Source organism: Chiloscyllium punctatum, chromosome 38 (assembly GCF_047496795.1).
Source record: "Chiloscyllium punctatum isolate Juve2018m chromosome 38, sChiPun1.3, whole genome shotgun sequence".
NCBI lineage: Eukaryota > Metazoa > Chordata > Chondrichthyes > Orectolobiformes > Hemiscylliidae > Chiloscyllium > Chiloscyllium punctatum.
In genome coordinates this window covers 12,198,971-12,441,102 of record NC_092776.1, presented here as the reverse complement: position 1 = coordinate 12,441,102, position 242,132 = coordinate 12,198,971, and the positions used below count along the sequence as shown (strand labels likewise).

Genomic DNA, 242,132 nt, shown 5'->3' with positions numbered 1-242,132 from the left:
TTCATGGGATATGCTAGCATTTATTGACAATCTTGAATTGCTCTAAGGATCAACCACTTTGCTGTTCATCTGGAGTCATGTTTAGGTCAGACCATGTAAGGACATAAGCAGGAGAACATGAGGATTGCAGATACTGGAGATCAGAGTCAAGAATGTAGTGCTGGAAAAGCACAGCAGGTCAGGCAGCATCCAAGGACCAGGATAATCAAAATTTTGGGCATAAGCCCTTCATCAGGAATGAGATTCGTGGACCGGGATGGAGTTGCTGAGAGATATATGGGGGGGTTTGGGGGCAAGGTAGCTGAAAAGCGATAGGTAGATGAAGGTGAGGGAGAAAGTGATCGGTCGGAGGGGGAGGTGGAGCGGATAGATGGGAAAGGTGATGGGCAGGTCAGGAGAGTGGTGCTGAGTTGGAAACTTGGGACTGGGATAATGTGAGGAGAGAAGGGAAAATGAGGAAACTGTTGAAATCCACATTCATCTCATGTGGTTGCAAAATATGAGGCATTCTTCCTCCAGGTTTTGGGTGGTAATGGTTTGGTGGTGGAGGAGGCCCAGGACCTGCATGTCCTTGATAGAGTGGGAGGGGGAGTTGAATTGTTCAGCCATGGGCAGTGGGTTTGGTGGTGCAGGTGTCCCAGGAATGTTCTCTGAAATGATCTGCAAGAAGGCATCCTATCACCCCGACGTAGAGGATGCTATATCAGGTGCAACGGATACAGTAGATGTCTTTGGTAGAGGTGTACGTAAATTTCTGTCGAATGTGAAAGGATTCTTTGGGGCCTTGGATGGAGGTGAGGGGAATGGTGTGGGCGTAGGTGTTGCAACACCTGTGGTGGCAGGGGAAGGTGCCAGGAGTGAGCTGTGAGCCTGTGGGGGGCGTGGACCTGATGAGGGAGTCGTGGAGGAAATGCTCTCTCTGTTTGCTGATAAGGGTGGAAGGGAAATATATCTCTGGTGGTGGGGTCTATTTGGAGGTGTTGGAAGTGTGTGATGTATGCGGAGATTTGTGGGGTAAAAGGTGAGGACCAGGAGGGTGCTGTCCTTGTTTCATTAGGAGGGGTGGGGTTCATAAACAGATTGCCTTCCCTGGAGAGCAGTATTGAGCCAGAAAGGTGTTGAAACATCAGTCATTGTAAATTGGTCACCATGAAGCTAGTTTCCAGACTTTTCATGAATAAAACAAAGACCTGTGGATGCAGGAGGTTGAAACAAACAGAAACTTTTGACTGCTGAGTTACTCCAGTTATTTATGTTTGCAGCTGCTGGAGATCTGATACAAACAGACATTGCTGCAGAAACTCAATACCATGACTCTATGACTTGATTTGTGAAGTAAAAGCTGAGTTCACGTCTTGAATCTAGTGACCTTTTTTCCTGAAGATGCTACGAGATCTACTGAGTTATTCCCCCAACAATTTCCATTTATTTCCCCCAAATCAATTATCACTCTGGGACTCCAACTGAAGTTATGAGATACTGGATTAGTGGTGCTGGAAGAGCACAGCAGTTCAGGCAGCATCCAACGAGCAGCTGCTCCTTGGATGTTGCCTGAACTGCTGTGCTCTTCCAGCACCACTAATCCAGTATTTGGTTTTCAGCATCTGCAGTCATTGTTTTTACCTTGAAGTTATGAGACGCTGGGTCTGAGTTACTCATCGAGTGATATTACCTCCACGACCCCGTGGTCCTTAGCCAATCGCCCGAGTAAAGTCTTCCCCATTCGGAGCATCAGGGGATCGCCTTAACAACAGCAAGCATCCGGTTGCTAAGGAAGCGTACGCCAGCGGTGGGGGGGCGGGTCGGTAGCACGTGCGCATGTGCGGCGGGCCGTGCGTCAGGTGCAGGGACGGTGTTACCCAGCGTGCACCGGGCGGGGTAAGGGGTCGGCGCAGGCGCGTTGGGTGTAGATCGGCAGCGACGTCGCTCAGGTGCCCAGGTGGGGAAGGCAGGTTGTCGAGTGAGATCGGCGGCCCGGCTCAGCGCAGCCCTCGACAGATCTGGAGTGAAGCGAAACATATATATGTGTATCCGTAGACAGCGCAACTTTATCTTTGTGACACACACACCGAGAGAGAGAGGGAGAGTAAGAGTAAGAGTGTAGAGTCTGCTTTATTGACCGAGATGGGAAGCTTAGTGAAGCGATGAGGGGTGTAGTTTTTCAGTCGTAGGTAAAGGCCGACTGGTTGCCCCTGGTTACGGGCTGGTACCCGGTTTGGGAGGGAGAGGAGGGTTAGTTCTGTATCTGCACTGCGCCTGGGGTTTGAGGGTGGGCTGGGGATCCTCTTGGTCCTAAACTTTGCACGGACTGGGGGTGATCTTCAGGATTTTGCTTGTGTACGTTCTTTTGGGAGGGAGGGTGGGGAGTTCGACGGTGAGTCTTGGAGAAAATGATCCCATGAAGAGCTTCAGGGGGCTTGCTGCGAGTTTCTCCCAGACTTCAGGTGGGTTTGTTGCTCGTGGGTGAGACGCACCTGGGCCAAGGGCATCATTGATGGGAGGCTGCGTGGGGACCCAACGCCGCCAACAACAACAGCAGCAACAACAACATCATCGCTCAGGGAGGCGAAGTGGCAATGGGAGAAAAACAGGTAAGGCAGCAGAAGATTTTAAAATTATGATAGCGCGCAGTGTTCAGCGTTGAGGGTGCTCAGCAGGAGGTTAATGGCGTAGGATGTTCTTTTCACTTTTGATCATTTTAGTTCCAGTTATGGAATTTTTCCATTGTATAAGTGTTTTGCTAGTAACAGTTATTACAATCGTTATTCACTAGATCCAAATTATACTTCGCTGAATTAATGACTTTAAGACTTAATGACTGAATTAAAAACTTAAAAACTGTTCACTGTCTGCTTTGGAAGCTACTTCCTTGTTCTTATATTTCCATCAGTAAGTAGATGGACCTTGCTATGTAGTACTGTAAGATTTAGGTCTGTGCTGATGTTGATATTCACATATTGTTATCATTTCTTTGGGATGAGAGCTTGATGTTTTAATGCAGCCATTCAGTTTAGCCTAATTTATCTTAGCTGTACCATTGGAATTACTTTTCTTAGCTCTTTCTTTTCCCACCCCCATCCCTGACTTTTGTATGCTGCCACACACAAAAAGCAGTGTTTATTTGTGTCTCTGAAGGTTTGTTTTGCTTCCTGGATGCCAGTTTCATTCCCAGGTTGGCATGGAGATTGCACAGATATGGTAATAGCAGCAGAACTGTTATCAGGAAGCTTTATTGCTACATACGCAACTCTGCTGGACTTGACTGAGTGCCAGCAAGTCTTGTTATCCTAAAAGAGTCAAACTTAGAAGAGAAAGTCCCTTGTTTTCTGTGGACAAGTGAATGTTTTTAGTATCCTTGATGGCAAGGGTTAAAGTTTTAATTTGTAGCTGGAATGTATTCTTTTTCACATCAACCATGTTTGCTTAACAAAGTTGTTGAACTGTGTTGAGAAGTAAGTTTATTGTCTTAGCAGAAGAATAGAATAATTATTTGTTTTGCTCAGCAGGGTGGCTGATATTCATGTCAACATACTATTAAGGTCAGATTTAAGTAGACTGGCATATGTGAACAGACTTCTAGTATCCATACTTAAACGTGCTTGTCCCAACCCAGCAGGAAAACCTTGCCCAGTTTTTCATTGGTTTACAGTTTTGGGTCTGAGATAAGATGATCAGGCTTAGTAATGTGAATGTCAGGAGCTTGTGATTCATGCAACCCAAGTATTTCATAACCAGTTTTCGTCATCCTGCAGTGGAAGACAAGTCAATAGGGACACACCCAACTTAATCTGAAGCAACCACAGGTAAATTAATAGTCAACTAAAATACATATCCAAAATAGTTCCTAACAGGCGCTGCCATATTCTAAGAGAAGTGGCAATATTTTGCATAAAATTCAACCAATTGTCTTTGAGTAGGGTTCATAACATATCATTAATATCTGAAAAGGGAAATGATTGCAGGGCTTGGGAAAAGGCAGGGGAAGGGGATCAGGTTATTTACTCTAGCAAACAACCAGCATGGATATGGAAGGCAAAATGGTTTTCTGTGCAGTAATTGTTCTATGATTTCCAACATACGTGAATATAATCACAGAATAATAATGAATGAGGCCTCTCAGCCATTGAATGTATGACAGCACCAAGATCAGTCTCTCTTCTCCTAGCCCAACAATTAATTTCCTTCTTTATCCAATTTTCTTTTGAAGTCTCATGAAGTTTTATGCAGATTTATCTTTGCAAACTTAGTACTGATTGCAGTTGAATACCATTACGAGTCATTTGAACTTTTTTGTAGTTATGACTGGTAGTTTTTTTAAAGAAAATTTTATTTGTGAGGTTGACTTTTTCCAGTCTCTGTAAAGTAATATGCTATACTTATATTTATCCTAAGTTTATACAATAATTAAAATGATGGCAGTAAGGAAGAGGAACATGTTGCTTTCTATATTGCATGACCAAAGAAGCAACTGTATTGGGGATTATTTCTCAATCTAGTGGTTTGATGTAAGAATGTGGTGTGTGATTTGCACCATAGTGATGAACAAGAGCCTTCCTGTGGTCTCACTGATCAACCCTAGTTTTGCAATTAACTCTCTAAACCTTTGCACATTGACATCCAGTCTAATAGTGAGCGCCATTCTAAATTGTGTGCAAGCTTAATTTCTATGTGAATCTCTTCAGGATTATTGTGGAATGCTGCTGTTTGTGTCTGACAAGAGATATTTATTTTGTATGTTGGAACAAAAGTATAAAAATGAACAGAACAGTATAAGAACAGAAATTGATGGAAAAACTCAATGATAATGCAGTATTTGTGGAAAGAAAGTAGTAAGCATTTCAGGTCCAGTACCCTCCTTTAGAATCCAGCAATTCCTGTTTTTATTTGCAGCTCATTGGGTTCTTTGGTTTAGAAATGAAGTTTGGAATGTTATGATATATATGTATACACGCTGGAGGCACTCAACTATTTCACTTTAGATACTGGGGCAATAGTCATGCATGACATGTTAATGACTAGCTTCATTAATTATAGATGCGATACTGTAATTGTACAGTCTAGCCTTGAAATAAATGAAAGAACAGTTATCTTGTCTCAGGCTGTTTATACTCGATGCAAAAAAACTGTTTCCAGCCCTTGGTTATAAACCATTTCTTTCATTTTTATTTTGTCAAACTGTCATATGACATGCGTCTGTGTATGTAGTTTTCATACATTTGAGCAAATGCTGTTACGCCTGCATATCCAAACTTTTTATGCTAAAGACTTACACTTGTTCAGTTGCTTGTTGGCCCAAGCAAATGTGCCAGTCCAGATCTTGTTGAATTAATAACCTCCTATGCTGTAAATGTCTCTGGTTCTGCCAAACACTCTTCCTTCAAATCTACATGGCTGCTTTTCTTTGCATTAAACATTTTAAAACTGTTTTGACATCCGTATCTATGCCAGTGACTTTTTTTGTTTGCAGTGTCTTGAAAAGGATTTTTTGTTTTATGTCAGTTAATTTACTGCCTACTTGAATAGAAAAGCAATGATAACTTGGTATTTTGGATGGCTGTGTAGGACTATACATTGAGAACTAAATTAGTTTGAAGCTTTTGAAACATATCACATGATTTATTTCTGGTTTTCTTTTGGTATTCCATCAGGTCGAGAACAGTAAATGGTGACGGGTTTGACAGGTTATCCATAGGATGAATAGGCCTAGCATCAGTTCAGGACTTCTCTGCACCCAAAAAAAAATCACTGTGTTGTAAATTGATTTTGAATGTATAACGGAACCAAATCTGTTAATGCAGTTTTTGCAAGTGTCACTATCTAATACAGCAGGTCAATCTGGTGCTTGGATTATGTGAAACATGAGCCTGTCTAAAAGTTATCAAAGTTTTCCTAATCTATACTAGTAATAACTATATCAAGTTACTTTATTTGAAGTTTTTGAAAGATTTTGACTTCCTCAACCTCTGGATTGCCCAAAACATTTGAGAGTTAAGTAAATGGCATTAGATTTTTACCACGAATCTGCCCTTCAGTAAATGTATGATGTCTGACCAACATTGAGTTTTTGAAGCTGTGCAATGTGGTGTACTTATTTCAAATAATTGTCCATGATGTAAATTAATGTTGATAATTTGCACAGGGTTCTCAATGGCTGTCAATTTGGAACTAATTTGGTTCTTTCTGGTGATTAGTAGTATACAAAAACTGGAAGCGTTTTTCAATGCTGCTTCCAGCCATTATGTATTAACCCTAAATTTTGCTGGAGTAAGAGCAAGTGACATTCCCTTACACTTTGTCGAAGCAGCCATCCTTCATGTGTAAGTCTTGACGGGGGTGAGTTATAGTGACTGTTAGAATTAGTGTATGCTTTGATGTGTTCCTTCCAAGTCAAAGCACCAAACTGGTGCTTTCTTCATTCTTCAAGTTTTTGTGGGTGGAAGGAAACATGAAGGCTCTGCACTATTTGGACCTCAAGTATACGACTATGCAATTGGCAAACATACTTTAATTTTAAAATATCTAGAATTTAATATAGAATACAAAATTCTGTTTTTGAATAATTAACAGCCATTTTGAGTTTTTAGAGAGAAATCTCCATTCGAAGGTTAATTATACACTTTGTGATGGAAAATAACAATGTCAATAATTCTCTTGTCTCCAAATCCTGTGTCTTTTTGTGCCTCTGCACTGATGAATGAGCTATTAAATATTGGTCAACGGTTCCTAATTCAATGAGGTGTTCTGAAGTTTTAATTTGGGTTAAGTCTGCCTTTGAATGGAACTTGATTTTTTTTTGTGGAAATATATATTTCCTCTATCAGTCTTCCATTGTAGCATTTTTAGCTACAATGTAGCTGATTCAATGGGCAAATTGAAAAACCTAAAACAGTATTGAAAGTTAGCTGTTTAGGAAAACATGATACTAAACTGAGTTTTTGGTTTTGCTGTTTTTATTTATTTTTAAGCAGCTTCTCAGTGTCATAACCATTCATTATACGGTGTTAATGACCAAGTATCAAAAGAACCTTTGGATATAAAACTGCAGCGAGTTTTGAAACCCCCAGGTCTGTAGTCATGTCTAAAGCTTTAAAAACTACTTTTAACTTTGTTTAATGGGGTGAACATGGCAAACTTGCAACTTGGTATCATTGATTTTTGTTGAGGTCAACCACTTGTTAGAATGCAATATTAAAGGTTAAGAATGCTTACTCATCTGTCCTGGGTTCACTGATTTTTTTTTTTGCAAAGTAGCAATGGACACTCCAAATGGAGCCAAGAAGAGATCGTTTCCATTATTGTTTGCAGTCACTAGACCCTGTTGTAAACTGTTCTGTGGGCCTCATTCAAGGCTGAGATATTTTGCTCTGTGCTGCCTCCATATTGAATAATTAAAGATTTTCTGTCTACTGTATAAACATCAACCTCATGGGCGGTGGACAGAAAATCTGTTGCCAAGCTTTTATGTTCACTTTACTGAATTTGTGTCGTTCCATCATGCAAAGTTGTTTGTACTTTATTGCAAGTTACTGATTAGTCTAAATAGCCCTAGAATAAAGCAATTAACACTTAATGAGCAGAAGTAGTGGAAAAAGAAAGGAAAATATTTTACTTATAACTTTTGAATGATTTTGCTGACCTGTTGAGCTTCTCGGTACAATATTCCTTTCGTTATGCATGGAGTTTATCGTTCACTTTAGTATTGAAGAGCTTGCCAGAACATCCAGGGAGCAATATCACGTCAGATGCACCTGAAAAAGCACGTTCAATTTTCCATCCAAAAAACTGGAATTTTTGTCAATCATGCTGCAAGTCTGCCATATGTGTATTCATTTCTCAGAACATTTCAATTAAAGTTATCCTGATGCATTGGGGTGATTGATGACCAGCCACTTGTATTTTGTTTTAGTAATTGACTCTATTTCTAACTCTTATTGGATTTGAGTGCTTAATAATTCATATATATGGACATTTGCAAAAAGTCCATAGTACAGAGGAGGAAGTGCTGGATGTCTTGAAACGCATAAAGGTGGATGAATCCCCAGGACCTTATCAGGTGTACCTTAGAACTCAGTGGGGAAGCTAGAGAGGTGATTGATAGTCACAGGTGAGGTGCCGGAAGACTGGAGGTTGGCTAACGTGGTGCCACTGTTTTAAGAAGGGTGGTAAGGACAAGCCAGGGAACTATAGACCAGTGAGCCTGACGTTGGTGGTGGGCAAGTTGTTGGAGGGAATCCTGAGGGACAGGATGTACATGTATTTGGAAAGGCAAGGACTGATTCAGGATAGTCAACATGTCTTTGTGCATGGGAAGTAATGTCTCACAAATTTGATTGAGTTTTTTGAAGAAGTAACTAAGAGGATTGATGAGGAAAGAGTGGTAGATGTGAACTATATAGACTTCAGTAAGGTGTTCAACAAGGTTCCCCATGGGAGACTGATTGATTAGCAAGGTTCAATCTCATGGAATACATGGAGAAATAGCCTTTTGAATACAGAACTGGCTCAAAGGTAGAAGACAGAGGGTGGTGGTGGAAGGTTGTTTTTCACTGGAGGCCTGTGACCAGTGGAGTTCCACAAGGATCGATGCTGGGGCCTCTACTGTCTGTCGTTTACATAAATGATTTGGATGCGAGCATAACAGGTGCAGTTAGTAAGTTTGCAGATGACACCAAAATTGGAGGTGTCGTGGACAGTGAAGAGGGTTACCTCAGATTACAAGAGGATCTTGACCAGATGGGCCAATGGGCTGAGAAGTGGCAGACTTATACACTTAATGGTAAGGTCGTAGGGAATGCTGCTGAACAAAGAGACCTTGGAGTGCAGGTTCATAGCTCCTTGAAAGTGGAGTCGCAGGTAGATAGAATAGTGAAGAAGGCGTTTGGTATGCTTTCCTTTTATTGGTCAGAGTATTGAGCGCTGGAGTTGGGAGGTCATGTTGGAGCTGTACAGGACATTGGTTAGGCCCCTGTTGGAATATTGCATGCAATTCTGGTCTCCTTCCTATTGGGAAGATGTTGCGAAGCTTGAAAGGGTTCAGAAAAGATTTGAGGATGTTGCCAGGGTTGGAGGATTTGAGCTATGGGGGAAGAGGCTGAACAGGCTGGGGCTGTCTTCCCTGGAGCGTCGGAACCTTAGAGAGGTTTATAAAATCATGAGGGGCATGGATAGGGTAAATAGGCAAATTCTTTCCCCTGGGGTCTGGGAGTCCAGAACTAGAGGGCATAGGTTTAGGATGAGAGGGGAAAGATATAAAAGACCTAAGGGGCAACTTTTTCACAGAGGGTGGTACGTGAATGGAATGAGCTGCCAGAGGAAGTGGTGGAGGCTGGTGCAATTGCAACATCTAAGAGGCATTTGGATGGATATATGAATAGGAAGGGTTTGGAGGGATATCGGCCGGGTGCTGGCAGGTGGGACTAGATTGGGCTGGGATATCTGGTCGGCATGGACGGGTTGGTCCGAAGGGTCTGTTTTCATGCTGTACACCTCTGACTCTTAAGTGAATGAGGTGATCTTAGTCTGATTTTGCTGATTTAAACTATATGCATTCAATCAAAAATTGCTTTATTGCTGCTCCTTTCCCTTAGTAAAGTGAGCTATTTGAAGGAAAAGATTTCCTGATGTATACAATTGGTAAAATTGCCCTTCAATTGGTGTACTTGGTTTTTTTGTGATAATAAGCTTCTTGTCTTTTCCCTACCGCAGTCAGTGACTGTGTGCTGCAACTGCTTTTACTTTATGGCTCATTTTATGCAGTTTAAAATGTGCCATGGGAACAAGTTTAGAACATCAGATCAAATTTTTGTCTTTGCTCAATATTTTTAGACTAATATAACATAAACCTCAGAAACAACGCTTTCAGATGCAGTCCAAGTGGCAACACCGAACAACTATGTACATCCTCCAGTATGGAGATATAATTGCAGTACCATAAATAGATTAACATTGTAGCTTGGGAGTTTATGGTCTCAAATATCCTTGAATTTTGTTCAGAGTGCTGATTGCGCATGCAGCTGGTGCAAAGTTAAATCAGATGACATGGATACTCAGATGGACAAATAGTTCTCTCATGTCACTGCTCTTTTTCCACCAGCTCACTGTTTTATATGAAGTATTGATTTTTTAAAAATCCATTGTATACATATTTGTATCAAAAGATGATTCAAGGGGTGTCACAAATTACAAACCTTGCTAAAATGTGAGACCAAATTTTTGATGTCAAATAGGTTTAGTTTTGAATAAATAGCAACCACTCTTAATGTCATTTTATTCTGATTGTGCAGACAGCCATTAACAATTGTTCACCACGTGGTAAGCTTGCTGCTACCATTCCCTTTTAATGTAGAGATCTCAAAAGCCTACTTGGTCTGGTGTGATCAAGGGAAATCACTTGGTAGTCTCTCAAGAAGTGTCCCTTGTCCTAAATCCGATGTAGTTTATTGCATGTTAGCTATGAAGCAGAAGTTACACTGATATGGTAGACATTGTTCAAGAGACTGAGGAGTCCTCAAGTAGTAGGTCTTAGTCCCTTTGAGATGTTAAAATATTCTCCCATCAGGTCCATGTGACACATTATCGTAGGTGGTATGTATGGCCCTCTCCAGTACTAACTTTTTCAGACCCAGGCCCCTTTGTGCAACAGTAACTCTCCATATTTTTTAATGAGGGCAAAAAGGATTTTTTCCCCAAATCCCCCTCAAATGCACTATCGATCTACTCCCATTGGGTTGAGATATTGTCCTTTTCCTGTGATTGTAAGTGCACTATATATTGTGAATCTAATCTTTCTAATCCAGTCAGTGTGTAGCCTCAGGAACCTTACATTGAAAACTGCACAGAAATTGGTATTTCTACTCAAAATGCTTGGTGTGTCGAAGGAAATGAATGTTTCCAAGTAATTTTTCTGAGGATTTTAGGCTCTTCTGGTGCAGAGCACTTGGAAATGTACGTCACTTCCAAGAACATAATGTTCGTGCAAGCATAGTCATCACAGAGGAGGGGGTGTAGGCTGTTTAGCTCCCTGAGGTTGTCCTTCCATTTTTGGTGATTTCTAATCATGATTTGCTTGTCTTTTATTCCAGATTACTTCATATTCTTCAATAAAAATGTAATTCATTAGTTCAGTGTCCACAGATGTTTTCAGGGAGAAAAAGAATTTTAGATGTCTAGCTTCCTTCGTGAATTTGGGAAAAAGCCCCAGTTAAAAGCCTGTTTCTAATTTTAAGATTATCCCATTGTCTTGAAACCCCACATCATAGGAAGTTGTTTCTCTTAGTTCTCCTTATTGAATTCCTTTTAAATTAAACACTTCGGTGTAATGTTCCCTGAGCTTTCTAAACTGAAGGGAATATAAGCTAAGTTTTTACAGTGCATCCTGTCATTTTGCCTTTATAGCAACAGTATTCTGGGGAATCTGTGCTCTCCTAAAATGCCAACATAGTTTTAGTCGGCTCGCCTCAAAATGTAAGTGATAGGCACATGTCACTCCAAGAGCAAGTATTTCCCCAGTCCCCTCCTTCCAACATGGCTGAAGAGGGAAGTCAGGGACAGCAGAAAAGCAAAAGAAAAAAGCATCCAGTGTGGTGAAGATTAGTAGGATACAAGGTGATTGGGAAGCCTTTAAAAGTTAACAGGATAACGAAAAAAACAAAAGGGGAGAAAATGAAATATGAGAGTAAGCTCGCTATTAATATAAAAGAAGATTGAGTTTTTAGATATCTAAAAACTCAGAGGCAAGAGTGGACATTGGACCTCTAGAAAATGAGGTTGGAGAAATGGTGGAAGAAAAAATAGCAAAACTGAATTGGTACTTTGCAGCAGTTTTTCCAGTGGAAGACACCTGCAGCATTCCAGAACTTAGAGTAAGGGGCAGAAGTAAATGTAGTGGCCATCATTGAAGACAAGGTGTGAGGAAGCTGAAAGGTCTGAAGGTGAATAAATCACCCAGACCAGATGGACTATTGTCATCCAGTTTCCCTATCCCAGTATCAGTCGAAGCAAACACTGAGACACAGTACGGCTTTACCTCCTTCATTTTTATTTCATGCCCTGGAGGGAGAGAGAATGATCGCTCGTGCATAGAGACATGAGTTCTCTGTCTTCTTTCGAACAGCAAATTCTTAAGGAATTATGTAGTCACTTACAGGGAGCAGCATCCAAATAAGGCAACATCAATATTGATTGGGTGACCGATACAATCAGTGAGCATCAACAGTAAAGATTAATCCATCTGGCATTGTACAGTAATGTTCTTAACCTTGTTAACTGGCATTATGTAATGTATGCTTTTCACCTTGTTAACCCACTACCCTTGCCTCCCACACCTCATTTTTACTGTAGGTTCTTAACTGGTCAAAGTCATGCTAGCTGAGCCTTTGTCAAGCAACCCTAAACTTAACTTTTTTCCTACCTGCTCATGCCTTATACAGTTTCTCACTACACCCCAGAGTTCTGAAAGAGATAGCTGAGGGAGATTGTAGAAGCATTGATGGTGATCTTTCAGGAATCACTACAGGGGTCAGGGAGGGTCCTGGAGGACTGGAAAATGGGTAATGTAACATCCTTGCTTAAGGAGGGAGGGAGGCAGAAGACTGGAATCTAAAGGTCAGTTAGCCTGACCTTGGTCTTTGCTTAGATTTTCGAGTCCATTAGGAAGGATGAGATGGTGGAGTACTTGGAAGTGCACGGTAAAATAGAGCTATGACAGCACAGCTTTGTCAAGGGGAGGTCATAGCTGGCAAGCAAATTAGACAAAGGAGAGCTAGTGGCCTTGATCTATTTGGATTTCTAACAACAGGCCTTGAATGAGGTTCCAGACAGGAGGCTGCTAAATAGGATAAGAGCCCAGGGTGTTAAGTGCAAAGTGCTGACATGGATTGAAGATCAGCTGACTGGTTGAAGCAGAGAGTAGTGGAAAGGGGTCTTTTTCAGGATGACAGCTAGTGACGCAGGGGCCAGTTTTGGGACCGTAACTGTTCCTGACCTGAATTCTATGTTCTGGAAGGAGTAACTGAGGGCATAGTTGTTGAGTCACCCGAGAACACAAAGATACTTGAAATCTGAATCTCAAAGGGACTAGGGAGTCCGAGTTCAGGTTCTCTTAAGGTTAGGTGCAGGTTCAGTTGGCAATTAGGAAGTCAAATGCAATGTTAGCATTTATTTCAAGAGGGTTTGAATAGAAGAGTAGAGATACTGTATACTGAAAAGGATCTGGTCAGACTGCATTTGGAATATTGAGTGTATTTAAAGAAGGATATGTCAGTGTTGGAGAAAGTCCAGAGGGAGTTGACAAGAGTGAACCAAGGATAAAGGGCTTGTTTTATGTGGTGTCTGATTATATACTTAGGAGTTGAGAAGGATGAGGAGTGGATCTGATTGAAACTTGCAGATAACTGAAGGGACTGGATAGAGTGGATTTGGAAAAGGTGTTTTCACTGGTAGGAGAGAATTGGAACTGAGGCGCACAGCCTCAATGAAGGGGTGCCCTGTTTGAACTCAAATGAGTAGGAATTTCTTCAGGTAGAGGTGGCAAATCTGTGGAATTCATTGTCACAGACTGTGGAGGCCACGTCATTGAATGTATTTGACAGATGTATAGGTTCTTGGTAAGGTAATTAAGGTAATAGGGAGAAGACGAGAGTAGAGTTGAAGAACAGGTCAGCCACAATGGAGTTGCAGAGCTGATCCGATGGATTGAATGACCTAATTTTGTTCCTATATCTTATGATCTGTGCAGTTCCTTAGTTTCACAGAACTACACCATGCATGTTTCTGTTTGAGCCACTCACCAACCCGACGTGGAAATATATTGACATTCCTTCGCTTGCTCGGTCAAAATCCTGGAACTTCTTTCACACCATTGCGATCTACTTAAGCCAACTGGATTGCACCGTTTCAAAAATGCAGCTCACCATGACCTTCTCAAGGGCAAGTCAGGATGTGCAAGAAATGCTGGTCCAGTCAGCAATATCCATATCTTGTGAATGAATATAAAATAAATGGATGGATGACCTCCCACTTGCTCATGTTGAGTTCCACCTTGTATTCTGCCGTTGACCCATTCTTGCTCATCTGCATCATACTGAGTGCTTTCTTACTTGGTGACATCTTGCAAACTTGGATATAAAAGTTAATACTTCCATCCCTGTTTTTGTGCATGGTGAAAACTAAGATTCCTGGGGAATCACTATCACCAGCTTCTCATGATCTGTAGCTTGGTTTTAGCTAATAATTGCATTGCATCACAACAATATGCTTTGAGAAGATTAATTGGCAAGAAAGCACTTTGAGACATCCTGAGGTCAAATGAACTGTGTAAAATCAAGACTTTAATTTTCCTCTTTTCTCTTCCTTTCTTTAGATCTCTTGTGATACTTTCATAGTCATAGAGATGTACAGCACAGAAACGAGCCTTTGGTCCAACTTGTCCATGCTGACCAGATATCCCAATCCAATCTCATTCCACCTGTGAGCACCTGGCCCACATCCCTCTAAACCCTTTCTATTTATACACCATCCAGATGCATTTCAAATGTTGGAATTGTACTGGCCACCTCCACTTCCTCTGGCAGTTCATTCCATACATGTACCACCCTTTGCGTGAAAAAGCTGCCCCTTGGGTCTCTTTTATATCTTTCCCCTCTCACCCTAAACCTATGCCCTCTAGTTCTGGACTCTCCCACCCCAGGGAAAAGACCTTGTCTATTTATCCTATCCATGCCCCTCATAATTTTATAAACCTCTACAAGGTCACCCTTCAGCCTCTGCTCCAGGGAAAACAGCCCTAGCCTATTCAACCATTCCCTATAGCTCAAATCCTCCAACCCTGGCAACATCCTTGTAAATCTTTTCTAAGCCCTTTCAAGTTTCACAACATCCTTCCGATAGGAAAGTCAGAACTGCATGCAACATTCCAAAAGTTCTAACCAATGTCCTGGACAGACGCATCATGACCTCCCAACTCCTGTACTCAATACTCTGACCAATAAAAGAAAGCATACCAAACACTGTCTTCACTATCCTATCTACCTGTGACTGTACTTTGAAGGAGCTATGAACCTGCACTCCAAGGTCTCTTTGTTCAGCCATGTTGACTATCCCTGATCAGTCCTTGCCTTTCCAAATACATGTAACCCTGTCCCTCAGGATTCCCTCCAACAACTTGCCCACCACCCACGTCAGGCTCACTGGTCTATCGTTCCCTGGCTTGACCTTACCACCTTTCTTAAATAGTGGCTCCATGTCAGCCAACCTCCAGTCTTCCAGCACCTCACCTGTGACTATCTATCATGATACAAATCTCTCAGTAATAGGCCCAGCAATCACTTCCCTAGCTTCCCACAGAATTCTAAGGTACACCTGATCAGGTCCTGGGGATTTATTCACCTTTATGCGCTTCAAGACATCCAACACTGCCTCCTCTGTCATATGGGCATGGTCACCATCTATTTCCCTACAGACTATATCTTCTATGTTCTTCTCCACAGTAAACACTGATGCAGAATACTCGTTTAGCATCTCCCCCATTTTCTGCGGTTCTACACAAAGGCCACTTTGCTGATCTTTGAGGGGCCAATTTCTTCCCTAGTTACCCTTTTGTCCTTAATATATTTGTAATAACCCTTTGGATTCTCCTTAACTCTATTTTCCAAAGCTATCTCATGTCCTCTTTTGCCCTCTAGATTTCCCTCTTAAGTATACTCCTCCTGCCTTTATAATCTTGTAAGGATTTGCTCGATCTCTCCTGTCTGTATGCTTCCTTCTTTTTCTTAACCCTCAATTTCTTTAGTCGTCCAGCATTCCCTCCACCCACCAGCCTTTCCTTTTACCCTCGCAGGAATATACTGTCTCTGGACTCAAGTTAACTCATTTCTGAAGGCTTCCCATTTTCCAGCCATCCCTTTTATCTGCGAACATCTGCCCCTAAATAGCTTTTGAAAGTACTTTATTGAATGTCATGAATGTTCCTTAGAGGCAATGTGCACAGAATTGTGGGCGAGCTCAATTGGTTAGTTTGTGATGCAGTGACACCACCAGAATAGGTTTCAATTTCCAATTTGGCTGGACTTACCCAGAAGCTCCTGCCTTCTCACTCTTGAACCTTGTGTGTGATCACTGTCAACTCCCAGTTGTCTTCTGTCTTTAATAACTATCTAGCATGACTTTTTAACCTATATTCATAGACATTCCCGTACCAACAATGAGTCATCTCCTTAAATCTTGATCTAAACACAGCATGTCATTTACATGCCAATGCTGACACACTCTGATCAGCTCATACTTGTCCAAATGCTTAGTTCCCTTCTTGATAGGTTCCAGTAACATCCACCCACTCATCTCATGACTGATGTTAGACTCATGGATTGCTATGCAAGCTTAATGTGTTGTCATGTTGCATAATGGCTACCCTCAACAGATCACTTCTCACTTGCGTATATAATATATTGGTGTACAGGTCTAAGACTCCAATTTGAGCAACATATGAAACTAGATGTTTCACATTGTTACCTGACAGTAGCAACTTGATTGGTGTTTACCACGCACAGAATGCTGCCATCAAGCTAGAAAGATGTTCTGCAGATGCACCATTTGCATTATGAATGTGACTGCTGGTGTGATGGTAGATGTGTGACTCAAAGACAAGCTGATCATATTAAACAATGTAGTTCATCAGCTACTTGCATTGAGCATGTTACTCATGATAATCAAACAGTCAGCACTTAAAACTGTTAAGTGTCCAACAGTAGATGTGATTCAGCAGTTGAGTGTTTGCTAAACAGTCTTTTACATGTAGAAAAAAAGCATTGTGAGTCAAGGTGATGAAGAGGGCGTTTGGTACGCTTGCCTTTATTGGTCATGTACAGGAGTTGGGAGGTCATGATGCAGCTGTACAGGACATTGGTTAGTCCGCTTTTGGCATACTGCATTCAATCTTGGTCTCCCTACATGAAAGATATTAAACTTGAAACAGGTGTAGAAAAGATTTACAGGGATGTCGCCAGGGTTGGAGAGTTTGCGCTAAAGGAAGAGTCTAAAGGAAGGGCTGAGGTTGTTTTCCCTGGAGTATCTGAAGCTGAGGGGTGATCTTGTAGAAGTTTATAAAATCACAAGGAGCATGGACAGGATAAATAGACAAGGCCTTTTCCCCATGGTAGGAAAGTCCAAGTTTCAGGTGAGAGGGTAAGGATATAAAAAAGACCGAAGGGGCAACTTTCTCATGCCAGAGTGGTGCATGTATAGAATGAGCTGCCAGAGGAAGTGGTGGAGGCTGTTACAATTGGAGCATTTAAAAGGCATCTGGATGGGTATATGAATAGGAAGAGTTTGGGGGGGATGGTGCCCATTTACTGTCAAAAAAGACTAGATTAATTTATGATATCTGGTTGTCATGGGCAAGTTGGACTGAAGGGTCTGTATCCTTGCTGTACATCTGACACACTCTAACTTTCAATACACGGACAACTAATTCAGGATTGTCAGTCTGATTCAGTGTGGAGAAGTAGTGTGTACTTGGAAGCACGTACATTAATATACAGTGCTCTGTTCTTTGTGGACAGAAAGATTGTGTACACACTGCACCTGTCTCAATAATTTAAAAAAATGACAGCTATATGCTGGTTCTTTTCTCAGGACCAATTGAAGTCAACCTGTCTGGTTTAAAATGTAAACAACACTTGGCAGTTATGTCTGTCATTGTCAACTGGTGCATTCTCAATAGCAATTCATGGACCATTCAGTGCACTTGTCAACCATTCAGCATTCTCTTAAAATATACAGTAAATTTTGTTTTCCCCAACATGGTATTACTTGCAAATTGTCGTGATGAGTTGTAGGGTGAAAAGCTTGGACAAAGTATGCCTTTTTTTTTTCAGGAGCACTCCAATGGCTCTAGTTTGTGATATTAGTTCCTTGCAAAATAATGAGTGGCATTGTAACTTTGCAAGCCTAGCGAACAGTGGTTACCTTCGACTTTGAGCTCCATTCTCTGCTATGAAAATGGTTATTAAGTATTAATTTAATAAGTTTGCCAATTGTTTTCTTATCCACCATGGATTCACTTAAATCTGTTTTAATGAGCCTGTTATACTTTACTGTCGACCTTTTACTGGTAGCTTTAATTGGTTCCAAAATGTGAGCCGTCAGACTTGCTTTTATTTGAATTTATTGTCCAACATTTGGCTCCTGTAATGCTGCTGCTGATACTAATACATTTATACAAGTAATCGCATGTTTCAAGAAGTGACACATTCGTGACATAAGAATATCACTTCAGGACTAATCGAGACCGAGCTTACCCATGCAATTCAGCCTGAATGAGTCCAATGTCACTTAGATTCTGCTCCCAGCTGAGTCAAAGATGACTTCTGTGCCATTAATATTAAAATAATGCTATGATGTTGAAGGTGCTGTTCATAGAGTGTAAACTGAGATCAATCGGAGCTAATCTGTTTTTTCTTAATTGTGATAGTTTCTTGAGCAAAAGTCCTTCCAGTTTTGTAGCTGGTAGTCTTCCTTGAAGCATTAAAACAAATATACTGGTTATTCATCTCACAGTGGGATCTTGTTTTCTGTTACATGTCTACTGCCTATCTCTCCTGATTTTTCGAATTGCAGGAATTCAGTTTGTGAGATGTAATAAGAGTATCAACTGTGAGGTTGAAAAATAGCTGAATTGACTTGAAGGAATTGTTGAACAGGCTTAATGGACTGAATGGCTGACTTGTTCCCATGTATATAATGCAAGTTTTAAAAGAATTCTTCAATTACTTGCGTGATCAAAAAACTACCCATCCCAAAAACATTGCAGTGCAAACCTCTAAACTTGGCAGCGAGATGAATAAAAGCAAATATGAAATATCCATCCAGTGAAATGCAGGGCAGTATTGGATATTGGGTAGTCATGTCCACAGTTGAGCTTCTAAATTAAATGTAAGCCAAATTTAATTAACTGCTTTTCTCACAACTCTTTGAAATGTTTCTATCATATATAATTGCATAGGGACAAAACAGGGCTGAAGCACCATCAAATCCATTTCTGCTTCTTCCCAAGATCACTGATTTCACCATGCCAGTCTTCAACCAATTTAATTCTCTTCTTGTAATATTAAGTTGCTGAAGACACTAGATATTGCAAAGACGATTGTTAGGAGCAATGTCTCTCTCTTTTTCTGTATTCCTGATTCTGGACTAAGAAGCAAAGAACTGTTTTAAACTCTCAGGATTGTTGAAGATTTCTGTAGTTTCTGAAAACGAGTAACTTGACACTCATTGCAATTTCTGTTTCCATGATTACTGGCTCAGACAAGAGATGGTTTGTGAATGAGCTGAAATGCAAACAAGTGGTAAGTGACATTGATGCTACTTAAGTGCCAGGAAATAACCTTGTCCAGAAAGAGACATTCTAACCATTGCCTTTTGACATTCTCTTCTCTGAACCTCCCACTGTCAACATCCTGATTATTGCTATTGACCAGAAACTGAACTGAACTAGTCATGTTGAAATACGGTGGCTTTTTGTTTAATTTGTTCTTTGGTTGTTGTTAACATCATTGGGCAGCATTTATTGTCCAACCTGAATTGCCCAAAGATTATTTGGAAGTTTTTGAAGAGAAGGTGGGAGGCTGGGTATTCTGTGAATTGTAATTAATCGTCTCTTACCCAAATGCCTGGCCATCATTTGCAAGATGCACTGTGATAACTCAAGAAGGCTCCCTTCACTTCTGCCACCAAGAGGGACAAGATGCATGGGAATGCCACCACCGGCAAGCTTCCCTCCAAGCCACACACCAACCTGAATGCCACTGGGTCAAAATGCTGGCATCCCCTCCCACAAATATAATGGATAACCATATATCCCAAGGGTTAGCAATTCAAAAAGGTAGCTCCCCATCACCACCTGAGGCAATTAAGAATGGCCAGTAATTGCTGGCCAAACCAGCAGCACTCTCATATGACTAAATAATTGCCATTTTTTAATATGGAGAAATATTCCACAAATCTAGAATGATAAAAACTGAGCAAATAAAGAATTTTTGGGAGATGTGATTAAAATCAACTTTGATCAAGCTTTTAAGGAAGCTATTCAAGGAAGAGAGGGGTGAAAGGGAATTCCAGTGATCAGGGGCCCCACTGTTCTGACAGCTGATGGCAATAAAGGGAGGAGACATCTGCAAGGAACCATAATAAAAGCAAATATGGGGTTCTGGGATAATTGGAGATCGCTTTCAACATTTGCTCACAGATGTGAGCATTATGTACAATCAAACCTTTTATTGATCATCCCTAATTGTCCTTTCTTTGAAGTGCTCTTTTTGAGATGTTTAGTGTGCTAATGGGTACTGCAAATACTGTACATTGTATTTCTCAGAAACTAATTTCTTTTGTTTATTGAACTTCTTTCCAAATTCATATTTTAATATTTAACCATTTTAATTACATCTGCTGTGGAACATTCCCAAGTTGTATATCTCAGGAAATAATTATTTTGATTTTGTTTATGCATGATTGTAGTGTTCAGCCTGAGATCTCTGTGAATCAGATACTGGAGGGCTGGTGTCCCTTTTTTTTGTAGGTAGAGGTGGAAAACAGAAGAAACTTGGAACGAATCTTCCAAGCTCTGTTTAATTTAATTGTTATTGTTTTGTGTTCTGTCTTTGCATTTTTGTATGGTACTGAAATCATCTGGTTAGTTGGTTTAGTTAGGTTGGAATGTTTTTTAAAGGCTGATTAATCAGCATAAAGGGATTTTGGAGTTGCTTGATTTGAGGATACCTTGGTTAAATGAACCTTTTCACCTATACCCTGATCCTCCTCTATTCTGGAGATCATGGCTCATTGTGTTGTACTTCCATTTTGATTTCTGTAGCTCAATAGCCATACCTGCAATAACTATTGGGCCAAGAATTCTATTTTAGCAGGTCTAGCTTTTCGCAATGTCTAAAATTTTCATGGTATGTAAGTTTTTGATCACCTTTTGTCTATAAGAAAAATCTGTCATCCCATGGGTTCATTTTTCAAAAACAAATGGAACAAATTGTGTTTCTAAATAGTATGATATCACAGCTATAGAATAACTGTCTGCAGCAAGATTTAAGAAATACTCCTATTTTAAGACCACTTTCAGATCACCACCCTTGAGTAACTGAATGAATAATCTTGACATGGAATCTGATTTTCAGACTTTTATTTTCTGATTCTTGTCCTTTCCCTGGCCAACTGACTGAATCAATTATTGATAGTGATCACACTGAGCAATGACTCACCAAGGCTCTTTAGAAAGTATCTTCTGAGAGAGATTCACTGCAGCTAACATTGTTTCATCTACTTGTGGATTTCAAAATATTATTTCCAAGATGCTTGCAGTGCTGGCCATATAAACAGATGATGTTAGGCCTGAATAATTTACTGTAAGCCTAATGAAGTTTTAATGATCCATCCTGGTCAGGTGTTCCAGTTTTTGGGCCACAATGAAATAAATAAAGATAATGTAATCTAGAACACAGCCTCAACCGGTGGTCTTATTGTGAAATTGCTGCCCTTGTCCTTGGTGACAAAGGCTCGTTATCAAAATAAGATGGTTGATAGTCCATGATGCAGTTAAAATATTTTGGCATTGAATTTGTGTGCTGATTACAGGTCTAAAAGTAGTTTTTATGCTTGCCCCCTTAACTAGAGAATAATGCCTGACGTAATGGATGAAATTCAAATTCTTATTCTCCCACAGCAGTTTGATATTTGATATGTATGTGTCCTCATTTGTTTTTCCCAATAATTAGTGTAAAATGTGGGACTGGAAAATGCAAGCACGGTGCCTGTGCATCTGTCTTCACCAGATTACTGATGGAATCTTGTGCGTATGTTAAATCTTGTTTGCTTTGTCAATGTTGTGTAGCAATCTGACAGGTACCATACCTATTCATCCCAAGTGCAGTAGCAGATGTTTCATGGCATTAACTGAAAGTTGGGGAATTATTATGGGTATTAACTTTAAGAATTACTTGCATGGAATCAATGAATCGTTGCAGAGTGAAATGCTGAAGTTTTCAAATTGGTTGCATAAATTTGAATGAGTAATTCCCAGGGTTCTGCAACAGCTGTTAGAGCTTCATAGTTGTATTTGAGTGTATTTACTCAGAATAATCTTGTCAAGGGCTGTAAGTATTTTTGGGCTGAATGGTTTAAATTAGCCAGTCCAGAAGCCTCAAAAGTATTTTCTGTGAATGGCTAGAGAGTATGCAATAAATGTGCACTGATATAGCCTTTTGTTGCAAACCATATGAAACTGGTGCTGATGATCAATACTCCTGGACTGAATTCAGGGATCCTTTGCTTCCACCAGTCTAATGCAATTATTTTGGTCATAATCTAATGTGATTGTCAAATCAAGGAACCAAATATTGTAACCTTTTGTAGGGTAAACAATGTGTTATTAACTTTTTAACCTTCAGTTCCTGTTTTACACTGTTGTTCAACAGTGACTTAATAGTAGTGATGTTTCAAATAGAAAGCATTCCAGTCTGTACAAGTTTTATATGGATACTTAAAATGTTGAAAATGAGTATCGAGAGTTCAAGGATATTTTGAAAAATCCTTGCGTATATTCTAGGAATGGGCACAACTATTGTGACTTAATATTTATGAACATGCAAACAAAAAGCAGGAGAAGGCTATCCAGCCCTTTTTGAGCCTGCTTTCTCATTAGAGCTTATAGCTGTGCACTCAAACGCAAGGTAATTAGGAAGAGTCACATTGTTTCATTAAAGTTAAACCATAGGGTCATAGAGATGTACAGCATGGAAACAGACCCTCTGGTCCAACCCATCCATGCCGACCAGATATCCCAATGAGTTGCTGAGTCTTAGCACTTTATTCCACAAGAGTCAATGCAATCAGAATGGCAGAAAAAGGGCCAGGAAATAAAGAAATTCAAAATGGTAGATCTCAAGTCTGATATAAAACAGAAACAACAGTTTCTTCCAAATCTGTGATAGTGGAACACCATTTAGAGCTGGACTGGGAGGAAGAGACTATTCAGAAAAGGGTGAAAGGGAAACAAACATGATTCCGATTTGCAGGATGCCACAGTTACCTCATGGTGGACACCAATGGGTGCCTGGCTCTGGCTGCAGGGATACCTATTTGGGAAACTGATTTTTCAGAGGAAAGTTTTTAGCAAACTGAAAGATAAACACTGAATCATTTCAGGCCTGGAGAGGGGATATGGGTAGAGCCAAGCAGAGCAGGATAAAATGCAAGGTGAGTGAATCAACTTCGATAAGCAGTGCCACAGGAACTTTCACATGAATCACAGAAACAGTTGATAATTGAATCAGGCTAATATTTGATCTAAAGGATTGGAAGGACAATTAAGCCACGCATAACTGATTAACCAATGTGCAACTGTGGATGAAGGTTAGTCTGTAGAGCTCCTATACTTGGATTTTTGGAAGGCATTCAATGAAGTGCTGCCTCAAAGACTGAGAAAAATAAAAGCTTATTGTGTAAAGGATAACATTAACATGAATAGAATGTTAGCTAGCAGCAAACAGTAGGCATAAATAAATCATTGACAGTATATGCCAAATACAGAAGCATAGATGTCTGTACTGGGGCCTCAATTTGTCATGAATTTAAATTTACTTGGATGAGTGAAGAATAGCATAGTTTCTAAATTGCTGAAGACATAAAAATATGTAGGACACTATGTTGTGAAGAAGACATAAGTTGCAGATGGATTCAGTGAGTGGATGCAAATCTGGTACAGAACATAACATGGTAATACTGAGAAGTTCTTCACTTTGGTAGGAAAAATAAAAGAACCAAAGTATTAAATAGAGAATTGCTGTGCAACTCCAAATTACAAAGGGGTGTGTGTTCAGGTGTGCAAGTCTCAAAGTTGGTGTGTCAGTTAAGCATGTAACCAAGAAGGCTAATTCGATCATTGCAAGAGGAATTGGAAATAAGGGTGTTATGCTTTAGTTTTCAAGGCATTGGTGAGACTGCTTCTAGCAAACTGTGCAGTTTTGAACATTTTTATTTAAGGAAGGATAGAAATGCATTAGAGGTACATAGGAAGAAATTTACTCGGTTGGTAACTAGAATGAGCCGGTTGTCTTATGAGAATATGTTGAACAGGTTGGACTTGTTTTCGCACAGGTTTAGAAGAGTGATGGGTGACTTGATTGCGTTCTTTTCCTTAAGCAGGGGACATGCAGTCATTGAATATTCTGAAGATGGAGCTGGCTGGGTTCTTTTTAGGCAGGGGAGCCAGGGTTCTCGGGGATGGATGGGAATGTTAAATGTGAAATGCAAGCAGTTCAGCCATGATCTTGTTGAAAGATGGAACAGATTCAAGAGACTTTGACTTCTGCACTTAAGACCACTGAACACAATGCAACTTCAAATTCTCTAGGATTCTGTACTTGGCAAGCAGAATAAATATATACAAAATACCTTTTCTCACTGCATAGGTCTAAAATATGTCCTTTGTATTTCTTGAATCCAGTGTTTGGCTAAGGGGACTGAGAGATGGGAGGTGGCGTTGGGTTAGCTCTCAGCCACCTCGCACCCCCCCACCCCTCCAAACACCTAAAACATTCTTGATGAAGAGATTATGCTCAACGTTGACTGCACTGCTCCTCGGATGCTGCCTGACCAGCTGTGCTTTTCCAGTCCCACACTTTTCAACTCTGATCTCCAGTATCTGCAGTCCTCACCTCCTCCTGGAGGAATGGATGGAGATGAATTGTGTTGTACAAGTGAAAATTAATAAGATAGCGTAATGAGCAACTTGAAGCTCAACTTGGATGAGCAAAATGCTGAGGCTGCAGACCGTGGTGTGGCCTGAAGAGATTTGTCTGGAAGGACAATCAATGAATGATTAGACACTGGTGTGCCAAATTCAGGGAATTCAGTGTCTAATATGTAAACACTTAGTAGCAATCATAACTTTTTATTTCATATAACAGACATGATACCTTTACTCAAAGACTTTGTTTTTTGAACAAGGCATGCTTCTTACAACTTTTGCATTGCCAACGAAAATGGCTGAAGTGTTTTCCCCTTTAAAATTTCATATTTCCACTTCTTTTGCTGAAGATGTAGGGGCTCTTCAAAGCACACTAAGTCGTCATTTCTGTGTCCCAGCATTAAGTGTTGGCAAAGTAGTATATCACAATGGGCGTGGCTGTGCACAAATGTACAGTATGGAAATGACTGAACCTTCAATACGAACTTAGTCTTTTTTTTCTAAACTGGTATCTTTTCAAGCAGTGAGAAGCAAGCAGTTAGTTAATATGGCATCGTTAAGACTAGCAAAGAGTAGGATTGATCCTGAATCATCGTGCTCTGTGTGGTTTAATTGTTTTCAAAATCAGCTTGGCTGTCAAAGTATACAATAGATTTTTATTGGAGGAAGTTTTAGGAATGATATCCCTGACTTGACAATCTAAAGTGCCATTAATAGACTTGGTTGCAACTTTTGGGAAACAAATTGCTCTTTTTGAGTCAAATGCACCTTGTGGAAAGCCAACTCAGCAGTTGCCCTTTCTTTTAATTGTTGCAGATTTGTGTAAAGATGTTATAATTTACCCACTTCCTCCTGTCATGAAACTTTGCTTTGTTTTCAAACATAAACAATTGTCCTTTTCTTGATGTATTCAAAAGCAGGGAAAGTTTTGACAGGGCAATACAGATGACACTGGATAGTGAATTTATTAAAGTTGAATAGGAAGCTGAAGTTGTACTTCAGGCTAAACAGATCAAGAGGAATAAACAATTATTTTCTCACCTTGGGTAATGTGACAGTACGTTAAGGTGCAAAAAGTAAAGACTGGCACAAGAATAAGCTAAATCCACAATTCTTTCCATTTAGCCTTTGACCTGTGCGTTGTATATTGGTTCTGTTGAAGCGCTAAACATGGTGGATTCCTAAATGTTGTCTCCTCGCTGCTTCATCTGAAACAATGCACTGTTGCTTAAATTAAATACTGAGATTGTCAACAGTGCTCTGCTATATATTTGACCATTCCTTTTAAAGCTACTCATTTAATTTCTTTTTCTCTTTTTAAAGAGGCTATGTAAATTGTGGTGACCTGACAACCGACCAATTTAATTTGGGATGTTTTGCTTAGGTTATATCTTTATTTTTTTTCAAAGTTGTTTTGATCTGAAGCACCAAAATTATCATTGAGGTACAATTTGATATTTAGCCAGTGTGAAGTCATTTTTGTTTTTAGCTTTTACGAAAGATATAAAGAGACCTACGGGGAAACTTTTTCTCATAGAGGGTGGTATGGGTATGGAATGAGCTGCCAGAGGATGTGGTGGAGGCTGTACAATTGCAACATTTAAGAGGCATTTGGATGGGTACATGAATAGGAAGTGTTTGGGGAGATATGGGCCGGGTGCTGACAGGTGGGACGAGATTGGGTTGGGATATCTGGTCGGCATGGACGGTTTGGGCCGAAGGGTCTGTTTCCATGCTGTATATCTCTGACTCTACAAATATTTTTTCTGAAAATTGAGTTTTAGATTGCATTATTTTGAAAACTAGCATCTACCTCTTTGCTATCAGTGCATTTTAAGTAACAGAAGAAGGCGTTGCTGTTTATTGCTGAGTTGGGGAAAGCTGATTCACACGTGCCATTCAATTTTTTAGAAGCTGCGAAGCACTTTGGAGCAAATTGATCAATTTTGTAGGCCAACACATTAGTCAGTGTGAACACAGCAAAGTGTCACAAATAGCAATGTCATGAATGATTGAACATTTTCTGTTGTTGCTTGCGATATCATGTTTGTTCGCAGAGGTGTCAAAAACAGCATGGAATTTTTTACCTCTATCTGAACAAGCATATAGGCATGTGACCCAGAAGATGATAGCACTAACAATACAACACTTGCTCAGTACTGCATCAAAAAGGCAGCTAAAATATTGTGCACACAAGTCCTAGACCAGTGTGAATTCTTTGCCCTCTGCCTTAAATGATCATGACACCCCTAAGCAGGAAGCAATTACTACAGATGCTTGAAACTGTACTGAAAACAAAAAAAACTGCTTGAAATCAGTGGGTCAAGCAGTATCCATGGGAAGAGCGTGTGTTAATATTTTGAGTCTAGATGACTCTTCAGAGTGAAGTGTGGAGGTGGCAGTATTTACACAATGGTGGGGAGAGGAGTGCCAATCTGAAGACTCAGGTACTTTGTGGACAACCTTGTGGACTTAATATTGAGGTCAACATCTTCAGATTGTGAAGCTGCTCCCATTTCTTTCCTTTTAGCTTTATCTGTTGCATTCTCTGAAATCATGTCCTCTCTCACCTCCTTACCCCAATCCCAGTGGGACTGTCTATTCTTACCAGTCTGGCAGTTCGACAAACCATTGTTCTGCCATTCTCACGTTCCGATCCCTTAATCCGAACTATCAAAATCCTTTCTTCCTGCAGCACTCCTGCACCACTTCACCACCACATCCCCCTCATCCCCACCCCCAACTATTCATAAATGCCACCCCCTCCACACTTCATGTCAGCGCTGAAGAGTCATCCAGACTTGAAACAGTAGCTTGCCCTCTCTCCATGAGTGCTGCCTGACCCACTGGTTTCATGACCCCAACCTCAAGCCACAGCTAACTCAAGTCCAATCCACTGGTTGTTTTTTACACAAGTATTAGGGGCACACAAGGTTTGCTGTTCTTTTGTGTATATGTTAGCATTCTGAAGTAGCTTTTTGGTTCACTTTTCAAGCTTGTCCTTTCTTAAATTCTAGCATTGGATTTGTGATCTTAATATTTTTCAGATGAGATCCATCGCAACAATTTGATCAACGTACATGCTAATAAACTTTGGATTAAATAATGCATTGTAATGAATGCTAGAGCGCTTTCTTGCTCAAGGAAATTAACTTGATAGCCAGGTTATATTACATGGTAGGCCTGTCTGTGAACCAACTGAAGAGGCATAATAACTGAATTAGTGATATCAAGTTGGTTTTAAGTGTTCTCATCTTGTATATGTTGATTGAAATAGAGTTGAGGGAAAGTATTAGTGTTGATCCAAGATTGATTAGAAAGAAGCAAAATGCTGTTTCATAATAAATATTTCTGCTGGATGAACCAGTTGTGTTATAACTGTGGGAGAAAGTGACGACTGCAGATGCTGGAGATAAGAGTCTAGTGTGATGCTGGAAAAGCGCAGCTGGTCAGGCAGCGTCTGAGAGACAGGAGAATCAACACTTGGGGCATAAGCCCTTCATCAGGAATAACTGTGTAGATTTGCTATTTTATTTTCATGGGGTCAAGAATTTTGTGGCATTTGACATTTAATTTGTTTGTCTCGAGACCTGTGCGCCTTTGAATTTGCAGCTCGTCATCCCCAATTTTAATTGCTGTACCATTAGCTAGCCTTCAAATACTCTTAGCCTAGGAATGAACTCCCTCAAACTCTGTACCTCATTTTCTGCCCTCCTTTTAAGCTATTCTTTGAAGTCTAACACTTTTGACCTAACTGTACTAATATTTCCTCAAATAGTTCATTATTCCATCCTTGATACAGCTCATTGAAGGGAACAGCCTGTGACATTAGAAATTAAACTGGGATTGGATGAACTGTGGTTTAATATCTTGAACAGAGACTAATTGTTTATCTTATGTTCCATTTACTTTTCCACAATCTTCCTATTGGAGAAGGAGAATATATCTTGAAGTAAAACTGCTTTTCTCATTTTAAGAGCAAGTTTACAAAGGGTCAGGTACTTAGTGATATCACTGGTTCGTGGGTAACTTATGCAATCTCACATTTGTTGTGAGGCACTACTTAATGTTCTACAGTTTTCATGCAATGTTCTTCGGATCTCTGCGTATTGTGCAGGTCTTGGAAACAGAAGTCTGTGCGAGCTAGTGACCCCTTGTTTCAGTGAATTGGGAGTAACTTAATGATGTGAAAATACTTAGTTTTTGAAGTAAAGTATATTCAAGCCATTTACACTGAAACTTTTAAGAAATAATCCTTCTAACCAATGTATCCCAAGAGAGATGCTTCCCAAATTTTCCTCTACAATGACATTGTAGTCATTTGGTCTTTGAAAAGTGGCTATGAAGAAGTGCCAAATTGCCATTGCAGAGTATTTATAAAAATTCAGATATAAATTACTCAGAATAATTGTGTTGCCACGTGTGGTTTGGTGCAGCTTTGGAGCAAGGATGTGGTCAAGTACAGTTTAACATTTTGATTATATGCCCAACCCCACAAGTCTCAATTTTAAGTACAATATTATTGATTACACTGAGAAAGGTAGAGGACTGACAGATGTTAACAATGTTGATTGGGTAAAATTGAGTCAAATTCAGATTAAACTCTATCAAAGCCATCATAGATTCCTGCCAGGGAAACAGCAAATCTAACAGTGATACCCACGGTGAGCTGAAATTCTGAACTGGTAACTCTTGAATAAGCCAATGTTGTCAAGCATCTCCAATAAGAAAGAGTGAGACTGGCTACATACTCTGACACTGAAAGCTAACGTGTCTACTTGTATGTTTCACAGTAACCTGAGCTGAGATGGCTCCTCTTTGAACCAAGGAGGCTGATGATGCTCTGGTTTAAATGTTTTCTGAGCTGCAGCTGTAGTGGCTCAAGGTGCTCCAGGCTTTCCATGTGCAATGAGGGATTGACTGAGTTTTGCCACTGCTAATTCCCAGCGTTCCTCAATGCCTTTTAAAAGTCTGCACCAAACTGAATAACTAAGACCTTTTTCAAATTTACTGCTCTCTCATATTTTCAATTGGTATTTCTTTTTCAGCACTGTTTTTGTAGGCAAGAACAAATGTTAGCCTTACTGTGACACCCACATCTCTTGAGAGAATGAGAACAGAATGGATTACAGAATGATCTCATCTACCTTGCAGTTCACTTAACATTGACAGGTGCCCATGATTCAACTCGTTGAGATTTGATGATTGGATAAGTCATAAAGTCATAGCATGGAAACAGTCCCTTTTGGTCCAACGCATCCAGGCTGACCAAATATCCTGTTACTCTCGTCGGATTTGCCAGCATTTGGCCCATATCCCTCTAAACCCTTCCTATTCATATACCCATCCAGATGCCTTTTAAGTAATGTAATTGCATCAGCCTCTACCACATCCACCGGCAGGTCATTTCTTATGCTCACGCGCACACTGAAAAGTTTCACTCAGGTCCCTTGTAAAATCTTTCTCTTCCCTCCTTAAGCTGATGCCTTCAAGTTTTCGACTCCCCTACCCTGGGGAAATGATCCTGTCTATTCACCCTATCCCTCATGATTTTATAAACCTCTGTAAGATCACCCCTGAGCCTCTGCACTCCAGGGAAGTCCCAGCATATTCAGCCTCTTCCTCTTGCATAAACCCAGCAACACCCTTGTATATGTTCATTGAACCCTTTCAAGTTTAACAACATCTTTCCTGTAGTATGGAAACCAGAATTGAATGCAGTATTCTGAAAGTGGCCTACTACTATACTCAATACACTGACCAATGAAGGCAAGTTGCCAAGTTCTATCTCCACTACCCTGTCTAACTCCACTTTCAAGGAACTGTGTACCTGCACCCCTTGGTCTCTGTTTGTTAACTCTCTCCAGGGCCCTACTGTTAATTGTACAAGTCCTGCCCTGAATTGCCTTATCAAAATGAAATGCCTCTAAATTTAATCTAAATTAAACTCTAGTGGCCACTCATCGGCCTGTTGGCCGATCTGATCAAAAGTCCCGTTGTATTCTGTGATAGCCTACTACATTGTCCACTATACCACCAATTTTGGTGTCATCTTCAAACTTACTAACCATACCTCCTATATTCACACCTAAATCATCTGCTCTGCTTTCATCAGTCTTTGTGACTTCAAAAAATTGAATTAAGTTAATTCGTACTTTCCCTTGCACATGTTGACTACCTTTTAAGTCCTTGCCTTTCAAAATGCATGTAAATCCTGTTTCTCTGAATCCTTTCCATCACTCACGTCAGGCTCACCTGTCTATAGTTCCCTGGCTATTCCTTACCATCTTTCTTAAATAATGACATCACAGTAGCCCACTTCTGGTCTTCCAGCACCTGACCCATAGCTATCAATGCTGTTTCAGCAAGGGAGCCACCAATCTCTTCCCTAGCTTCCCACAAAATTCTGGGATACACCCTAACTAGGTCATGGACAGTTGTGCTATGTTAAGAGATCTAGCACCGCCACCTCTATAACGTGGAAATGTTCCAAGACATCGCAATTTTTATTTCCCTAAATTCTCTAGCTTCTGTCCCCCATGGTGAGTCCTGACGTGAAATATTTGTTTAGTATCTCACTCATCTCTTGTGGTTCCACACATGACAGCTTTAAGGGCCGTGTTCTCTCCTAAGTGACTCTTTTGTCCTTAACATATTTGTAGAATCTCTTTAAATTCTCCTTAACCCCTATTTGCCAAAGCTACCTTGTGTCCCCTTTTTGCTCTCTTGATTTCCCTCTTAAGTATACACCTTCTGCCTTTACAGTCTTTTAGAGGTTCACTTGATCCCAGCTGTCTATACCTGACATATGCCGTCTCCTTTTTCTTGACCAGAGCCTCGATTTCTTGAGTCATCCAACATTGCCTACATCTACCAACCTTGCCCTTCGCACTAATTGGGACATGCTGTCTCTGAACTCTTGTTATCTAATTTTTTGAAAGCCTCCCACTTTCCAACCATCACTTCAACTGTGGAATAGCCTCTTCTAATCACCTTTTGGAAGTTGTAGTTTCCATGTTAGAGTGGCTGACATAGTTTATTGAATTGCTGATCTCTAATGCGTTATAATGTACTTCAGGCTGCACTTCAATGTTTGTCACTAGATATCTTAATCTTGTCCACACAAGTTATGGATTGAGTTGAAACAGTACTTATTCCTGATATGAGAATGCTTAACAAACATTAGTCTTTGTAAAACTCATTGTCAGGCCACTCTTGATTCATACTCCTCTCTTGAATTCTCTTTATTTGACCTTCATTTAGCAGAATAAGAGATTAGCTTTCATAAAATTGCTATAAGTATTTTATTTCAAGATAGTTCACTATGTTAATGTAAACACTTGCAGTATTTCAGTGAATGATTGAATGCTATTGGTATGGTACTAAGCTGCACTGAATCATGAAAATTTGGTTTTGATTTCTGGGTCTGTGCTACCAGTACATTGTAGGCAGAGGGTGAGAGTTGTTAGGATAATTAGGTCTGCATCTTTGGGCTATGTGAGAATAAATTAACCAAACATTTATAAAACCCTGTTCATAGCTTAGGGATCATTACTGGAAAGCATGAATGTGTGATTTTTAGATGAGGGCAAATTTGACTTAGCTGTGTCAATTTGCTGTCTATTTTGAACAGCTTGAAGTCTTCCAATGGTGTTGATATGGTTGATCAGTTCAGCTTATGTTAAGCAGTGCACCTCAGGATATTGATGGGGCACACTGCAATAGAATGGAAGACCAAGGAGCATGATTGGCTTTTCTCTTTCAAGATAGATACAACTTGCATTTAAGTGGAGCATATGTTACGTGCACTTGTCAGCTCAAAGTTGGCCATGAAATCTTCCTGTAGGCGAGTATCAAGTGTTTATCATGGGAATTGTGATTAGTACTCAGTACAATGGAGTTCTCAATGAACTGACCTCCTATTGATTTTAAAAATTGAGACAAGGTCATTGAAGAATTATCAGAAGGTGATTTGGCAAAAAATGTTGTCTTGAGCAACTCTTCTTGTGATATTCTAGTATTGCAATATCTTGGGACAAATACAACTATTTTCCTTACCTTTTTATGGGAGTTAAAGATTCAGTGCTTTGGTAACTAATAGCATAAGGGGCTTGATTTTTTTTTCTGATTGTTGACTTGATTTGTGGTTCCAGTACATGAATCTCAAAAAAGCAAGCATCCAGGTACATCAGGCACTCTGGAAGGTGAATGGCATGTTATTCTTTTATTTCTAAGGGAATGGAATATCGAAATAGGAAAACATTGCAAAAAATAATACAAGGTAACAATCAGACAACATGTGAATTACTGAGACTGTTTGGGCCCCTTATTTAAGGAATGATAGTGATGTTGCAGGTAGTCCAGAGAAGGTTTCCCAGATTTGATCTGAAGTGCAGAGGTGTTTTCTGATCAGAGGTTGAGTAGGTTGGCCTTCCACTCTGTGGACTTCCAGAGAATGAGGAGATGTAATTGAAATTAAAGATTCTTAGGGAAAAGAATTGGTGGGAAAAAGGCTGTTGCTCCCTGTGGGAGAGTTTTGGAACAGAAGGCAAAATCTCCAGAGCAAGGAGCTGTCTGTTAAAACAGAAATACGAGAAAATTCCTTTTGAGGGTGGTAAATCTGTGGAATTCTTTTGAGGCTGGCTTGTTCAGAATTCTCATGGGACAGAGATTTTTTAATCATTTAAGGACTCCAGGGTGGTGGGGGTAAAGCACAGAAATGGCATTGGGGATTTTTGGGTCAACCACTGAATGGTGAGTGGACTGAATGGGCTGAATGGCTGCTTCTGCTTCTACTTCCTTAACTCAAGTGCTTTCATGTCTGTCTAACCTGTTCACATAAAACAATCCACCCATTCCAAATTTGTTTTATAAACCTCTGAGTTGCTCTGGATGCATTTGCCCTCTTCCTTAAATAGGGAGATTAGTACTAGAAACGATATTCCAGATGGGGACAACCAGTGTTTTATACAATTGAAGCATAACCTCGTGGTCAGTTTGTTCATTTGGCTGGATTGCTTGTTTATGATGGAAGTCCTGGGCTGCCGCCTCCACCGCTCCCTCACCACCAGACACCTGGAGGAAGAACGCCTCATCTTCTGCCTCGGAACACTTCAACCCCAGGGCATCAATGTGGACTTCAACAGTTTCCTCATTTCTCCTTTCCCCCACCTTACCCTAGTTCCAAACTTCCAGCTCAGCACTGTCCCCATGACTTGTCCTACCTGCCTATCATCTTTTCCACCTATCCACTCTACCTGCCCCCGACCTATCACCTTCATCCCCTCCCCCACTCACCTATTGTATTCTATGCTACTTTCTCCCCACCCCCACCCTCCTCTAGCTTATCTCTCCATGCTTCAGGCTCTCTGCCTTTATTCCTGATGAAGGGCTTTTGCCTGAAACGTCGGTTTTACTGCTCCTCAGATGCTGCCTGAAATGCTGTGCTCTTCCAGCATCACTAATCCAGAAGATGCTTGTTTGTGATGCAAGATGAAGCCAATGGCGCAGGTTTAATTCCTATTCCAGGTTCGGCTCACCATTCCTCATCTCTCCCTCATGAGAGAAACAGTCTATAGTCTTCTGGGTCAATGGCTATTTTGACTTTCAGGTCACTGAGATCCCTCCGCATCTCTGAGCTCTGCAAACTCTCAACGTTTGTATAACATACTATTTTATTCCTCAGAAAACAAAATGCACAATTTCACATTCCCCACGTTATTCTCCATTTACCACATCTTTGCTTACTCATTTAACCTGGTTATATCAAGTTGTAAACTTGTCCTTTCACAACTAATTTTCCTAACTATGTTTGTCATAAGAAAATTTGGCAACCACACCTTCCATCCCTTCATCCAGGCCGTTTACGTAAGTTGTAACCTGCTGAGGTTTCAGCACTGATCCCTGTGGTACACTGCTTATCACATCTTGTCAACACAAAAAAAAGTCCTCTTTAATGTTTACAGTTTCCAGTTAGGTTGTCAATGTTTTCTCAATGATAATGTTATTCCATACACTATGAGCTTTTCGTTTCCATAATAACATTTGTAGCACCTTTTATGATGTGTCTTCTGGATATGGAAATACAAGACATTCACCAATTCTGTTGTATCCGCAGCACATCTTTCTGCCTCAAAGAAGGCCACCAAATGGCTAAACATGATCTCCCTTGCACAAAACTGTATTCACTCTGCCTAATTCTCTTAGAATATTTAAATTCAAGGTAATGTCTTTAATAGGTTCTAATATCTGCCCTACAACAGCTATAAGGCTAATGTGCCTGTAGTTCGCTGCTTTCTCTCTCCTTTCTGGAGTGAACTTAACTCTTTTACTATCTTCCAACCTAATGGAACCTTCCCCGAAACTACTAAATTAGGACCATTGCATCAACTGCCTCATTTACCACGAAGACCATAGGATAAAATCTATTCTGACTCTAGACCTGTTAGAACGCTACTGCAACAGTTTGCTCAGTTCCACTTCCTTGTTGATAGTAGTTTTTGAGTTCTCCTGTCAATCCTCTTGATTTCCAAATGTAACTTGAATCCTCCATAGTAAAGACCAGTGCAAAGAAAAATTTGTTTAATTCTCATGCTGTTTTTGTGGCACAGTGGTAATGTCCATTCCCCCTAGACTAGGAGGCCCGAATTCAAGTCCCACTTGCTCCAGAGGAATGTAAGTAACATCGTTAAACAGGTTGATTTGAAAAAAATAGATTCACATGCTGTTGTCTGGCAACAAAAGTTCCTTATACTCCCTTTCTCTAGCACCAACGTCTATCTAATTTAAAGTTTCCTTTCGAATTCTTGATTTTTAAAATATCTTTCTGGCTTGCTTTTTTTTCTCCTACTTTTTTTATAACTTGCTTATGACACTTAGTTATCTTTTGCTTTTCTATCTTCTGTCCAGCCTTATGACCTGCTTTACAACTTCGTGCAATTGTATTTTTTTAGTTAATAAGAAAGATGGGTCCTCCCTTAAATTTTTGCTCTATTGTCTATTCTGAAAGATCCTCTTAAATGCTTGTCACTTTATCTCTCTTGATATAGTCTTTAACCTAATTGGCTTGTTTACTTTTTAAGCTTACTCTGCTTTCATGTTCACCTAATTGCTTTAAGTTTAGAATTCCCACTTTACTTTGAATTCCACATTCTGTTTAAACAGTTATACTTTGATCAATGTGTTCGGAAGTGTTATGGTACCTCTCCGATGCAGGTGAGACTTGAACCCAGTCCTTCTGGCCTAAAGTGAAGGACATCATCAGTGTGCCACACTACCTTGTAGAATTTAGATCTTTATACAGGGCACCTTCACTACAAAGAGGTTGTATCAATGTAGGATTATTCACAGCATCAACTCTTGAGGCAGCTTTAGAACATAATTTTTTTGGGAGAGATTTTTTTGAATTTGATGATATCTAGTCTACAAAGTTAAAAATCTCACAACACTTTGTACCTTTTGTACACGCCAGTCCAACACCGGCACCTCCAAATCTTATCTAGTCTACTTTTGCTAATCTGATTTTTCCAGTTGATATGTTGATGAAAATCATCTTGATTATTGCTGTACCTTTTTGACTAGCTACTATTAGTCCTTTTGTGCTCCATGTACTGTGGTTATTTTTATGGGAATCTGTATACTACTCATACAAGTAACATTGCCTTTATCCTTTCTCGTCTCCATCAAATGACTTTGGTTTAGGACACCATAAACTATAAGGCATCACACTCTCTTGAACTCCTGTCAATTAATTAAAAGGAGCCCTCCTCCTGTTCATTGCTTTCTGTCTGTCCTAAATGTTCTGTGCAAGATTTAGGTCCCAATCTGTCATCCTACAGCCATATCTGTCTAATGGCTGATTGTACTTTATTTCTATTTGCGCTTTCATTTAATCTATTTTGGACTGAATGTGACGTGCTTTCAGATGCAAAGCCTTTAATTATGTCCTTGTATTGTTTTTGTGTACACTATCAAAAATGTTAATCAAGAGGTTAAGATATCAGAGTGGACTTGATGGGCCGAATGGCCTTACTTCCGCTCCTATATCTTATATGCACTCCTTAAGTTGGTTAATGAGGTATGTTTTTTGATTATCTGACCAAATAGTGCCTTGCATGGTTTGGTGTCAAATTGTGCTTCTGTGATCACCTCTTGCATTCGAGGTACTATATAAATTGTTTTATGACCCTTTGTGGTTGACTTCGGTTGTGTGTCAGCAACACTTTTTTTTCCTCAACCAAGATAGTTTAGTATTCTCATTACATCAAAAATATCGTAGTCCTACAGAGTCTTACAGGAAACAGATCCTCTGTGTCGACCAGACATCCTAATCTGACCTAGTCCCATTTACCAGAATTTGATTCGTCCCTCTAAATCATCCAGATGTCTTTTTAAATGTTGTAATTGTACCAGCTGCCTCCACTTCCTCTGGCAACTCATTCAATACACGCACCACTTTGTGAAAGTTACCCCTTGGGTCCCTTTTTAAATCTCCCTCTCACCTTGAACCTATGTCTATTCAATGTCTTCCTATAACTCAAACTCTCCAGTCCCATTAACCTTCATATAAACATTTTCTGCACCCTCTCACGGTTAATAACATGTTTGTTATAGAAGTGTGACCAGAATCTTACGGAGTATTCTAAAATTTCTGTATCTTTCCTGCACTGCATCAGTTTCCTAGATCCCTGTCCCTGCTAAGGTACAGTGACCACCCCTTCCACTCAAACTATCTCAACTTAAAGGAAAATCTTTGTCTCCATGAACTCTTATCCATTTATGATCTTGTTTTTCTCCTTTTTGTGCTCTCTCATTAACTTTCAGCCCAACAACTAAGTAGTAAAGGCAGTTAGAATTTGGACAGTCTTGTGGCTAGGAGAAAGTGAGGACTGCAGATGCTGAGATCTGAGTCGAGAGTGTAGTGCTGGAAAAGCACAGCGGTCAGGCAGCATACGCGGAGCAGAAGGATCGATGTTTTGAGTTCCTGATTAAAGGCTTATACCTGAAGCGTCAAGTCTCTTGCTCCTCGGATGCTGCCTGACCTGTGCTTTTTCAGCACTACACTCTCAAACCCTTCCTTGCCACGAAGCTGAAGGGATAGGGGTCAAATGGAGGCAAATGAGCCTAGTTCAGTTTAGGAAACCTGGTTGGCATGGTCCAGTTGGGCTGATGGGTCTGTTTCCATGCTGTAGACTCTGAATCGATAACCCACCAACTCCTCTTTGGAAAGTCGATGTTGAGAGTGGCATATGCATGCATGTAGAGGTGGCCAGACTACAGCTTCCTGAAGCAAGACGACAATGGTTGACCACTAGGAAGAGCAAGAGGATTAGGCAGGCTCTGCTGGAATCTCCTGTGGATATTCCCCTGCAAAACTGATGCATCGCTTTGGATATTGTTAGGGGCAATGGCTGGTTTTGGGGGAGGTTGGGGGGGGGGTTGGTGGGGAGGTGTTTGGAAACAGCAACAAACTCAGGACACTGTAGTTGGCTCTGTTGCACAGAAAAAGAGTTAAAAAGTGTGATGATTCCCGCCTAAGGGGAATGAACAGGTGTTTCTCTGACTGTGAACAGGACTCCAGGATGGTATGTTGCCTCCCTGGTGCCTGGATGTTTCAAAGCAGTTATGTGACATTGTGGATGGAGAGGGTGAACAGCCAGTGATTTATGACATACTGGTACAAATGATTTAAGTAATTAAAAAGGATGAGGTCCTAAAAAGCAGTGTATGTTGAGTTAGAAGTAAGTTGAAAGGTAGAACCTCCAAAGGTGATCTCAGAATTGCTAACAGTGTCACATGCTCGTCAGGGTAGAAATAGGATAGATCAGATGAACACATGGTTGAAGAAATGGTACAAGGGGGAGATGGGGCCAGTACAAACTAGGCAGGTTACCCCAGGGCTGGACTGGAATCAATGTCTTCTGGAGAGTATTCACTAGATTGGGAGGCTTTAATGCTAAAATGGCAGGGGGATTGGAACATGTGCAAGGAGTCAAACAAAAGGGAAATAAAGACCAGAATAAAAGATAAAGGGAAATAAGAAAAGTAGTAGCCAGAGAAATTGAGAGCCTGGATCAAACAGAGCCAGAGTGGAAAACAACGGGAATGGGCAAGTAATGTAAATATGACAAGTCTTAAAGCTTTTGAGTCTTTATGCGTGAACATTCATCGTAAATTGGGTGAATTGATTATTCGCGTAGGTTAAAACAGGTATGATATGGTTGGGATTATGGAGACATGGCTGCAAGATGACCAGGGATGGGAACTCAATATCTGGGATATTCAGTGCCTAAGGACAGTGGTAAAGTTGCTTTGCTGGCTAAAGAGGAGATTAATGTAATAGTGAGGAAGGACATTGGTTCTGACATGGAATCTGTGTGGGCAGACCTGAGAAATACCAAGGTGGGGGAAAAACATTGGAGGTATATATAGATGCCCAAGGTATAGGGGTGATGTTGGGAATGGCATTAAACAAATTAGAGATGCATGCAATAAATGAATATTGGTAATTATGGCTGACTTTTAATTTGTATATAGATTGGGCAAATCAAGTTTAGTGACAATTCTTTAGAGGAAAAATTCCAGAAGTCTATATGGGATGGTTTTCTTGGTCAATACATTGGGGAACCAACCAGCGAACAGGCCATCCTAGACTTGATATTGTGTAATGAGAAAAAAATTAATTGGCCGTCTAATTGTGCAAGGCGCCTTGGGGATGAGTGGCCATAATATGGCACACCATCTTGATGAGGAACTCTGGTCATTGATTCTGCAACTAGAGTCCTGGATCTAAATAAAGGAGATTACAATGCTATGAGGTTTAAGTTGACAATTATCGATTAGGGGACGTTACTTAAAGGAATACGGTGGAAAAACAATGGCAAGCGTTCAAAGAGTGCATGGGTAAACTGCAACAACTCTTTTCTCCTGAAAAGAGAAAATGCTGGAGATCACAGCAGATTAGGCAGCGGAGAGAATTCTGAGAGATACTCCCTCACGGAGAGAAATCAAGCTAACATTTCAAGTCTGGATGACTGTTCATTAGATGAACACTCAAAATGTTAGCTGGCTTTCTCTTCATGGGTGCTGCCTGACCCACATGATCTCCAGCATTATTTGTTCTCAGTACAGATGCTAGAATCTGTACTAATTTGCTCCTAAATTGTTCATTCCTGCCTGGCACAAAGTCAAACAGGAAAGGTAGCAAAACTATGACTTAGAAGGGAAATTGGAGATCGTATTAGATCCATGGATGAGGCATTAAATTGGCCAGGGGAAAAAAAAACAGACCTAAAGGAGTAAGAGCAGCATATAATTCAGTAAAGGACAAAGGGATTGATCAAGAACGGGAGCCACCACAACCACACATTCCCCTCCCCCCCCCCCCCCCCCCCCAACAAAACTTTACAAAGAGAGGCAGAGAGAATACCAGGTATTAAGATCTATCAGACTATTGTCAATTGTGGGGCAAACGCTAGAATCCATCATAGCTAAGCACTTTGCAAATAGTAGTAAGTCAGCATGGATTTATGAAAGGGTAACCATGCCTGACAAATCTACTGCAGTCATGCAGGGCCTTGATGAGACCACACCTGGACTATTTTTTGCAGTTTTTGTTAGCTTATCTGAAGAAGGATGCTCTTACTGCAGAGGGCTTGGAGCAAAGGTTTACCAAACTGATTCCTACAATGACAGGACTGACATGAGAGGTCAGGGTTGTGTTTTGGAGCTCAGAAGAATGAGGGAGTATCTCTCAGAATTCTATAAAATTCTAACAGGACATTGTAACAATGTAAGAAGGATGTTCTCAGTGGTGAAGGACTCCAGGGCCCACAGATGAAGATAAATTTCTTAAAGTGCTGTGATCCTGTGGAATTTGCTACCACAGAGCATTGTCTGATTTCAAGGAGTTGGATGTAGCACTTTGGAAAAAGAAGGAATAGGCTGTTTATTTCTATGATCAGACATGATCATAATGATGGAGCAGGTTCGGAGGCCTAAATTCTGCTCCTGTTATCTATGTTTCTGTCAGAAGAGAGTCATCAAAAACTGAGTGGGAACACCACATAACTTTCCCTTGAAATTAAAAATGCATTCAGTTAACTAAAATATGACAATTTTCATTTTGATCAACATCTTCCAGAATTGAATGCCAGTCATGGAAGGCTGAGATGAATGAGGGGTTTGACGTTTTGAGGTTAGCTGGGCATATGCAAGGCCAGAACAGTAGTAAAGTTATTGTCTTTACCTGTTGATCCTCTGTATCTGCGCTAATCTGTATTCTGTTGATGACTGCCTGTGCATCGTTCTGCATTCCTCTTAACACTTCTTCCTGAAAGAAACTCTTGTGTCTCACTTGAGCTGGAAATCAAGCCCCACTATCCTTGGAATTACCAAAGTTAACTAGGCTTTCCAATTGCTTGAACCAACAACTGTGTAGGCAGTACTTGGAATGAATGTCAGGTATCTTTTTAAAACAAAAACTTCAGTAACCCTTCCACAGTACTTGACCTTTAAACTAGTTCCTTTTCCATTACTGTCCAAATCAAAAATTAAAAGTGGCCTTTACAAACGTTTGCCAATTTCCATGTTTACTCTATATCAGCAACTATCTTTTTTACTGCACCTTTGAAACATCTTCATTACTTTTACGTTAAATGCAGGGAGCTTAGGTAGTGCTTGATGATCCTTAGGCACTTGCTGAGAGTGGGTTTGTGCAAATGTAATTCAATCTAATGAGGAATTTTTGTCTGTGTACACACCTGAATGTTTTTTCAATGAGGGTTTAATGGAATAAATGACTATGACTTTATAAATTTCCAGGTGCAAATGATGTTGTCACCATAAATAGATGGGGAATGGAGATTGAGTATACTATGCACACAGCTGACTGAACATTACACTTGTGTTGACTGCAAAGAAGAATATAATACTGGTTCTAAAAACATTTTTCAAACAAGAACCATTTTGTGGTTTACCCTCCTGTCTTTGCCCCTCCGCTTCAGTTTTGGAAGACTATTCACCCCTTAATTTGCATCACTTTTGAGGCTATTTATATCTTCAGCCAATGCTAAACAAGCACACTTCTAATCATGTTTCATAGGACAGTTATTTGGAGTTAGTATGTTTGCAAATTTTTATCTTCCCTAGACTTGACACTTATGGTTGAAATGTAGAATCTTTTAGAGGCTGTGTAACTAAAATACTACAGTGGATACATTTAGTCACTGACTTATCAGAAATCTTTTGTATCAGTCCTCTGTATCAACTTGGCAAGAGGCATTATTTATCCTGATGAGTCAATAATTTGTGAATGATAATAGAGCCTCCAAGTACCTTTTTTTTTAATAAGGATTGTGCTGTGAAATAGCTAATTGATATATTTTGCTCCTGTGAAGCATTTTGGGGCATTGGAGTACACGAAAGGCAGTATATAAATACAATACAATTCATTGTAAAACTTGGTGCAGAAGGGAAAAAAATGCTGAAATACTGACAAGTCAGTCAGTGTCCTTTAAAGAAGTTTCAATTGATAACCTGTAATCTAAACTGGGGAAACATAGAGCTTTTAAGTGAGTACAGAGGCAGCAAATGGACAATGATGCAAAGCAAAAGACTATTATGATTGGACGGTTATACTGCACAGTGCAACTGTTCCATGCCAACCAAGTTTCCCAAACTAAAGTAGTCCCATTGCCTGCATTTTGCCCATATCCCACCAGACCTTTCCTATTCGTGTACCTGTCCAAATGTTTTACATGTCGTAACTGTACCTGCATCCACCACTTCCTATGACCGTTCGTTCCGCATATGAAGTTGCCCCTCCCATCTCTTTTTTTTTAAGTCTTTCTCCTCTCACCTTAAAAATATGTGCTCTAGTTTTAGATTGCGGTACCCAGGGGAAAAGATCTTTGCTATTCATCTTATCTATGCCCCTCAATTTTATAAACCTCCTAAGTTCACCCCTCAATCTCCTACGCTCCAGCTTTTCCTTATAACTCAAACTCTCCAGTACAGGTCAAGAGATGCAAGGGAGATCTGGAGGAGTTATATAAGGAAGACATACAGAAAACACTTGACATGTGGCATCCTCAGTGTGAAGAAACAGAGAATGGAAGGATGTAGTCACTTCTTTATTGAGAAGACCAAATTCAGATTTGGTAACCCCTTTATTAAAGGTCAGTTTTCTGTCTGTGATTCTGGGACTTAATTCTCTGAGCAATGCTCATCTTGGCTCCAGCCTCCCAATACTGTTTCAGTGAAGCTCAGCAGAGGTTTGGGAAACACTTCTTGGTTAGGCCCTTAAGAGCTTTTTGGACTCATTTTTATGTCATAACATCTGACCTACATCTCCCCTCTCTTCAAAGGCAACAAAGATGTAAATGATTAAGAAGTTACTGCTTATTTCCAGCAAAAAACTTGAAATTCAAATCTTTCATTGAAGCTGAATATGTAATATTCCTTTGTGTGAAACTTGTGCAACCAAGTAGTCTACAGAAATGCATGTAAATTCAAGTTGAAACATTTGAATATGGCAAGCTCCCTGTTTGAAATCAAGATTAGAGTAGTGCTGGAAAGGCACAGAAGGCAGCATCTGAGGAGCAGGAAAATTGACATTTCAGGCAGGAGCCCACAAACAGGCCTTCTGGATGATAGTTCTAGAGTAGGATAAAGCAAGAAAGGGAGCTTTATGACAAATTTCAGCTTGATACAAGAGCTTCACACCTGAATGTGAGAAGTAGAGAACAAATGAAAATAAGAGGGTGAAGAGTGAGCATGAGAATATATTGGTTTGTAATCAAAGGAATTTAAAGACCTTGTTAACAGTAAAGGGGATGTCAGAAGTGGTACGGCTTGTTTGGGATCTAAGTGGAGGTGTAATAGTGGAAAGAGAGGCTGACATACAAAGAGTTTCTTTGTTAATATTTACTAAAGCAGAGCCCATTTCTAAAGATATAGTGCATGTGATTGTCAGGATACAGGATGTAATAAAATTAGATGGAGGATATACTTAAGGCTAGCAGGCACTGGATAAGTCACCTGGTCCCAATGGATATATTTTAAGATACTGAGGAAGGCAGTGGCATATTGGCAATGTTGCTGAGCTCATAATCAAGATTGTGCAGTAATTGACTTAGCACATAAAGGACTATTGGGCAATGCAGTTACTGTGCATCAGAACTTTCAACAAGCATCTCGTGAAGTAGTATGTGTTGGCAAAATTGAAGACCATTGACTTAAAAGGGGCAGCACTAGCATTGACTAAGAACGAGAAAAGGACAGTAGTATTAACAAGATAGAGTATGCTCAACTTTTATTAAATGCTAGTTCAGTGGCAATTGGAGTTCTGTGTCCAATCTAAATACCACACATTTGGAAAGATATGTGGAGGCTTTGGACAGTCTACAGAAACTGTTTCATAAAAGGGTTCCGCATATGAATTACTGTACTGTGGGTGAACTGGAGACTCTGTGAAGTTGGTCTTCTTTCAGAGAAGACTACTTTGAATTCTTATCAAAGTCAAAGGTATACAGCATAGAAACAGGCCTTCGAGCCCAGCATGTCTCTGCTGACCACAAACACCAAACATTACCAATCCCATTTACCAGAATTTCGTCCATAGGTTGACCTAGCTCACCCAGGTGTTTTTTTAAATGTTCCAAGAGAATCTGCCTCCGCCATCCTCTTGGACAGCACAATGCATATTTCTACCACCTTCTGGGTGAATTTTGTTTCCCCAGGAATCCTGTAAACTACCTGCTCCTTACCTTTTAAAATTATGCTCTCTGGTCTTAGACATTTTTGCTGTGAGGAAATAATTCCTGTGATCTACTCTTTCTATACTTCACATGATTGTTTAAAATGCTGAAGAGTTTGATAAAGTAAATAATGACATAGTTTCTATTAATCAAATGGTTGCTTATTATATCATCAGAACACATTCAAAATGATTGCAAAAGAACAGTTTTGTGGCCAGCAGCGAAAAAGCAGAATGGCGTTGTTTCCCTGGTGCCAGGATCAAGGATGTCTCAGAGGGTGCAGAATGTTCTCAATGGGGAAGAGGGTCCAGCAGGAGGTCATTGTCCACATTGGAACTAACGACATTGGAAGGGAAAAGGTTGAGCTTCTAAAGGGAGATTAGAGAGTTAGGCAGGAATTTAAAAAGGAGGTCCTCGAGGGTAGTGATATCTGGATTACTCCCAGTGCTACAAGCTAGTGAGGGCAGGAATAAGAGGATAGAGCAGATGAATGCATGGCTGAGGAGCTGGTATATGGGAGAAGGATTCACAGTTTTGGATCATTGGAAGCTCTTTTGGGGTAGAAGTGACCTGTCCAAGAAGGACTGATTGCACCTAAATTGACAGGGAAATTTGCTAGAACTGCTTGGGAGGATTTAAACTCGTAAGGTGGGGGGCGGTGGGACCCAAGGAGATACTGAGGAAAGAGATCAATCTGAGACAGGTACAGCTGAGAACAGAAGTGAATTAAACAGTCAGGACAGGCAGGGACAAGATAGGACTAATAAATTAAACTGCATTTATTTCAATGCAAGGGGCCTAACAGGGAAGGCAGATGAACTCAGGGCATGGTTAGGAACATGGGACTGGGATATCATAGCAATTACAGAAACATGGCTCAGGGATGGGCAGGACTGGCAGCTTAATGTTCCAGGATACAAATGCTACAGGAAGGATAGAAAGGGAGGCAAGAGAGTGACAGTTTTGATATGGGATAGATTACAGCTGTGCTGAGGGAGGATATTCCCGGAAATACATCCAGGGAAGTTATTTGGGTGGAACTGAGGAATAAGAAAGAGATGATCACCTTATTGGGATTGTATAATAGACCCCGCCCCCCCCCCCCCCCCCCCCAAATAGCCTGAGGGAAATAGAGAAACAAACTTGTAAGGAGATCTCAGCTATCTGTAAGAATAATAGGGTAGTTATGGTAGGAGATTTTAACTTTCCAAACATCGACTGCCATAACTACCCTAGTAGTTATGGGACTGCCATAGTGTTAAAGGTTTAGATGGAGAGGAATTCCTTAAGTGTGTACAAGACAATTTTCTGATTCCGTATGTGGATGTACCTACTAGAGAAGGTGCAAAACTTGACCTACTCTTGGGAAATAAGGCAGGGCAGGTGACTGAGGTGTCATTGGGGGAGCACTTTGGGGCCAGCGACCATAATTCTATTAGTTTTAAAATAGTGATGGAAAAGGATAGACCAGATCTAAAAGTTGACATTCTAAATTGGAGCAAGGCCAATTTTGACGGTATTAGGCAAGAACCTTTGAAAGCTGATTGAAGGCAGATGTTCGCAAGTAAAGGGACGGCTGGAAAATGGGAAGCCTTCAGAAATGAAATAACAAGAATCCAGAGAAAGTATATTCCTGTTGGGTGAAAGGGAAGGCTGGTAGGTATAGTGAATGCTGGATGACGAAAGAAATTGAGGGTTTGGTTAAGAAAAAGAAGGAAGCATATGGCAGGTATAGACAGGATAGATCGAGTGAATCCTTAGAGGAGAAAGGAGGTAGGAGTATACTAAAGAAGGTAATCAGGAGAGCAAAAAGGGGACATGAGATAGCTTTGGCAAATAGAATTAAGGAGAATCCAAAGGGTTTTTACAAATATATTAAGAACAAAAGGGTAACTAGGGAGAGAATAGGGTCCCTCAAAGATCAGCAAGGCGGCCTTTGTGTGGAGCCACAGAAAATGGGGGAGATACTAAATGAATATTTTGCATCAGTATTTACAGTTGTCAAGGAGATGGAAGATAAAGACTGTAGGGAAATAGATGGTGGCATCTTACAAAATGTCCAGATTAGAGGAGGAAGTGCTGGATGACTTGAAATGGGTAAAAGTGGATAAATCCCCAGGACCTGATCAGGTGTACCTGAGAACTTTGTGGGAAGCTAGAGAAGTGATTGCTGGGCCTCTTGCTGAAATATTTGTATTGTCGATAGTCACAGGTGAGATGCCAGAAGACTGGAGGTTGGCAAACATGGTGCCACTGTATAAGAAGGGCGGTAAAGACAAGTCAGGGAACTATAGACCAGTGAGCCTGACCTCCGTGTTGGGCAAGTTGTTGGAGGGAATCCTGAGGGACAGGATGTACATGCATTTGGAAAGGCAAGGACTGATTAGGGATAGTCAACATGGCTTTGTGCATGGGAAATCTAGGAGAAAGTGAGGACTGCAGATGCTGGAGATCAGAGCTGAAAATGTTGCTGGAAAAGCGCAGCAGGTCAGGCAGCATCCAAGAAGCAGTAGAATCGACATTTCTGGCATGAGCCCATCTTCAGGGGCTTTTCCAGTAACACATTTTCAGCATGGGAAATCATGTCTCTCAAACTTGCTTGAGTTTTTTGAAGAAGTAACAAAGAAGATTGAGGGCAGTGCAGTAGATGTGATCTATATGGACTTCAGTAAGGCATTCGACAAGGTTCCCCATGGGAGACTGATTAGCAAGGTTAGGTCTCATGGAATAAAGGGAGAACTAGCCATTTGGATACAGAACTGGCTCAAACGTAGAAGACAGAGGGTGGTGGTGGAGGGTTGTTTTTCAGACTGGTGGCCAGTGGAGTGCCACAAGGATCAGTGCTGGGCCCTCTACTTTTCGTCATTTACATGAATGATTTGGATCCAAGCATAAGAGGTAAGTTAGTAAGTTTGCAGATGACACCAAAATTGGAGGTGTAGTGGACAGCGAAGAGGGTTACCTCAGATTACAACAGGATCTGGACCAGATGGGCCAATGGGCTGAGAAATGGCAGATAGAGTTTAATTCAGATAAATGCGAGGTGCTGCATTTTGGGAAAGCAAATCTTAGCAGGACTTATACACTTAATGGTAAGGTCCTAGGGAATGTGGCTGAGCAAAGAGACGTTGGAGTGGAGGTTCATAGCTCCTTGAAAGTGGAGTCGCAGGTAGATAGGATAGTGAAGAAGGCGTTTGTTATGCTTTCCTTTATTGGTCAGAGTATTGAGTACAGGAGTTGGGAGGTCATGTTGCGGCTATACAGGACATTGGTTAGGCCACTGTTGGAATATTGCGTGCAATTCTGGCCTTCCTATCTGAAAGATGGTGTGAAATTTGAAAGGGTTCAGAAACGATTTATAAGGATGTTGCCAATGTTGGACAAGTTGAGCTACAGGGAGAGGCTGAACAAGCTGGGGCTGTTTTGCCTGGAGCGTCGGAGGCTGAGGGGTGATCTTATAGATGTTTACAAAATTGAGGGGCATGGATAGGATAAATAGACAAAGTCCTTTCCCTGGGGTCGGGGAGTCCAGAACTAGAGGGCATAGGTTTAGGGTGAGGGGGGAAAAGATATAAAAGAGACCTACGGGGCAACATTTACTCAGAAGGTGGTACGTGTATGGAATGAGCTGCCAGAAGAAGTGGTGGAGACTGGTACAATTGCAATATTTAAGAGGTATTTGTATGGGTATATGAATAGGAAGGGTTTGGAGGGATATGGGCCAGGTGCTGGCAGGTGGGACTAGATTGGGTTGGGATATCTGGTTGGCATGGACGGGTTGGACTGAAGGGTCTATTTCCATGCTGTACAACTCTGACACTATAACCAGGGGCAAAAGGAGCAAAAGCTTCTTTAAGGCATTGGTTTGAAACTTCCAATAGGAAGGTGGATACTGAGTCATTACTAGCCTCCAAAAGTGAATGGAATAAAGTGTTTATTTATTTATTTTTTTGAAGTGGAGGATAAATTGCAAACTAGTGGGAAGGTGTGGTGTTTATTGAATTACTCTTGATGATTGCACAGACCAAATGAGATGAATTGCCTCTTATTGTCCCTAACTATTTACTATACAGGTGGAGTTTGTTTTTATGTATCAAAACAAAACAAAACTAAAGGTGCTGGAATTCTGAAACAAGAAGTGCTGGAGAAACTCTGATCTGGCAAGATCTATTGAGAGAAAAAAAGGGTTAATGTTTCAAGTCCAGTGACCCTTCAACAGAACTGAAAATTCCTGGCAAAGGGTGGTTCTTTAGTTGATGTGGGGAGGCAGATAGTGAGTAATGTACATTGAGGCATTGCCCAGAGAGATGAGAGAAAAGCTAAGAAATCATAGGTGATGCTGATAAGCCAAGAGAAATGCTGGGTGAGATGGATGGCTAATGACAAGTGTAAATGCTCAATGTGGTCTACTGTACACTAGGGAGATGAAACGGAAACTGGGTGGCCTCTTTGTTGAACACCCCCACTCCCACTTTTCATTCACCTATCAGTTCAACATAACACTGAGGTCCTACGCTAACATATTTCTGTCTCAGGCCTGTGGCAATGCTCCAGCAGGGATCAACACAAGGCAGAGGAACAATACGTCATCATCTACCTGGGTATCTTACAACTGTCAGGACTCAATTGAATTTATCAGTTTCAGAACGTGAGCACCCTCCTCCATCTTCGTTACCTACCCCCTGCACCCCATATCCTACTTTGTATGGGTTTCTCCCAATGCAGCCAAGTTATTTTCAACCATTTGCTCTTCGTATTGGAACTTCACCCAGCATTTATCTCTCCGCTTATCATCAGCAATCTCTTAATTGTCTAACTTTTGTCTGTCTCTCTATTCCTGTCCCTACATTCTCTATGTACCATTGCACACCTGCCTCTTCTCTGTCATAAATACCACCTTTTCCCAGCTATTTTCAGTTCTAATGAAGGGGCACTGGACTCGAAACATTAACTCTGTTTCTCTCTACAGATGCAGAAAGAGTTGCTGAATTACTGTAGGCCTTTGTTTTTGTTTTTATACATGATGCTATTGTTGCTGTACATCCAATGGTCCTTGTCATTATTTATGACTTGAATACTATGAAGCATCATCGTATTCTTTAGAAGTCTAACTTTGTGTTCCCATTTTCAAGGGCATGTACATGTTAAGCTATAGCTACCAAACAGGTCCTTATTTTCTTAATGAAACAGACTTGTCCACCAGAAAGACGCCAATGCTACTGCACAACTGTCTTTCCCCTGGTCCTCTTTAGAAGTTGAATGTCAAGTTTTCAGGTAAGCAATTGAACAGAGACTTTATCTGCCTACTCAAATGGATTTAACCTCTCCTGAAGAGGAGCAAGAACATTTTAATGTCTAGGCTAATAGTAATCTTTAACCAACACACCTAAGCAGATTAGCTGCCCATTTGTCTTATTCACCTGAGGTGACCAACTCTGAAAAATATAAGGGACACTTTTTTTTCCATGGAGAATACTGCGGCGTCTTGAGAATCGGAGGGCTGGTTGGGCGAGATGGGAAGCATCAGCTATGCAATTTGTCAAGATTCAGGTGCTGTTATCTATAGATACACACAGGACAGCCCCAAACTCTCACCATGGACCTGCACAAGAACAAAATCTGGTGAGGTAGAAAACATCAGGAACAAACACAATCCTGACCTGGGATGAAATACTAAATTACAGAATGGTTGGTTGACCTGCAGTTTGTTGAACTTGACTGTGAACATATGCCTACATTGTCATTGTACTTGAAAATTCATTCATTATGATCTGTGAAATGCTGAAGAAAATACTGATTTGTGAAAGATGCATTTCTACAAGCAAGTTCTTTCTTTTGCCTCATGTGCCAAACAACTTGGACATCAAATAGCAGCTACATCCCAAAAGTTGTTGGGCTCCTCTATTCAATTAGGTTTAAAAAGGGCAACATAATTTTTTAACCACAGCAACTTGCAGCTTTGCAGCTGACATTTCACTTTCTGGCAAGGCTTTGTCTTATTATCTCATCTGTCTAGCTTTATCCAAATGATTCTATTACAAAGCTGAAGAAAATAACCCATGATCCCTGGCCACAAATGAGTTTTTAATGTGCTGTGATGGAAATAGTTTATCGACCATCCTTTAGTCCAGTCAATCAGCTGTTAAAGCATTACTTGGCAGTGAAATTAATTGGGTCATTATTACATGTATTGCACAGCTAGCAGTAGATTAAGCCGCCAGTACAAGCATCGCTTAACAGTATGAATATAAGATAGTATTTTGAGCCTTTGTTTTTGTAATGCAGTTTGGGAGGCATGGTGCAGTGGATTAGATGTTAGCATTTCACTTAATCTCCTTCAAATCTCAACCAGATGTGATGGAAGACTCTTTTGTTTGGCAATGACAATTGTGTAGTTCATTTTACCAAGTCTGAACCAAATTTATGGGCTGTATCATTAATAAGAATCAGGGACTGGCCATTTAGTACTTAAGACAAATCACTTTTCTTGGAGGATTGCAAGTCTTTGACTATATTCAGAACTGTTTACTGTATTCAGAAATTGAGACATTGGGCTGTCGCACAGAGTTGAAGTTGAGACAGAAGGTGAACTGTGATCATGTTGAATGGTGGAGCAAGTTTGAAAGGCTGAGTGAGCCTCGTTCAGATCCTAATTCTTACATGAAAACTAAATTGTAAACTTCCATGAGTAAAGATGGATGGTATTGAATAGCTGGTGAGGGAAGATACCAGTCATATTGATTGTAGATATTGTTTTGAAATGTTTCTTGGATATGTATTACTGAAGCAGAGTTCAGAACTTTTTAATCTGTTTATAAAATCATAACATACTTTCCGGAATGCTTTACCATGCTTAACACAATAATTGTCATGACTTGAGCATGATGTCATCCACTCACAAATCAACTTTTTTTTCCATTATTCATTCACAGGATAAGGGTATCGCTGACTAGGCAGCATTTATTACTCATCCCTAACTGCACAAAGAGCAGTTCAGGGTCAACCACATTGCTGTGGGTCAGGAGTCATGGATAGGCCAGAATAGGTAAGGACGGCAGTTTCCTCCCCTAAAGGACATCAGTGATCCAGATGGGTTTTTCTGACAATGGATTCATGGTCATTATTAGATACTTAATTCCAGATATTTATTGAATTCAAATTCCACCATCTGCCATGGCGGGATTCGAACCTGGGTCCCCACAGCGTTATCTGGATCTCTGAATTAAATGTGTATTATGCATATGGAAAGTGTATAACACTATTGTGATAGAGCAACATAATTACTTTGGAAGCAAGCTCCAAAAAATGTATTCTCAATCCAGACACTTGGAATTCCTTGGCCACTGTCATGATGTTAACAGGTGTAAGCATCCTTGAATTTGCTGTGTTGCTTGGACCTTTTGTATTCAGTTGATTAGAAAACACAAGCCTATTGGATGCTACTTTTTAGACTAGATTTTACATTAACAATTCAGTTTACTCCATTCATGACTTTGACTTGTGTTTCCATAGATGCTAACTACCTTCTGCTGTTGTGACATTCATGTGAGAATTTAGATCATAAAACACTCCAGATAGGGAGGGACTTCAAGTGAATTCTAGTGCCTCTGTCAAAACCCAGAGGGTCACTGAATAAAAATTAGGAGTGTGAACCTGTGCTTTACTGACCTCCTTTAGCCTAATGTATCTGAACTCTATTGTTGACTTTGTATTAAAGGATAAGAGCTCATTTTGAATGTTTGCTTCAAAGTTAGCTGAACTAAGAGCAGAAGCTGAGGAGGAAAGTTACTGCTGACCTCAATGCATCCAGCGCTTTTTCATCTAAGTTTTCCAAGCTGGTGTTTTTAAAAAGTGTCAAACCCACCTATTTCAAAAGGTTGGATTTCATTGGAAAATGCTTCTGATTATGATCTGCTGGAAGTGGCAGAAAAGGAAACTTATGCAGCGAGATGCCATCTGCAGACACATTCCCCACCCCTCCTTGTCAGCATTCCACAGGGACCATTTCTTTTGGGTCACCCTGGTCACTTCTCCACTGCCAGCACTACAAGCCTCCAAGGCATCTTGCAAAAGGCACAACATTTGCCTATTTGCTTCCTCCTGTCTCACTATTCTGGGCCTGTGATACACCTTTTCAGGTTTACCTGCACTTCAGTTCTGAAGAAGGGTCAGTGTACTTGAGATGTTAAATGTTTTTCTCTCCAATAATACACCACATTTGCTAAGTTTCTCTACTTAGTTTTTGTTTCTGAACTCCAGCATCTACAGTTCTTTGATTTAGTTGAGCGAGTAATGCAATTTGCTTAAATGTATGCGGAGCTTAACAATAATTTCACAGATTTGATTTCAAATAGTTGGTTAAGAATAATTAGCAAGTTATAATTCTGTAAATGATAGCCACTTAAATTTTAATTTTGATTAATGTTTCCGATAACAGGTTCTTAATTTGGCATGTGTTAATTCTCTCATTTACAGAATATCTGGAGGTCATGTTGTGGCTCTATGGGACATTGGTTAGGCCACTTTTGGAATATTGCGTTCAATTTTGGTCTCCTTCTTATCAGAAAGCTGTTGTGAAACTTGAAAGGGTTCAGTAAGGATTTACAAGGATGTTGCCAGGGTTGGAGGATTTGAGCTATTGGGAGCAGTTGAATAGGCTGGGGCTGTTTTCCCTGGAGCATCGGAGGCTGAGGGGTGACCTTATCGAGGTTTATAAAATCATGAGGGGCATGGAGAGGGTAAACAGACAAGGTCTTTTCCCTGGGGTGGGGGAGTCCAGAACTCGAGGGCCTAGGTTTAGGGTGAGAGGGGAAAGATATAAAAAAAACCTAAGGGGCAACTTTTTCACGCAGAGGATGGTATGTGTATGGAATGAGCTGCCAGAGGAAGTGGAGGCAGCTAGTACAATTACAACACTCAAAAGGCATCCGGATGGGTATTTTGAATAGGAAGGGTTAAGAGGGATATGGGCCTGGCAAGTGGAACTAAATTAGTTTGGGGATATCTGGTCAGCATGAATGAGTTGGACTGAAGGGCCTGTTTCTGTGCTGTACATCTGTATGACTCTAAGTGGGTCTTCAAATATATCGCAAGCCTGTCTTCTCATGTGGCCATCAGATTATGGAAATTTGGCAATTAAATAGGAGTAACCTATTATGGACTCTGAACTGTGTGCTTGAAACATTGAACATGTTTCAAGGCTAGGTTTCAGTGCATTGCCCCTTTGTAACCATTGCAACAAAAAAACCCATAACCATAATCTGTTCAAGTGGGACTGTCAAAGCTTTACTTTATGGAAAAAATAACTTTTATTGAGAATTTTTCAAGCTCTTGGAACGTCCGTTTTATAGCTCATGAGACACTTCTGATGTTAAAATGTCGAAGAGACAGTAGATAATTTATATGTAACGAAGTTTCACTAATGTTAATAACCAGATTATTTGTTCGTAATGTCAAGAGAGGGATACATATTGATCCCAAAGCAACAGTGCTGTGGCACGTTTCATTCTATTTGTGGGCTACTTGCATGTTTTTCATGGAGCTTTAAGAACCCCATAAAACCTTATATTCTTAAGCTCTGCGATCTGTTCCAACCCACAAACCCCAAATTTGATTACCTCCAATTCTACTATTGTTTTCATCTCTAATTTTAATGATTGCTACGCCTTCAGTTGCTTGGGCCAGAAACATTGCAGTACCTTCCCTTACCTCTCCATGTTTCATATCTCATGACATTCCTTAAAGTCTGTCTGTCTGACTCATTATGGGCTCTGTGTCATGTTTTGTTTTACACTGTTGTGAAGGATCTTGATGTCTTTTTAGATAAATTTTTTAAAAGTGGACATTTTGAAGCACTTGATTTTGCAATCGCAAGGACATTTTGCAGGAATGCTAATTTAAGGGGAAAACCAACATTTACACTGAGAGCAGAGTGCTGATTGGTTGGCCTGATTAAGAATTGGCAATCTGCCACTCCGGAAATATTGATGAGGCAAGGGCTCTCAGTTCACTTAAAAAAACTGCTAGAAGCAAAACTGAGAGAAGACATCGAAGTTGATATTTTCGGGTCAAGGAAGCTAAATGACAAATTTGTTTCTGCCTGTAGCATATAGTTTGCTAGAAATCCATGTCTTGAATTAAATCCATTAAAAATGGTCAAGACTGAAATTAGCTTTTCTTTGGAGTGTTTTTGATACAGCTGGTAATGTACATGTCCCCCAGTTGCAGAAATCTCTGGTCATTTTGCCAATCAATTGCCTCCTTCTTGAGGACATCTTTGTCACTCAAGAACTGTCATTTTCCACATTCTACATTGCTTTGACATAGATAAGCTGTTCCTCCTCATCCTTCTTGATCTGTCTGAATCCTTTGGCAGAGTTGATGACACCAGCCATCTCCAGTGCTCCTCTGTTGTCGAGGTGAGTGGATCTGCAATTACATATCACACTCAATTGCCTCTCCTTTGCTCCTTCAGTATTACACATGAATGCTCTCCCTAGTTTCTGTCCTTGAGTTCCCTCTTATTTCTCATCATCAAGGTGTCCCTCAGTAACATGATTGAAAAGCCCCACTTTGCCGTTCAGGTTTAGTCCAACTGCAACCAGATTATACTGTACCATCATCTCTGGCTCCTTCATTGTTGCTGATCTGTCGGATGGCTTATCTAACACTAGTTCTGGCAAAACCTAAATTTTCTCCAATTGAATTTTGGGAAAACTGAAACCATTAGATTTGGTCTCTGTTACAAACTTTGTTCTTGAGCTATTGCTTGCAGTTCTCTCTTTGGCAACTTTGAAGCTGAACAAGATTGTTCACAACCTTGGTGTCAGTCACAAATCTGTGACACTATCCAGACTGTTTATTTGCATTTGTATTATCACCCAACTCCAACTCTGCCTTGCTCACCTGATACTGAAGCCCTCAATCAGATGTGTTAAATTTTAAGCTTGACTATTCAAATGCAATCCTGGTCGACCTCTGTCATTCTACTTTCCGTAAACTTGAGGTCATCCAAAACTCTCCCATTTCCTCACTTTAACCAGATGTTGTTAATTCTTCAACATGCACAATATTTACTCCGTGTAGGTAATGTCTTGACTTTGAAATTCTCATTCTTCTTTACAAATTCTTCCACAACATCAGACCTCAAAAACTCTTCCACCCCCACCACCCTTTGGAACTCTATGCTTGTTTGTCTCTGACCTGTTTTGTAAAACTGATTTTGATCATTCTACTATTTGGAGGATGTGCTTTCCGTAACATGGCCCTAAACAGTTGAATCCCCTCTCTCTGAATTACTCCACCTCTGGTGCTTTCTCTTCCTTTCTTTTTAAGTTGCTCCTTCAACTGCATTCAATTACATTTTTCATTATCTAGCTAAATATCAGCTTAGGTAGTTTGGTGTCAGATTTTACTTAATACATTTAAATGAATCATATTGGGTTTTTAAAACATTTTATTCCATTAAAGGTACTATATAAATAGAAATGATTGTCTGTCCTCTGGAATTGATTAGCATCTTGCATTATAGATTGCCAAGGGTCTGATGACAAACATCAGGTTCAGTGTACCTAACTGCAGTCAGGCTAAACGTTGTCACTTCCCATGCGTCCAAATCAAGGGACTGGATTATTTCACTTAAACATAATATTGCCAAGCATATGCACTAGCAAAGCTGTTCTTGTAATCATTGCAACCTAATGTTGTTGGATTCATCTTGACCTCCAAAGGCATGGTAAATTTTGAAAGCTATGGCCTGACAATTCTTTTATGGTTTTATAGTTTGTGTGCTCTAAACCTGTAATGTTTACTCCACTCTTTCCATCAATAGTAGGACTGCCTCTTATTAAAGCTTAAATTATCTCTTCATGTGATGGATATGATGAAGAATTACTTTTCTATTAATGCCTTGTTAATTTTTTAAAAACTATTTTGGAGTAACTAGTGAGAATGGCTCAGTGCCAGGGACCTGGGTTCGATTTCAGCCTTGGGTGAATGTCTGTGTGGAGTTTGCATTCTGTGTCTGCTTTCCCCTGAGTGCTTCGGTTTCCCCTCGCAGTTCAAAGCTTGTGCAGTTTGTATAGATTGGCCATGGTAAATTGACCTGTAGTGTCCAGGGATGTGCGGGTTGGTTTGGTTAGCCATGGTAAACGCATGGTTACATGGATTGTGTGGTGGACTGGGTCTAGGTGGGATGCTCTTGAATGGGTACAGATTCAATGGGCCAAATGTCCTCTTTCCGTACTGTAGGAATTCTGTGATAATACAAAAAATGTGGTTTAAAGCAAAACTTGTAAGGAATGCTATGTCAAAGATTGTCAGGCTTTTTGACGAGTGAAACATGGAACTGATGCATTAAATTTTCATCCTTATTGAAAGACTGATTTACTTTAAATGTATGCAGTCAGTACAGCAAGTTTCTCACTTGAATATTGTCTTTGTGTGGAAGAATGTTAATGCATTGATTGCAAGTTGAACTTCTTCGTGCAGAATCTTGCTATGAATAGTTGCCGTGTCATTGTGACAAATCTGTGTCACATGTTTTGTCTAATTTCATGAACTTGTCTAAGATTTTACTCTTTTGAAATATAAAAATGGCACCAGTATAACTAATCTAATCAAACTGAATTAGATTATTGTACTATCTGGTAAATATCTTGGTTTTTTTTTGATATCCACATATCATGAACTACAAAATGAATAGTTTAAAGATCTTGCTAAACTGGCTTTGAGAGATTCTAAATAAACCTTCCCTGTCTTTGATTTGATGTGCAGGTACAGTAGAAATATATTCTAATTAAAATGCTTTCAGTACCCAATGTATACTTAAGAATTGATGATGCCACTGAGTCATGCCATGCCACTGTAGGGTAATTCCTGAATTCATTTTCATCCCTAAATGTGTTCAGCCCCACCACCACCACAAAGTACGTTTGAATGAAATAGGTCAACTGTTTGGTTGCATAGTGGAGGATGCCATAAGACTGGTCTGAGTTGAAGATCAGTGTCTCAGGAGGGAAAAATTGATTAGCTTTCTCGAATATAAAAACCTCATTTCCAGGTCAGGGATAGGACGTGAAATTTGTGGTAGGTGTTGTTCACTGAATTTGATTTAAGGATGATTGGGGAACAGGGTTGTTGGGGAAGGGGAGGTGGGGAATGTGTGAAACAAAATTTAATGTCCTCTTTAAACATTTTAGTGGCTTAAAATTGAAGGTAGGAAAATGGCAAGAGAAGGTAAGATTTGTGTGTATGAAGGGTTTGTTTGAAGTCTCAACGCAATATTTCAGTTTGCTTTTGATGGAGAATTTTTTGGATACTTTGGCATGGCCTTACTCTATGAAAATAACAATAGTTAGGGGTGCTGCCTCGGCACAAAGGATCTGGGTTCGTTTCCTGCCTTGATTGATTGTGTCTATTTGCAGCTTCCATGTCCTTTCTGTGCGTGGGTTTCCTCCCACAGTCCAAAGATGTACAGGCTAGGTGGATTAGCTATGGGAAATGTTGGGTTACGGGAATGGGGGCTGAGTCTGAGTGGGATCTCTTCAGAGGATCAGTGCAGGCTTGATGGGCCAAATGGCGTCTTTGCACATGAGGATTTCAACTCTACTTGCCTTTCCATGGCTTAACCCTTGATCATTTGTGTGTCAAAAAAAAGCGATCTGTCTCTGTTTTGAATAAGTTTAAAGAACCCGCCTGCACTCTTTTCTGGGAAGATAATTCCATACATTAGATCCCTTCCAAGAGAAAACAGTTTTCCTCCTCTGAATAAAAGGAATACTTTTTCTATTCTCAAATGATCTCTATTCTTGTGTCCTCTACTTTTAGTCTTACCCAAAAGTGGAAATGTGCTCCAGGTATCCACTCCATCCATCCCCCTCAAGAAACGTATGCAACCTTTCTTAACGTAACACTTTCATCCTACAAATTAGTTGAGTAAACATTCTCTAAAGAGAATGATAAGTAATGATATCATTTTTCAAATGAAGAGACCAGAACTACACACACTACTCTCATCAATGCCCTGTACAATTGCAATAAAAGTTCCCTAGTTTTGTATTCCATTCCCCTTGGAATGAAAAAAAAATTCAAGTGCCTCCTGAATCATCTACTGTTTAATTTGGTGATCCATGTACCAGGACACAGGTTCTGCAAAGGCCTTCCGTTTAAAGAGTAGACTGTTTCTGTTGTTCCTGCCAAAAGGTCCAAGTTTATATTTACCTACATGACACCCCATTTGCCAAGTTTTGCCCTTTCACTTAACATGTCTATGTGCCTTTGCAGACACTTAACTCTTGACAACTTACTTGACTGATGACACCAAGGTGGACAGTGAAATTTAACTAACACACCTGAGGATTCATAGTCCAAATTATCTTTCTAGATTATAAAAGATTGAGGTCAGAGTACTGAAAGCTTTGGCCCTCCGCCAGTTATAGTTTGCCAATCTCCGAGACCAACTAATCCTACTTCCTGCTAGCTAGCCAATCTATTATCGATGCAAATATTTTGCATATCCTTGGTCCTATTGACTGTTTTGGAGTCTTCCTCTTTCTCGCTCCTTTAGATGCTGCTCATTGCCTGCCTTGGGTAAAAGAGATGTACAGCATGAGAAAAATAACCTTTGGTCCAACTCATCCAGGCCAACCAGATAGCCTAAATAAATCTAGTCCAATTTGCCAGCATTTGGTCCTGATCCTTCGAAACACCCTTTTCTATTCATGTATCCATTCAAGGCTTTTTAAAGTTGTAATTATACCAGCCTCCTCCTCATCCTCTGGCAACTGATTCCATACACATACCATCCTCCGCATGAAAAATTTGTGCCTTAGGTCCTGTTTTAAATCTTTCCCCTCTCACCTTAACCCAATAAATTCTAGTTTTGGAGCTCCCCCCACCCCACGCCAGGGGAAAAACTGTCGATTTACCCTATCCATGTCCCTCACGATTTGATAAATCAGTATAAGGATAGTCTCAGCCTGCCATGCTCCAGGAAAAGTAGCTCTGTCTCATTCAGCCTCTCCCTGTAGTTCAAACCCTCCAACCCAGGCAACATCCTTGTATATCTTTTCTGAACCCTTTCAAGTTTCACAACATCCTCCATATAGTGGGCAGATAAGAATTGCACGCAATATTCCAAAAGTGGCCTAACCAATGTCCTGTACAGCCACAACATGAACTCCCAACTCCTATACTTCATGTATTGACCAATCATGTCAAGTATATCAAATGCCGCCTTCGCTATGCTATCTACCTGGGACTCTACTTTCAAGGAGCTACGAACCTGCACTCCAAGATCTCTGTTCAGCAACACTCCCCAGGACTTTACCATTAAGTGGATAAGTCCTGCTCTGATTTGCCTTTACAAATGCAGCACCTGACATTTAAATTAAACTCCATCTCCTACTTCCCAGCCCAGTAGCACATCTGATCAAGGCTCCGTTGTACTCTAAGATAGCCACCTTGGCTGTCCACTACACCACTAATTTTGGTGTCATCAAACTTACTAGCCATACCTCCCTATGTTCACATCCCTCCTATTTTATTAGAAACAATCTTCCTTGAATAAAGGTTTCTATTTTTAAAACCACTGGGACTTTTCTGGAATCTTGTGAATTTTGGAAGAAAGTAATGAATGTATCTACTATCTCTGTTTGTATCTTTTAAGATTTTAGAATGCAGGCCATCTACTTTAGTAACTTGTTTGACAGTACAATAAAGGATGTGCAGGAGCATGGAGACCTGAGTGTATATGAGCATGTCTCATTAAATGTGGCAAGACTGGCTGTGGGTCTTTTTTAATAAACCATGTACTATTCTCAGCTTCATTTTTAGTGGCATAAAGTAGAAGAGCAAAGGGATTATGCTGAACCTATATTAGGAACTGGTTAAACCCCAGCTGAAGTATTGTGGATATCACACTTTTAGGAAGGATCTGAATGTTTTGAAGGAAGTGCAGAAGAACCTGAATGATTCAATGAATGAAAAGCTTGGTTATTGAAGATAGATTGGAGACTTTACCATGAAGAGCAGAATGCTAACAGGAGATTTGGTCAAGGTTTCAAAATCATGAGGGGGGCTGGACAGAAGAGGTGAGAAATTGTCGCCACTCAGGAGGATTGACAACCAGGACATAAAGATTTAAAATTCTGCAGAAGAATCAAATACATGGTGAGAACAAACTTTTTTTCGCAAGAGCAGTTAGGCTCTGAGGGTGCACTGTGGAGATATGTGATGGTGGTGAGGTTCAGTTGAGGCATTCAAGAACATATTGTTTGCTTTAAACCAGATGTAATCTGCACGGTTTGTGTGGAAAAGTTAAATTAGTACTAGGTCGAAATGCTCAAAGAACCAGTGCAGACTGGACCGGCCAAATGGCAAATTTATACCATTTCTTACAATTTGACATCTTAATTTATTTAGCCATAGCTGATGTATCTTTCTCAAAGAACCTTTCTTTCTCACAGGGCTTGATCTCCTTACAGTCTGCCAATGCAACTTTGCAGTCCTCCATTTTAAACTAGCTTTCCAGTTTATCTTGGCCATCTCTGCCTTCATGCTCAAATTTTTACCTTAAGATTTGAAATACTCGTCTCTTTCAATCTGGGCAAGAAATTCTATTAATTTGTTATTACTGTAACCTAGAGGCTCTCTTTATCATGAGGTCATTGACTAATTGTCTTATTGCACATTACCGAATCCAGGATAGCCTGCTCCCCAGCTGATTGTAGATTACACTGCTCAAAGAAATTATTCTGAAAATACTAGCTCATTTTAGAATTGAAATCTACAACTCTTTCCAGGCTACTTTTGCCAATCTAATTCTCCCAATCCAGATGCTAATTAAAGTCACCCATGCTCATTGTTCTGCCTCTTTGTCTTCCATGTCCCATTTATCTTTTCCTAACTTCTATCCTACAGTATAACTATTAACTTAATTTTGGGGATACGTATAAACAGTGGCACAAATGATGTCCTATTTTCAATTACCCCAACCTAAACTGATACTGCATTTTGATATTTCAATTTAAAGTCAGTCTTAGGCTTCAATACTTCAGTATTCAAGAACTCCTGCAATGCTAAATGAATAGCATTGCTTAGCCACTCTTCTGTAGTTTCCTTTCATGCTGATTTATCAAGACCCTTCAACATTCAGGTCCCAGCATCAGTCACCTTACAATCATGTCTCTGTAATATCTTTCTTTGTTTCTCTTGACTACATCTTCCCTCACTGGGCCCCTTCACTGCTCCCTGTCCCCATCCCATACTATTTTGTTTAAAGTCCTTCTACTGCCCAGGTTATGGATTTGCCTGATAATAAGTCTCCGAATAGCATAGGTATAGGCTTTCCTAATTGTGCAACTCCCACCTTCCTCAGTGCTAATGTCCATGTAACATAAGCCAAAGCCCATTTTGCCCACACTAACCTTTTTTGAGCCAGTATACACGTCTCTCATCTTATTTGGTGCACATTAGTTGTTTCTAGCTCAGGTAATAATTTCAATCATAACTTTCAAAGTTACACTTTTCAATTTAGCCCCGAGCTGCTCATACTACCTCAGCAGAGACTCCATCCTAGTTTTGCCCATGTCACTGATACTCATGTGGACCACAACAACCAGATCCTGCCCTATCCAAGAGGTTTTTTCTCCAGCCTAGAGCAAAAGTCCTGAACCCTGGCACCAGGCAGCAGCTCTTGCTCAGCTACAAAGTATATATATTCCTGACTACACTATTTTCTACTACCAGTACATTCCTTTTTTTAAAATTTCCTCTGTTTGAATAACTCTGTGTACCATTACCGTTGTAGAGTCCCCCACTACCAATATCTTTGGGACTACATACTAAATAAAAACAGAAAGAACTGTGGATGCTGAGTTTTGAGGAAGGGTCAATGGACTTCTTTTCATCGATGCTGGCAGACCTGCTGAGCTTTTCCAGCAATTTGTTTTTTGGGTTTGGGATTATTGTTGACTAGAAAATAAACTGGACCAAGTATATAAATACTGTGACTCTAAGAGCAGGTCAGAGGCTGAGAATTCTGCAGTGAGTTAACCTGCATGTTCCTCAGTGCAGCTGACTGCCCCTTTCGCATGTTCCTGCAGATATTGCTGGCTGTCTTTGAGGCTCTCTGTTTGCGTGTTTTCTGATGCTGCTGACTCCATCTTGTTCTGTCTCTCAGCCCTCTAGATTCTTGTGACTGCTTGTCTCCGGATTCTCCTCTTCCACACTTCTGTGCTGCTGACTGTTTTAGGGTTCTCTGCTTATATATTTTTCTCTACTGCTGGTTATCTGAGGCAGAGGGCATTGGTTACCTTCTTCCGATTACCTCACTTTATGATTCTTTGTGTATGTGACTGGCTTCAATTCTTCCAATTAAATAGTGGAATCCAAAGTAATTGGGGATAGATGGGAATATGGAATTTGGAACTCGAGCAGATCCAGTCATGATCTTAATGGATGCCCAGTCAGACTTGAAGTGCTGAATGGCCAACCTCTTAATTCTTGTGTATGCAAGCAGACATGTCTGATCCTCCAATGTCACCTCTTATATTCATGCCACTTGAGACCTCTGCCTTTGATAGGACTGTTGCATTTGTGACTTGTTCAACTATGCTATACCCATAATGTACCTTGGGTAACAGCTGAAGAAATTGATCTTTTTATGGTAATTGCATGTTATCTGTTTCATAGCTGTACAGCATGTTGCTGAGAACACAACCTGAAGGCCCATCAGCTTGGGTCAGTTTTGTTATCTGATGCATGTTTCACAAGTCAGCCAAATGTGCCGTTTTGGGAACCACTACCTAATCCACTATGTTAAAAGTCATACAACACCAGGTTATAGTCCAACAGGTCTATTTGGCAACACTAGTTTTTGGAGCACTGCTCCTTCATTACCTGATGAAGGAGCAGTGCTCCGAAAGCTAGTGTTTCCAAATAGACCTGTTGGGCTATAACCTGGTGTTGTGACTTTTATTTTAACTTTGTCCACCCCAATCCAACACACTCCTCCACATCATGGCTTAATCCACTGTCAGTGAGGGCATGACTGTGTTCCCCCTGGAGCATGATTGAGAATGTTTATATTGTGGGGCTCACCACAGAGTAAACACTAAAAGATTGCCATTTGGTTTAGAATAATCAAGGATGGTTTTTAATTTTAAACTCTGAGACTGAAGGCTTTTAGGACAGTTTTGGGCAAGACCTGACTGGAGTCAGAACCAAATATAGTTTCTCTTCCAGAAATGAATGTACTACAGCTCAAGCAAAGCTCCATAACCTTTTGTGTAAAAGTTTAGCTTGTTGAACTACCAGACTCCCATGTGATTGCAGAAGGTGCGACATCCGCCCCTCCATCACCTCCCTCTTCACCATCCAACAGCCAAAACATTCTTTACAAGTGAAGCATACCCCCTCCAATCCTGTATATTGTATTTGCTGCCAATGTGGCCAACTCTACACTGGAGAAACCAAATGCAGATTGGGTGACTGCTTTGCCGAACACCACCTGTCTTTGCCTGAGCAGGACCCTGACCTTCCCGTAGCTGGTCACTTTAACACTGCGTCCTGCTTGCATGCCAACATGTCTGTCCTCTATGCTGCGGTGTTCTAGTGATTCATAGCACAAACTGGAGGAACAACACCTTATCTTCGGACTAGCCACTATACAACCTTCTGGACTTAATGTTGAATTCATCACCTTTTAAACTGTGAACAATTCTTTCCCTTTCTTTTAGCTTATCATGTGTTTTTCTCTCCTCTCCTCCCACCCCCACCACTACCACCCGTTCCAGTTACTATCTTTTCAAGTCTGGCAGGAGACAATACATATGGTGTTCACCTTTCACAGCATTGGCTTCCAGTTCCAGAAACTGTTATGTACATGGACCTTGGAGGTCTCTGCAGACGTAAATAAATTAGCAGCACCATTGGTTGAGTTGGTGCATGACAATCCATGAGTATTTGTGGTTGTGTTGCCATACATGTAACTAGGTAATTTTAATAATTACAGTACAAATATAATGGCAATGCTAAGAAGGTTCACATAAAAAAGGATGGTAATGTTTTTTTTCATCAAGGTGCTGAACTTATTCAATAATTTAGCATGGCAAGTCACTTTAAGCAATAATTTTAAATGGACCAAAGAGAAGGGATTCAAGGATAGAACCTGGAGAAATGTCCATGGAATTTACTTTTGTGGATGAATTCCAAGTTTTGTTACCTGGTGTTATTTATTCAAAAGTCCCTTTTCTTATGTGGGTTCTGTCAAAGCCCAAAATGTATGCTCAGCCTATGTCTGGAGGTAAAACTTGAACCTGTATGAGTTCAGACAGAAACGGTCAGCAAAATAGTGGCACTCAACTCCATGCAAGTGCACTGCCAGCACCACTTCAAAATGAAAAACCTGGAATGTTATTTAAGTCAAAGTAAAATACAACAGATGCTGAAAGTATGAAATAACAGCTAAGTGCTGGAGAAACTCAGTAGTTTCTGGCAGCATCTTTGAAGAGGAAAGTAGACAGTGAGGAAGGATATGGCAGGTTACAGCGGGATATAGAGAAGCTGCAGAGCTGGGCAGAAAGGTGGCAAATGGAGTTCAATGTAGCTAAGTGTGAAGTGATTCACTTTGGTAAGAGTAATAAAAAGATGGATTACTGGGCTAATGGTAGACTACTTGGAAGTGTGGAAGAGCAGAGGGATCTTGGTGTCCATGTACACAGATCTCTGAAAGTTGCCACCCAGGTAAATAGTGCAGTAAAGAAGGCATATGGCGTACTGGCTTTTATTGGTAGAGGAATTGAGTTCCGGAGTCCTGAGGTCATGCTGCAGTTGTATGAGACTCTGGTGCGGCCGCATCTGGAATATTGTGTGCAGTTTTGGTCGCCATACTATAGGAAGGATGTGGAGGCACTGGAACGGGTGCAGAGGAAGTTTACCAGGATGTTGCCTGGTATGGTAGGAAGATCCTATGAGGAAAGGCTGAGGCACTTGGGGTTGTTTTCTTTGGAGAAAAGAAGGTTTAGGGGTGATTTGATAGAGGTGTACAAGATGATTAGGGGGTTAGATAGGGTTGACAGTGAGAACCTTTTTCCACGTATGGAGTCAGCTATTACAAGGGGGCATAGCTTTAAATTAAGGGGGGGTAGATATAGGACTGATGTTAGGGGTAGGTTCTTCACTCAGCGAGTCGTAAGATCATGGAATGTCCTGCAAGTAGCAGTAGTGGACTCTCCCTCTTTATGGGTATTTAAGCGGGCATTGGATAGGTATATGGAGGATAGTGGGTTAGTGTAGGTTAGGTGGGCTTTGATCGGCGCAACATCGAGGGCCGAAGGGCCTGTACTGCGCTGTATTGTTCTATGTTCTATGTTCTATGAGTTGGACTTGGATATTACTGCTTCAGAATGGACACTAAAACGTTAACACTGCTTTTCTCTGCAAAGATGCTGCCCCATCTATTGAGTTGCTCTAGCACTTTATTGTTAACTGGGATTTTGCCCAAAATGTTGATTTTCCTGCTCCTTGGATGCTGCCTGACCTGTGGTGCTCTTCCAGCACCTCTTTAATCTTGACTCTGATCTCCAGCATCTGCAGTCCTCACTTTCGCCTAATCTGTTTTGCATGGCTACTTAACAGAAAACTGCAAGTTTTAATGTTCCTTTCCAGGCACTGAACGTGACTGCCTCACTTGATGATCAAATTATCTATGTCAGTACTCAATTGTCAATCATTTAATCACTTTAAAGTCACTGCTGCATCATCGTACAGGAAATTACTTTGGCATTGGGAAATATCATGCCAATGTGTAAGGTTATTGCTGTTGCATCCTCTCTACTTGTACTAGAAACAGGGTGCAGGCCCTCTTCCTTTACAGTTAGTATCCTAATTTGTTGAGTAGGATGTGCATGAAATTTATGACAGACTGATAGATACACAAATTTGAGATCTTCAAATATGTTGGTTCACAACACCAATGCTAATTTAATACAGTAACATTTATGCTCTGAGTTAGGGTAAGTGGTACAAAAAATGTCTGGTTGTTTTAGAGTGCAAGGTATGTTGGCAATTCCTTTTTTGAGTTTCTATTGATTTAAGTGGTTTACTATATAAACTTCCATTTTTTTTTTAAATGCATTGTCTGATGTTCACTGGATTTCCTCTTCACTGCTCCCTCCATTTTGATTTTTGATCCTGATATAAGTTTTATCAGTAAGCACAGTCATTGGGGATAAGAGGTTTGGTGCCCAAGAAAACTTTGCTGTTCGGTTGGAGATTATAATTTGTTTTTCTGGGAGGCTTAAATAAACTCAACAAATATTCTCCTTCTGTTCTGTGCCACTTTGGAACTTTTAGCTTGCTACTCATGATTGTAATACTTGTTTTCTGTTTTTTAAAAAAAAACTCAACTACCAAAGAAGGGAGAATACAGTAATTGTTTAAATGTGGAGAGATGCAATAGTAAATATGTCCCCCATTAGCTTTTTTTTCAGTTAACCAATGATAGTTGTAAAACAAAAGTTGAAATTGGTTTTCAGTATGATTATTTTGCAGACTGATAGGTGGAACAATCAAATTTGACTTCAGTAGTCATTGTGGCTCTAATCTGTGAAACTTGAACATAAACTGTCTTTAACACAACCAAATTTAAACATTTACCTTATTATTTTGGCAGTTTCCATGAGTCAACTTTCTAGAAATTTGATTTAACAGAATCAGTAAATTAACATGTATGCAAAAGGGTGTGTTCAAATTTTGTTAAAGTTTAGAAATTGAATGTACTCCATTTTCAGGCAAATGTGCACATGAATTAAACCTTTGCTGAAGGGCATGTAAGTGTGTGAGTCTAAAGTTCTTTTGATAATTTCAAGGGCCTTTGTTTTGACGTTCTGGTGCTGTTAGCATTCCTTGTGGAATTGAAGGTGTACACAATGCAAGTAGTTTTTGGCCACGAGCAGCTTTTCGTCCTTTTTAAACATCTAAGTGAGTATTACTCCATGAGGTAGTGTGTCACAAGCTGATAGTTGAGTTAAATTTCTAATTTATACCTGTTTGTTGAAATACAATGGGTAAGTTTTCTTTGCAAGTGAGGAGAAGATGTTACAATCTGTGCTGACCTTGTGATTAACACTTGTTTACGTGTTGGATTTTGGATTGTTGCTTAGTGGAAACAAAATTAAAACCTTAAGTTCTTCCTGGGCTTCAATCACCAGCACCTCCCCAGTGCATCCATTGATTGGTTTAATCTATTAAGCCAATCTACCTCCCTTGAGTAAAATATCTTTGCCATAGAAGGCCTAACAGAGGTATGAATATTTATTAGTATTCTATGTGAAGTTGGCCAGATTTGTATAGGAACCTTGGAATACCTAGTCTGAACAGATTCAGAGCAATGAATACCTAGAATAAGCAGTCAGTCACAGTATGGAAACAGACCCTTTGGTCCAACCAGTCCACGCCTAAAATCCCAAACTAAACTGGCTCCACCTGCATGTTCCTGGCCCATAACCCTCCAAACTGTTCCTGTTCATGTATAGTGGTTAACTTTAAAGCACTAGATTTCTTTCAGAAACAGGTAGGTGTATGTTCATAATCAATGAAGAACTGCTTTGGAAGGAATGAGAATTTGGGCCTCAACTTTCCACTCTGGCACAGCAGAAGCCAGACTGAGTCTACTAAGCCTGCTAACTCAGCACTCTGTTCTACAGTGGTAAGACCTAGATAAGATCAGTGAAGTGGGAAAGCAAGCCAAATGCTTTCCACCTTCACAGTGCAAAATTTATTAATGTTTCTTGGCAGGGCAAGATCACTAAATCAGAGCATCTGGAGTATGCTGATTCAGTCAGCATACATTCATTGCTCAAACCAACAGTGTCTGTACTGGGTTGGTTTTGTTCATGGAATGAGTGACAGCTGTATGTCCCCAAAGAACTCTGGTTAAGGTGAACTGGCCACTGGCTCAAATTCTCCAGGTTGTTTGTATCTCTGCTGCAGCAACACCAGTGAGCAAGATATGGAAGTGCTGGACGTAAATAAATGGGTGCAGCTGTTGATGGTTGTGACCTACATTCCCTTGTAATTTTTTTTCTTGCATACCGAACCGGAAATCAATGTTTCTGTGCATGGAGCAACATGTGCAAAGCCTCTGAGCATCTGCAGCCATGCAGAGCATGTCCACGACCTATAGAAGAGTGGTTTAGAGGCAAGAACTGGAAAGCTGAGCTAACTCAGAAGAGATCCCAGAGGAAACAAAGGCCAACATATCATGCACCATCTCAGCCACCTGTCTTTCTCTGCAGCTAATTTTGGGGTAGTGGGACTCGCGAGCTATACCAAGTGGTGTGTAGCACAGTTTACTACAGCATTATTGTGGTCAATTGTCACGAGACAGAAGGTTTCCAAACGACTGAAAAAAAAACAGTGCTGGAGTTTTGTCTCCTCCATTTCAGCATTGAGATTGTGCGATCACGAAATTTTCACTTTCATTATGGCAAAGAAAAACTAATATTCTATATTATTAGATCAAATTGGCTACTTCTTACAAATGTCTTCTGAAAATAATGTGTCATGTAATGTAATTTTGTCTAGTGTATTTTTAATATTTGGTTATGAGAACAAGCATGAGAAGATCGAGTGAGCATCTGTTTTAAAGCATGGCACCATTTTTTAAGATACATAAGATCATGGCTATGCATGTAAATTGGACTCAGTAATTTTTTTCTATTCTTCTCTCTCCCATCTGTTGGTTATCCAATGATTAAAGACTAAGTGAATTGGGCCTGTGTTCTCTGACATTGAGAAGAATGACTCTGATCTCTTGAAAATCCCCTCAATCTTGTATTTTTGACAGAAAGGACATTGGGCATGTTTCCTTTGGCTGGGGAATTTAGAACATTAGGCCCAATCCCAGGATAGAGGGCTAATCATTTAAGATTGGGATGAGGCGAAATTTCTTCAGCAACGGTTAATGTTTGAAATTCAATATCATAGATGGTTGAGTACCCCATTGTTCAATACATTTAATGCTGAGGGAAAGATTTTGGTTTCTTCAGATCAAAGTATATAGGGAAAAGGCAGAGTAGTGGAGTTCAGGCGGTACAGGACATTGGTTAGGCTACTGTTGGAATATTGTGTGCAATTCTGGTCTCCTTCCATCTGAGGCTGAGGGGTGACCTTCTAGAGGTTTACAAAATTGAGGGGCATGGATAGGATAAATAGACAGTCTTTTCCCTGGGGTCGGGGAGTCCAGAACTCGAGGGCATAGGTTTAGGGTGAGGGGGGGAAAAGATATAAAAGAGACCTACGGGGCAACTTTTTCACACAGGGTGGTAAGCGTATGGAATGAGCTGCCAGAGGAAGTGATGGAGGCTGGTACAATTGCAACATTTTAAGAGGTATTTGAATGGATATATGAATAGGAAGGGTTTGGAGAGATATGGACCAGGTGCTGCCAGGTAAGGCTAGATTGGGTTTGGATATCTGATCGGCATGGACCGAAGGGTCTGTTTCCATGCTGTATGTCTCTGATTCTAAGTATCTGCCCCGATTGTGTCAAATAGCAGAATAGATTCAAGTCATATGGTCCACTTCTTCTCATTTCTTTTCTTGTATTAAGCACACTTAAGCCAGATGAATTTGCCATGGTGTCATTTTTTTGCTGACTTCAGAAGCAATTCCTTAATTTATGCAAAATATTCCAATTTTCGTTCACTGTCCTGGTTGCTACTCTGAGAAATAACTAAAGCTGATTTCTGGAACACTAAGTTGGCAGAGTCAGTGTATGAGGCGAGTTCTCAAACCAGTACTTGAGACATTATTACTTAAGAGACATTATTCCTTAAGTGCAGAATCAAACATAATATGCCTTTTTAAAGTTAGAAGTAATAACTCGCAGATTTCATTTCATGAAGACATTGAGGACCTTGTAGGGCTTGGCTATGTAGGCCTATTCTGGAATACAAAATAGTTGCAAGGCCAAGCTAACTCTGTCTCAGTACTTTTTGTCACCAAACCATTTCTGTCAAATGAAACAAGTTAGTATTATTTATTTTAAATGGATGATTGAATCTTTCACTACCTTTTTAAGATATTACAATACATTTGAATTAAGTTGTGCTTAAGATTAATTTTGTTTTCTAAAATGTTTCCTCAAAACCCAACCCCAAACCTTTTGAGTTTGTTTCTGATTTGTGACAGTTGGTATCACACCGAAAGGTGCCAGCAGCATTTTACATATAACTTAAATAATGAAAATCCACAAAGCTGAGCAAGACTAGAGCCTCCAGGGGGTTTCCCATTGGTTGAATCTAGTTTGGATGGCTTACCACTAGATTTGCATTAATACAAGGCTGGCACTGTTTTCTGATTGTACAGAGTGATTAGGCTAGTTATTTTCTGTTTAGTTCCTTGTTTGCAGTCATGTTTGTAGTTAAATTTTGGCTCTGCTGGATATTGGTTTTTGTTGCTGAATCATCCACTTAACATGAGTATAGATGTCTGCTTTGTCAACATGTTGGATCAGCTGAACAGGCTTGGTTGGAATTGCTGCCTCTGACTTTCTCTAAGGGCTATCTCACAATGTTACTTCTCCACATAAAAAATGGCTACTGAGGCTTACTTAGAGCAATTTACCCAGCAGCTGTTTGTAGCTTGAGGAATGTGAATGCTGATTTAAGTTTTAGTGGTGAGAATGCAAGCTGGAATAAAGATATTATAGGTTGAAAATAGTTTGATATTAAACTAGGGTCCTCTAAGTGATTTTTATCTGACCAGATTTTCATTTTGACTTGGGCAAGTTGTGGCAGTGGAGAAGGCACCATCAAGCTTGGCAAGAGATGATTGAATAAATAAATAATGCTAGCAAGCTGACAGGCTCTTCAAACACAGTACACCTGAGGTTAATATCTCTGAGTCATTAGTTTCAGGTGCCAACATAACCCTAATAGTTGTTAATGCATGTGTACATGTACACCAGACACACCCAAACTTGTATGTTTGCTGCCAGTATGTGATGCATGCCTAAGACATTTGTCATACCTTCCACATAAACAAACTAACAATAAAATGGTTGTTTTGTATTTTTGTTTTTTTGTTGACACATCAATATGAACCAGTCTATTGTTTATTTTAATTGGTTAACATTTTAATTGTATCTGTTTCATTCCCCCCCCCCCCCCCACCCCCAAATCTAATTTTCTCCCTATTTCCAGCAGAGTTCCTTCATGCTTGGATATATTCCCATTGGGTATTGATAGCCCTTGACACTAAAGTTGTGATGGCTTAGATTGAGCCATGAAAATCCTCCATCATGACACTTTTGCCCATTCTTCGTCTTTGAACTGAAAGTCCACAGTACTTTTGGGGAACCTGGAATTATGTTGTGTTTAGAGTGGCAGCCAACAGCAAATGTGCAGTTCACCTGCGCTCGTTCTGTTCTGACAATAGCAGAGACCCTTTTTGAACAGGTCTCATGAACTCACTCCTAGATTCATCACCTTGCTGCCATTTCCATATTGCATGTTACACACTGATTTTGGAATACCCAGATTGCATACATGTACTTGTCTGTTATAGGTAATAATAACAGAAATACCTAGCTATATACACAGGCAAAAGAGTTTTGAAAGATTATTCTTGAAACTGAACATGTAATGGTAGTTGGCACAGATTTCAAAAGGGAAAATTGATTGGCCAGCCACATTGACTTTGACTTTGATTTTCAACAACATTGAAATTAAGAATAAACACCAGTTCGTCAAGGGTCGTGTAGTAGATTAGATTAGATTCCTTACAGTGTGGAAACAGGCCCTTCGGCCCAACAAGTCCACACCGCCCCGCCGAAGCGTAACCCACCCATACCCCTACATCTACATCTACCCCTACCTAACACTACGGGCAATTTAGCATGGCCAATTCACCTGACCTGCACATCTTTGGACTGTGGGAGGAAACCGGAGCACCCGGAGGAAACCCACGCAGACACGGGGAGAATGTGCAAACTCCACACAGTCAGTCGCCTGAGGCGGGAATTGAACCCGGGTCTCTGGCGCTGTGAGGCAGCAGTGCTAACCACTGTGCCACCGTGCCGCCCACAAAAATTGATTGGCCAGCCACAGTAGATCTAATACTTCGATTTTCAAAAAGCTGTCTCATAGTAATTTCATGACTAAGTTTGGCACAAGTGCTAGAATGGGTAGAAAGCTGGGTATAGAACAGAGCACCAAGTGTCGAGTTAAGGGTAGCTACTTGAATGGCACACAGTGGGATTGGTGCTGGGAAGGCTGACATTCTCCGTTTATATTAATGATTTGGAACCTGATCTACAATTTAGTAGATTTGCAGACTCTACTGCGTAATTGATTTTATGCTTTCTGCATTGTATCAAAGATGAATTTTTAAAATTGACTGTTTAATTAGCAAATTAATTTCAATATGAAGCGTGAGCCTGTACCATTTTGGTAGGAAGTACAAGAAAGCCACATTATTGGATATTAATCATAGATGAGGCCAAATATTCATGTTTGAATCTTGAGGGGATATGGAAGAAAGAGAAAGTGAGACAATGTAATTATCAGGAAAGGCTATACCAATAATGGATCTTGTAGAAAAACAAAGGTTGAGAAGTGACCTATTTGAGGTTTTTTCTACTTTGAGGAGTCAAAACCCAAGTGCCATAAAGACAACAGTCTTTATTAAACCCTTGATGAAATTTGAAGAGAAACTTTTGCACTTAACAGTGGTAGTGTTTCACATGCTAAATATTAAGGCAAATAACAAGTTGCATTTTATACATTTTTAAGCAAAAACTAGGTAATCACATGATGAGAAAGTATAGAATAATATGCTGACTTGAAGCACAACCCTAGATGAACAGGCTTGATAGGCCAGATTATTTGTTTGGAGAAAGTGAGGACTGCAGATGCTGGAGATCAACATCGAAGAGTGTGGTGCTGGATAAACACAGCTGGTCAAGCAGCATCTGAGGAGAGAAGAGTTGACACTTCAGGCAAAAGCCCTTCATCAGAAAAGAGGGTTGTGGGCCAGTGGAGACTGAGAGATAAATGGAAGGGGGTGGGGGGGAAGAGAGCTGGGAAGAAGGTAGCTGGGAATGCAATAGTAGATGAAGGTGGGGGTGAAAGTGATAGGTCAGGGGGGTGGGTGGGGGGTGGAGCGGATAGGTGAGAAGGGAGATGGACAATTTAAGAGGGCAGTGCCAAGCTGGAAGGTTGGGGCTGGGATAAGGTGGGGGGAGAGGAAGTGGGGAAACTGGTGAAATCCACATTGATCCTCTGGCGATGGAGAGTCCCAAGGCAGAAGATGAGGTGTTTTTACCTCCAGGCTTGCTTCAGTGATGTTAACAGTTTTTGGTTTCATTTCTTGCATTGGCTGAGATCATCATGAAGTAACTGCCTTCTCAACCTTGTCCCTCACTTGAAGCATGCAAAGCCTCAGGTTCAACTCTGCACTAGTCAGTGCTGTCCGAGAGCAGTCCTGTGATACATTATGTCTATGACAACTAATACTGACATCTTTTCAAAACCATTCAGAATCTTGTTTGTTCAATGAGATAAGTTTCCGAAATTACAGACCAAATTTACTCAGCCTTGTTTGTATAACAGCCCTTTCACCCATGGGACTACATTGAAGACAAATTTGAGTTGATGGAGGACAGAGCTGGACGCAAGAAGCAAGTTCTTTTCTTGAGTGATTGTGATTTTGGTGGTGCTTTTAACTTCTCAAACTCCAATTCACCCAAGTTTTCAAATATTTAACATCCCCTTTGAATTATTGTTGTCTTTATTTATGCCTCTTGCGTGTGGTACCTCTTCCTTTGTGGGGAAATACTTGTGGATCTTGATATCCATGATACTCCTAACTATTTTCCAGTCCATCTTTTTGTCTGTTTGTAATAACCTGCCTATTGCTCCTTCAATGTTAGCACGTGAGGCTTACCTATCCTCGCTGTCTTTTACTGCAGATCTTTCTACATCATCAGCGATTTTGTCGCAACATCCGACAAGTCTAATATTCTCTGGAGGAGAACACTTTTTTTTGCCATTACCTGCACTTTAAGAAATCGTGTTAACTTGCATGTCTTGCTTCTTTGTGCAAACCAGCATATGGCTGAACCTTCCTGCTGCATACTATTATTTTGTCACAAAGCTTGTATACAAACTTAACAAGTGTGAATCTATTTTAAAATGTTTGTTTTAAATGAATATCAAAATATTTTGCAAAAATTTGAATGGGTTTCCTGCACACTTTATAAACTTTGTTTCTTCATTTGTGTTTTCACATATGAAAATTGCTAACCACTCATCCTACATGAAAAGTTTGACTGTTTGAGTTCAGGAAGGGAGAAAGGTTTGCAGAAAGACAGGAGATAGGTTGGGTTACAAAGTAAATGAATGTTAGGTTATTGAGAGAGGTCTGTTTTCTCGATATGGTTTTTATGTTATTCTCTCTCCTCAAATGTGGATCAGATTGGGAGGAGAATTATCTCCCATTTGAACGAATGTCCTTTAGAAAATTCTTTTGATGTCAACCTGTATCCATTAAGCTTTTAATCCCTATACAAGGTAAAATAGAGAATGCTGGAAATACGGCAGGCCAAACAGGATCAAGAGTGAGAAACAATTTACATGTCAAGTTGATGCCTTTTCATTATGTTTTAATCCTGCTGCACTTGATCAGCAGTTCTTTTTGTTACTTCAAGAACAGCTTAGATTTTATATAGAAACTTAATTAAATGCCCCGCGGCACAGAACAAGAACATTTTAAAACAAGTGGCACCATGCCAAGAAATATTAGGCCAGATAACAAAGTTTGAGCAAAGAAGTAGGTTTTAAAGAAGTCCTAGAGAAGTGAGAAGTGGAGGAGTTGAGGGAGGGAATTCAAGGTTGAAGTTTAAGCAATTAAAGGCATTGCCATTGTTATGGACCAGACCAAACCCCTTCAGAACACAGAGATAGGGTCTAGGCTATCTTTCGTCTTAAGGTAAGTGTAGGGTGCTGTGATCTAGATGTGGTTTGATTGGTCAAACTACCAGACTTTAAGCAAAATGCACTTTATTCTTTCACCACAGTTAAAATACAAACAAAAACATGGCATAACTTTGCATCAAAATACTTAAAAAAAAAAAAATGATTTAACTACTCATGAACTATTCCAATATAGCAGCATGCCATAAACACACCTTTTGGCGAAGGCAAATTCAGCAAAACCGATTTCTCTGACATGCTATCTCCTGGAGTCTAGGAGAAGGATGCTGTCAGCATGAATCCAGCAACAGAGAGAGAAGTCTGAGTTTCTTCAGCAGAGAGAGAGGTGTATCTAGCAGCTTCAATTCCAAAACCTCAACTGAAAGCAAAACTTTAAGAACTGTGTGAAACCCTGACTCCACCTACTCATGTTGTTTTTGTCTAATTTTAAAAAGAGAAAAAACTATTTACTCTGCTTGCCATGGAAAAGACACCTCAGCACCAAGTTGACAACACACTGCTTCAAGAGAAACAGGACAGAATAACTCCCTCTTAAAAGTACATTTTATCACACCACCAGTGATGTGCATTGCCAATTTTACAAGACGTCCCTCTGCAGGTACCCTGTGTTGTGGGAATAGAGATGATTTGAGACATGGGGGAGCAAAGCCATAGAGGGGTATGTAAACCAGGATTAGAATTTTAAAATGAATGCATTGCCTAACTAGGAGCCAGCATAAATCAGTGAGCACAGGAGTGAGAGGTAAATGGGATTTGCTGTGAGTGGTTAACTAGTTACATTACAACATATATCATTTGGCTGTTAGTCCCACTAAAACTATTGGCAACGCAAGCCATCTTGCCCTCAGCAACAAAAGTTGTCCCCTCCAATTTTCCACATAATCCACTCTGCAGAATGCCATGCAAACCAGTTTGTTCACTTGTGATTGTCTGTTTCAGAGGAATTGGGAATCCCCTGCTCAAAACACCCAACAGCAGCAGCACATGTCAAGAAGACCACAAAAATGGTGCAGTGACTGCAAGACTGAGTAGTAATAATATTCTAGCTGCTTCAATGTTACCTGCTCTTCACTCTGCAGGCCTAGCAAGGGCAAGGTTGTGACTATGTTGGTAAATGTTAGCTACCCTTGAGCTAACAGATACGGAGAGTGACTTTATGAACAAAAATTGCGCATGTCTCAAATATATCAAACTTACTGACCTGACTCTCAGCAGTTGTTTTGGTGTTTAAAAGTCAAGATTTTAAAAATAAAGAATAATCCAGTCATGTATAAAATGTTATGAGCAACCAACTAGGGTTTGAGATGGTAGTACTGGACAGTAAGTCTAGGACTACAGAGTACACAGGACAGTTTGACATGTAGAAAGTGAGGACTGGAGATCAGAGATGAAAAGTGTGGCGCTGGAAAAGGACAGGAGATCATGCACCATCTGAGCAACAAGAGTCAACGTTTCAGGCATAAGCCCTTCGTCAGGAATGTCCTGATGAAGGGCTTATGCCCAAAATGTCAACTCTACTCAGCTGCTGCCTGACCACCTGTGCTTTTACAGCACCACACTTTTTGACAGTTTGACATGTCTTTTTAGAGCTATGTCTAAACATTTGTGCCTCTAGTTGTTCAAAGTCATCATTCAGTGCTGAATGAATGATTGGACTTCACATTGTATGCATGATTACATGGATTGACTTGGTCAACCAACCTGTACTGTCCTTCATTGCAAGCTCACCTAAAATACTATTTTTAAAATATATTTTCAAGTCTGACATCATTTCTTTGCTGATTCACATTTTTTGTGTTCTGAGGTGGTGGTGGTGGTGTGGGGGGGGGGGGGGCGGTCATTGGACCCAAATGCTAACTCTGATTTCTCTCCAGATGCTGCCAGACCTGCTGAGCTTTCCAGTAACTTCTGTTTTTGTTGCTGATTTACAGCATCCGTAGTTCTTTAGGTTTTATTTTTATAAGGTTTTTTTCTTGATTTCAGGTCGAAATGAGCCTCTGAAGAAAGAGAGGCCAAAGTGGAAAAGTGATTATCCTATGACAGATGGCCAACTAAGGAGTAAAAGAGATGAATTCTGGGATACAGCACCAGCTTTTGAAGGTCGCAAAGAAATCTGGGATGCCCTTAAGGCAGCTGCCTATGCCATTGAATGCAACGATCATGAACTGGCCCAGGCTATTGTAGATGGCGCCAGTATTACCTTGCCACATGGTAAGCACAATAGTGTCAAATGGTGTTTTACAACATGTTCTTGATCCTACAAAGTCTCCAATGATATCTTCAAAATTGTAGGTTAGTTTCCCAAGTTCTCTCCAATGATGCACTCTTTAGTGAATACTTCCTTAACTCCGCCCTCACCCCCAGTCTAAATTCAGAGTTGTGGAAATCTCCAAAAGTTGAGCTTTTTAGCCAGCATCTTTTACATACCTGAGTATTGCCATTTAAAGATGTAGCCCTTTCCCAATATTACTTCAACTGTCCACCATAGAACATACCAGATGGCCGCCTCCTTCATAGACTGCAATTTCCCTTCCCACGTGGTCAATGATGCCCTCTAGCACATCTCATCCACTTCCCACACCCTCTGCTCCCTAACCCCACCACTGCAACAGTAGACCATAAGACATAGGAGTGGAAGTAAGGCCATTCGGCCCATCGAGTCCACTCCGCCATTCAATCATGGCTGATGCGCATTTCAGCTCCACTTACCAGCATTCTCCCCGTAGCCCTTAATTCCTCTAGACAACAAGAACCTATCAATCTCGGCCTTGAAGACATTTAGCGTCCCGGCTTCCACTGCACTCCGTAGCAATGAATTCCACAGGCCCACCACTCTCTGGCTGAAGAAATGTAGGAAGGACAGAACCCCCCCCCCCCCCCCCCCCCCCGGTCCTCACCTTGCACCCCACCAACCTCCGGATACATCACATCACATCCTCAGCCATTTCTGCCACCTAAAAACAGACCCCACCACCAGGGATATATTTCCCTCCCCACCCCCATCTATGTTCTGTAAAGACCATTCCCTCCATGACTCTCTTGTCAGGTCCATTCCCCCAGCCAATCCATCATCCCCTCCCTGCATCTTCCCTCACAGGAATTGAAAAACCTGCAACCACATCTCCCCCTCATCTCCGTCCAAGACCCCAAAGGATCCTTCCACATCCATCAGAAATTTACCAGCACTTCCACAAGTGTCATCTGCTGTATCCATTGCTCCTGATGTGGTCTCCTCTACACTGGGGAGACAGGATGCCTACTTGTGGAACGCTTCAGAAAACATCTCTGGGACACATGTATGAAACAACCCCACCACCTTGTGGCCAAGTATTTTAACTCTCACTCTCACTCCCACTCCCCTGAGGACATGCAGGTCCTGGCCGCCTCCATTGCCAAACCCTTACCACCCGATGTCTGGAGGAAGAATACCTCATGGGATCAATGCGGATTTCACCAGTTTCCTCATTTTCCCTACCCCCACTTTACCCCAGATCCAACCTTCCAAATCGGCATTGCCCTCTTGACCTGTTTTATCTCTCCATCTTCCTTCCCACCTATCCACTCCACCCTCCTCTCTAATGTATCACATTACCTGCTACTTCACCTCCCCCCCCCCCCCCCCCCCCCCCCCCCACCTCCCAATTCCTCCACCCATTTATCTCTCAGCCCCTTTAGCCCACAAGCCTCATTCCAGGTCATGGACTTATGCTTGAAATGTTGACTCTCCTTTTCCTCGGATGCTGCCTGCCTGGCTCTGCTTTTCCAGCACCACACTCCCAATACTATCCACCTTGAAGGTTGACCTCCAGTGTTCTAATTGTTGAGCCCATTCTGCATATCTAAAGTTAATAGGGAGCTGGATAAACATGAAGGACAAAGGAGCATGAGTTTATGCTGATAAGCTGAGTCAAGGAAGGTGGTGGCTATTATGGTTGATAAGCAAAAGATGAAATATTTATTGCTAATGGCTGCCTCCTGTGCTATATTTTATGTAGTTAACCTGACATCCAGCAACTTGTTTTCCATTCACCATGTTCATCTGCTGCAATATGGCCAAGCTATATTCTAATATGCCCTAGTGAATAGTAAAACGTCTTTGTAGCCTTGGTCTGACATATTTTTCAGTTGCTAGCAAATTTATCTGCATGTACACCCAGTTTTGATTCTAGATCGATTTTTCTTTTCTCCTTTCATTGGAGCCTTATTGTTGATTCCTTGTGGAATATACTCCTAAAATCCCCTGGGAGGTGCTGAAAACCTGAAGTAAAGCTAAGAATGCTAGAAATACTCAGGTTAGGCGACATCTCTGCAGAGAGAAAGAGTTGATGATTCAGATCCATGATCTTTCACCAAAACTGGGAAAAATTAGAAACTTGGACACTTTTTAAAATTTGGTGGATGGTATAACTGGGGAGCAGGGTCGACAGTCTATATCAGTGGAAGACGGAAGGGATTAACTGGCAAAAGAGTTGGTGGTGCAAGGCCAAGGGTATGGTAATGGGGCGAGTAAAGAAACAAAAGATAGGTTGAGAGAAGGCAGTGAATGGCAGAATAATAAATAGCTGCCATCTGAAAGCAAAAACAAGAAAAAATGAATTGAAACATAAACTAGCAAAGGAAATTCAATGGAGACAAAGGTTACAGACTGAAATGCAGAACTCGTTTTTAAGTTTGGAAGGTTATAGGATGCTTAATCAAAAGATGAGATGTTACTTGAATTGACATTGAGCTTTACTGGAACAGTAGGAGACTGAAGGACGAAAAGTGAGCATGAGGATCAGGGTGATGAATTAAAATAACCCGAACCTCTGTTCACTTGTTGTGTCATTAAACTGAGGTTTGTATTTTGACTTGCTACTTGCCACTCAACTTCTAAAACCTCACTTTTCTCTCTCCTACTATTTTGAAATGCTTACACGTTATTGGGTATTCAGAATATTAATTGTGAGGAACGTTGCACTAATGCTTGTACATGTGCAGTATATCTAAAACAGAAATTTTTCGTAACTTTATTTTTATTTCAGATTTGCAACACCTGCAATGTGTTGATTTTATTTTCAGGGGAATATTTTGTGTTGGTTCTGGATAACCATATCTAAATACAAAGCATCTATGAAACCTTAAATTTCCTAAGCACATGTACCGGTACAATGAGGAGAACACAGACATGGACCTAGGCTTCTGAAACCCGTGTTCATGCTAGGATGTGGGTGTGGCAAACGAGGTGCTTCACTATTGGCCATTTCAGATATGACTGGTTTCCTCAGTCACTTTCAGGGAACAATTGAGTCAACCATAATGCTGTAGAACTGAAATCACCTATAGCACCAACCTAACTGTAATGAAGACTATTTCCTTTTGAAAGGAACATTTGTGAAAAGTTGAGTTTTCAAATCCAGCAGTTTCATTGCAACTTTCCTGAAGGCAGATTCTTAACAGAATTCTACTTCTCAAAATACCACAGTACATTTGAACTCCCATTCTTTGAATTAGTATTTCAATAACATAGTTACTACTTTACCAGTCCCAGAGCATTCTGAATCAGCAAACAAAAAGATATAGCTGTTCTATAATATGTGCCAGATCCACTGAAGCAGCAATATTGAAGCAAATCCATTGGCATCATGGTAGCCCACAAACCCACCAACACACTAAAACAGCAGCTAATGAACTTGAAGCACCCTATGCAGACAGCAAGCAAAACTCATGTCATTTACAAAATACCCTGCAAGAACTGTAACTAACAATACATTGGACAAACGGGCAGAAAACTAGCCACCAGGATATATGAACATCAACTAGCCACAAAACGACATGGCCCTCTCTCACTAGTATCCTTCCTTACAGATAAGGAAGGACACCACTTCGTAGGACAAGCTAAACAGAGACATGCATGAGAGTTCCTAGAAGCATGGCATTCCAACTGGAACTTTTATCAACAAGCACGGTGGGTGGCACGGTGGCACAGTGGTTAGCACTGCTGCCTCACAGTGCCAGAGACCTGGGTTCAATTCCCTCCTCAGGCGACTGACTGTGTGGAGTTTGCACGTTCTCCCCGTGTCTGTGTGGGTTTCCTCCGGGTGCTCCGGTTTCCTCCTACAGTCCAAAGATGTGCAGGTCAGGTGAATTGGCCACGCTAAATTGCCCATAGTGTTAGGTAAGGGGTATGGGTGGGTTGCGCTTCGGCGGGGCGGTGTGGACTTGTTGGGCCGAAGGGCCTGTTTCCACACTGTAAGTAATCTAATCTTAAAAAAAGCACATTGACTTGGGCCCCATTTACCACCCCCCTGAGAAAAACAGGAAAAGACATCACAGTAGTAGGAAATGACATCACCAACTCAAATCCAAACACATAAATCAAAAGCAGGAATCATCAGCAGTGCTTCATCCGGAGGCTCACTGAAAATGTTATGTAGTATGGTGACGAAATGTCTGAAAATGAACCTTCCAGCTCAGTGCACAAACCTACATCCAGAACATGTTAGCTACTATAGAAGATATCTGTTGCAAGTATACACTCAGATTTTGAATGGTTCATCTAGGTTGCTATCAAAGAGATATTCTCTTTATTTCTTTTAGTCAAGTTCGTTAATTTAGTTGATCAAAATCTAGTTTTGTCCAGCTGTTTCTGACGCAGTGGGCAGCTATTGAATGGCAATCTTTTAATTTTGTTAGGGTGTTCTTGCACTTAACTTTCATCTCTTGACTGCTTGTGTGTCAGCAGCCCACCATAGCCTACTCATTTTGAACTCTTCATCTGTGACCAGAGATGAAGTGCTTGAAGGGTACCTTCCAACTGAAGCTTAAGCTGCTATTAATACTGTGCTGTTGTCATTCACTATTGCATGGCCCCTGTACAACTGAAGTAGACAGGCAGGAGGTTGAAAGAACACAACAAGCCACACAGCATCAGGAAGTAGAAAAGTCAATGTTTTGAGTGTAACCCTTCAGGACTGGGGGTGTAGGGGGAGCTGCAGATAAAGGGGTGGTGAAGTGGGGACAGGTGGAGGGTGCAGCCTGGTTGGTCTGATTGCATGGGAAAGTACCTGGGTGTTAAGGGGGTTGGTAGGGAGTTGCGCAAACAAAGGAATGTTAAATGAAATGGTCCTTGCAGAAGGCAGAGAGGGGTGGGGAGGGAAAGCTGTTCTTGATGGTGAGGTCTAGTTGGAGTTGGAGGAAGTGTTTAAGGATGACACTTTGAATTTGGAGACTGGATTGGTGGGTGAGGACAAGGGGGACTCTGTTTTTATTGTGTTTGGAGGGGGTGTGTTTAGAGCAGTGGAATGGGGAATGGAGGTGGTGCAATGAGGGTTGTCTGGATAACAGGGAGAAAATAAACACGTTGTTTGAAATAGGTGGACGTGGGAGATGCTTGAGAGTGGAATGTCTCCTCATCCAAGCAGATGCAACGGAGGAATTGTGAAAATGGGATGGAGTTCTTGCAGGATACTGGGTGGGAGGAGCTGTAGTCCAGGTAGTTATGGGAGTCTGTAGTAAACAGAAAGCAATGCTGGAGATATATACTATTGGTGAAGTCCTGTAACTGCGAAGTCCCAGTGAAAAGAGACCTCTGGCATGTTAGATATTTTACTTTTGTAAATTAATACCAATGTGTGTGTCCATTTAAAACAGGTATAATTATACATCCCTAATCTGGATGCTTTCTTGATTTGACACATTCCTGACTGAGACATTCTTGCTGAAGAAGTAGTAAGTATGCAGTCTGTCGGAAAAACTGTAGTGATTTTGTTTTTGCCCCTGGTATTGCAAGTTTAGTCTTGCAAGTTTCATCAAGCAAGGAGAAGTTACTGAATAGGTGTTTTGATCAAGCACATACCAATGTAGTTGCTGTCAAGTAAGTACTGGTGTAGCACAGAAGAATTAAAACTAAAAAAAAAAACCAAAAGGATCAAATTTGAAATTAAGATCTCTATTCCTGGTTTCTTATCTTACAGATACATAAGATGAGTTAGGGGCAAGAATCGTAAACCTCCATGACTGCCATGGAGTCTTCATGAATTTTGGATTAATCTCCTGAATATTGCTCAAGTAAACCAGGGAAATGTCTTTAACTTCCATTTTCTTTGAAATTTTGGGTTTATGAAGATATTAAAGGAAGAATAAGACTTTATTTGACTGGATTGGAGGCCAATTGATGCAGTCTCCAGCTACATAATCAGTTGGTGATAGTAACCCTATGGAGACTGGGTGTAATATCACTTTTGTTACAACACAGACAGCCAAATCATATCAGCCTTCCTGTTCCCTGTATTCGCAACACTGTAAAACTAAAATACACAATGACCCTCAAAATTGCTCCAATGTTTCCTAACTGGATTACTTTGACAACCAATACCAGGCACCAAGTCCATCCCTTAAACAAAAGAATTCGCAATTTATTTAGCTTTATCGGGGCATAGTTAAACAAAAGTTTAGTCTAATTAGTGTGTGTGGTTTAAACGGAGTCGTCTTTGATTCTAACCCCCCCCACTCAAAGGTAAACAGACACACTTAAGGGATAAATCAAAAGAAAAATAAGATGAAATTGGTCAGTTCACTTCAGTTTCCATGGTCAAAAATACCATAGGAACATGGATTGTACTTTACGTGGTTTCCAAAGACATTGGTCAATGCAGATAGCTTCCAGTAAGCTCAGGAATATTCATATAATGCTTATAACTGAGATTCTATTCTCCAAATAAATTTCAATAAGTTGATCATGGAAGGATAGCCAGAGAGCAATCTGATCTTCCTGTAGCTTTGGCAGTCTTGATACTTCTGACCAAAAATCCAATTTAATATCAGTTCAGAATTTAGTTTATCTGTGTGTTTTTGGTTTTCATTCTCTTTGTTCGACTGGTTGGCACCAAACACCCCCCCCACCCCCAATGATGACCTCTACTAACATTGAAATATCTGACATCTGTTAGTCCATAATACATCTCTGGAACTGAAACATCTATAACATTCTTTGAACAAGAATCAATCTGCAGTTAACTTCTAGACCTGGCCTCATAAACAAATTAGTTTATTTGTTCTGTTTTCTGGGGGGAAAAAAACTAGCAGCTGTTCACTGTTCACAAAAAGGTCACCTTCCACTCTCCATTTGCAGCTCCACCTGAGACAGATATTGCTGTAAGTATCTAGCAAAAGCAGTCTTCCTGTAGTTATCCTCCCATCTTTATTTTTGTTGACTGATCCTGACCTCTCCTTACTTTCTAATTAAGAGTACTGTATTGGTAGTGATCAGGAGCAGACTGCCCTCCTTTTTATCTTCTAAGTCAGTATACCAAGGAAAAGGAAAACCATGAAGAGGTTCCTATTCTGTGGTGCTCATTTCACAGTGGGGCAGTCTCACTAAGTGTCAAAAAGTAAAATTGTGTTGGCAAGCTTATGGTGCATTTCCTGTGTGTGGGTTTATATCTCTGCTCAGTGTCAAAGAGGTTTCATGTTTTATTTTTGTAAACTATCTCCTGGCATGCCCTAGTTGTATTGACATTCGGTTTTATTTTAGGCTTCAAATACTTTTGGACTGATTCTCAGTTACAGTTTGCCTTTTGCTCTTCAACCTCTTGCAAAAGCACATCTATGGCCATACATGAGAGTCATGTATCTGATGGCACTGGATGGTTTGTTTCTGTGTTACTGTTTCTGTACTTACTGTCCCTGTAAATACCAATTCTCTTTGCCTGCATTTGAATTACTTAAATCATTTAAAGCATGCTTGCTGATCTCCCATGGCTTTGCTCATGGTGAATCGAAGTGTATGCGGTTACAAATGGTGCTCTAGTAAGAAAGCTGTACCTAACTTCACTGAGAATTCAAAAAGAAATTTCTATAAAGCTGGAACCAGGTTCAATTCCCGCCTCGGGTGACTGTGTGGAGTTTGCACATTCTCCATTTATCTGTGTGGGTTTCCTCCGGTGCTCTGGTTTCTTCCCACAATCCAAAGATGTACAGATCAGGTGAATTGGCCATGCTAAATTGCCTGTAGTATTAGGTGCGTTAGTCAGGAGTAAATATAGGGTGCGGGAATGGGTTTGGGTGTAGACCAGTTGACCCTCACAGCTGAACTAATAATCCTCAACTTCACTTTCTTGACTTTTCTCCATAACCTTTGATTCCCCTGCTGGTTAAAAATGTGTTTATATCCGCCTTGAATATGCTTTCCAACCTAGTCTCTCTAGCTTTAGAGAGATGAAAGTCTTCCTTGTCTGTCATAAATGGCAACCACTGACTCTGAAATTATGGCCTCTGGTCCTTTACTCATTCTCAAATGAAAATAACCTCTCAGTATCTACTTGTCCCTAAGAATTTTGTATGTTTCATTCAGGTCATTGATCTAAATGCTGATGAGTATAAATCTATCCAAACTTACTCAACCTCTCTTCACAAAAACAAAAAATCCCTCCTTAGCAAGGATCAACCCAGTGAGCCTTCTCTGGACTGACTCCCACACTCACATCACTTTTCTTCAATAAGTGACCAAGACTGTTCACAGTCGTCCAGATGTGGTCTGACTAGTACCTTGTATAGTTTTAGCAAGATCTCCCTTTTTTATATACTCTATTTACTTTTAAGTGAAGGTCAACATTCTATTTGCCTTACCTATTACAGCTGAACTTGAATACTAGATTTTTGTGAATCATGTACCCGAGCCCTCCAATCCCTCTGTGCTAAAGTTTTCTGCAGACTTTCTCCATTTAACTAATATTCAGCTTCTCTATTTTTCCTGCTAAAGTGCATACTTCTCATTTTCCCCCTCATTATAGTTTCTCTGACAAGTTTTTGCTCACACTCTCAACCTGTCAATGCGCCTGTCTACCTTTATTGTATCATCCTCAATACTTGCCTTGCCTTTTAATTTTGTAATCTGAAACTTGACAACAATGCATTCACTTTACTCATTTCAAGTCATTAATTTTTATTATAAATAATGTGGCCCAAATATTGGTCCCTGTAACACTCCACTAGTTGCAGCTTGCCATTCAGAAAATGCCCTCTTTATCTCAACTCTAACTTCTATTAGTTAATTGGTCCTCTATACAAACTAATATACTACCCCATGAGATCTTGCCTTTATGTAGCCTGATGTGGGGTTCCTTATCAAATACCTTTGGACAACTTGTCACCAATTTCACTAAAACTCTAATATGTAAGCTTTTCTTATTTCTGCATATGAAAGAAACACTCAGCTGTAACATTTTAGAGATTTTCCTAAATTTGGATTGTATTTTGAATCTTAATAGCTTTTTTTGGGACAGGGGTGGGGGCGGAAGTGTGGGATAAGGTGGTGACTTTGGAAATGAAATCATAGCACCAAAGTCTTGTGATCTTTAACTTGCATTGTTTTTGTTTGGTTAAGAAAAAGAAGGAAGCATATGTCAGGTATAGACAGGATAGATTGAGTGAATCCTTGAAAGAGTATAAAGGTAGTAGGAGTATACTAAAGAGGGAAATCAGGAGGGCAAAAAGGGGACATGAGATAGCTTTTGCAAATAGAATTAAGGAGAATCCAAAGAGTTTTTAGAAACACATTAAGGACAAAAGGGTAACAAGGGAGAGGATAGAGCCCCTCAAAGATCAGCAAGGCGGCCTTTGTGTGGAGCCACAGAAAATGGGGGAGGTACTAAATGAATATTTTGCATCAGTATTTACTGTGGAAAAGGATATGGAAGATATAGACTGTAAGGAAATAGGTGGTGACATCTTGCAAAATGTCCAGATTACAGAGGAGGAAGTGCTGGATGTCTTGAAACAGGTAAAGGTGGATAAATCCCCAGGACCTGATCAGGTGTACCTGAGAACTCCATGGGAAGTTAGAGAAGTAATTGCTGGGCCTCTTGCTGAAATATTTGTATCATCGATAGTCACAGGTGAGGTGCCGGAAGACTGGAGGTTGGCCAACGTGATGCCACTGTTTAAGAAAAGCAGTAAAGACAAGCCAGGGAACTATAGACCGGTGAGCCTGACCTCAGTGGTGGGCAAGTTATTGGAGGGAGTCTTGAGGGACTGGATATACATGTATTTGGAAAGGCAAGTCCTGATTAGGGGTAGTCACATGGTTTTGTGCGTGGGAAATCATGTCTCACAAACTTGATGGAGTTTTTTGAAGACTTAACACAGAGGATTGATGAGGGCAGAGCGGTAGATGTGATCTATTTGGACTTACTGAAGGGCATTCGACAAGGTTCCCCATGGGAGACTGATTAGCAAGGTTAGACCTCAGTACAGGGAGAACTAGCCATTTGGATACAGAACTGGCTCAAAAATAGAAGACAGAGGGTGGTGGTGGAGGGTTGTTTTTCAGATTGGAGGCCTTTGACCAGTGGAGTGCCACAAGGATCGGTGCTGGGTCCTCTACTGTTTGTAGTTTACATAAATGATTTGGATGCGGGCATAAGAAGTACAGTTAGTAAGTTTGCAGATGACACCAAAATTGGAGATGTAGTGGACAGCGAAGAGGGTTACCTCTGATTACAACAGGATCTTGACCAGATGGGCCAATGGACTGAGAAGTGGCAGATGGAGTTTGTTTTAGATAAATGTGAGGTGCTGCATTTTAGGAAAGAAAATCTTAGCAAGCCTTATACACTCCTCAAGAGTGTTGCTGAACAAAGAGACCTTGGAGTGCAGGTTCATAGCTCCTTGAAAGTGGAGTCGCAGGTAGAAAGGATAGTGAAGAAGGTGTTTGGTATGCTTTCCTTTATTGGTCAGAGTACTGAGTATGGGAGTTGGGAGGCCATGTTGCGGCTGTACAGGACATTGGTTAGGTCACTGGAATATTGCGTGCAATTCTGGTCTCCTTCCTATCAGGAAAGATGTTGTGAAGCTTGAAAGGGTTCAGAAAAGATTTACAAGGATGTTGCCAGTGTTCGAGGATTTGAGCTATAGGGAGAGGCCGAACAGGCTGGGGCTGTTTTCCCTGGAGCATCGGAGGCTGAGGGGTGATGTTGTTATAGAGGTTTACAATATCATGAGGGGCATGGATAGCGTAAATAGACAAAGCCTTTTCCTGGGGTCAGGTGGTCCAGAACTAGAGGGCATAGGTTTAGGGTGAGAGGGGAAAAATATAACTGTACTAAGGGGCAACTTTTTCACTCACAGGGTGGTACGTGTATGGAATGAGCTGCCAGAGGAAGTAGTAGACGCTGCTGCAATAGCAATATTTAAGCGACATTTGGATGGGTATATGAATATGAAGGGTTTGGAGGGATATGGGCCGGTTGCTGGCAGATGGGACTAGATTGGGTTGGGATATCTGGTTGGCATGGACGGGTTGAACCGAAGGATCTGTTTCCATACTGTACATCCCAATGACTCTCTGAAAGCTTGGATAGGACTCATGATGCACAATATGCTCCCCAAGAACAGTTGGATATTTCAAATGTTGGTTCTGTATTATGCTACTTAGGTTGAGGCCAAATAAAAGAAAATGTTTTAGCCATCCACAATCTGCCCTGTTGGATGTGCTATCTTTACATGAAATGTGAAGTTGAACTGTAAGCTAAGTGAGGTTGAACATGTAACATTAGTTTGCTTCCCACATAGCTATGAAACCTTATATGGTACTATATGAAGAAACACAGGTAAAAGTTTTTTGATCTGGGCCAATATTTATGCTTCAATCAGTAATAATTTAAAAAAAATTATGATTAGCTTATTGGATACAGATTCATTGTACTGAAAGTATTTAATTGGCTGTAATATTCTGAGAATGTAGAAGGATTAGTTCACTATTCCTTCTGACCTTTCTCAAGCTTTTAACAGTTGATATACTCCATCCAATGCATCTTCTCTGTTCAATTGGATAGGACTGTGGTTTCATTCTTTTTTTATCCAGTCATAGCTGAAGAATTACTGGCAATTACTTGTCTTCCCAGCCTTGCACCATTTATCTCTGGTGTCATTGGTTAGAGCATAAAAGAAGACTATTTTGCACTCTCTGCAACTGTATTACAGTTGATCCCATTCCTGCAACCTTTTATAATCCTGCAGTGTGTGCCTTTTCAGGTACTGCTCCAATTCCATCTTGAAAGCAATGATTAAATGTTGTTCCACCAAATTCTTGCAATTTGGAATCTAATCTCTTTTTGTTTTGTCATTGACCTTGAGTCGGTGTCCTCTGGTTCTCAACCTTTCAGTCAACAGGAACAATGTCTAATCTATCTAGACCCTTCATGATGTATAATTTTCTCTTGTCTATTTCTTTAAGCTGCGCTTCAACAACATCATAGTTATAAGAGTCATACAGCATGGAATTTTCAGGAGTCGTACAGCACATCCTTCAGCTCAATTCATCCATGTCGAACAGGTCTGCTCAAATGAACTAGTTCCATTTGCCTGCGATTGGCCCACATCCCTTCAAACCTTTCCTATCCATGTACTTGTCCAAATGTCTTTAAAATATTGTAGTTGTATTCATCTTTCTCTATCACTTCTCCTGGCAGCTCATTCCAGATACGCACAGCACACTTTGCTTGAAAAACGTTGCCCCTCAGGACCCTTTTAAATCTTTCCCTTCTCACCTTAAACTTATGCTGAATTGTTTTGAACTCGCCTGTGCTAAGGAAAATATCTTGGCTATTCACTTTATCTATGCCCTTCATGATTTTATAAATCTTTTATAAGGTCACCCCTCAACCTCCTGCGCTCCAAGGAAAAAGTCCCAGCATATTCTGCCTCTCTTTATAAATCAAGCCCTCCAATTGAAAAACATCTTTTTTTGAATCTTTCCAGTTTAATAAATCCTTCCCCTCGCAGGGTGACCAGAATTGTATGCGGTACTCTGAATGTTCTGTCAATGTCCCAACTCCTGTGCTCTGTGCTCTGATTGATGAAGATAAGCCGCCTTAATCTTAGCCACTTCAAAGGAACTGTGTACCTGTACCTCTCAGTGCCTCTGTTGACAACACTCTCTACAGCCCTGTCATTAACTGTGTAAATCCTGTCCTGGTTTCCTTACCAAAATGCAACACATCATATTTATCTAAATTAAACGCCATCTGCCATTCCTTGGCCCACTGACCCAGTTGATCAAGATCAAGTTGTACCCCAATTTTGGTGTGATCTGCAAACTTAATAACCATGCCTCCTATATTTTAATTCAAATAATTTATATAAATGACAAACAACAGTGGTCCCAGGACTGATCCTTGTAGCACACTGCTGGTCACAAGTCTCCAATCTGAGCAACAACCCCTGTACCACTACCTTTTGTCTCCTACCACCAAGCCAATTTTGTATCCAGTTGGCAAGCTCTCCCTGGATCCCATGTGATCGAACCTTACTAATCAGTATAATAACCACATTAGTTTCATACCTATGTTAACATTTCCCAGCAATATCACCCCCTCTCGCCTGTGCCCCTCAGCAGAGTCCCCTCACCCCCAACACCTATTTGACACTAACTTGCCTAACATCCAGTATTAAATAAATAGCAACTTTCCCTGACTGTATGTCAATACCAGCCTTCAGTCCATGCCCCCCACTTTTTAGTTACGAAGTTCATCTTTTTCCCTAGCAATTGTTACTGCCTTGTTACTGAATCATCCTGTACATAATCTTGGGTATCACATTTGACTCTGGGGTAAATTGTAACTGCATCCAACCCATCGCTAATTCTATCTGCTTCTCGTTAATAATGTTACTCTGTCTTCCCTCCCTCAAGTTATCTACTGATATTTGTTTTCATATCTTTGGTCACTAAATTTGGCTGACTTGACAACTCCTGACCAGCCTTATCTTCCATTCTCTGTAAACTTGATCTTCCAAAGCTCTGTCTGTATCTTAGCTTGCATTGTGTCCCATTCATTCTTCATTTCTGGATGTACAGTAGCGCCTCGACATACGAACGACCCCGTTCACGAACAGGATTGTATGTAAAATTTTGCTTCAATGTATGTATGAAATTCAAGATACGAACGAAGGTACGAAACGCAAAAAGCCCGTGTGTGACCACGTGGTTTCATTGTTCTGCTTTGCTACAGGCTTGTTGAACGCAAAAGCTCTTAGGCCCCACGTGATCTCATTCAGTTCGTCTTTGGCACGTGCGCTGTCAACAGCCATTCAAGCACTCTTGCGCTATCCAAGCAATGGGAAAAATTGATTCAGTTCGCGAACTTTTCGGTTCGTGAACCGGGTCCCGGAACGGATTAAGTTCGTAAATCGAGGCGCTACTGTACTAATTGTCTCTCCTGGTTGAACAATGTCTCAAATTTTAGATAACGCTTATCCTTGTTTTTGAATCTTTCCGTGGCCTCATTCCTGTCTGCAACTTCTTCCTTCCAACTCCAACATTGCACCCACCAATCCTCCATAATGGAATCTCTGCTCAGATCTAAGATTAGATTACTTACAGTATGGAAACAGGCCCTTCGGCCCAACAAGTCCACACTGCCCCGCCGAAGTGAAACCCACCCATACCCCTACATTTACCCCAGCACCTAACACTACGGGCAGTTTAGCATGGCCAATTCACCTGACCTGCACATCTTTGGACTATGGAAAACCGGAGCACCGGAGGAAACCCACGCAGACACGGGGAGAATATGCAAACTCCACACAGTCAGTCGCCCAAGGTGGGAATTGAACCCGGGTCTCTGGCCCTGTGAGGCAGCAGTGCTAACCACTGTGCCACCGTGCCGCCTGTCTAAGCATCTTAATTTCTTGTCCCTATGTATTCCTGATTTGAATTGCTTCCCATGACCACTACGTTCACTCCACCCTCTCCTCCCTGACCTATCACCTTCATCTCCTCCCCCACTCACCCATTGTACTCTATGCTACTCTCTCCCCACCCCCACCCTCCTCTAGCTTATCTCTCCATGCTTCAGGCTCACTGCCTTTATTCCTGATGAAGGGCTTTTGCCCAAAACGTTGATTTCGCTGCTCGTTGGATGCTGCCTGAACTGCTGTGCTCTTCCAGCACCACTAATCCAGTACTACGTTTTATGCCAGCACAGTCCCATGACCAGCAAATGAATTACGATTTAATGTGAACCATTGCTCAGCCAAATAATTGTCATAAAACTCAGCTGATTCATAAACTTGTTTCAGTGAAACAACCGTGCCATCCTTACCCAGGCTGGTCAAGGTGTGACTTGGTTGGGTTCCTTAACTGTCTTCTGACATAGCCTGACAAATATTCAGCTAAACCCACCTGGGCAACTCAATACAAAATACATCCTGGCTCCGCCAGTGACACCCACAGCCCAAGCATTAATTTTAAAGTAACTATTATTAGTGGGCTAAAGTGTTTCCCTGCTCGCAGCTTAATAGGCCTTTTATGGTTGCTGTATTTTCCTGCACAATAGTAGTCAATGACTCTGATTCACTTGACCAAGATGGTATCAGAAGTTTTTAGGGAATGAAAAGTCACTTCAGTATCAGTTCCTTTGTCTTTGAGGGTAATTACTAAGTCTGCCCAAAGGGAAATCTATGAAGTAGCTTGTAACTATGAAGTAATGTGTACGTGAACATCAGAAATGTGGTTAGTAAGTTTGCAGATTACAACAAAATTTGGTGTAGTGGATAGTCAAGAAGTTTATCTTAAGGTTAGAATGAGACCTTGATCAGATGGGCCAATGGGTCAAGGAGTGGCAGGAGGAGTTTAATTTGGATAAATATGAGGTGTTGCATTTTGGTAAGGCAAACCAGGGCAGGACTTGCACAGTTAATGGTAGGGCCCTGGGGAGTATTGCCAAATAAAGGGGCCAAAGGGTACAGTGCATACTTCCTTGGAAATGGAGACACAGGCTAATGAAGAAGGCATTTGGCCTTCATTGGTTAGAGCATTTGAGTCTAGGAGTTAGGATGTTATGTTGTGACTATACAGGATAATGTCACTTTTGGAATACTGTATTCAATTCTGGTCTCCCTGTTATAAGAAAATGTGTTAAATTTGAAAGGATTCAGAAAAGATTTACAAGGATGTTGCTAGGATTGGAGGGTTTGAGCTTTAGTGAGAGGCATCATAGACTGTGGCTATTTCCCCTGGGGCATAGGAGTCTGAATTTTATAAAAACTTATGAAATGATTAGGGGCATATATATGGTGAATAGTCATGGTCTTTTCCCTAGGGTAGAGGAGTCCAAAACTAGAGGACATAGGATTCAGAGGGTGGTGCATTTATGAAATGAGCTGCCAGAGGAAGACTTGGAGATGGGTGCAATTACAACATTTAAAAAGCATTTGGACACTGTTAAGACAAATGGGGGTAAACCCCTCTGCTAATTTAAACCCAACACAGGGAAGCTCACCTCGAGTTAATAACTATCCCAGAGGTCACTATTTAAAGTTAAAAAATAACAATTTTATTATTTACATCCAACAGAGATCATTAAAACAACAGCTATTTACAACTCCTTTCTCTTAAACCTGTCTTTTACCTATCATTCTACATTACTGGTCCAATTTTTTTTTAAATTAAGATTTGCAAAAAATTTTTCAGCTTTCAAAACCAGCCAGCTGTCGAATCTTCTTTGTATCCTTCTCTGCAGATTTTCTTCTGTCGTCTTTTCTTCAATATTCTGCTTCACAGGTCTTTGATATGAACAGGTACCTTTCAGAGATCTATTCATCTAGCAGTCTATACTTGTTGTGCTTGACAGTTCTTCCCTAACTGTTCAACATGTCCAGTTTTTTTACCCCAAAGCCTTGGATCATTTCGTTGGTTTGATGTCAACCCAAACAATAAAATTCAAATTCGATTGGATTTTGCTGTGTGGGGCATAATTTAAACTGGTCAAACTTGAATTTGTTTTTGTTCCATGGCAGTACAACACCATTTGTTTCCACTCACTACTTGTTTCAACCAAGTGTTACATTTTTATCTTCAGGGCACTTTGTGCTTTTGGTCAGTGCTTACTAGCCTCCCCTCTCTCTTAAAGGTACAGAGCACCTCTACACCTTCATAACAACACATACCTGGATTGAAAGCATTTTGAGGGATATGGGCCAAACACCGGCAGAATGGACTAGTTCAGTTTCGGAAACCTGGTTGGCATGGTGTATGACTGACTGTACCATTGAGGGACAAATGTTGGCCACAGCTGCAGACAAATTTCCCCACTACTTTAGAGTGGTTCCATGGGATTTTTTAAAATGCAACTAGATGAAGCTGTTCCTTAAGTTCTTCATCTGAAAGATGATAGAATGTCCAACTGCATTATATTGCCTGTCTTAAGTTATGCACTCCACTTCCAGTGTCCCATTTGAACCCATGACCACCTAATTGAAGCAAGTGGACCACCAACTGAGTCGAGTTTATAAGTTTGCTTCTGTTTTCCTGTTCATCGTTCACCTTGTCACCACAAGCATTTGCAACCTTTGCTTTATATGTAAAGTGGAATGTAGTTCTGATTCGGCTCCCTGTGGATTTTTGCGGCTGATGAGTCTTGCTACATCAGGATGCTAATTTTAGTAAGAGATCGTTGTGCTGGCTTCATCAGATTTTTACTCTGCATACTGTTACAGCAGGCTTTAATGATTTTTGTCTATACATTGTAAGTTCTTCCTGTTGTATTACTGATCAACCTGCATCACTAACATAAATTTCTTTCCTTGAATGGTCAGTCAATGAAAGCAAACATGCTGAACACCGCCTTAACCACCCTGTCTACATGTGATGCAAATTTCAAAGAATTAGGTACTTGAACCACCTAGGTCTCTGTTATGCAAAACTCCCCAGGGCCCTACCATTAATTGTGTGAGTCCTGCCCTTGTTTGTTTTACCAAAATGCATTACTTCACATTTACCAAAGTTAAATTCCATCTGTCACTCCTCAGCCCATTGACCCAATGGATCAAGATCTCTTTGTAATCTTAGGTATCCCTCTTCACTATACCGCCAGTGTTAGTGTCATCTACAAAATTACTAACCATGCCTCCTGTATTCTCATTGAAATTGTTTATATCAATGACAGACAAAAGTGGATCCAGTACCGATGCTTTTGGAACACTGCTGGTCACTGGCCTCCAGTCTGAAAAACAACTTACCTCCTCCACTCAGTCTCTACTATCGAGCAAATTTTGGATCCAGTTGGAAAGCTCACCCTGAATCCCATGTGATCTAACTTTACCAATTAGTCTACCATGTGGAACCTTGTCTAAGGCTTTACTGAAGTCTTCATAAACAACAAGTATCGTGCTGCCCTCATCAATCTTTTTGGTTACTTCCTCAAAAAACTCAATCAAGTTTGAGAGGCAATGTTTCCCTCTCACAAAACCATGCTGATTATTCCTGATCAGTCCTGCCTCTCCAAATGCATGTAAATCCTATTTTTCAGAATTGTGGAGAGTTTAAAGACAGTCTTATAAGTAGAGATGAATTTAGGCCAATGGAATTCTCTTGCTCAGCCCTAAAGGGTGGGCTAAATAGCTACATATATAGTTGTGAACAGTGAAACATGGGGAGGGATTGGTCAAAACAATTTCACAATTCTTTTTTGGGCTGTCGAGGGTAAATAAAGTTCCAGATAGAGGAAAATGCAAGGCTGTGAAGGGAATAAAAAGGAGAATGATGGTTCACATTCAAGGAGCTGCATGTCATGAACATATGTGGAAGTTTGGTCCATGTCTACGTAATCTCACACGAACATTGGACGTAGAACATAAGAACAGTGATAGCACATTCAAATTTGAGCTTGTGCTGCCATTGAATAAGATCATGGCTGATCTGATTTTGGTGTACACTCCAATTTTCTGTCTGCCGACAACCCAGAACTCCTTCATCAGTCAAAAATCTTGAACAATCACACCTAAATAGATGAATGACTGATTTTATTGTTACATGTTTTTACAGTGAGAAAAATAGTAAAAGACAAACTTTTCAACTGCCACCACAGGCCAGTGCCATTTTGAAAAGTTTTAAGAATGGTGGGGGAAAAAAAGTAAGATACAAATTAAAGCAACTCTAGCAGTACTGAGCCAACTCATTAAGTAGGTGGAAATAGGTGACTTTAATAGAGAGAAGCCATACTTGCTCCAATTTTAACCTAATGCCCCTAAATCACCTTTGAGCTCACCTAGCTTTTCTTGGGGGTTAGATTTCTTCCTAGAAACATACAACATGTTTGTGAATTGTAAGCTCTGAGGTGCCTTTTTCAGTCTTAGAGAAAAATAGCTTATGGATTAGAAGCAAAACCATCTCTGGTTCATGAAGACACCACAGCTAACAACACTCCCCACTTGTCTGGAAACAGAGTGGTGAGTACGGCAACAAGCTCAGTCCTGGTGCCCCTTTTGGATGAATAGCCAGCCATAATCACCAACACTCAGGTGAATAATTGTCAGGCAGGTCAGTTGCCAGAAGGATTTATAGCTGTGGAACTGAGGAGTAAGAGAAGAATCGTGTCAAAGCTGGGAGGAGATACCAGTAACCTGAAGCTTGAAATTTTTAAACATTTACTCCAAACCCAGGAACTAGTTGCAAAATATATCTGATTAGCCATTCTGCTCGTGATTGACAAGCAGAACTGATATTTTTAAAAGTAGTTAATGATAGCAGCACTGCAGGTATTTATAATATATCCATATAAAAAGTAATAATGAACTGATAGGTTGAAGTATTAATGCCTGACCGTCTGTCTGTCTAGTCTGGTACGTTTCCTCTTGAAAGGAGGAACTGATCGAGAGCGATTGATTTCTCACTGAAATTTTTTTCCACTACCCTCTCCAGGTTCGTTAACGGAATGTTACGATGAGCTTGGCAACCGTTACCAGCTTCCTGTTTACTGCCTGGCGCCGCCTCTGAACCTCATCACTGAAAAGTGTGATGAGGAAACGGCTGACATACCCGATCCTCCGGCGAATGCCAAGCGAGAGTTCCAGCTCAAGGTGCGCTTGTCGACAGGGAAGGATGTCAAACTGAACGCCAGCATGGCAGACACCATCGGGCAGCTGAAGAGGCAGCTGCACACAGAGGAAGGTATCGAACCCTCCAGGCAGCGCTGGTTCTTCTCGGGGAGGCTACTCACTGATAAAATGCGACTGCAGGAGACAAAAATCCAGAAAGACTTTGTGGTCCAGGTTATAGTCAATGAGGTAGCAGCAATTTACTGAACCACCAGGCAAAAAATTATATATATATATAAAAATATGCAAGACACTTGACTATGTATCTTATGTAAGAAAAAACAGAAGGGCTCTGGAACATGATCGGCATCGGGAGTGTACTTGAATGTGTGTGGTGGTCTACCTTGGCCATTATCCATTGGTCAGTCAAATGTAGCTTGAGGCCAAAAACAGGAGCCATTTTTAATGGTATCCGGCTGCCTTGATAATCTGCCTTTGGTTGGCCAATGGATATTTGACTGTAAATGAAAGTTGTTCATCTATCTATCTCTCTCTCGTCTGCCTCCCTCTGTTTGCTCCTCTGTCACTGTCTCTGTCATTCTGTCTGTTTCTGTCTCCTCTCTCCCTCTGTCTGCCCCTCTGTCACTGTCTGTCATTCTGTCTCTTCTCTCTCTTCCTCTGTCTCTGTCTGCCCCTCTGTCACTGTCACTGTCTCTGTCTGTCTAACTTCTCTGCCACCTTTTCCCAGTTCTTACTACACCCCCAAAAAAGTCTTCTTGATTGATTGAATATTTCACTGTGGCCCTTTGAACCTAGGGACTTTACAGTGAGGACCTTTTTTTTAAAGGTTGCTATATAGTAGCAGTATTGAGGCTTTATATAGAAAGTGTACTGAGAATGTTTTACACTGGCTTTAATCGTGCAGTGGTTGATCACCTTTTGTTTTATGCTGTAGGTCTATTAGGGCCCAGCTAAGCACCAAAAACTTGCTCTTGTGTGTTTATGTAAAATTATACCAATTCAAGTCTCAATGTAACTGTGCTTCCATTTTTTAAAAAAAATATTAGACCGCAGTATGGTTTCGGCAAAATTGAAGTTTAATACAGCTGCTGGAAACGTGTAAGGATGTCACCCTCTGTACAGAGAAGGAAAAAGTTAACATTTTGGATATATGTTAAAACTGGAACATACAAAGGCCTGTTAATGAGAAATCAGCCTTTTGTCTGGTCCTCTTTAACTATGGAATCTCATGAACAAATGTGCAAATATTTTAACTAATGTTCCCATTTTAATTTGGATTATATATTTTAAGGCTGTAGATGTGAACTTGTTACCTTTACTGGGTGAATTGCAGGCTCCAAGAACAGCTCTTTCTAAAAATGTGCCCTTCTAGTTCCACTGTGGAAATGCAACAAGTGATGAATTAAAGCACAAATGAACATGAAGTTTCCTGTGCTTCATGGACAAGAACTGCTACAAGTGACCCTTGTGCTGTAGCTTGAATGTACTTTGCATACAAGACCAAACCCAAAGAGGGGTAAAAAAACAAATACTTACAAATGAATGTACTGGTCATATCAGATCTCCATTTTAAAATGTACAAAACTGTGCCAGTGTGAGTCATTTGCAAGCTTTATGGGTTTTTCCATCTCAAGACATGGCAGGGATTGGAGGATTATGGGCTGAAGTCAAGATTTTGCTTGTGCTGACTGTCCAAAGAAGCTGGTCATGCTTTCACCTTTTGTTATTGTACTTCCTCTTTGACTTTACTCAATCCACAATACTTATTTTCCAATTTGGATGAAGGACGTAAAATGAGAAAAATTAAGTCGTCTTTCCCTCTTTTCATATGCCAACAAATCAGCTTTGTGTTTTCATTTCTGGACATGCCCTGCAATTCACCAAGAACAGCATTGACTATGTGGTTGTGTGAGCAGGAATACTGTATACTGTGAGCTCAAATTGTACATGCAAGATTTGTGACTCACTTCATAGCCATCAGTTCATTGTCTGCTGATCACAGCTGTGATGATGGTAAGGCATGTCGGTGGTTTGGCCTCCAGATCACTTCGAAGGTAGAACTAAGAGGCTATGCCTGTGTAGACTTGGGATGTGGATGGAACCTGACTTGGTGGATCTGCCTCTGTTGAAGGGCGATTAATAGTTCCATCCTTGCTCACTCAAAGACTGGTTTATGGTTGAAGCACCTAACAACTGCTTCTCTTTCCACGTGTCCCTACTGTGTATCCAACTTCAGGGAACTGGGAATTGATGGCCTGTTGATTACAACTGTCACAACAATAAGGTCTTTTAATCGCCAACATTAACTTCCATTTTTAAAACCATACAGAGTTAAACCTATTTCTTTAGCTGACAACTTAATGAGGGAATCTATAAACATCTTTCTTTACATGCATTTGAGGTGAAAAATATAAATACTATATTGAAATTATCTTGTCTGAGGATTTCATCTTTTGATTCAGAAATGTAAAATTCCAGATAGACATTCTCTGGGTATACAGAAAATTGTGAAAATACTCCGATCTGGTGGATTTGGAGAAAGGTTGACTCTCAGTACTGTGCATACTCAACTTCAGAGTTTTGAAGCTGGGCAGAGATCATGGAGAAGGAAACAAAAGGGATTCAGGATCAAGAGGAGAATTAAAGGGTCAGGGATGCTGGGGCAAACCTACAAGAGATGGCAATTGGCTAAATAAAGAAATAAAAAGGACTTTTGATGGGGAACTTATTTTTTTAAACTGTTCCATTAGAATTGGGAGTGTTCAGAAACGCAAGGCAGTACCTGACTTAGTGTAGCATCCAGGACCCCAAGCAAAACTGGAGTCTGTGGGAATTGGGAAAAACTCAACTGGTTGCAGCAATGCCTACCTAAAAAGGAAGACAGTTGCGGTTGTTGGAGGTCAGTCACTTCTGGTCTAGGATGCCACTGCAGATATTCCTCTGGGTAGTGTCCCAGGCCCAACTTAATGTGCAGCACCATTTGCATTGAGTTAGATATTCAAATACTGAAAGACCTGACAAGTGGTAACATTTGCACCTCAAGTGCCAGGAAATGACCACCTCCAACAAAAAGAAACCATTGTTCTTGATGTTTAATACCACTGCCATTGCTGAATTCCTCCACTCTTAACATCTGGGTGTTACCACTGACCAGAAACCGAAATGCTCTAGTCACATAAATGCACGGGCAAATCAGAGGCTCGGAATTTCACAGTTACTAATTTGCCTCTGGACTTCCCAATGTCTGGAATACTCTATACTTGCCTGGATGACTGCAGCATTAAAAACACTGAAGCTTGACACCATCCAGAAGTAAGTGTCCTCCTGAATTAGCACCACACCTACAAATATTAATTTCCTCCACCAGAGATGCTCATAGCTGCAGTGTATAACATCTGCAAAATATTGCAGCAAGTCACTAAGGGTCCTTGTATACTGCTTTCCACTTTCAGCTTGATGGATAAGTGCAGTATATATATGGGAACGTCACTAACTGCAAATTTCCTTCCAAGCTATTCACTAACCTGATTAAAAATATATCATCATTCCATCAGTGTCACTGGATTAAAATCTTGGACTCCTTCCCTCATGGCATTGTGGATGTGGCTACACGAGATGGACTACAGTTTAAAAGAAGGCAGCTCACCACCATCTTCTCAAAGACCACTAGGCATATGCAAATTATGTTGCCCCAGTCACAACAGTTCATGAATCAACTAAAATAAATTCCTGCTTTTCTTTCCTCTCCAGAGACTGCTAGACCTGCATAGTATTTTCTGTTTTCCCCACTCCACCCTCCTCATATTTCTAGCATTTTCAGTCTTTTGCTGTCTCAGTATTAAAATTGATGCATAGGAGAGGCATTTTTGAATTGCAGTGGAACATTTATTCAAACTTTAACTTCTCCATGCCTCTTCCCCCAACTCCCACTCCCAAACCCCACCATCTGTCCAGCGTGGAATTTGGACATTAAAAGGCCAACTTGATTCCTGGTGCTTGCTTGGTAGTGGTGGGATGTTGGGAGGACTTGGAAGCAAAGCTGCAAAAGAAGTGAAGGTGCAACAGCAGTATCACTGTTCCCTTGTCCAAGAAAAATTGGCTGGAGCACTAGTGTGTGTTGCTTACAATAGAAACATGCATACATTGGCTCCTACAGTGATTTCTGTTAACCCTCCTGAAATATGGGGGAAGAAGTGGTGGGCATAAATCGGGATCTCAGTCCCTTTTGAGAAACCTGATACCTGGCATCTGTCTTTGTAGCACAACTATACCTTCAAAAGGATGTTAGTCTATATTGTCGTCTTTCAGACTGCAAAATGGTGGCCCTGAGTTTTGCTATGATTTCTGTCATTGCGTTATTGAAAACCATTTCTCTTGAGTAGCAGCAAATCATCGTTACTCAGTGGTAGGAACTTGTAACTTCAGATCTCATTCCTGATCATCCCTCCCCCTGCCTCCTATCAGTGCAGCCATTTGCAGAGTGAAACAGAACTATAAACCCAGGTTAAAGTAAGCGGGATTTGTTTTCTTTTGTTTTTGAGCTGCATGGTAAATTGTGGCTTTGATATCCATAGAGGGGGCTAGTCCTCAGCCCTGGTCTCCTTACTGCCCAGCTGTAGATATGTATCAGACGTGTAGGTAGAAATGAAGACCCTATTGGTGTGGTAAGGCACTAAATAAACACCTCCATTAAAATCTTAGTTATCTTTTTTAGTCACCTTGTTCATGGTGGGGTAATAAATTTGGCAATATAGATTATTAGCAAGTGCTATTATCTACAAAATACTTGAATTGGCCTGTACCACTTACTGTGTTCCCCATCTCTTCCATGAGATAACATGGCCATGGCGATAGAGTGCCTGGCCTGTAAGGTCTTAATGAGCTTCCCTTCACCTTGGCTACTCAGGCAGGACCCCCATTAGTGAACCATGTGGAGTTTTACAACAGTTGGTGGTACTTTCACAGTCACTGTTATTGAAACACCTTTTAAATTTCAGATTTATTAATCAAATTTAAATTCCACCAGTTGCCATGGTGTAAGAACCCTTGTCCCCAGCTCATTAGCCTGGTAGTCTGGAGTACGAGCCCAGTGACATGTCTGCTACCATGCCATCTCCCAGATTTTATAAACAAATGAGGTGCAATTATAATAAAATCATTGAAAAATATTTTAACTGTGACAATTCAAGACCAGATTCTGTGCATAGATTCACCTGGAAGATGGAGAGAAGAATGTAACAAGAGGTTGGGGCACTCCAAAGGTTCATTGGTGGATTCTAGAGCAGGGAAAGAAATTATTTCCTCTTGCTTCTCTTTCTCCAAACCTACTCCCAAAGAAGCTGAAATGGCATCTGTTCTTCTGATTATTGCTGTGTCATCTGATTATCTAAATGCTGATACAGTACTTCCCAATGGCTGCCTTGAGCTGCAAACTCTAATGCAATACAGACTCCTGTGCTTAGGCCTTGTGGGAGTCTAATGTCTATAAATATTAGATAACTAATATTGTGTGTATATTTAGCTCCTCTGAACTGAATTGTTTTGAGAATATAAATTCCAATGTTAGATCCGTACAAGTTCTTTATAATATGTACATTTATGAAATGGCTACAATGGTTTTGATTCTTAAATGCCTATTTACGATGTAGCCCTGAGTAATACATTATTAGATCAGTTAAGTTTGTACAAAGTGTGTCTTGTTTTTTTTTACTGTTTGAAGTTTGGTAGGGATTAGGTATCTGGAGCGATATCAGTCAAAACTCTTCACCTTGTGCTACACAGTGACTCCTACTGGCGATACCTTTGGAACATCAGTTGAAAGTACTACCAAACCAATGTGTTCTGTTCATAAACTGAGAAAACTGCAACACAAAGGAACTTGCAGGTACTTGTGCATTTAACATAGAAAGCTAGCACACAGGGGCAGCAGGTAATCTGGAAGGCTAATGGAATTTGGCCCTTATTCCAAGGGGGGTTAAAATATAAGAGTAGGGATGTCTGACTGCAACTGTACAAGGTGCACGTGAGACCACATCTGGAGTACTGAAAAGTTTTAGTCCCCAGTATCATCGGAGCCAGTTCAGGGAAGATTCACTCTGATGATCCCTAGTATGGAGGGATTGTCTTATGAGCAAAGATTAAACAGGAGATGGGGAAGATACTAAACAAGTATTTTGCATCAGTGTTCACTGTGGAGAAGGACATGGAAGATATAGAATGTGGGGAAGTAGATGATGACATCTTGAAAAATATCCATGTTACAGAGGAGGTGGTGCTGGATGTCTTAAAATGCGTAAAGGTGTACCCTAGGATTCTGTGGGAAACTGAGGGAGTGATTGCTGTACCCCTTGCTATTTGTATTATCGATAATCACAGGTGATGTGATGGAGAACTGGAAGTTGGCTAATGCGGTGCCACTATTTAGGAAAGGTGGTAAGGAAAAGCTCGGGAATTATAGACCGTTGAGCCTGACATCAGTGGTAGGCAAGTTGTTGGAGGGAATCCTGAGGGACAGGAGTTAAATGTATGTGGAAAGGCAAGGATTGATTAGGGATAGTCAACATGGCTTTGTCTGTGGGAAATCATGTCTCATTAATTTGATTGAGTTTTCTTTAAAAATGTCATGAAGAGGATTGATTAGGGCAGAGCAGTGGACGTGATCTGTATGGACTTCAGTGAACATAGGAGTTATAGTTAGTAAGTTTACAGATGATACCAAAATTGGAGGTGTAGTGGGCAGCAAACGAGGTCGCCTTAGAGTATAATGGGATCTTGATCAAATGGGCCAATGGGCTGAGGAGTGGCAGATGGATTTTAATTTAGATAAATGTGAGGTGCTGCATTTTGGAAAGGCAAATCTTAGCAGGACTTGTACACCTTACTGGTAAGATCCTGAGGAGTGTTGCTGAACAAAGAGACCTTCAAGTGCAGGTTTATAGTTTCTTAAAGGTGTAGTCGCAGGTAGATGGTGAAGGAGGCATTTGGTATGCTTTCCTTTATTGGTCAGAGCATTGAATATAGTAGTTGGGAGGTCATGTTGCAGCTGTACACAACATGTTAGGCCACTTTTGAAATATTGAGTGCAATTCTGATCTTCCTATTGGAATGATGTTGTGAAACTTGAAAGGGTGCAGAAAAGATTTACAAGGATGTTGCCAGGGTTGGAGGGTTTGAGCTACAGGGAGAGGCTGAACAGGCTGGGGCTGTTTTCCCCGGATCACTGGAAGCTGAGAGGTGACCTTTATAAAGGTTTATAAAATCATGAGGGGCATGGATAGGGTAAATAGACAAGGTATTTTCCCTGGGGTGGGGGAGTCCAGAACTCTAGGGCATAGGTTTAGGGTGAGGGGAAAAAAAATTCAAAAGAGACCTAAGGGGCAACTTTTCAGAGGGTAGTGCGTGTAGGGAATGAGCTGCCAGAGGAAGTGGTGGAGGCAGCTACAATCACAACATTAAAAAGGCATCTGGATTGGTATGTGAATAGGAAGGGCTTAGAGGGATATGGGCCAAGTGCAGGTAAATGAGACGAGATTAGGATATCTGGTTGGCATTGACAAGTTGGATTTAAGCATCTATTTCTGTTTTACATCTCTGAGGTTAAAACTCTACTTGATGGAGTTTAGAAGTATGAGAGGTGGTCTTATTGAAACATATAGAATTCTAATTGGGTTAATAAGGTAAATGCTGAGAGGATGTTACCCTTCATGGGAGAGTCTAAGACCAAAGGACATGGTCTCAGAATAAAGTGGTGCTAATTTAAGATTGAGGTGAAAAGGAATTCCTTGCCTCAAAGAGCTGTGGGGGCAGTCCTTTTGTATATTTAACACTGAGCCTGATAGATTCTTGATCAGTAGGGGAATTGAGGATTACAGAAAAAGCAGGGGAGTGGGCATGTGTTGGTCAGCCATGTTCCTGTTGAATGGCAGAGCAGGCTCAAGGGGCTGAATGGCCTGCTCCTGTTCCTATTTCTTATGATCTTATTTCTTGTCTGGCACCAAAGGCTCCTTTTTCAAGAGGAGAAAAGGAAATCATCTTCATGTGGCTCAGGTTGTCAATCAATTGCCAGTCGTCACAGCAAGAAATATTTGCACTTGGCTGACAGTTACAGTAGCGAGCCCTTTAATGGGATTAGATATGGGGACAAAAAGTGAATCAAGCATTGATTATAAAATGAATCGGACTCCGTATTGAACACAAGAGGATTGGGACATCAATATCTTGACTGAGCGAGAGACAACACCTGTATCCCCAACACCTTTTTAAATGAAAGTGCTCGTGGTAGAAACTGGAATATGGAAGATTCTCAAACTTCACTCTGCTTCAGGCTCTACTCCTATAGTTGTATGATGTGTTTGACAGCCACATTGAAGGAAATAATAAAGGTAGGTTTGCTATGACAGGCCTGAAAGCGTGATCTATCAGCCTGCTGTGTCTTCCAGGGAGGGGAGAAATGTTTGATATTCTAAATTAGAAATTGCTGGAGAAACTCAGCAGGTCTGGCAGCAGCTAAGGTGAGAAGGCAGAGTTGAAGGTGCGACCAGTGACCCTTCAGATGTGTACTGAAGAGAAATCACTGACCTTGAAATAGTAACTCTGCCTCCTCTCCACAGATGTTGCCAAATGTGATAGGTTTCTCCAGAAGTTTCTTTTTAGCTAAATGATAAAAGACTGGGGTAAAGACCAAGACCAGTTATTGTCAGGAAAGGACCAGAAGGACAAAATATAAAATGCTGCCTACTTTTGGATAGAGAAATTGTAAATCTTCTAGGTCTATGCCCTTTCAACAGTTTTGCAGGTCAGCTTATAGCTTTAATGGTTTCATAAGAATTGAGATTTGAGATTGTGCATGGAATGCAAAATGGCTGAAGAGTAGTCAACAGCTTTTGGGCTTCTGCCACACTTCATACCTCATGTAAACTTCAGGGTTCCAAGTCCTCTGGGTTTTTGGCATTTACTGGCAGGGATTGAGGCTTTTATTGGGTTTTTTTTGCACAACAGTGCTAGCAATTTCAAACGCTTGAAAACCTTTGCTCTAAAAAGTGATTAACCTTCTCATTTCGCACTAGATGAAGGTCCAGGACCAGTTTACAGCAGCAACTAAACCCACCAGACCGGGGTTCATAGTCATCTTTTCTATCTCTAGCCAAGCCTTTATTTCAAATGAGTGTCACCTGTGGTTCAGTAAATATCTGTTCTCCTCTTTGTATCACATGGCTGCGTGCTCAGGTGACTCCAGACACTTGAGCACAATCAATCCAGAGTTGAACTGAAATGAGTACTTTGAGTGTTGTCTTTCATGAACTATTATACCCCAAGACCCCACTTCCCTTCTCTGGATATAAAAATCCCACAGTACTATTGAAGAGAGAAGTAGTGAAGGTGTTTTCTAATCGATCAGTGCAGAGATGTTATTACACACCTCTGAAGTAGATGGGACTGGAATCCTGGTCCAGAGGTAGGCACATTACAACTTCACTCCAAAAACCCAAGAAGCTGGTGAATAATCCCACCCCCCAGCCTGGCCTGTTGATTATGTATCATATGCAATTAAAATGGATTATCTGGCCATTGTTTCATCACTGTTTGAGAGAATTTGCTATTTCAGACTGGTTACTGTGATTCCAACGTGACCACATCAAAAGTTATTGATCATGAAGGGTCCTGAGGTTGGGAATGGTGAGAGTTCATTTTCAATAAAATACAGCAAAATATTAAATGATTTCAGAAAACGTTTTGTCCATAACCTGAATCCTGAAGGAGAGATCTGACTCAGCAGTTAAAATGTCAGGTAGAAGGTTGATTTTAAACTACTGCAAAGTGGGGGAGACAGATTTGCAGGTTTTGAAGTTTAAAACAAATGTCAGGAAGAGTTCCCATAGTGTAGAATGGAATAAACTATCCAATGGGCTGCTTAGATGCAGTTGCTATGAATGGCTGAATTATTAAAAGCAAGGGGTAGGCTTTCTTTGTTAAAATATACAACCTTTTTATATTCTTTACAGCAGCTGATGGTATGAACATGTTTTTGGTTTGATGTTGAAATACATTTTGACTGCGGTGATGTTTGCATGTGGATGTAAGGGCAGACGCACCCAGGGTGCAGTATTCAGTAAAGGACAAGTGGTTCAGCTGGATGCGTCATTATATTGCTGGAGAATGCACTTCACTCTCTCTGCCCCCCCAGGGGACTTGCTGTCTCCTCCGTGGTTCCTGTGATTTCCATATCTATCAGCACAAGGTTGGGCACTGTTGCACTGCACTCAAGAAAAGCCCCAGTTTGCTCCCTTGTGTTGGCTGTGACTGTGGGTACCAGGAGTTGACCTGTCTTCGTGTCACATGCTGTAGCTGATACCTCTGCCAATGAGGGCTCTTCATTCCTTTCTGCCTTGACTGGTAATGCTATGGGACAAGAAGTGGTAGATCAAGTCAGAGTTGCATGGAAATAGACCCTTCAGTTCAACTCATCCACGCCAATATCCTAAACTAATCCTGTCCCATTAGCCAGCATTTCGCCCATATCTCTCTAAGCTCTTCTTGCTCATGTACCTATCCATTTGCCTTTTAAATGTTGTAATTGTACCAGCCTTCACCACTTCCTCTGGCAGCTCATTCCATACACTCACCACCCTTTGCATATTACATACCATGCTCGTCCATACAGCCATGTTACTCTTGCATTGAAGCATAGCTGATTGATTCTCTCTCCTGATCCACACTGTTGCCATTACTTTATAGTTAATAATCTTATTCAAATGTGCAACTCAGAAGCCAAGAACACTGTGGTGAGGAACTCAGCTTTTGACACCCCAAAGCCTATCCACCATCTACAAGCCAATGGAATACTTGCAAATGGTTCAGTGAAGCTCCATTAACAGCCCTGGGTAAAACAGATTGCTTGAATGGTATCCCATCCACCACCTTCAACATTTCCTCTTTCCACAATGCGCAATGATAGCAGGGTGTCCCATCTACAAGATGTGCTGCACTATCTCACTGAAGCTCCATTGTCAGCACCTTCCAAACATATAACCTCAACTACAGAGGGATAAGGGCCGTAGGTGCATGGAGAACACAACCAATGTAATTTCACATCAAAGTCCCGCCTTAGAAACCATCCTTCCTGTCACTGGGTCAGAATCTTGAAACTCCCTCCTTAGCAGTGCTGTGGGTGCCTGTCTCACCGCTGGACTGTCACAATACAAGAGGGCATCTTGAAAGGGCAATCTGGGATGGGCAATAAAAGCTGGGCTTAGCCAGTGACCCCATGTTTTATGAGTGAATTTTAAAAAGGGTAGCACGGTGGCTCAGTGGTTAGCACTGCTGCCTCACAGTGCTACAGACCCAGGTTCAATTCCAGCCTCAGGCGACTGTCTGTGTGGAGTTTGCACATTCTCCCCGTGTCTGTGTGGGTTTCCTCCAGGTGCTCCGGTTTCCTCTCACAATCCAAAGATGTGCAGGTTTGGTGGATTGGCCATGCTGAATTGCCCATAGTATTCAGGGATGTAAAGGCTTGGTGCATTCATCAGGGGAAATGTACAGTAATAGGGGAGGGGAATGGGTCTGGGTGGGAAATACTTCAGAGGGTCAGTGTGGACTTGTTGGGCCAAATGGTCTGTTTCCATACTGTAGGGATTCTATAAAAAATTATTTATTACCTTTGCCTAGATTTGGACATCCCAGGGATATGAATGCAATTTAATTTTTATCCTTACAGAGCAGAAAGGATCACAGTGTCCAATCCTTTTGCTTGTGCTGAGCTTGCAATTAGAAGTTTGGGGGGGGGGAAAATAATTCCTGTGAACATGTGAAACAAAGCAAGGGAAATTCGCCGCTGCTCAGCATCCCCATGCTGGACATGATCTCTGCTCGTGGTTGATCACCCAAAGACCACAAGTTACAGCACATTTGGACTGAGGAATTGCAGGTTAAGCCTCCCTTCCTGAAACCTTTCAACATGGTTCAAACCAGGAAGCACTGTAGCCTGTATATCTTATCATCTCTCAAGCAACATGTTAATCCACCCAGCAAGGTCATTGTCAGCAAGATTGCAACTTTTGTCTTCTGTACCTGAACTGGCAGAGCTTGCCTCCACATCCTCAGGCCCGTACGTGTGAAGGGGACTTTCAGTGTCAGCTGTATTTCCAATCCCTGATAGATTAACCTCACTGCAATCCAGAGAGACACACACACACAAAAACCATATGAGCTGGAATCTCTTCACACTAGTTATCTTTACATAAAAATTGGTGAAAAAAAATTTCTACTGTTCATGGGTGTGAACATGTTCAGTCGGTATCACTCTTGCCCTGGAGTCAGGAGAAAATTTCACAGCCTTGACTACTGAACCCAGGCTGACACTCCCAATGCAGTACCAGAGAGTCCTGTATTGTTGGAAAGTGTCATCTCTTTGATGAGATGCTAATCAAGGACCAGCCTCAGCTGGTAATTTTGCAAAACACTACTGTTAGCCCTACCTTTCCTCAACAGAGATTGTCTAGTCACTATGGCATTTTTGGTTATGGGACCATGCTGTGCATAAATTAGAGAAGACAAAGAGGCAACAGCAATAACCTTACAAATATGCTCCCTAGTTTTGAACATCCCCACCCTAGGGCAAAGACCATTGCTGTTCACCTTATTTATACCCCTCATGATTTTATAAACCTCTATAATGTCACCCCTCAACCTCCTACGTTTCAGAAAATAAAACAGCTTATTTTTATAATCCAAGCCCTCCGGCAATATTCTTGTAAATCTCTGATGAATCCTCGCCAATTTAATAATATCCTTGTAATAGCGGGGCCATCAGTACTCCAAAAGCGGCCTCACCAACATCCTGTTCAACGTCAACATGATGACCCAACTCTTAGACTGAGCAATGAAGGCAAGTGTGCTAAATGCCTTCTTAACTACCCTGTTTACCTGTGATGCAAATGTCAATGGATTACGGACCTGATTATGTCTCTCTGTTCTACAACACTACCCGGGGCGATATCATTAATCGAATAAGTCCTGCCCTTGTTTGTTTTAACAAAATGCGATATTTATCCAAATTAAACTCCATCTGCCACTCCTCAGCCCACTGGCCCAATTGATCAAGCTCTCTTTGTAACCTCCTTCACTATCCACTATACCACCAATTTTGGTGTCTGCTGACATACCTGCTGTGTTGGCCCTGGTCCTGCAGGGTCTGTAGCAGCACATCCTGATGTACTGTCTGAATGTGATGAAGGAGTGTTGCTTCCTTGGTGTACTTCTTCCTGCAATGACCACAGCTCAGCATTCGGGCATTGGTCATGTGGATGTTTCTAATGTGACGGCGCAGGTCACCTGTGGAATATAACACACCTTGGAAAAGGTTCCATGCCCTCTGCTCATTCACCCCTAACTTCCCCTTTACTCTGTCTCTTCCATTACCGCCAACTAACTCACTCTGCCAAACCCAGCAAAACAATTTATAAACAATAGCTACTATTTGATAAAGCTTTTCCAAGTGACTCTTCTTCATGTAAGCAGATGGAGAGTAGTACTGTGTGCAGTACTGGTCGCCTCACTTTAGGAAAGATACTGTGTGCAGTTCTGGTCGCCTCACTTTAGGAAAGATGTGGAAGCTTTGGAGAGGGTGCAGAGAAGATTTACCAGGATGTTGCCTGGAATGGAGAGTAGGTCGTACGAGGATAGGTTGAGAGTTCTCGGCCTTTTCTCGTTGGAACGGCGAAGGATGAGGGGTGACTTGATAGAGGTTTATAAGATGATCAGAGGAATAGATAGAGTAGACAGTCAGAAACTTTTTCCCCGGGTACAACAGAGTGTTACAAGGGGACATAAATTTAAGGTGAAGGGTGGAAGGTATAGGGGAGATGTCAGGGGTGGGTTCTTCACCCAGAGAGTGGTGGGGGCATGGAATGCGCTGCCCGTGGGAGTGGTAGAGTCAGATTCATTGGCGACCTTTAAGCGGCATTTGGATAGGTACATGGATGGGTGCTTAATCTAGGATAGAAGTTCGGCACAACATCGTGGGCCGAAGGGCCTGTTCTGTGCTGTATTGTTCTATGTTCTATGTTCTATGTTCTAGTAGTCACAGCCTGTTTAAATGAGACAGAATGTGTTCACTGGGGAGTCCTCTGTCTTGTGCACACACACACACCTTTTTCACCATTTGGTCAGGGGATGGTGACTCAGAGCTAGGTCCATGATCAATGCTGTTTCTTTCCCCCTTACCTAGGGGAACAAAAGCTAACTACACGGTTCCTAGCCACTCTCACTAAACAGAGCATGTGGATCAAGCTTGTGCTCTGTGGTTTAACAGAGGGAACCAGCCAACCCACAAAAAGAGCAATCTGATAACGAACTGTTGCAGTTCTGAGGGTCACTGGACATGAAACGCTGACTTGGATTTCTCTCCACTAATGTTGCCAGACCTGCTGAGCTTTTCCAGCAATTTCTGCTTTTGTGCCACAATTGAATGGGATACCACCATACCCAAAAGAAGTGCAATTGACCCTGTTACACAGCAGAATGCAGTTGGTATCAGAGATACTATCGCAGCAGAGCATGGTTACTGCTCTCTGCACCATACTGATGTAGTGACCAGTCAATATCACTGGAGAAGGCATTGTTTTTCAAAGAAGATGACAGAAAGTCAGAAGCAGTAAAATGCGGAGGGGGAAGGGAAGCAGAGGTGTAAGCTCATGACCATAACACTGAAGTATTCTGTTCCTGTACCATGAAGAATTTACTGGATTGATAGCCCTGTCATATTAACACGCAGCCCACATGCAAAGGAAGGAATGTATAGAATGGCAAGGGTTACTGCCAGTCTCAACAATGGAATATATCCCATAGTTGCCACAAGGTTGTTCAGTTTGCAGCTGACTCATCACCAGACACACACACACATCGCTGACCCCAGGGACACAGTCACGCAAACGAGAAATCACATCCCTGAGCAGAACACTTTCCCACAAAGGCAGTTCTTAAGATCGGAATTTTTTTTACGAAATGTGGGTGTCACTGTTGAGGCCAGCATTTGTTGCCCATGCCCAACTTTCCTTGAATTGAGCGGCTTGCTAGGCCATTTCAGAGTCAACCACATTGCTGTGGGTCTGGAGTCACATGTAGGTTGGAACAGGTAAGGACAGCGGATTAACAGAAAATCTTCCTGAAGGATGTTAGGGAACCAGATACTTCCTTATGACAATTGGTGGTTTCGTGGGCAATCAGCACTGAGACTATTTTAAATTTCAGATTTTGTAATTAATTGAATGTAAATTCCAACAGATGCCATGGCGGGGGGGCCGGGGGGGCAGAATTTGATTCCTTGGCCCCAGAACATTAGATTGAGCCTCTGGGTTACTAAAGTCTGCGACACTAACACTGCAGCCACACCCTCCCACCCCCACACTCTATATATACACATACATATCATGCACGGTGGCATGATGGGCGGCACGGTGGCACACTGGTTAGCACTGCTGCCTCACAGCGCCAGAGACCCGGGTTCATTTCCCGCCTCAGGCGACTCTCTGTGTGGAGTTTGCACGTTCTCCCCGTGTCTGCGTGGGTTTCCTCCGGGTGCTCCGGTTTCCTCCCACACTCTAAAGATGTGCAGATCAGGTGAATTGGCCATACTAAATTGCCCGTAGTGTTAGGTAAAGGGGTAGATGTAGGGGTATGGGTGGGTTGCCCTTCGGCGGGGCGGTGTGGACTTGTTGGGCCGAAGGGCCTGTTTCCACACTGTAAGTAATCTAATCTAATCTAATCTAATCTAATACACACACACCCACACATACACAGACCCCACCCCTTGCCATACATGAAAGGCTGGGGGTAGTTTCAGGTTCCATCTGAACTTTCAAAGGGCAATTGACCACACCCTTGAAGAACACTAAATGGGCGGGGGTTTTATATGTTTGTGTTTTTATGATATGGGAAGTGAGGGGTTGCAAGCTGTACCTAAGACCCAATTAGATCATTCTTTCAAAAGTTCCACAACAGGCTTGATGGGCCGAATGGTTCTGTGGTTGAAGAGTGTAATCTCCCTGAAGCATGCTGTACAGTCAGATGGACAACCCTGGCTAAAGCGTTAAGGAATCACTGCGTCTCTCAATTAGCTTTTCTCCCATCCCACTCGCCTGTACCAATAGATTTTGTAATTCTTTCCTTTCCCCCAACAGAAAGGATAATGAACCACCTTTAGGAAAGAAAGAACAAACCAACTTGGTTTTATAAAACAACTATCAAGAGCCCCTCCGCCAATATCATTGAAACCAGTCATTATCACAATGCTATTCTTCATTGCTTACTGTGTGCAAACTAGCTGTCCCACTTCCTTCATTACAGCAGTTTAAAAGTCCTACATTGGCCGTGAAACATTGCAGTAGCCTTGTAGTCATGAAGGAGCGATTAAAATAAAAAGCAAGTTCTTTCCAATTCTGATTAATCCACAAATAGTTTGTGTTTGCGTGGAGTAATTTTAATATTTAGTTCCTGCTCTTTCAGCAGTGGCATTTGCTTCCCCCACCCCCACACACAGGAAGGTGGCAACGATAGAGATGTGGTGAATGAGCAGTTAGTTAATCTTTATCAGTGGTAGACTGATATTGGTCAGGATACCATAAAGACTGCCCACTCCACTTCTCAATTAGCTGGGAGCAGGGGGGAGGACCAAGGGGGAACCAATTCCCATTCCAAAACTGCAAGAAGCGTTCTATAGAAGTGTCAGCACTGTCATTGTCAGTTTTGTCTGACTTCTCCACGTGTGCTCAGCTCCAAGACTATTCTGAGCTACCTCCATCACCAACTCGTTCTCCAAAATAACCAGTGTCCAAGTGTAAATCTCCCTCCCAATCCCCATACAGGGAGTCTCATCCTAAATGTGGCACAAATCTGATTGAAGAGACTCAGGATCAATCTTAGCTCTTTGGGTACCACGGTTTCTAATCTGATGCATGACATATGGTGACCAAACCATCCGGCACAGCCACTCAATGAACTATTCAACTCTGGGGGTAATCACAATTGTGCTCAATGCAGATCTGTGTGGAGTCTGTGTACACGAAACCTTCAACAGGGGGTCAGGAGCTCTGTAGCGACGTTTAATGTCAAGCTGATGTTTACCATACCTGACATGTGACACATCATCAAGGGCAAGGCTGAGAAAAGCCACGTGGTTCAAAATTACAGGCATTCTGTACATTAAAATAACCAAACACTTTCCGCTGGGTCACATTCAAGTTCTGTCTGTCTCAGATGAGAGGACTGAACAGCTTTTGTTTCTAAAATGATAAATCATTGTGAAGGAGCCTGAGCTGTGGTTATTTCTGGACCTTCTTGCTGTTCACGTGGAGGGGGAGGGGGGAGCAGTGAGGGATACATTGGTGTCCATGCAGGTACACCCGTGTCCATGCAGCTACACCAGTGTCAAGTGGACAGAGTTTTGATGAGCTCCTACAACCCAGACGATTAGATAGAACCCATCGGGCAAGATACATACACTTGAAGCCAACCCAGAAAGGAGGGAAGGTTTGAACCTTTTACCTGCTTAGTCGAAGACCAGTGAGAGGCAGAGAGATAGACATCAAACAGGGAATGGTGACACAGAGCTGAGGTCTAACTCAAAATGTTTGGTGAAAGGGAAGAACTGAATTGAATTTATTGTCATGTGTACCGAGGCACAGTGAAAAGCGTTGTCTTGCGAGCAATACAGGCAAATCACAGAGTTACGTAGCAGAGATAGTAAATAATAGGTAAACAGCGGCAAAAACCAAAACACAGGTACAGGCGAATGTTAAGAGTTTGTGAGTCCATTCAGTATTCTGACTTGGGGAGGAGAGGTGATGGCTCTTGCTGAAACTTGACTTGGAATGGGTGTTTGGTAACAATGAGGATTGTAAAGGGATTGAACTGTTTTCTACATCAATTAGCAGATACGCAGCAGTGAGTTGCAGGCTGCAGTCCAATCGAGTAGATTGTGGAGATCCCTGTGATATACTCACCGGACTGGAAGAAGGATTTCTGGCACTGGCTGCACTGGAACGGACGATCTTTGGTGTGGAATCTCTTGTGGACTACCAGATCACTGAAATTAGAGTAAATCAAAATATGACCCACAAACTGAAACCAAACAAAGACCTAGGGATAGAAAAGTGCTGGAGAAATTCAGCAAGCCTGGCAGCATCTGTACAGACAGAGAGAAAAACAGTCAACGTTTCAAGTGCAGTGACCTCTCAGAAGAAGGGTCACTGGGCTCAAAATGTTGACTCTCTGCTCTCTCCACAGATCTGCTGAGTTTCTCCAACGTGCCCTGTTTTGAACCACAAGCGAGCCAGGGTGGGGAAGGGGAAGAGATGACCGGTGGCTCAGCCTGTGCTCTCGCCAACTCTCTCCATACCTGGCTCTGAGAAAGCCTTTCCTGCATACGTCACACTTGTGGGGCTGTGTCCCTGTGTGAATGTGAGCATGTCTCCGCAGGTCACAGTGCTGGATGAACTGGCGATCACAGTGTGGGCACTTGTATCTGGCATCTTCCTGCAAGGGAGGGGTGGACAGAGATTGGGAAGAGGAGGAGGGGAAAGAGAGTTAACAGCAGCTGTCTCACTCAGTGTTGCTCAGTACGGCAGGCTCAGTACGGCACTAAGGAGACAAACACAGATTGCATTTTCAGGATCCTTAATCGTTGCCACTGACCCAATAGAAGACGTCAGAACATAGCAAGGACAGAATTAGTTGTGGTGTTCGATTCTCAACATCTAAACTTTCTCTCGGTCAACCCACGTGACCCAATCTAGACCAGCCAATGGACATCACTGTGGTCACTCCACAGTGACCGGGCATAGGATGTCTTGTTGACTCTCCCCGTCCCGCCACACTGTCAGTCACTTTCACTCTGCCGGTCAAGGGATTAAGAACAAAGACTCAAGCACAAAATTCAGGCAGGTACCTCCAGAGCAACTCTAACCGAGTGCTGCATTGTCAAAGGGTGCCATCTTTCAGATGAGTTATTAAATGGACGTCGCTTCACTCAGATATCACACACAATTCAAAAGGAGAGCTCCCCTTTCCACACCGACTTGACCGATATTTATTCCATTCTTAGGCCCACTTACTTATTCAAACACTGCAACAGTGACCAGACTTCAAACGTACATCCTGAAGCTGTGAAGGTCAATTTATAAATAACTTTTCTTTCATATTCCACACTTTGGGGGGGGAGGGGTGGAGAAACCAAACCAGCCCATCACTGTGAAACATCAATGACTCAATTCCCAGCCACTCAGAACCTTTCCTTGGTTTTAACAGAAATGACAGAATTTTCACTCCCCACAAATTTTCTTTCCTCATTCAGCAAAAGCGAAATGAAATAATCATTCAAAGTTTTCTTGGGAACCACTCTTTGTCTGCCCTGAATCAGAAAGGTCTCAGGACATCACACAGCACCATACATAAAACTCACATGCCTATTTTCAAAAGTGGTCTTTTACAGAATTCCAGATGATTTCTCCTTTCTTAACCCATTCCCGGGATCAACCATACAGCCAGCACAGTCCTGCCTGCCATCAATTAACTGGTTGCACAGTCCCAGTGTACAGTTCAGAGTTGAGGGCTTCTTTGTGGCAGAGTAACAGTGTCTCTAATCTCCGGGCTAGAAGACTAGGGTTCAAGACCCACTCACTCCAGAGGTGGATCATAATGTATCTTTACAGGTGAAGTCAAAATATCCACAGCTGAGAGTTTGTTGCTCTGTGGGTCCCAAGTAGTTTTCCTTAGCTCATTCACCAGCTGATACTGTCACTGGTAAGGTCATTGATTGCTCTCAGTTCATTATTACTTTTGAGAAGGTAGAGATGAGCCTGCACATTGAATGTAACGGAGTGCCTTGCTGGGCTATTTCAGGGGCAGACAGGTACCATTACTGAGCTGGAAGCAAAAGGTACAAAAAAAACCACACCACCCACCTCAGTGTTAACCATGTGGATTTTCTTATGTCGGACATAGTTGCCACGGCGATTAAAGGTCAAACTGCAGAGGTAGCACTTGTACAATTTCCCTTCCGCTTCCACTTCTGGATCTACGTAAAGAAACTATGTAAAGATCTATGTTCAAGAAATATGAGTTCAGGGAACTGCAGAACTGAGCTGAGAAATGGCGCCAATGTTACCTTGTGACTTTGCCAGTGGTTCCTCTTGGTTTGTCTCCTGCGATACGGTGAAGAGCAAAGAGCCAGCTGAGATCACAGTGTCAGCTGTAGCTAAGGTGAACTTCCGTGGTCCCGTCTGGAGGAGCACCTGGGAGTTGAAAGGTCACAGTCTGAACAGAGGTTAACACTTGTGATTGGCAAGTGACAGTTTTTTCTTATATTTGGGTGAGAAATATTACAGGCACAGCAAATGCAAATCTTCCTAACTGAGGCAAAGTAAGGGTTAGAAACAAAGTCAAACTCCCTCTACTCTTTTAAATCAAAACTAAAGCTACCTCAACATTGTCCCTGGAAAGCATGGGGGTCACATACAGAGGAAGGTATCCCTGATACTGTTCCCATCAAACACTCCTAGGACATGTATGGCATGAGGTTAGATACAGATTAAAGATCTCTCTACTCTTTTAAACTGAACATAAATCTGCCTTTACATTTTTAAGCTGAAAGTAACCTGGAAGTAAAGCTCTCTCTATTCTTTTAAACTCACAGTAAAACTTCCTCGACACTGACTGCATCAAATACTTTCAGGACAGTTCAGACAGCATCCAAGGAGCAGGAAAATTGACGTTTCGGGGAAAAAGCCCTTCATCAGGAATTCCTGATAAAGGGCTTTTTGCCCGAAACGTCGATTTTCCTGCTCCTTGGATGCTGTCTGAACTGCTGTGCTTTTCCAGCACCACTCTAATCCAGAATCCGGTTTCCAGCATCTGCAGTCATTGTTTTTACTTACTTTCAGGACAGTGACAGCACAGGGCTAAAGACAGAATGAAACCTTCTTTACTCTTATAACTGAAAGCACATTTTCCTCTACATTGACCCCATCGAACACTCACAGGACAGGGGCAGCATGAGGTTAGATACAAAGTGAAGCATCCTCTATATTGTCCCCCATCAATCACTCACAGAACAGGTACAGCACAGCACAGAGTTTGATACAGAGTGAAGCTTCCTCTACACTGACCCCATCAAACACTCACAGGACAGGGACAGCACAGAGTCAGAAACAGTGAAGCGTCTTCTACACTGACCCCATCAAACACTCCCTGAGCAAGTTTCTGCCTCACTGCATTGACATTGGAAAGGTTCTGCAATGTTTATTCCTGCAAGTCCAATCCTCACAGCTGTGTGGATGGTACCTGAGTCGGGTGTAGAAGTTCAGTGATTGCGGCGAGGTCCTTTCCGTACATTTTGATGCCATTGGGGAGCTCCAGCATCACCTCCTGGGGCACCTGAAGCTCCAGGCTCTCGCGGGCCACGGTCGACAAGACTAAGAGGTGACGCTCAGGCCTCTCAGTCAGGGGTTCAGCCTGCTCCTCGGCTTCAGGCCGGTCATTCTCCACCAGGGGGAGGCCCGCAATCTCACTCAGTACCTGCGCTGTCTCCAGAAGGTCCATGTTCTCTGCGGGGAAATAAGTCAAGGGATATTTTCCATGAGCACATTCAGACAGTCCAGTCTGAGCAGAAACCAGAGCTACACAAGCTGACAACTAGTGGACTTGTGCAGCCACTCAATGCTGCTACCTCCCCCATTGGAAAGAGAACGATCAGCATCAGTTACAGCCCAGCATGGGAGATAGGGACAGCAGGAGGACAATGAGGAAGCATCTCTACTACACTTCCTCTGGGGTCTCTTCCCTCAGTCTTTAAGGGACATAGAGGGAATACAAAAGAACAAAGGTTTGCATTTGTACAAGCAGGTGATAATACTGTAGTTCTAGCATCACTGGGCTCGTAATCCGAAGGCCCAAACTACAGCCCTGAGGTCATGGGTTCTAATCTCACCATAGCAACTGGTGCAATTTAAATTCAACTCAAACATGGAAATGAAAGCTAGTCTTAGTGACGGTGACCAAGAATTCATCATTGACTATTGTAAAAACTCATCAGGTTCACAATGTCCTTTAGGGAAGGAAACTACCAACCTTACCCAGTCTGGTCTACACGTGACTCCAGACCTACAGCAATGTGGCTGATTCTTAACTGCCCTCTCAAATGACCCGAGCAAGAAACTCAGTTCAAAGGGCAATTATAGATGGGCATCAAATGCTGGGCTTGCCAGTAATGAACAATTAAAGAAGAAAAAACATAGTGTGTTACAGGAAATCAAGGACTGTTGGAGGTGTAATGTCTGATGCACTGTAGGAAACATGACAGCCAACTTGTGCACAGCAAGCTCCCACTAACAGCAATCTGATAACAACCGGTTCATTCCGCAGGATGCCAGACAGAATACACTTGCTCTTACTCCACTTAGTCCTGTGGATCTTTCACATTTAACCAAGAGGTAGAATGAGCCATGTTTTAACATCTTATCCATGAAAGGCTTGAATGCAGTCTTTTTCCCAGGGTTGGGGAATCGAGGCCTAGTTTAAGGTGAGAGGGGAAAGAATAAAAGGGAACCTGAGGGGTACCTTTTTTACACAGAGGGTGGTACGCATATGGAATGAGCTGCAGTGGAAGTGGTTGAGGCGGGTACATTAACAACATTTAAAAGACATTTGGACAAATACATGGATAGGAAAGGATTAGAAGGATATGGGCCACGTACAGGGAAATGGGGTTAAAGTGGACAGAAACTTTGGTCAGCATGGACCATTTTGGGCCAAAGGGCCTTTCTCCGTGCTGTAAGACTCTATGACACAGCATCTCTGACAATGCAGCAGTCCCTCACTGGGAGCATCAAGCCAGATTTTGCGCCTGGAGTGGGACTCAAACCCATAATCTCCAGAATCAGAGGAAGAGTTCATGTGCTAGAATTATACCAGAGGGGACAGTGATGTGGGCAACCATGGAAGTTAGGATTGCTCTCCTTAGAACAAAAAGAAGTAAAAGAGAGTTCTAATTGAGGTATCCAAATTACAAAGGGTCATGGGAGATAAAGAGTTGCACAGCAAGTTGAGTTGTAATATGATGTTTGAGAGAGTAGTGCAAGGAGATAAAGGTAGATTTTGCAGTGTTATGGGAAAGAGCAGCCTAACTGGATAGCTCTTTGACAGAACTGTCACAGGTTCAATGGACACATGGCCTCCTGTGCTGGAAGATTCTGAAGAATAATAAAATAGGAAACATCTGCATTTGTTACACATGCATGTTCCAGTATTGCCCAGCACATGAATACTCTTCATAGGATCATCCAGCACAGGCTGAGGCCGAAGAGGTTGTATTTATCTTGGAGCTCTGGACTGATCCCTTGCAGTGTGGACCTTTACCTTTCACTTTCACCTGCTCTGGGCTCTGAGTCGGTGATTCGTGAACCCGGCTGCTTCCTGGAGTCCCAGCCTCCTCCCGAACATCCAGCAGCAGGGTGCCATTGCCGCAAACAGTCATTGGCTCAGAGGCTGAGCTGCCAACCACAACCAGCCCCTCCACAGGGGCCTGGCTGCCTTGTGGCACAGGGAGTGCCTCTGGCTGCTTATCCACTGCAGTGGCAGCTCGGTGACCTTCCTCTCCCTGGGCCGGAGTTGGTTCCAGTGGGAGGCTGTAGGTGTCTGGTTGTCTTGCAGCCTCTGCCGTCTCACTGGCAATTATCAGCTCACTCACTGTCGCTGATGGGCACTCTTCCATCTGGCAGCTGTTGGCAGCAATGGTCACTCAGTCAATAATGCTGAAGGCAAAATGGCAGATACTTTCCTAGATTTCACTTCACATTTGGACGTAATAAAGCCTTTTGACTGAACAACCCAATCCTTCCACAACCCCACATACACTCTCCCCATCCATTTAATCCCCTCCCACAACCCTGTACACTCTCCCCTGTCACTTTCTCTCCCACTTACTTACTCTTCTACCACAGTCGCTCCACGTACTCCTAACAGACTCATCTCCTCCTATACTCTCCCACAGCCCATGCACACACTATTACAGACTCCCTAATCACTGAAGTTTCTGACGGAATGTTCCAAATAAACACTGCCTGATTCCCAGCTTCAGAACATCACCACACATTTACAATTCTCTATCCTGAAATCCATTATTCCACAGACAATAATCCTCTGTCCAGTTTCAATAGAATGGAATTGGAATCTTATGGAATCATTTACCACCACAGTCCTCAATCCCTTGCCAATAAATATTTATACAAACCAATAGAGTAATTACTATAGTGACCCAGTTAAACACCCCACTGTTCTACTGTAAACATCAAAAACTGTCTGCACATAAGAAAATAAGAACTAGGATAGGAACAGGCCATTTGGCTCCTTGAGCTGCTGCCACTTTCAAGAAGACTGCGATAGATCTTTGATCTCAACTCCGCTCTCTCATCTTATTCCCAAATTCCTGGATTTCCTTTATCTACCTCTGACTGAATATCCACTGGTCTCTGGAGGAGAAGAATCCCAAAGACTCCTAAAGATCTGAGTGAATAAAATTACTTCCTCTGACACTCAAGAAGAGTACGTGGATTATATAGTATTAAGTCAATAAGTATACTCAAGGCTTTTTTGGGGGGGGGGGGGGGGGGGGGGGGTTGGGAAGGCAGGGAAACGGTGCTAACCCCTGTTTGCTGTACATTTTCTATCATTTGTGAACCCATTTCCAAGTCTGATATTCACAGGACAAGTCTTGTTCAGTGGTCAGGTGGGAGTTGAACTTCTCAATAGATCTTTCATCTTTCATGCCAGAAAAAAAACAAACCATTTATGATTCTTGCTCACCCTACAATCTTTCAAAATGCTTTCTCTCCTTAGAAGCTATTCACAGTTCCCCAGGAGTTGTTAATGATTATTTATTTTGCTTCCCTGCATACAAACACACACACCTATTCCCAAATGGTTTCAGTTATCACCCTGCAGTCAGAGTTGGCAACCTTACTACATAGATTGAGTAAAAAGTGACATCAATGATGGAACCATTGATGCCAAACAGGCAGTGGCAATTCTTTTGAAACCCATCAGGGGACAGTGGGGGAATGGATGCAGAGTTCCACTGTGATGGATGCTTAAAGGAAGATCAATATTTCATATAGACACTATTCCCCATACCTCAGGCACAGTTTATATTTGACAAAAAGGGAGGAAATCGTCAGGACACCAGGTCATTTCATGAAGAGCTGGGATGTCTTTACCTCCAAGTCATACAACATCTTGACCTTGATGAGGAGGTGCCAGTGTTGAACTGGGATGGACTTAGTCCGAAGTCACATGACACCAGGTTATAGTTCAAACAGGTTTATTTCAGTCCACTTCACCTGATGAACAAAAATGTGTGATTTCAAATAAACTTGTTGGACTATAACCTGGTGTTATGTGACTTCTGATCTTGACCTTGAACTATGTATTAGTTACCTCAATGTGGAAGATACAAAAATCCTGGAAAGAATCCCACTAGCACCTTCTCTGGGGCAATTATGGACAGGTGGAAAATATTGGCACCCTCAAAACACGACAGAAGAATTTTAGAAAGAGCAATCATTTAGTTAGAGCTCCTCAGATGGTTTATTGGTTGGGGTGGGAGCGAGGAATGGGGGAAGGGGGTAACAAACACTTCCCATTTTCTGTAATCTGTCAACAGCTTATGCAATTTTAACAGATTGCAACATAACAATAAAAACAACTTGCAAATGAATACTGATAATTCAACATGTATCACTATCACATACTCAATAAGGAATTGTTTTGGAGAAGTAATACGAAACAGAAAGTCAATAACAAGAGAATGCAATAGCAGGATTAAATTAGTTAAGTGCTAAATTGCAACTAACTTGCAAAAGAGCACTTTCATATGAAAATAAATAATTGCAAAGAGTTAAATTTTCTAAATCCCCTTCTCTCCCCAGTTACAGGAAGTTGTTGTCATTCTCTATCCAAGTGATACTTATCCCCTCCCAATATTGCACTTTATTTTCACTTTGCAGCTGAAGCTTCTCTCCCTTTAAAAGTTTTATTTTTGATATTGGGAAAGTTTCTTTTTCAAAGTTGATCTTTTTGCCCACCCTGTTAAAAGCGATTCCGCGAAGAACACCAGCAACATCCGCGAAGCTCAAGGCGCCGCCATCATGAGGAACAACGAGAGCGCAGCGGCAGGAGCGGCGCTGCCGGCTGCACACAGCACCCCCTAGCCGTCTGGAGGCCCGCACTGCAACTAGTGAAAGGAATGTGGGTTATACCTTTTCACCCAAGGATCTTCAATGTACATGCCAAGAGTCAAGGTCCCTCTGCTGTTCATGCTGCATCCAAGCCATTTTTAAAAAAGGATGAATATGTATTTGCATATTTTATTATATACTTTATTAGGCACATGTTCAGTTGCTGTCATAATAACAAAGAATTAGGCCACTTGCCTCCTCTCCACCATTCATAAGAGTGGGGGAGGCAATTCAATCCTTTGAGCGAGCTCCACCATTCAATATGATCATAACTGATCTCATCTCAGTCTCAGCTCCACTTTCCTGCTGGATCCCCACAATCTGTTAAAGCAGTATCTCCACATATGTGCAGGTTAGGTGGATTGGCCAGGCTAAATTGTCCAGAGTGTCCAAGGATGTGCAGGTTAGGTGGATTAGCCATTGGAAATGCAGAGTTATAGGACAGGGGGTTGAATGGGATGCTTTTTGGAGGGTTGGTGGGGACTCATAGAACATTTCAGTGCTGCTGAATGGCCTGCTTCCATTCTGTAGCGATTCTATGATTACTAATTAAAGATCTGTCTCTCTCTTCCTTAAATTTTCTCAATGTTCTGGCATCCACCTCACTCTGGGTAGTAAATTACAAAGATCCAATTAGCTCTGAATCCACACTCCCAGCTAGCCCCTCCATAACCTTTCACTCCCCTAACGTTTTCAGTCTAATATAATTTGAAACTTTATGAAGAGTTGTAAAGGACTCAAAACATGAATTCTGTCTCTCTCTGTATAGATACTACCCACCCTGATGTGTTTCCCCAGTGCATTCTGTTTTTATCTCTCAGGTTCTTATAGATTTCAATCAAGTCACTTTGTCTAAACTCCAGAGGATAAAATTTCTCCACCTCCGCCGTATCTGCTCCCAGGAGGACCAGTTCCACCACAGAACACACCAGATGGCCTCCTTCTTTAGAGACCGCAATTTTCCTTCCCACATGGTTAAAGATGCCCTCCAACGCATCTCGTCCACATCCCGCGCCTCCGCCCTCAGACCCCACCCCTCCAACCGTAACAAGGACAGAACGCCCATGGTGCTCACCTTCCACCCTACAAACCTTCGCATAAACCAAATCATCTGCCGACATTTCCGCCACCTCCAAAAAGACCCCACAACCAGGGATATATTTCCCTCCCCACCCCTTTCCGCCTTCCGCAAAGACCGTTCCCTCCATGACTACCTGGTCAGGTCCACACCCCCCTACGACCCACCCTCCCATTCTGGCACTTTCCCCTGCCACGCAGGAACTGTAAAACCTGTGCCCACACCTCCTCCCTCACCTCTATCCAAGGCCCTAAAGGAGCCTTCCACATCCATCAAAGTTTTACCTGCACATCCACTAATATCATTTATTGTATCCGTTGCTCCCGATGCGGTCTCCTCTACATTGGGGAGACTGGGCGCCTCCTAGCAGAGCGCTTTAGGGAACATCTCAGAGACACCCGCACCAATCAACCAAACCGCCCCGTGGCCCAACATTTCAACTCCCCCTCCCACTCTGCCGAGGACATGGAGGTCCTGGGCCTCCTTCACTGCCGCTCCCTCACCACCAGACGCCTGGAGGAAGAATGCCTCATCTTCTGCCTCGGAACACTTCAACCCCAGGGCATCAATGTGGACTTCAACAGCTTCCTCATTTCTCCTTCCCCCACCTCATCCTAGTTTCAAACTTCCAGCTCAGCACTGTCTCCTTGACTTGTCCGGACTTGTCCGACCTGCCTATCTCCTTTTCCACCTATCCACTCCACCCTCTCCTCCTTGACCTATCACCTTCATCTCCTCCCCCACTCACCTATTGAACTCTATGCTACTCTCTCCCCACCCCCACCCTCCTCTAGCTTATCTCTCCACGCTTCAGGCTCACTGCCTTTATTCCTGATGAAGGGCTTTTGCCCAAAACGTCGATTTTGCTGCTCGTTGGATGCTGCCTGAACTGCTGTGCTCTTCCAGCACCACTAATCCAGTATTTGCTTTCCAGCATCTGCAGTCATTGTTTTTACCTCCAGAGGATAAAAGCTTTACTCATAAGACAACTCATCCATTCCAGGTATTAGTCTGGAAGCCTCTGAACTGCTTCCAATCCATTTAATTCCTTCTTTAAACAAGGAAACCAGCTGGTAAGCAATACTTCAAATGTGATTTCACCAGTGCTCTATATAATTGAAATATAACCCTCCTACTTTTGTATTTAATTCCCCTTGCAATAAACTACAACATTCTATCAGCTTTCCTAACTACTTGCTGTACCTGCATACTGGCCTTTTGTAACTCATGCACTGGGAGCCCCTGGTTCCCCTGCATTTCAGAGCCCTCACCATTTAGATATTTTTAATCTTCCTTCACATTTTTCAACATTAGACTCTACTTGTCAGATCTTTGCCCATTCACCTGACCTGTCTGTACACCCTTAGTAGCCTCCTTAATACCTGTTTGTAATTTACTTTCCAACTTTGAGCTGACAATGCCATTCAATAAATCAAGCTCCTGATACCAGCTGCAGAAGGATGCTCTCTGACACCTTAAACAGAAGATGGGTTCAGCCTTACTCAAGCAGTAAAGGATTATTACATATTAATTAATAGCTAGTTACATTACATATTTGTCATTATAAGACAATCAGGTCTAATTTTACAGTACAGCCAACAGGTATGCGGACAACTGGCTAGCACCTCCCAGGGACAGTTCATTTTATCTTGATGGGACAGAGCTTTGCTTGTGATGTTAGCTTAATCTTTCAGATTCTGTCTTATTCGAGTCCCATTGACAAATTTCATTCCCATTTATTCCTCACATCCACATCATTGTAATTCTCCAGAGAGCTGTGAAGATGTGGACTTCACAGCTGCGTCAGAACACATGCTCAGGCATTTGAGCACGTAACCCAGACTGACGCATCCAGAGAAAATACTGAGGGAGTTGTTGCATCTTTGGAATAAGAAGTTAAGTCAAGCCTCCACCTGCCTTCTCCAGTATGAAACAACTCACAGTCACTATGTCAAACAAGAGCCATCCCTTCAGAACTTCATTAGATGATAACACTTCGACCATATTTGCAGTCACCCTTCAGAATTTCACCTTCTCCTGACCTGAGGCCCATTTATATCTCTAAAAAATTGTTGAATTTAATGGCAGAGCGTTCCATCTCACATTCACCAGGACTGACGCAAGAATGCCAAATTTCAAAGGGACCAACAATTGATACTACACGCCAAACCGATTACTGATTGGTAGGGAAGCAGACTCTCATTGGTTGAGGCATTTCCATGGAGAATGCACCAGAGAACAATTTCCTCCCAGTTTTCATTGAATGAAAAGGTGGCTCAGTGGTTAGCACTTCTGCCTCACAGCGCCAGGGACCCAAGTTTGATTCCAGCCTCGGGTGACTGTCTGTGTGGAGTTTAAACATTCTCCCTGTGTCTGAGTGGGTTTCCTCTGAGTGCTCCGATTTCCTCCCACAGTCCAAAGATATGCAGGTTAGGTGAATTGGACATGATAAATTGCCTATTGTGTTCAGGGGTGTGTAGGTTAGGTGCATTAGTCAGGGGTAAATGTAGAGTAATAAGGTAGGGGAAATGGGTCTGGGTGGGTTACTCTTCCGAGACTCAGTGTGGACTTGTTGAGCCAAATGGCCTGTTTCCACACTGTAGGGATTCTATGATTCTAAAAATGTGCAAAGTCTGGATAACCATCTTCCTCCTACAACAGGGCTAGGCCCTGGGTATGAATATGTATTGTTTTCAGCAAAAGTAAGCAAGTCACATTGTAACTGCTGTGCTCTTCCAGCACCACTAATCCAGTATTTGGTTTCGAGCATCTGCAGTCATTGTTTTTACCTCTTTAAGTCACATTGTAAGCCTGACTGATAGTCTCAGACTGGTTGTTTGTGTAATCTTTGACACACTTAAGAATGTTGAGTAAAGGCTGCCCAGTCACAGAATCACATCTAGTATCGGTCACAACAGACTGAGTTTTACAAGCATGGGTTGGTTGAGAATGATCAATACCTTGCTAGTTCACTGGTCCATTCCCTACATCAAGGCCTCAACCAAAGTTGACTCGCCAAACAATCAGCATTCTTTTCTCCTGCAGTATGAATTGTTGCTCCCTATGAGATTTGGCTCCCTTGCAAACCTGTCCTGATGACTGTAAGAGGTAATGCTTTGACAATATGTCTCTTTTTCAGCAATTTCTGAAGTTCTGTGCTATCAGTCATTACGGAAGGAAGGAGACCATTTGGCCCACTGAGTCCATGACTGTTCTCTGCACTGCAATCCAGTCAATCACATTGCCCTACTTTATCCACGTAGCCCTGCTGGTTTGTTGCCTCAAGTAACTATTGCATTTTCTGTTGAAATTATCGGTGGTCTCTGCTTCCACCAACTCATTGAGAATGAGCCATTCCCACTTACTGTGAAAAACAGCTACATTCAAGAAGCCCCCCCTCCCCCCACTGTGTCACCTCCCCAAACCTCCAATGTGATTCTGGATCATTTTCTATCTAGAGCAGCTGTGAAAGAAAAGGAGCTTTGTTTTGGTCCCATGGACTGTCATAAGGGGCGCAAATTAACATTTAATCTCCACATTCTCTCTCCCGCGTCAGATCAGCAAACGTCAATCATATGGGTTTCAAATGCTTCAGTCTCAGTGTCATCCCCCCCCCCCCACCCTCTCTGAGCTCCAATCCCCTCCTTGATTGACAAGCGCTCATTCCATCCCATGGCCTCACCACCTCACTCTGGCAATGAGCTTGTTCACTGACCTCAAGGTCACACATTCCCTACATGTCAGGGCTGCTTTCCAACATTGTGTCAAGTCAGGTGCATCCTCGTCCCCGGCCTCCGCTCATCTCCCAACCCAAACCCGAACCCAGGCAGCAACGGATGTGCATGCCTTTCTCAGGACCCACTTGCTGCTCAGTGTGACTGCCTCCCCCCCTACATATACACACACACACACACCCACTAATGCTGGCTATCCAACCAGTCCACGGTTATAAAACTCTCAGGAGGCACTTTGTCCTTTTACAGTACACACGCTCGTTCCCTGCTCTCTGTTTCTCAGGGCACTTTCAATTCTCACTGATTCGACCACATGGAAGAGATGGATGTGGATGTGGAAATCAGCTCCCTGATCAACAAGGTGGAATTAAAGGAGAGTTTGGAGAGAGCTGAGCAGGAGGTAGGTATTAAAGAGTTTGCATATATAATTGGGAACTTCTGCAGATGGCAAAGAAAGAGCTTGCTAGAGGACAGGAAAGGACCTGGGTAGCTCTTATAAACAGCCAGCAAAGATACCTCCTTTTTCCCAAAAGGTTCAACAATACTTCCAAACTGACTATTACTCGAAGGAGGATGTGACTGATCATGAGTAGCCACGATGTGGAGGTGCCGGTGTTGGACTGGGGTGTACAAAGTTAATAATCACACGACACCAGGTTGTAGTCCAGCAGGTTTATTTGGAAGCACTAGTCTTTCAGAGCGCTCCTCCTTCATCAGGTAGCTAGTAGGACAGGATCATGTTCCAGCTCCACAGCCGCCTGATGAAGGAACAGCGCTCCAAATGCTAGTGCTTCCAAATAAACCTGTTGGACTATAATCTGGTGTTGTGTGATCTTTAACTTTGATCATTGGTAGATAGTGTGGGAGTGAAATTGTAACCGATGGATTTCTCTTTGAAGCTGATGTTTGGAGAAAGCCTGGAGATTGAATATTTATAACTGTCCACCTTGTTCTTCTGCTGAGTTCACTGCAGGAGTGAGTGTAAGAAATCACCTTTCACCATCCCTGCCCTCCGGGTCAATTAAAGTACAGTTATCGTCTGCTTAGATATTTTTTAAACAACCTCTTCAGAAGCAGGTGAGAATTGAATCCAGATCTTCACCACTTACGTTTAGATGATTGGGGATATGAGCCAATCTTTCAAGGCACTTAAAGGAGTCAATACATTTGACTCCCAAAATTACACCTGAAATTGGCAGGGATTTCAGAAACAAGTTTGGCAGTTACAACAAGATCCTGATGAAGGGCTTTTGCCCGAAACGTCTATTTTCCTGCTCCTCGGATGCTGTCTGACTTGCTGTGTTTTTCCAACACCCCTCTACTCTTGACTCTACTCTCCAGTATCTGCAGTACCCACTTCTGTCAACAAGATTCTACAGTTTGAAATTGCAACAGCATTACCCAGAGAGGATGGACAGACTGGATCTAGGGAGATGTTACAGTGAGGGTGAATTTAAGGAGGAACTGGAAAGCTATTTGAGTTCACTGGGAGATTTGGGACCAGTCACACCCACTGCAGCATGTCTTATGATATTGCAGAGTTTAGGTTAGTTACAGGTCATTCTGCTCGAACCCGACAGTTGTGTCCCTCTGCAACTCCGTGCTATAGAAAATCACGTTACGGAAAACTGCTATTGAAAATTGTGCTGTAGAAGATCGCTATTCCTGTTCCGTAGAAAGTTTGGGTTACCCAAACATTGTTCACAATTTGTCAATCACATTATAACAAATTCGTGTTGACAAAACATGCATTATACCAGAACAACTTGTACTCACTTTGAATTCTGTGAGGTGGCAAGAGTTTACACTATTTTGGAAACTCAAAAATAATTACGTTAACTGAATAAACGATTGACAGCCCCATAGGCACACTGAGGTAATAGTCAAATCACCAAAGGAAATGTATCTAATTAAATTAAAATGTGCTTTTTTTAGCAGAGCTAATACTCGGCAGTAACTGTGGAGTTGACAGTAGAACTTTCAATGCACTGACTATTGCAGTCCATGATTGTTAAGGATAGTAGTCGCATTGTATTTGTAAGTCAATCAAATTTGACACTCCACTGTCTGTTGGGAAGCACTCTCAATTCATTGTTCAGAAGGTTAGGGGTAAAGATCCAACTCCAGAGCACCTGATCTAGCCTGGCATCCCTGAGGGAGTGCTGCGTTGTCAGAAACACAGCCATTCAGATGAGAGATTAAACTGAGATTCTGTTTGTCCTCTCCAAGTGGATATTAAAGATCTGATGCTGCCAGCTCTGAGAAACATGAGCAGAAAGTTTCCCCCTGTGGTGCAGTGGTCGTGTTCACACCTCTGAGCCAGGAGGCCTGGGTTTATGCTCTAGAGGCAGGTAATAACATTGCTGAACAGTGTGATTCAGAAATGAACATTAAAAAATCTCCATGGTTGCCCTATTGTATTTATTTCTCAATGAAAGAATGTAAAAATAGGTCAGCATCACATTGTGGGTTTTTTTGGATCTTTTTCTTCCGACATTGTTTGTCACATTTCCAATATTTCAACAGTGCTCGAAAACTATTTAAAAACTGAAAGGACTGTAGATACTGTAAGTCAAAGACAAAAATAGAAATTGCTGGAAAAGCTCAGCAGGTCTGGAGAGGGATCAGAATTAATGTTTTGGGTCTAGTGACTATTCCTCAGAATTTGAAAAATGATTTAATTGGTTGTTATTAAACATTTTGCAATGCCTTCAGCCTGTGAAAAGCACAATAGACATACAAATCCTTCTTCTATAACAAAACAAGATTAAGCTTAATGTTTAGTATTTAAACAGAAGACAAAAGGATTTGATATGAATGTCCCAGCGGTTTAATTTCACCCATCCCTATACTAGCTGAAAATGTTTGCATAATATTCTGCGGTTTACTTCTAAAATGCGGTTCTAAACACACTGGAGAAACTCAGCAGGTCCAGCAGCATCTGTGGAGAGAGAAATACACAGTTAACATTATGACACCAGTGAGTTCCTCAGAACGTGTCATGCATTTATGTAGTGCCTTTCACGGCAGACTGCTCAAAATGCTTCACACCCAATGAAGTATTTTATTGAACTGCAGTGACTGTTATAACATAGGGAAACGTGGCAGTCAATTTGCACAGAGCAAGATCCCACAGATGGCAAAATGTTAAATGACCAGTCCATCCGTTATATTTACTAGTCAACACAGGAATGAACCTTCTCTGAAAGAGGAGGAATTACTGAATCAAAGGCTCCATAAAGTAAAGATTCCCATGTCCAAATAGAATGCAAACAAATGACATGTCTCTTTCTTCCATTTTCCTAGAGGCCAAAGTGTGGCAATGCGGCAATCAGTGATATGAACGCAGTGGATCTGGAAAAGGAGAAATACAGGGAGCCAGCTAAAAGCAGCAGATTCCTGGCAGTGAAGGTAATTGTTACTCAGCCACTTCACTGAGGTGCATTCAATCAACTCTGAAGGATGAAAATTATCAAATAACATCAATAGGTTGGGGTCACATGACACAGTGTGGCTGCAGTGTGAGTTATGTGACAACATTTCTACAATGTGAGTCATGTGACACTAACACTACAGTGAGTCATGTGACAATATTTCTACAATGTGAGTCATGTGATACAGTGTTGTGACAAGGTGAGTCATGTGACACAGTATCCTTGCCATTTGGGGCAGCATTGTCACAATGGAACGATCCAACACAACTGGGGGTGGATACCAAGAAAAGGCCAGTGCGTCTTCCAATACATCACCCCTAGCACAAAATATCACAGAAGATCAACAAAGAACCTTGGAAACAGCGATCACAGAAACACAGGACTGGACGTGGGCCATTCAGTCCCGTGAAGCCTGCTCCATCATTCCAGGTCATAGCTGGTCGTTTACCTCAATGCAATGGGCCTGGTGCAGGAAAGTGGGACTAATGTAGGTAGTGGTATATATTTAATAGAATTATGGAATCCTTAAGTGTGGAATGCATGTCATTTGGCCCATCAAGTCCACATTGACCCTTTGAAGATCATCCCACCCCGCTATTCCTATTACCCTGCATTTCCCATGGCTAATCCACCTAACCTGCACATCTTTGGACTGTAGGAGGAAACCAGAGCACCCAGTGGAAACTCATGCAGTCATGGGAAAAATGTGCAAACTCCAAATCAACAGTCACCCATCCCATTTTTGGCGTACAAACTCAATGGACTGAAGGGTCTCGTTTATACTGTCTGATTCTATGGCTCTATATTCCTCTGATAGCTCCATATCCCTTGATGTCATTAACGACTACAAATCTATTAACCTTTATCTTCAATTGAATTGACTGAATCGCCACAGCTCTCGCTCGAGGAAGGATATTATTAAATTGAAGAGGGTTCAGAAAATATTTACTGGGATGTTACTGGGACTGGAGGGTTTAGGTTATAAGGATAGGTGGGGATTTTTTTCAATGGAGTGTAGGAGGCTGAGGGGTGATCTTCTACAGGTTTACAATATCATGAGGTTCATGGATAAGGTGAATAGCAAAGGTCTTTTCTCTGTTGTGGGGAATTCAAACTAGGGGACATATTCTTAAGTTGAGAGGGAACAGGTTTAAAAGGGACCTAAGGCGCAACTTTATTACACAGTATGTGGAATAACTGGCCAGAGTAAGTGATAGATGCAGATATAATTACAGCATTTAAAAGACATTTGGACAGACACATGAATAGGAATGATTTACAGGGATATGGGCCAAATGCAGGCAAGTGGGATTAGGTTAGTTTGGGGACATGGTTGGCATGGACGAGTTGGATCGAAGGGGCTGTTTCTGTGCTGTATGACTCTATGTCTCCAGGGTAGACAATTCTAAAGTTTCACCATCCTCTGAGTGAAGTAACTTTTCCTCAGCTCAGCCCTAAATGGCCTGCTCTTGTTCTGAAACATTGCCACCTGGTTCTAAGCAACCCATCTCCTTGAATCTAGTCTGGTAACTCTAACAATTTTCTATATTGAAGGCGATCACCTCTCGTTCTTCCAAACTGCACAGAACACAGTCCCAGCCTCCTCAATCTCTCCTTAGAGGAAAGTCACACCATCCCAGAAATCAGTCCAACAAATCTCTCCACTGCATTCCCTGAACATCAAGGAGCTTAAAACTGCCTCAGGTCACAGCAACATCACTCCTCTACCAACCAGTGTGCATGTTGCTTTAAGTGTGCAGCAGCTTTTGTTCAACAGCTGTTTTAAGACACGGGGATTTATTCAGTGACCTTTGTATTTATTCCACTGTCAATAACACTTGCAGCTGCTACACTGCTGAGGACTGGGCCTGTCCATTGTAGGGGTCATCGTGTGTTGCAGCCTGTTCCACACTAAACCCCTCGCTTCGAGTTTGAACCTAGTTTGAACTGAAAATGCAAACGCTGCTCATTTCCGGGACTCCTGTTTGGGCAGTCTCGCCTTCCACTAAATCATTCTCAAGATGGGCCAAATGGTCTCCCTCTGGGCTGCGATGTTGGAATTGTGGGATCACTTTTCAAGAGAGTGGCGTGAGCCTCTTCTGAGATTGTGGTCAGGGCAGTTAGTCAGGGCAGAGTTAAGATGATTATTGTAATCGTTTGCCTCTTCCTCTGAGAGCACAGGGTTAAAATAATCATTCTCTCCACTGGACAGCTCTCAGACCCACTGGGACTCTTTGGAATCCCCTTCCTCAACAGGCAATAGATGCCGAATCCTTAAGTATTTTTAAGGCAGAGGTAGGTAGATTGTTGATGACCAAGGGGATCAAAGATTATCAGGGGATATGCAGGAATGTAGTGTTGAGATTAAAATCAGATGAGCCACAATCTCAAAGAATGGGGAAGCAGGCGTGTAGGGGCTGAGTGGCCTCCTCTTGTTCCCTGTACATTAGTAATACTAGCATTTCTTCCCACTGGTTTCCCGATAAAGGCGCTGCTGGGTTTTCTCCTCGAACACTTATGCTTTGGCATCAATCCATGGTTTTTTGGCAGCAAGGGATTCAGTTACATATAGAATCCTTACCGTGTGGACACAGGCCCTTCGGCCCAACAAGTCCACACTGACCCTCTAAGAGTAACTCACCCACACCCATTCCTCTACCCTATGACTCTAATTTACCCCTGACTAATGCACATCCCCGAACACTATGGACAATTTAGCATGGCCAATTCAACTCACCTGTACAAAGAGTCACGGAGATATACAGCCTGGAAACAGACCCTTCGGTTCAACCTGTCTATGCCGACCAGATATCCCAACCCAATTTACATCTTTTGGATTGTGGGAGCAAACCGGAGCACCCGGAGGAAACCCATTCAGACACGTGGAGAGTGCACAAACTCTACACAGACAGTCGCCCGAGGTTGGAATTGAACCTGGGTCCCTGGCGCTGTGAGGCAGCAGTGCTAACCACTGAGCCACCGTGCCACCCCATGCTCAGAAGGCAGCACTTTGGTGAGGGATTGGAGACACATGTAGTCCAAGACTGGGTAAGGACAACAGCGTTCATTCCACAGAGCATTTTCATGAACAAAACTAAGGTTTTGACGATAATCCAACAGCATCACGGTCACTTTGCCCAAGTGGGAACAGCTGACACCTGGAATGTCAAAATGTGTGGAATGAGAGCTGCCAGAGGAAGTGCTGGAGGCTGGTACAATTACAGCATTTAAAAGGAAGGGTTTAGAGGAATATGGGCTAAATGATGGCAAATAAGGCTAGATTAGTTTGGGATATCTGGTCGGCATGGACAAGTTGGGCCAAGGGGTCTGTTTCTGTGCTGTACATCTCTGTGATTCTATGACTCCTTGTTCCAACTCCTCAGCACTGACCTCTCCCCGTTTGAGGGGATTACAATAATTTTCAAAAGCGAACGAGTTACAACAGCATGAGTAGGTAACACGACTCAGCCCTCTGAGAGATATCTGGTGGAGAGAATGATCTTTCACTTCAATCCCACTTTGCCAAGTTATTCCTAAATTCCTCTGTTTCCAATAATCGATTGATCTCGGGGGTTAAGCATTGAAAAGATTTACAACTTTCCAAGTGAAGAGGTTTTCTCTCACCTCAGTCTGAGATAAGCAGCTCATAATCCTGAGCTAGCCTCTGTATTTGTGACGAAGGAAATAAAGTTTTCCAAGGACAGTGAAACTTTCAGTGACCAGAACAAAACTGGGCTGGTGCCAGGACGTGACAAAGAACTCCCGAGAGTTTTGTTTCTGGCACATGTTACAAACCTCTGAGTGTGGCATGTCAAATACCGATTTTAAATAAGCTCATTGTGAGAGCCGTGGAGGCTTGGCATTGATGGATTAATACCTGAAATGTCAGCTGTCACCATAACTCCCTGAAGGTTTATTTGTCCAAGGTGACATTTATATAGTCAGTCAGCCAGAGGGACCTAACGGGAGCAGAAATGCTCAGCATTTCAATCTTCACACATTCTCCTCTTCAATCAAGAATGACAGAGCTGGAGAATGGGGCAGGTTTTGTTTCTTTTGTTTCTGGGGTTTCAGTTCCGAGTGCTTTCCAGGCATGGGCTTAGATACAGGGTGACACTCCACTTCCACTGTCCCCCTCAAACACTTGGAGGACAGGTACAGAACTGGATTAGATACAGAGTAAAGCTCTCTTTACTCTTTCTACTGTTTTAACCATGAGTTAAAGTCTCCTCTACACTATCCCCATCAAATACATTGAGGACAGGTGCAGCACAGGGTATTATACCGAGTAAAGATCCTTCTATGCCTTTAAACTGAAAGTTAAGCTCTCCCTACACTGGTCCTAATGAACCATTCCCAGGAGAGGTATAGCATGGTGTTAGATACAGAGTAAAGCTCCCTATACTCTTTTGAATTGAAAGCAAGCTGAAAGTAACATTCTCTCTATACTGTCTCTGTGAAACGCTCACATGACACTGATAGCATGGTGTTAAATACAGAGTAAAGCTTCCTCTACTCCTTTAGACTGAAAGGAGAGTTCCTGCAATACTGTCCCCATCAAAAACTTCCAGGACAGGACTGCAGGGGGCTAGATACAGAGTAAAGCTACCTCTACCTTTTTAAAACAGAATATAATGTTCCCTCGACATGAAGGTAGAGAGTGATACTCTGTCTCCACTGTCCCTATCAAGTGCTCCCAGGACAGGTACAGCATGGGGTCAGATTCAGAGTAAAGCTCCCTCTACTCTCTTAAATTGAATTTAATACTCTCTTTACTCTTTAAACCTAAAAGCAAAAGCCCCCTGTTCTTTTAAACTAAAAACAAAGCTCCCTCCACATTGTTCCCATCAAATACTCCCAGGACAGGTACAGCGTAATGTTAGATTCAGAGTAAAGCTCTCTGTACATTGTCTCATCAAACATTCCCAGAACAGGTGCAACATGGGGTTAGATACAGGGTAAAGCCATCTCAACACTGTCTCAACAAACACTCTCTGGACAGGTACAGAATGCGGTTAGATACAAAGTAAAGCTCTCTCTATGCTGTCTCATTAAATACTCCCAGAACAGGTACAACATGCAGTTAGATCCAGAGTAAAGCTCTCTCTATGCCTTCTCATCAAATACTCCGAGAATAGGTGTAACATGTGGTTAGATACAGAGTAAAGTTCCCTCTACACTGTTCCATCCAAAGCAGTCAAAATCCTTTACTCCTTTTTATTTCCCTTTCTTATTCCCCGCTTTCTCTCTTGTTCCCTTCTCCACTCACTTTCCCGTATGCAGTTGGTATACCCCATCTCCTTGTTTCCCGTCCAAGGTTAAGGTGCATTTTGCTGTGGAGACTGGGAGCTGGGAATGATGGCCAAGGTCACTCTGATGATTGTACTGTTCTTCTTCAATAACATCACAGGGTGAAGAAAGAGTGAGAAAGACTTCGAGGGACTTGCGTCAAGAAATAATCGATCTCGGAGGAATCGAAAATTTAATTCAGCTTCGAAAGAGAAAGAAGAACAAGAAGAAAATCCCAGCTCCAGAACCAGAGAAGGAACCAGAGGAAATTGTAAGTGGATAGTTTAACAAATTGATGCAAAGCTCAAAAATTACTAGTGAATGAAATCTTAACACTCCCAATGTCAGTCCTCCAGTTTGTTGAGGTGACACCAATCATTGCCTGTAGCCAAATAGGAGGAAGGGGTGCTGGAAAAGCACAGCAGGTCAGGCAGCATCCGAGGAGCAGGATCATCGATGTTGCAGACAAAAGCCCTTCATCAAGATCCTGCTCCTCGGATGCTGCCTGACCTGCTGTGCTTTTCCAGCACCACTCTAATCTTGACTCTAATCTCCAGCATCTGCAGTAGCCACTTCTGCCAAGTAGGAGCAAGGTTCAGGAAAGCTTCAAGATTAGAGTTAGGGCAAGTTGCTAAATATTGTGGATTATCATCACTTCTGGCTCATGAGGAAGAGAGGGGACAGGATGCAGAACACGATTAGATACAAAGCAAAGCTCCCTTTACTTGTTCAACTGTTTAATCATGAGGGGGGTATATGTGGCAAAACATCAGAGGGGTGGAATTTATGACTGAAGGAGTGTCAGACTTGCATTTATTTAGTGCCTTTCATGGATTCCAGCCATCTCAAAGTATTTTCTGACCAACGAAAGGGCATCACGGTTGACATGGCCAATAATTTACATGCAGGAAGCTCCCACACAGAGCCACGTAATGAATGGCCAGACATTCTGCTTTTGAGTGATGCTGATTGACGGATTGATCACAGAATAGAATCCTAGAATCCCTACAGTGAGGAAGCAGGCCATTCAGCCCATCGAATCCACACCAACCCTCCACAGAGCATCTCACCCAGACCCACCCCCCGAGTCTGTCCCTGTTATCCTGCACTTTCCGTGGTTATCTCTGGATGCTATGGACAATTAAACATGGCCAATGCACCAAAACTGCACATCTTTGGACATCGGCGTTGTGAGAAACAAAGCTCACTCACTTCAATAATTTCAGTCCGAGACAAGACCTGAAGCAATCAGTATGTTTATTATACACTTGCAAGCGTGGTGCCTAAAATAGACACGCAGAGTTTAGCAAATACATATCTTATATAGGATTCACTACTCCAAACCCGGTGCCCATTACTATTGTTTATCTCTTGCCTTATCCGGCCTTGTGCATAACAAAGTACAAGTTTTACTTGGCCATTTCACCACATCCTGCTGTGGTCCGTTGTTAGGTATATCCTCCTTCACTACCATCTGTTTCCCTTATTTGTGACATTTGCTCCCATTCCTCAACCATATTGAACCTTATGATCTTTTAATTGGGGTTTTTTTTTGTTTTTGCGGAAGTGGGAAACAGATGTTTATAACTACTGCTTGTACAAGCATATCTGGCTTAACCTACATCCTCACAGCACCTTATCTATTTGTCTGTAACATCTACCATTGTTTGCAGGCACGTTTCATTCTTGTATGCACATTGTAGCTAATACAAAAACAATTGTATATTTCCTTCACATAGTTTTCATTCTTGTTGACTCAGCTCTTGGGTGAAACAATTATACACTGGTGTGAGTGCATTTACCTTGCATAAGTAATTATGATTGCAGAAGGAACACTACTTTACCTATATCCCACAATGTTATGCAATAATTAGAACTGGCCTGCTGTTTGACAAAACAGTGTTATGGACTAGGCCAGACCACTCAAAACATTCTTAATCAGGCAGCCCAGACCATAACTTTGCAATTTGCTTCGGTAAGTGTATAGTAAAATTACCCGGATTAAGTTAGTGAGGTTTAAAACAGACAAAAAAATCTATTCACAAAATTACACAATGGAACACAAAGAACAGAATATAGAACCCTACAGAACTCAGTCTATCCAAACTAGACTAAAGTATGCTGTTCCGAATATATATAACAGTCCCAATAAGCAAACTCCATTTAAAATACAGTACCAAAATGGGTCAGATGCTTACAGGTTGAAGTTAGAAGGAGAGAGAGCTTCCACAATATCTCACTGTCGAACTTGCAACCAGTTCTGGACTGAACTAAACTGCTCAGCTCAGCTAGAGAGCTGACCACTCCCCTTTCATTGTACAGTCATTTCTAAACCATGACCACTTTGGCCTGAAGTCTCATCTGTATACATATAAACAAAAGGCCTCTCAAAATCCTTTTCGTCTCTGTACCAAACCAGACTGATCGGAGCCCGGCCTGGTTTATTACCCCTCTGAAAAAATCAAGGGCAGAGACTCCTTGAGCCAAGGAACAACTTTTAGAAAAAAAGGGACTATCTTTGTGACACCTCCCCCTTTTAAACAAAAACCATCAATACCAAGAGATGGCTTCATTTTTAACCCTCCAAAACCCCGGTTAGTCGTCTAAACACACACATACACTATTCTAACTATAAACATGTAAACATGCACAACCACATGCAAATTCAGGCCACGGCACACCCACTACTGAACACCTCCGTATCTCATTCGAGTCTCAATATCGCATCAGCAATCACATTTTCGCGACCTGCCACATCCCAATTGTCAAATTGAATGGCTACAACAACAAGCTCCATCTAAACAGTCTGGCATTTTTGCCCTTAAGTTTTCCCACAAATGTCAATGGGTTGTGATCGGTGTTAATGATTGTCTCAATGCTGTGCTGTAATATAAACACCAAGCTTAAAGTCTCTTTCTCCACCGTTGAATATTTCTGTTGATGAACATTCAACTTTCTGGAAAGGTACCCGATGGGTCTTTCTATTCCCTTGTCATCCTCCTGCAGGAGCATCGCACTGACACCCACATCACTGGCATCGATAGCCACCTCGAAAGATTTCATGTAGTCTGGGTAGCTAATACTGGGGCAGTGGTTAACACAGATTTTAGGCTGTCAAATGCCTTTTGACAGTCTACTGTCCACTGAAACTTCTTGCCCTTTTTTAACAATTCGGTGAGTGGAGCAGCCACACTGCTAAAGTTCCGCACAAACTTTCAGTAAAATCCACTCAATTTCAGGAACCATAGAGCTGCTTTTATCATCGACAGTGTGGGAAATTACTTTCATTTTCACATCTCGTGCGGCCATTTGTCCATGTCCAATAACATGGCCCTGGAAGGTGACTTGGGCTTTGGCAAATTCACTTTTAGCCAGGTTTACCACTAAGTTGGCCTTCCAAAGTTGATCAAAAAGTCAGATAAATGCTATAAATGTTCCTTCCATGCGTGACTAAAAATCACCAGGTCATCAATATACACTGCACAGTTGGCTAATCTGGCAATGACCTCATTAGTCAATCTCTGAAATGTGGCCAGAACATTTTTCATACCAAATGGCATGACTTTGAACTGATACAGTCCATTTGGAAATAAGAAAGTCAGTAGCCTCTGAACAAGTCCAACTTAGAAATGTAAGTTGCTTGTCCCACTTTTTCGACACAGTCCTCCAACCATGGAATGGGGTATGCATCAGTCTTTGTAACGGTGTTGACTTTGTGATAGTCCACACCTATCCGTTGGGTACCATCTGGCTTTGGCACCATGACTATGGGTGAGATCCAGTCACTGTAACTCACTTCGATTATGCCATCTTGGAGCATGCGCTCTATCTCCTTCTGACCCTGTGCCAACTTTAGAGGGTTAAGCCTATAAGGACATTGCTTAATCGGAACACCATCTCCTATATCTACATCATGTTCCTAGTTTATTTCCGCATATCTCCCCATGTGATAGTAAAAACTCTTTCAGGTCATTTTGATTTTCTTGTGGAAGGTAACTCAATAATTTATCCCAATTTTTGACAACTTCCTCATTGTTCAATTTGATTTGAGGAATGTCCAATTCAGAATGCTCTGAATTTGGTTCTTCCTTCTGTGCTGTAATCGTTTACACCTTCTTCTCTTCCTTTCCTTCCCTATCAAACTACCTTTTAAACACATTCACATGACATACTCTGTGAGATTTCTTCCTGTTTGGAGTCCTTATCAAGTAGTTCACCTCACTCAATTTCCTCTTGATTTGATAAGGTCCACTAAAACTTGCTTTTAAAAGCTCACCTGTCACTGCAAGTAACAGTAATACCTTATCCCCAGTTGCAAAATTGCGAATTTGTGATTTCTTATCCACTTCCTGTTTCATTGTCTACTGTGATACTTTTAAATGCTGTCTAACCAACTCTCCAGCTCTATTTAATCATTCTGTAATATTTGACACATAGTCCAAATGGGTGGTCTCTGAATTCTGACTTATTAATTTCTCCTTAATCAATTTTAATGCTCCTCTTACTTCATGCCCAAAATTTAATTCAAACGGACTGAATTTGGTCAATTCATTCAATGCACCTCTGATCGCAAAAAGTACAAATGGAACTCCCTTATCCCAATCATCTGGATAATCCTGACCATAAGCCCTCAACATGGTCTTTAGTGTTTGATGCCATCTCTCTAGCGCTCCCTGCAATTCCGGATGGTACGCAGTAGATTTGAATTGCTTTATTCCCAAGTTATCCATGACCTCCTTGAATAGTTTGGATGTGAAGTTTGATCCTTGATCTGACTGGATCTCTATTGGCAGTCCGTATCTAGTGAAAGAATTTAAGTAATTCTTCGATAACCCTTTTAGCTGTGATGTTGCATAATGGGATTGCCTCGGGAAATCTCGTCAACACATCCATTATTGTTAATAAATACTTATTCCCACTTTTTGTTTGAGGTAGGGGACCTATGCAATCAATCAAGACTCTTGTTAATGGTTCCTCAAATGCTGGAATAGGTATTAAAGGTGCAGGTTTTATTACTGCCTGTGGCTTTCTGACTAGTTGACATGTATGGCGTGTCTGGCAAACTTCAACTACATCATGATGAGGTCCAGCCCAGTAAAAATGTCTTTGTATTTTAGCCTGTGTTTTCCTCGCCCTTAAATGACCTTCAAGTAGTAGCTCATGTGCCACTCACTGTACCTCCTTTCCAAACCCTACTGGCAAAAATAATTTGATGAATCCCTGCCCATTTCTCATCTGCTTGAATGTGTGATGGTCTCCATTTCCTCATTAAGATATCAACTGTTAAATAATAACACACAGGGATGCATTCACTCTCCTGTTCTATAAATGCCCTTTGATATAACTGTTTTAAGTTCTCATCTTTCTGCTGTAATTCCATCAGCTTAGCAGAGCTAAAGATACTTGCAAGTTTACCTATTTGCTCTTTCTATGTTCTACTTATCTGATCAAAGAAAGTTTTGGATAACACAATGTCATCTTCTTTATTTGTGCCTTACAATCCCTCCTGCATCAACTTGTGCCTCTGTGATGTTGTGATCACACAGTCAGGGAAAGTTCCTGGATAAACATTCTCCAGGTCTTCAGTTGCCTATGTCTCCACTGGCTTTTCAACTAGAGTAGGCAGCACTCCTACCGGTGAATCAGCGATATCATTTGCAAGGACAAACTGTGTTCCTGGAGCTGAGAGTTTGTCCTACCACAAATTCTCCACTCTTCTCTGGACACTCTGGCCTCACTTTACATAATTGAGCACTTTTTGTCTCACCATGAATTCCTGTTACCAGCACCTTTTCGGCAATAGTCCCTCAGGAGTACATATCTCCTTATCCCTCAGCATTACAGACTGAGAGGATCCTGTGTCCCTTAATATTGTAACCTCTTTACCTATTACTCCTGGCCTATGTGAATAAACTTTACCCTGACATGTATATTTCTTTAGCAGATCTGTCACTTCTTCCTTATTCTACCTTTGATCATCTTGTACAGTCTGAGACAGTTGTCTAACTTCCCTTGTGCTTTTTGCTCCTAGTCCAACAAAACTTCCAAGCTTCTCTGGTTTTCCTACATCTGGCTTTCTCCGAGCCTACTAACACTGTGATTTCATGTGACCCACTTTATACACTGAAAACACCAGAGCTTTTTGACATCTTTGTCCCCCTCAAGGGTTTCTTCTTTACCCTGTGGTAAATTCTCCTTATGACCTTCACTGAGATCTACCTTTCCCTTTCCACATGAGGATTTCTCTTTGCCTCCAATTTCTATCCCTTATGGACTGAAATTGATTCTGGAAGCCAAACCATGTTTTAAGGACCAGCTCATAATCATCAGCCCCTTCAGCTGCTAACCTTGCTGTTTTAACTCTCTGCTGTTCCACATGGGTTCACACTACTTCCTCAATGAGCCTACCCTCAGCCTTTATCTCCAGCCTTTTAAGCTGACTTTCCTTTTTAAGTGTCAGTTTTTGAAGTTCAAACGCTCTGTTTTTCCCTCTCTTCTACTGCTCTCTCTTTTTCTCTCTGTTCTGTTGCTCTGTTTTTCCCCTCTCTTCTGCTGCTCTCTCTTTTTCTCTCTGTTCTGCTGCTCTCTCTCTTTCCCTCTCTTCTGCTTTTAATCGTAACTCAAACTGTTTCATTTCTGCTGCCCTTTCCTTATCTCTTGCCCCTAACTCAAGCTGCTTCAGTTGCAATTGAATCCTTGCCATTGCTATAGATTCTGATGGTTTCTCAAACAAGTTTAAATACTGAGCTACTGCTGTAATTATCTCTCCTTTCATCACAAAAGCAGGCAGTTCCAATTCTAGCTTCTCTGCTAATTCTTACAGTTTGGTCTTATTCACTTTTTGCAAAACTTATAAAGTGACTGAGTCAATCCATAAGACCAAAAGGAGGAGGGCCATCTGTCCCTCAAGCCTGCCTCACTATCCAACAAGATCATGGCTGGGTGAGTTGTTAGGTGAATTGGCCATGCTGAATTGCCCATTGTGTTCAGGGGATATGTAGGTTAGGTGCATTAGTCAGGGATAAATGTAGAGTACTAGGGTAGGGGAATGGATCCACGCGGGTTACTCTTCCGAGGGTCGGTGAGGCCTCGTTGGGCCGAAGGGCCTGTTTTCACACTGCAAGGATTCTATGTTCTATGATCTGCCTCAAACCTCAACCCCTCTTTTGGGTGGCATGGTATCTCGGTGGTTAGCACTGCTGCCTCTCAGCGCCAGGGACCCTGGTTCGATTCCACCCTCAGGGTGACTGTGTGGCATTTGCATATTCTCCCCGTGTCTGTGTAGGTTTCCTCTGGTTTCCTCCCACAGTCGAAAGAAGCGTGAGTCAGGTGAATTGATCAAGTTCAATTGTACCATAGTGTCGAAGGATGTACAGGCTAGGTGGGATAGTGATGGGGAATGTAGGGTTACGGGGCGGGGGTGGGTCTGAGTGGGACGATCTTCTGTGGGTCAGTGTGGACTTGGTGGGCCGAATGGTCTGTTCCCGCACTGCAGGGATTCTATGAATTAAATCGTTTGGTGCATTACTTTCTGCCTGTGTAGCGTGTACGGAGAGTCCCAGCAATGTGACTGTCGTCTGGAGAAGGGTGGTGGGATTCTGTTTGAGAAGGATTCTGATTGCTAGACCCAAGCTTTGAGAATGATTCTGTGTTTTCAGACTGGTCCAGTTGAGGTGCCAGTGTTTTTGAGTGCTGCGGTGCAAGGAAAGATTAAGATCATCGAGAAGTACCTGACAGATGGAGGCTGCCCTGACGCCTGTGATGAGGTCAGTGCAAAATTGCATCTCCTCAGTCTGTTTCCCCGACTGATTTGTCCTGTGTCTTGTTTTGGATCTCATTCTAACAGGTCCACCTATTCCTGGCCTCAGCTCAGAATCATTCCAGCAGGCTCTCATTATATCTGTGCAATGTTCAACTCATGAATGTCAGCTGATTAATCACAACGATAATTGCTTGCATTCATGTAGCACCTACAATGCGATTGAGCATCTCAATCACAGTTGCATTAACAAGCTAAATACCACACAGTGCATTCATGGGATGTCACTGGCAGGTATTGCCAATCCCAAGTTGTCCTTGAGAAGGGATTGGTGAGCTGCCTTCTTGAACTATAGCAGTCCATTTGTTGTTGGTAGACCCACCTTGGTGAGGGAATTCCAGGATGTTAACCCAGTGACAGTGAAGGAATGGTGATATATTTCCAAGACAAGATAGCGAATGGTTTGGTCGGGATCTTGCAGGTGATGGTGTTCCCATATATCTGCTGCCCTTATCCTTCTAGATGGGAGTGGTCATGGGTTTAGAAGGTAGTCTAAGGTGCCTTTCTGAATTTCCGCATCTTGTAGACAGCACACACTGCTGCTACTGAGTGTCAGTGGTGGAGGGAGTGGATGCTTGTGGATGTAGTGCCAACCAAGTGCGGGCTGCTTTGTCCTGGATGGTGTCAAACTCCTTGAGTCTTGTTGGTGCCGCACCCATCCAGGCAAGTGCCATGTTAGGACAGATGCTAAACTTCATTGTGGAAGTTGGTTTAAGGAAGCATTTTTGTTCTTGTTCATAAGATGTGAGTGTCACTGACTGTGACAGCACTTATTGGCCATTCCTAAGTGCTCAATGAGCAGTTAAGAGACAGCCACATTGTTGTGGGTCTGGGTAAGGCCTGCAGATTTCCTTCTGAAAGGACACTGCTGAATTGAATGGCTTAATTTTTACAACAATTGACGGTGGTTATACACTCGCCATCTGTATTCCCTTTAAGCTACATGGTCACCCGGACATGTTGGTTGCTGTGACGACGGATTGACTTCCAGTTCTCGAAGCTGCTATCATGCACAGACGTCAGAGGTGAACATGAGGAAAATTTCGCAGAACATAGGTCACCACTAAGCTAGCTTTGATTTTTATAGATCTCAGATGTCACCATCCACCAATCAAACTTCTTGTCCCCAGGACATTTGCCTGTGGGTTTGGAATGACCAGTCTGGTGATATAACCACGGCATCACTATTTCCCCAAGGAATAGGGAGAGAAATAGGGGGCCAGGGAGGCATGGGTAGGGTTAGGGTCCAAGCAGCTGAAGGCATGGCAGCCAATGTTGGGGCAATGAGAATGGCCAATATGCGAGAGGCTGGAATTGGAGGGGCACTGGGACTTTGGAAAGTCGTGGGGCTGGTGGAGATTATGAAGAAGGGTGAGGCCATTTAAGGGCATAAGCGCGTTTGGTCGCAATGCCCTTCTTTGCTGACACAACAACCTGCATTTACCTAGCACCTGATAGCGTAGAAAACCATCACAAGGCACCTCACAGAGACGTGAGTGAAAAAAATGATGGAGCTTACAATGTTCACAGCTGTTGAATTGGTTTTGAAGTGTGCAGCAGTCACAGCTGCGATACAGAAATTCCAGTAAGCTCCCATGAGCAGCCGTGTGAAAAAGAGCAAATAATCTGTTCTTTTTTGTGACATTTGTTGAGGAATTGACTGCCCTGCTCCTCATTGACGTGGTGTTGTTGAGGCAACTGGGTAGAGTGTGGTGGGGACAGTGGTATCTGATTCAACAGGAAATTGAAGTAAGTTCGCATCGAAAAAAAATGAACTTGGGAAAGCTGTCGCATTTGTCAAAAATACCCACATTCCCCACAAATCACCTTCAGATTACATCCATCCAAAGACCACGTGTGGTTGCAGTCTTTCTTTGCGTGTTGTAGAGTCATAGAGTTGTAGAGATGTACAGCATGGAAACAGACCCTTCGGTCCAACCCGTCCGTGCCAACCAGATATCCCAACCCAATCTAGTCCCACCTGCCAGCATCCAGCCCATATCCCTCCAAACCCTTCCTATTCACATACCCATCCAGGTGCCTTTTAAATGCTGTAATTGTACCAGCCTCCACCACTTCCCTCTGGCAGCTCATTCCATACATGCACCACTCTCTGCATGAAAATGTTACCCCATAGGTCTCTTTTATATCTTTCCCCTCTCACCCTAAACCTTTGCCCTCTAGTTCTGAACTCCCCCACCCCAGGGAAGAGATTTTATCTATTTATCCTATCCATGTCCCTCATCATTTTATAAACGTCCATAAGGTCACCCCTCAGCCTCTGATGCTCCAGGAAAAATAGCCCCAGCCTATTCAGCCTCTCCCTATAGCTCAAATCCTCCAACCCTGGCAACATCCTTGTAAATCTTTACTGAACCCTTTCAAGTTTCACAACATCCTTCCGATAGAAAGGAGACCAGAATTGCACACAATATACCAAAAGTGGCCTAACCAATGTCCTGTACAGCCACAACATGACCTCCCAACTCCCATACTCAATGCTTTGACCAATAAAGGAAAGCATTCCAAATGCCTCCTTCACTATCCTATCTACTGCGACTCCACTTTCAAGGAGCTATGAACCTGTACTCCAAGGTCTCTTTGTTCAGCAACACTCCCTAGAACCTTACCATTAAGTGTATAAGTCCTGCTAAGATTTGCTTTCCCAAAATGCAGCACCTCGCACATATATGAACTAAAATCCATCTGCCACTTCTCAGCCCATTGGCCCATCTGGACTCACAGAATCTCTGAATTGGCCATGCACTAATTTTTTGTAGAAGTAATCACTGCTTAGGGACAACTCGAGATTCAACCTTATTGCAGTCTGGTCTGTATTGCCCACACTCAAAGTATAAATGGGCATGAATCATCCCTCAAACTAGCTTTGCAATTTGTTACACTCGATTGTGGTCCAAATGCGGATCTCTATAGCACAACAAATGACTTGTACCCAGTCTCCAGCATCTTGGCCTGACTGTGGGTTCTTTCATGTATTTGTCTCCATAGTTTAAGCGGACTGCCCTGCACAGAGCTTCTCTAGAAGGTCACACCGATATTGTAACCAAACTTCTTGAAGTGGGAGCGACTGTGGACTTCAAGGATAGGGTGAGCGTTTCCTTCCATTTTGCCGTGAGGGACATGGTCACACGACACCAGGTTATAGTCCAATAGCATCCGAAATGTTAGCGCTCCGCAGATGTTGCCAGATCTACTGAGCAATTTTGGCAGTCAGATCAATCCTTGCAAAGGAGGAATTGACAGAGGTAATAGAGAAAGTGTAAGGTGAGTGGGATTAATTCAGTAGTTCTCTTAAAGAGCAAGAATTAACTACAATGGAGCGAATGGCCTCTTCAATGCTATAGATTGCCTTGATTAACGCGTGTTTATAGACAGATGTATCAGGACACGGATTCAGTCACGGGTCAACCATTCAGAATAAAGTACAATTCTTTGAGAGTACAATTTTAAAAATTCACTAATGGGATGCGGGTATCACTGGCTTGGACAATATTTATTGCCCATCCTGTGTTGTCCTTCCGAAGGTGGTGGTGAGCTGTCTTCTTGAATCGCTGCAGTCCATGTGCTGTCAGTAGACCCACCATATCCTTAAGGACGGTATTTCAGGATTTTGACCCAGCGACACTGAAGGAACAGCAATAAGTGTCAGGCTGGTGAGTGGCTTGGGGTGGAACCTGCAGGTGGTGGTGTTCCCATGTATCTGCTATCCTTATCCTTCTAGATGGAAGTGGTTGTGGGTTTGAAAGGTGCTGTCTGAGGATCTTTGGTGAATTTCTGCAGTGCATCTTGTAGACAGTACACACTGCTAGTACTGAGCATTAGTTGTGGGGGTAGTGGATGTTTGTTGATGTGGTGCCAATCAAATGTGGGCTGCTTTATCCTGATAAGGGTCAGGGATTAAGACTGAGATGAGGAGGAATTACTTCTCTCAGAGGGTTGTGAGTCTTTGGAACTCTTTGCCGCAGAGAGCTGTGTATATTTTAAGGCTGTGATAGATAGATTCTTGTTCAATAGGGGAATCAAGGGTCCCGGGGAAAATTCAGGAAAGTGGATATGAGGAAAGTTTGATCAACCGTGATCCTATTGAATGTCAGAGAAGGCTCACGGGGCCGAATAGCCGACATTTGTTCCTTTTCTTATGGTTTTATGGATTCTGATAGGATAGGTGTCACATTTTAATGCACTAATCTTCCTCTTCGAGCTCAAGTGTTTGTTTCAGCACTGAGCTGTGATTTCACCTATTTCAAATACGTTGGCCTTTTGAGATCCAGTAAGCTGAAACTCTTGCAGCATTGCTTTATCCCCGACTCGTCCTCTCCTTTCAGCTTGACTGCACTGCTGTTCACTGGGCCTGCCGAGGAGGGAGACTGGAGGTGCTTAAGATCCTCCTGGGAAAAGGAGCTACTGTGAATGTTACTGACAAGGTAAGAGTCCCCAGGGTGCTTCACTGACTGCAAGGGCAAAGGAAGACGGCTGTGGGAGTCAGGAGCAAGGACAGGGTTTGTTATTCAGCCCTTGAACTGAGTGGTTTGCTAGGCCATTGCAGAGAGTAGGTACACTAGGTCTGTAGTAACATGTAAGCCAGTCCAGGTAAGGATATCAGGTATCTCTTCCGAAATTACTTGCAAACCAGATAGATTTTGATAAAAATTGAGAATGGTTAACCATTAGGTCAATTGTTTGATCATTGAATTCAAACTTCACCATCTGCCCATGGTAAGGTTTAAACCCATGGCCCCCAGAACATTCAGCTGGAGTTCGGGATTACTATAGCACGTTGTAAAGGGTGCACAGTGGCTCAGTGGTTAGCACTGCTGCTCCACAATGCCCGAGACTTGGGTTCGATTCCAGCCTCAGGCGACTGTCTGTGTGGAGTTTGCATGTTTTCCCCGTGTCTATGTGGGTTTCCTCCCACAATCCAAAGATGTGTGGGTTGGACGTGCAAAAGGCAAGGTTACAGGGATGGGGTGGGATGACGTTTGGAGGGCTGGTGTGGACTTGATGGGCTGAATGGCCTAATTCCACACCATAGGGATCAAATGATACTGCATTGACGTTATCACTGCACTAGCAACACTTCCCCCACCTAGCCAGGTGAGAATGGCAGGTCTCCTTTAACCAGTGGGTTGTTGTGATCTGGACGGAGTTGCATGAAAGGGTAGTGGAAGCAGATTCAATAATGTGTTATAACCTGATGCAGAGGGGAGATTGACTCCTCTCTTTTCAACCACACTTGTATCATTCACAACAAATTTATTTAATTTGTATTTTAGTAAACGGCTTTCACATTTCAACTCAAACTTAGTAAATAGGCTTACAAACAGGCAGCCAATTACAATGTTTTCTTGAGTGAAATATATTTTAAAACTACTACCCTGGGAGAAAAACTACCATCAGATACACACACACACGTACAATCACACACACACACACACGCGCGCGTACAATCACACACACACACACACACACACACACACACACACACACACACACGTACAATCACACACACACACACACGCGTACAATCACACACACACACACACACACACACACACACACAAACTCAGGTAATAGGCTTAAAAAGGGGGAATGGTGTCTATATGGACAGGAAATTAAAGGTGATGGCAGTTTGAAATCCTTAGTAAACTTGATTAGTGATCATGAAACCTGACATTGAACTGTTGCCCTGTTCCCTTGGGAGCGGTGAAACTTTTGATTTCTCTGTGAATGGTGACATTTGCAAATTGCTTTGACACTACCATTAGCTTCTGAGACTGAGAGAAGAAAGAAAGAGCTTTCAGTCTCCTCGCTATTATCAGTCCATGTTACTCTCTCTTTGCTCAGAGGCTACTGTTAATATACTGTTCCTGTGTGGATTTTGGTGCCTGTTCCATTTTCCCCCTAAAGCTGATCCATTTTCCACGGAACATCACTGCCATCCTTTGGGGTTAAAAATCACACAACACCAGGTTATAGTCCAACAGGTTTAATCGGAAGCACACTAGCTTTCGGAGTGACGCTCCTTCATCAGGTGGTAGTGGAGGGCTCAATCCTAACACACAGAATTTATAGCAAAAATTTACAGTGTGATGTAACTGAAATTATACATTGGAAAATTGATTGTCTGTTAAGCCTTTCATCTGTTAGAATACCATGATAGTTTCACTTCTTTCATGTGTAAATCACAAAACCTTTTTTTAAAAAGTTGCATTCTCAGGTTAGCTGTTAACAATGGTGATAGCTAGACAATATGTTGAAGGTGTTAGCCCCCTGTGTTCTCTGCCTATGCCATGATGTTTAGATTGATTCTAATCTAAAAAGTGAGATAACAGAGTTTTACATGAATTCATGCAATTTTTGAGCTCAGAGTTCTACATGAATGCATGCAGTTTTTGAGCAAAGTACAATGTAACTCTGCAAGTACAAATTCACCCCACAAAATATATGTGCATGTGGGTCTTTGTTTTTGTGTGTCTGTCTGAGTTGGGGGTTGTGAGTGTGAGAAAGCGTATGTTTGTGTGTGTAGTGAGTGCAGAGTGTCTTAAGTCTGTGAGTGGGTGCATGTGTGAGTGTGGGAGTGTGTGTGTCTGTAAGGGTATGTGTGGATGTCTGTGTGCATGTCTGTGTATATGTGTGTCCGTGTGTATGTGGGTATAGGAGTGCCTGTGTGAGAGTGTGTGTGTGTAGGAATATCTGTGTGTGTGTGTAGTGCAATGGTGGTCACCTGTAGTGTGACATGAGCCCAAGGTCCCAGTTAAGGCCCTCCCTATGGGGACCGAACTTAGCTGTCAGCCTCTGCTCGGCCACTTTTCACTGCTGCCTGTCCTGAAGTCCACCTTGGAGGATGGTCACCCGAAGGTCCGAGGTCGAATGTCCTGGACCACTGAAGTGTTCCCCAACTGGGAGGGAACCCTCCTGTCTGTTGATTGTTGTGCTGTGCCCATTCATCCGTTGTCGTAGCCTTTGCTTGGTTTCCCCAATGTACCATGCCTCAGGGCATCCTTGCCTGCAGTGTATACGATAGACAACTTTGGCTGAATCACATGAGTACCTGCCATGTACAAGGTGGGAGGTGTCCCCAAGTACCTATGTCCACACTCTGACACGTCTTGCAGCGCCTACCGTGACAGGGTTGTATGGAGTTGTCCTGAGAGCCGGGCAGCTTGCTCAGGATAACTCCATACAACCCTGTCACGGTAGGCGCTGCAAGACGTGTCAGAGTGTGGACATAGATACCACCATTACGCATGGGCCACCTCCCACCTTGTACATGGCAGGTACTCATGTGACTCAGCCAAAGTTGTCTATCGTATACACTGCAGGTAAGGATGCCCGGAGGCATGGTACATTGGGGAAACCAAGCAAAGGCTATGACAACGGATGATTGGGCACAACACAACAATCAACAGACAGGAGGGTTCCCTCCCAGTTGGGGAACACTTCAGTGGTCCAGGATATTCGACCTCGGACCTTCGGGTGACCATCCTCCAAGGTGGACTTCGGGACAGGCAGCAGCGAAAAGTGGCCGAGCAGAGGCTGATAGCTAAGTTCGGTCCCCATAGGGAGGGCCTCAACTGGGACCTTGGGTTCATGTCACACTACAGGGGACCACCATTGCACTACACACACACACAGATACTCCTACACACACACACTCTCACACACACAGGCACTCCTATACACATACACACAAACACACATATACACGATGCGCACACAGACACCCACACACACCCTTACAGACACACACACTCCCACACTCACACATGCACCCCCTCACAGATTTAAGACACTCTGCACTCACTACACACACACACATATACTTTCTCACACTCACAATCCCCAATCCAGACAGACACACACACACACATACAGACAGACAAAGACACACATGCACACATATATTTTGTGGGGTGAATTTGTACTTTCAGGGTTACATTGTACTTAGCTCAAAAACTGCATGAATTTATGTAAATCTCCGTTATCTCACTTTTTAGATTAGAATCAATCTAAATATCACAGCATAGACAGAGAACACAGGGGGCTAACGCCTTCAACATATTGTCTAGCTATCACCATTGTTAACAGCTAACCCGAGAATGCAACTTTTTAAAAAAAGGTTTTGCGATTTAAACATGAAAGAAGTGAAACTATCATGGATTCTAACAGATGAAAGGCTTAACAGACAATCAACTTTTCAATGTATAATTTCAGTTACATCACACTGTAAATTTTTGCTATAAATTCTGTGTGTTAGGATTGAGCCCTCCACTACCACCTGATGAAGGAGCGTCACTCCGAAAGCTAGTGTGCTTCCGATTAAACCTGTTGGACTATAACCTGGTGTTGTGTGATTTTTAACTTTGTACACCCCAGTCCAACACCGACATCTCCAAATCATCCTTTGGGGTGGCACCGTGGCTCAGTAGTTGGCACTGCTGCATCAAAGCGCCAGGGATCCAGGTTCAATTCCACCCTTGGAAGTTTGCACATTTCCCCCCCATGCCTGCATGGGATGCTCTGGTTTCCTCCCACAGTCCAATAATGTGTGGATTGGCCACGGGAAAGTATACACAGTGTCTGGGGAGGGTGGATTAACCATACGGGTTATGGGGATAGGGTGTGAGTCTGGATCTGGGTGGGATGTTGTTTGGAGGGTCGGTGTGGACTCGATGGACTGAATGGTCTTTTTCCACACTGGAGGGATTCTATGAATTAGCTTGTACTATACTCCCATGCGGCTCTGCCACTGAATGAGGTTTCTGCTCCCTTTTCTCCTGAGTGTGGTGCTGGAAAAGCACAGCAGGCCAGGCAGCATCTGAGAAGCAGGAGAATTTACATTTCGGGCATAAGCCCTTCACCAGGAAGAGGACCTGGGGAGTACAGTGAGAGAGAGACTCACTGAGATCTTTGTAGAGAGAGGAGGAGAACTTCTTCAAGGTAGACATCCTTGCAAGAGGCTTTGCAGTAAGGTTGAAACCAACTAGGTGGAAGTGAAGACTGCAGATGCTGGAGATCAGAGTTGAGACTGTGTTGCTGGAAAAGCACAGCCAGTCAGGCAGCATCCAAGGAGCAAGAGAATTGACATTTCAGGCATAAGCCCTTCATCAGGAATCTGCCCGAAACGTCGATTCTCCTGCTGCTTGGATGCTGCCTGACCTGTTGTGCTTTTCCTCTCGACTCTGAACCCCAGCATCTGCAATCCTCACTTTGTCCTACTCCATTTCCTCCTGGCCTGTTTGAGAACTCCATCAGCCTGTGTGTGATGTGCCACAAAGTTACCTGTTAACCAGATCTCCAGATCTGGCTGACATCCTCTGTCACCTTCCCTGGGATCTGCTGTCCTTCTTAGACCATAAGACCATAAGACATAGGAGTGGAAGTAAGGCCGTTTGGCCCATCGAGTCCACTCCTCCATTCAATCATGGCTGATGGGCACTTCAACTCCACTTACCCGCATTCTCCCCGTAGCCCTTAATTCCTTGTGACATCAAGCATTTATCAATTTCTGCCTTGAAGACATTTAGCGTCCCGGCCTCCACTGCACTCTGTGGCAATTAATTCCACAGGCCCACCACTCTCTGGCTGAAGAAATGTCTCCGCATTTCTGTTCTGAATTTACCTCCTCTAATTCTAAGGCTGTGTCCACGGGTCCTAGTCTCCTTGCCTAATGGAAACAATTTTCTAGCGTCCACCCTTTCCAAGCCATGTATTATCTTGTAAGTTTCTATTAGATCTCCCCTTAATCTTCTAAACGCCAATGAATACAATCCCAGGATCCTCAGCCGTTCCTCATATGTTAGACCTACCATTCCAGGGATCATCCGTATGAATCTCCGCTGGACACGTTCCAGTGCCAATATGTCCTTCCTGAGGTGTGGGGACCAAAACTGGACACAGTACTCCAAATGGGGCCTAACCAGAGCTTTATAAAGTCTTAGTAGCACAACGGTGCTTTTATATTCCAACCCTCTTGAGATAAATGACAACATTGCATTCGTTTTCTTAATCATGGACTCAACCTGCATGTTTACCTTTAGAGAATCCTTGACTAGCACTCCCAGATCCCTTTGTACTTTGGCTTTACGAATTTTCTCACCATTTAGAAAATAGTCCATGCTTGTATTCTTTTTTCCAAAGTGCAAGACCTTGCATTTGCTCACATTGAATTCCATAAGCCATTTCCTGGACCACTCTCCCAAACTGTCTAGATCCTTCTGCAGCCTCCCCACTTCCTCAGTACTACCTGCCTGTCCACCTAACTTTGTATCATCTGCAAACTTCGCTAGAATGCCCCCAGTCCCTTCATCTAGATCATTAATATATAATGCGAACAGCTGCGGCCCCAACACTGAACCCTGCGGGACACCACTTGTCACCGGCTGCCATTCTGAAAAAGAACCTTTTATCCCAACTCTCTGCCTTCTGTCAGACAGCCAATCCTCAATCCATACCAGTAGCTCACCTCGAACACCATGGGCCCTCACCTTGCTCAGCAGCCTCCCGTGTGGCACCTTATCAAAGGCCTTTTGGAAGTCTAGGTAGACCACATCCACTGGGTTTCCCTGGTCTAACCTACTTGTCACCTCTTCAAAGAATTCCAACAGGTTTGTCAGGCACAACCTCCCCTTACTAAATCCATGTTGACTTGTTCTAATCCGACCCTGCTCTTCCAAGAATTTAGAAACGTCATCCCTGATGATGGATTCTAGAATTTTACCAACAACCGAGGTTAGGCTAATTGGCCTATAATTTTCCATCTTTTGTCTTGGTCCTTACTTGAACAATAGGGTTACAACAGCGATCTTCCAATCATCCGGGACTTTCCCTGACTCCAGTAACTTTTGAAAGGTCTCAACCAACGCCACCGCTATTTCCTCAGCCACCTCCCTCAGAACTCTAGGATGTATCCCATCAGGGCCAGGAGATTTTAAGACCTTTTAGCTTTTCTAGCACTTTCTCTTTTGTAATGGCAACCATACTCAACTCAGCCCCCTGACTCCCTTTAATTGTTGGGATATTACTCATGTCTTCCACTGTGAAGACTGACGTAAAGTACATGTTAAGTTCTCCTGCTATTTCCTTATCTCCCATCACTAGGCTTCCAGCATCAGTTTGAAGTAGCCCAATGTCTATTTTTGCCTGTTGTTTGTTTCTTATGTATTGAAATAAACTTTTACTATCATTCCTAATATTACTGGCTAGCCTACCTTCATATTTGATCCTCTCCTTCCTTATTTATCTCTTTGTTAACCTCTGTTTGTTTTTGTAGCCTTCCCAATCTTCTGATTTCCCAGTGCTCTTGGCCACTTTATAGGATCTCTCTTTTTCTTTAATACACTTCCTGACTTCCTTTGTCAGCCATGGCTGTCTAATCCCTCCCTGGATAATCTTTCTTTTCTTGGGGATGAACCTCTGTACAGTATCCTCAATTATACCCACAAACTCCTGCCATTTTTGCTCTACTGTCTTCCCCGTAAGCCTCTGCTTCCAGTCTATTTTTGTCAGTTCCTCTCTCATGCCCTCATAATTACCTTTATTTAACTATAACACCATTACATCCGATTTTGCCTTCTCTCTTTCAAACTACAGACTGAACTCTATCATATTATGATCGCTGCTTCCTAAGTGTTCCCTTACTTTAAGATTTTTTTTCATGACTACTGGTCTCGTTTCGACTCTTTTAACTCTCCTAGGACCGGCCCCAACCTTTTCTGGCTTGAATTCAGCCTTTATGAAATTACGTGACCCTTCCCAGGCTGCCTCAAACCTCACAGGTTTCCCAGCCTCCTGAAGGTCTTCTGACCTCTCTTTACTCCTGTCCTCTTGGTTTAGTTTGAGCGATCCTCCTCAAATTGTATCACTTCCTGACTTTCCTGCATCTGCTGCTGGCTTTCTCCAGCCTCCCTGGGCTGTCCTGTTTTGTTCAAGGAGTTTATTTTGCTTTCAGCTGAGTAAACTATCTCTCCCTTGCATTGATATGCTGTTGCAAGACCCACAACATGTTCATTCTCTAAGTAAACTTCCAATAGTGGCACCTCTATATACCTTCCTATAAGCCCTTTTGTCAGCACGCTGGAATTTAATTTGCTTCCATGTGGAAAATTTTTTAGTTACCACACTCGCAGTGTCTGTGAGCCACCCAGTGGTTCAGAGAATCCCACACATGTTTAAAGCAGTCACCATTCCTGATGATACAAACTTCTGATAACTCTCTTGGTCATGCTTGAGCAGACATGGACCAATCTTATTGCCTGGCCTTGCAGCTTGAGTTTCTAGGGATACCAACACCAAGGTGGTACGGTGGCTCAGTGGTTAGCACTGATGCCTCACAGCACCAGAGATCCGGATTCAATTCCTGCCTCAGGCAACTGTCTCTGTGGAATTTGCACATTCTCCCTGTGTCTGCGTGGGTTTCCTCCAGGTGCTCTGGTTTCCTCCCACAGTCCAAAAATGTGCAGGTTAGGTGAATTGGCCATGCTAAATTGCCCGTAGTGTTAGGTGAAGGGGTAAATGTAGGGGAATAGGTCTGGGTGGGTTGCTGTTCGGAGGGTTGGTGTGGACTTGTTGGGCCGAAGGGCCTGTTTCCACACTGTAAGTAATCTAATCTAAAACAGTTTTCTGTTGTATCCTCCGGTTTCCCATAGTGGGAGCATCTGGGGCAGTTGCCCACCTGCCTCCCACCCAATTATAGAATCCCTACAGTGTGGAAACAGGCCCCTTGGCCCAACAAGTCCATACCGACCCTCCAAACAGTAACCCACCCAGACCCATTCCCCTACCCTATATTTACCCCTGACTAATGCACCTAACCTGCACATCCCTGAACACTACTGGCAATTTAGCATGGCCAATTCACCTAAGCTGCACATCTTTGGATTGTGGGACGGAACCGGAGCACCTGGAGGAAGCCCACGCAGACTCGGGGAGAATGTGCAAACTCCACACAGACAGTTGCCCAAGGTTGGAATTGAACCCGGGCCCCTGGCGCTGTGAGGCAGCAGCAGTGCTAAGCACGTGCTGCCCCATTTTCCCTCCTTTTGATGGCTGGGGTCTGTTCTGTCTGTACTTCCTTTTCTCTCCAGGGCGAGGACCTTCCCCTTCTTCCTCTCTGATCTGTGACTGTTTCCTGACCTCAATTTCCACCAGTTTATGGCTCTGTATGCAAAGTCACAGTCATCAGCCATGGAAGTCGATGGAAGGGTGAACATTAATGTTCCATTCTCACTATGACTTTAACAAATGGTTTTCAACAGATACTTGAATAAATTGGAAACATTTGCAGGGTACTGAAGAAAGAGAGGGGTGAGTGGGACTCTGAGTTGCACAGTAACACAGAAATGTCGCAGCACAGGAGACCATTCAGCCCATACTGTCTGTGCTGGTCCTCCAAAGGGAATAATTCACCTCGTGCCACTTCCCTGCATATTGCCTGAAGCTCTGTCCATCTTTCCTTTTCGGAAAAAGATGCAACTTTCTCTAAAAGCCTCAAGTGATCTGATCCACACCGTACCATTAGGTAGAATATTTCAGAAACTAACCATTTGGGACTAATGGATATATTTGAAAGGAGCAGAAGAGGCCTAATCTAATTTAATTTAATCTAATTTAGGGTGAATGGCCACTTGTGTGCTAGTTATTAATATTTAATAGAAAATGGGAGATGCTATTGGTCAGTGCAACATACTAGTGGACTATTATAGTTTGATTGCTGTGTACATATTAGCTCTTCCTCCATTTGCAGCTGCTCAGTACACCTTTACATGTTGCTACTAGGACAGGACATGTGGAATGCGTGGAACACCTCATCGCTTGTGGCATTGATATCAACATCAAAGACAGGGTAAAGTTGGTTTATTTTCTATCTTGATAATTGACAAGTAACATTCACGCCACACAATTCCTAGGCAAAGTCCACCTTCCCTCCATGCTCCAATGGCTTCACCATCACTGAATTCCCCACTATCGACATCCTGGAGGTTACTCTTGATCAGAAAATGAACTGGACTTGCTGTATAAATACAGCAGCTACCAAAGCACGTCAGAGGCTAGGAATACCATACTGAGTAACTCACCTCCTGATTTCCCAAAGCCCGTTCACCACCTACAAGGCACAGGTCAGGAGTATGATAGAATACTCCCCACTTGCCTGGATGAGTGCAGCCCCAACAACACTCAAGATATCCAACACCATTGAGGATAAAGCTGCCTGTATGATTGGTAACACAGTCACCCAGTTTCAACATTCACTCCCTTCACCAGATTGGGAGCATTGAGCACTATCTATTAGATGGACTGCAGCAATTCACCAAGCCCACTTCAAAACCTCTTTAAAACTTGCAAATACTATCATCTGGAAGGACAAGGGCAGCAGATACATGAAAACACCAGTCCCTGCAAGTTCCCCTCCAAGCCACTCACCATCCTGACTTGGAAATATGTCGCTGTTCCTTCAGTGTCGCTGGGTCTAAATCCTGGAATTTCCTCAACCTGGAATACAGCAGTTCAACTAGGAATGACAATAAATGCTGACTTTGTCAGTGCTGCCCATATTCCCACAAATGATTTAATAAAAACATGACTCTCTTCCTTGCGTGACCACACTACTCCTTGTCTATTACCTAACCCAGGTCATGTCATGAAATAGGTTGCTTTTAGCCCAGCCAACTCAATGACTCACTGTCTCCAATATCACTTGTCTGGCTTCTCTTATTCAGCATCTGCAGATTTTTTTTGTCTCTTATTCCCTCGCTCACCATCAACAATCCCTTTGTTTGCTTGTCCTTTTCTCTCTCTCTCTCTTTCCCTTTCTCTGGCATTCCTATTCACCTATACACTCACTCCTCTTCCACTCTCCACCTCCCCAACCCACACCAACTCCCATCCCAGCTTAAGTGCTACCTTTTCCGAGCTACTTCTCGTTCTGAAGAAGGGTCATAGAATTGGAAAAATTAATTTTATTTTATCTCCACAGATGCTGCCAGACCTGTTGGGTTTCTCCAACAATTCCAGTCTTTGTTTATTTGAGTCTCCCCTGCTCTAATTACCTCAACCATCAGTCTCCATATTTCTATTGTTTATTTTTCCTCACAAATGTACAAATGCTCCTTAAACAGTCTCTGCTTCCTACCACTCCATGTGTCAACAATTTCCAAAGCATGGGTTTAATTCACTGTAAGTATGTTTGTTAATGAGCTGGAAAGTGCTGAGATATCAGTGAGGCAAAGCACTGTGTTAGAAGGGTAAAAGGGCACTCAAGGAGTTGAAACAATGGATTGGAAAATAAGGATATGTGAAGTAGGAAGAAGGGAACATGAAATAGAAAACACTTACAACAACACAACACTTTTCACTGTATTTGTAACAATATATATGTGACAATAAATAAATAAATCAAATACATAAGTGTGTCCAACCCCTCAACTGCCCATTGTCCAACAATTGGAAGATGGTGCCAACACTGGGCGTCTCTTTGCGAACTCTCTACAGCAGATCTTATTCTCACATTTCTTATAACTATTCCGCACTTTCAAACCTAAATTCTCACCTCCTGTGCAGCTGTAACCTTTTTGCCTCACTCTGTCTAAGCACTCTATGATCTTTATGTCTTTGTTTGCCATGATCTTCCTGTACTGCTTGGAAAACAAAACCTTTCACTGTATTTAGGTACATGCAACTACAAAAAATTATATCAAATCAAACATGTTTTGGTGTAAGATTAAAAACTGTGGCAAAACATCTATATTCATTATTCAAATGAGTACACCTAGAATGGAGGGATTTGAGTTCCAATTGAGATATTTATTACAGTTCCTTCTTTGATCTGCAGGAGGGGGACACAGCGTTGCATGATGCTGTCCGACTTAACCGGTACAAGATAACAAAGCTGCTCATTTTACAAGGAGCTGACCTGAGGGCCAGCAATGAGGTAAGTATCCATTCCCCATGGGATCTTTCAAAAATTTTAAATCGAAGGTTATAGTGCAAGTAAGTTAGTCAGAAGTGGGGAGGAGTTACTAGAGATCAAGGCCAAGTAGTTAGAGAATTAGGAGAAAATGAGGATTGCAGATGCTGGAGATCAGAGTTGAGAAGTGTGGCGCTGGAAAAGCACAGCAGGTCAGGCAGCATCCGAGGAGCAGAAGAATCGACCTTTCGGGCATAAGCCCTTCATCAGGAATCAGACATCCCTAATGAAGGGCTTATGTCCGAAAGTTCGATTCTTCTGCTCATTCAGATGCTGCCTGACCCACTGCACTTTTCCAGCGCCATACTTTTTGACAATGACTAATTAGGGGATTGGACAAATTTAATGAGTTTCATGAGGAAGGGGAAGACTGAAGGAGGTAAGCATTGAGATGACTGAGTTCAAGGTAGTGTGGTGTGGCTTTCTTCCACCGCACTGAACATACACCAAATCTCCTGAGACAGGATTTTCCAAAGCTGAGAAAGGACGAGAGCAGCAGATACATGGGAACACCACCACTTGCAAGTTTCTCTCCAGGCCATACACCATCCCGATTTTCAAATATCTTGCCATTCCTTCAATGTCACTGAGTCAGAATCCTGGAACTCCCTCCCTAATGGCATCTCTCCACCACACGGACTGTAGCAATTCAGGAGGCAACTTACCAGCAACTGGGGAAGGACAATAAATGCTGGCCTTACCAAAAATGCCCACATCCCAAGAAAGAATATTTTAAAAAAAATAATAGAGCCCACTTCAGATCCAGGATGTGATCTCACAATACAGCAGCAATTGGGATGGAATGTGTGGGATTTCAGATCAATGTCACATTTTCTGGTGATATTTTCATGGCTTCAGCCACAGGTTGCAAAAGTCATGAGGGAACATCATTCTGGAAATGAGGAATGTTGAATGGAGATCAGAGTATGCAGCATTGAATGTCAAAGAGTGTGAGGTCTCTCTGAGCAAGTTGGCTGCTGTTTTTTTTTGTCTGTGTAAAATAGGCAGCTGTACTTTGTGTTTGTTTCTAACTTTAGCAGGGCAAGACTCCAGTTGACCTGGTACAGCAATGGCATCTCGAAACTAAAGATGCACTGGTCCATGCACATTAGCAGCTAACCCATCGCAATTGAAAACAGGATGAACCTTCAAGATTGGAAATATTTTTGAAACTGTTGAGCCTACACTTGGGTCATGCTTTATCTTCTGGTTTCACCAACGGTCACAGGTGGTTTGATACCACACTATGAGTCTGGATTCAAGAGAAGGCAAATTCAAGAAACGTCTTCAGGCCTAGGCTTCAAAGTAACACTATTTATTATTCCTTTCACTCTAAATACTGCTATACATGTAATCATACATATGCCAGGCTCTGGAACACTAGATAGCTGTATCAATCATAGACTAATCTATTTTCTTTGTGTGTTCATTTCAATGGGCTTCCTCACCTCTCTATCATTCTAATGTTTTATCTCCGCCCTGATTGTACTATTTATATTCAATGATGTGCAAGTTTGCTCCAGGGACCTGAAGCTCCTCCACAAGAAGAAATCAAGCAATGCAGTTCAGTTGGAAATCAAATCAACCTGACATTTATTTCTTGCTGAATAATGTTGAGGGCTTTGGAAAGAGACTGGGTGGAAGATTAAGAATAAATTGATAAATAAAGAACAAAGTTAAAAATCACATGGCACCACGTTATAGTCCAACAGGTTTATATGATAGTACAAGCTTTTGGAGCGCTGCTTCTTAGTCAGGTGGCTAGTTGGGCATGATACATGGGGAACAGAATTTATAAATAAAAGATCAAAGTGTCATACAACTGATGCGATGTATTCGATACATTAGTTGTATGACACCTTGGCCTTTTAGTTATAAACTCTGTGCTGTACGTATCCTGCCCTACTAGTTACCTGATGAAGGAGCGACACTCTGAAAGCTTGCACTTTCATATAAACCTGTTGGACTATAACATGATGCTGTGTGATTTTTAACTTTCTCCACCCCAGTCCAACACCAACTTCTCCACATCAAACAAAAACAGTTCAACCTCATTGATGCCTTTGGAGACAATGAAAAGATATACAACAGTGGGGGTCAATTTGCCTCACCATCACAAATATATTATGCAGTCTATGTTTTAAGTTCAGGATAATCAGTCTATTCGCGCAAAGCTACTTCACCAATATGATACTGCATTTAGAAAGTAAAAAGAGATGTTTAAGATGAGTAGATTTGATTAGAAAAAGAGAAACAATTTCTTTTGGGTGTGGAATCCAGCCTGGAAGGGCACCACTATCTTCAAAATTAGAGCTGGGCCACTTAGGGGTGAAATTATGGAGCAAATGTTCATACAACGGTGACAGTGAAAATCAAGAACACACACAACACGCTGTGGATCAATTGACATTTTCAAGCCTGGGTTTGTTGGAGTTCTAATAGGAAGGCAATCAGCCAAGAACAAGGCTGAAAGGCCTCATTTTACTATATCTCCATGAGTTGCTTGTTCTATGTTTTCACTATTAGCAATGATACTATCTGTGCAATTTAATAAGAATGGTGACTGCTTTCCACATTGAACATCTATCTTTTCTTTGGCTGTGTTTTCCTCACTAAAATTTTGCACTATGGATTTGTTAATGGGATGTATAAGAAAAGAGAAGATTTAGAAACACACTGAATGAGAAGTGGCTATTCAGCCCATCACGCCCCCTATCTTTTCCAGAATGGGTACAACTTATGTTCTGTGGGTTTACTATTTACTGTCCTGGGGAAGTTGCATGTAAATAACTTGCAGATTCCAAAGTTAGCCGAGGAAATCTGCAAAATGGTTACTCATCTTTTCATGTCCCCATGATACTCCCCCAACACCATGTTTCTGTTGCCAACCCTCCAGGACTATCCTGAATTCCCAAGAATTGGAGATTCCATACCAGGCAGAGCAAGGCTGTGAGTGACAATTTGAAAGCAAAATCATTGAGGACGTTAAAGAAATCCCTCCTTGACATCGTTGTTGAATGTATTCATTTATTACTTATAGACGTAACTGAGATGGTGGGAGGAAAACTGTTTAATCGACCAGTCATGGTTCATCCAGTCGAGTAACAAAATATCTGTTTTCTTTCTAATTGGCTGAAGTGAGGCAGTGTGCTTTGTGGATGGACCAATGGCAGGAGTGTGGGCCAAGATGGGGCAGTTCAACTCCTTACAGTTTACGTCAATAGTTAGGCTGAGCAGAGTGAAGGCATGGTAAAATAAACCCAGATAGGTAGAAAAGTATATTGTAAAGAAGACATGAGGAAGTTGCAGATAGGTTATGTGAGTGGGCAAACATCTGACAGGTGGAGGATAATTTGGATGGATGTAAAATTGTTCACTTTGACAGGAAGGATAATGAAAAAAAGTGCTACTGAAATGCTGCAAATTTCTGAGATAGAATGGGATTTAGATATTCTGGCACATGAATCACAAAAATTAGTCCAGCACATAATCAAGAAGATTAACAGGATGCTATCCTTTGCTACAAGAAGAATTGAACGTAAAAGTTTTAAGGATGTTATGCTTTAGTTATACAGGGCATTGGTGAAACCACACCTTCAATACTACGTGCAGTTTTGGTCTCCTTATTTAAGGAGCGATGTATATACATTGGAGGTGATTTAGATGCAGTTTGGTGTTCTGTTATTTGGAATCAGTGGATTGTCTGATGAGTATAAATTGGACAGGCTGAGGTTGTTTCCACTGGGGTTTAGAAGACCAAGGGGTAACTTGATTGAAGTGTATACAATCCTGAATGGTCCTGACAAGTTGAATGTGGAAAGGTTTTGCTTTTCTCTTGTTGGTCAGTCCAGAACAAGGGACCACTGTTTTAAAACAAAAGGAGTTGTCCTTTCAGGAGAGAGATGAGGAGAAATTATTTTTCTCAAAGGCTTGTGAAGCTTTGAAACTGTTGACCGTGGAAAGTGGTGGAGGAGAGATCTTTGAATATTTTTAAGACAGAGATGATTAGATTCCCTACAGTGTGAGAACAGGCCATTCGGCCCAACAATTCCACACCAACCCTCAGAAGAGTAACCCACACAGACCCATTTCCCTCTGAATGATGCATCTAACACGATGGGGCAATTTAGCATGGCCAATTCACCTAACCTGCACATCTTTGGACTGTGGGAGGAAACTGGAGCACCCAGATGTATTCTTGCTGGGCAGGGGCAGTAAAGATTATCAAGCATAATCAGGAATGTTGGATTCAAAACACAAACAGATTAGCATGAGCAGAGCATGCTCAAGGGGACAAATAGTCTACTTCTGCTCCCATTTCATATGTCGTGTGTTAATAATGTTAGACATCACAAAATGAAAACTTCAGGAACATGCCTAAAGTGAGTTCTACAAAATGAATTAGCAGCTCTCTCACCAGCACAGGATCCACTTCATCTTGGGAACTGCTTAACAATAAATTACCATGAGGTGGTATTCCACAGACACTGAGTCAGAAAATCCTCCGGCACAGAAGAAGGCCATTTGGTCCATCATGCCTGTGCTGGGTCTTTGAAAGAGCTATCCAAACAGTCCCGTCCATTTTGTTTTCTTCCTCTATTCTTACACACAGAAAAAAACAAATTCTCACCTTTTCGTCTCTCTTTTTTAATAATTATCTTAAATTTTCATTTTCTTGTTACCATACTTCTATCAATGGAACCACCTTCCCAAATTTATTTTTTCAAAGTCCCTCATATTTTTGAACACCACTAAATTTAAAGGATCTGGATTTATGGCATCAAGCAAGAAGACCCAAGGTAACATAGGAAACTTTTGGCACGATGATAATGTGTCTGTCTCTGGGACAGATCATCTGAGTTCAAGAACCACTTGCCCTGGAGTTGTGTCAGTTAATATCTGAACAACTAATTAAAATGAATATACTTTTCAATACAGTGAGTCGTTAGGATCTGGAATGCACGGCCTGAGAACATGGTGGAGGCGGGGATTAAATGAGCAGCTGGATAGGGCTATAGTTTGTAGGGCTAGAGAAAATGGCCAGAGCTAGATTGCCCTGGAAGAAAACAGGCATGGGTACAGTTGGCTGAATGAATCATTCTGGTTTGTAGCCGCTGTATGATTCTGTATGTCCCCCCTTAGCATCTTCCGTTTGAAAAAGAACAGTCCACGATTCTCTAGATTATCCATTTATCTGAAGATCCTTGTTCCTGGTACCATTCTTGTATCTTCTCCACACCTGCCCCTAAAGTGTGGCACCCAGCATTAAGAATGGTACTCCAGCTGAGGCCTCACCTGGACCACGAAGATGGCAACCATGGATGAATCATTGCGTTTTTAGGAAGCTTTTGACAACAATGACTTGTATTTATTTTGCACATTTAACATGATACATCCCAAGGTGCCTCATTGGAGTGCTTTAATTAAAAAATATTAAAAAACTAAACCTCCTGAGGAGACTTTTGGTCAAAGAGGTAGTCAGAGGCTCAAAGCAAGAAAATGGCGTAAAGAGGTGGGAGAAGGGTAGGCATGGAATTCCAGAACTTACAGCTGTAGGAAATTGAAGGCACAGCCACTAATGTTGGAGTGATTAAATTTGGGGATGGCAGAATTTGAGATATGCAGAGATTGCGAAGAGTTGTGAGGCCGAAGGAGATGGCAGAGATATGGAGGGACAATGGCCTGGGATTTCATAAGTATTAAAATTGAGATGTTGGCTATCTGGGAGCCAGTACAGGTCAATGAGCTCAGGGAGCCATGAATGATCAGACTTGCATGTGTTGGAAGAGGTCAGATTTACAGGTAACAGAGACATGGATGAGGATTTCAGCAGCAGATGGGTTGAGACAGGATGAATGTTACAAACATGGGAGCAAGCAACTCTAGCAACTGCAGGGAGATATAGTTGGAACATGTGGTTTATCTCAGAGCTAAGCATGATAAGTATTTTTTACAGTTTTTATTGTAGAGGAAGAAATGGAAGCTAGGACACTTGATGAAATAAACAGTCCACATCAAAACAGTCCACATCATGGCAGAGGAGATGCAGGAGGTCTTAAAAAAACATAAAAGTGGATAAACCTCCAAGACCTGATCATGTGTAACCCAGGACATGGTAGGAAGTGAGGGAAGAAACAGAGGGGTCCCTGGCAGAGATATTTGTATCACCTACAGTCACAGGGAAGGTGCTAGAGGGTGGCTAATGTTGTGCCTTTATTTAAGAAAGGATGTAAGCAGAAGTCTAGGGAGACCTGTGAGTATGCCGTTAGTAATGGGTAGGTTGTTGAAAGGGATTCTGAGAGACAGAATTTACTTCCACTTGGAAAGAAAAGGACTAGTAAGGATAGTCAGCATGGTTTTGTGCAAGGGAAATCATGTCCTGATTGAGTTTTTTGAGGACGTAACCAAAAAGATTGATGAGGGCAGAGTTGTGGACGTTGTTTATATAGACTTGAGTAAAGCCTTTGACAAGGTTCTGCATGGCAGACTAATTAGTAAAGATAGATCACGTGGGATTCAGGGAGAGCTTGCCAATTGGATACAAAATTGGCTTGACAGTAGGAGAGAGAGGGTGATGGTGGAGGATTGTTTTTTGGACCAGAGGATTGTGACCAGTGGTGTTCCACAGGGATCGGTGCTAGGTCCAGTTTTGTTTGTCACGTACATAAATGATTGGGATAAGAATTTAAGAGGCATGGTTAATAAGTTTGTGGATGACACCAATATTGGTGGTATAGTGGACAATGGAGAAGATTACCTAAGATTACAACGGGATTGTGATCAATTGGCCAATGGGCTGAGGAGTGGCAGATGGAGTTTGATTTGGATAAATGTGATGTATTGCGTTTTGGTAAGGGCAAGGAATTATATAGTTAATGATAGGGTCTTGGGTAATGTTATCGAACAGAGAACTCGAGTTCAGGTCTCTGAAAGTTTGATCCCAGGTGAACACAGGGTGGTTAAGAAGGGTAGTACACTTGCTTTCCTTGCTCAGACCATTGAGTTTAGGAGTTGGGGCATCATGTTAAGATTGTATAGGCCTTTAGTGAGACCACTTTTGGAGTACTGTGTACAGTTCAGGTCAGCCTGCTATTATTAGGAAATTATTTAATTAGACAGGGCTCAGAAAACATTTACCAGGCTGTTGCTGGGACTGCAGTGTTGAGTTTAAAGGAGAGGATGCATCTGGGACTTGTTTCACTGGAGCATACCAAGATTTATAAAATCATGACGGTCATAGATAAGATGAATGGCAAAGGTATTTTCCCTAGGATGGGGGAGTTCCAAACTAGGGGGCATATTTTTAATGTCAAAGGAGAAAGATTGAAAAGAGACCTGAGGAGCAGCTATTTCACACAGAGGGTGGGTTGTGTGTGGAATGAACTGCCAGAGGAAGTGGTAGATGCAGGTTCAGTCACAACATTTCAAAGACATTTAGACAAGTGCATGAATAGGAAAGGTTTGGAGGGATATGGGCCAACTGCGGGCAAGTGGGATGAGGGAAACTTAGTTGGCATGGATGAGTTTAACTGAAGGGTCTGTTTCGATGTTGTATAGCTCTATGATTCTATAAATATGTTGCAGGTTGGTTCAGTTAAGGAGATGGATGAAGTCAGTGGCTACGGGGAGTGGAGATTGTGGCAAAATCTGGGTTAAAGGTTACAGATAGTATCCAGAGTAATGGATTGTAGTCAGGATCAGAGGGTATGGTTAGGGTCAGAGGTTATGGTTAGGGTCTGGACACAGAGGTTATGGTCAGGGTCAGAGGTGTAGTTAGAGTCTGAGGTCACAGATTGTGGCCAGAGTCTGGTCAGAGATTGTGGTTAGAATCTAGATTTGCGATTGTTATCAGGGTCAAAGGTTGTCGTTATCAGAGGTTGTGGTTAGGGTCTGAATTTGTGGGGTTGTGATCAGGGTCACAGGTTGTGGTTCGGGTCTGGATTTGTGGGGTTGTGATCAGGGTCACAGGTTGTGGTTAGGGTCTGGATTTGTGGGGTTGTGATCAGGGTCACAGGTTGTGGTTCGGGTCTGGATTTGTGGGGTTGTGATCAGGGTCACAGGTTGTGGTTAGGGTCTGGATTTGTGGGGTTGTGATCAGGGTCACAGGTTGTGGTTCGGGTCTGGATTTGTGGGGTTGTGATCAGGGTCATAGGTTGTGGTTAGGGTCTAGATTTGTGGGGTTGTGATCAGGGTCACAGGTTGTGGTTAGGGTCTGAATGTGCAGGGTTGTGATCAGGGTCACCAGGGTGGGTCTGGGGACTGTGGGAAGAGTCTGGGTCAGAGGTTGTAGTTAAGAGTCTGGGTTTGGGGACTGTAATTGGGGTCAGAGGTTGTGATCAGGAATTTGGGGTAGGATGGGGAGTTAAGAATTCTGATAAGGTTAAGAATTGAGATTCAGGTTTGAATCCAGGATTAGGACTGGAAGTGTAATAAGGAGAAAGGTCAGTATTATTGACAATGCCTGTGGCTGACAGGCTGTGCAGACACAGTAATAATAAACTCTCAGTCTGTCAGACCCTGGCTCTCACATGCTCAGCGCTGAACTCACCCCAGCGGGCCATTTGCCAGCTCTCCTAGCGCGTTCCAACTTCATCCCAAACATTGCAAAAACTTTCTAACCTTGGTAAAAAAAAAACCTTCTCCGTTGGTAAAAACAATATTTGTAACCTCCTTTTCTGAAATAATAAGCAATGTCTACCGAGTAGGGGGATGGGGCGTGGTTTAGTTAACAGACTGAAGGTTCCGGGTCACTGGCTAACTTGTGACAGAGCTACAGAAAAGTTGCGTTCCTGCTGGGGATAATATGTTTTGGGGGAAAGCTATAATCTGGAAGTGTTTGGAGTGGAGGGTATTTGGGAGAGGGCTGAGGCAAGTCAGATGCCTCAGCTCAGGGAGTCAGCTGGACCTGGGGGGTATTTATCCTCCGATAGTTAGCCCCTTTGACCAGAAGGGCCGGCTGCAATATCAGCAATTGGAGAGCAACGTCCAGGAGTTCAGCAAGATTCCATTCCGAGGTACTGTGTATGCTTTGTGACATCACTTTTTTTATTTTAAAACTATTTATCAATAGGAAACTATCTGGGGACAGTCATTATCACTCTCTTAAGGCTGTCTTTCAAGTCCTCTGTAACCCAACACACCAAGCTCCAGTTACCAATTGCCCTCTGAACTCGCCAACTTTGAGTAGGACTAGGCGAAAGTGAGGGCTGCAGATCAGATTCTAGATCAGAGTGGTGCTGGAAAAGCACAGCAGGTCAGGCAGCGCCCAAGGAGCAGGAAAATCGACGTTTCGAGCAAACACCCTTCATCAGGAATCAAATTGGGATCCTACCCAGTGACACCACAAATGTGACATTCTGCTCCAATCCACCATGTTCTAATTCCCTCCCTGTCTCCTCCAGACCCACGACTGTCCAAACTCTCTGCATTCCTCCAGTCTTATCCTATTTTCCCCACTCCCTGATTTCCATCCACCATTAGCCCTCAGCTGCCTGAACCCTAAGGTTTGGAATTCACTCCCTCACCCTCTCTAACTTCAAGATGCTTTTTATTCCAATTCATTCACAGGACATAGGCATTGCTGGCTGGGCTAGCATTTATTGCCCATCCCTACTTGCCCCCTGAGAGGGTGGTAAAAAACAGGGAGAAAGTGAGCACTGCAAATGCTGCAGATCAGAGTCGAAAACTGTGGCGCTGGAAGTGCACATCTGGTCAGGCAGCATCCGAGGAGCAGGAAAGTCGATGTTTTGAGCATAAGCTCTTCAACAGGAATGCTCGAAATGTCAACTCTCCTGCTCCTTGGCTGCTGCCTGACTGCTGTGCTTTTCCAGTACCACACTTTTTGACTCTTGAGAAGGTGGTGGTGAGCTGCCTTCTTGAACCACCATAGTTCATGTGCTCTGGGTTGATCCACAATGCCTTTAGGGAGGAAATTCCAAGATTTTGACCCATCGACACATTTTTCCAAGTCAGGATGATGAGTGTCTTGGAGGGGAGCTTGAAGGTGGTGGTGTTCCCTTGTACCTGCTGCCCTTGTCCTTCTAGATGGAAGTGGTCATGAGTTTGGATGGTGCTGCTGAAGCAGCCTTGATAGTTATTCCTTCTTGTAGATGGTGCACACTGAGCTTCAGTGGTGAAGTGGTTAAATGCTGAAGGTGGTGAATGGGATTTCTAATCAAGTGCATCTTGATTTTTACTTGTTGTTGTTGTTGTTAAGCTTCTTGAGTATTGTTGGAGCTGTATCCATCCAGGCAAGTGAAGAATATTCCATCACACAGCTGACTTGTGCTTTGTAGGTGATGGACAGATTACGGGGAGTGAGCAGGTCAGTTAGCTTTGGCAGAATTCCCAGCCTTTGATCTGCTCTTGTACTTGCAGCATTTAATTTGACCAAGCTTTTGGTCACCTGTCCTAATATCTTCTGCTTTGGATGGCAAGGTGGCTCAGTGGTTAGCGCTATTGCCTCACAGTGCCAGGAACCCAGGTTTCGATTCTACCCTCGGGTGACTGTCTGGGTGGACTTTGCACAATTTCCCCGTAGGTTTTGTACGGGTGTTCTGGTTCCCTCCCACAGTCCAAAGAGTGGAGGCTAGTACAATTGCAACACTTGAAAGGCATCTGAATGGCTATATGAATAGGAAGAGTTTGGAGCAATATGGGCTGGGTACTGGCAAATGGGACTAGATTAGATTAGGATATCTGATTGGCATGGATAAGTTGGACCGAAGGGTCTGTTTCCATGCTGTACATCTGTATGTGCAGGTGAATTGGCCATGCTAAATTACCCATAGTGTCCAGGGATGTGTTGGTTAGGTGGATTAGCCATGGGATATACAGGGTTACAGGGATAGGTTGGCAGATGGCCGGTGTGGACTTGATGGGTCGAATGGCCTGCTTCCACACTGTAGGGATTCTATGATTCTAATGCTCCTGTCCACTTCTTTTGGACCTTACACCACAATAAAGGTGCCATGTAAATGCAAATAGTCGCCATTGAACTGCAGTTCCCATTGGCTAATTAATCTGAAAACCAAAGTTGTCATTCCTCTATCACTGGTACAAGCTCCATTACCCCGTCCCTGTAACCACTGTCTCAGCCTGAACCAGAATGTTCATGACCTCAGCTCCTTTCTTAAATTCCACTTTTTTTCTTCATTGATTACATTATTGTGGAAGGACTGTTATTCTGAAATTGTTATTTCTCTATTTCTTTGATTTATTAGTAAGATTTTCTACTGTTTGAAGGTTTGTAATGCTGGACTTTCTGTGGTTTTTTTTTGTATTTTTCTAGTTACTTTTTGTAAGAATTTGTACTCCAGAATCTGTAGTCCAGATTCTTCTGCAGCTGTACAGGGCCCTGGTGAGACCACACCTAGAGTACTGTGTGCAGTTCTGGTCTCCAAATTTGAGGAAAGGCATTCTGGCTATTGAGGGAGTGCAGCGTAGATTCACAAGGTCAATTCCTGGAATGGCGGGATTACCTTATACTGAAAGACTGGAGCGACTGGGCTTGTATACCCTTGAGTTTAGAAGACTGAGAGGGGATCTGATTGAGACATATAAGATTATTAAAGGATTGGACACTCTGGAGGCAGGAAACATGTTTCCTCTGATGGGTGAGTGCCGAACCAGAAGACACAGCTTAAAAATACGGGGTAGACCATTTAGGACAAAGATGAGGAGAAACTTCTTCGCCCAGAGAGTGGTGGCTGTGTGGAATGCTCTGCCCCAGAGGGCAGTGGAGGCCCTGTCTCTGGATTCATTTAAGAAAGAGTTGGATAGAGCTCTCAAGGATAGTGGAATCAAGGGTTATGGAGATAAGGCAGGAACAGGATACTGATTAAGGATGATCAGCCATGATCATATTGAATGGTGGTGCAGGCTCGAAGGGCAGAATGGCCTACTCCTGCACCTATTGTCTGTACCTCTGAACCTAAGATGGTGCTGTAAGTGGTGACTTGTAAATTTTTCACTGTACTCCTAAGTACATGAGACAATAAAGCTAATTCAGTTGAATTCTAATGAGTGTCTAATGTTAAGTGCCAGTCTTCATTTAATAAACTGAGTCCCCATGATCTGATTATGGGTGCGATAACCATTGGGTATCACTAATTAATCTCCCCAGGGGGCTTGTTGCGATGAGTTCCCTTGGTAACAAGCAATGGCCTACCCAGCTAGAACTCATCATCTGAGCCCTTTTATAAAGCAGACACAGCAGTGGGGGATATAGTGTTTTATTTCCTTCTCCAACTCTTTTGAGTCAGTCCCTACCTTCCCCCACCCAAACTCACTTTGATGGTGTGTATTCTGCTTAATGGGCTTTCAATGTAAATACTTAATTAGCTATGTGGATATTTTATTGGTAGTAGTTAATCTGTACTTCACTGTCTTATTGCTAATGTATGAATAACGATTGCGGGCTCCAGGTCATTGGCTGCACAGTTTAAGGCCCCATTCGATAAATGATTACATACACGATCCTTGGACCTTGAACATGGTGAGTTCTTCATCCTGACCAAACTCTTTGGCCATTCATTTTGATTAATGTGTGACTAAGGTTCTCAGTGATCCAATGTGAAAAGCCTTTTTACTGTAGAACACAGCAGCAAACAATTGGAGTTATTTTTTCTGCCTTTGGCCCACATTTGGGAACGAACACGCGCGCGCGCGCACACACACAACAGCCCAATTATCAGAATTCTGGCTGCAATGTGGATATTGTTTGTTTAGAACATAGAACATTACAGCACGGTACAGGCCCTTCGGCCCTTCGATGTTGCGCTGACCTGTCATACCAATCTGAAGCCCATCTAACCTACACAATTCCGTGTATGTCCATATGCTTGTCCAATGACGACTTAAATGTATTTAAAGTTGGCGAATCTACTACCGTTGCAGGTAAAGCATTCCATACCCTTACTACACTCAGAGTAAAGAAACTACCTCTGACATCTATCCTATATCAATCATCCCTCAATTTAAAGCTATACCCTCATGCTCGCCGTCACCATTCTTGGAAAAAGGCTCTCCCTGTCCACCCTATCTAACCCTCTGATTATCTTGTGTCTCTATTAAGTTACCTCTCAACCTTCTCTCTAACGAAAACAACCTCCAGTCCCTCAGCCTTTCCTCGTAGGACATTCCTTCCATACCAGGCAACATCCTAGTAAATCTCCTCTGCACCCTTTCCAAAGTTTCCACATCCTCCTTATAATGCAGTGACCAGAACTGTACACAATACTCCAAGAGCGGCCGCACCAGGGTTTTGTACAGCTGTAGTATAACCTTATGGTTCCGGAACTCGATCCCTCTATTAATAAAAGCTAAAACACTGTATGCCTTCTTAACAATCCTGGAAGAGCACAGCAGTTCAGGCAGCATCCAACGAGCAGCGAAATCGACGTTTCAGGCAAAAGCCTTCCAGCACCACTAATCCAGTATTTGCTTTCCAGCATCTGCAGTCATTGTTTTTACCTTCTTAACAACCCTGTCAACCTGGGTGGCAACTTTCAAGGATCTGTGTACCTGGACACCGACATCTCTCTGCTCATCTACACTACCAAGAATATTACCATTAGCCCAGTACTTTGCATTCTGGTTACTCCGACCAAAGTGAATCACCTCACACTTGTCCTGATTATAAAATTCTCATCCTTATCACCTTATCAAAATCCAAATATTCTGCTCCCACTGGCTCACCAATGTCTATTCCATTAGATTCATCCTCAGAAACCTCCAGTGAACACTGAGGGAGTGATGCAGAGGCTCTGTATTTCAGACATGAACCCTGCCTGCTCTCCCTGAAGGGTGTAAGAGATTTTGTGGCACCAAGTCAAAGAAAAGCAGGAGAGTCCTCCACTCTGGACCAAAATTCAACTCTCAAATTAACAATGTTTTGCCATTTGCAGGATTTTCCTGTGTGCAGATTGGCTGTGATGGTTCCTACCCACCACCGCACTTCCAAAAACACTACGTTTGGCCAGAAAGCAGTTTGGAAGGTGCTGAGGTGGAAACAGGTGCTGTTTAAATGCATGATCTTTCCTTGTGTTTGCAGGGCTGGTTGTTCAGGGCTCCAATGGAGAGTTTGTCTTCCTGACCAGTGAGGAACGTGTTGAAGTGGTTCGGCGGGTGAGGCAGGTACTGCCTGAGGAAAAGCTGCTGGTCGCTGGCTCAGGCTGTGAATGTAAGTGAAGATTGTTAGAATTGCAAGACAAGAAATTAATTCTGTGTGTCATGAACAGGACAGGTACATGATTCGGAGTAGAACCCCTCACCAAAACAGGTCTAATCCCAGAGAGAGAGAGTTGTACAGGAGGGTAGCAGTGGGCACAGTGGCAGGAGCAGCAGAGGCTGATGTGATGAACCAGTCTAGACACCCCAATGGATGTGACTGGGGAATAAACACTTCAAATAACTGTGCACTGGACAATAGGTCTGAGAGAGAACCGGGGCAATGAGTGAGAGAGAAAGAGCAACACTCAGTCACGGTTGTGTTACTGGAGAAGGTTGTGTGGGCTGTAGCTGGACTGTTTTTAAGCTTATAACTGTCCTAACATTTCCCAGCAATCTTGCAAATTTCATAGGCAAGGCCAGCAATTTATTGCCTGTCCCTAATTACAGCAGATGCTGCCTTCTATTACAGTAGTGGGGTAAGGGGTAGGCCCCCCCCCCCCCCACCAAAAGCTGTAACCATCAGTGTCAGTTTCAGGTCAGTGAATGAGATCTCGTTGCCATGGCTACTATAAACAGGTTGTAAGTGGCAATTTCTCTCTCTGCTCCCAACAGCCACGGAGGCCACCATTGCAATGACACTCAAGATGGCTGAAGCAGGGGCGAATGCTGTGATGGTTATCACTCCATTTTACTATCGGGGCAGAATGAACAGTGCTGCTTTCATCCAGCACTATACACAGGTAACAGTTACACAAACCGGTAACCATTAACCCTAACCATTGCGGAGTTAATAGCTGGCTGTTAACAGGGAAATAACTTCTGCTCATGTATGGCCTTCTGGATATTCCTCTTGCTGTCAAAGATATTTTTCTTCTCTTGCCTCAATAAAAGGTGTTTGCAGGGGGACCTTTCGCTGGTCGCACTTTTATAATGAGACAGACCTTTCCATGAGGTGTGTGAGTGATGGTGCTCGCTAATTAGCGAAGAGAAGGATCTTGCTTCTGAGGAAAGGTCACTGACCCCAAAACTTTCTGCTTTCTCTGCACAGATGCTGCCAGACCTGCTGAGTTTTTCCAGCAGTTTCTGTGTTTGTTGTTTTTGACCATGTGATAATGATATGTACTGCATTGGATTGTCAAACTTGATTTTGATTTTCATGTTCTAGCTTTTGGGGTGAGAATGCCATGGCGAATGCACTGTAGATAAAGAGCAGAGTGCTCATATTTTTTCCCACTCCTCTAGCATTGTGTGGTTTCAGCACATTGCTATTGTATGGGAATCAATAGAGTAAATTGGCTATGATCCCACATTGAGGTGTGCCAGAGTCACTGGGCGATGGGATCTTTTAATCAATCAATCATTCTTATGTTATGTTCTAATCAAACTGTTCAAGATGTTATTGCACCCCTCTAGAAGAACCTTGAGATGGAAATCTATAAAATTACAAGATGCATAGATAGAGTTGACTGTCAGAATCCTATTCCCAGAGTTAAAATGTCTAATACTAGGGGGCATGCATTTAAGGTGAGTGGAGGAAAAGTTCAAAGGAGATGTGGGGGACAAGTTTTTATTTAAAGAGTGGGAGGAGTTTGGAACATGCTGCTGGGGGGTGGTGGTGGAGGCAGATACAATAGGGGTGTTAAAGCAGCACATGAATATACAAGGAATGGAGGGATATGGACCAAGGGCAGGCAAAAGGGATTGTTTAGTTTGGGCCAAAGGTCCCATTTCTGTGCTGTGTTGTTCTCTGTTCCACCTCTGGAACTGGTGGGATTTGAATGCGAGTTTCCTAGCTCTGAGGTAGGGATGCTACCACTGTGCCACAAGAACACTAACCAATCACTCTCTTGATTGTTCTTGATGATTTCAATTCAGGTAGCAGATGCCTCACCTGTGCCTGTTGTGTTGTACAGTGTCCCTGGCAACACTGCACTGGAGCTTCCAATGGATGCAATCCTCACACTATCTCAACATCCAAACATCATCGGGCTGAAGGACAGTGGGAATGATGTAAGTAATCATCCCTTCCTTGTTTCCTCCTCTTAACTTGCAAGGGGGATGTGAGGAGGCCATTCAGCCCCTGGCGCCTAACCCATAGTTCAGGTGGATCATTGAGATCTGTATCTAAACCATGACATTATCTCTTACTCAGCAAAAATCTCCGTGTTTAAAGTTTTCAGTCGGGAACCGCAGTCCTTTACCAACCCCAGCCTCTTTGGAGCAGAGAATTCCTGATTTCCTCCACCCTGGATATGCTTCCTGACCTCGCCTCTGGGCTGTACGTTTAAGATGGTGCCATCTTGTGGTCTCCACTGGCATCTGCCTCCTTACTGCTGTCAGAGATCACACTGTGAGGTCCATGACCAGGAAGTGGAGGCATCAGAGCATAGGGTGGCCCTGATCCTGTTCCCAGTGAGGACATCTCCAGTTCTCCAGCCAAGGCACTACCCTGTCTGCAGGGATTAACCAGCCTAAGCACAGTGAGATCCCAGAAATAACAAATTCATGATGACCAGATAATCTCTCCTTCCTTTAGTGGTGTTAGTTGAGGGATAATGCCATGGGATCTGTTATCTGTGAGGCTGGATGCAGTCTCAGTTTATAGCCCATCTCAAGGAAGGTGTTTTGCCTGAACTGATCCTTTTGTCCTGCCAGGAAGAGTCAGATATAATTCCGCTGCTCAGCTGTCTGGAATGGGGCCCTCAACCTTTGGAGGCAAATTGAAACACTGCTGATTATATACTCTGTTAAAATTGTTACAAACTTGCTCATAATGTCTTCTGTCCTATGGGGCAGTGTGGTGGCTCAGTGCTTAGCACTGCTGCCTCTTAGCGCTAGGGACCCCGATTTCATTCCAGCATTGGGTGACTATCCCTGTAGAGTTTGCAAATCTCCCAGTGTCTGTATGGGTCCCCTCTGGGTGTTCTAGTTTCCTCCCACAGTCATAGTGCAAAGATGTGCAGGTTAGCTGGAATGGCTATGGTAAATGCAAGTCTATGGGGATAGGATAGGTGGCTGGGTCTAGATGTTCTTTAGAGGGTTGGTGCACACCCGATAGGCTGAATGGCCTCTTTTTCTGCTCTGTGGGGATTCACTGAGCTCAGTGCCACACCCTTCTTCACAGGAGGGCAGACCATTTTATGTTGGCCTGTTCTAAATGAGATAATTCAGGTCATGCCTTGCTACTCCCCTCCTGCGAATTAAACCACAGTAAAAGACTTGGATTGATTGTACCTACATATGTGTCCTCCACTACCTGCATCTTGTGGAGAAATAATCCTGTTCTTATCAGGCGAAGTTGCGGTAGCGTCAGCTATGAATGCTGCTATTGGCTGTAGTTTGTAGAGGCTGTTTGTAAATAGACTGTTGTCCTGTTTAAAGTCCTGTCCTATCTATAACCATCCTATCTGGCTGCATCACAGTGTGATATAATAACTGTTCTTTCTAAGTCCGAAAGAAACTACAGAGAGTTGTGAACACAACCCAGCCCATCACGATAACCGGCCTCCCATCCACTGACTCCACCTATACTTCCCACTGCCTTGGAAAAGAAACCAACATAATCAAAGACCCCTTCCGTCTTGGGTATACTCTCTTCCACCCTCTTCTATTGAGCAGAAGATATAAAAGTTTGTGTACATGTACAAACATTAAAAAACAGCTTCCTCCCCGCTGTTATCAGATTTTTGAATGCACCTCTTTAAGTTAATGTTGATCTCGCTCTCTCTGCACTTTCTTGGCAGCTGTAACACTGCACTCTGTTCTGTTACCCTGATGCACTTGTATAGTGCGATCTGTCTGTAAAGCACGTAAGACAACATTTTTCACTGCACCTCAGTGCACGTGACAGCAATAAATCAAATCAAATAACTCATTGGCTGGCTGGCAATAGATGGTATTTTATGCTTCAGTTCATCTTCCCCAGATCACAAGAATCGCACTGATTGTCCACAAAACCAGGAACCGGAATTTCCAGGTGCTGGCTGGATCAGCTGGATTCCTGCTCCCTGCTTATTCAGTAGGTAAGAGGCCATCCATAATGGAGATAGGGAACTGGGGATGGTCTGCTCACACAGATGGAGAGTATGATCATAACATAAAAGGAGGCTATTTGGCCCATTCTGCTGGTGCCACCTCTTTGAGGGAGTGATTTAGATGTTTTCTATTTATTGAGAAAATGCTTACTAACTGACACTCGGTGAAAACGTAAAATAAAACAAAGCTGGAAATCTGAAATGAAAACAGAAATTGATGGAGAAACTCAATCGGGCATCTGTGGAGAGAAAGCAGGGTTAATGTTTCGAGCCACATAATCCTTCAATAGAACTGATAGCAGTTATCTCAGCTCTGATGATGAGTCACTGGGCTTGAAACGTTAACTCTGTTTTCTTCCTACAGGTGATGCCAGACCTGCTGAGTTTTTCCAGCAATTTCTGTTGTCTTCTTAGTAAAAACGTACATGGCGGGGCGTTGGGCTGCACAATGACTTTGGGAGTTGAGCTGCAGAGCGGCTGCTGTCTGTTCACCATGTGATGGACTGATGGTGGGGGAGTAGCTAAAGTCTAGAATCACTGGAATGGAATTATGCTTTTCATACACCAGAGTAACTGACCCTGACCCTCCTGCTGGGCTTGTGTCTCACGGTTTTTTACAGGGTGGAGAGGAACAAGTTCAGGTCAGCAAATGGCAAGTTTGACTGCATTGGTACACTTGTCATGCTGTGGTTTCTGTTCAGTTTTTCTTTGAGAGAGACAATCTACTTTAACTTTGACAGGATATCAAAATGTGATTAGGAGCAGTGTAGGGTTATGGGGTTGATTCAAAGAGGTTTCATGTGAAGAGAAGATTATTCCAGAAGAAGAGAGGGAAAAAGAATAATTCTATCGCTCAACTTGACATTTCCAGATTGTTCTTTTGGGAGTATACATTGCAGTGCTGGAGACATGATGATTTACACACACACTTACTTACAATCGTTCTGTAGCCTAACCCCTCCCTAACTCTGAAACCTCCAACAAGCTGAGGTGGCTGCAACTATAGTCATAGTCATTGAAGTCTACAGCCCAGAAAAAGGCCCTTCTGCCCATCAAGTCTGTGCCAGTCAGTCCTCCGATTCTGACCTTGTGTGCATCCCTGATTGTAATTGGTCCATTGTTGACACTGAACTCTGGAATTCCTACTGTGAATCTCTGACACGTTTTCTGTTTTACGATGGGCCATCAAACCTGCGCAATCACCTGTCCTTGCATCTCCTCGTGTGGCTATCAGTTGGTAACTCAACACACTCTCTTGTGAATTGATTTGCAACATTCATGATGTGAAGTGTTATGTAAATGCTTGAGAAGAGACAAAACTTCAGGTTCCAATTTAAAATGTTTTCTGTCAGATATGTTACTGCTGTATTTTTTGCTATTAAGATAAATTTTCTGGGTGTAATTATTAAAATTGTAACCATTTTCTTTTGTATTCCATCATAATGAATATTTACCCAGCGTATAACTCTTCCCATTTTGTTACTTCCTGTGCCCATCAAACATAGAACAGTACAGCACAGTACAGGCCCTTCGGCCCTCGATGTTGTGCTGACCTTTTATCCTACCCTAAGATGTCACTAACCTACATACCCTTCATTGTACTATCTTCCATGTGCCTGTTCAAGAGTCACTTAAATATCCCTAATGTATCTGACTCTACCACCACTGCTGGCAGTGCATTCCACAGCATTGAGTTAGCTGCAGAGTACAGCTGCGTCTGCTCTTTTAAACTGAAAGTAAAGCTCTCTCGACACTGTCCCCATCTAAAGTTCCTGAGACCGGTTCAGCATGGGATTAGATACAGCTCTGGAGTTGAGATTTTGCAAGAAAGGAACAGGTTTGAGGCATCAAACCTATTTCACTTGAATAGGCTATGCTGGATTCCAAACAGAGGAACCTGTTTGATGTCCAATCATAGGATCAACCTGCTACCTTTGTAGATGTTGCAAGAGTGACTTTCCTTCTAAAACAAAATCGGAAAAAGCATTTTAATATTATGTTGTCACCAATTTGCAAACAGCAAGTACCCAATAAACAGCAATGTGATCATGACTAGGTAATGTGTTATAAAGAGGGATAAATGTTGGTCAGAATATTGGAGCAAATCTACCCTTTTACTTTCCAGATATTTTCCATTGATCTGAGAAGGGAGATGGTGGTTGGTTTGATGGAACTGCAAAGGGGCGCACTCCCTCAGTGCTGATCTCCGAAATGTCAGTGCAGATTAGATTAGATTAGATTCCTTACAGTGTGGAAACAGGACCTTCGGCCCAACAAGTCCACACCGCCCCGCCGAAGCGTAACCCACCCATACCCCTACATCTACATCTACCCCTTACCTAACACTACGGGCAATTTTTAGTATGGCCAATTCACCTGACCTGCACATCTTTGGACTGTGGGAGGAAACCGGAGCACCCGGAGGAAACCCACGCAGACACGGGGAGAATGTGCAAACTCCACACAGTCAGTCGCCTGAGGCGGGAATTGAACCCGGATCTCTGGCGCTGTGAGGCAGCAGTGCTAACCACTGTGCCACCGTGCCACCCATGTCCCTGAACTGGGACTTGAAAGCAGAATCGTTTTTTTAACTTCATGGGATGTGGGTGTGACTGGCTGGGCCAGCATTTATTACCCATCCCTAATTGCCCTCGAGAAGGTGATGGTGCGCTGCCTCTTGAATTACTGCAGTCCATTTGGTGTATGTAGGCCCACAATGTGGTGAGGGAGGGAGTTCAGACTTTCACCCAATGACACTGAACAGCAATATATTTCCAAGTCAGGATGGTGAGTGGCTTTGGAGGGGAGCGTATAGGTGGTGGTGTTTCCATGTATCTGCTGCCTTTGTCCTTCTAGATGGTGATGTGTTTGGCTGGTACTTTCTAAGGAGCCTTTTGATGGTATGCACTGCTGCTACTGAGTGTTGGTGAAGGTGTGAGTGAATGTTGAAAGTCTTAAATATGGTGTCAATTGAGTGGACTGCTGTATCCTGATGGTGTCAAGCTTCCTGAATGTGTTCGCATTGCATCTGTTCAGACGAGACAGTACATACAAACATGAGAATCGGGAGCAGGAGTAGACCACTTTGTCACTTCCTTTTAATCAGATCATAGCTGTTCTAATTACTGCACATTCTCATCTGCACTCGATAACAATTCTCTCAATTGCTGAACAAGAACCAATCTACGTTATTCCATAATACTCTTGACATTTACCTTGTAGCTGATGGACAAGCTTTGGGACTCAGCGTTTGCTGCAGGATTCCCAGCCTCTGACCTGGTCTCGTAAGCATGGTATTGATATGGCTGGTCCAATTCAGTGTCCAATTCAGTAACCCCATTCATCAATGGTGAGGTCATTGAATGTCATTCAGACTCCAAAGGGCGGGAGGTGGCCACAGCTATTATAAAGATGTGAATGATGCTATTAAAATGCAAGTTTATTCTTTGCTAACAAAATTAATTTTTTTTTTTCTATCCCTGATTGATTGTTCAGGGGCTGTGGGTGGTGTGTGCGCGCTTGCCAATGTCCTCGGAGAGCCTTTGTGCAGTCTGGAAAAGCTGTGCCTTGGGGGGAAGTGGGCAGAAGCCCGAGAACTTCAATACAGGCTGATTGAGCCAAACACAGCAGTGAGTATAACTTTGACTTTCCATTTTTAAAAGCAGGGTCTGGATTCTCATTCTGTTTTGAGACCCTGGTTTCAGGATAAGCTCCTGGTTCCAATGGGCATGAGGTGAGCAGAGGAAATCTTTGAATGGAAGTCCAAGTAATGGGTGGGGTTGTGTTCTTGTTGATGCTTTGCCAACAGGCAGTCTTCCAGCTCTATGTAGCCTGTGGACAGAGAGGGCATTTCAAGTTGGAAGCATCTCATGATGGTTGGCAAGGTAGCTAGTCAGTCTTTAGTTTGGTGGGTCCATTCCACAGGGCAGCCTGCAATCCACAAGCTGCAGAAACCCACCAAACTCCTTTCACAACAACTTCCGAACCCATAACCTCTACCATTGAAAAGGTGAAAGACACTTCCTGCAACTTTCCCACCAAGGCACACACCATTCTGACTCCGAACTAAACTTTAACCCATGGTTTACTTTTAAACCATTGCTGAGTCAAAGTCCTAGAATTCCTTCACCACAGGCTATAGCAGCTCAAGAAGGTAGTCAAAAGAAATTAGGGACTGGCAATAAATGTTGGTCCTGCCGTCAATTCTGGGCATTTATGATATATTTGAAAAAAACGATCTGTGTAGTTCAATTTTCATTTTGTTAAAGGAGCTTCCTTTTCTTCATAATGAGCAGAGTATTTTTATCTGATGCAGGTTACACAAAAGTATGGCATTGCAGCCCTCAAGGAGGCGATGGGATGGTTTGGATATTATGGGGGATTTTGTCGTTCTCCCCTGCTGCCTTTGACTGAGGCAGAGAGAAAGGACTTGCGGAACAGCTTCACATCCAACGGCTGGCTCTGAACTTGTCCACAGCAAACGCCATGGATCATGTGCTTGAGATGGAGTTGCTTTTCAAAGTCGTGTAAAGTTGAGTACTGTTAAATAATTGGTTAATCAGTTGCATCTCATCATCCCTTCCCTCCCCTCCACTCTGACCTTCATCTGCAAACTGGGGAACTGCTACATTGAAATTTTGTCTTTGTTCCACAGAGTTTGCAGGACAGAAACTGGCTGTTTGATCAATTACAAGGTTTATATTTGCTGTAAACCTCCCATCACCTTTTCCGTTAACTCCCCCAATCAGCATCCCCTACATGCACTACCAATAACCCTCTACCCTCTACCCTTTTGCCCTGAGTACTCCACATGGCAGTGAATTTTACACTTTCATCAGGCTGTGGCTGAATAAGATTCTCCAGAATTGGATTATTAATGAACATCATAATTCTACTCATTTTAAAATAGTGATGGAAAAAGATAGACCAGATCTAAAAGTTGAAGTTCTAAATTGGAGAAAGGCCAATTTTGACGGTATTCAAAGGGGGCAGATGTTCGCAGGTAAAGGGATGGCTGGAAAATGGGAAGCCTTCAGAATTGATTCCAGAGAAATCCAGAGAAAGTATATTCCTGTCAGGGTGAAAGGGAAGGCTAGTAGTTTTAGGGAATGCTGGATGACTAAACAAATTGAGGGTTTGGTTAAGAAAAAGAAGGAAGCATATGTCAGGTACAGACAGGATAGATTGAGTGAATCCTTAGAGGAGAAAGAAAGTAGGAGTATACTTAAGAGGGAAATCAGGAGGGCAAAACGGGGACATGAGATAGCTTTGGCAAATAGAATTAAGGAGAATCCAAAGGGGTTTTACAAATATATTAAGTACAAAACAGTAACTAGGGAGAGAATAGGGCCCCTCAAAGATCAGCAAGGCGGCCTTTGTGTAGAGCCACAGAAAATGGGGGAGATACTAAATGAATATTTTGCATCAGTATTTACTGTGGAAAAGGATATGGAAGATATACACTGTAGAGAAATAGATGGTGACATCTTGCAAAATGTCCAGATCACAGAGGAGGAAGTGCTGGATGTCTTGAAACGGTTAAAGGTGGATAAATCCCCAGGACTTGATCCGGTGTACTTGAGAACTCTGTGGGAAGCTAGAGAAGTGATTGCTGGGCCTCTTGCTGAGATATTTGTATCATCGATAGTCACAGGTGAGGTGCCGGAAGACTGGAGGTTGGCAAAAGTGGTGCCACTGTTTAAGAAGGGTGGGAAGGACAAGCCAGGGAACTATAGACCATGAGCCTGACCTCGGTGGTGGGCAAGTTATTGGAGGGATTCCTGAGGGACAGGATGTATATGCATTTTGGAAAGGCAAGGACTGATTCAGGATAGTCAACATGGCTTTGAGCGTGGGAAATCATATCTCACAAACTTGATTGAGTTTTTTAATGAAGTAACAAAGAAGATTGATGAGGGCAGAGCAGTAGATGTGATCTATATGGACTTCAGTAAGGCGTTCGACAAGGTTCCCCATGGGAGACTGATGAGCAAGGTTGGATCTCATGGAATACAGGGAGAACTCGCCATTTGGATACAGAACTGGCTCAAAGGTAGAAGACAGAGGGTGGTGGTGGAGGGTTGTTTTTCAGACTGGAGGCCTGTGACCAGTGGAGTGCCACAAGGATCAGTGCTGGGCCCTCTACTTTTTGTCATTTACATAAATGATTTGGATGGGAGCATAAGAGGTACAGTTAGTAAGTTTGCAGATGACACCAAAATTGGAGGTGTAGTGGACAGTGAAGAGGGTTACCTCCGATTACAACAGGATCTTGACCAGATGGGCCAATGGGCTGAGAAGTGGCAGATGGAGTTTAATTCAGATAAATGCGAGGTGCTGCATCTTGGGAAAGCAAATCTCAGCAGGACTTATACACTTAATGGTAAGATCCTCGGGAGTGTTGCTGAACAAAGAGACCTTGGAGTGGAGGTTCATAGCTCCTTGAAAGTGGAGTCGCAGGTAGATAGGATAGTGAAGAAGGTGTTTGGTATGCTTTCCTTTATTGGTCAGAGTATTGAGTACAGGAGTTTGGAGGTCATGTTGCGCTGTACAGGACATTGGTTAGGCCACTGTTAGAATATTGCGTGCAATTCTGGTCTCCTTCCTATTGGAAAGATGTTGTGAAACTTGAAAGGGTTCAGAAAAGATTTACAAGGATGTTGCCAGGGTTGGAGGATCTGAGCTACAGGGAGAAACTGAACAGGCTGGGGCTGTTTTCCCTGGAGCGTCGGAGGCTGAGGGGTGACCTTTGTAGAGGTTTACAAAATTATGAAGGGCATGGATAGGATAAATAGGAAAAGTCTTTTCCCTGGGGTGGGGGAGTCCAGAACTAGAGGGCATATGTTTAGGGTGAGAGGGGAAAGATATAAAAGAGACCTAAGGGGCAACATTTTTACGCAGAGGGTGGTACGTGCATGGAATGAGCTGCCAGAGGAAGTGGTGGAGGCTTGTCCAATTGCAACATCTAAGAGGCATTTGGATGGGTATATGAATAGGAAGGGTTTGGAGGAATATGGGCCGGGTGCTGGCAGATGGGACTAGATTGGGTTGGGATATCTGGTCGGCATAGACGGGTTGGACCGAAGAGTCTGTTTCCATGCTGTACATCTCTATGACTCTATCTGAGTTTTATGACTCATATTTTGAATCGCCCCCCACAAGAGGAAACATCTTCTCTACTTTGAGTGTGGTGAATGTCTGAAATTCTCTACTCTAGAGACTTGTGGTCGATAGATCATTGATAGTACTTAAAGAGGAAGGAGATGAATGTTTTGAAATATCAGGGTGTTGAGGCCTGGGCTAGATCAGCCCTGACTGTGAAGCCTCTTCCAAGGATGCCTACCTTGAGGAAGTTCTTTCTCCTATCTCTACAAAGATCTCAGTGAGTTCCTCTCTCACTGTATTCCCAAGTCCTCTCCTCTGCCCTGAAGCTCTTCAGCCACATCCTCAAGTAGACTCTCACCCTCACCTGCATCCACGTATTGCACTCTTAGCTACCTTCTCCCGAGGCTGGCATCGAACCTGGGACCCTGGTGCTGTGAGGCAGCAGTGCTAACCACTGAGCCACCATGCCACCCTGTTATTACTGATCGTCTGTCTCTCCACAGATGCTGCCAAACCTGCTGAGTTATTTTTATTTCAGATTTCCAACATCTGCTTTTGGCAAGGAACAGGAGTACGCTACACAGCCCCACAGCACCCTCTGTCATTTCAAATCATGACTGATCTGATTATAACCTCCAATCTCTGCCTACCTCAGATAACCTTTCACCCCCTTGCTTATCTGCCCCTACATTAGAAATGTTCAAACACATTGCTTCTACTGCCTTTTCAGGAAGGACTCACAGCCCTCTGTGCATTTTAAATGAGTGCTTCCTCAATTTTAAATGATGACCCTTGGTTTAGAACATATTTTTAGATATAACAGGAATCAATGTCTTTGGGGGTTCGTGCAGGAAAGTTGCATTTATATAGGACAACTATACAGCATGCTTGAAGGGTCTACTCCTTCCATTTCCTATAGTCTACTTTGTGATTGCCTGATCCTTTTCTCACATACTCTTTTCTGTTGAATACTTAAACCAGTTACTTCAGATATTTGTTTCAACAACATTTTCCAGTTAAATATTCTTTTTCCTAATAACTGTGAACTAAAAGCTCCTGACTTCTCTTTCTGGAGAAAGTGAGGACTGCAGATGCTGGAGATCAGAGCTGAAAATGTGTTGCTGGAAAAGCACAGCAGGTCAGGCAGCATCCAAGGAGCAGGAGAATCGACGTTTCGGGCATAAGCCCTTCTTCAGGAAGGCCTTATGCCCGAAATGTCGATTCTCCTGTTCCTTGGATGCTGCCTGACCTGCTGTGCTTTTCCAGCAACACATTTTCAGCTCTAACTTCTCTTTTTGTCAATCTATTAGGTTTGTTTTCCAATCACTATATCTCCAAACAATGCAAACAGTGGTATTTTTCCTCCCTGATGTCCTTTGTTAAAGCTTTTGAAACAAGTGGGGTCTGTTTCTATGCTGTAAATCTCAACGACTCTAAGTACAGAGAAGAGGCTAAACTAGAGAATGAACTTTTTAAGAAGAGGTTGATCATTGTGAGGTCCATAATTCTGTCTTTTTTTCTAAAATACAAAAGTCCCACCATTAAAAGTTAGACCTACGAGGAGTAACAACATTTTTGGTGCAATTTAAAACTAAAGCCCATAAACTATGATGTTGGAAATCAGAAACAGAATCGAAAGCTATAAAAGGTATCTGGATGGTACTTGAACAGGAAGGGTTTCGAGGGATATGGGCCAAATGCTGGCAAATGGGACAAGATTAATTTAGGATATCTGGTCAGCATGGATGAGTTGGATCAAAGGTTCTGTTTCTGTGCTGTGCAACTCCATGACTCTAAATTGGTGGAAAACCTCAGCAGGTCTGGAAGCATCTGTGTGGAGAAAAAGCAGAGTGAATGTTTTTGGTCCAGTGACCCCTGCGAACTTCAGAACCATTTGCCTAGTAGTTCAAGAGGTGGTGTATTGGTTGAGTTTGCACTTGTTTTTGGCAGGGCAGCAATGTTGTGGTTAACCTTTTTGGACTGAAATTCCAAAATTAAAAGGCCATCAGAACTTTCAGTTAAAAGTTTTCAGAGAGAGGCTGTTAATATTTTGAGTTCAATTACACCAATGTTATTTCTGGTGTATTTCAGTTAGTGTTCTGGCTTGCATCCCTGAACGTGATTGCACTGTTACTTTCCGTAGGTAGTGCGTTTAGTATTTGTATTGCTTTACCATTGAAGGATTAATGGGTTTAAGAGTACAGCTTGCTTATAATGTGTAACAGATAGTGAGTATGCCCTTGAATTTTAACTACCTTAAATGGAGAAAAAGTGCAGAGAAAAAAGGATGGGGCATTTTGTCACTGACCTTCCAGCTCATGTAACAATACTTCAATGCATCCACTTTCCTCCCAGAGTTGAGTTCACGCTACAATCATTTGGCACACATCCTTTGTCTCAGTTGCCAAGGATGTGAGAAATTGTAGTGTCACACCTGTTCATTGGCACACTAAATGTGAGGTTCAGATATGCTGGCTGGATAATGTAGAGGGAGCTTTTTAACTCTGTAATTAACCCCTTGTTGAAAATTGGAACAAGAGGCGGCTATTCAGCCTCTAAAGCCTGTTCCATTATTCAGTGAGATCATGGCTGATCTGTGGCCTAACTCCATACACCCACCTATGGCTCAGACATCTTTGCTCAAGAAAAGTCTATCTCCTGAATTTGAGGCTGTGTCTCCTAGTTCTAGAATCCCCAACCAGTGGAAATAGTTTTTCTACTTTGTCTTTTCCAGCAAACACCTTAAACCTTTGATCAGATCACCTTTTAAATGTTCTAAATTCTACAGAAAACAGGCCAGAAAAGTGTAATCTCTCCTCATAAGTTAGCCCCTGAAGTCCAGGTATTATTCTTGTAAACCTACATATTACTCCCTCCAAGGTCATAATTTTTTTCTTAAGGTATGGTGCCCATATCTGTTCATGGTACTTCAACTGGGGTCTAACCAGGCCTTTGTACAGCTCAAACATAACTGCTGCATTGTTAGACTCCAGTCCTTTAGATATGAGGCCAGCATTATATTTAGCCTGAAAGTGTATAAAGGAACTATTCCCTAAATGTATCCTGTTCTGAACCAGGCTCCAAAGTGTTCAATGCTGATTGCTCTGCTCAAGTGTAGAGCTATAATTATACATTTCATCAAAAGGAAATGTGACTTTATTAAACAATATTTACAATTGTTACATAATTGAAAAGTTACCAAGGTGGAATTACATGTGGCAAACAAAATAGGAAATAAATTTCATCTGTTGATCGGTCCTTCTGATATGCTGCATGTGTCAACATAGAACAGTACAGGCCCTTTGGCCCTCAATATTGTGCCAGCCTTTTACCTTACACTCAGATCAGACTAATCTACATACCCTTCATTGTACTGTCTTCCATGTGCCTATCCAGGAGTTGCTTAAATGTCCCTAATGTATCTGGGACTACCACTGCTAGCGGTGCATTCCACGCACCCACCATTCTGTGTAAAGAACCTACCTCTGACATCTCCCCTAAACTTCCTCCAATTATCTTAAAAAAAAAATGCCTCCACATGATAGACATTTCTGCCATTGGAAAAAGCCTCTAGCTATCCATTCTATGCCTCTCAACATCTTTGTGCATCTGTCAGGTCACCTCTTATTCTCCTTTGCTCCAATGAGAAAAGCCCTAGCTCCATCAACCTTTCTTAAGACATGCCCTCCAGTGCAGGTAGCATCCTGGTAAATCTCCTCTGCATCATCTCTAAAGCTTCCACATCTTTCCTATGTGGTGACCAGAACTGAACACAATATTCCAAGTGTGGTATAACCAGGGCCCTACAGAGCTGCAGCATAACCTCACACCTCTTAAACTCAATCCCCTGCTAATGAAAGCCAACACACCATATGCTTTCTTAACAACCCTATCAACCTAGGTGGCAACTTTGAGGGATCTATGGACATTGACCCCAAGATCCCTCTGTTTCTCCACACTGCCAAGAATCTTGCCTTTAACCCTGTATTCTGCATTCAAATTTGACCTTTCAAAGTGAAGGACTTCACACTTTTCCAGATTGAACTCCATCTGCCACTTATCAGCCCAGCTCTGCATCCTGTCAATGTCCCGTTGCAAGCTACAACAGCCGTTCACACTGTCCACAACTCCACCAACCTTCATGTTATCGGCAAACTTACCAACCCACCCTTCCACTTCCTCATCCAAGTCACTTATAAAAATCATAGAGAGCAGAGGTCCCAGAACCCATCCCTGCAGAACACTACTGGTCACTGAGCTTCAGGCTGAATACTTTCCTTCTCCCACCACCTTCTGTCTTCCATGGGTGAGCCAATTCTGTATCCAGACAAGTTTCCCTGTATCCCATGCCTCCTTAACTTTCAAATGAGCCTACCATGGGGAACCTTATCAAACACCTTGCTAAAATCCATGTACTCCACATCCACCATCCTACCTTCATCAACGTGTTTTGTCATTGCCTCAAAGAATTCAATAAGATTTGAGGCATGACCTGCCCCTGTCAAAGCCATGCTCTCTAATCAAACTATGGTTTTTCAGATGATCATAAATCCTGTCTCTCAGAATCTTCTCCAATAATTTGCCCACTGCTGATTTAAGACTGATTGGTCTGTCATTTCCAGGATTAATCCTATTCCCTTCCTTGAACAAAGGAATAACATTTGCCACCCTCCAATCATCTGGCAGTACTCCAGTGGACAATGAGGATGTAAAGATCATCACCAAAGGTGCAGAAATCTCTTCCCTTGCTTCCTATAGTAGTTTAGGGTATATCCTCTCTGGGCCAGGGGATTCTTTTTAGAATTGAATTCCCTATAGTATGGAAACAGGCCATTTGGCCCAACTAGTCCACACTGACCTTTCGAAGCGTAACCCACCCAGACCCATTCCCCTACCCTATATTTACCCCGGACTAATGGACTTAACACTATGGGTAATTTAGCATGGGCAATTCACCTAATTTGCATATTTTTTGGATTGTGGGAGGAAACTCATGCAGACATTGGGAGAATGTTCTAACTCCACACAGACAGGCACCTAAGGTGGGAATTGAACCCAGATCTCTGGTGCTGTGAGGCAGCAGTGCTAACCACTGAGCCACCAGGGGAACCTAATCAAATGCCTTGCTAAGATCCATGTACACCACAGCCATTGCTCTACCTTCATCAATGCATTTTGTCATATCCTCAAAAGAATTCAATAAGGTTTGTGAGGCAAGAGCTGCCCCTCACTAAGCCATCTAGACAATCTCTAATCAAACTATGGTTTTCCAAGAAATCTTAAATCCTGTCTCTCAGAATCCTATCTAATACTATTCCGTCACAGACAGGAGACTGATTGGCCTGTAATTCCCAGGGTTATCCCTATTTCCCTTTCTTGAACAAGGGAATAATATTTGCTACCCTCCAATCATCTGGCACTACTCCAGTGGACAGTAAGGACACAAAGATCATCGCCAAAGGCGCAGCAATTACTTCTCTTGCTTCCTGTTGTAACTTAGAGTATATCCCGTCTGGTCCAGAAGATTTACCTATCATTATGTTTTTCAAAATTTTCAGCACATCCTCCTTCTTAACATCAACCTGTTCTCACACATAAGGCTGTTTCACGCTGTTCTCAGAAACATCAAGTTCCCTCTCAGTAGTGAATACAGAAGCAAAGTATTCATTAAGGTCCTCCTCTACTTCCTCTGACTCCAGGCATGACTTCACTTCACTATCCCTAATAGCCCCTACCCTCGCTCTGGCCATCCTCTTGTCCCTCACATAAGTGTAGAACATCTTAGGAGACCTAGAAAGGGATATGAAAAAGCTCTAGTGGGTAGGATTAAGGAAAACCCTAAGTGCATTTTTCCGGTCCTTCCTGGCTATCTTGTAACCCTCTAGAGCCCTGTCTGATCCTTGCCTCCTCAACCTTAAGTAAACTCCCTTCTTCCTCTTGACTAAATGTTCCACATCTCTTGTCACCCAAGGTTCTTTCAACCCATCTGCCCAGGTGTTTAAAAGACAACAAATTGTGTTTATAAAGTACTTCACAGGAACGTTAAACAAAATCCAACTTGAAAAGCTATAAGAAGATACACGAAGACAAGAGGTTTTGTCAAAAATAAAATGGTCGTTTGAATGGATGTTTGAAGAACAGAAAGAGAGAGGTTTAGGGATAGACCTTGAATACTACTTACTCCAGGCACCTGAAGTCACAGTAAGCAATGTTCTGACAAGTCCCACAACATTGCAAAAAAACAAATGTTGTTCGTTTGAAATGTAGTCAGTTGTAATGTAAAAAAAAAGCAGCAGTTAATTTGCGTATTGCAAGCACCGCCAAATCACTGTGATTATATGGTTTATTGATGTTGGATGAGGGATCAATATCAGCCAGGACATTAAAAACAGCCTCCACCATTCTTGGGAAATGGTGGCACAGTGCTAATGTCCCTGGATTAGTATTCCAGAAACCCAGGCTAATGCTCTGGGGATAAGAGTTTGAATCCCACCATGGTGGTTGCTCAGATTTGAATAAAATTAAAGCTTTGAAATCATGGTAAACATGTAACCATTGTTGTGAAAGCCTATCTGCTTCACTAACAATGGAAATCAGTCATCCTCATCTGGTCTGGCCTTAGTGTGATTCCGAACCCACACAGCAACATTGTTGACTCTTAACTGCTCTCAGGGCTATTAGGGATGAGAAATAAATCCTGACCTAGCCAGTAATGCCCACATCCCATGAACAAAAAACAAAAAAAAGGGAACAGTGTAGTGCCACCTCGGTGCTGAATTGGGAGTACCAATTGGATTTTATGATTACGTTTCTACAGCCAAAAACTTTTTAACTGAAGCAAGCTGCTCACTAATGGCTGATCTAACATGTCTAATCAATTTGCTAACCTATTGCTCAACTGATAACCAACAATTTTCATCTGAACAGAATTAAGGAATGACTTGAGAACCTTTTACTATAATAATTTGTTAGAAGTAACCAGACCCAATTCTGACCGTCAAAATCAAGATATAATCACAAAGCAGTTGCCTTCGGAGTGCTTAGAATACAAAGTTATTTACTACACACCATTTCAGGGGTGCATCATAAGATCTCTGAACAGGTCAATTAGAAAACATCTCCATTTCTTGAAGCATTTCTTTCACAGAGCAATGAGACATTTGTTTGAAACAGGAATAACAAGAAGGTAATGGGAGGTGAGCAGAAGAGTACGATTAGACGGTGATAATGCACTGGTCAAACAGGAGCTTATTTAATGATTGCACTGATTTTACACTTTTAAGTACTGACATTGGAACTTCGCAGATCTTTTCTAAATAGGATAAGATCCACAACAATTATACAAACAGGATCATAGGGATTCGTCCCAACAGCCAACACTTGAGACAGTGCAGTGGTTCCCGTGTCAGATCTGGATGGAAGAGGTGTCCAACTGTTGAGGTGGGGACTGGAAACCACAGTTTCAGAGTACTGCTTAAACTGAGCTATTCCTGGACTCCCCTACTGGGTGTGAGGGTTGGAGGGAGGGAGGTGTGTGTGTGTGTGTATATGAGTGAAAGAGAGAGAAAAACATGAGAAATTAAAGAATCAGTTATAGATACCACGTTTATTGCATTATTTGGACAAGCCAATCACATTAAATATTTAATTGCACTTGAAAAATAAGACTGGGGGAGAGAAAAGGCAGCATATGTAAGAATATTAATACATTTCCATGATAGATTTCAGTCCATCAGTTTAAATATGTGCAAGAACGTCCACCAACTCCTCACGGATACTGAAGGCATGAAAGTAAGTAATCAAGTAATGAGAAAGCACCATGTTTCACTTCGAGTTACATTGCAATTAATTTGAATTTTTGACAATTATAGTTAATAAGCCTTCCTGCCTATTTCACATTAAGCTGGGACACCCGGGCTAAAACAGGAACAGCAACCATTTTGAAAAAAACTTTAAAAGAGTCCAGCCCTTTTAGAAAAGTAACAAAAAGCATAGCATTACATTAGCATAATACTCCATTCATTACAAATTGTGACAGCAGCATAGGAATTACATATATTATTAAGGAGTCTTCAACTCCTGAGATGGCATGGGCCAAACCTTCATTCTGACATTAATGGGAAAGGGTGGACCCAAATTAGCTGGTAGGGTGATGGGGCTATGTCACAACACGTTTGCATTTTCTGTTTAATATAAAGTACCTGTACATTAATATAAAGGAGAGACAGCACAAACAAAAGCAAGGGGAAAATAAAACAAAAATAAGGTCAAACTAGTGGAGGGGGTTGTGAATGGGGTAATAAGTTATAAATGATCTCAAGTGCCAAAAAGGCCAACTACATCACACAACTCAGAGCCCTGAGCAAACCTCTGATCTTCCAACAGAAAGAAATAACAGTTGCACAACAATTTTGCCACCAAAAGGAAGGGAACGGTGTGGAATGTCACTAAGATGGTAAAGGTTAAAGTACCACCTGAAAAATATAGTCATGTGATCATTTTACTGGCTCCCTTTTCCATAACAATGTTGAAGGGGTCACATATCTGACCTTCACAGGAATATGCAAACAAGACCAAATTCCATCTAGTTCACCTCCTACCTTACCCTGCTACGATGAACTATTGATAATCATTGGAATCAATCTGCATTATTGGAGTGTGCAGCAGACCAAGACATGTGGTGAGGAAAGCCCCCAGTGGCAGACAGCGTTGGGTACCATAGGTATAAACTAATCTCATCCTCAAGCATCGCCTGTCCCCTTCCCTGTGAGGCAACACGCACCCGCATGCCACATCTCAAAATTATTCATTACATTACAAATTATTCAGTTACTCAAAAGTATATTTCAGAGTGCAATCTAACCAATCTTTTCACTCTTGTCCAGTTTAATGCTTCCCTGTATCGTATGCAAAAAAAGGCACAAAAATACAGCAGCCAGCAAATCAACATTACTTAAAAGTTTAAAAAGCAGACAATCACTGCTCCAATTTTCATTTCATTATAGTCTGCTCCAAAATGTTAAAAATCACACAACACCAGGTAATAGTCCAACAGTTCATTTGGAAGCACTAGCTTTTGGAGCATTGCTCCTTCATCAGGAGGTTGTGCAGTATAAGATCTCCATATAAGTTTAAGATAAAAATAAACCTGTTGGACTGTAACTTGGTGTTGTGTGATTTTTAATTTTGTACACCCCAGTCCAACACCAGCATCTCCAAATCATGCTCCAAAAAGGATTAGGTATGCATTAAAGTGATGAGATGCAGGACTGCTTTCTGAATCATATCACACTAAAACACATCACCACCCAGAACAACACAGCACTTGTATTCATATTAAGGCATTCGACTTTATCCCCTTTTTTCACTGAAATTTCCCCTGGCTCAATTCAATCCCCACTCCTCCAAGGCAGGCTATGAACCTCTCTCCCCTTAACTTTAAAACGAGCAGAAATGAAACAATTTGGGGTGTGTGTTCGGGAAGCTGGTTGAGTTCTCTTTCTCCACTAGATATATTAAAGCATGGATGGAGTGTTGCAAATGGGAGCATGGAAGTAAACCCCTGTTCAGTCCCTCATCCCCCAAATAGTGTCATCCAGTTGAAGGACTCACAATGGAGTGCTGGCCTGCTTATTAATGGAATCTCCCCATCTTAAGCGAGGTAGGAAGTTTCTCTGCAAATGCAGCTTATTACTAGTCCAATCCTGCATTGTCTAGACTGAGACCCCGTTCAAATTGACAATAAAAGGCAAGATAAGGCATAAGGCAATTCAACAAAAATAAAGCAGGTTAGAAAAGACCAGTTACAACACTGTGTACACAATGAAAATAAAAAGCACAGGAAATGCACAACTTCTAGCAGAGAGACTGATTAATATTTCAGCTCAACTCATCAGAAACAAAAGAATACTGAAGGTTTCCTGATTAATTTCACCTTGTTCTTTTAACACCATTGAAAACACTGAAATGGTTCAGGGTAAATGGTCAGTGCAATTCTGGACAGTCAACACTGCAAGCTTCAGCTAAGAATTCTGCAGGGAATACTGGATCGAGTGTTGATTTTAAATTGGAGATTGATATGTCATTTGTTAACTAAAGTTACTAAGTGATGTGAGGCCAAGATATATGGAGTCAAATCACAAATTAATCTGGCCAGGCTTGAAGGGCTGAATGGCCTCCTCTTATATTCCAATGTAAACATAACATAGTCTTGCTCAGTAGGCTGGTTGCTGCAAGGCATTAATCAAACATCACAATAAATCAAAAACAAAACTAAACCTTGAGATAATGCTGAACCATAGCAGTTGTTTAGCTGCATCAGGATGTACCAAATGAACAACTGGTCCTCATCAATTACTAATTACCAAGGGGCATTGGAGAAGACAGTTGTAACACATTGGACTGAGGTGTGATATATTTACCATTGAAACCAGGGACTGGTTTCTACTGCATGAAGTGAAAATCCAGATAGATATGGTGAGAGGAAATTAAGTTGTACAGAAAGACATGACAAGGTTTCTCATCTCATTAGATGTTTGAATGAAATAGGTGGAATACTGAGCACCCTGGTTTGCATTTGGTTAACAGCAATGTAACATCTTGGGATGGATCAGGGCTATATAAAGGCATTGCAATCAAGGATATCAAGACACACAAAAACGGTGTTCATTAAACTGAAGATTCAGGTGAGACTTTACAGAGGTGTACATCTGTGCAATCTTAGAAATACCATGGCAAAGGACAAGAGGGCACAGGATCAGGGGGCCACAAAGGGTAAGCTTTAGTGGACAGAAACCAGGCAAAAGTGTAAGGAAGCTAGAGGCAGGGTGGGAAAGCAATAGCTGGAATAGGTAGGTATGGAGGATGAATGAAGCCAGGATATGGAACTTCAAGTAATCACCAAATTCCCAAACCTGGATTCAGAGACTGCAGGTTTCCCACCAAGCCTGGAATCTCCATTCTACATTCTTGATAGGTTTCTCACATCTGATGAATAGTTGAAAAGGTCTGCTCTTAATGGCGCTTGCTTGATAATCCAAGCTCAGAAAATCAGAGATGAAAGTAGCAGCAACTTCAAACATGTTCAGAGACATATCGACACAACCCACACAAAACCAAACACTGGGACACAGACGCTATGTTGTGAAGATGGTATAGGTTGTTACCTTTGATTAATCGGATAAGCTGATCTCCCATCAGGCAATCGTGACATAATCAGTAACTCTTTCAGCCATTTACGCCTGTACTGTCTCTCTGAAAGAGCTATACAATCACTGCACTTCACCCTCATTTCTCCACAGCTTTGCAAATCCTTTTCCTTCAAGTATAGATGCACAGTTCCCTTTAGAATGTTAATGTTAGTAGAGAATTCCAGATCACAGCAGTTTGCTGAGAAAATAAATACTACTTGTCGTCTTTTGGCTTTTATGCTAATTGTTCTTCAGTTAGTCACCTTATAGAACTATAGGAGCATACATATAGAGAAGAGGCCCTTTAGCCCATCAAGTCTGTACTGCCAGGGGAATAGTTTCTTTTCTCATTTTTGGACCAATTCCAATGAGAGAAAAGTCACTGATTAGTTGAAGACTCATTTTTTTGTTCAGGGAGATGGGTGGGGGGGGGGGGGGGGGGGGGAGAGGTTGGGGAGAAGAAGAGCAAGGGTGGTGGTGGTTAGGAGCACCCCTGGAGCTGCACTGTTACATAAGGTACGTTTGTTGACCAAACCAAGCTGTCAGAAAACTCCAAGTGGTTGGACTTTGATCCTTTCTGCTGGAGTTCTGGTGGGTCACCATCAGGTCAGAGATGTAAAGTACTCGGAGACATCATCAGAGGGAAATCTTTGTTTAGTCAATTCCCAAACCCCTGCTCCCTTAACCCTTCACACTCCTCCCCCCAGCCCAGATTGTAGCAAATACTCTTTGCAGGCCGCATTTTAGGGTTGGGGAAGATTACAGTGGCCAACGGCTGAAGTCTTCCTCCTGACAGCGATACCCCAGACATCAAGAACCGGAGCTTCAGATTGGGAAACCAGAAAATGGAATCCACATGTCACCTGTTCCCAGGTGTCCAGAATACTGTTATCCAGACTGCAATAGAAACAGAAGAGAGACCACAGCATCATCACAATTTGGAATTCAATGGTTCTGAATGCAAACACAGTCCTTCTGCATTCTCCCACACAGATAGGATGAACCGCTAATCGATTTTAAGCACAGAGGAATGGTTAGAGGGAGAGAGCCCGTGCACTTTTTGCGCTCGCTTGTGCTCTCTGGATCACAGCTTGACACTTCTCCCGTTTAGACAGCCTGTTGTTCTCAAAGATGCCCTCATTTCTTGGGTGCCCATGCGAACCATCGGGAAACATCAACAATCCTGAGAGGAAGGCAAAGAATGTCAAATACTTCATTTGAACATGCAGGCACAAGGTTTAAAAAAAATAATTAAAACCCTGCAGCTTAGCTTGTTATGAACACTTCAGGGAGCCCTCAAGTCTGTCCCACTATTTGTTATTATCATAGTTGATCTGTATCCTAACTGCACTTAATGTCTACACTCCATATTACTCAACACCCTTGAATGAACAAAAGAAACACTATTAACTGGACTAGCATCTACCCCTTTGTGCAGGAGAGTTCCACATTTGGATCACTTACTGCATGAAGAATTGTTTTCCAACTTCACTCCTAAATTGCTCATCTAACTTTCAAGGTCATGTTTCCTGGTGTTACACTTGACCAGCAAAGAAGAGAGATTGCACAGACTGGGATTGTTTTCCTTACAGCAGAGGAGATTGACAGGGGACATGATTGAGATGTATGAAATGGAGGGGCACAGATGAGGTTATACAGGCAGAATCATTTCCCCTTGATGGAGGGATCAATGACTGAGGGAAATATCAATTTAAAGTAAGGGGCAGAAAGTTTCAAGGAGATGTGTGAAAAAGCTTTTTCACCCAGGGGGTGATGGGAATCTGGAACTCTCTGCCCGCAGGGGTGGGAGAGGCAGGAACCCCTGGAACATTTAAGTAGTATTTAGAAGTACGCTTGCAATGTCAAAGCATACAAGGCTGAGGCCAAGTGCTGGAAAATGGATTTCAAATAGTAAGATGGCCGTTTTAACTGGCACCAACGTAATGATCTTTATAACTCTAAAGAACACCAGTAAGCCTTTCAGTGCTTCTTGAACAAGGAACCTTTCGCCCACAGGGGCACTGCCTTGTAAGATTATCAGAAAGCAAATGGAAGATATCCTAACCCCCACAGATTCTAACTCTTTCCACAATTCACTCCAGTCTGAGTGCAGAAGACGGTTGTACAATTTGAACTAAATTCCAAGTACTTAGTACCACCAGCTCCCAACAAATCAAACATCCAATTAAGTACCCAACTTCTTGCCCAACTCCACCCTTCATTATCCCACCAAGAGTAAGGCTGATGCAAAATCACTACATTAGTGAAGATAACTATTTAAAATACTGGAAATCTGAACTAAGAAAATGTTGAAAATTCTGAGCAGATATTCAACAGCATATACGGAGAGTGAAAGAAGTGATGTTTCAGATCAATGATGACCCTTCATCACCACTGATGGATCAATGACCTGAAACATCAACACAGAAACTAGATGCAGGAGTAGGCCATTTGGCCTTTCAAGCCTCCGCCACCATTTAATAGTGTCTCAGTGCCACATTCCATTTGGTATCTTTAAAATGTATAAATTTCTTCATCTGTTATTAACTATGTTTCCCTCTCAAAGATATAACCAGATGTGCTATTTCCAGCACTTTGTGTTTTTATTGCTGTTAGCTAGAGTTGGGTTGAGTGGAGGCTTCTTTACTGAATATTTTTTCAAACACGGCTCAAAATGTTAATGGAGTAGATCACTTCTTACCATATCCTTCAACACGTCCATTTTTAAATTCTCCTTCAAACTTCATCCCATCACAGCGAGTGAAGACACCAACTCCTTGGAACTTCCCCTGTACAAACTCACCTTCATATCTGAAAACAGAAACAGCAATAGTGAACATGACAAAAGGAGGAAGTAGCAGCTGTTCCACTACTGGACTTCCTTCAGCCTTTCATTCGTAATGGCATTTGTGAAGTACTTTTGTAAAGCAAAGTACCTTTGCTACAAATTATTACAGTCCAACAGTCAGGTTGTATTCCCCCATTCCACGCATTCCCCAGCCCATCATGTATTGTAAAAACTGTATCTTTTAATGTTTTTTAAAACTGTGGGCTGAAATGAGAAAGAACTGTTTTGAAAACCAAGGATATATAGGGCTGGCTCTGTGAAAGTAAGTAATTTTATGTGTTGTGAATAATTTGTGTAGTCGTAGGCTCCAGCAATGTACAGATGAACCGGAGCTGATGGTTTTTCTTAAAACAGCTGGTTGGACTAGGAACCATTTACAGGCTAGTTACGAATGGGTCCCATTCTGGAGTCTGTTTGCAAGTTGGAATACAATGAAGGACAATGGAAAACAGCTGTTCAGGAGTACAGCAAACATTCATACGTTGGGTCTTTAACATTAAAACGTGTGGCATCATGTCATAAGTATAAGTGCTCACAAGTCAGATGTTCAAAAAAATGGGGAGTCCTTGTATTAAATGACAAAGGTCCTCTGCCTGCCAACAACCTCATGATTGATTGTCAGGTAGCTGAACTACTTACACTCAGTGCAAGACACAGAGGAGCGAGGGCAGACCAGAAGAGAAACCAGCAGATCTGCAGCAGCCAAAATTCACTCACTCTCTCTCAGCTCTTTGCAGTAAGCCACCGTAAATCTGAAGAAAACTTACCCTCAATAGATGCTCCAAGTTCTGAATTTGAATTGGATAAGTACCAGACATCCCACAAGTGAACCAGCCACACCGTGTCTTTTGTAAACAAGTAGAAGGCATTTGGAAATAGGAAGATTGAGGAGAGACCTTTAGAATCAACCCAACAGATCTTAGGATCAAAGACTATAGAAATGTTTTCCCAATGTTTTTCTCAGCCCATGTACTGTTTTTCCCCGTTTATGTCTGCCTGCCTGTCCCTCTGGAAGAGGGAGCTGATAAGGGGTTCAGAATTTTGATTTGTAGTGTTTATTTAATTTAAGACAGTCTCTGTAATAAACAGAGATTTGCTACAAGTACAGAAAACCAGTCCATGCTTTCTAACAATTCAGGTCAGAAAATCAGGTAATTTGAAAGCACAAACTTTCGAAGTGCAGCTCCTTCATCGGGCGGAGTTACCTTGCGATTTCAATTAAACTTCTTGGACTACAACCTGGAGTCACATGACTTCTGACCCAGTCCAGCACCGACACCTCCACATGAGAAAATCAGGTAGTTTGCAGATTTTGTGCATTACTTGTAAAAACTTTAACTTCTGTGATTATGCCAAGAATAGTGAGGCTTGATTTCCCGTGCACTACCCCAGTGAGTCATGACAAAATAAAATTACGTAGAAATTATAGCACATAAATGGATCGTTCAGTTAACTGGTTGATCTCACTGTTTATGCTCTATACAAATATCTTTCCATCCTATTTCATCTTTCCCTGTCAATGTGTTTCTAATCCTTTCTTACTGTTGTACTTACCCAGCTTCCTCCTAAATTAGTCCATGCCACGCACCTCAATCACATTACCAGCGTTCTTTGGGTAAAGAAGTTTCGACTGAATCTGCAATTGGATTTACTGTAATGATGAGAGAGGGGGCGTTAGAAGGAGGGTAGTAATGTCACTGGACTACTAGTCCTGAACCTCAGTCACAGAGTCATAGGGACGTACAGCATGGAAGCAGACCCTTTGGTTCAACTCATCCGCACTGACCAGATATCCTAAATAATTCTAGTCCCTTTGCCAGCATTTGGCCATATCTCTCTAAACCCTTCTTATTCATATACCCATCCAGATGCTTCTTAAAAATGTTGTAATTGTACCAGCCAGTACCACTTCCTCTGGCAGCTCATTCCATACGCATACCACCCTCTTCATTAATACGTTGCCCTTCAGGTCCCTTTAATATCTTTCCCCTCTCACCCTAAACCTATGCCCTCTAATTTTGGATTCCCTCACCCTCAGGAAAAGACCTTGTCTATTTACCCTATCCATGCCCCTCATGATTTTATAAACCTCAATAAGGTCACCCCTCAGCCACCAACGATCCAGTGAAAACAGCCCCAGCCTATTCAGCCTCTCCCTATAGGTCAAACCTGGCAACATTCTTGTAAATCTTTTCTGATCCTTCCTATAGGAGTGAGACCAGAATTACACATAGTATTCTAAAAGTGTCCTAACCAAGGTCCTGTACAGCTGCAACATGACCTCCCAACTCCTATACTAAATGGAATGGTCTGGAGACAGAGCAAATCCTATCGCAACAGCTGGCGAAATTTAAAACTTTATAAATTAATACTGGAATTTATGACTATAAAATTAACATAAATCATTGATTCTTGACTGCTCTTTGCAATGGCCTACAAAACCACTCAACTCAAACCAAGTAGGGATGGGCAACAAGAGACCAATTTTCATGGGTCTGGGTGTCAATCATAATGGCGTGGGTGGCTTATTACATTAAAAAGGTGTTATATAAATGCAAGTTGATATCTACAAACCCCCTATATCGGGAATCTCAAATTGAAACAGAATCTATCTCAAGACCTGTCTCAATGTTAAGGATCTCTATTCTTAAGGTTTCCTCTGCCTGGTATGAATTGACATACGGTTTTAAAAATAAAAATTCATCCACGGAATGCAAGTGTCACTGACTGGGCTAGCATTTATTGGCCATATCTAGTTACCTTTGAATCAAAAACCTTGCTAGGCCAATTAAGGGCATTTAAGACTGCTATGAGTCTGGAGTTACATGTAGACCAAACCAGCTAATGACAGCAGTTTTCTTTCCCCAAAAGGACATTAGTGAGCCAGCTAGATTTTTTTACCATATTGACAACTGTTACATAGTCATCATTAGACATTAAGTTCCAGATTTTTATTCAGTCCAAATTCCACCATCTGCCATGCTAGGATTTGAAGCGAGGTTACCACTTGAAACCAGAAAATTAGTTGGGTTTCTGGATTACTAGCCCAGTGACAAAACCACTCTACCATCGTATTTCCATGCTTGCCAGATTGGCTTTTAGTTTTCCATTCAAAAGATCTATCATGGTCAAACACCACCACTAAAAAACAAATGGTCCGGTGTATGCTCCTTGTTCTGTGGGGGTTTGCTGTTCGCAAATGTGCTGCTGGGTTTCCCATAACATTTTCCATGATTCAGAAATAGCTGTTAAGCACTTAAGACAGAGGAAATGCCAAGTGCTATATAAATGCAAGTCCATTTTGATGCTACTGGAAGATGTCTGATGCAAAATCCATGTCCAGATGGAGCTGAGCACAAAGGATGCATTTACTGTTCAAAACTGTACTATACAATGCAGCAGCACCCACTGGCAATAAGGGGAAAAACAACACAGGCACAGCCAACTTCTTCTACCTCAACACTTAGATGAGCGATCCATTACAGATAGAGACAGAAGAGAGAATACCAACTCACTTTGAACACTACAGAGGTGTTGTCATTAATTTAAAAAAAAAAGAGTTCAGAAGCCAACAATCCAAATTGTAAAATTCAGAGCACAAATCAATTCCAAGAGTTGCTAGATATCTACATTCAAATCTATCCAGCAATAGATGATTCAAATCCAAAGATAGATGATTTCATCACATTGTACTTGTGGGATTTTGATATGATCAAATTAGCTTCCACCATTCCTACACTCCAACAACTATAGTTGAAAAAGTATTTTATTTGCTGTAAGTTGCTTTTGGACTTCCTGAGGTTTTGAAAGGCGGTGTATAAATACAAGTTAATCCATATATTATTTGAAATTTGCTGGCAAGGCCAGGAAACCAACTGTATTTTCAGAGTCTTCTGCCTGGACTGCACTGCCTAAAGGATAGAGACAAGAAGAATATTTGGACTTGAGCTTACCTTGAGCCATCAGGGAAGAGCAGCATTCCACGGCCACTGAACAGGCCGTTCTCAAACTGGCCCATGTAGCTGCTGCCATCTGCAAACCTCAGCTGCCCAATCCCGTGCCGACGACCTGGTACAATGGAAGGGTCAAGGTCACAGTGTAAATGACTCTACAGAAGATTACAGTCAGTCCACAGTGGTTAGGCATCTAATGGGTGAATGACCATGCATGTGCCTGGAACTCACCAGTTTCAAACCTTTTGAGTGATGACCTTCATTGGGGAAGCATTTGGTAAGTACCACAATGACCTCAACAGGCCATCCATAGCCCATCAAGAATGTCATGGAATACTCTTGCTTGGATGGATGCAGCTGCAACAGCAGTCAGGAAGGTTGACACTAACGATGCCAAAACAGATTGTTTGATTGGCATCAAATTCAACAACTTAAATATTCACTCCCCCCACCCCTGATGGGAGTAGTATGTATCACATCCAAGACGGCTCTGCAGCAACTTTCCAAAGCTTCTTCAGCAGCACCTTTCCAGCCTGTGCCCTCTACTACCTAGAAGGCTTTGGACAAGTGAATAGTGTTGAAATGACAGCTAAGACAAACTTCAGTGCAGATAAATTGTCTAATGCCTGCTGTTCAATTTCAAGCTGACACATTTGGCTGAATTACTGAAGGGTTCTCTTCATACCTACACACTTACATCCAGATGCGAGAGTCTTCAAAAAAGGAGATGTGTCGAGGGACGGAATGACAAGCAGAGATCATCAACGGTAGAGGCCGGAACACAAAGTTCCACAAAACATGTCCCTTGTCTCTCCACAATAATCTAGTTGTTGCTGGGAGACACATTTTACCAAATGGGACCCGATCACTGTACATGATGGGAAACTGAAGAATTTAAGCAAATATAGTTCAATACTGTGCTGGCATACTTTGCACGTAACACATATTTTATTCATCCATCGTTCCTATGCTTGTTGGCTTGCAGTGGTGTTTGGTTAAACAATACTTTGATTTTAACATTTACCTCAGACTCAAATCCCTTCTAGGCCTCACCCCTATATAGGAACATTGTCCAGCTACATAACCTTACAAAAACAGAAATTACTGGAAAAGCTCAGCAGGTCTGGCAGCATCTGCGAAAAGAAATCACAGTTAACATTTTGGATAGAGTGACGGATGGATGAATGATGGAAGAATGAGATATATGTGGCACACAAAAGTATACTCACACAATATTGAACTGTATAACCTTACAAGATCTCTGCTCTCCTCCAATTATGATTTTCATTGCTCCACTACTGAAGGCCATGCCTTTATTGTTGCCTCTGTCCCAAACATGGAATTCTGTTCAGCCTCTTACCTATCCTATGAAGGCCCTTTTTAAAACTTAATTCATAGAACAAGTTCTTGGTCATATGCCCCAGCATTAAAAGTGTCTGGGTGTCAAATTTTGTTTCATAACATTCCTTTGAAGCACCTTTGGAAATGTAATGATGGTGCTATATAAATGCAACTAATGTAGTAGTTGTAGTCAGAGTCATAGAGGTCTACTGCACAGAGAAAGGCTCTTTGGTCCACACAATCTGTGTCAGTCAAAAGCAAACCCCAAACTATTTTAATCTCATTTTTCAGTACTTGATCCAAAGCCTTGTATGCTTTGGCATCACAAGTACACATTTAAATACTTCTTAAGCATTATGTGGATTTCTGCTTCTCCCATCCTTTTAGGCAGTGAATTCCAGATTCCCACAACCCTCTGGGTGAAAATATTTTTCCTTGCATCCCCTCTTAGTTTTATCCAAATTCCCCATCCTTTACTGATGCATTATCAAAAAGTTTATTCAACATCAATACAGTACATCAGAGTCATAATTGCACCACTCAGGATATAACAATGGCCGTGACCTACTATACTACAGCAGTTTAAGGGGAATCATGTGGAAAGCTCACTTCCAATGCATATTATACAACTGGAGTTACAATCCTTGTCGCATCCTTATATGTCAGTTATGGCTCAGACACTCCAGTATGCTACTGGGGAAGTTTGCACTGATACAAGATGTTAACCTGAGACACTATTTGTCCTTTCCGTAGTAACTTTTGAAGAACAGGAGAGTTCTCCCCAAGGTCCTGGCCAACATTTATCCCTTAAAACAACATAGCTGAAATAGATTACCCATTTATCTGTCTCATTCTTGTTTATGGGAACTTCCTATCCATACATTGGCTACCAAGTTTCCTACACTGCAACAGTTATTAGGAGACTTTGGAAAGTACTTAATTAGCCATTTAACACTTTGGAAGGCATTATGCAAGTTTGCACCTTCAACATGGCCATACTTAGTTTTACTTATAGATTCATTCGGCATGGAAACAGACCCTTTGGTCCAACCAGTCCACACTGACCATATTCCCAAAATAGTTCCACATGCTCGCATGGATGATCTTTATCGCAGTTCTGTAATTTCCTCTAATTCTATCCCCCATCCCATGTCTTTTGGTCATTTGATTGGAGTTTTGTACATTTACCACATAAACCCTTCCCCCATAGGCAAACCGCTCAGCAGCACCCCCCATAACCTTCCAATCTTTGACTGTCATACTAACCCCTTTTAATCTCCTTTTAACCCCTGACGCATCTCAAATAATTTAACAACTAAAAAAGGAGATGTACAAACGTGCCAACATCCTTGCGACCGGAGTAAAATACCAAGGAATTATCCACAGAATCTGGATAAATAGCCTGAGTCACACTTTGCAGGCTATACAATAAAAAACAGACTCACCCTCTTTCCACTCCCCGTGATACTCCTCACCACTCGAGTAGGTGAAAGTTCCTTTGGTCAGCGTCATGCTCCAATCTAATGGGAGGAGGAAAGAAAAGCCATTCCTGTGAGTAACCAGCTTGAAGATCCACACCCAACTCATGGTCTATTCTGCTCTCAGCCTGCTATGTAGTAGGAAAGCAACAAACTGGCCTTAACTGTCATGGTTTTAAGAGTTGAAAATTTCAAATACAAAACCTGTTCCACTTCATGCAGTTTTTTTTTTAAAAAGAAAATAAAATCAAAGTCAGCCTAAATTACACATCAGAAGTTGCTTTTGAGAAACACTTCAGGGCAGAGTCCATGATGGTGTTGCCAACACATTAGGGTGGAAGAATAGTTATCTGGATGATTTTTACCAAAAGGCAGTCTTCAGGATTAGGTCTTCAGATCTGGTCAGTCATAGGGTCAGGTGGTTGTCCAACAGGTTTCAGGATTTTTCAGCCTGTTTGGAGGAGCATGAGGGCAGATGAGGTAACTAATCATGAAACTGTGGTACAGGATGCTATTTAACTGAGGGGAGCAATTAAAATGGAGTGGGAATAGGGGATAGTGCAATAAGTGGATCAATACAGTTCGCTGCAGTAAAAAGGGAGACTCCAGACAGCTGTATTGCAAGCTTGATGCCAGGTTTTGGGACATTGCTCAGGACTGGAGAGGAACTTATTGTGGGAGAAGGATGTCATTGTCCATGCTGTGATGGTGAACTGTCTTTTTGAACAGCTGCAGTCCCTGCGATGTAGAGACACCCACAACGCTGTTTGTGGTGCTAGTGGTGGGGGCAGAGTTATTGGATTTTGATGCTCCCTTGTATCTGATGTATTTGTCTTTCTAGTTGGTGGAAGTTGCAGGTTTGGAAGATGCTGTTGAAAAAGAAAAAAAAGGTACTGTAGAAGGATTAATTGAATTTAAGAATAGAGTAGTGCATTATGGCTCTCACTATGAAGTGGGTATTATCATTAGGTAATACTGGACCTATGGGTTTAAAATAAGTTCAAACACTGCATTTCCACCTGCTTATCACTTGAGGGAGCTCTATTCCATAATGCTCAAAAGGTGCTTGGGAAAAAAAAACAATGGATCACAAAGCATTCTGTCCCTCCTCAGGACATTCTAAATGCTCATCACTCATCCTACCAAATCAAAGAAAATAATCAGAACATCACCTCATTTTCTGCAGTGAATTCTGTGATGGTGAAACCTTTATTGCAAACTAAATAATGCCTTCCATGTACACTGGGTCTGCAATCTTGACTTTAAAACAGAGATATCCTCAGCTGTTCCTCAAATAATCCTTAGCTATGTGAGGAACTTGACAGTATGGGGTGCCCTGATGGAGCGGCTGTCATCAGGATTTCTCATCTTGAGCAAGTTCCTCACGTTTACTAACATCTATTTTGCTTTATGTTTCAGGATCACTTTGAAGGTTGGTGCAGTGACTCGCACTGCTGCCTCACAGCACCAAGAACCCAGGTTCAATTCCAGCCTTGGGTGACTTTGTGGAATTGAATGTTCTCCCTGTGGCTGGGTCATTTTTCGCCACAGTCCAAAGATATTCAAGTTAAGTGGATTGGCCATGGCAAATGCAGGGTGACAGGAAGAGTGTAATGGCCCGAGTCCGAGTGGGATGCTCTTTGGAGAGTTGGTACAGACTCAATGGGCTGAATGGCTTCTTTCTACCGTGTAGTGGTTCTAGTCACTATATCTTTTTCACTGACAAGAAAAATCTCTTTCCAGTTGTCAACACGCGAGAAAATGTCTGTGCAGATGTTCTCACAACAATAGTGGAGGAAAAGGTTCTTAAATACAACCATGTGGACAGACATGCTCCAGTTTGGTATAACCCATTTCATGTATTGTTTTTGAGACATCTCAGATTATAGAGGATTCTGTACCAGAATCACAAAGTCTGTGTCACACCACATCTTCCTGGGTGCAAATCGACAATATGTTCAATCAATCAGTCTCCCACATTAAAGATAATAGAGTGGCACAGTGCATGTGGGTGTGGCCAGAATTAAGAATAAAAAATATAAAATCATCAAATGACTTTGCATCAAATGAAGAACTACAACCAAGATGGCAAGGTAGGCAGTCTTCAAGCTCCTGAGCCTGTCCACTCCAGACCAGCTGCTTCCTCCCCTCTGTTTTCTTTCTGTTTCTACATCTTCTTCCTCTCCGCAGCCACAGAGGTGGTGACACTGTGGAGGAGGGCTGCTGCAGCGAGACTCTTGGTGATGCAGGAGCCTGGCCTGGCAGTAGGCCAAGGATTCCTGGCTGTGGCATGTCCAGAATGGAGACTCCAGGATTCAGCAAGGGGGTGGATGAAATGGTGGTGGATGAACTGCTGGTGGTGTGGTAGGCCTACAGCAGGGACTCCAGATGTTGGCGAGGTGGCAATAGCAGCAGAGCCAAGAGCTCCTGGTTGCAGGGAGAGTGTAGGTCTAGCATAAGACCAGACATCGGCGTCCTGTTGATGAGGTGGGCCCAACGGCAAAGTGATGGCACCTGAAAAATGGCAACTCTGATGTTGGTGGGTCTGGTGCAGGTGGCAGAGGGGTGACAACACAGGTGAGCCGGTTCAGGTCTCATGGCGGAGGCAGCAGAATGAAGATGGCCTCTCTTTCAGCTACACCTTTTTATTCTTAATCTATTCAAAATGGCACTAGATTGTTGCGATAGTTCAAGCTTTTCAATGTATTTTGTTGTGCTGTTCATTGCAGGGTACAAGCAACAAGAAATCATCTTTCATATTATTTCCCATTCCTAATTACCCTCAAGAAAATGCTGGCCGTGCTGCCGGTCTTCCACAGCAAGGAGTCAACCATGAGCAGTGTTGCAGACTGGTACATTCCAAGATCCTGGACAATGTGCTGACAGATGCAGTCTATTTATGGTATATAGACCAACAATGCTGTTAGGGAGGGAGTTCCAGGACTTTGATCCAGTAACACTTAAAGAACAGTAAAATAGGATGCTGTGTGGCTTGATAGGAAAGTTGAGGGGCGGGGTAGATCAGGGCTCTGGGTGAGCTGCAGTACATTGTCAGTATAATATGCTGGTCGTGGGGCACGTAATTGGTGAATGCTTACAGGAAACGTGTTCTTGCCAAGGAAGGATATGATGGCCCCTTTAACTGGAAACATTTTCTACAGTTCATTGAATGGTATAGAATGGAAGAGAGGCCTACATTAGTTCTTTGAAAGAAACTTTAAATTAGGCCCACTGTTTGGTGCTTTCCAACTGTAATTCATTGCAATTTTCCCCTTACAATCATTGATTCATTTCCCTTTTGTAAAGTTATTACTGAATCTGCTTACATCACCCATTCAATTTATGCCAACTGAATGAAACATAGAAAATTGGAGCAGGTGGAGGCCATTCAGCCCTTCAAGCCTGCTCCAGTATTCAACATGATCATCGAATTCGGAACCCGGTTCCTGCTTTCTTCCCAAAACCTTTGGTTCCTTTAGTCCTAAGAACTATACCTAATTCCTTCTTGAAAACATTCAATGTTTTGGACTCAACTGCTTTCTGTGGCATAGAATTCAACAGGCTCACCGCTCTCTGGGTGAAGAAATTTCTCCTCTTATGAATAAGTAACTCAAAGATTTAGTTCTAGTTGTATGGAAACCAATGGCCAGGAAGGCAGTACATAAATCACTAAAAAGAATGGTAACCCACTGAAATCCAGACTCAAAAAACATACTTTATTCACAAAATATCTTTATGAACGTATATAATCACTGAAGCAGTTTGGTTCATACGAATTAAAACAACCAACCATCGGAGTTTGACTCTATCCAACAAAACAACCTTAGATTTACTATTGCCTTCCCAGCTACCTTCCCCCCACCATTAGTTTCTCAACCCCCTCCTACCCGCTCTCCACCCCACATTCCTGATGAAGGGCTTATGTCTGAAACGTCGACTCTCCTGCTCCTCGGATGCTGCCTGACCGGCTGTGCTTTTCCAGCGCTACATGTTTTGAACCTTATATTGACATATCTGAAGCATTGAGAGGGTTCGATAACTGAACGGACTCCCACTTAACTTTGACAAAAAGACTTTAGACAGTGGTTTCTCCCCACCTCACCTTGGCAGCATCTATCCCAAGCTTTAGTGCATCCATCAGCATGTTGCCCAGGACCCTGGAATGTACCAGTCCACAACACTGCTCAGGGTTGACTCCTTGCTCCGGAAGACCGGCAGGTCTCAAGCAGACCAAAGAGCATCTTTTGCTGAACTGATGGCCCCCAGGTGTAGTCGATGTTTGTCATAGCATGCGCCCCAGAGAACAGACCATAGAATGCAGAGACCTGCATCATGGAGCTGCTCAGGGTGAACCTCGACAAAAACCACCACATGTTTCTCTAGATTTTCTTTACAAAAGCAGATTCCAGAAGATGGTAGGTGGCAGTCTCTATTGCATCCCGTAGCCAGTTCGAGGGCAGCATATAGTGGGCATATATGAAGGATCGCACAGGTACTGTTCTTCTAACTGGCCAGGTGGATATCTTGGTACTTGTTGGAAAGTTCTAGTGAGACATTCTGCCAAATGACTTTGACAGTCTGTTCAGGGAATACCCTGACAGGACCCCAGACTAATAAACCATATTCAAATCCATCACAGTAAATCAGAATTGCATCAATTCTAATTCTGGAATATCAAGCTTATCTCAGTTGTGGTGACCATGAAACTATTGGACTATTGTTAAAACATAAAAGAGGTTCCCTAATGTCCTTTAAGGAAGAAAACCAGCTGCCCTTACCTGGTGTGACCAACTTATTCCCAAAATATCTATGCTCCTCAAATTCCGCCATAAGCATCCCTAATTTTAAATCACTAGACTGTTAATGATCGCACCTTCCAATTTCAAGACTCCAGGTTTTGGATTTCCATCCCTAAACCTCTACATCTCCACCCAATTTGTCTCCATTTGTATATAAAATGTTAAGACAGTTTCTAAAAATTCTCTCTCTGCCCAAGTCAAATATTTCTTCACATGGCTTTTGCAGTATTTTGTTTTATTAAAAACCATGTCTGTAAAATGCTTGAGAATGCCTTATTATGTCAAAGGCACTATTCATGTACAAACAGAAAGCACTGGGTAAACTCCCTGGCAGCATATGTGGTTAAGTTATCTTCTCAAATTTAAGTTAAGGAAATAAATAATTAATGTTGGCCTTGCCAGCCATTCTCACATTCTATGAATGAATTTTTAAAAACATAATTATAATCAAAAGACAATTCAGTGCTGAATGATTGCCAAGACTCTCCTCAATCAAAATTCTACATCATAAAGTTCAAAAAGTACTTTCTTGACTGCAAAGCACTTTCAATACCGTCAGGATAGTGAAAAGTGCTACATAAATGCAAGTCTTTCTTTCTGGCTCCCAGGATAAGCTTGGTATCTCTGAATAAATGAACTCTGCCAATGGTGCAGCACTGTTCAAAGCCTTAGATAATGCCATCACATCAACATTCAGTCACCACAGTAGATGCTGAAACACTTTCGTTTTGCAACAAGGTTTTTAAATGCAACTTAAAATTAAAATGTTGGATGATCCCATAGGGTCACCTGCCAACACATCGGTGAGGTGGAGGGGTGGGTAAAACAAATCATTCTTATCACTAAATACAACAGTCAACAAACTTTTGCAACTCGACTCCACATAGCAACTAGAAAAATAACTTGCATTGCTATGGCACCTTTCAGAATAATTAAGTGCTTTGCAGCTAATGTGATACTGTTTAGAAGTGTAGTCATTGTTGTGAATCATGGCAGCCAACTGGCACACTGCAAGCTCCTACAAACAAAGTAATAATATCTAGACCATTTAGTTTAGATGTTGGTGGAGGAATAAATATTGACTCAGCACACCAGGGAAAACTCCATGCTCTTCAGTAGATCAGTGCAATGCAATCTTCTACACTTGCTGAGGACATGTTGGGTCTCCTTTTCAATGTCACCTCTAATATCACAACAGTCCCTCTATACTGCATTAGGAATGTGATCTTTCATATTATGTGCTCAGATCTCTGTATTGTGGATTGCACCCACAACCTTACCTCAGATGTGAAGAGGACTACTCACTGATTCTCAGTTATCACCTCAAAATAGCCACAGCAGAAGAATGCCACACTCCCTCCCTGGTCTGAGATCAGAGAGAAATTAACTGGGTGAAAATGGGGGGAGAAGGGAGGGGTGATGCAGAAATTGCTTCTATTTATTGGTTCTTCTGGAAAATGAACACTTGAGTGCACACATCTGGACAGGGACATGATCAGGTTTATAATATATTGCTCTATGTAGCTAATTATCCAATCTCACTCATCAAAGATGGGCAACCAGCATCCCCTCAAACAGTAAACACCTCAAGTCCTTATTTTTAAACTGATACCACAGATGTAAAAATAAGTGAATTGAGTATGAATTTGGACTTGGCAATAATGTGCAGGAGGACAAGTTCTGAATGGCCTACCAGCTGAGAATTCAAACTCAGGAGGGGAAATATAACAAAAAGAAACACCAATGATGAAAACGTACACCTTTAAAGTTTTTTTTAAAATACCTACTTACCCTGCAGTGTTAAACAGCCTGTGGATCATGCAACAGGGAGCCAGGTTTAAATTGATGAATATTCAGCTCCCAGGCCCTGCCTGAGTCAGACATGTCCTCCTGACATAGACCCCTCACCCCTCAACAACGCGCTTCTTCATTGGTTCCCTGCCCATCGCTGGCTCCGTTACCCTTAGCAACGGCCTTGGATACTGCTGGCCGCCATCTCTGTGAGGGGCACAAGCCTCATTTATTTATTGTACATTTATTTATCGGTGCACATCGACAGTAATTTATGTCGATTTAAATTATTTTAATATATACAACGTACTGGCGAAACGGTGATGCTCTCAATTGAGTTTTGTTGTTTAAAACGATGCAATTATTCGAAGACGTCCATGTTTGTGCGTGGCATAATTCAGTGGCTTTGTAAGTTGAATTTGATTGATTGATTTTTGCTAACGCGAAGTTATTGAGTTGTGTTCTGAGGAAGTGTGCCTGAACGCGAAGCATTAATTCTATTTCTCAATTCATAGATGCTGCCAGACCTACTGAATTATAACATCACTTTTTGTTTTTGTTTGCTGTTCAGCTGGAGTCTATAGAATGCAGAGATCTGTCCAGTCTCAGTAATTTAGAATGAAACAAGCTCTTTTCTCTTTAGTCTAAGTAAAAGTGAATGAATTATATTTTTGAAAAAAAATCAGTTGATTAACCCTTCACGCTCAACAACAGATCAGTTTTCCTTCGTGTGAATCCAAGGAAAACGATGCGAACAGACAGAGCACCAGGCCGTGCACTCAAAGCAGGTGCAGACCAACTGGCAGAGGTCCTCTCGGACATCTTCAATCTCTCCCTGCAGCAGGCCACTGTCCCTGCCTGTTTCAAGAGGGCCAACATCATCCCTGTGCCTAAGAAGGCTCATACAGCATATCATAGAGTCATAGTCATAGAAATGTACATCACGGAAACAGACCCTTCAGTCCAACTCGTCCACGCCGACCAGATATCCCAACCCAATCTAGTCCCATCTGCCAGCACCTGGCCCATATCCCTCCAAACCCCTCCTATTCATATACCATCCAGATGCCTTTTAAATATTACCATTGTATCAGCCTCCACCACTTCCTCTGGCAGCTCATTCCATACACATAAACCCTCTGCGTGAAAACGTGCCCCTTAGGTCTGTTTTAAATCTTTCCCCTCTCACCCTAAACCTATGCCCTCTAGTTCTGGACACCGCCACCCCAGGGAAAAGACTTTGTCTATTTATCCTATCCATGCCCCTCATAATTTTGTAAACCTCTGTAAGGTTACCCATCAACCTCCGTCGCTCCAGGGAAAACAGCCTTAGCCTATCCAACCTCTCCCTGTAGCTCAAATCCTCCAACCCTGGCAATATCCTTGTAAATCCTTTCTGAACCCTTTCAAGTTTTACAACATCTTTCCGATAAGAAGAAGACCAGAATTGCACACAATATTCCAACAGTGGCCTAATCAATGTCCTGTACAACCACAATATGACCTCCCAACTCCTGTACTCAATACTCTGACCAATAAAGGAAAGCATACCAAATGCCTTCTTCATTATCCTATCTACCTGCGACTCCACTTTCAAGGAGCTATGAACTTATGCTCCAAGGTCTCTTTGTTTCAGCAACACTCCCGAGGACCTTACCATTAAGTGTATAAGCCCTGCTAAGATTTGCTTTCCCTAAATGCAGCACCTCACATTTATCTAAATTAAACTCCATCTGCCTCTTCATGTCTCAATGACTACTGCCCAATGGCTCTAACTTCGGTGGTCAGGAAGTGCTTTGAAAGGCTGGTCAAGGCATTAATCAACTCCAGCCTCCCCACTACTCTTGACCTACTCCAATTTGCCTATTGGACCAACAAATCCATGTCAGATGCCATATCACTTGCCCTTCACTCCTCCCTAGAACATCTTGACACCAAGAACAGCTACGTAAGAATCCTACTCATTGACTACAGTTTAGCCTTCAACACTATTATCCCCTCGAGAATGATAACTAAACTTAGTGATTTCGGACTAAGCCCCACTCTCTGCAAATGGATCCACAGTTTCCTGACCCATAGGTTACAATCAGTGAAGATTGGGACAATATTTCATCCTCACTAACACTCAACACTGGAGCCCCCCAGGTGTGCGTACTCAGCCCCCTACTGTACTCACTGTATATGCATGACTGCGCCGCCAAATACCAGACTAATGCCATTTACAAGTTCACTGATGACAGTACCATAGTTGGTCGAATCTCAGATGGCGACGAAATGACTACAAACGGGAGGTGGAAGACCTGAAAAAATGGTGCACTGAGAACAACCTAGCTCTCAATGCTGGCAAAACCAAGGAACTCTTTACTATATTGACTTTTGGCAGGATGTTACTCATGCCCCTCCCTACACATTAACAGCACAGAGGTGGAACAAGTGGAGAGTGTTAGGCTCCTGGGTGTGGTCATCCACAACAAGTTTTCTTGGACTCTTCATGTGGATGCACTGGTTACAAAGGTCCAACGACATCTCTTCTTTCTCAGGCAGCTGAGGAAATTTGACATGATGGCAAATACCCTTGCCAACTTTTATAGGTGCGCCATTGAGAGCATTCTGTCTGGATGTATCACTACCTGATATGGCAACTGTACCATTCAAGATCGGAGACAGTTACAGAGAGTGGTGAACTCGGCCTGGACAATCAGAAAGGCCAACCTCCCATCTATACAATCCATCTACCAGGCCCGCTGTCAAGGAAAGGCCGCCAGCATTCTCAAAGATCCATTCCACCCTGGCAATGCTTTTCTACAACCTCTACCGTCGGGGAGAAGGTACAGAAGCCTGAACACATGCACAAGCTGGTTTTGAAGCAGGTTCTACCCTAATGTTGTTAGAATACTGAATGAACTCACAAACCCTTAACATTCGCCTGTACCTGTGTTTTTGTTTTTGCTGCTGTTTACCTATTATTTCCTTATCTATGCTACTTAACTCTGTGATCTGCCTGTATTGCTCACAAGACAAAGCTTTTCACTGTACCTCATTACATGTGACAATAATCAATTCAACACAATAACAAATAGCTTTTATATTATATCTTTAACATGTTCAACAACCTGTGGAGCTTCAAAGCAGTGATTATTTAAAACATTTCAAATGGCAAATAGAAGCTTGGTTAAATAATTATACAATGGAATTTGCCCCTGCCTTATGTGACATGGACATTGACAAGAAAGTTGAGAAAATACAGTGGGACTAAATGAAACCAGGCTCTTGACATTGAGAAAATAGTTTGAGACTTCTTTTCGTAAAGCCCCAAATGGAGACATAAGAATTTTGGTGTTGAATGCCCAATACCTAAATTCCGTTTGTTTGCATCTAATGATTAATCCTTTAATTTTTTATTTCTATGCCACTTCCAATTCTCCTTTCTTTCCCAAGAAACTAGGCAATGCAATTCCCTGACATGAAAGCCACAATAAGTACCTCATGACTGCAGTTCACCACTTACTTCCATCATCCAACTGTGTATGCAGCAGAACATCCCTGCATGCTCCATGACCACCATCATCCCCAGCCCTTTGCCCATGCAAGGTGACATCACCAATCCATCAGCCATTCCATGTCTTCGTTCTGAAGTTAAATGTGGGTCTGTTCAGTTATCAGACCCTCCTAGTGCCTCAAATGTATGTAAATATAGTCTTGTATATGTAAGAAAGGTCTTAGGTTGGTTTAGATAGAGTCAAACTCTAATGTTTGTTTGTTGCCTTGATATGCTACTGTACAGAACAGAACTGCATTTGAGACTATGTATATAATCACAGCCACTCCACATACAAAAGGTCTGTTAGCTTGTAGAAACCCTCATAACTTGTATTGAAAGATAAATAGTTTCTGGTCATATTTAGTAAGTGTTCCTATTTTTGGTTGGTTTGAGGCACCTAAGAATAATGTTTTTGACTGAGAAATGTGATATTTTCATTGTATGTTCTGTCATATTGTTTTGTCATGAATTTACAAATAATTTATGAATTTTTTTTTAAGTAAACTACAAGTTCATGGCTGCTCACTAAACAACTCATTTATCACTTCAGCACTTGTCTTTAGAGCTAAGGAACAACTACAACTTGTATGTTTCTGCCAGGCCACTTTATGCACATGGAAACACCCGCATCTGCACTCAATGCATCTTAAGGCTCTTTGCTTGCTTTTTTAGTGTTCTCTCACTTTGTGCTTACTTAGGAACTGCTAGCCATTGTGTCCTCATTGCTTTTTAGCACAGAGGGAGGAGCAGGAAGCTTGACAGAATGCAGAACAGTTAAGGAGGTTGGGACATTTCTCCATATGGCAGTAAGGCTATGTTTACAACACAGCTGCAGTATTTACCAACAGTCTATGCAACATGTGCTTCAAGCAAGTGGATGAGCCCTCACTATTATTTTCTTTTCAACTGTCTGGATCATCATCACTGAACTGTATCATCTGCTGGAGGGGCAGGACTTGGTGACAATCCCATCACAATAGTTGGCAAGTTCATAGTTACCCTGGATTTTAATTCCAGTGGCTCATTTCAAGAAGCAATTGAGGATTGGCATGGTGTGTTCCAATCCTCAAACCATAACACATCCAAAATATTATTTATGCCATTTTCTCCAGCTCACAGCTGTCATATCTGTGGGATATAGGTAAAGTACTGTTACTTCTGCAATCATAATTACTTATGCAAGGTAAATGAACTCACATTAGTGTATAATTGTTTCAACTAAGAGCTGAGTCAACAAGAATGAAAACTATGTGAAGGAAATATACAATTGTTTTTGTATTAGCTAAAATGTGCATACAAGAATGAAACGTGCCTGCAAACAATGGTAGATGTTACAGACAAATAGATAAGGTGCTGTGAGGATGTAGGTTAAACCAGATATGCTTGTACAAACAGTAGTTATAAACATCTGTTTCCCACTTCCGCAAAAACAAAATAAAACCCCAATTAAAAGGTCATAAGGATCAATATGGTTGAGGAATGGGAGGAAATATCACAAGTAAGGAAATAGATAGAAGTGAAGGAGGATATACCTAACAATGGACCACAGCAGGATGTGGTGAAATGGCCACGTAAAACTTGTACTTTGTTATGCACAAGGCCGGATAAGGCAGGAGATAAACAATAGTAATGGGCACCGGGTTTGGAGTAGTGAATCCTATATAAGATATGTACTTGCTAAACTCTGGGTGCCCTTGCAAGCGTGTAATAAACATACTGATTGCTTCAGATCTTGTCTCAGACTGAAATTATTGAAGTGAGTGAGCTTTGTTTCTCACAATTGGGGGCCGTCCGGGATATTCTTCCATCGCCGGGGGGAGTGGCTGGCCCTGGACACTGGGAAGACGTGTCCCGTTCCCAATTGAGGAGCGGTCTCGTGTCCCGGTTTGGTCCACTCCCTTAGGCGACTGGTACGAATCCCACAAGAGATCTGAATCAGTGAAAGGAGGTCAATAGAAAATACGGCAAAAAGGGCAGTTTGGGAGTGATGGTAGTAAAGACAAGGGATTCCCCTTCTGCCCCACGCAGTCCCTGGGATCCTCTTGGCTGCTTGCCCCCGCCCCCCGGTACCATAAAATCAGTTTAGGTGAAAATGGGGGAGGAGGAGAGACAGACAGACAGGGACAGGGAATGGATGACCCACAAGAGGAGGACAAAGGAGTGTTGGATGGGGATTTTGTTGTTCCTGACCCTCAATCCTCAACAAAAAAAAAGGAAGATAAAGTAGACATAGTAGAGGCCTCCAGAGTATCTAAACCAAAGCCTAAGGGGGAAAAACAAAAACAAAAAAAAGGGAAGAATGTAAAGACTTATCCCCTTCAGGAGGTACCAAGAGGGGACAAAGAGATTTGTAAGTGCCCCCCTCACCAGTGGTCAGAACATTTAAAAAGGAGATGAAGGTCCTGGTTGAGGATCAAGTAGGGTTGTCTGAACAAATTGATCAATTCTTGGGGCCCAGTCTGTATACGTGGACTGAGTTAATGTCTATTTTGAATATACTATTTACTGGGGAAGAAAAGGGACTTATACGAAGAGCAACCATTAAAATATGGGACAGGGAACATCCCATTGGAGATGGGGATGCTGGACAGGGAGAGACAAGGTTTCCCCTCAGAGACCCCCAGTGGGAAAATCAAAACCCGGAGCATAGAGAAGAAATAAGGGAATTGAAAGACCTGATTCTAAAAGGAATAAGAGAGGCAGTTCCGAAGTTGCAGAATTTGACTAAAGCCTTTGAAGTTAGACAGGAGAAAGATGAGACTCCCTCAGCTTTCTTGCAAAGATTAAGAGACTCAATGCGGAAATACTCTAGAATGAACCCTGAGGACCCAGTGGCACAGGGTCTTTTGAAAGTACATTTTGTGATAAAGGCATGGCCAGACATACAGAGAAAGATACAGAAGATAGAAGGGTGGAGCGAAAAACCATTAGATTAATTGTTAAGAGAGGCACAGAAAGTGTTTGTAAAGAGAGAGGATGAGAGACAAAAACAGAAGGCAAAAATGATGGTAGATACGGTTGATGAAGTAGTTAAGAAAAGAATGGAACCAATAGTGAGCAATCGGAGCGGCGAGTGACAGCATGTCGGACAGAGAGGAAGAGGAAGAGGGAGAGGGAGAGGACAAGGGGGAGCATTTGATAGAGGGTTCAGGCGGCAGGGGCATAGATGGAAGTCAGGCAGGATGCTATTATTGCAGAAAGATGGGCATTTTAAGCGGGATTGTCCTGATCTAGAAAGGGAAGCAAGGGCAATTCCGCTTATGAATTTTAATGAAGAATAGGGGCGTCAGGGGTTCCTGCCCCTGGGGTCCCACCAGGAATCCTTGATAAACTTGATGGTGGGGCCCTGTAGGGAAGAAGTAGTCTTCTTAGTAGATACAGGGGCAGCACATGGTCATCGCTGAATTTTAAACCAAAGAAAGTAGGAATGTCAACACGGTCAATTACTGTTTCCGGGATAAAAGGGGAAGGATTTACTGTTCCAGTATTTGAACCTATGATGATAGAAGGTCCTAAGGATAGAGTCACAGGGGAACTGTTATATATCCCTGATATAGGAAGTAACTTACTAGGGAGAGATTTAATTATCCTCTTAGGACTGGAGATTGGAATTCAGGAAAAATAATTAGTTGTTGACAAATGGCAATGTTGACAGAGGATGTGGAGAGAGAGATAGACCCTATTGTATGGGCTAGAGAAGGGAATGGAGATGAATACAGATCCCTTCCCTAGAAATAAGTTTAAAAAGGAAAGGGGCCGTCATCTGTGAGTGACAATATCCCATTTCCATCGAAGGTAAACAAGGACTGCAGCCAGTAATTGAGGGACTGATTAGAGATGGACTGTTGGAGCCATGTATGTCTCCTTATAATACCCCAATACTACCAGTGTGGAAATCCGATGGAACTTATCGATTGGTGCAGGATTTGAGAACATTAAATCGAATAGTACAGATCAGGCACCCAGTGGTGCCAAATCCCTATACGTTATTAACTAAGATCCCTCACAACCACAAATGCTTTAGTGTGATGGATTTAAAGGATGCTTTTTGGGCTTGACCCTTGGCGGAGGAAAGTAGGAATTTGTTTACCTTTGAATGGGAAGATCCCAAGACAGGACGGAAACAGCAATACCGGTGGACTGTGCTCCCCCAGGGGTTTATGGAATCCCCGAATTTATTTGGACAGATGTTAGAACAAATATTGGAGAAATTTAGCAGCCCCAATGAAACTACCCTGTTGCAGTATGTAGACGACCTGTTAGTAACAGGAAAAAGAAGAGAAAGAAGTAATAGAAGCCACTAACAAATTATTGAATTTCCTGGGTCAGCAGGGACTGCGAGTATCTAAAAACAAACTACAATATGTAGAGTAAGAAGTGAAATTCTTGGGACATTTAGTTAGTGAGGGAAAGCGAAAGATAACCCCGTGTGGATAGAGGGAATAGTGGGGATGCCGCTACCCAGGACTAAACGGGAGTTACGTAAATTTTTGGGTCTAACGGGATATTGCAGATTGTGGATTGATTCTTATGCTCAAAAGACTAAGAAATTATATCTCAAACTATTAGAGGAGGAACCAACGTGTCTAAGTTGGGATGATGAGGAAAAAGAACTAGTTGAGGAACTCAAAAGAGACCTGATCCATGTCCCCGTGTTAGCCTTACCTTCTCTAGATAAACCTTTCCACCTCTTTGCTACCGTAGATAAGGGAGCAGCTTTGGGAGTATTAACTCAGAGGCGGGGAAGAATGAAACAGTCAGTAGCATATCTTTCGAAGCTATTGGATCCAGTATCCCTGGGGTGGCCTGAGTGTGTGCAGGCCGTGGCTGCCACTGCACTGTTGGTGGAGGAAAGCAGAAAGCTTACATTTGGGGGAGCCCTAATAGTAAGCACCCCACACCAAGTGAGAACGATCTAAATCAAAAAGCTGGGCGATGGTTGACAGACTCACGGATTCTACAATATTAATAGAAGAGGATGATCTAGTGTTGGTCATGGACAATTGTTTAAATCCAGCTGCCTTTCTTTGGAAAAGGGAAGGAGAATCTACTCAGAATCCAGAGCACGACTGCCTTGACATTATAGAATACCAAACTAAGGTCCGCATGGACCTGAGAGATGTTCCGCTTCATTCGGGAGCCCGACTTCTTATAGACGGATCATCCTGAGTGACTGAAGGGAAAAGACATAATGGGTATGCAGTCATAGACGGGACAAAAGGTAGTGTGGTAGAGGCCAGAAGGTTGCCAAATGGGTAGTCAGCTCAGACCTGCGAACTCTATGCATTGGAAAGAACTCTTAGGGCGTTAGAAAATAAAGAAGGAACAGTATACACTGACTCTAAATATGCATTTGGTGTTGTGCACACTTTCAGAAAGATATGACAGCAAAGAGGACTGATCAATAGCCAGGAGAAGGAATTAGCACATGAGGAGTTGATTAAACGGGTCTTGGAGTCCCTATTACTCCCCCGAGAAATAGCTGTAGTGCATGTAAATTGTCATCAGAAAGGAAATGAACCAGAAGTTAGGGGGAATAGATTAGCCAATGAAGTGGCTAAGGAAGCAGCCCTGAACCCACAAGAAGTGGTGATTCATTCCCTAATACCTACTGTCCCAGATCCTCGGGAAGCTCCTACATTTACTGAAAGAGAGGAAAAAGAATTGAAAGATTTAGGGGCTGCAAAAACAGCAAACGGGCATTGGATGTTACCTGATGGTAAGGAAATGTTAAACAAAATAATGATGCAAGAAATTATGGCTGTCCTACATCAAGGCAGCCATTGGGGAGTACAAGCAATGTGTGATTCAGTTCTTAGGGAATATGGATGTAAAGGAATATATACAATTGATAATAAACGCTGATGCATGGAGCTTAGTAAATTGTGGGGATGTAGATGATCAGAGACAGTATCGCAGCTCAGAGATACATCCTAAGTCCAATGGGGATGGCCTTGGGGATGGTGCATGGTATAATGGTCTTGTCACAGTACACCGGGCCCCCTTCCGATCAGCTCTCGACTGCCTCGATAAAGAGTGTAACCCAATATACCTAACGATAAGGAAAACCACAAGGCACGAAGCAATCCTGGGGCAGGGGGGCATCTATTAGGTACAATTAAATGAAACATTTGGGATAGAAATGAAAACAAACGGGAATGATTTCTTGTGCTGTTGTTTTCGAATCAGTGTAGGACAGGGAAAACAGGCAGAACTAATGGATAATAAGGTACAACCTTTCACCCCTCCTGATGACCTTAAAGTAGTAAAAATTATAGAGGTAAAGGACTTAAAACAGACCATTGAAATAGAAACTGGGTACGGGGATGCAAATGCCTGGGTTGAATGGGTAAAGTATACTGTAAAAAGTCTGAACAAGAGCAATTGCTATGCATGTGCCTCCAGTAGGCCAGTGGCCCAGGTGGTTTCCTTTCCACTCGGGTGGAAGCGAGACAGGAAGGGCATGAAATGTATGTTAGCCCTGATTCAGGATAAGACTGCATGGAATAATAGAAACTATACCTCCCTATCTCTGATGTTCCCTTCCTAGGGAAAGAAAGATTCAAAAGCCCCCCCACATTTTCAACCGCAGTCGGAAATCACACGTTGTGTGTGCGTAGACGAGGTACAAATCAGTCTAGAGATTTGGGGGAGCTGAAATTATGTACAGAGATTAAGAATGTCACCAAAACGGACAAGGGAGGGAACTACTCAGCACTAAAGGTTCCCCGAGCGGATCTATGGTGGTACTGTGGAGGCAAAATATTGAGACCCACCTACCTCCGGATTGGAGAGGGATATGTGCAATTGTACAATTGGCAATTCCATTTACCCTGGCATTTGAGAAGGAAAATATAGTAGGGAAAAAGGGAAGGAGTAAGAGATCACTGTTAGACACTTCTTTCGATGACAGGATTTATCTCGATTCTATAGGGGTCCCTGGGGAGGTACCTGATGAGTTCAAAGCTTGTAACCAGATTGCAGCAGGCTTTGAGTCAGCTCTCTTTTGGTGGGTAACAATTAATAAAAATGTAGATTGGATAAATTACATTTTCTATAATCAACTGCGATTTATAAATTATACAAGAGTTGCGGTTGAAGGAATATCAGAACATCTTGATGCGACAAGTAGGATGGCATGGGAAAACAGAATGGCCCTTGATATGATTTTAGAGGAAAAAGGGTGTGTGTGTGTGTGATGTTAGGAGGAAGCTGTTGTACCTTTATTCCTAATAGCACTGTGCCTGGTGGTTCACTTACTCGGGCCGTAAGGGATTGACTACCTTAGCAGAGGAACTGGCTGAGAGTTCAGGAGTAGACACATCTCTCACGGGATGGCTTGAATCATGGTTTGGAAAATGGAAGGGGGTGGTGGTTTCCACCCTTACTTCCCTGATAGTAGTAGCGGGGTATTGGTAGCCATTGGCTGTTGTATGATACCCTGTATACAAGGGCTCACCCAAAGACTGATTGAGACAGCCTTAATGAAACAGATGCCCCTAAAAGGGAATCAGGCAGAGGAACTTTATCGATTAAATAATGAGGGGATGAGTGAGACCAAGATGGATGAAATCTATGGAATGATGCTTGAGAACTTTGGGGGGCGATGCTTACAAGAAAAATGCAGAAGATAACAAATGATAATTAAAGAAAAATGGGGAAGTTGTGGGATATAGGTAAAGTAGTGTTACTTCTGCAATCATAATTACTTATGCAAGGTAAATGCACTCACACTAGTGTATAATTGTTTCAACCAAGAGCTGTGTCAACAAGAATGAAAACTATGTGAAGGAAATATATAATTGTTTTTGTATTAGCTAAAATGTGCATACAAGAATGAGACGTGCCTGCAAACAATGGTAGATGTTACAGACAAATAGATAAGGTGCTGTGAGGATGTAGGTTAAGCCAGATATGCTTGTACAAACAGTAGTTATAAACATCTGTTTCCCACTTCTGCAAAAACAAAAAAAAAACCCAATTCAAAGATCATAAGGTTCAATATGGTTGAGGAATGGGAGCAAATGTCACAAGTAAGGGAAACAGATGGTAGTGAAGGAGAATATACCTAACAACGGACCACAGCAGGATGTGGTGGAATGGCCTTGTACTTTGTTATGCACAAGGCCAGATAAGGCAAGAGATAAACAATAGTAATGGGCACTGGGTTTGGAGTAGTGAATCCTATATAAGATATGTATATGCTAAACTCTGCGTGTCTATTTTAGACACCACGCTTGCAAGCATGTAATAAACATATTGATTGCTTCAGGTCTTGTCTTGGACTGAAATTATTGAAGTGAGTGAGCTTCGTTTCTCACAATATCCTTCCCAGGGAATCAGTTTAGTTCATTGTTGATTAGATTATCTACAGTGTGGAAACAGGCCCTTCGCCCAACAAGTCCACACTGACCCTCCAAAGAGTAACCCACCCAGACCTATTTCCCTCTGACTAATGCACCTAACAATAGGGACAATTTAGCATGACCAATTCACCTAACCTACACATCTTTGGACTGTGGGAGGATACCGGAGCAAACCCACGCAGAGACGGGGAGAATGTGCAAATTCCACATAGACAGTCGCCCAAGGCAGGAGTCAAACCCAGGTCCTTGGTACTGTGAGGCAACAGTGCTAACCACTGTGCCACCTTTGGTTTGCAGAGCTGTGTGATGCCAACAGTGTGGGTTCAATCCCCATCACTGATTTGAGGTTACCATAAAGGCCTCTCCTTTTCAACCTCTTCCCTTGCCTGAGGGCTGGTGGCCCTCAGATTAAATCACCACCAGACGAGTAGCCCCTATGCTCTGGTAAAACTATGGTGACACAACAACAACATATCCTTCCCCAATGATTAGGAAAGTAAAGCAGCTTGGACAGTGAGATTCTCCAGCATCTTTGGCTTCCTCCAGAGTGGCCCACTTTGCTCTGAGAGTGCAATCTCACCAACTGTAAAGTTCATCAACAGAAAAGGCTTCCATTCAATCAATGCTCAAATAATGGTGACCTTGAATGGCAAATCTGGGATATCTGTGCCAGATATCCTGGGATGCCTTGACCTTTACACACAGAGAATTCACAGGTTCCTGCTTCCTTTGAATGTTCCTGGCCCTTACAGTGATAGCTGTAGTCAAGGGTTCCCTCAAACTACAGCTTATGACACCTTTATGAAACCCTGAGACTGAAACATAACGAAGAGACAGTGCTGCTGACATTTCGCCAGACACTTGGTGAAATAGACCTTAGCCTCCTTAAGATGCAGTTTTGCTGCTTGGACTGTCTGGTGGCCTTTGCAGTATAGTCTCGAAAGGTGGCCTCTATCATTATGGCATACTTCCTAAGTGGAGCTGACAAACTCAGGAATGTCCAGAATGCCAAGAAAATGGGGGATCAACAGCAATCCTTTGAGGAAGAAGGTGAGGATGACATTCTGGACATTTATAAGGAGACCCATCTCAGACAGCAGGACAGAACCATGTGTCATTGAACGTGTGAACCCAGAGAGAACCTCCTTGACATCAGCTTCCAAGATGAACAAGCAGGGTTTGGACTTTAATTGTTGAAGGTTCTGTTATTAATCTGGGAAGCAAACCCTGCTTAATGCAAAGAACATGTGGACCTTGTTGCAATCTTTGAGCCTTACTGGTCCTCTTAAATGTCTTGTTTTCATCCTGATTGCATACTTGCTCTCTTCAGTTGATCCCACTTTCAAGTCATATTACATGTTCTAAGGCAGCAGTCAGTGAGAGAGTAACATCACTAAAGTTAGGTGGCTTTTAAGTCAACATATCATATCCGTACAATGAATTCTGTCATTATAAATTGGGAGGAATCTTGAGAGATCTCCTTTTGACCTTTCCATCCTTAAATGTTCAGAGTACATCTAGGCTGATAATTGACCTGATGTGCTTGAGCATCTTGTAGGACAGCTTTGAACTTGTGAGAGGAAGTGCTTTTGTCTGCTAAAGAAAATGCACAATATAATATGAGGGAGATTGGACACGTGAAATGAACACTGTACATCTCAACTTTGAATGGCAGGGTGCTCCCTTGAAAAGCTCATGCAGACAAATAAATTTGCCCTCCAGAGATTCTGAGATGTGTGGAATCACCACTGCTTCTGTATTCTCATTCATGAGGAGGGTGAAAGAGTGAAATATATTTGCAGGCTGGACCCTAACACAGTCTCTGTGCACTGCATTTATCCTCAGCGTTGGTTACATCAAAGTACATTAGGGCTGCAATTATCGATGCCATGATTCAAGGCTCCTTGGTGTCTGAATGTATCTGCAGTCAAGGAGTCAGTTGCTTGTGACAGTTGAACAATGCTTAGCCATTACACCTTTCAAGATCAAGATGTCTAGATAGATTAGCTATGGGAAAATCAGGATTACAGGGATAGTGTAGTGGGATGGGTATGAGTGGGATGCTCTTTGGAGGATCAAGGTAGACCGCTGGGCTGAATGGTCTGCTTCCACACTGTAGGGATTCTATGTCAGATGCAGTTGCTCAGCTTTCAGTGTGCACATGTAGTTTATATTTTTGTTAGATGAGCTGATAGTTCGAGTGAACCTCTTGTAAAGATAGAGCTTCTCAGTAAGCTGTAAGGCTTCTTGTATTGAATTGTCAGGAGGCCAGATCTCAGGTGAACTTGGGACAGAAATTGCTGAAGAAATTCAGCGGGTCTGGCAGCATCTGCTCTGAAGCTGAGTCACTGGACTCGGAATGTTAACCATGCTTTCTCTTTACACCTCTTGGGTTTCTCCAGCAATTTCTGCTTTTGTTTCAGATCTGCAGCTTCAACAGTTCTTTGTTTTATCACAGATTAATATGAAGTTGGAACAGCTTGCGAGAGAGTCCTTCTCTCACTTTAAAGGTATTGCAGTTCATTACTTTGTAAAGTTGTCTTGCAGTTATTTGACTATCAGGTGCTTACTCTTTCTCAGAACAGCTTCTGCTGTTATTTTTAAAGGCAAGTGACAAATGTGGCTGTCTCACCTATGTGACCTGTTACAAGTCCAAAGACATTTTCCCAAACATGGTGGTATGTTAGCCCAATACATATTCTTTTGTTTCAGGTTTTGAGAGTTTGAGACAACCCAGGTCTCTGTGTCTGGGATGAGGCCAATCACAATACAGTGAACAGTCAGTGGGTCTGTACCATTTTCATCTAACAACCATTGGATTTCAATATCTTATTTTCCACAATGAAGCAGAAAGACGAGTTGGTGAGTATGTTATAATCCTTCTCATTAACAGTTCATCCTTAAACAAAGGGAGTGTGTAAAGTTCACAAGTAGCTGTGATGGCCCATGTGTAAATTAAGCCTTTGCTTGAATTGAAGACGTTTCTGAAAGTGATAATGCCCAAGGTCATGTGCTATCTGTCTTACCAGCTTCAGTGTTCACTTTCCAAACTCAAACTTTAAAATTTGTAATATCTTAATTTTTGTACTGGGCACACGACTTCTCTTTTCGAGGGACAACAGCCTCAGTCTGTTCAGTTTTTTCTAACCTCTCAGTTCTGGCAACACCCTATATTTAAGCATTTAACGTTTGATACTTATTTTTTCAAGTCAGCCTTTTTTTTTGCAACACATCCAATCCAGACTGGCTAACTTAATGACATTGTCACTGAACCAGAGACTATTTTTAGATCCATAAAGTTGTTGCAAAATTAATTCAAATAAATTATGAGATATGTTTATGCCAACGGAGAACTGCAAGACATTTGTGGTCAGATGAGCATACCTAGTCAATTCCATCATTTCTTTCAGCTCTTCTATGCATATCCCATGTACATCCCATGCCACCCTGTCCCATTCACCCCTCTTCAATTATGCCCATCCCACCACCTAGTCCCTTTTTATGATTAGATTCCCTACAGTATGAAAACAGGCCCTTCAGCCCAACAAGTCCATACTGACTCTCCGAAGAGTAACCCACCCAGACCCATTGCACTACCCTATATTTACCCCCAACTACTGCACCTAACACTATGGGCAATTTAGCATGGCCAATTCACCTGATCTGCACATCTTTTGGATTGTGGGAGGAAACCAGAGCACCCAGAGGAAACCCACGCAGATACAGGGAGAATGTGCAAACTCCACATAGACAGTTGTCCGAGGCTGGAATTGAAACCAGGTCCCTGGCGCTGTGAGGCTGCAGTGCTAACCACCAAGCCACCATACCGTCCTGTTCTGATGATTGCAGTCTGCTATGCTGTTCTGATGATTCCAATCCCTCCAGCCAAATACTTTATCATCCAGCTTTCCTTACCTTTGTTGGTCTTTTTCTTGACCAACAATCTTCTTCCACTACTGACTTTGTCACTGTCACCAATCATTGGCATCCTGCGCATGTGTCTCATCACCAAGCCAATGTATGCCACAGTGACTCTATCAGTGTTTGCTGTTGAGAAGGATATGGAAGATAGAGAACATGAGGAAATAAATAACAACGTCTTGAAAAGTGTCCATATTATAGACGAGGAGGTGCTGGACGCCTACAAACACATAAAGGTGGATAACTCCTCAGGACCTGATCATGTATACTCGAGAATTCTGTAGGAAGCTGGAGTGATTGCTGGACCCCTTGCTGAGATATTTGTATCATCGATAGCCACAGGTGAGGTGCTGGAAGACTAGAGGTTTGATAATGTGGTACCAGTATTTAAAAATATGGTAAGGAAAAGCCAGAAAACTATAGACCAGGGAGCCTGGGATCGGTGATGGTCAAGCTGTTGTAGGGAATCCCAACAGTCACAATTTACGTGTATTTGGAAAGACAAGCTTGTGCTTTGTGCATGGGAAATCATATCTCACTAAGTTAATTGAATTTTTTGAGGAAGTAACGAAGGGGATTGATGAGTCAGAGCATTGGACGTGGTCTGTATGGATTTCAGTAATGCGTTTGACAAGGTTCTTCATGGTATACTAGTTAATAAGGCTTGATCACATGGAATATAGGGAGAACTAGCCATTTGGATGCAGAACTGGCTCAAAGGTAGAAGACAGAGGGTATTGGTGGAGAGTTGCTTATCAGACCAGATGCCTCTGGCCAGTAGTGTACCTCAAGGATTGGTGCTGGTTCCACTGCTTTTCGTCATTTGTATAAAAGACTTGAACGTGAACATAGGAGGTATGGTTAATAAGTTTGCAGATGCCACCCAAAATTGGAAGTGTAGTGGACACTGAAGAAGGTTACCTTAGAGTATAACAGGATCTTGATCAGATGGATGAATGGGCCAAGGAGTAGTAGATGGAATTTAATTTAGATAAATGTGAGGTGCTGCATTTTGGAAAGGCAAATCAGTACAGAACTTATACACTTAATGGTAATGTCCTGGGGAATGTTGTTGAAGAAAGAGACCTTGGAGTGCAGGCTAATAGTTCCTTGAAAGTGGAATGCCAGGTAGACAGGATAGTGAAGAAGGCCTTTTGACTTTATTGGTCAGTGCATTGAATATAGGAGTTGGGAGGTCATGTTGCTGCCATGCCTATTGGTTAGGTTACTTTTGAAATACTGCATGCAGTTCTGGTCTCCCTGCTACAGGAAAGATGTTGCAAAACTTGAAAGGGTTCAGAAAAGATTTACAAGCATGTTGCCAGGGTTGGAGGATTTGAGCTACAGGGAGAGGCTGAATAGGCTGGGGCTGTTTTCCCTGGAACATTGTAGGCCGACGGTGGCCTTATAGAGGTTTATAAAATCATGAGGGGCGTGGATAGGATAAATAGACATGGTATTTTCCCAGAGTGGGGTAGTCCAAAACTAGATAGCATAGGTTTAAGGTGAGAGGGGAATATTTTAAAAGGAACCTAAATGGCAACTTTTTCATGCAGAAGGTGGTGTGTGTAAGGAATGAGTTGCCAGAGGAAGTGGTGGAGGCTGGTACAATTACTACATCTAAAAAGGAATCTGAATGAGCATATGAATCGGAAAGGTTTAGAAGGATATGGGCCAAATACTGGCAAATGGGCCCAGATTTACTCAGGATAGCTGGTCAGCGTGGAAGAGTTGGACTGAAGGGTCTGTTTCCGAACTGTACATCTCTATGACTCCATGACTCTATGTGCTGGAAGCCATACACTAATCCACTGATTTATCAGAAAAACTGGACAAAATCACTGTACTTTTACAGACATTTAACATATCCACATATATATGATGAATGTGATGGTTAAAAAATAAACTGGCTTGATTTTTAGTTCCTTCTCCTTGGAATGTTGAGGGCGCTAGCTTTTCTTGTCCTGTCCTGAGTGTGTTTTTTCCTTGAAATACTTATGTCACTGGTTGGCTTAATTGTAATACCAGATCAGAACACATTCACCATCACCACTAGAGAGCTCTTGCACCACAGTGGTAACAATCTTCCCTCTAGGCGAGAAGGTCTAAGTTGAAATCCCACTTATCCTGGTGTTATAGCTGATTCTTTTAAAAATGGGATTTAGGAAAGGGTGTCATGACATAGTACCAACGTCCCTAACTCTGAACCAAAAAATGTGAATTCAAGTCCCACCTCAGGATATAAAGACCACACTTCCAAGCGGCTGGATTTAAATAAAACAGGAAAGGTTTAGGCAAATGGAACTAGGTTAGTTTAGGAAAACTGGATAGCATGGACTAGTTAAACCGAAGGTCAGGCAGCATCCGAGGAGCAGGAAAATCAATGTTTTGGGCCAGAGCCTTTCATTGGGAATCCTTCATCCTGATGAAGGGCTCTGGCTCAAAACATCAATGTTCCTTCTCCTCAGATGCTGCCTAACCTGCTGTGCTTTTCCAGCAACACACTCTCAACTCTGATCTCCAGCATTTTCAGACCTCACTGTCTCCTTGTTAAACCAAAAGGCCTGTTTACATGCTGTACACCTCTATGGCTCTATAAAAGGGTTTGTCCATGTGAAAATCTTAAGTTTAATCAGCTTCCCCACCTCCGGAAGTGGGTCTTTGGCCTAAAGACATACCTTGCTCCTGTTTCCTGCCCTTGTGCTCAAAATTGTGCCCAGCATCTTTAAATTATTAGGGACAAATTACTGCAGGTGCTACAATGCTGAAACAACAAATGCTGGAGATCACAGCGGGTCAGACAGCTTCCATAAAGAGAACGCAAGCTGACATTTCGAGTCTAGATGACTCTTCATCGAGTTGAAGTGAAGTATGGAGGGACAGCATTAATACTGTAGTTTGGGATGGGTAAGGGGGATGGGAGGTGGTATGTGTGTGGATGTAGGGTGCTGGTGGAGTAAAGATGTTAGTAGGCGAATGTGAGTGCTGCAGATGCTGGAGATTAGAGCCAAGAATGTGGTGCTGGAAAAGCACAGCCGGTCAGGCAGCATCCAAACAGCAGGAAAATCAACATTTCGGGCAAAAGCCCTTCATCAGGAATGTTAGTAAAGATACTAGTAATTTACATTAAGAGATCAGAATGTGAGAATGGCTGAACAATGATGTGTCTCCTGCCAGGCTTGAAAGGACAGTAAGTGGGATGGGGGAGGGGAGGACATGATAACAAGCCAGAAGAAAGGAAAGAAATGGTTCCCAATTTAAAGGTATTGAACTCAATATTAGGTTCAGAATGCTGTAAAGTGCCTAGTCTGCAGATGAGAAGTTGTTCCACCAGTATGTGCTGTGATTCACTTGAACACTGCAGCATACAGAGGACAGGCATGTGTGGAGATAAAATAAACTGCAGGTGCTGGAATCCAAAATTGACAGGCAGGAGGCTGGAAGAGCACAGTGACCAGGCAGCATCAGGAGTGGAGAAGTCAATGTTTCAGGTGTAACCTTTCTTCAGGACCAAGGACACTTGGTGGGCATGCGAACAGGACACTGTGTTAAAATGACAGGCTACAGGAAGGCTGGGGTCCTGCTTATGCACAGACTGGAGTTGTTCCACAAAGTGGTCACCCATCTGCATTTGGTTTCTACAATGTAGAATAGGGCTCATTGGGTGCAGCGAATACAATACACAAGATGGCTGACATGACTTGCTTCTTCCATGACCGTGGTTTCCCGCTCATTGTGGTTGACAGGCCCTCAACTGCATCCAACCTATCACCTGAGCTTCCGCCCTTGCTCCTTCCCATCACTCACAACAGCATGATCGGGTTCCCTTTGTCCTCACTTTATTTTATAAAACCATAAGTTATCTTGAGAATGTGACTTAAAAGAAGTTCTAGGATTTACATATCAATGAACCGAAACCTGCAACCCATTCTAAAAGATGAAAGACTTAACAGCAATCTTGGATTGTCCAGTACATTGTTTCAGTTGCTTGACGCTGTAATCGTTTGCTATAAAATTGTGTCTCATGATCCTGTCGCACAGCTACCTGATCAAGGAGCAGCACTCCGAAAGCTAGTGCTGCCAAATAAACCTGTTGGACTATAACATGGTGTTGTATGATTTTTAACTTTGTCCCCCCCAGACCAACATCGGCACTTCCTCATCATGGCTTTTCATCCCACCTGCCTCCACATTTGAAAGATCATTCTCTGCCATTTCAGACAACTCTAGCAGAATGCCACCACCAAACACCCTTCACTCCCTTGTCTGCATTTCACAGGTATCATTCCCTGTGGGACACCCTAGTCCATTCCACAACCACCAACACCACACCCTGTCTCCATAGCACCTTCCCCTGTAACTGCAGAAGGTGCAACAGCTGCCCCTTCACCTCCTCCCTCCTCACCATCCAAGGTCTTTCCTGGTGAAGCAGCATTTCACCTGTATCTCCTCCAATCTTGTGTATTGTATTGGCATTGTCTAAATGCATGAGTAGGAACAGAGGGACCTGGGGATTCATTTGCCTCAATCTTTGATGGTGGCAGGGCACATTGGGATGGTTGTTAGGAATGCGTATGGGGTCTTGCATTTCATAAATGAAGGCATTGAATACAAAAGCAGGGAAGTTATACTGAACATTTAGAAGACTCTGTTTAGGCCACAGCTAGAATATTGCATTCAGTTCTGGTTACAACAGTTTCGGATGGATGTGAGGATTTGTGAGACATTGCAGAATGGTTCCAACGATGAGGGATTTTAGCTACAAAGTAAAATTGGAGTTGTTGTGGTCCTTTTCCTTGGAGATTGAGGGGTTATTTGATTGAGGTGTAGAAAATTATGACAGTTTAGGAAATCACAGCTAATCCAATTAGTCGATTTTATATGATCTAGGGGTGAAAAAATGTGGTGCTGGAAAAGCACAGCTGGTGAGGCAGCAACAGAGGAGCAGGAGAGTCGATGTTTCTAACATAAGCTCTTCATCAGGAATGTGGGAGGGTACAAGGGGGCAGAGAGATAAATGGGGGAGTGGGGCTGATGGGAAGGTAGCTAGGAATGCGATAGGTAGATGAAGGTGGGGGTAATGGTGATAGGTCGGAGAGGAGGGTGGAGTGGATAGGTGGGAAGGAATATGGACAAGTAAGACAGTTCAAGAGGGTGGTGCTGAGTTGGAGAGTTGGATCTGGGATTTGATCTAGGGGTACAGATTTAATGGTTTGAGCTGGAGAGGCAGGTAGAAACTTTTTTATGTAGTAAGAGATAAAAGAGTTATTGAAACCTGCGGCACAGAAACAGACTCTTCAATCCAATTCATCCATGCTGACCAAGTTTCCCGAACTAAATGACTTGATCGTGCTGCGTACAAGACCAGTGGAAGCAGAGATGACAATTGATTTCAAAGTTAAATTCAGTGGGCATATGGAGAAAGTAAAGTGCTACAGTGGGAGAACATGACTGACAGATTGTTCTTGAGAGCTGGCAAGAAAACAATGAACAATTGGCTTCTTTTTAAGCCACTGACTGAATTTTCTCCAAGCTGGTATGCAGCATGCAGTGGTGGGAAAGGTCAGAAAATACGGAAAGAATGAAAATATCAGAATCTCACTTCAACAAAAACATTTGCAACTTGCCTCTCAAACCTTAAATGGCATCTTCAGAATCTTGCAGTTGAACCTTATTTCCTTATTCTTATGCATATGTATCCCACTATAGACCCCAGAAGCCTATTTAGATACTATGGCAAAAGTGAGGACTGCAGATGCTGGAAATCAGAGTCTAGATCAGAGTGGTGCTGAAAAAGCATAGCAGGTCAGGCAGCATCCGAGGATCAGGAAAATCAACGTTTCGGGCAAAAGCCCTTCATCAGAGTGGGCACCTGGTGGCAGTAGCTCACCGCTTGTCCCAGCTATTACCCAACTGTTTCCTCACAATAACATCCCATATAATCCATGGCCACAATCCCCCTGACTCTACACCCACACAAGTGGGCAATAGCAAACCACTTGCCGTACTACATCAACATGCCTGCTCACAGTACCAACCTCCCCACCTCTTCAACCCTTCGTCACATTATTTTCAAGGTCGGGTCATTTACCATTTGCATGCTTTTTTATGGTTGCTTCGTGTGCAGGAACGCACATGTATATTATATAAAATATATATATTATACATATAATATATATACTGTAATATATTCCACACAGAATGCATCTTATAGCTTTCCTCTTGCTTTCTTATTGCTCACTCACTTTGTAGTTAACGTAGAACCCACCTGCCTCTATTTACTTCATAATGCTTTCTGCATGGGTCATATTCCTTTCTCATTGCACAGAATCTTTAGTGTTCAGTTACGGGTTTCAACCCCTAGCTGTTTGCATTGCTCTTAAGCACAAAAGGAGAGGCAGGCAGCTTGTAACAGTGGAGAACACCCAACAGTCAAGGGGGTGGACACACCGCTGCACAACACCAAGCTCTATCAACATCACACGGTATGAGCCAGTAGTTTACGCATCATGGGTTTCAAGCAAGTGGCCATGTGTTTGTCATAGGAGAGCAATTTTTAGTGGGGTGGAACTGAAGAGTCACTGGACCCAAACGTTAACTCTGCTTTGTCTCCACAGAATCTGCCAGAAATGCAGAGTTTTCCCAGCAGTTCCTATTTTTGTTTCTGATTTCCAGCTTTGGCAGTTCTTTGTTTTTTTAGGTTTTATTTTAATGCTGCAGCAAGTTCTGAGATATGCACCCAAATCATGGACTGGAACAATCTGCATTTCCATTCTTTTCACTCGCTGTCATTCACTGTATGCCTACCCAAATGCTCACAGCATCTCTACCTGACATTGCCTTGCCCTGCCAGTTGTACTTAGCCAGAGACGCCAAGCTTCTATTAGATTAGATTAGATTCCCTACTATGTGGAAACAGGCACTTCGGCCCAACCAGTCCACACCGACCCTCCAAAGAGTAACCCACTTAAAACCATTTCCCTCTGACTAATGCACCGAACACTACGGGTAATTTAGCATGGCCAATTCACCTGACCTGCACATCTTTAGACTGTGGGAGGAAACCAGAGCACCCAAAGGAAACTCACGCAGACACAGGGAGAATGTGCAAACTCCACACAGACAGTTGCCCAAGGCTGGAATTGAACCTGGGACCCTGGTGCTGTGAGGCAGCAGAGCTAACCACTGAGCCACCGTGCTGCCCCCATTCCCCTTAACATTCCCAGAGACTGATCTTTAACCACTCTTTTGTCTGTCCAACTTGTTTTTACTCTCTCTTTGGGCTCTATCTCTACCTATCATTTACTCTCACCCCTCCCTCCACGCCATCTTCTGTATAAAATAACTCCTTTTCTTAGCTACCATAAGTTCTGAAGAAGGGTCACTGAAACACTAACTCTGATTTTTTTCCACACTTGCTGCCCAACTTACTGAGATTATTTGTTTTATATTACTGATGTCTTGCCTTCCTGACTAGCACAGACACAATGGAATGAAGCTTATCATGGTTGCCAAGTTAGCTAAGGGGGATCCTGGCACAGTAAGCCAAAGGAAGCCTCTGACACCAATCCAGGATTTTGGAAATAGTCAGTCAGTTACTCAGGTGGTCAGACAAAGCATCATTTTCACATAAGAGATGAGGATTTAAAAGTTGTCAATCCATCACCCATCTTGACTCTTTTTCTGCCCTGTTGTGGTCTATTGTTCCCCAGGATTGAGAGGGAGGTGGGTAATAGGGGAAATGAAAGAGTGTAGTATAGCTGTCACTGTTGGTGCAGCTGTGGCAATGTCCTGAGTGATTGAGTAGGCCTGCAGAAGGCATGCAGAGTTAGTGATGTCAAGACTGGGGTGGTTGACAATGAGTAGGGCATGTCAGAGTAGAAGTGTATGAGCTTCACTGGAAGCTGGGCGCAGTAACAGTGATGGAGTGAGCGTGAGGGATTGGAGATATTCCACTTACGCTGGCAGAGTGGAAAAAAATCACTGACCTTCTCCCTACAGTGTTGTGCATTCTTCCAGACGCCTGAAACTGCCGTGGCTTGGGTGGCAACCGCGGATTGTCATGATCGGGTGATGTGACCTCCTGGGGAAGGAGGAAGTGCTGCCATCTGCACCATCCCTGTCCAGCAGGACCGCAGGACCTTGAGGTCCCTGACTACAATGCTGATTTCCCTCTGCTTGTCATGTCCGGGCCAAATTTCAGGAACCAGTTCCAGATTCTGGAAACTGCTCATTTGGTGGTCAGCAGGCTTGCAGGTGCACATGATGCCAATGAATCCTGACATACCCATTGAGTGCTGAATTGTTCTTGTAATGGCATGTAGTAGATGTAGACAGAATTGGACCTGACAGATGCCATAGAGTAGTGGGGAATTCAAGTGGTGCATTTGATAAGATATGGTGAGAGAACACACCACGACTTATGGTAAAATAATCCTCCAAAAAGCTTGAACCAACTCAGATTTAGCTAGAAAATCACAGAATCCCTACAATGTAGAAACAGGCCATTTGGCCCAACAAGTCCACACCAACCCTCCAAAGAGTAACCCACCCCCCTACCCTATACCCCTGACTAATGCGCCTAACCTACACATCTCTGAACACTATGGGGAATTTAGCAGAGCCAACTCACCTGCACATCTTTGAATTGTGGGAGGAAGCCTGAGCACCCAGAGGAAACCCATGCAGACACAGGGAGAATACACAGACAGTCATCCAAAACTGGGGTCGAACCTGGGTCCCTAGCGCTGTGAGGCAGCAGTATTAATCACTGAGCAACTGTGTCACCCCTTATTCAGATGGAAGATAGTAAATGAGGTGTCAGAAATGAAAGAAATGGAAAAAACTAGCAAAATAGGAGAGGAGGCAAGAGAGAGAAGGAAAAGAATGTTGGGGTGAAAAGGAGTAAAAGTAGGAAAACAGGATGAAAAGGGAAGAGAGGAGAGGGTGAAAAAATGAGTTGGCAGGAATGGGGGGGGAGAAGACAGAGGAAAGAAGAATCAGAAGGGCAAGATAGGATGCAAGAAGGAAAAAGAGGGACAAAGCAACAGAAAGAAAAGGAAACAAAGAAAAGGAAGGAAAAAACGAAAACAGAAAGAAAGAAATACTTTCTTTCTTGTGTATAGAAACTGAATTATTTTCCAAACTGATTTAGCTGCTGCTGCTCTTTTTTTGAGGTATTTTCGGTGTTGGAGGTGATTTCCTCGAATTCCAGGAGTAGCAATTACTGTTTTATATGCTGTTTCATTGTTTTGGAACTTTGGAAAAAAAAGTCAAAACAACAGCAGTTTTAAAAGGGAGAAGCACAGACAAAGGAAGCACATGGTTAGTGCAGGAGAGAGAGAGAAAAGAAACTGACACAGCAGTGAACCTGCACAGTTACTGCCTCTGCTGTTTGAATTCATGTACTGCTGGACATCGGAGTGCATCTGGGAAAATTAACAAACAGTGAAATTCACAACTGATCTTGGAGGAACAGTTCGGTGAAGTTCACAGCACAGAAGCAGATAAATGTATTGTTTATAACTTCAGTAAGGCATTCGACAAGGTTCCCCATGGGAGACTGGTGAGCAAGGTTAGATCTAGCCATTTGGATACAGAACTGGCTCAAAGGTAGAATACAGAGGGTGGTGGTGGAGGGTTGTTTTTCAGACTGGAGGCCTGTGACCAGTGGAGTGCCACAAGGATCGGTGCTGGGCCCTCTACTTTTTGACATTTACATAAATGATTTGGATGCGAGCATAAGAGATACAGTTAGTAAGTTTGCAGATGACACCAAAATTGAAGGTGTAGTGAACAGCGAAGAGGGTTACCTCAGATTACAACAGGATCTGGACCAGATGGGCCAATGGACTGAGAAGTGGCAGATGGAGTTTAATTCAGATAAATGTGAGGTACTGCATTTTGGGAAAGCAAATCTTAGCAGGACTTATACACTTAATGGTAAGGTCCTAGGGAGTGTTGCTGAACAAAGAGACCTTGGAGTGGAGGTTCATAGCTCCTTGAAAGTGGAGTCGCAGGTAGATAGGATAGTGAAGAAGGCATTTGGTATGCTTTCCTTTATTGGTCAGAGTATTGAGTACAGGAGTTGGGAGGTCATGTTGCAGCTGTACAGGACCTTGGTCAGGCCACTGTTGGAATATTGCATGCAATTCTGGTCTCCTTCCTATTGGAAAGATGTTGTGAAACTTGAAAGGGTTCAGAAAAAGATTTACAAGGACATTGCCAGGATTGGAGGATCTGAGCTACAGGGAGAAGCTGAACAGGCTGGGGTTGTTTTCCCTGGAGCGTCGGAGGCTGAGGGGTGACCTTATAGAGGTTTACAAAATTATGAGGGGCATGGATAGGATAAATAGACAAAGTCTTTTCCCTGGGATCAGGGAGTCCAGAACTAGAGGGCATAGGTTTAGGGTGAGAGGGGAAAGATATAAAAGAGACCTAAGGGGCAACTTTTTCACACAGAGGGTGGTACGTTTATGGAATGAGCTGCCAGAGGATGTGGTGGAGGCTGGTACAATTACATTTGGATGGGTATATGAGTGGGAAGGGTTTGGAGAGATATGGGCCAGGTGCTGGCAGGTGGGACTAGATTGGGTTGGGATATCTGGTTGGCATGGATGAGTTGGACCAAAGGTTCTGTTTCCATGCTGTACATCTCTATGACTCCATGACTCTAAGTGGGACCTACAGAAAGTCTGCAGTAGTGAGTCGAGTGGGTTCTTTCTTGATTATATGTTTTTTGAGATATGCCTCTTATTAAACTTAAAATATAAGCCATAACTATTAATTTAACCCAGGGCAGTGTTTTGTAGAGGAATAAGACGGTGTTATTTTCTGGGGTCTGTAGATTGTGAAGGAGCAAAAATGGCCTTTAGTAGAGTGATGTGCGCTTCTTATCAGATGTGGGAGTTTAAAGAGAGTTTAAGGGTTACTGCGGATTATATCTGCCATAAATGCTGTTGGTTGCGAATCTTATCAGATCGAATGGATCGGTTGGAGACACAGTTAGAAGCAATGAGGAATTTGCAACAGCAACAGTATGTGATGGATGGCAGTTATAGGAAGGGGGGAAAGTCTCAGATACAGTCACGTAGATGGGTTAACTTCAGGAAAGGTAAGAGAGGTAGGCACCAAGTGCAGAAGCCTTCTGTGGCTATACTCATTTCAAACAAGTATGCTGTTTTGGAAAATGTAAGGGGTGGTGCATTTTCAGGGGAACATAGCACGAACAACCAAGATTCTGGTATTGAGACTGGCTCTAATGCAATGAGGGGTACATCAGGTTCAAAGAGATCAGTTGTGTTAGGGGATTCTCTAGTCCAAGGTACAGACAGGCGGTTCTGTGGCCAGCAGCAAAAAATCAGAATAGTGTGTTACCTCCCTGGTGCCAGGATTAAGGATGTCTCAGAGAGGGTGCAGAATGTTCTCACGGGGGAGAGGAGCCAGCAAGAGGTCATTGTCCATATTGGAACCAATACATCGGAAGGGAAAAGATTGAGATTCTGAAAGGAGATTACAGAGAGTTATACAGGAATTTAAAAAGGAGGTCCTCGAGAGTAGTAATATCTGGATTACTCCTGGTGCTACAAGCTTGTGAGGGCAGGAATAGGAGGATAGAGCAGATGAATGTGTGGCTGAGGAGCTGGTGTATGGGAGAAGGATTCACATTTTTGGACCATTGGAATCTCTTTTGGGGTAGAAGTGACCTGTACAAGAAGGACAGTTTGCACCTAAATTGGAAGGGGACTAATGTACTGGCAGGGAGATTTGCTAGAGCTGCTCGGGAGGATTTAAACTAGTAGGGGTGTGTGTGTGTGTGTGTGTGTGTGTGTGTGTGACCCAGGGAGATAGTGAGGAAAGACATCAAGCTGAGACTGGTACAGTTGAGAACAGAAACGAGTCAAACAGTCAGGGCAGGCAGGGACAAGGTGCGACTAATAAATTCAACTGCATTTATTTCAAAGCAAGGGGCCTAACAGGGAAGGCAGATGAACTCAGGGCATGGTTAGAAACATGGGACTGGGATATCATAGCAATTACAGAAACATGGCTCAGGGATGGGCAGGACTGGCAGCTTAATGTTCCAGGATACAAATGCTACAGGAAGGATAGAAAGGGAGGCAAGAGAGGAGGGAGAGTGACATTTTTGATAAGGGATAGCATTACAGCTGTGCTGAGGGAGAATATTCCTCGAAATTCATCCAGGGAAATTATTTGAGTGGAACTGAGAAATAAGAAAGGGATGATCACCTTATTTGGATTGTATTATAGACCCCCCAATAGTCAGAGGGAAGTTGAGACACAAACTTGTCAGGCGATCTCACCTATCTGTAAGAATAATAGGGTAGTTATGGTAGGGGATTTTAACTTTCCGAACATAGACTAGAACTACCATAGTGTTAAGGGTTTAGATGGAGAGGAATTTGTTAAGTGTGTACAAGACAATTCAGTATGTGGATGTACCTACTACAGAAGGTGCAAAACTTGACCTACTCTTGGGAAATAAGGCAGGGCAGGTGACTGAGATGTCAGTGGGGGCGCACTTTGGGGCCAGTGACCATAAATTCTATTAGATTTAAAATAATGATGGAAAAGGATAGAGCAGATCTAAAAGTTGAAGTTCTAAGTTGGAGTAAGGCTAATTTTGATGGTATTG

At 42.3% G+C, this 242,132-nt stretch overlaps 5 protein-coding genes across 8 annotated transcripts; 3 read left to right on the top strand and 2 right to left on the bottom strand.

Annotated features, from left to right (window-relative positions):
• Positions 1-2,375: 2,375 nt before the first annotated feature.
• On the top strand, positions 2,376-102,997 carry ubtd1b (ubiquitin domain containing 1b). Its single transcript, XM_072557173.1, has 3 exons — positions 2,376-2,591; positions 77,487-77,714; positions 97,183-102,997. The coding sequence occupies exons 1-3, from the start codon at positions 2,495-2,497 to the stop codon at positions 97,563-97,565; spliced, it is 708 nt and encodes a 235-aa protein (XP_072413274.1). The 5' UTR covers positions 2,376-2,494; the 3' UTR covers positions 97,566-102,997.
• A 100-nt stretch (positions 102,998-103,097) lies between these two features.
• LOC140463347 (uncharacterized) lies at positions 103,098-123,529 on the bottom strand. Of its 2 annotated transcripts, XM_072557171.1 has the most exons (10): positions 123,449-123,529; positions 120,726-121,087; positions 118,653-118,915; positions 117,478-117,604; positions 117,275-117,387; positions 115,711-115,847; positions 115,316-115,398; positions 110,480-110,648; positions 109,386-109,483; positions 103,098-107,717 (listed from the first exon to the last, which is right to left on the bottom strand). In XM_072557171.1, the coding sequence occupies exons 1-10, from the start codon at positions 123,484-123,486 to the stop codon at positions 107,482-107,484; spliced, it is 1,626 nt and encodes a 541-aa protein (XP_072413272.1). In that variant the 5' UTR covers positions 123,487-123,529; the 3' UTR covers positions 103,098-107,481. The 2 variants fall into 2 exon arrangements, with proteins under 2 accessions (XP_072413272.1, XP_072413273.1); XM_072557172.1 differs by lacking the exon at positions 109,386-109,483 and having other exon boundaries at positions 107,535-107,717.
• Positions 123,530-128,615: 5,086 nt separating this feature from the next.
• ankrd2 (ankyrin repeat domain 2 (stretch responsive muscle)) lies at positions 128,616-162,657 on the top strand. Of its 3 annotated transcripts, none has more exons than XM_072558051.1 (9): positions 128,616-128,813; positions 131,720-131,824; positions 137,258-137,407; positions 144,795-144,902; positions 147,965-148,063; positions 149,302-149,400; positions 158,721-158,819; positions 160,806-160,904; positions 161,981-162,657. In XM_072558051.1, exons 1-9 carry the CDS (start codon positions 128,727-128,729, stop codon positions 162,050-162,052), a joined length of 918 nt encoding a protein of 305 aa, XP_072414152.1. In that variant the 5' UTR covers positions 128,616-128,726; the 3' UTR covers positions 162,053-162,657. The 3 variants fall into 3 exon arrangements, with proteins under 3 accessions (XP_072414152.1, XP_072414151.1, XP_072414153.1); XM_072558050.1 differs by having other exon boundaries at positions 161,978-162,657; XM_072558052.1 differs by lacking the exon at positions 158,721-158,819 and having other exon boundaries at positions 161,978-162,657.
• A 6,951-nt stretch (positions 162,658-169,608) lies between these two features.
• On the top strand, positions 169,609-187,369 carry hoga1 (4-hydroxy-2-oxoglutarate aldolase 1). Its single transcript, XM_072557170.1, has 7 exons — positions 169,609-169,954; positions 174,994-175,122; positions 175,725-175,852; positions 176,988-177,122; positions 179,038-179,134; positions 182,642-182,775; positions 183,462-187,369. The coding sequence occupies exons 1-7, from the start codon at positions 169,744-169,746 to the stop codon at positions 183,609-183,611; spliced, it is 984 nt and encodes a 327-aa protein (XP_072413271.1). The 5' UTR covers positions 169,609-169,743; the 3' UTR covers positions 183,612-187,369.
• Positions 187,370-193,836: 6,467 nt separating this feature from the next.
• Positions 193,837-213,764, bottom strand: morn4 (MORN repeat containing 4). The gene is made up of 5 exons (XM_072557169.1): positions 213,650-213,764; positions 207,027-207,101; positions 204,241-204,355; positions 200,141-200,250; positions 193,837-198,622 (listed from the first exon to the last, which is right to left on the bottom strand). The coding sequence occupies exons 2-5, from the start codon at positions 207,091-207,093 to the stop codon at positions 198,474-198,476; spliced, it is 441 nt and encodes a 146-aa protein (XP_072413270.1). The 5' UTR covers positions 207,094-207,101; positions 213,650-213,764; the 3' UTR covers positions 193,837-198,473.
• Between the last annotated feature and the right edge of the window lie 28,368 nt (positions 213,765-242,132).

Coding starts and splice junctions, on each gene's coding strand:
- ubtd1b (XM_072557173.1), top strand. CDS start 2,495: ATGGGAGGCTGCGTGGGGACCCAACGCCGCCAACAACAACAGCAGCAA. Junction 2,592..77,486: donor TGGCAATGGGAGAAAAACAG/GTAAGGCAGCAG, acceptor TCTTGATTTCAG/GTCGAAATGAGCCTCTGAAG. Junction 77,715..97,182: donor CAGTATTACCTTGCCACATG/GTAAGCACAATA, acceptor TACCCTCTCCAG/GTTCGTTAACGGAATGTTAC.
- morn4 (XM_072557169.1), bottom strand. CDS start 207,093: ATGACGCTGACCAAAGGAACTTTCACCTACTCGAGTGGTGAGGAGTAT. Junction 200,251..204,240: donor CTCTTCCCTGATGGCTCAAG/GTAAGCTCAAGT, acceptor TTCTGTTTTCAG/ATATGAAGGTGAGTTTGTAC. Junction 198,623..200,140: donor TGGACGTGTTGAAGGATATG/GTAAGAAGTGAT, acceptor CCTTCCTCTCAG/GATTGTTGATGTTTCCCGAT.
- hoga1 (XM_072557170.1), top strand. CDS start 169,744: ATGTTTTGGGGGAAAGCTATAATCTGGAAGTGTTTGGAGTGGAGGGTA. Junction 175,853..176,987: donor TCATCCAGCACTATACACAG/GTAACAGTTACA, acceptor ATTTCAATTCAG/GTAGCAGATGCCTCACCTGT. Junction 177,123..179,037: donor TGAAGGACAGTGGGAATGAT/GTAAGTAATCAT, acceptor CATCTTCCCCAG/ATCACAAGAATCGCACTGAT.
- ankrd2 (XM_072558050.1), top strand. CDS start 128,727: ATGGAAGAGATGGATGTGGATGTGGAAATCAGCTCCCTGATCAACAAG. Junction 131,825..137,257: donor GCAGATTCCTGGCAGTGAAG/GTAATTGTTACT, acceptor ATAACATCACAG/GGTGAAGAAAGAGTGAGAAA. Junction 149,401..158,720: donor CTGTGAATGTTACTGACAAG/GTAAGAGTCCCC, acceptor CTCCATTTGCAG/CTGCTCAGTACACCTTTACA.
- LOC140463347 (XM_072557171.1), bottom strand. CDS start 123,486: ATGTTGCTGGTGTTCTTCGCGGAATCGCTTTTAACAGG. Junction 117,605..118,652: donor AACTTCTACACCCGACTCAG/GTACCATCCACA, acceptor TTCAACTCCCAG/GTGCTCCTCCAGACGGGACC. Junction 110,649..115,315: donor GAAATCCTTCTTCCAGTCCG/GTGAGTATATCA, acceptor TATATTCCACAG/GTGACCTGCGCCGTCACATT.